At 35.8% G+C, this 288,358-nt stretch overlaps 4 protein-coding genes, 1 long non-coding RNA gene and 1 other non-coding gene across 13 annotated transcripts; all 6 read right to left on the bottom strand.

The window, feature by feature from the left end:
• Window positions 1-60,848: 60,848 nt before the first annotated feature.
• On the bottom strand, window positions 60,849-66,795 carry LOC143353510 (uncharacterized). Of its 3 annotated transcripts, none has more exons than XM_076786910.1 (11): window positions 66,562-66,795; window positions 65,798-65,914; window positions 65,552-65,669; window positions 64,565-64,823; window positions 63,508-63,624; window positions 63,304-63,394; window positions 62,491-62,636; window positions 62,229-62,361; window positions 61,132-61,268; window positions 61,053-61,092; window positions 60,901-60,957 (listed from the first exon to the last, which is right to left on the bottom strand). In XM_076786910.1, the coding sequence occupies exons 1-9, from the start codon at window positions 66,772-66,774 to the stop codon at window positions 61,206-61,208; spliced, it is 1,257 nt and encodes a 418-aa protein (XP_076643025.1). In that variant the 5' UTR covers window positions 66,775-66,795; the 3' UTR covers window positions 60,901-60,957; window positions 61,053-61,092; window positions 61,132-61,205. The 3 variants fall into 3 exon arrangements, with proteins under 3 accessions (XP_076643015.1, XP_076643025.1, XP_076643034.1); XM_076786919.1 differs by having other exon boundaries at window positions 60,901-60,921; XM_076786900.1 differs by having other exon boundaries at window positions 60,849-61,092.
• A 1,196-nt stretch (window positions 66,796-67,991) lies between these two features.
• Window positions 67,992-72,278, bottom strand: LOC143353590 (uncharacterized). Its single transcript, XM_076787042.1, has 7 exons — window positions 72,211-72,278; window positions 71,539-71,785; window positions 70,853-70,951; window positions 70,658-70,748; window positions 68,996-69,141; window positions 68,189-68,321; window positions 67,992-68,113 (listed from the first exon to the last, which is right to left on the bottom strand). Exons 1-7 carry the CDS (start codon window positions 72,245-72,247, stop codon window positions 68,066-68,068), a joined length of 801 nt encoding a protein of 266 aa, XP_076643157.1. The 5' UTR covers window positions 72,248-72,278; the 3' UTR covers window positions 67,992-68,065.
• Window positions 72,279-74,515: 2,237 nt separating this feature from the next.
• On the bottom strand, window positions 74,516-86,709 carry LOC143361528 (uncharacterized). Its single transcript, XM_076801003.1, has 16 exons — window positions 86,534-86,709; window positions 86,067-86,186; window positions 85,426-85,543; window positions 84,740-84,986; window positions 82,892-83,213; window positions 81,972-82,117; window positions 81,586-81,718; window positions 81,459-81,500; window positions 77,078-77,197; window positions 76,860-76,977; window positions 76,469-76,715; window positions 76,071-76,169; window positions 75,357-75,447; window positions 75,132-75,277; window positions 74,780-74,912; window positions 74,516-74,707 (listed from the first exon to the last, which is right to left on the bottom strand). Exons 1-16 carry the CDS (start codon window positions 86,705-86,707, stop codon window positions 74,660-74,662), a joined length of 2,304 nt encoding a protein of 767 aa, XP_076657118.1. The 5' UTR covers window positions 86,708-86,709; the 3' UTR covers window positions 74,516-74,659.
• A 10,043-nt stretch (window positions 86,710-96,752) lies between these two features.
• Window positions 96,753-277,462, bottom strand: LOC143353625 (uncharacterized). Its single transcript, XR_013082187.1, has 2 exons — window positions 277,284-277,462; window positions 96,753-98,148 (listed from the first exon to the last, which is right to left on the bottom strand). It is a non-coding gene; the product is annotated as an uncharacterized LOC143353625 (long non-coding RNA).
• On the bottom strand, window positions 101,524-273,005 carry LOC143353336 (uncharacterized). Of its 6 annotated transcripts, none has more exons than XM_076786580.1 (12): window positions 272,745-273,003; window positions 265,046-265,507; window positions 196,886-197,019; window positions 159,494-159,569; window positions 141,658-144,754; window positions 138,596-138,800; window positions 136,791-136,904; window positions 122,886-123,053; window positions 117,503-117,745; window positions 109,793-110,059; window positions 106,553-106,867; window positions 101,524-105,072 (listed from the first exon to the last, which is right to left on the bottom strand). In XM_076786580.1, exons 3-12 carry the CDS (start codon window positions 196,895-196,897, stop codon window positions 105,019-105,021), a joined length of 4,551 nt encoding a protein of 1,516 aa, XP_076642695.1. In that variant the 5' UTR covers window positions 196,898-197,019; window positions 265,046-265,507; window positions 272,745-273,003; the 3' UTR covers window positions 101,524-105,018. The 6 variants fall into 6 exon arrangements, with proteins under 6 accessions (XP_076642695.1, XP_076642720.1, XP_076642702.1 ...); XM_076786605.1 differs by having other exon boundaries at window positions 103,096-105,072; window positions 136,791-136,880; XM_076786587.1 differs by lacking the exon at window positions 272,745-273,003 and adding an exon at window positions 272,341-272,730 and having other exon boundaries at window positions 103,096-105,072.
• Window positions 274,952-275,036, bottom strand: LOC143361827 (U6atac minor spliceosomal RNA). Its single transcript, XR_013083534.1, has one exon. It is a non-coding gene; the product is annotated as a U6atac minor spliceosomal RNA (small nuclear RNA).
• Window positions 277,463-288,358: the final 10,896 nt, after the last annotated feature.

Below are 288,358 nucleotides of genomic sequence, written 5' to 3'. Positions count from 1 at the left end.
TACGAGATAACGAGAAACTTTTTCCACGTAGCTATATTAACGTTACGATATTAATTAAAAACAGTAATTAAATTTCATTTTCAAATAAAACATCAAAAACTACATGAATTGATATTGCATTATTTTCTGTATAAAGCTAATAGCTTGTCAGATATCAATAGAATAATGGGTAGCTGTATTGTATTGACAATATGTTCTTTATTACCCAACAACAACGTGTAAACAAATTTGATTTTCTTCTACTTTATTCGACAATATCTCTGAAATAATTATTAGCTTTAGATGTTACATACTTTTAATATTTTTTCAAAATTCAAGAAAAAGTATTATTAGGCATCTGATTTAGAAATTATTCAATTAATATGATTTGATATCATGCAACGATTGTTTGAAATTTTTTTTCATACAGTGAATAATATACGAGTTATGGTAGGTATCTCACTCTGTATTTTCAAAACTGGAAGTAAAGGAACTAGTTGTTACTAAAATTCTTGAAATTTGAGTCAATGCCAGGTCAGTGTGACTTGTTTTCTTTGAAATCTATCTTCGGCTAGAAAATAGCTGTGGTTGACCTCTTGTTCTAAAGCAGTCGTACGCGCTAACTATTTCCAATTTACTGAATGAAACTGCATGCGTGTACGAGGGATTCGCGTATTCACTCTCGGGTGGAAAGAAAATGACCGTATCGTTCCAGTAAGAACCAATTTTAGCGGGTTGTCTTCGTGTGAGATCATCTCCTAAGAATTGTTTTCCTCAGTGGTTGGCTACTTCTCGCAAGCCTGCGCGTCGAAGATTAATGTAACTCGGTGTTAATTGTTACCTATCACAATTTTTAAATAGGCGTTAATGGAATATTCAGTGAGCTGTCACTCTACGATGTTATTACCCTAGATGATGTTTGACATCACCAATCAATATTAAAATTATACCTCAATCAATGTGAATTTTATGAACATGCGACAAAAAATTTATAACAGCAGAAAGATTTAAACAATTCAAAAATATTGAAATGGTACCTTGAACTTATTAAAAATACTACTAATTTATAATTGTAAGTTATCATATCAACCTGACGTATATTACACCTCATGTTAACCCTAATGTATAGCTTTATAACTCCCTATGGGGAGCAGTGTCGCCAGATGAGGAGATGGAGCACGAATTGAGGGGAAAAAGTTACCCTCTCTCTGTCAGTACCGGAGTATGCACGACAGAGACGCGTGAGAGTAGTGCGATAGAAGGGAAAATTAGAGTGGGGGAACAAGTCTTGATTTGGTGACTCTGATGGGCTGTTCCGCTTAAGTTTTTAATAAAAAAAAAATTACTAAGTAAAGAAAGAAATTTCTTACGTGACTCCTATAATTTGCATTTTTGTATAAGTATATGAGGGATGAGAGTAACAAATTTTACAATTTGAAGAATTAGCGAAACGCGCAACATAAAGGAAATAATATATTTTCAATATTATTATACTCTTTCACCCATACAAAACATTTTTTCTCATCAAGTGTGTTCACCAATAGTTATGAAAAAACTTACAAAGGGAAGAAGTGGGTTGAAACAGGTTACACACGTGATCATTTAAAATTCTATATTATACAACGTAGCGAATTTTTTAAACATACTTTTTACCGATGAATTATGTGTAAATGTTTAAAATGGAACACATTTTAAATTTCCAGGGCAAGCGTCTCGAAAAGTATGAATGATATGAAAAAGTGTTTTAGCTAGAAGTTGTAAGGTTTCGCCAAGGACACATTACGCTGTTATTTATTAGACCTTGCGATGACCGTGGAGAGGCCTATAAAGGTCAATTTTGAATTAATAGAGTGGAACTCACATTTTTTATTCGATATTATTATTACTGGCATCGAAGCGTTTTCAAAACACTAGATGAACGCAATTTTGGCATAAACTTTTCCCGGGATACTAACTCTCAAAGTTGATGGGTCAAACGAGACTGAAAAGAATGAGTAATAATTGATCTAATTTCAAGATTTTGATTTACTTCAAGAAAGTGAAGTCAAGATCCTATTTACAACAATTCGAAACTCGTTCAACGTTCTGCCGCATATGAAGCAGTTTTTCATGACGTTACGTTGCATAAAATCTGCATAATGTTGATCATAATCTCAGCTCAACATCAAAGCCAATCCAACTGCGGAATATCATTCATAATTGAAATACTAAAAGAACGCATTCGACGGACTGTGCATACGGCTAAATAATGAATCACAAATTCTTGCACTGGTTAAGTGTGATGGAAGAAGGGATCGTGCTTTAAGCTTCAGGAGTTCAATTGTTGAGACGTACGTCATCAATTAAAAAGCAATTGCTGGTTTCATTGGTCGTCGTGGTTATATTACTGTGCAATGAGAGATGACACAAGTTACATTCGATTGTTTTACCGGATAAAACTGATATTCAATAGCTCATTACAGCCACAACGACACAAGTATACATCGACGGCCAGACTACGGGTGTTTACAAACTCATAATGCCCGTCCACCAGCTAAACGAAACAGAATGTCTGTTATAAATTTGTTTTTTGATGTACCCCACCACAATGTAAATATTAACCGTAACCTTCTCTTCTATATTCGTGTGTAAACCATGTGGTCGTTAATGACCTAGCTGTTAATGTGACCATTTTAAAATAAATGTTATATATCATTATATGTATTTTATAATAATAAAAAACAGAATGTGGATTTTAATGAAAATTGGGTGCAATAATTGTTACTAATTTTATGCTTTTTACAAAAATTTACGGTAATTATTTACAAAAGGGTCCTTCTGGTCAATTTTTCAACCTTGGTTTTTTGTAGATATTTGCAAAAAACTGTTAGTTCCATTACAACGAATTCCGCCATTTTAAACAAATATTGGTTAGGTCTGTTCTACGTTTGGGTTGGGGTCGGTGCAGGAGGAGGGGTTCCGTCCTTCCCCCGCCCTAAAACACATGTTCTGTCAACTAAAAAGGGCAGAATTTGCTATAGTGAGTGTTGATAGTTTTTTGTAAATATCTCGAAAACGAAGGCCGAGCGGCAGAATTTTTATTTCGACGACAATATGAATTAATGCAAGAATAGCCGGATTTTTTGACATAATGGCTAAAATTTTTCATTTTCTATCAATAATACTTGAGAATAATATTTAAAAAGACGCGCAGTTATATTTTTTATACTAAACCTAACCCAGACCTAACTCAAACTTAATGGGAAAGCAATAAACTTAAAAAATATTTTTGCGAATATTTAAAAAACCAAGGTCGCGCGGCGCGGCGGTAAAATGTATAGGGAAAAGTTGTTCAGAATGATTACCTTGATAACAGATTTCAAAGTCATCAAAAACGGCAAGGAGGACCCTTTTCAAAAATAATTACCACAGTAGATTTTAAATAACATTTCTCATATTTTTCTGCCTTGAAAAGACAATCACCAACCAGCGGACAAATTTTCTGAAAATATTTTCCATTAATTATGTATGATACCGCTAGAAAAAAATAAAAAAATGAAAACTACATAGAATAGTAATTCTTTATAAAATTAGTACTGATTTAAGAAATTCTCCAACTTCTGGTATACTTATCAGGTGCTATGCACCAACAAAAAATGTCAGATATTATTCACTATTGTGCACAATATTGACATCACGATTTTGTAACATTGATCTAAGATTCGCATTGAGCTGACTCGAATAGATTGCGAGAGTTCGTAACCATGAAATTAGTGTTTGTGTACATACTCAACTTGATTCTTTTCATTATCTCATATTTTCGTGTCACTGTAAGTAAGATCTTCAAACCAATACATATTCTGTGCTCCATCGCAGCATAGGGTAAGGGACACAAGTACTGTAGGGGTACCAATTACTGTGCCTATATTAATTATGCTTATTTTTAAAGCACAATGAATATCAATAAAGAGATATATAACATATACAGGGTGAGTCACCTAACGTTTGCACCTCAAATATCTTTGTTGTTTCTAAAGATACGTAAAATATGGTGAGGACAAAGTTGAATGGTACAATGGGGCTGACATGATGCCAAAAAAAAAGAGTGTAAGTGATTAAAAGCAATACCCTCGTTTAATAAATTATATTTTATAAAACCTACAGTTTGCATAAACATTCGCATTTTTATTCACACCCGTTCACGAAAGGTTGGTTCGCTTAGTTTTCATTTTCCTTCTATACACATGATAATCTAAACAAATCCTATCTCGGTAATCAAGATTGTTTGATTTTCCAATTATGTGTAATTTACCCTCGGAATGTTGTGTGATGTAATTAATAATGCCTAGGAAGGAAGTTGTTAGACAGTATCGTGTCCTTTATTTATTGCGCTAGTAACCAATACATATGTGATTCGTGCAGATTTTGATGCTATCAACAAGAAACTGAAACTGTTCTCCTTCATTGTTAGCAATTTTTTTAGAAATATTCTATTAAAAAAAGTAGTAAAATTTTTAATATTCAGTGCTGCTTCAGCTGTGACTGTTGTAGTCCAAGTGAAAATAGGTAGGGTCTGAGCCATCACTTCGTTATCTTCGAAATTTTTTAAAGACACAGACCTTCAAAGTTTGCAATGTTGGCCGTCTTCTACGAAAACTACTCTCACAAAACTATTTTATATGCAAATATTATGTTTTAATGCAGAAATATTGAAAATATTATTGTTTAGAAAATTTTACTTCCGGTTCAAATGTGAAAAAATTTGTTCAAACACATTGTTTTGATAAATGGTTCAATTACTTTGGATTATTGAACACAATGACTGAACGGGATTAATACAGTATGTAAGTACGATCTTTAGAAATGTATTAGATATAGCGAATGAACAGTATGGAATTTATCACATTCATTTAGTTTATATAATATATGCCAATGTTAATATGCTCATATGTATAATAATATTATTACATAATGCTTTTGTAATATAAAATTATGAAACATGTGCATGGCTGTTATTATCGGCATTATTAATACAAAACTTAAATTATGATATAACGAAAACTATTTAGACATTTGTTAATTTTTTCAGAATTAAATATATCGATACTTATATTTTCTGTAAGTATATTTCTATAATTCTATCAATGTCATATACATGATTATTTTATATGAGTACACACTCGTTTATGCAGAAAAATTTGAATTCGGTTATCATCAAGAACTTGAACCACTTATTCGAGGGTTAATAATTTACCCAATGCTGAAAAGAACGTTAAATTGTGTGTTAATTAACTTTATAATATCTTATTATAATCTTTTAATAGTAATAGCAGCTATAAAAATTGTAACATTTAAACCTATTTAATTCATCATTTTGAAAATTTTGAAAGAGAAGGAACTCAATTACTGTGCCTATATTAATTATACTTATTTTTAATGAAAATTTTGTTGATTAGATTTTTATCTAATATCTCTTTTTTAATATTTGTTATGCTTTGAAAATAAGTATAATTAATATAGGCACAGTAATTGGAACCCTCAAAGTAATTGGATCCATTACCCTATATGTTTACTGTTACAATCTTACAAAATTCAATGTTCATAATGAAGTAACAGCAGAATAGAAAATAGTAGTCTACTATTTATTATCGTCTTTATTGAGATGTAAACATGCTAATGATATCAAATCTGGTTATTCCAGAGAGATCAAAAGAAATGTGCGTAAAATTAGAAGATTTCCAGAAGAAGCTCTGTGCAGCTTCAGGGATGACCTCGTGTGCCGTAATGTGGTTTTTTTATAATTTACGCTTTTACACACTCACAATTGAGTTTTAAGAATTCCGTCGTCCAGATCGTATTTCTGAAAATTCCAGTAAAGTATTCTACAGTATCTTATGTAAGTATACATACATCATATGATATTATCGCGTCACGCTTTTGTACGGAGCTCATTGTGCGCGAATCCACTGAGTGAGATTAAATAGTCTCTATTTCGTTTTCAGAATATAACAGCAATTGGTAGGTTAAATAATGTCCTCGACAAATCGTGTTGAATAAACGAAAACTAGGTGTCATAACAAATTATTATAGTGCAATGGAAATCTCAATTCCAACAGCATTAGGCACAACGATATTTTTTCGGTTGTTCATATTGAAAATATTATCTAACTGATCGTTGGAGGCTTTTAGCAAACTGTGTTTTATATAAGACGTAAGATTATTTCAAATTTAATTGAAGACAAGTAATGATACATATCATTTATATAATAACATACTTGAAAACTGAAGGACGATAGTAATTGTTATAGGAAGATTTTGTGCATTAATTAACAGAATATTCGATTCAACTTATGAAATCAATTTTCCTTTTTTAATGATAAAATTATGTTGATGGAGGAGTTCGTGTAATTAGGGGAGCTGGTCAGCTACGAATATCAAATAACTTATGTTGCATCTTCAGTTCTATTATTTAAATGCTATTACTTATATATTTTTCCATATTTATGTACTTTTCAATAAACTTTCATTACAGTTACTTTTCGAATCTCTGTTTTATGTGACTATTGTTTATTAAATGGTATACACACAATTATCTGGAAATTACCTTCTGCAACAATATAATCTACTACATTTTAATCTATTTTTGAATCTACTGCATTTTGCTAATTGAGCTTTTAAATAATGTATAATAATAAATTAAGAATGTATTGACCTTTATTAGCCCTACACCTAAATATTAACGATTAATTTCACTTTAATTCTTGAAAATTTTCTTTGCGTAATTTAATCATGTTGAATAGTAAATATGAGACGAAGCTAAGCTTTTGGTATTGGTAATCGTACCCAAGAATTTTCGAAATTTGATCATAAAATTTTGTCTACCTAAAGCCTATTAATGAAATCTTCAATAATTGTGTTACATCGAAAATCAGCCTCAAATTTCATTTATACAGTAATACTAAAACAAAATATCAGATAACATTCCAGGAGGAGCTTTGTTGGTTTACGATTGAAATTGTTAGTGTTATCAAAAAATTTATAAAGAAATCTCTAGCTCCGAATGACTTAAAAATATGAAATAATCGTCGGTAGGTAACGGGATGAATTAAATTTGCTAGATTTATTTTCAATCGTCATAGTTAACAAATTCAATAAGGGAGTACATATTTCACCGAACGCTAGAATGTTTGGACAATAAAATGTTTGCACACTGCATTCACACAACAAAGACTTCTCACATGAAAGTTAAATTACGTTAAAATCTACTGCGTGTAATGTCAAAGTATCTAAGGAAATTCGAAGGTGGAAATCGAATGTGGGTGTTGATTAGAAACAGTGATGTTAACGTGATCGACTGGATCGCGTAGTACCGATTAATCCGAACAAGATAAGACAGCCTGTGACGCGTGGTTCAATCGGAGCTGCATTTCGAGTTACGCTGAATGCATAGCATGACCGTGTAAATCCGGTGATGCCAAAAATAAGCGATTAGTCTGACTCATAATATCCGAAAAATGCGAAACGCGCGAAAAGTAGGTTCCGCCGAAAGCCGGAAATGCGGAAGTTTGATGCGATGCCAACGAATAAAATTATTCATGGAAGGAACCGTGGCGTTTACCAAGCAATCGTTAAAATACCTTCAAACTTCAAATAGCAAATTCATAGAAATCGGTGTTTGTCAACTATCCGACTCCCGGCTGATTCATAATTTTACCCGAGGTTACTGTGCCAACAATTTTCCGCGTTTGTGCTATTGCTCTACGATAACCGATGTGGCGCCAAAAATTTGTCATTGGCTCGATGAATTGTGGAGTTATTAATTCCGATTGGAGATGTTACTAACTCACTTCTCAGATTCGAATTATTAATAACTCTGACTTGACATTGAACGTTATTGGTTATAAAGTATATACTTTATATTATGCATAATAAATGAATTCGTGGCCATTTTTCCTATATTTCTTATGTGCAGTTCATTCGAGTAGTACTCGACAACTAAATTTCCGTTTTGCGAAAAATCATCAATATTTAAACTGTAATAACTGCGTTACAAAAAAATAGTACAAGAATAAACTTGGTCTCATTTTAAAGCTTGAAATTTCTTTTTTCGTAGACTATCACTGATTTTGACCTAAGAAAGTGTTTCTTTAAAAACATTCAAAAAATTGTTCACGAAGCAATCGACAGTAAGTTTCAAGATTTTTGGGACCGTTTTATCAACCCCTTGTCCTATAACAGTGCCCGGCACATTTGCCTCAATTGGTGCAAAACCGTCCCCACCGTAGCGCCTACTTTCCCCTTCCAGTAAGCGCTGTTGCCATGGAAAAAGGAGGCGCCTCGCCTGTCACGAGTAGCTACGAAGGTACGTATCTTAGACCATATGAACCTAAAGCCGAGAATCCACTGAAGAAAAGATAACGGGAACATGTGACGTCACAAGATAATTTGATAGTGGCTGACACGGCAGGTCTTCATTGTAATACCTTAATCAAACATATAGAATAGACATTTGTATCTCAAACATACTTTATACATATATTGATTATTTAATGATAAAATGCCAAATTGTTTGAAATTATTCTGTCCATTCCTTCCGTGTATTGTGTACACGACGCGCCCGTGACCCAAGCCCAGCGTTGGCACTGTTCTCATGGTCCGTGGATTGATGAGCATAGCTTATACATCTTATACTGCTTGTATATCTTTCTTATACATCATGCCCAGCTCTGCCCTACAACAGGAGTGATGAACTTCTTCCCCGCAGGGAGCCAGAGAACCCCCAATACCAATGCGACGGTTCTCCCACTATGGAAGAGAGCAGCTCTCTGAAGAAAAATGGGGATGGGAGCCATAACCAGTGACGCCAGATGAGTGGAGGAGACGAAACGCACCACGTGACCGGGCCGCGGTAGAAAGGGAAATTAGAGTGGGGGAACAAGTCTTGATCTGGCGAAACTGGCCACAACTGACTCAGGAATCGTCAGATCGTCACCCCTGGTCAGCCTATGACAATATTTTTCCCGCTGACGTCACATTGCCCTCAACTATGCCCGCGGTGTTCGGTGAGAACTATTGCCCGCCGCAAGACTTACTGAACGGGACTGGCATAGAGTGAATTCTAGAATCCGCGTGTTCAATGTGATTCCCAAGTGTCTAAAATGACTAAAAATTGGGATAGACACATTCTTGTTATTTTTATAAAGTAATGAAAAATAATCGCTCGATAGCATAACGTCACGAATATATTTCCCGAAAAAAAGGAATCTAACAGCCTGGAAAACATTGAGAAATAATTCTAAAAAATGGTGATGACTATATAAAATATTAAGAATAATAAAACTTTAACCCTTAAGTAGTATACTGAGGTCTCTCAGGACCCCAACAAAATCTTTGCATACTAAGTTTCGCTATTCTATTGTACGATAATTGCAAATGTCAAATTTCTTTAACTCCTTTAGAAATTTGGAACATTTAATCGTAAATTATATTCTCAAAGGTATCTGCAGACATTTATAAAGAATTTTTTAAATGTTCTAATACAGTGTTGGGCACGGTTGGGGCTCTTCGAAGTTTGCTTCTCCCACACTCCTTTCTTTCGTGCAGGGTGTCCTTTCTCCATGGAAACCGTTTATATTATATAACCGCTTATATTTTATTGTCAAATCAAACGCGAATTGAGTAATTTATTTCTTAAACAAGACTTACAATTGTAAGAGAGTAAAATTATCACAGTGATTTAAGAATCAATGCAACATAAGTGTTGCAAATTATTATTATTGAAACAGAATAAACTTTAATTCCGACTAGGTGCTGATCTATTCTGCATGTTTACATAATTGAGATAATGGGAGCTCAAAGACTATGACAACTTATAATGTTTAGCAGTTTTATATTAACCCTTTGCACTCGAAGCTATTTTAATTCCAAAACGAAACATTTCTTCCGACCTAGAATATTTCCGTTCTATATATTTTTTTCATGTTATACATACGAAAATGGTGCCATTTACTCGTGCAAGACTGAAATGTTTAGTAATTTATTAAATGCAAACGAATTGCAAAAATATTTTGAAATAATAATAATAATAATAATAATAATAATAATAATAATATTTTGAATAATAATACACTAATTTTTAGTGGTGCCTCACACTCACCATTCGAGTGTTAAGGGTTAAACGTACTGTATAACTCTGTGTAAATAGCTCTGCAAACATTAGTTTAACTACTGCAATACTGTAGTGACATATCCTTGTAGTGTCAAAAAGATTGATTAAATTCGTTGTTTCAATAAAATCGACAAGTAAATTTTCAAGAGATCTTAATACAATCCTGTAAAAAAAATTTCAAATAAATTAAGTGTCTATCGTTAGAATTATACATACGGCGTGATGTACAAATTTTTTAATCAGCGATAGAGGCAACTGTATTGATAAAACTCGTCAATATGAAGAAAATGGTAATACAAAAGTGTATGTTTGTTTTTTATAAAATACGTATAGAGTGAGAATCTCTATTATCAACTCCATAATTCAAGGTATCCAACAGTGTTCTAACACTTTGTGAATTCTACTTGAACTCTTTTCATAGTTCTCACACAACAGTACATAACTTATTGTTTTATGTTTGGTAAACCGACAAAAGCATTTGCTATTTTATTCATATCTTTTGTAAATATTATCATCAACTATTCTATCGTATTTATTTAACGTATATTGTATGTATACAACACGTTACTGGATCAATTATAATGATTTCTTTCATTCTTCATCAAACATGAAGTAAAATGCTACTTTTTCTCTTTCCTTTTCACAACTCAGGAAATTCGATATCTTACCAATCAGCGACGATACAGATCGCGAGATTCGCTTGAGCACACTTTTTCGTTTCGTTTTTCGCTTTTAGGGTAAAGGTTTCAAGTGTAGATACGACAAACACGCCAATAAATGAAAATGATGAATATATTTATATATTATAAATATATATTAATTTAAACCCACGTAGATTTATTTTTATCTATTTATATATAATTTTAAGTTTCATGTATTCTCAATAATTTAGTGTTCCCAACTACAGCAAGGTTTACTTAGATTTTGCCCGATATTTACTCTTAGGTCTATTCACTCTATATTCACTCTACACGAGAGCAGAGTCTGCCCTCGATTTGACCTCGAGTTGGCAAAGAATTCCGCCTGCAAACTTTGCACTCGAAATAAAGTCTAATGCCGAAACAGATGGGTCACAATTTGTAGACAAGTTTTGGTGGCAAATTCATAGCAAATCAAGAGCAGATTTTTTACTGGGTTATTCCGCAAAAAATGGAATTAGTATTCCATCTCTAATATTTCTTCATAAAATCTAGAATTCATTGTCCAAGAAATGTAGTAAAGCTTAAATTTTCTATACAAAGAGGAACCTTGAAAATTTCGACTCATTCTACATCCATTTTTTTTTCAAGTAAATCGTGTCAATGTGAACGTACTATCTGAATCATCTGAATTGTTCTGTATATGATTATTAATAACTTTAGCAATAGATGGTTTTTCAAATGAATTCTATTCTTTTGTAACCAATATTTAAGCATTGAAGCAAATGTAGATATAAAATAAATATAAATTTTCTTCCCCCTTCCGTGAAATTATTACAAAGAAAGAAGTACTAATTATTGTAACCATGATAATAATTATACAGCAAGCGGTTAATTGCCGTAATAAGCTGTAATAGACAGCAACGGAGATCCTACAAAGTAATAAAACTAAACTTTAAATATCAAAATTGTAATCACAAAAATGTAGAATTGAACTTAAAATTCCAATTTGTAAACATTGTGGTAGTTATTACTATTTATACTTTCTTTTGTCCGCCACTGTATATTTTGTAGCGCTTAAATGAATTTCGTAGCCTCAGCATGTCTGGCCAAAGTTTTCCTATATTACTAACTTTCATATATGAACTCGGAGAATAGTGAGATAGAAGTGACAAAAGTATTTATTTGTTCTTTATCTTTGTACATATAGAGACGACAAATTGAGAAAAAATGCCGTGAGCTTCTAAACATTTTTCTAACTGTAAAAATTCATTTTAAGAAATAAAATTCCTCCATAATCTGACATTTAAACACGATTATATTTATAAATAATTTAAATGAAATAAGTCTAGATAAAAGGGATGTTCGCGTAGTTGGCGTTATTGTAAAATATTGCATCAAAGCGGCAACTCCATTTCGCGACTATTCTGCAGAACCACGGAAGCGTGCTTCAGCAGCACATTTTCCGGAAATTGTGCGAATTTATTATTTTCTGTCTGACAATATGGTATTCATTTATCCAATTTTTTTTACTAAATCTGAGCGATGAAAGTTTCTTTCTCGTTGACAATTTATTAGTTTTTCGTAGGAATAAATCGATGTATTTACACAATTATTCATCTGCTGCCTTTTCCAATTGATTTAAGCCATCTCTGTAGTACCCTTCTAATGATAAGACTTTCTTCACAAATGTATTGCAAATTTTTCTTACTGCATTTGATGCTACAGTTTTATTGCGATATAATACGATGGCTGAGTGCCGGCTTTCGTCGTATTTCGGATGAGGATACCTTTTCGGCTTAACTTTGTTCTTGAGTAGGCCGAGAGTTTATGGGTCCCATAAAGTTTTCCGGCAGACCATAAAATTGAGCAGCGATATTTTCCGTTGGAAAAGGATGGAATGTAAAATACCTACCCCATCAATCTGGGTGATTTAAATTTTTTTAAAAGACTGTTAAAATGTTAATGCGAGTCACTCTATGATAAAGTGTGTTGGCTACACACATTATTGAGGTGAGTTATTTAAATATTATTCACTGTTTGAACAAAGGATGTGTTTTAATGTTCTGTATATGTACATATATGGAATCCTTGAAACTAAGAATGTTCGTGTTTTCATTAATTGTTAGTGTAGGTTGTTGGTGTTGATAAAGTGTACAAGTGGTGGGGAGAGAGAGAGATAACTGTTTTTCTGAAAATGGCCATTTTGTAATTTTGAAATATAGTTGAAGATAGTACAGATACTATTACTTAAGTTGCGTTTAGCATTTTGTTTCATCGATTCGATATAACACGGTGCAATAACTGCGGCAATTCTCCTATACATCAATACAATTTTCTTTCGATATAAGACGACGATGTTTCTTTTGCAACAAGAAAATCTCCAGTATCTCTTCTTCTTTCGAAGTGGTCCGCTCGACACCGCTTACTGCCAGAACGAGAGACTATGTCATATGTATCCTTCTCCAACGAAAGATATCGTTGCTCGGTCGACCACTTTATGGTTTCCCGGAAAACTTTGTGGGACCCATAAACTCTCGGCCCAGTCAAGAACAAAGTTAAGCCGAATAGGTACCCACGTTCGAAATACGACGAAACCTGGCACCCAGCCATCGTCTTATATCGGAATAAAACTGTAGCATCAAATGCAGTAAGAAAGAGTCACCCTATGTGCAAATTACAGTACAAGTTATTTTTATTCTTTGCATGAATGCTAATTATATTGTTATCAGTTTGTTTTCGCATACAATATAAGTATTGGCCTTTGGCTGAAAAATGGACTGAATTTTTCCATTTCTTGAATCTATTCGAGACGATAACTATTCTTGAAATTAATGATCTTTCACTCTACGTATTTGCTACTTCATCTACGATTTCTTTCAGCGAAAAAGATATTTTTGGATCTAACAATAGCCATTTTCTCATTTTTCAAAATAATTCAAAAGTATCGCTGGATGAAAAATGAAAATCCCTGAAGAGGGTTAAAAATGAAGGTGGTGCTATAGTCTTGCACCAATTCCAAAATGTTTCTCGCTATCATCTTGATATACACAAGCACGGATAACTTTTACATTTATTATACATGAAGTTCGTTATTTATCATGCTTCCTCATGTTGTGCACATGGTTTTCCTAAATTATTCTTCCAAAGTTCAAGAATCTTAAAGATATGGGTAGCACTATAGTTATGCACCGCAGTGTATATGGTATTATGTAATGTATTATAGAATCGTTGCGAAGTGTGGACGTCAAAGAGATTGCTTTGTCGCACGCTGCACAATTTTACGTGACGTGGATAAATGTTTAAGCCTCTTCAGCTTTATGCTTGGTTACGCGGTTACAGTTCCTATATACACATGGCCACGCGTTATATGCGTTTTATGCGTTTTCGAGGGGATTCTAAATAAAGCAACAGGAATTCGTGTAGCACGGATTAGCCTGTCCCTTCATGAAAGATCGACCCGCAGCGTTCCTCATATACACGAGAGCGCGTCTTGATTCGAACGAGAAATTATTTCATCGCCGTTGTAAGTTGGTTGCATTCAGGGAAATTGTTATATTGTACTGGGTAACACTTCTCGAGAGTTGCGTGAATATTAGGGTTGTTCGGATACCCGAAATTACAGGTACCTGAGCCTCGGGTCGGACCGGGTCGGGTCGAAATCTCGGAAATTTGTATTCACATAAGTATGACGCTGTTTCATGATTTTTCACTCGAACTTTGTATTTTAACTGGCGGGTTTAGAATGATTTTCGTATTTTTAGTGTAATCTGTTATTGAACTCCACAAGGAAAAATTTGTCAAATATATTGTGTGAAATTGTAGTGTTTTATTTTGAATTTTCGTGCAGGAAATATAATTGATCTACTTTTTCCGATGCAAGTCTTGTTCTCGTAGCTGTAAAAATACAGTGTTATCTCGATATTTGACATTTATTGGACATATATCGTCCAGGAGATACTATTCTTTCATCCAAGCTGAACATTGTACCCGACCCGTATTATGGTTATACTTCTCGGCGTCCGAGGCCTCTCGAGCTTCGAGGCCACCCGTGGGGTATGACCCCGCGATAGCGGGGATAGTTAAGCGACTTTTATCAGCCAGGTATTTGCGACATATATCAAGTAAAGACTGTATTTCCAGCGTCAGAAAATAATCTTTCGCTCGGGACCCCGACTCGACCCGACCAGACTTGACTACCACTTCGGGTATCCGACCTTCAGAAACTTTCGGAATACCGACTTTATCGCGAGCAAATTTTGTCGATCCGACCTGAACTCGAAATTTGAGGTACCCGCACACCCCTAGTGTATAACGAAATCATGTTTGGCTTAATCTTCGTATGGACCATTGATTACCAGACCCTTTAATACTGTATGCTCCCGTTACTCTTCAAACTAATCGGACAGTAGTAATCATACTTTTTAACATTTGCACTTTCTTTTCTAACTGTCAGTTCGACATTTCTCACTTTACTTTTATTAATTCTGTTCTATGATTGTCTTCTGACGTCTGGGGCCTTTATTTTTCCTGAATTTGTAAAATCATATTTCTTCGATTTTCATATAACAATGTTTTTTCGAATACAATTATACGTCTTATTGCATCTTACATATTATGAATGAGAGTTTAGTATTTGACATTTCAAGTATAAATATTTCGTCGAATTATTAACTTATGTAACCGTTTTATGGAAAAGATTACATTTTTGAAAAATTTTCTTTATTCGAAAGTAGAAAAAAACATGACATTATTTATTAAAGTAACATAAGGAGTAGTGGGCAAAATTATATAAATAGAAAAATTTAAGAAGAAAAGTAATTAAATAATTTCTTAATGTGATTAAATTATTGTTTAAGACATTACAGAGTCATTACGTACACAATCACAGATTCCAATATGTATAGGAATACGCATATTTTGCTACTTAACATTAAGTAATAAAAATTCTTTTGAAAATTCTAAAAAAGTGATCTTGAAAAAAAAATATTTTTGCGATGTGTTTCGTCTCTTGATGTTAAAGTAATTTGTGTGTAAATTGTTCTAATTTTTGTCGTACGAAAGAATCTTTTCTTCCTTGAAGATTGTTGAATCACGTTTCCATCTTCATTGTGTAATCTGACTGTAAATGGGAAGAGCTAATATAATTAGCAGTAGACCGGTTTTCCATTTTTACTATTTAGTATGTACTCATGCTTTGTTTCTGGAGCCTATTATTATTTATGTACACACACGTGGACAGGAATGTCAGTTTTCCAGGTGCTGTGATTAAGGAAGCAGTTTTAGTATGGAATCATCACGGTATTACAAGGATATATTGTCCGTTAATAAAATATCACGCCTATGACAAAACTAGGTTATAACAGAATAAGATAAGACATAATAGATAGATAAGACAGAATTGTTGTAACCATGAAATTTCATTGGCACAATAATGTAAGAAGCATATCGTATCGAAGTAGTTCGGTAATTATTACTGAAGTTCATAATTATTCTAAATATTGCAACCATTGATTTTGTCTCCCCATTGTATGATAATTCGACTGCGGATGTTTATGCAATTTTCAATTTTCGTAGACAAATTTTAAGAAAGTGGTACCAAATAAAATCCTATTTTTATTGGTAACAGTATTTGTAGATCTAAAATAAGTCAAAATCGTACTAAATTGTGTCGAATTTTATACTCCAGCATCTATTTTTTAATTTCCATGAGCTATAAATGCGTAAAGATCCGCAGTCTAGTGATAATACTTATTTTCAATTATTATTTATGCACAAAGCGGAAATTTAAGCTATCATTGGATATAATGATCATTAAAATGTAAATCATTACTACACGGCCATGGTATATGTTACGAATGGCGACCTTGACAACATATTTCAAGGTCATTGAAATTGGAGAGGAGGACCCTTTTCTACAAGTTCACCCAGTATTGTAAATAACATTGTATCGATATTCTTTTGAAAATATCATTTCAACTTCTGTATTTTTCTGGTATAAGTAAAGAAAATAGAAATGACCGTTTCAAAATGTTGGTAGGTATCTTGGAGAAAGTAAATCTTAAAAGATTCACACTGGCTAAAAATTGAGTTCTATTTACGGCAAGTACTTGTGGGACGATAATTCACGAGATAAAAGGTCAAGTAGTCTGAAAATTAAGAACGCAATTGCCCTGGTGAGTTTAGTGACCAGTCAGTTTAACTAACAGTTCATTAAACGCGCGAGTTAATCAAATTGATCCGTCACAAACTTATTTTGGAACTAGTACGAACCTATTCAATCTAGCACCAATTCGCGCCTCGCCTAACTTCGTAAAAAATGATTGTTTCATAATAGTCATTACCCAGGCCACATGATTTTTTTTCAGTTCAACAAGACAATTTCAATAGAACTAATACTTCCTTCCTTCAGTTTGATAGAAATTGTAGAGAAGGGTCTTGATACTTTTTAAAATTAATTAAATTACCTAAATAATGTAATAAATAATTGGTAAGCCAAATAAGTTAGAAAATACTATTAAATGTTTGAAAGATATTAAATTCTTCAATTGTATGTTTTCAAAATCGTTATTGGATACTGAATTTAAATATTATAATTTGTTAAAATACCTTATAATTACTAATGACTTCAATGTTGATGCAATTATAAATAAACGTAATCGAAAAAAAATTTTGATGCAAAATACTGTTTCTACTACACTGACTATTGCTATTGATCAAACACATATTCTAATTGCTAAATATTTAAATTAAATTCTAATTGCTGAAATAAATTCATTGATGATAGTTTGACAGCAAGAAAACATATAATTAACATGTAACTGCAGCACGAAAATAAGTTCACTGAAATAAGTTATAGATTTGGCGAATTATATTTGTTTCTGATTTTTGTAACACTGGTAGAAATTAATATTTATACACAAACTCAAAGAAAACTTATACTTTAATTTGGATATTTTTACAGAAAAAAAATATGGATCGATCTTAAAACAGTGAAGTCTCAGAGATTAATTTACGCTATACAGGGTGTCTTACGTAAAGCCTTGTACAAACCTGAACATTTCGACGAACATTGCGCCGAATATTGCGCCGAACAAGCGACCGAAACGCAAGATCGCGCCGTTCGGTTCGCCGAATTGAATGTCGATTTTGCGTTCCGTTCGCTGTTCGGCGCGCCGTTCGGCACAATGTTCGTCGAAATGTTCAGGTCTGTACGAGCCTTAAGTGCAACCCGCAGAATATGTTATTTAGTTTGGTCAAAGTAATAGATCTTTTATGTGTGATTTGAATGGCATCAGGTGATCAGCATCCCGCAGAGGTTGTTTTTTCCAATGTTATTTTTTCTCGCCGAAATTTTTTTTTAAATGACTATATATACTTACGTGTTGCATCGCGTTGCTCATAAAAAAATACATTAAAATATGTACTGTGACATGATCTTCAAATGACTTTGAAGTTATGAACTTAAAAAAACTTAAAAAGGACATTAAAAAATAACCTCTGCGGGATACAGACCACTTGATATCACTCAAATTACACATAAAACATTTGTTACTTCTTCAAAATTAAGAAGATATTCTGAGGGTCGCACTTACGTGAGACACCCTGTATACACAACATATTTGGTCCTATAAATACTGATCGGTCTGTTATACGTAACGGATGCCTCGTGCAGATACAATGATTTTGACTGTGCGGGAAAAATGAAAAAAACGTTCCTTGCACGTAAGTAGCTGCTGCATGGTTGCCTTCGAATACACAGAACGCTCCAAGTATACGTTGTAATATATCATACGATGCATAGTCTACGGTTTTAACAATTTAGCTATATTAGATTCTAGTTATATTAGATTATATTAGATTATATTGGATTATTTTATTAGATTACGTCATAGTTTGGAAGAAATTATTGTATACATGAAGATAATATTTAATTTAAAAAAGAAAACAATTGTTGGGGACATATTTTTAGGATAATTGAGTAGTTCAGTTTTGACCTAGGATATTATAATTAATCATTAATAATAATTAGCAATAATAGTTATATTTAAATTTTAGAGAAATTTCAAATTTATGAAAAAAAGGTAGAAATATGTAGTTTCGTTCCTAAAGATGATAATGACTTTAAGATCTCGAAAAATAATATGATTGTCAGAAAAATTTTTGACACATCACAATATACATTCTGTCAATCTCAATCATATCTTGCTGTGCGATAAAAAATAATAGAGACATTTAAGATGTTCAAATAGGACACAAACTGACCACTAGCAATAATGAATGACTAGGTGAACAGCACGTGAAATAAGTATATCTACCGATATGTTGTTAGATCTTTCTTATCGAACACATTCCATTTTTATCTTCAACTGCTTCATAACATTGTCATAACATGGTAGGTAAAGTATAGCAGTACAACATATTTCTCGTTTTCGTTAACAATGTACGGCTGTTTGTAAATTTTTGTATAAGGCTGCAGTCGATAGTACAAAATAAATATAGTAAGCCATTGTATATTAATCTATTTTTTACCTTGTCTTTTTTAATTATCTTATTTATTAGCTTAAAATATGCAATTTTTAGATGACAAAATTGAATGGACATAACCGTTTGACCTTTAGGGGACGAGTCAAGGTCACGTCATAGCGAACATGGCTTTTTCAAATGGAATACCTCATTTTTTATTATACGGTGTTAAGGCTCATAGCAAGGCGTTTCCAAAATACTACTTGTTTCTCGTTTTTTCATGTCAAGGTTAACATGATCTCTCAAAGCTCATAACTCGGATGATTTTCATCGAAAAAGAGTAGCGTTCAAAGATATAACTAGCGTTGTGGAAACGCCTCACTGTCAGCTTCAACACTGCATACTAAAATGTAAGCCAAATGTAATAATACTGTACTTGCTATATAAACCATTTGGGTTAAAGCAATAAATAAATAAATAATTAAAGTATTCCATTTCAAAGAACCATGTTGACTTTAACGTGACCTTGAACAGTCCACTCAAGGTCAAACAGTTGTACCCGTTCAATAGAATCTGCAATACGTTGAAATATTTGTCGAATACAGTTTTTATTTCCAAAATACATTGTTTCTGAGACAATCGACCGATCCAGAATTTTTGGGGGACTCTGTTGTATCTTCATATGCGTGTTCAGATCGTAGTACTCCAGAGCAAATATTTCCATACAAATCGTGGAAATTAAAATCAATTTGTGTAAGCCAGTGTGTAAACAGTGTGTAAAAGGACAGTGTGTTTGAGTGCGTCTTTAAAATCGCCTTATCTGAATCAGGCCAATTAGCGATGGTCTTTAAACACAGGAGGTTGTAACACAGTTTTCGCTGTGAAAAATTAATTATACATGCATAATTGTATCAAACCCTAGACAAATAATGTTATGCTAATTTGTGTACATGTTGTGAGACTATAAATAAATATTATTATTTAATATATAGTAATACATATAAAATACTGTTATGCTAACCTATATACACATCAAGAATCAAATAAAATAAAACATATGAATTTCGACGGTAATTTCGAATTTTTTTTATCTCGAACTATTGTATGTTACGACACTATAAGTAAATATTATTAGCGTGATAAGTTTAATGCAAGGTACAATATCACAGTACTTACGAAATGCTTTTTACAGCTGTCAAATGTGTAGATAGACGATGTGATAGTGAAACTTAGCCAGGCTTTCGACATTTGACCCGAATTTGACCGTTTATAGTTTCACAGACAGTTGTCGAAAAACCTACAGTTTCAAGGATACTGATAAAATGATATTACGGTGACGTTTTATAGTCTGTAAGACAGATTATAACGTTGCCAAGTCTGGCCGAGAAAAAAGAGTTACTTATATCCACGATAACCGCTTTCTTATCTGGCACTCGCATCTGTTAACCAAAATTACAGTTTTCACGAACTCTTCAACCAATTATAATGCATTGTGAACAATTGTATTCTTTCTTCGAATTGTATATTTGCAGCTACAAATGATATCTTTAATTTAACAACGTAACGAGAGAGCCTTTTTAATTAATATTATGACGTCCTTAATTTACTGTGAAAACAATAGCAATAATTCGCTGTACTGAACACTAAAGCTGCGATATAAAAATTAAAAGTGTTCATAAACTATAGTAACTGGACTTCGGATGTTTTTTCAGAGTAAAAAGTGCATGGTTTGTAGGAAATAGGAGGTAAATAAACAAGTTTTTTTTTCGTTTAATGATTTTAATACATTGATAATGATATATCGATATTTTTAAATTCTTTCAATATCTTGACTGTTCTAAATTTGGCTCACTAAGTTTTGTTATAAATGCATAAAACCCGCAATAGTAACACAGTAAAGACTTAAAATAGTAGAAACATTAAAAAGAAATTGATGTTCACCTTATTAAAATGATGAAAGAAAAAAATTTTTATTCGCTCCTGTTTCTAGACAGAGATTTTGAACAAGGATCTGTAATAGCTTGTAATGCAAGAAAAGAACACGAGGCTGGCATAATTTGTTGAAGTGGTCAAGGTGTAGTAATTGGTCAACAGGCTGACCTGCGCGAAATATATTTACAAATTCAGGATCAGCGCGTGTTTACATCATTCGTTGAATATCAAGCGTCTTAAAATATCACAGTAAAGACGTTTGCAAATGTCACAGTGCCATCTGAAAGAAAAATTTGAAGAACTTCGTACAGACAGCGACCACTTCGTAACCAATTATTCCGCGAATACGCGCAGATCAATTTGCGAGTATGTTTCCTTCTGAGATAGAGTAAACCAACCCGGACGTCTCGAGATCCAACAGCCCCAATCCAGTTCGAGCCGGTCAGATCCAGCAAACGATCTTGTAGACCACCTGGATAAGAGACGGCTCTGCGACGGTAAAACGTCGATGGACTCGACTCTGATGGGCGATGGAAATACAGAAAATGAAAGAAATAATACCGGTGGAAAAATAAAGTGACGGAACAACACACCGGTAACAATAGACCCTCGACTAGAATGTTTAATGGAATAGGGCTAACTGCTACTGTTACAGAAACATTAACGCACGAAAAAGTTAAACTTAAAAACTTGTGAATTTTAGCAGAATAGCGTCAGATATCAATGCATACATTTGTTTTTTTTTTCTCTTAACATTAGGTTTACGGGACCCATCATAATGAGGAGTTCTAATATTTTTAATTTACGATTACTGAAATCGTAAAGATGCATCCATGAAGAATTATTCGACAATACATATATTACTTTAAAAAATGGCTAAACATTTGGATAGACGGGTTTCAGCTGTATTTATAAAGCAATGTAAAATAGTCGGTTTTTGTGCTTCGTTAAACTATATTAATATTCAAATGTAAATAATACAGTTTAATATAATTTAATAAAACATTCTACAAAACTATACTTTACAATTGGCTACTGGAATACAGTGTGTCCCACGAACTCTGTCCACCTGAAACATCTCCATTATTTCAAACAATACGCGAAAATGTTTCATATAAAAGTTACAGGATTTGAACCAATTAATGATATGATAATAGCAGTTTTTGACAAGTTGACACGTAAAAGAGATATGAAGGTCATTTTCGTTTTTTAAAATGAAATAATATATTTTTTATGTTCATTTTCGATAGAATGGTAAATTCTGAATAAAAAAGTACTAAGGTACATTTATCCTAACACTCATCGTTTCTGAGATAATTTGACTTTATTCATCCTATTACTATCTTCATGAATCTTTATGCAAAATAAAATTTTTAAACATCAACTACAAGAAAGGAGATGTGCGTGAAAAATTTAATCGTTATGTTAATAATTTTAATAGATTGTAAATAATCTGACAATAACCCTAAATTCCCACAATGTTCCTTCGATTTTGTGTTTCACCTAATTTTTGCTTACTATTCATAATATTTGTAACTAATAGAAGCTAAACTCAGAAGCGGAACGTTTTAGGACAAATACACCTTAGTATATTTTTATTCAAAATTTACCATTCTATCGCAATCGAATATACAAAATAAATAATTCCATTTATAAAAAAAGTGACCATACTCGTCAAGTTGTCAAAAAACTGCTATTATCATATCATTAACTGGTTCAAATCCTGTAATCTTTATTTGAAACTTTTTCACGTATTGTTTAAAATAACGAAGGTATTTCAGGTGGACAGAGTTCGTGAGATACACTGTATAAACACGAGCTGAAAATGATACTAAAATAAAATAAAATTCTCTAAATATTGTCACTATTTTATATTCTACTCGTTTTTGTCATAAATGTCTAAACTCTGCAATCTAGTAATGAAATACTAAAGAAATTCTTACGCGATGAAGTACATTGTCTAAGGAGACTGTGTACATTTTATAATTATGAATATAAAAATAGAATTGACTTTTATGACGGAACCGAGTAATAAATCAATACGTTTTTATCTTCTCAGAAAAATTAAAAGATTACGTTTGTTGAGAGTTTGCGCGTGTCTTTCAATGTAATATGCGAAAGAATAAATTCATTCGCTTAATTATTCCCCACAAACGTAATTTTATAACTTAGTTAATTGTTAAATAACTCTGAAATAAATCATTTTAATTTCTCCGACATTATGACATTGAAAATCTTGTTAAAAGTAAATTGTGAATTCAGGTGTGAAATGTTATCCTGACGATAGTATTTCCAATTTATACAAACAATTCACTATACTTTTACATTTTTCTTGAATACATAGATGACGAGACAAACAATTTTAGTTATTTTTGTATACTTTTAAGATGTACAGGGTGTCTCGCCTAACTCGACCATCTAAAATATCTCGCTTGTTTTTTATGATACACGAAAATTTCAGAGGAAAACATTTGTTGGTTCAGAGCATCAAATAATAGTAACTTCCGCGCGATTCACTCTTGGAAATTCTGAAAGTTGATATTTAAACTTAAATTGTGGCGAAAGGGTCTCGTAGGGTCTCATGATTTTTTGCACAAAGTTAGATCAATATTACATCTTGCCAAAACGATTAGTTCCAGACCAAAATCTATTAAAGGATTTGTTGTATGCTTCCATAAATAAAAAATTTGCAGAAAACAGAGATTTTCGATTAGCCCATATTACTTAATGTTGACAACCTTTTACAAAAATTTTTTTTGCCAAATAAGCGTTGTACCTGTGGCAATCTCTCCACAAATTTTCAAACAAATTCGTTGGATAGCATTCGTTGGATAGTGATTAGCATCGCATCACGATGCTACCTGAGCCACCTTCTTTAGCTACTAATAAAACAATAAACAACATATAACTAAGTGGTATTGTTCAAAATACTATATACGTTTATACTATTAGGTCGTCCCATAAGTTCGTCCCGTTTACTCTTGTTCCATTTAAATTCTAAAAATAAAATATGTAATCACCTTTTCATTCCACAACCTCTTCTGACCTTTTTGGCAAAGACATCATACCGTCACTATAAAATTTCTGCGGTTTTTCATTAAAATACTTTTCAATGGTGAATAATATAAACACATCCCCGGCACGAACTTATGGGTCGACCTAATACATGCTTATATTTCTACAAAACAAGTCAGAAATTCTTCCTCCGCACGCCAAGTGCAAGACTATCTTTCATTATGCATAATTATTGTTAAATGGTAAAAAGAACAAAAATCCTAAAACACTTATCCCCTATTTTGGACCAAAAATCACACACTCGAGTTTACATTAAAATGAACTAATAATAAATAAGAGAGACTGCAAAAAAATCAAATTTTTAATATATTCTTTAAACAAAAAACTTTTGTCAAAATTTTCTTGCACGACTACATTTCCCATTAGAAAGCACGCAATTGAAAAAAAATTCAATTTTTCGACCTCTTGTTTCCGAGATATCTCAAAAATTGTGGTTTTGGCCTCCAATTTGGAGGGCTGCTTTCACCCTTTCAAAGTGGATGGTTGCCAATAAAAAAAACGTGTCAAATATTTTTTGAAGAACTATATCTCACGTAAGTTTCATCAAAATCGGCTTGTATCAACTGAATATGTTTCCTTGTTAGTTTCGACAGTAACAAAAATATTATTTTAGTATTTAGACATTCGTGTGTAGTCGTAAAGAAAAGTTGCAAATGTAACTAATTTTAATAACATATGGATTTTATTTTAACTTCTTACGCCACAACTTATAACAAAAATATTGGAAAAGCAGCAGCTCGTAAAAGTGAATGACATGAAAGGTTTACAGTTACGATAACGTAAAGCTACAATGCCTAACCCCGTTCTGGAATACAAAGTAACGAAATTCAAATTTGAGATTGAATAACGAAGGCATCTATGCCGATTTCGATACCAAAAAGATGAGAATAAAAAAGCTAAATAATTATACAGGATGAGTCAACTAACGTTTGCACCTCAAATATTTTTGTTGGTTTTAAAAAAACGTCAAATGTATTAAGGACAACGTTGAATGGTTCAATGGGGCTCACACGATGTCATAAAAATATTTGTTTTTATTTTATTTTATTTTTTAGAAATCTCGAGGTCATTTTCATTTTTTTTTAACGGGGCTACCCCTTTTTAAACGTCTACAATGATAGTCCCTTTCATTAGGAATCCAGTGGCTATAATTACTTACGATCAGTCAAGATACACAGACAGAGGAAACGTATTGACAGTGGTCACAATTTAGTCTTGACAAATTTAATGGGTCTGACTTATTTTTATAAATTGAATGTTTATTTTTTACATTATAACAAAAATATATTACGAAATAAATATTTGAGAATTTATCTTTCGTAGTTATTTATTGAACAAAATAACGGTAAAAAGGCAGTGAGCTTACAATTTTGTCCGACGGTGTAGGTATGTAGTTTTCTCCGTTTAAAGTTTATTTTATATATTAAATGCGTGCGTCATTTATGAATCAGAAAATTCAGGCGTGTGAGGAAAGAAAGGATCCAGTCTCAGGAGAAATTTCCTGATGATGCCGAAGATATCCTCCTCAAGGGCATCCGACTATTGACCCAGTATGGTGTCGTCAGCAAATAAATACGTCTCCAGGATAAATGCGAAGAAGAATGGCTGATAGTAGCTACATCTTCACGTATAAGCACATATCAAGCAGATCGATTGGGGACCTTTTATATCGGGTGCTTCTAAAATATGGTATTGCACACGTTCGTGTCTTATATTATCTGTATGTAATCTGTATGTTAGTTAACGGTTGACGGTTATTTGCAGTCTAACCGTCACGTAGCTGTTTATTAACGATGGAAATACTATTGAACGTATATTGCTACTAAATATTAACAAAATAGTGTGATTCAAAATATTACAAAATACAATGAGATTTTCTAAGCAATATTTCAATTAAAATAATTTTTAAACTAATCATTTTTCGACGTACATAGGTTCATACCTTTTTATAGAAAATGAAAAGCTTCATCGATTGGTGCATACAAAATGTACGGTTCCATTAAAAAAATCAAAGTTCACCTTCATAAGGGCCAAGGCTCCGTAGATTCGCGATAAGGTAGAGTGACTACGTTACCGACGAAAGTAGGAGAAAAATGGTTTCACTTGCTTCAACTTTTCGTCCTTATATGAGAATATTTTTCGCTGGGGAAGGGCTGATTCGAAAGAGGAAGGTTCAATGCAGCGCGCTGGTCATGAGTTGACGAGATTATGCAGATATTTTGTAATATAAGTGTTAGAAATAGGTAAAAAATTGATGATGTGCATGCCACGGAATCCAAGCATTTTCGTCTATAGAGCTATATTTTGTCTTGATCCTCTGCGAAATAAGGCCAAAAACTTGGAGCACGTTTCTGGCGTCAGAATTCATGGTATCGATAATACAGAGCAAAAAATGTTGACAGGTTTAGTTACAGACTTAAGACTCGTCGGATCAAGACCAAGACGGATCTTAAATCTGTGTCTGAAGGTTGTGAACGGAAATTATACAGCAGTTACCGACCTGCCGACTCTTCAAAAGTCACGTGACTACCCTTGGCCCATAAGTCCTTGACACATCCACCTACAAAAAAGCTAATAATACCAGTATGTTCATCCGTTGAAACAGTTTAATCTCCACCTAACATTTCTCGTTGTGAATAATAATGATGACATAAAACAAGGTGGTAATAATTGGTGCCCAACCCAGTATATGTATAAATATATTTATGGTCATATAATAGGCATGAAAATTGTATATAATGCGTCTAATGCGTATGTATATGTACAAATAACATCTGTATACTATATAGAGAATTGTCTTACAAAGAATTAATATTGTATTTATAAAAACATTTGTGTATGTAATAAATATCTACGTTAGAGATCATTTAAAACATTGCAATACATACCAGTCAATTATTTTGGAATTGAATATGTTGCAATATACAGGGTTTCCCAAAAATGTTACGCTTCCTTGAAAGGTACCTTCAAAGTATTTTCCTTGAAAGTACCTTCTTGCTTTGTGAAACTGTTCTCTGCAGGTCCCTTAATGAGTTATTTACGAAAAACATGGATCAATTAGGGCGCGACAAAAGCAGACGGACTCCGGCACGGCGCACAGTGCGGACAAATCGCCTGTTTTCGGCACTTCTCGTAGTTCGGTTATTAATGCATATATAGAGGAAATTTTTTACAGACAATTATATTTACCAATATAGTTTATAATTTTAACAAAAAAAAAAAAATTTTTAGAAAAAAAAAATTTATTACTAAAAATTAACAAATTTATTTTTAAAAACTAACAAGTTGAACTACTTGAAAGTGTTTTTGTGTTCGCTTTAATAAACAAGTATATCAAGTCAAGGGTAGTCTAGAAGCGCTTCATCACAAGTAACAATCAGTTCTCTGTTTTGTTGAAGTAGATTTAGAGATGAGTAAACAGAACACTTTATTTTCGTCTAATAAAATCGTATAGCTTTGTGGCCATTTATTCACTTTCTTTGTTTTTATGATATAATGATAAATTACCTTTTGATTAAAAAAAAGGAAATTATGGAGAAACAACAAAAAATTTGTAACAAAATTGAAGGTATACAATTTCATAAAAAACATTCTTGATTGGTTTAGGCTTTAGGAAACGTGAATAATTGCCAATAAATTTAGTAGTTGCAAGGAAATTTTCTAAATTCATGTGGAACTATGTATGTACCTAGAATTTGACTGTTATACAGGGTGACCTAATTTATCTGAAAATCGAGAATATCTCTGAAACTGTTGATGATACTAAAAAATGTTTCAGACAAAAGTTAAACGTTATCAGGGGGTACACTTTTCGATGTAGATATCTTTTTTCTATGTAGACGCGTAGAAGTTGTATGAAGGTCAACTTTGTTTGTTTAAATAGAATCGTAGATTTTCTACATAAAAGTACTAAATTACTTATGGAGAAAAATCATTAGTATAGAACATATTTTGATTTTAATTTTAAGTGTTGGAGTTAGTACTGTATAGATCTTGGCACTCACCTTTCTAAGGTTGATGTTCGAAAGTACGTCCACTAGGCGAAATATTCCCCAACCGTTGGATTGGGCGAGGTGGCCGTATTGAATATCCGTGAAATTCACCAGATCTGACATCCTCAGACTTTTCCTTATGGAGGTACTGAAATTACTGGGTACTTAATTTACGAGAAAACCCATGACGAACACGGGCGTCGGTAATTTCCGACTAAACATGGAGGATTACCAATTTTATGATACATCACAGCTATTGAAGCACAAGAAGAACTTCAAGTCTTTCTTTCCGACGCAAAATAAAGTAATAAAGAACTAAATGTGTTAAGGACAAGCTTTCTCTAAAAAATAATAAAGTAGTCACGTCCGTATTGTAAATTAAATTATATTTAAGACCCTAATTGACTATTACTTAAAAGTAGTTGAGAAAGAATTTATATGTATATGTTAGCGTCAATATGTTTTAAGCCGAGTCAAGGGCCGATACCGATGGGACCCTTAGGATTGGAAGGACTTATGGTAGGGGCTGAGCGTACGTGACGCCTCGAATGAGTATGTTTACGTGGAATGTTCCGAGTGAGAGTTGCCGCAAAGGTAACCGGGCGTAGCGTTGCCCAGAGAATCTGGTGCAATGTGTCTTTATGTGCGGTGACGCCTTAGAGTACCGGATACTATGTTTACGGGGTGGGTTACAATGTTGCGTACCGGCCTCTGCCTGTGTGACCAATGACCTGAAGTCATTTTTTGGAAGGTTTGGAAGTATGGAGGGAGCGAGGTGGAGACATGCCTGTGGAGGGTGTGTAATAGGGTATGGAGGGGGGAGGGTTGGGTGGGGGACTGGTCGGAGGGGATAGTGATTCCAATTGCAAAGAAGAGGGATAGCAGGAAGGTGAAAGATTACAGGGGGGTGACACTGCTTCAGACAGCGTACAAGGTGTACGCAGCAATTCTGGCAGAGAGGCTTAGGGAGGAGATGGAGGGGAAAGGCATGTTGCCTGCGAGCCACACGGGGTTCAGGAAACCCCCCGGGTTAATTTCCCGGTTTGGGGGGTGTCGGTCCGTCCCTCCCTTAGGGGAGGGGGATTCGTGGGGGGATTTGGGTGAGGAAGGGTCGGGGCGTGCCGGATCGCGCCTCCGACGGCCCTTCCTTCCGGTGGCGGCGTCTTCTTGTCTCGGCCGGGGCTGGTTCCTTCGGGACACCGGCCCCGAGCGGGGCACGAAGACTCCGGGAGCTGTGGGTGGACCGAGCTGGGGCTCGGGAAGCCCAATCCGAAGGCTCCAGGGATGGGGACACCGGGCGGGTCCCCCCGCCCGGGGTCTTATAGCGTAGGCAGTGGGGGAGGTTAACCCCTCCCCCGGGGTATGATGATAGCTGGGAGGTGCCCTGTTGAGTACTCGCGTGATCCAGGCACCTCCCCTTTAGCTTAGGTGGGCGTGGGTTTTTAGTGGGTACCCCTTGGGGAGTTCCCCCAAGGGCAGTCCCACATAACCCCGACTCCCCCCAGGGAATGCGTAAAGCATTTTCCCACGAAAAAAAAAAAAAAAAAAAGACGGGGTTCAGGAAGGGAGTAGGGTGCGTGGATAATATCTACGTGCTAAACTACCTACTGAACAGGCAAGTGAGGAGAAAGGGCAGGAAGATGGTGGTGTTCTTTGTAGATCTGAATTCTGCTTTCGACTCAGTAGACAGGGAAGTATTGGTAAGGGCAATGAGGGAAAGAGGGGTAAGGGAAGGGTTGGTTGAGAGGTGTGAGGAATTGTTGGAGGAGACGAAGAGTAAGGTTAGAGTGGGAGAGGTGGAGGGGGAAAGTTTTTGGACGGCAAGGGGGGTGAGACAGGGGTGCCCGTTAAGCCCGCTGTTGTTCACGTTGCTGTTAGCGGATTTGGATGAGGTGTTGGAGAAGGGAGGTGGGGGGGGGGGCGAAGTTGGGGGAAAGGAAAATTTACACGTTGGCATACGCGGACGACGTGGCTATGGTGGCGGAGGATGAGGAGGGGAAGAGGGGAATGATGAGGGGGCTCGAAAAGTACTTGGAAGAGCGCAAATTACAACTGAACTCGGAAAAGTCAAAGGTGATGAGGTGTGGAAAGGGGGGGGGGGTAGGAGGAAAAAGATAACCTGGAGGTGGAAGGGCAAGGTACTGGAGGAGGTGACAGAGTTCAAATATCTGGGGTACGTTACCGTGAGGGACAGATTAGGAAGGGGGCAGCGGTAATGGGGCAGGTATGGGGGATAGGGAAAAGGAGGTTCGGGAATGACTGGGGAAGGAGAATATGGTTATTTGACAAGCTGGTGTGGTCGGTAGTTAGCTACGGGCTGGAGATTTGGGGTTAGAAAGAATGGGAAGGGGTGGAAAGGTTGCAGGAGAGGTTTCTGAGGTGGGTGCTAGGAGTAGAGAGGTGCACACCGGGGTATATGGTGAGGGAAGAGCTGCAGAGGGAATTGTTGAAAGGGATGGCGGGGTTAAGGGCATGGGGGTACGAGAAGAAGTTGTGGGAGGAAAAAGGGGGGAGCTAGTTAGGTTGTGCTGGGAGTAGGTAAGAGGAAGGTGAAGAAGGGGAGGGGAGGTAGTAGGTTGGGAGAAGGAGAGACGGCGTTTTTGGGAAGAGAGGGGGTGGACAGCGGTGGAGGCGGAGGAGATGATGGAGGAGAGGATAGAGACGGTGAGTGAGGAGATAGTGAAAAGGGAAAAGAAGAAGCAACAGGGGGAGAGATGGGAAAAGATATGAAGAGCAAGGTACAACATGTGGTACGGGAGGGTGAAGGGAGAGGGGACACCAGGGTACCTGAAGAAAGGGTGGGGAGAGAGCAGGTGGCAAAGGGTGGCCAGATACAGGTTGGATAGTGAGATGAGGAGAAGAAAAGGTGGAGGGTATGTGGGTGGGAGTTGGAAACGTGGGAACACGTGTGGGAAATGTGCATGGGAGGGGTTGAGGGAAGAGGTTGGCAGGGGATGGCGGTGGAAGTACTAGGGGATGAAGGGGAGGGAGAGGATTGGCTGAGGAAGGTGGACGAATGGAGAAAGGGTATGAGTGGAGAAGGCACCGGGGGGGGGGAGGTTGGACAGGGTACGGATGCTTAAGAATGGAGTAAACGAGAGCAACCGGAAGAGGAGGTCTAGGTGTAATTGGAAAGGATGGATGAGGTTTATGGCAGGGTGGAGCGGAGAGGGGGTGAGGTGTGAGAGGAAAAACGAGAGCACGGAACGACTAGGTGTAAGATTTCTCTCTCTCTCTCTCTCTCTCTCTCTCTCTCTCTCTCTCTCTCTCTCTGGCGAATGTAAGTTAAGTTAAGTTAGGGTAGGTTAGGTTAAGTTAATGATTAAGCTTAAGTTTAAGGTTAAGGTAAGAGCGGAAGGAGTGCGTACAGAATTGTAACCCCGAGGGGAATCAATAAAGGAAATATAGATTATGCATTATGGCATTTTTCTGTCTACGTTTCTGAATTACCGACTCTGTAGAACATGCTCTGGTCACCGACGAGATATATATAAAGACCAGAGAGGAAATGAGAGTGCTCACGCCCGGGGTTTTAGTGTCCCCACTTTTTCTGCATCATCTTTAGCCTGGAACAGAACCTGCATCATCTTTAGCCTGAAACAGAACCTGCATCATCTTTAGCATGAAACAGAACCTGCATCATCTTTAGCATGAAACAGAACCTGCATCATCTTTAGCACCGATCAGAATCCGTTTAATTTTTGTTTAGTCTGTGGCGTGAATCAGAACTATATTGCAACCAAACCTTTATGCGACATTACCATGCATTAGAAACTGCTTCGTGCGACATTTCCATAAACAAAAATCCGTTGAATTCTATGAAAAATGTGAAACAAGTAGTTTTTATTTTTTGATCTTGCCAAAGTAGTATGCATAAAAGAATTATACAAATGATTATGATTACAATTACTTGAAATCCAATATACAGGGTGTCTCATTTATCTAAAAGAATTCGTTTATCTCGTGAAAGACTACACCTGTCAAAAAAAGTTTAGAAATAACTTGTTTGATACGAAGGGGGACATAATACGGTGTACGTTATTTTTTTGCAGGGTAGGTTGTGCGGGAAATTTTTAAGTCGATTTTAGTTTTTCAAATGCTACCCTATGTTTTCCTGTATTACGTACACCAGGGCTGCTTAACTGGTGGCTCTTTCCGCGATCTTCCTTTTTCGACAAGAAACCCCCATTGCATACGATGTCGTCGCACAAGCAGGCTGTCACAGGGGAAAGGAGAGTCGTAGCAGTCTCATTCTGCCGCGCTCCGTTTCGCTAATGCTCCTCTCTACGCGATGGACGTTGGTGGAGGGGATTGGTTGCAACGAAGAAAGAAAGCGAGGCGAAGCGCGGCAGAATGAGACAACAAGACCTCTCGGCATTTGTTTATAATTTTGTTTTCAATCGATTTTCCTTCATTCCGAGAAGAGTGTAGAGGGGGAATGCATGGAGTGGGTATTGGCGAATGGTGAGAGCGTTGTGTGGCTCGCGGCGAAAAACAAGTTAAGCAGCCCTGATGTAGACATTTAACATAACAAATCCAATGACCTACACTCTACACTTCTTGCGACCTGCACGTCCTAACTTTTTGTATTCTTCTCATTCTACTCAATTTAACGTTCGTAATGTTCAGAAACCTTGAAAACAAAAGGATGACTGGCGTGCGGAGGAAGGAATTCTGGCTTATCTTGTAGTAGTATAAGCATTTAGTATAAACGTGTATAGTATTTCGAACAATACCAACTGTCTTCTCTTAATGTTATTGAAGAAAAAAAAGATTTGAAACCAGCAGAACCCAAAATAAAATCAGCTCTTTTCAGAGGTACCATATAAAATGGGGAAATTCCCATCAGGCTACCTGAACAAGCCTTATAGAGCGAATTCTCATTTTATGGCAGTCTCGCCGTTTTTTTACTGACACTCATACGAAATCGGAGGTTCTCGCCGAGCGTCCCATTTGAAATACCGCGGGCACGCTGGAAACGTAAGCATCATACGAAATGAAACCAAAAATGATATAATTCCGATGATATTTATTTGTGTAACAAGCGATAAGTTTCGAACACAGAGAAGGCCAGCGTATGGGAAAGAAAGAGCCGCAGAGAATCGCGGCCGCCGGCACAGATCACAGCTCGCGTGAGCGCGGACCTTTAAATGAAAAATTTAACTTCTTTATTATTAATTATTTTTTTATGAAACTTTCACCAATATATTTGTGGCATTATTCTGATTAAAATGATACCAAACGCGATATAATTCGGATAACATTTACACTAATTTTTCGTTAATGTAATTGTTATGGGAAGCAACTTTCTCCGTTCATTACACAGATAAATATCATCGGATTTATATCATATTTGGTGTCATTTTAATCAGAAAAATGAAACGAATATGTTGGTAAAAGTTTCATAAAAAAATAATGAAAAATAAAGAAGTTTTGTAATTGGATTAGTAGTGGTCTTCTGGTCTCACACCGATATAGCCGACAATGTTGTGACCGCGACGGCTCTCGAGCTTCGGCTACTCACAGCGGTGGTGTGAGGTTTTCCATTTTCGTGTGCATGGGAGATTGACTATACAGTGAAGATTTGACTTATGATACTCTCTCGGTTCTTTAGAGTGTCAAATCCGGGGAACGTCGGAGGTTCTCGCCGGCGTCCGAGGTGCTGACAGCGAAACTCGGAACCGTCGCGGCCACAACATTGTCGGCTATATCGGTGTGAGACTAGAAGACCACTACTAATCCAATTACAAAACTTCTTTATTTCTCATTATTCTCTCATAAAACTTTTACCAACATATTCGTTTAATTTTTCTGATTAAAATGACACCAAATATGATATAATTCCGATGATATTTACTTGTGTAACAAGCGATAAAAGTTTCGAACGCAGAGGAGGACAGCGTATGGGAAAGAAAGAGACGCAGAGAGTCGAAGTGCGTCTCTTTCTTTCCCATACGCTGTCCTCCTCTGCGTTCGAAACTTTTATCGCTTGTTACACAAGTAAATAACATCGGAATTATATCATATATGGTATCATTTTAATCAGAAAAATGCCACGAATATGTTGGTAAAAGTTTCATAAAAATATAACGAAAAATAAAGAAGTTTTGTAATTGGATTAGTAGTGGTCTTCGGGTCTCACACCGATATACCCGACAATGTGGTGACCGCGACACGACGGTTCTCGAGTGGTGTGAGGTGTTCCACTGTCATAAGTAGGGAACGTCGGTACTGACTTCAGTAGAATCTTTACTGTATACCCTATTTTGGATCAAAGATCACATACCCAAGTTTACATTAAAATGAATCAACAATAAATAAGAGAAACTAAACAAAAAACCAAATTTTTAATGTATTCTTTAAACAAACAACTTTTGTTAAAAATTTCTTGAGCGACATTTCCCATTTTAAAAAAATTTAATTTTTTCGACCGCTGGTTACCAAGATAACTCAAAAAATGTGATTTTGACCCCCAACTTTGAGGGCTATTTTCACCCCTTCAAAGCGCGTGGTTGGCTATAAAAAACACATGTCAAATATTTTTCGAAGAACTATATCTCACATAAGTTTCATCAAAATCGGATTGTATCAAGTGAGTATGTACTTATTTAGAGTGTGATCATGACACGCTATGATACGTAGGTAAATAGTGTCAGACACTGCATATACTATCTTATACCTGACCTAGTCTGTACCTTCTTAACAATAAGGGCCTGGGCGACTCATTTACAGCATATTACAGCGAGTCCCATCGTCAACCGATTTTGTACCGGCGATGGTAGTTTTCTAAACGCAGGGTTTCCTGCGCTCGTAAAACCTAACCGTCCTCTTCACTCTTTTTTCTCTCTTCCTCTTTGCCTGTCCTCTCATACAACCGTTTTCCTACAAGACTTTAAGGGGAGGGAACCGAACCTGACCAGGGCAAGCTCCGAATGCCCCGACACAATAATGATCGTCACGCTATGAAAGAACGAACGGCCGCTAGAGGAAGCTAAATAGTAACATTTCTGTCCAGTAGGGGAGCTAGGAACGTTTTCCAAAGTTCAGTATCGAGCAACACACTGTATTGATGGGTTGTAGAGATTTTGGCGAAAGATGATGTCGGACCTCTGAACGGAGCAAATTGAGATTTTATCGGAATTTATCGAGATTTTGCTATTACTGCAGGAAGATATAGGTCATTATTTAACACAGTGGATACCAAAGTTTCTATCGGAACCGCGGTATCAAATCAAAGTGTTCGAGGATATAGAAAACCCCGAGGCCTGGGCCCCTGGGGCCTCAGGTAAAAGCAAAGCCACGATGACAAACAAGAAAAAAATGGAGACACCGACAACCACCAAAAGACAGAGATCGGAAACAGAGGTAAGAGACCCAAAATACAAAGAGGAAGACACCATTTCCAACAAAAGAAAACGCGAATATATCATAAATCAATATCCAGCCTCCCATAGGGGCCCTGCGTATGTGTCGGCCATTTTTAACAACAGTGCCAGAAAACCAAGAAACTCCCAAAACGCTCTCATGTTAGCCAAAATACTTAATAAGAGCCATGAAGGAGTCGAAGAAATTAAAAACGAAGGTTTTGGGAAATTTAATATTAAATTTAAAACAGGAAACCATGCTAATCAATTTGTAAAAACGGAAAACAAGGATCTACAGGAAATTAAAGTATTCATCCCCAAATTCCGTATTACAAGAAAAGGCCTCATCAAGGGCTTTTCCACAGATTGCGAAATAGGAGACATTAAGAAATATACAGATTCCCCAGTACCCATTCTAGAAGCCAGAAGATTGAATCGCAAAACAAGAAATCTACAAACAGGATTATGGGAATGGATACCCAGTGAATCCATAGTTATTACTTTTGAGGGCACAAATCTTCCAGACTACATCAAACTTTACAATTTGATCCACACTCCAGTAGAACTATACATTGAACCCCTTAAAATTTGTTATAACTGCTTCAAGACAGGACATACGACAAAATTCTGCCGTAGCGAACAGATATGCAAAAACTGCGGAAACCCAGGACACAATCTCTCTGACTGTCCAACAACAGATGCACCAACATGTGCACATTGTCGAGAGTCACACCAGACTTTACACCCAAGCTGCTCAACGTTTCAAACAACCAAAGAAATAAACAAGCAAATGTCGCTACTAAATATAAGCTTTTACGAAGCAAAACAAATAGTAACTAGAACCAACCCAGAAATAAAGTCAAAAAGTGTACAAAACAACAAGGAAAACTATCCCCCCCTACGTTCTCAATCTCAAAATCACATCTTGCAACTCAAGGCAATCGGAGGACAACAGGCACCCGCCTCGTCATCAACTCCAACAAAAGCATGGACACAATCAACCACAGAAAACAACTATTTACGCAAAGTAACCACCACTGCACCAGTACAACAACAAAGACCAATATACAACCCACACGGTAACAACCCAGAAATTAGACAGAACTCATCTCCATCTATCATACGCACAACAACGATAACCAAAAAAATATCCAATCCCCCTAATACAGTAGTCCTCACACATTCTCCTCCTAACACAAAACCATCCCCAGTAATCAAGCAATATAAACCAGCCCTTTCCACATCCTCAAAACCATAAACAAATAAATTCAAATCCTATACACAAGGACACTATAAAATGGAAAACAATCTGCACATTCTATTCTGGAACTGCAGAAGTATTCAACAAAAGAAAATGGAAATAACCCACCTAGCAAAGGAGACAGATATTATCATCTGCGTGGAAACCTGGCTTAGACCAGATACCGAATTCCAACTAACAGGATTCCACTCCATAAGAAAAGACCGACAACATAGAACAGGCGGAGGTATAGCAATATTCATTGCCAAACACTTAAAATACACTCCCCTCCCAAACCTAGTAATAGCAGACGGCCATACAGAAACATGTTGCTTTCAAATAACAAACCTCTCAGAAAAAATCACAATAGCAGCATGCTACAGACCACCAGATAACAGAATATCAGAATCGCACTGGAACACCCTAATCCAATCTCTAAAAGACACAGGACCGTTTCTCATCATGGGAGATTTCAATGCCCATCATACAGAATGGAACTGCGACCAAACAAACGCCCAGGGAAGAACACTTATACAAATTTTAGAAAAAGAAAATATAGACATAATCAACCATCACACATCATCTCACATCGACGCAAGGAATGGCACGTACAACAACCTCGATCTCGTACTATCACATGGCAGTATAGGAGAAGAAACAACAGTAACACAGGAAGAAGAACCCTTTGGCTCAGACCATTTCCCACTACACGTAACGATAAACGTAACAAAGAATATCTACAGACCAAAGAACAATAGATTATCTTCACAGAGAACCAACTGGGAACAATACACAAACCTAATAGATCACTACTTAGACACCTCCACTCTGCCTTTGAACACTCCCACAATAGATAAATACAATCACTTCGTCCAGGGCATGACACAAGCAGTCCTCATGAGTACTCCGAAGAGAAAGCCAGTAAACACATACGTCCACAGAAATCCTGTATCGTGGTGGGATCCTGAGTGTGACAGGGCAGTCAGACTTAGGAAGGCTCTCTTTAAGACATGGCAATATCAGTCAACCACCAGCAATTGGTATCTCTACAAAAGACAAGTAGCAGTAACAAAAAAACTATTAAAAAAGAAAAAAAGAGAAAGCTTTCGAAGCTTTGCCGCAAACCTTTCTCATAGGACATCACCGACATACATCTGGAACCATATTAGAATCCTGAAAAACAAATGGACATCAACTAAGAAAAAAGAGTATATAAACGCCAATATTATCAAGGAAAAAATCAACCTAGCTGCAGACAAACTCTCCCCTCCCTGGGTTCCGATCAACCCTACCATGAACGTGGTAGTAAATCCAAACACATTTCTGGATTCACCTTTCGACCTCATCGAACTCAACTCAGCCATCGACCGATCCAATCCTGACTCCTCTCCTGGGCTTGATGGAATCGACTATAAAATGATAAAAAACCTATCAATCAAATCAAGACTCGTATTACTTGACATATACAATGAAGTATACACAACTCACCGTATACCAGAAGACTGGACCCAAACCCAGGTCCTTTTCATAAAAAAGTCGGATAACCTAAACTACAGACCTATCTCACTCACGTCTTGCATGAGCAAAATTATGGAAAGACTAATTAACAACAGATTACTCTGGTGGTGCGAGACCGAAGGTCTCATCCCTCCGTCCCAGGCAGGATTCAGGAAAGGCCGTTCATCGACAGACAATATCCTCAATCTGGCTACTTATATACGTTCTGGTTTTACACAAAATCAATATACTATCGCAGCATTCCTTGATGTTAGCGCAGCTTTCGATAATGTACAATGCCATATTCTACTGAAAAAACTAGCCAAGATGGGTATTTCATACAACATTTTACACTTCATAGCAAACTGGTCATATTGCCGATTTGCCTGGTCCCCCAGCTTTCACGGAATGAGGGTCATATATAAGGGTCTACCGCAAGGAGGAGTCCTCAGCCCTCTCCTATATAACCTATATGTCGCCAACATCCTTCAAGATCTTGCCAACAATGTTCAAATATCCCAATTTGCAGATGACATAGCAATATATACAAGAAGCACTCTCCTTAACATAGCCAAAACTAATATAGAAAAGTCTTTTACAAAGATAAAATCCAACCTCTGTGCAATAGGTCTTGACCTTTCTTCAGAAAAGACCAATATAGTAATTTTTAACAACCAAAGACTAACAGCTGGACGTACTCAATTTCAATTAGACTCGACTGAGAAGACGGACGTAGACTCTGCAAAATTCCTAGGAATTATATTCGACAACAGACTAAACTTTAAAGCTCACATTCTATCCCTACACAACCGCTGCTCTCGCACCATAAATATTATTAAATTCCTTAGAGGCGTCTGGTGGGGAGCTCATCCAGACACTCTAATTCTAATCTACAAGAGTCTTATCAGATCCAGACTAGACTACGCTTCCCATATATACTTCCCTAGACAACAAACTTTGATAACTAAACTCGAGTCTATCCAAGTACGTGCCCTGAAACTGGCCCTCGGACTCAGAACATCCTCCCCAACTAATGTAGTTCTGGCTGAAGCAGGAATCCCCTACCTCCAAAACAGAGCATCTTTTCTAGGCAAAATCCACCTCACCAAAATCATCTCCAATATAAACCATATAACAAACAATAACCTAAAAGAATTACAACAAATAATCTCCAAAAACCCAAGTATTATTCTCAATAATACCTCCAATGTACTCCTACACTGCATCGCCAACGTACAAAAGATATCTGACATCTGTCACAAAGATTTGCATTTTCCCTGCGTTGCTGCGCCATACAGTGTACTCAAAAATCCAATTTCCTGCGACATTACAATAGGACTTCACCTACAAGGCTCCCCTCACCCCAATGCAGAATTCATAGACCATATTAGGACCCACTATCCCAACTACCTTTGCATATTCACTGATGGCTCCAAGACCAAAGGCGGACTCTCAACTGGTGCAGGAATAGTCTGCCCTGAAAGAAAAATTCAAATTTCCATCGCCATAAACCCCACAGCATCAGTGTTTACAGCAGAATGTGCCGCCATATCTATAGCTCTTGACCATTTTAACAATACCGACAAACCATTACTAATCTGCTCCGATTCTCTTAGTGCTCTCACAGCACTTAACAGCTCCTCCATAAACACCCGAACCAATTACCACATAATCGACATAAAAAAGAAAACATTTCATTTAACAAACAAGTCTCACAATCCAAACCAAGTAAAATTTATATGGATCCCCGCCCATTGTGGCATACAAGGGAATGAAGTTGCAGACAAATTAGCCAAACAAGCAACGAAAAATGCACCATCTTCCCAACTCACAATTCCCTACACAGATTTTAAAGAAACATTTAAAAAAGATTTATGGAACGAGTTTCAAACTACTCTCAGTGTAACATCTCACAACAAGGGAACACATTATTTCCAAACATTCTATAAACCGCAGAAGAAATCGTGGTTCAATGATTTCGATCTCCCTAGAGAACTTATAGTTAGGTTTGGCAGAATGCGAACGAATCATATTAACACCTTCGAATCATTATCCAGATTAAAAATAATAGACTACTCCACTTGTGAATGCAACTACCCCATTCAGAACATAGACCATCTATTATGGAATTGTCCCCTTCGGGCAAAAAATAGACAACAAATGATCTCCAAACTGGCCAAAAATAACTGGAAACCTCCTTTAAAAATTGAAACCTTTTTGAAAAACATAAATATCAAAGCTCTAAATATCATAAATGACTTCTGCATCGCAAACAACATAATCGTATAAACTACAATATTGACAAGAATCTCATACTCATCTCAACAACACTATACAAAAAACAGGGTGCGAGATGTGCGACTGAAAAGACATTGAATGGAGAATGGATAGTGTGATAAAGTATGCTATTCGCTTAGTGTCGAAGTTGTGGGGCATTATATATGGACATAAAGTAGACATAAGTTTAGTAAAATGTAAGCTTTAAGTGCAATGTATCGTAAGATAAGTTCTATACTATATAATGCATCGACTCAAACCAGCAGATAGGCCTTTAAAGGCTCAAACTTTAAACAAATACAAAACAGGGTAAACTATTTAGATACATCAAGTAAGAACAAACTATTAATAGAATATTAAGACAGTAAATAAGAAATATAAGACTGAATAGACATTTAATAGAGCGTAGACATTAAGAAATACATACAATACAATTGTACCAAAGTATTAGTAATAACTTCTAGGAAATAAGTTGTAAGTGCAATGCACCATTGTGATATCCTCGGTAAAATAATGTATTTACTCAAACCAGCTTATGGGCCAATAAATGCTCAAAGTTTTATATTAATAAAAAAAAAAAAAAACACACTGTATTGGTAAAACAGAGGAAGAGAGAATGTACGGACGTACAACAACGTGGATGGCGCTGTCGTAGCTTCGTTCGAATAGCCGTGCCGCGGCACACTCACACACCGCCTGATCAGCGTGTACGTGTGCCGACGGCGATCGCAAGGGTCAGGGATGCCTGGAAATATTTCCCAATAATGCAGTCACGGGACTTGTCAATGGTGAAAAGAGCTAGATGAAAGTTCTATCTAGGGTGGAAAGGTCCTCAGAAGTCGTACTTTTGCATCATTGAGAAACGGTTAGCAATATTCGGCAGCACGTCGTTTCTCAGGGAGGCTATGGGAACTGACATGGCGGCACACTCACACACCGCCTGGTCGGCGTGTACGTGTGCCGACGGCGATCGCAAGGGTCCGGGATGCCTGGAAATATATCCCAATAATGCAGCGACGGGACTTTTCCATAGTGAAAAGAGCTAGATAAAGGTTCAATCTAGGGTGAAAAGGTCCTCAGAAGTCCTACTTTTGCGTCATCGAGAAATGATTAGCTATATTCGGCAGCATGTTGTCCGCCAGAGAGGCCCGTAGGAGCATGAGCGGCGCGACAACGTGGATGGCGCTGTCGTAGCTTCGTTCGAATAGCCGTGCCGTGGCACACTCACACACCGCCTGATCAGCGTGTACGTGTGACGACGGCGATCGCAAGGGTCAGGGATGCCTGGAAATATTTCCCAATAATGCAGTCACGGGACTTGTCAATGGTGAAAAGAGCTAGATGAAAGTTCTATCTAGGGTGGAAAGGTCCTCAGAAGTCGTACTTTTGCATCATTGAGAAACGGTTAGCAATATTCGGCAGCACGTCGTTTCTCAGGGAGGCTATGGGAACTGACATGGCGGCACACTCACACACCGCCTGATCAGCGTGTACGTGTGACGACGGCGATCGCAAGGGTCAGGGATGCCTGGAAATATTTCCCAATAATGCAGTCACGGGACTTGTCAATGGTGAAAAGAGCTAGATGAAAGTTCTATCTAGGGTGGAAAGGTCCTCAGAAGTCGTACTTTTGCATCATTGAGAAACGGTTAGCAATATTCGGCAGCACGTCGTTTCTCAGGGAGGCTATGGGAACTGACATGGCGGCACACTCACACACCGCCTGGTCGGCGTGTACGTGTGCCGACGGCGATCGCAAGGGTCCGGGATGCCTGGAAATATATCCCAATAATGCAGCGACGGGACTTTTCCATAGTGAAAAGAGCTAGATAAAGGTTCAATCTAGGGTGAAAAGGTCCTCAGAAGTCCTACTTTTGCGTCATCGAGAAATGATTAGCTATATTCGGCAGCATGTTGTCCGCCAGAGAGGCCCGTAGGAGCATGAGCGGCGCGACAACGTGGATGGCGCTGTCGTAGCTTCGTTCGAATAGCCGTGCCGTGGCACACTCACACACCGCCTGATCAGCGTGTACGTGTGACGACGGCGATCGCAAGGGTCAGGGATGCCTGGAAATATTTCCCAATAATGCAGTCACGGGACTTGTCAATGGTGAAAAGAGCTAGATGAAAGTTCTATCTAGGGTGGAAAGGTCCTCAGAAGTCGTACTTTTGCATCATTGAGAAACGGTTAGCAATATTCGGCAGCACGTCGTTTCTCAGGGAGGCTATGGGAACTGACATGGCGGCACACTCACACACCGCCTGGTCGGCGTGTACGTGTGCCGACGGCGATCGCAAGGGTCCGGGATGCCTGGAAATATATCCCAATAATGCAGCGACGGGACTTTTCCATAGTGAAAAGAGCTAGATAAAGGTTCAATCTAGGGTGAAAAGGTCCTCAGAAGTCCTACTTTTGCGTCATCGAGAAATGATTAGCTATATTCGGCAGCATGTTGTCCGCCAGAGAGGCCCGTAGGAGCATGAGCGGCGCGACAACGTGGATGGCGCTGTCGTAGCTTCGTTCGAATAGCCGTGCCGTGGCACACTCACACACCGCCTGATCAGCGTGTACGTGTGACGACGGCGATCGCAAGGGTCAGGGATGCCTGGAAATATTTCCCAATAATGCAGTCACGGGACTTGTCAATGGTGAAAAGAGCTAGATGAAAGTTCTATCTAGGGTGGAAAGGTCCTCAGAAGTCGTACTTTTGCATCATCGAGAAATGGTTAGCAATATTCGGCAGCACGTCGTTTCTCAGGGAGGCTATGGGAACTGACATGGCGGCACACTCACACACCGCCTGGTCGGCGTGTACGTGTGCCGACGGCGATCGCAAGGGTCCGGGATGCCTGGAAATATATCCCAATAATGCAGCGACGGGACTTTTCCATAGTGAAAAGAGCTAGATAAAGGTTCAATCTAGGGTGAAAAGGTCCTCAGAAGTCCTACTTTTGCGTCATCGAGAAATGATTAGCTATATTCGGCAGCATGTTGTCCGCCAGAGAGGCCCGTAGGAGCATGAGCGGCGCGACAACGTGGATGGCGCTGTCGTAGCTTCGTTCGAATAGCCGTGCCGTGGCACACTCACACACCGCCTGATCAGCGTGTACGTGTGACGACGGCGATCGCAAGGGTCAGGGATGCCTGGAAATATTTCCCAATAATGCAGTCACGGGACTTGTCAATGGTGAAAAGAGCTAGATGAAAGTTCTATCTAGGGTGGAAAGGTCCTCAGAAGTCGTACTTTTGCATCATCGAGAAATGGTTAGCAATATTCGGCAGCACGTCGTTTCTCAGGGAGGCTATGGGAACTGACATGGCGGCACACTCACACACCGCCTGGTCGGCGTGTACGTGTGCCGACGGCGATCGCAAGGGTCCGGGATGCCTGGAAATATATCCCAATAATGCAGCGACGGGACTTTTCCATAGTGAAAAGAGCTAGATAAAGGTTCAATCTAGGGTGAAAAGGTCCTCAGAAGTCCTACTTTTGCGTCATCGAGAAATGATTAGCTATATTCGGCAGCATGTTGTCCGCCAGAGAGGCCCGTAGGAGCATGAGCGGCGCGACAACGTGGATGGCGCTGTCGTAGCTTCGTTCGAATAGCCGTGCCGTGGCACACTCACACACCGCCTGATCAGCGTGTACGTGTGACGACGGCGATCGCAAGGGTCAGGGATGGCTGGAAATATTTCCCAATAATGCAGTCACGGGACTTGTCAATGGTGAAAAGAGCTAGATGAAAGTTCTATCTAGGGTGGAAAGGTCCTCAGAAGTCGTACTTTTGCATCATCGAGAAATGGTTAGCAATATTCGGCAGCACGTCGTTTCTCAGGGAGGCTATGGGAACTGACATGGCGGCGCACTCACACACCGCCTGGTCGGCGTGTACGTGTGCCTACGAGGGCTGGAAGGGTCTGGAATTCCGCAACCCATTTCTCTATAATACAGGGATGTGAATTTTCAGTAATGATTCGCACTAGATAAAAGGATCAACCTAACATGCTGAATCCCTCGAAAATCCGTAAAAATTATTGTTTGCGAAATGTAACAAATGGTTTGACAAACTATATTTAAATAAATGATTCTTTTCTAGTTTTTATCTCTAGATACAAGTGAACGCATTCTAAATATTTTCAGTAAAAATTTGCTTTCTATAACTCCGTGCCGTGACATTGACACTGGAGGGTGTCATAAATTAGCCCTCCCACGACACTGTCCCGCCGAAGACGAAAGAACTTTCCTGTAACCTCGGTGCAAAACACAGTCATTCTCTAAAGTCTGAAACATCACCGCTTCGCACGAATGTACGATTGCCTAGTAAATATGATCCAAATTATATCATGTTTGGTGTCAATTTTATCAGGAAAATGACGCGAATGTGTTGAGAGAAGTTTCATGAATATATTATGAAAAACAAAAGAATTGGGACATTGCATTAGTATTGTCTCACCGATATACCTGACCCCGCATAATGTTACACTCTTCGGCGGTCTAGCTTCTGGCCCCTTTGAAAGGTAGACACTTGGGGGCGTCATAAATTACCCGTTCTCCGATAGTGTCCTGCCGAAGACGAAAGAGCTGGTATGCAGCCTCGGTGCGAAACACAGTCATTCTCTGAAATCTGAAACATCGTCGCTTCGAACAAATGTACGAATGCGTAGTAAATATGATACAAATTATACCATGTTTGGTGTCATTTTTATCAGAAACATTCCACAAATGTGTTGAGAGAGGTTTCATGAAAAAATAATGGAAAACAAAAAAGATTATGACATTCCATCGGGATTGTCTTACCGATATACCTGACCTTGCACAATGTTACACCCTTCGGCGGTCTAGCTTCTGGGTCTTTCGACAGGTACACGCTTGAGGGTGTCAGAAACTAGCCCTCCCAATATAACCCCAGATAAAAGAGCTAAGGGGCACAGAATGCCTGTGGGATTAGGACAAGTTTCACCGATACGTAATGTTACGATAAAAATTACAATCTCATTAAAGACAGTCCAAATGATGCTTCATGTTTTTAATCTATTTATTAATACATGCTTTTATTTTTTTATGCTTTTATGTTTTTAATCAGAACAATATTGTTAATACGAATGACTTCTAGAGCTTATCTAGAGCATTTGGACCGTCTTTAATGAGATTGTAATTTTAACTTTCAAATTTTAATACAAATTTTTTTATCTTTCATTCGTTATTCGAAATTTTTATTTCGATAACTATTTTGCCCAACTCTGCGTATTGATAATATCATTAAAATATACTTACGAAGTTACATACGCCTAGAAGGTATGACAAGAAGGTAAAGTATGACAATTTTTTGAGGAGTGCGGTAACTTCGTGAGGATATTTTAATGATATTATCGATACGTATGCAACTTCATTCGAAACAAATTCGTCGGAATTCCAGAAATATTTAATTTAATTTAATTTAATTTAATTTAATTTAATTTAATTTAATTTAATTTAATACAAAATTTAATGCAAATAAAGATTATGCACATGTTTGCTAAATATACCTACTGTAATTATAAAAAAAACCAAGTATATTAAAAGTTACGTTATAAGTTATGAATGAAGTACCGTTATTACCATTATGTATTTCATAAAAACGCAGAAACTCTCGGACCCCGCGTACCGTCAGGCCGGCCAGACAATGCATACAGAAATCCATATAAAATGCGGAACATTGCAAGCGTAGTCGGCCTGGCCGTTCGGTGTGCCGGTCGTTGGGTGTAACATGGGTCAGGTACATCGGTGAGACAATACTAATGCAATGTCATCATTTTTTTTGTTTTTCCTTATTTTTTCCTGAAACCTCTCTCAACACATTCGTGGAATGTTTCTGATAAAAATGACACCAAACATGGTATAATTTGTATCATATTTACTACGCATTCGTACATTTGTTCGAAGCGACGATGTTTCAGATTTCAGAGAATGACTGTGTTTCGCACCGAGGCTGCATACCAGCTCTTTCGTCTTCGGCAGGACACTATCGGAGAACGGGTAATTTATGACGCCCCCAAGTGTCTACCTTTCAAAGGGGCCAGAAGCTAGACCGCCGAAGAGTGTAACATTATGCGGGGTCAGGTATATCGGTGAGACAATACTAATGCAATGTCCCAATTCTTTTGTTTTTCATAATATATTCATGAAACTTCTCTCAACACATTCGCGTCATTTTCCTGATAAAATTGACACCAAACATGATATAATTTGGATCATATTTACTAGGCAATCGTACATTCGTGCGAAGCGGTGATGTTTCAGACTTTAGAGAATGACTGTGTTTTGCACCGAGGTTACAGGAAAGTTCTTTCGTCTTCGGCGAGACAGTGTCGTGGGAGGGCTAATTTATGACACCCTCCAGTGTCAATGTTATGGAGCGGGCCATCGACGCAAGATACTAATTCGCAACAGGTTGCTTTCAAACCATTAGAGATATTGAAATCAAATTTTTACAGAAAATATTTAGAATATATTCATTTTTATCTGGAGATAAAAACTAGAAAAAATCAATTGATAAATATAGTTTGCCCAACTATTTGTTACATTTCGCGAACAATAATTTTTAGGGATTTTTGAGGGATTCAGCATGTCAGGTTGATCTTTTTATCTAGTGCCATTACTGAAAATTCACATCCTTGTATTATCCAACCTTCCAAGATGCTAATTGGCTAAAGCGCTTTTCACTATGAAAAAGTCCCGTCTCTGCATTATTGGGAAATGGTTAGTGGCATCCTAGACCCTTGCGATCGCCGTCGGCACACGTACACGCCGACCAGGCGGTGTGTGAGTGTGCCGCCATGTCAGTTCCCATAGCTTCCCTGAGAAACGACGTGCTGCCGAATATTGCTAACCGTTTCTCAATGATGCAAAAGTACGACTTCTGAGGACCTTTCCACCCTAGATAGAACTTTCATCTAGCTCTTTTCACCATTGACAAGTCCCGTGACTGCATTATTGGGAAATATTTCCAGGCATCCCTGACCCTTGCGATCGCCGACGGCACACGTACACGCTGATCAGGCGGTGTGAGTGTGCCACGGCACGGCTATTCGAACGAAGCTACGACAGCGCCATCCACGTTGACGCGCCGCTCATGCTCCTACAGGCCTCTCTGGCGGACAACATGCTGCCGAATATAGCTAATCATTTCTCGATGACGCAAAAGTAGGACTTCTGAGGACCTTTTCACCCTAGATTGAACCTTTATCTAGCTCTTTTCACTATGGAAAAGTCCCGTCGCTGCATTATTGGGAAATATTTCCAGGCATCCCGGACCCTTGCGATCGCCGTCGGCACACGTACACGCCGACCAGGCGGTGTGTGAATGTGCCGCCATGTCAGTTCCCATAGCTTCCCTGAGAAACGACGTGCTGCCGAATATTGCTAACCGTTTCTCAATGATGCAAAAGTACGACTTCTGAGGACCTTTCCACCCTAGATAGAACTTTCATCTAGCTCTTTTCACCATTGACAAGTCCCGTGACTGCATTATTGGGAAATATTTCCAGGCATCCCTGACCCTTGCGATCGCCGACGGCACACGTACACGCTGATCAGGCGGTGTGAGTGTGCCACGGCACGGCTATTCGAACGAAGCTACGACAGCGCCATCCACGTTGACGCGCCGCTCATGCTCCTACAGGCCTCTCTGGCGGACAACATGCTGCCGAATATAGCTAATCATTTCTCGATGACGCAAAAGTAGGACTTCTGAGGACCTTTTCACCCTAGATTGAACCTTTATCTAGCTCTTTTCACTATGGAAAAGTCCCGTCGCTGCATTATTGGGAAATATTTCCAGGCATCCCGGACCCTTGCGATCGCCGTCGGCACACGTACACGCCGACCAGGCGGTGTGTGAATGTGCCGCCATGTCAGTTCCCATAGCTTCCCTGAGAAACGACGTGCTGCCGAATATTGCTAACCGTTTCTCAATGATGCAAAAGTACGACTTCTGAGGACCTTTCCACCCTAGATAGAACTTTCATCTAGCTCTTTTCACCATTGACAAGTCCCGTGACTGCATTATTGGGAAATATTTCCAGGCATCCCTGACCCTTGCGATCGCCGACGGCACACGTACACGCTGATCAGGCGGTGTGTGAGTGTGCCACGGCACGGCTATTCGAACAAAGCTACGACAGCGCCATCCATGTTGACGCGCCGCTCATGCTCCTACAGGCCTCTCTGGCGGACAACATGCTGCCGAATATAGCTAATCATTTCTCGATGACGCAAAAGTAGGACTTCTGAGGACCTTTCCACCCTAGATTGAACCTTTATCTAGCTCTTTTCACTATGGAAAAGTCCCGTCTCTGCATTATTGGGAAATATTTCCAGGCATCCCGGACCCTTGCGATCGCCGTCGCACACGTACACGCCATCCACGCTTTCGCGCCGCGCATGCTCCTATAGGCCTCTGTTTTACCGATACAGTGACTACTGACGATGAGACAGATCGGGAACATAGTACAGCGCTCGTAGCGAAAAATGTCGGAACTATATTTTGATGAAATACTCAATGATCTAATTTTTCTGGGTGCCCGCTTTCATTTGTTTGATACGTAAGCATACAACATGATCGGCGTGGCATTGAGTTCCTATATGTTCCCGCTAGGGTGGAAAGGTCCAACGAACTCCATACGAGCTCTGAATCTCTCGATATTTACGATAATGTCACTCGATTAAGCAGTATGCTGCTGAATATTGCAAATTACGGCTAAAAAACGCAAAAGTACGACTTCTGAGGACCTTTTCACCCTAGATTGAACTTTTATCTAGCGATTTTGACTACAGAACAGTACTATTTTTGCATTGTTAACAAATGAGAGCGGGCCTCCCGTACCCTTGCAAAACTCGGGTACGTGTGCGGAACTAGGGAGGGGATGCACTCACACAATCTTGAGCCGTGCCCACCGCCTTAAGCCCATCCTTGACATAGACGAAAACCAGACATCCTCGCCAGCGACCATCCCTTGTTTCATTACCAACTTTCACTTTTCCTCTTGTACAATTGTCCTATCCTAAAGTGAGTCCACTAGTTTAAAATAAAGGCTTTTAATTGAACCACTAAACTACTTCTCCTTCCGGGATGACGACAATATGATTGAAACTCTACCGAGTTTGGTCTGCTTTTAACCAGAAAAATCTCACAAATCTGTTGATGGAAGTTACGTACAAATAGAACTAAAAATTTAACTTAAACCGAAAATTTAATCGCTTATTACACGAGAAATTATAATCGCAATTATATCGTGGCAGATGTTGTTTTAAACAGAAAAAAGAAACAAATACGATGGAAAAAGATTCATGAAAGAAATAAAAAATCATTAATTCGATCCACCGTGATCGTATCAGAGTGGAACAATATTTTCAAGATAGCGCGACGTCGGATTTCTTACTATTTCCTACTTTTATTCTCTCATAAATATTCGTGTGTCGTTCGATAGCTGATTGATCAAATAAGTTCATTTGCTTCTATCCGACGTAAGTTCTAATTAATCTCAAGCGGTTCCATTCAAGACTGCACACAGTCTAAAAATATTTTCATAAATCCTTTTGAAGGCTTTGGCATCATTAAAGATATTGTAGGAAAATGTATATGATCAAAATTGTTGGTTAGCGAAGAGATAGTTTTATTTAATGCTATTTAACATAATCTTCTATTACAAAGATCGGTTTTTCTTCTCTTACAAAGTAACATGATCTCAAGGTCTGCCTCACATTGAATATTAAACTATTATAATTTATATTATTACCTGAATTGTTGCAAAAGTTACTTAAAATATAAATTAATTTGAGAGCAAAACGTGCTTTATAATCTTCGGAATTTTTTCTCTATTGGATATTGGCAGCGGATGCCAAATAATGCCAGGCGTGGATGCTATTTCTATGTTAAAAAATGATGTAGGCTCTGATCCAGCCTAAGATGATGCAAGTTATGGTGCAGGCTAAAAAGATGATGCAGGTTTTGTTTCAGGCTAAAGATGATGCAGGTTCTGTTTCAGGCTAAAGATGATGCAGGTTCTGTTTCAGGCTAAAGATGATGCAGGTTCTGTTTCAGGCTAAAGATGATGCAGGTTTGGTTTCAGGCTAAAGATGATGCAGGTTCGGTTTCAGGCTAAAGATGATGCAGGTTCTGGTCGAGACTAAAAATTAGACTAGAGGGCAGTACTATACCGGGGACACTAAAACCCCGGGCGTGAGCACTCTCATTTCCTCTCTGTAAAGACTGCCAGCCTTACGGGAGAATGTGTCGCTCGAAAAATACGGTGTTGTCTACCGCCCTCTAGGATAGATTTTGGCTGGAGTAAGAAACAGAAGGCCAACGACGGTATCTCGTCGGTGCAGAAGACCACTAAGGAAATTATCGTCGGTGAGAAGGTGAATTATCACGGACCCATATCGATCATCAAATGTTACATTCTCCGACAAACGTATTCAAATTAAAAAGATATTTTTTTTAGTGTTGCTTTTTAAGATTTAAAATATTAAAAGTAAAACTAATATCAAGGACGAAAAATTCGTCAAAATATTTTACGTAAGAAATTATTAAAGCATAATTTTAGGAAAATCAATTTCTATTTCCATATGAGATACCTTAATTTGTAATTTAAAAATATTTCATGAACAAGCATTATTTCCTTACACTTTTTTTTATAGATAATTGTTCCAAGAATCGATCTGTGGGAACAGAAATATGTTGAAAACCAGAGTAGCGTTTATTTAACGTACTATCCCGAATAGTATAGAGTTTGAGAGAGAATCACGTGGATGAATTAATATAATATAAAATAATATAATTGTAGGAGCAAAGATGGGCAAATTTTTATTGAAATAGACATTTCAAACAGCGAATAAAAGATAAAAAAATGATTTGTTACGCGTCAAATAAAAATAATTATGTTATCTCTATTCCACACGTAATGAATTTATTCGACGAATAAAGATTTTTTTTTTTAAAGACCGACCAACAGCCTACAATGTAAGCAGATAGAGAATCGAGCATTATTGGCAATTTATGCTTTTATGTTTTTAATCAGAACAATATTGTTAATACGAATGAGTTGTAGAGCTTATCCCGATCAATATGAGTCCAAACATGACATCATTTGGACTGTCTTTAAATGAGATTGTAATTTTTATCGTAGCATTACGTATCAGTGAAACTTGTTCGATTATACTCGAATTTGACGTCATTTTCATCCGAAAAATCCCCTGCATTCGCTCGTCACAATTTTATGAGGGTATATTGAAAAATCTAAAAGTTTAAACTTTCATTCGTGCGCGATTCTCCACCCGCTTACATTGTATGTCGTCTGTCGTCACTGGGTCTTTGAATCTCGGCGCTCGGTAAAAGTAATTCGAAGATTTATTAGAAGCCTTCGAATATAAAATACAGATAAAAGATGAAAAAATTATTCCAAGTTTGAATAAATCCGCTTCGAATAAAAAAATTGTCTTTTTTCGTCGGATAAATTCTCGTCGAATAAAATTTTTTATTCGATACTCGTCGAATAAAGATACTTTTTTTATTCGAACCTTCGAATAAGGAAATAAAAATTTTTCTTTTATTCGTTATTCGCAATTTTTATTTAGATAAATATTTTGCCCAACTCTGGTCGGAGAATGTAACATTTCATAATCGATATGGTTCCGTGATGATTCACCTTCTCACCGACGAGAATTTTCTTAGTGGTCTTCTGCACCGACGAGATACCGTTGTTGGCCTTCTGTTTCTTACTCCAGCCAAAATCTATCCTAGATGGCGGTAGAAAACACCGTATCTTTCGAGCGACACATTCTCCCGTAAGGCTGGCAGTCTTTCTCAATATCTCGTCGGTGGCTCGGTTCGAGTCGAGTCGGGACTCGCTTTTCGAGCCGAGACGAGTACTCGCACGAAGCGAGCGGCTCGAAATAAAATCAGTCGTAAAATGACATGATGCGAGTTACAGCGGGAAGATCAGCACATCGATATTATCAAGCATTTTAGTATATTGAGAATGCTAAATGTTTGCAATGTTTTATTATATATTTTGATAGTGAAATGTATATAATGAGTAATGAGTAATGTTGATTCAGAATTTGTATAAGCCTTATTGAAAATAATTATGCAATAATTATGCAAGTGTAACTTTCTTCCTAACAGTAAAAACGTCGAAAAAATTCGGTTTTTATTGTTTTTGACAACGAGCACAATTCTCGTGTCACAATGAAGACTGATGCCCGAATAAGACATACAATATGGTAACAGTAGTTCTTACTAACTTACTTTTCTGATATGAATATACAACATTAGATATTTGTTGAAGAACGAGTAAGAGCAATGAGTAAATATCAACGTTCTAGACGTCTCCTGTAGACTGTATTTGTGCGTGCCCAAAGCAGCCACCTAAAATTCGATTATACTAATATTTTAATATTTTAATATTTAACAGTTTCCAATGCAGAGAAAAATTACTTTACCTGATTTAATAGTTTCACGTGTAAAGAAAAATGAGTTTACTCAATTTAATAACTCCAGAAGTAAAGGTACGAAGATTTTAAATAATACAGGGTGTTCAACTAGAGGTGGTAGAAAATTTAAGGGGCGGTTATAAGACGAGAATGAAGAATAAAAATTATTGTAATTGTCAATTGAAAAATCCGCCTGAAATGCGGCAACCCGAGCAACAGAGGAGTGCGTTGCTTACGTCACAATGGCGTGCGACAGTCACGTATCAAAGGGGGTCCTCGCCCGTGCTCACCTACTTGAATATTTTCAAGTGCGAAAGACAATGAATTCCCCCTAATTTGATAGTTTCGTACGCAAAGAACAACGAGTTTACCTGTACAAGAATGCCCATGAGAAAGAAATAAAGCAGAGGGAGCCTCAAAAGTATTTCCGGCGTCCTGGGCTTCGTGTTCCACAGTCGCAGGAATTTTAGAATCCCATAATTGAGCCTATAGTAACGATAGCTCGAGAACGTCATGCTCGTTCGAGGATTCGGAGATCGACTGTTGCGCCTCGACTTTCTCGAAAAATGTTTTTCCCAACTTGCCCCGCCCAACAACTTGCCCAATTCTGAATAAATTGCGGCGGATAAACGGTGACGTATTGAACGGTCGAATTGATACCGCTTTTCTTCTCTCTTTTTTTTTGTTCGAACCGGAAATAGTGGATTCTTCAGATATTTCGAAACTTCGCGGCTTTTGCTTTTTGCCCTGCGAACCCCCCTCCATGAATTTTTAACGCTCGCGGACGCAACATGGATTTTGCGGACCGGAAAATACTGTCAGTCTTGTTTCGGCGGTTGCGCCACTAACATCACGTTTTCTTGACTGTTACGGAAATTTGATAGTGACCCTTGGCCGTGTAGATAATGCTAAATAGTTTTTATATTATCTATACTATTATATAGAAATATTGTACTATATATAATATTTTAGGATATGAGGAGTAGATAGTGATGGGTACGACACGTGGTGGTATAAAACGATTTATTATACTAAGGCGTGGATGAGAAAATGCTACAAAGTCACGCGGAATCAACAGGTCGGAAAACGTAACGCGATGTGTCAATGCCGAAGGTGCGTAGCTTTCTGCCTTCTGCTTCCTGAGAGCGCGTTAATAAGGTCCCCGAAAACCGTTAGAATAAGGGGAGGTTCTCCACCCCCACAAGGGCATGGAGAAAGTTTTCTCCCCCGAAACAACTGCATCCGGGGACTTCACATGACCGGGCCTCAACCCGACCTCCCATGGTACGCACTTGAGAAGGATGGAATTTCCGCGTCCGAAAATTCCCACGTTCCCACGCACCATGGTCGCTACAATATCTATACTATATTTTACATTATCTATAATATAGTATAGATCATAGTTTGTATTATATATCATAATATACATCATAGTTTATACTACATATCATAATATAGATAATATTTTATATATTAAACATGTTTTTGTATTTTTATATGGGAATAGTTTCGAGCTCACGTATTGTGTTTAAACTGCGAGTTTCAAAAATCAGTGAATCGATTGCAAAACAGTAGAAGCGTCCAAGGAATTTACATACACTGTTGTTTTATTAGCCATTTGAAATTATTAAGAAAATAACTAAATATCTGTGAAGTCATCTCACACTCAATACACACACACACAATTTTTATTTTACATGAAACTACGCATTTTAATTATGTTATACTAATACACACATGTACAGTGTGTCTAGTGTTCCAGATTTCTCAACATTTTTCATTTCTCGAGAAATGAGAAATAAGACTATATTTCTCGAAAATTCTCGAGAATTTTTAATAAAATAAAAAAATATTGGGAAACTTATAATATTTGGAATATCGTTAATAATATTTATTGAAAGGGCAAAAAACTTTAACTCAGTGTTTATTCCTGTTCAATATGTACATAACTTTAAAAACCAGGAAAAATAGACGCTAAATATAACCGATAAATTTATTTATTTAAAACCAGACTTTTATAAAGTGAAACATTACGCTTTTGTTTTGAAATGACTTCTTAAGAGGCATAAGTCTAATGTAGAATCAGACAATCTACTTCTTTTTTTTTGTAACAAAATCTGTAGCCGTAGAAAAATTTCTTTCATTTTGTGTGGATGTTGGCTTTACTAATTATTATAATAAATTACTAATTATTATTATAAATGAGATTCATAAGAATTTTCCTAGATTTCAATTTCTCGAGAAATACTGGAATTTCTCGAGAAATGAGAAATAATCAATTATAAAATTTCTCGATAAATTCTCGGGAAAGAATTCTCGAGAAGGAACGCTAAGTGTGTCCAAAATTTATTTCAACACTAAATGTTGCATTCTCGAGAAATTGTTGATAGATAATTAATATAATTGTTTTGCAGCACGAATTGAACTTTCCGGGTGCTGGTTAGCTTTGCACAGATTTACTTTGGCCTGCCCCCCACCCCCAACCCCTCCCCTGGGGCCGCATTAATTTTAGATGTTTTATGTAATGGATACCGGTACGTATTACGACGCTCATTAGGTTCGCCTCGAGAGCAGTTGCCATATTATAAAAACCATTCCACTTACGAATATTAAATTGCCCCTGGCACTTCGCTCATCGCTGCGTCTGCAGGCAAACACGAGCATATTATATTCTTTCAGAGGGAAAACAGCTTTTAGTTTCAAAACAATCTTCTCGTATTTTTCATTCCTTATCGGTATTTACAACAACAATTTCCTCGAGTATAACAAATTGTATTAACATCCTTCCGAGATTTTTTCTAGTCGTTTTATTGAGGTTCCAATACACGTGCAAACCGAGCGTACAAGTTGCCAACGAGACGAAGGCGAAAGGGAGAAAAATGTGAGGAAACAAAGTGAAAAAAGAAAAACATTTTAGAACGACAACAAAGTGCCAACAAAATATTGTTACCAAATTCTTTTGCAGCGCAACACCTGCACCTCTAGGTTCCTTCCGTCCTCGAGAGCCCTGTTCGATTCTCTTGCGCAGGTTCGCATAGCTGCTATAAATATACATTGTTTATTGTATCGAGCAGGCTGCAATAACCACTTCAGCGTGGGATCTTACCGTAACGCAAATGGGGCACCTCGGGAAGATGCTGAGAACGTTAAGTACAGTAAAGTCACGATCTAAGCCCAATCCTCGGATCCGTGCTGTGACATAGATCGTGTAGGGTTATTATTTTCTAGTGAACAACAATGTCACGTTCAAACTGGATACTTTCTGTCACCGACTAACAGGGCGGAGGAATTTCCTCCTAATTACCTCGCACTTTTGAAACCCCGCACAACCAACCGTCCAATAGAAAAGCTTCCTGCGCTTCCTGAATTCAAAAGAAAAAAAAAATCTTGAACGCAAAAGCCGCGTTCTGCACTTATTTCGATTGAATTTTGTAAAAAGATTCACTTCTCCGACGTTCCCGGCACTGTCCGAGTCGAGGCAATTTCGAATTAGATTAAACAGAACATTTTGATCGGGTCCCTCGTTGTCGCTCACAGATTCTTCATCTTCAGTTGACCAGCATCACAAGATGGCGTTCCGAACAGTACCGAAGTGATCGGCAAGGTCACCGTCAGCAGGAGCAACGTCGACGACCATCATCGTGACACGATGTGAAGGACACGACTGCAACGCGATCGATTTGCCGGTGTTTTTATAGGGGCGCTCACCCCCCGTTTTCGAGTCGACGGGGCGACGGAGGGGATGACGCGCGACGGTCGCCACGGAATGATTGGCATAAGCTGCAATTACGAAAATTCAACGGCCACCGGGATTTCTCCGACGGAAAAGGAAGAAAACAGGTGCATTAATGATGACCATGAAGAAATGTCCTTACACTCTTGGTCTTGAACTCCCCCATGCTTCGAAACTACCCCAGTAGTGAACATAGTTAATTAGTTTATTTGCCGATTTTTATGGACAATTTAAAACTAAATACTCCGATTCTCGAAAATTGTTTGTACAGTGCCCTCCCGATAAATGTCGAAAAGATCTTGACTTTAATTGTCCCAGAACTATCCCCACTACCGCGAGGTATACCCTGTCTATCGCCGAGCAGTGTAAACATAATACGAGTCGGGTGTGTCGGTGTGAGATCACTACTAATCCAATAACCAAATTTGTTTATTTTTCATTATTTTTTATGGGACTTTCACCAACATGCTCGTGGCATTTTTCTGGTTAAAATGATACCAAATATGATATAATTCCGATGATATTTTTTTTCTGCTTCTTCGAGATAAATGTCCCTGACCGGGCCCGTGTTTTGGAAAATTATCGAGAGGGCGCTGTATTCAATAATATTCAAATATTCGATAATTTCTATCTAGTCTTCTAATAGTCTAATAGTCTTCTATTTGTTTTTACGAAATGATCACAATTTCAATGTCGACAATTTTTCGAGAATCAGACATTTTTCGAAATAATACCCCGGAAGGTGAATAACAATACTCCATTAAAGAATGGGGAAACGTGTTACTGGAGGAACGTGCCAAAAGAAAATCAATACGTCCTCCTGACACAGTGAACAGGTGGACGTCGAAGATCTTCACCCTCAACCACTTACGCATACAGAAGATCACTATATTTTGTATTGTTGTATTGTTTTCATTTGAATTTGAAATTCTTCTTCTGTCATTTAGAAAATCTTGATTTTACATAGGATCCAATAATTTTAACACAAAATTTCTGATTGTCGAGAAATCGACAATATTTAACCTGCTGTAATTTCCTAAAAAATAATCGTATAGCAATAGACTCATTTTAAAGCTTAAACATTCTACTTTCGCACACCATTATTGATTTCCCTCGAAGATATGTCTCATGACGTGACAGATGAGAAACCGAATACTCATTTTTCCTAAAAAAGTATTGTAACTTCAAACATCTGTAAAAACATTAAAAAATTTTCTTCGTGAACGAATCTTCCACAGGTTTGAAAATCGAAGTCTCCTCTTTGCAACGAGATCTTAAAAATTGATGTACGATTGTTTTTTCATTGTTCTACGGAACAAAAATGAGGGCCAAGTTTGGTAAGCCCTCATGTAAAGTTGCCCGTACACCTTTCTCCCGTACACGTTTTTTTGCGTCGTTGTAAAGGAGAGACTTCAATCCTCAAATTCGTAGAAGATTTAGCCACGAAACAATTTTTTTAATGTTTTTAGAGACGCTTAAATTGGTAGCATTTTCGAGAGAAAACGTGTGGTCAGTCTTTTACCTATAATTTCGTGCAAGATTGTCCCAGGAAAAAATAAATAACGACTAATTAAAGTAGAAGTTTCAAGCCTTAAAATGAGCCTAGATTTATTTTTGAACCATTATTTTCAACGAAATTATGACAGTTTAAATATCAAACAATTTCTGCGGAATTCGAGATTTATTGTTCGAATATTTTTCGGTTTAAACAAGTCAGGCTTGCAATAAGTTTATAAAAGTAAGTTTGTTAAAAAGGGAAATGTACCTTCATGTAGCTTCTGTGTGCTGCAACCACTGCAATTTCTTTATTGTCCATAAAAATCTGCAGTCTGCTAACAAAGTTGTTTGGAAAATGTGCACGCAAGAGTAACACTGTTCGCAAATCGACGACGCCTTTTAAAAATGCGTTTTTCAAAAATTACTTTCCACTATAGTTGGGTTAAATCTGTTGTACATCATAAAGAAATTGTCCTTTGTGCCGTGTTTACACTGTTCGTTTGTGAAATGGGATGTTACGTTGGTAAATAGCATTTATTGGATGTAGAGCTGAATTAGTTCAGTAAAGGATGAAGAATTCGAGATAATTCAAACGGTAATGTTATTCCATAATGCAAAATATTCTGCAGATACAAAGTTTGATAGCTTATTGCAGATGGCTGCGTGGCTTTACCGTGCACCGTGGACTGTAATTTTCCATTGAAATCGCTGCAAACGAATTGTGCGGGTAATTTTAGTAACATCTGTGGTTAAAATTGTTATAGAACATCCAAAATCTGCATGAGACAAAACGTATTACAAAGGAAAATTTAATTTCGACAGGGTGACGAATAAAATAAATCATTAATCTTTTTCTAAAATGAAAATTGCCCCAATTGCAAGAAACAGAAATAAAAAAAAATAATGGTTTAATAGTAAACTGATTAATGTCAAGTCTAATCTCTTGAAATAAGAGGACATTGTTTGGTACATACACATTCTGTTTATTCTCATTAATTAGCGCACACACAGTGCCATCAGAAAACTAACAAAGCCATTCTAACATTTGCAGGTCCTTCTTCGAGAAGCAATTCGTTTCTACATTATCCAGTTCGATATATTTCAAGATCAAGGATCAAACCGGAGCGAGTACATCACAGTGAAGTACGAGGAAGCTGTGTTGAGCATCTGAAATTAATAGTTTTAAACAGAGTGTACGTTCAAACTCTCAGGGTGATTGATAAATACGCTATGACAAAGAAAAAGAAAGAGAAATAAAACGAATGGTAATAAATTCGAGATATTACTTTTCTGGAACTACATATTTTCAGTAATGTATTTGTCTATTTATCGATACCTCCATCAGCGTGTTTTAAATTATTATTCAGGTTAAACGGATTCAAATGTATTACCCAAGCGAAACCCTTTCTCGACGGGAGAAAAAGGCCACACAAAACAGGAACACAGCCCTTCGATGTTCTTTGTAATGCAAGATGCAACAACTTTTGCACCTTAAGTGGCAATCTATACCATGAAGTTTGACACCTGGAGGTTGACGACAAATATTTCAGAAGATTTCCAGACTACCGGACCAGAGGATCTGAGAAAGTGTTCGTGGAATAAGTTCAAAGAATTGTCAATGTACATATGACTCATACTGTTTTCTCGATAGGCATAGGCAAATTGGACTAGACTCGTCGACACACTTACAAGAGACATATTCAGATGTTCTATGGTGTGCAGAAGCTCGACAGCCTGTCATACAAAGAGAGTTTGTTGTGAAGTTCTTCGAGTTTTGTAACTTGTAACCAGAACTCCCGAATATTAACGATATTTTATGGTTGTTGGTATTTTTTCGTACGACACCCTATATATTATATTTGATATTCTTGTAGAGAATAGAAAGACGAATCCAACGACTACCATCATCATACCATTACGATCATCCAATCTCGAGATATTCGTGTCTGAAAAGCAGTTTCAGTAGCAGTTTCAGTTGCAGATCATAGTGATTCGCGTTCCCACTCGCTGCTTGTTCTCCATTCGATTTTCAATTGTCACGTGCGCTGCTTCGATAGTTTGTTCGGCGTGACGCCACCTGGGCGACTGTGAAACACGTAAGCGGCGTGTACGTATGTATGTATGTACTTCGTCGAATATTATGCTTGTACATTGTGCTACTAAAAATTAATGTCAATGCTTCCGTTACATAATGGAAACTTTGTTCAAGGTCATCGCATTTTGTTTTTCTTTTTGTTGCACATTAACGTGTACTTTTTACAACGCGGTAGTCGACGCCAAAACGAGTTCAACGACCTAGACGCCATGACCTTGGTGTGACCTTGAGGACGAAAAGGTCAATTTCCTTTGAAATTACTCTGACTCTTTTGGTTCCTTGAGAACCGAGGTTGTTGAGTTCAACGACCTAGACGCCATGACCTTGAAGTGACCTTAAAGACGAAAAAATCGATTTCCTTTGAAATTACTCTGGCTCTTTTGGTTCGTTGACATCATAATAAAATCGAACTTACTGGAAATGTTCATGAAATTAATTTCTACAGCTTGAAACGGAATTGCGTCACTCGGTTCGCATAAATGCTTCTGTGTATTTTCCGATCGGAATTTTGTACTGCCGTCGCATGAATACTACAAATGTGCAAAAATGCTTGCACAAATGTGAAAACTTATCAGTCTGAATGCCGAAAGAGTGTGTAACAAACATTGTGAAAGGAAGCCCTTTCCTTGAACGAGATAATTTACCTTTTACATAAAGATGGCTTGCTCTCATGAAAATAAACATCTTCCTATCTTCCTACTCTCATCTACAAGTATGCAGAACTACGCATACCCCGTATACCAATTTTCTACGCTATGTAGCACTTAAGTTGTACTATGTTACTGCTGGGATCATGGTTACGACGGGTTCCCTCTGAGCGAACAGATCGTAGTGAAATAAGAGAAGGATGAACTCATCATCTGAAATCAAACCATAATGCAGCATATATGTACTGCGAAGTCTATCATAATCTACTTATAGTGCATCCAAAAAGTATCTGAACACTACATTTCCGGTTCTCGAAAAATACAGTCGATACAGTGACTTCTCGATATATGTCACCAAGGCCTGGATGATAAATGTCGCGGAATTATCCCCGCTATCGCGGTGTACACCCTGTGAGGGGCCACGAAGCTCCAGAGGTTTCGGACGCCCAGGAGTGTAAACACGGCTCGGGTATGTCTCCTGTACGATACAGGACGCTGGCAAGACCCGTGTTGTTGACATACATCGAGAACTCAATGTATTTAAATTGTGATCATTCCGTAAAAGTACAGCCATAAGCCTGATCTTATTTTAAAGCTTGCAACATCCATTTTTGCAAAGTATTTATTTTCCTCTAATTTCTTTTTAGCTTTAAAATTTGTGTAATTACTTTTGTTAATTAGTAGTTTATGGATTCAAGGATTTCTTGGATCCACTGTACGTAGCATAATCATTTAATTACTTCTGAACCAGTCGTTTGAAAGCATGAGATTTAATAACAAAAGTTATATTTATGTGGACACGCAGTATCCACTAAATCAGAGCTGCTCAAGATAAGCCTATTAGCGGGAAAGGGCGCCCGCCGATGCCCGTGGGGGCTGTGGGCACAGGTGCGGGCAAAGCTACGGGCAAGTGATTTAGCGAAGTGGGGGTTAGGCCGTAGTACAGCCGTAGCTCGCCACGTAGCTGTGACAACGTGTGTGGCAAATACATGCGCCCTTGCCCGCAGGGGCGTGGCTTCGCGGCCGGTGGGGGGGGGGGTGGCGTTGTGCACGCCGTTCTGTGTACACCCAGGGCAAGAAAGTCGCCGACGCCGGACAGCTCTGTACTAAATAGTGGATTGAAAAAATTATCCGGCATAAAATTAAGCTTTTAAAAATAAAAGACGTGTATACCGTTGCGAAACCTTTGTTGCTTGGAATGAACAAACCGGAAAAGTCCAACATGGTGCCTACAGAGGATCTCTGCATTATCAACAATATCATTTTCTGCATCTTCACCGGACTGGAGTACCACAGCGAGTTGTATCTGCGTTTGTTTAAAAGCATTGTTATTGCCAGTTTGTCACTGTTCATTTTATCAATTTTTCTCTTAATATTAATAACCCCCTTGATTTCTTCTACTAACATAAAATGTTCAAGGTGAAAGTGGACTCACGTATCATAAGAGATAGCGACGCTATTGTCGATAACTTCCTGTCCGATATAGTTACCCATGAACACTGCCATAATATGAAATATCCCAAAAAAGAATGAGATGCACAATTCCTTCAGGTCCTCCATTTCAAGGATCGCTAAAATAGACTGTCACACATGCAAAATTGTATTTCTACTTTTCAGGTGATACGTTCGTTGACAAATAACTAGACTGCGAATTTTTCTGCAAATAAGTCTTCGCTAAATGCAAGATGCAAGTTCCTTAACGATTCTAATTAGTTGAAAATAGTGCAAAAGTATGTTTAAACTCTTGATATGACCTCAGTCTCTTATACAGGGTGTTCCGAAAATGTTGTACTTCCTTGTAAGAGGTGATACCCAGGGTCATTTGAAGTAAGTTTTCCTTTGCGAAAATCTTCTCCGCTGCTTCGTTGAGGAGTTATTAACGAAAAACACGGACCAATCAGGGCGCGACCACAGCGCACTGACTCCGCCTCTTCGCCTCGTTGGCATTGGCCGAGCCGGAATCTGTCCTCCGTAGCCGCGCTCTGATTGGTCCGTGTTTTTCGTAAATAACTCCGTAACGAAGCCGCGGAGAATATTTTCGCAACGGAAAAACTTACTTCAAATCACCTCAGGTATCACCCCTCCGAAGGATGTGTAACATTTTTGGGACAGCCTGCATTCTACCTGCTCATTTTTGTTAAAAATTGCATAAAATTGCTAAAATTGCAAAAATCTCTGAACATTTCGATTAGATCTTGTGCGACGCTTTATTAGCGTAATTAGAGTCAATGCGATCGACAATACTTACACGGAACAGGTTCAAGGACATAGACACGACCACAACGACGATTGCTATCAGGTATGGTATTCTCGCGTCGTAACCGAACATCCTTACGAAACTACGTTCGTGCGATCATAATGAGTCCATTAGGACGAGAATACGCAGCGGGGAACAGAGCACGTTTAGCAATTGAAATGAAACTTTCCGTCAAATTTAAACCAAAGTACCAACTCGATGGCTTTCGTGTGAATTTCTACAGCTTCGCGCACGCTTGCTTTCATCAAGTACCTTTGCCTTGACTCGTCCGTCTCGCGAACCGATGCGTCGATCAAACTTTGAAATCGATAACTGTGAGATCGAGAGTTTTGTTAATTAACCATATGACAAAAACGATCGGCTGTAGTCCGGTACGACCCATACAAATTTATGAGCTGGGATTTCGAGGAACCCTGAATATAAAATTTCAATGGCGGGTCTTCGTTAGTTTTTGAGATATTAATGAAAAACTGTCGAAAAAGAGGTTTCCGAGTTCACCCGTCACATATTATTTCTCGTTACTGTAATCCACGCCTGGGCAATTGGTGCTCCGGCAGCCGATGACGTAGAATCGGCTACCCCTACTACTCGCATCAGCGCGAGAGGGGAATACGGGCTCACCGGAAGGCGGGGGTGTCCAACTTCTTCTCCGCTGGGAGCCAGAGAACCCCCACTACTACTCCGATTCTTCCACTATGGAAGAGAGCAGCTCCCCCCACTTCCGGCCTAAGCAGTGTGCCGGAGTGATGGGCATGATACCCCACTCTTCCACCTTCGTTCAGCAGCCAAGTAGAGGGGGCCACTCTCCTTTTCCTAAGCCGGAGAGAAGAGTGGGGATGGGAGCCACAACTGGCTCGCGAGCCGCCAGTTGGTCACCCCTGCCGTAAAGCAAGTAAGGCCGGAACGCTAATAATGGGGGTAGCCGATTCTACGTCATCGACTCTCGGAGCACGAATTGCCCAGGCGTGGAAAAATCTACATATAAATAATGATTAACTCTGACGATTCACGCATTCGACAATTCAAAGAATTAGAAAACCTAATCGGACCAATACACCAACTTGTGATGTAGTAAGATTGGTATGGTTCTGGTTAGTTTTTTTAACCCTCCTTCCCATTCCTTAAAATCTCGGCTTATAATTATGCGTGGGTCATATTTTGACTATTCTAAGAAAATATTATCTGCGGATTATAATAATCAGTCTGGCGACTCTGGTTGTATGTATAGTACGTTGTTTATCGGTGATCATACTTAGCAATCTCGAACAATCCGCAACAGTACTGGCTGACGACGAAAAGCGTCGACTCCGAGCAGATTATCGTTATTACTCCCGTAATGATCGTTGCTAAGAGGGACAACGACACCAAATAGACGGATAGTCTTCCTTGAGCGAAAAATCCGAAGGAGTATAACACATGGGGCCTGGTCTCGTTCATGGGCATCAACAGATCGAGTATTATGGGACCGCAAATTATAACGTGTCCATACAGGGTCGCCATGATAGCTATACCTGGAATTCACGACAGTCGGTGTGCATGAAGTAACAACGTGGAACTACGTTCAACCCTCGATTGCCGAACTACGAGAATTTTATTTAAAAAAAAAGAAAATAGTACAAAAGGGCTCATTTTGAAGGTCGAAGCCTCTACTTTCGCTTGCATTCGTTTTTTTTTTTTTTGGTAAATATTACAAATTAAATCGCCTGCAAAAGCACAAAAAGATCGTATTTTCTGTAGGCATGGCAGTTCTCGAGGCAAAGGGTCCGGAACGTGTTTAGAAATGAGTGCATAGTACAATAAGATAAGCAGTGTTGAGTATCGATACGATCGCAAAGAATTCAAATCAATTTCTGCTCCTCCTCTTGTTCGCGACTTAACGACAGCACGGTGCTGTCGCTACGCACCGCGGTACGATTGATTCGCGTTTCTGGTTGATAACTCGAAAAGGGAACGTCCCAGCGCGAAATGGGAAAAGAAAAAGGTGCTTAGAATCGCCTCAGGAATCACCCCCTTCAGGGTTCTCGATACTTTTCCAGGACAGTCTCCACAATTTTCGAGAAAATCGGTTTTGGGAAAAGGAACGCGAACTTTCGAGTTCGACGAGGTCGTGCGTTTTAACGGTGATAGTAAAATACAGTTCTAACTTGCGTAGCAGTATTCCGTGGACACTCCCGAACACGTCGATACAGTTTAACATTAGATTGTTAGTACGGGAACACGGTTGAACAATGATTCTTACACACAAACGCGTGGACAACGCGTCTCGAGCTATATGCGCGTTGCAACAATATCTCCACTTCGACCGGATTTTGCAGCAAATTGTAGTCGGATTGTAAATTTTCGAAAATAAATCTGATCTAAAGGCACACAGAAAGAAACCATACGATCGTTACACGGTCACGGCCACACTTCCACCACCACGTAATATACCATAAGATCTTGCGAGCGTAATTCACGCGGCTTCGGACTCCTTGTTTTCACTTACAGTTGGAAACGTATAGATAATGCCAACGTATCGGCAGAAGAACAATAACATAGGTAAACCGAACGTCAGTACCATAAGTATATTCTTGAAGGTGAGTCCCGGGGGAATCAGGAAAATCTGAAAAGAAGTTGTTCGTTATCGATTGACCGGAGTAGCCTCTTAAAACATACTCTTTATGAAAGCATATAACTCATGTAATTTTTATTGTTCCTGCTTTCAAAAAAAAAAAAAAGAAATAGAGGAGTGTGTTCTTTCGAAAAAAATTTCTAAAAATTGGTTCTCTTCCAAAGTGGTGTTCGAAGCCAGGACACTCCCTTAAACTATACTCTATAAAAAAAGTATGCGACTCACGGAATTTTGATTATATTCACTCGAGAAAAATAATTTGTGCACTTCAAACATCCGTGAATGTGTGTGCAAACACCCAATGCAGAAAGTTTAACAGTTCTCTTGGAAAAAATTCGTAAACGTTGCTGAAAAAAAAACAAGTGTCTCACGAAGTCAGAGTAACCACTTGAAACATACTCTACAAAAAAATATATAACTCATGTAATTTTGATTGTTGCCACTTAAACAAAAATCACACATGTACTTCGAACGCTCAGAAATACGTGCGTAAAATCCTAATACGGAAGGTTCGACGGTTCTCCCCCAAAAACATTCGAAATATCGGCAAGCGAATGGCATCCTAGACCAGAGTGACCCCCGGAAATATTGCGTACAGACGAAATACGATTCAATCATGCGACATACGTTTTAATTACCTGAATCATGATGCTGGTCAACGGGACCAGAGGTAGCAATATCCTCCGAATTTTCGTGGACGTGGAGTTCTCGAATGGCCAGAGGCTCATCATGCGAAGCAGGAAGCAATAGGTTTTGTACTCTTTCTCGATCACGCCCATTTTCTCGATCACTGTTCGACAACAACTGGCTCGCCGACCATGCGAAATCGATCGACGATACCTCGGCAACATATTTTATTCAATCGATCTCGCTATTACCATGATTGTTTTTTGTCTCTTCTACAGAATTTATTGGAAACATCCGTTCGGGACATCCGATCAATTTAATGAGAATGACAAAGAAGAAAAACGGAAATATGCCCACAAGAACTGAGGGTTACAGAATTGTTTTATTCCGTTTCATTCGGCTAAGGGAATGCGGCAGAATATGTAATTTTGCAGTTATAGAACTCGCGTGATCGAGCTAGGCGTTGTATTCTGCTCCGGAACAGGAGTATGGTGTTTCACGAAATTATAGAAATCCTACTCCGTGGAATTCACTGCTCCGTTTTAGGAATTATTCTTTGATCAATTAAATGTTAAATATTTTTCTAAGCTGTTTGTTCTTATTCTTCCGGTATGCAAAAATAGTCCAGAGCATAAATCGAAGTGCACTTTTCAGGCAATAGAGAAGAATTTATTATTAGTAGACTGCGGAATTTGTGCATTAATGAAGGAAATTGAGTAGGCAGAAAGCACAGTAGTTTAAATATTTAATAAACAGCATACTATTATTTCCTCTAAAACTAACCGCAATGCAAAGCTTCAGAGGCCGTATGGTGTAGTTGTATTATCTAACACAATAACATTATTTGCTGCAATTCGAAATAACATTCTTCGTCTCTCGGCCGATGGCGCACATGCTGTGCTTTCGGCGACTAAATGGCAAATGACGCAACGGTTGCGTCATCAGCTTCGAACGTGCTAATTAACCGCCAAATTCAACGAATCCAGCGGTGGCAGACTATTCCTGTTTTCCAATTCGAAATTTTGACCAAAGGAACGCCACTTTGACCCCGTCGAAGAATAAACAATTGATACTTTAATAACTAATTTCAAAGATCAAACAGTTTGAGAATAACAGCGAGATCATTTTCAACTTGTTGAAATTATTAAAGAAATTTCAATATGGCTCCGGTTTGTTGCACACGACGAGGAAAGTTTTCATGTTGAGACTTGCGGTCTAAATAAAAATACTATTGATAATTACTGGATTACGGATTTTATGCATTTATGGCAACAATGATCAAACGAAAAACAGCGAAAACATATAACTATTTTCAATTTGTTAAAATTATTATGAATGAAATATTTTGCAATCGGTACAGTTTTATGCTGCACAAAAATCCCCAGTCTAATAATTACACATTGATTTACCTTCGAAAACGACGCAAGTGCAGTATTTTATTCGCTACACTTGACGTCTCCGAATGCTAATCCTCGCTGACAACTACTAACGAGGCCATCGGTTCTAAATGTTCCGCTAGACCGAATAGAGAACAGTGAAGTATGAAAATGACGAGCTCATCATCTGAAACAGACAATTGTTCAGCTTGGACGTTGTCGAATGAAGATTGTTAAAAGGAACTGAGCTCGATTAAATTACCATTGTGAATCCTTGATAACACGGTACGAACAGACCAGCTAAAGTAAGTTGCACTTCATTCGCACTTCTCATCAACACTAACAATAACAGTTTCTGTGACTTCGGTGGTATGGCGTACCACATCGAATTGTATCTGTGTTGCTCAATAGTTTTGTTATTGGCTTATCGTTAGAGTTGTTCAAGTCAATTGTAAGAAATAGAATAATTTTAACTTTGATCGAACAATTTTTGTAATAAAAGCATCGAATCCGCAGTCTAGAGTCTCTACTCGATAAGTGTCACAAATATCTACCTTATAAATGTCCTAGAACTATCCCCACTACCGCGGGGTATACCCTGTGAGGGGCCGCGAAGCTCTAGAGGCCTCGGTCGCCGAGGAGTGTAAACATAACACAGGTCGGGTGTATCGGTGTGAGACCACTACTAATTCACTAACAAAACTTCTTTGTTTTTCATCATTTTTTTATGGGACTTTCACTAACATATTCGTGGCATTTTTCTAATGAAACTGATACCAAATATGACATAATTCCGATGATATTTACTTGTGCAAGTTTTCTTATTGAATTAGTAGTGGTACCGATACACCCGTATTATGTTTACACTCCTCGGCGACCGGGGCCTCTCGAGCTTCGCTGTCCTTTTCTACGTTCGGCAATGGACCAAAGAATAGTAGCTTCTATCCGATAATTGTCTCTGGCCAGAACCGTGATTTGGACAGTTATCGAGTAGGCGTATCATACTTGATCCATCTTAGTTCGTTACGCGAGGAATGATAATTTCTACGTAATAGAAAACTAGACTTACGTTTCATCGTAGACATAGTTACAAGTGTTGCAAAGCTGCTGACCGCTGTAATTATTTAGGAACATGATTACAATATGCGTCACGACCACTACGATAGCCATCAAGGTTTCCTCCAGTTGCGTGTTCTCCAATAGCAACAGAGAAGCCTGTTGTAAAACGAGAACAGTATTGCACAGAATTCCCCCATCGGTCTACAATAAATTATCGTTCTATGTCAATACCGCCGTTTTTTTACTGACACTCATACGAAATCGGTGGTTCTCGCCGAGCGTCCCATTTGAAATAGACAGGGCACGCTGGAAACCTAAGAGTCATACCGCATGAAAGTCATGACGTACAAACATGACTGACGTCCAACGGAAAGAATATCCGTCTCCGATATAATGTTGCACGGGGAAGTGGACAGCGAAACTCGAGAACCGTTGTCGCCGAGGAGTGGGCCACACATTGTCGGCTATGTCGGTGTCAGACCAGAAGACCACTACTAATCCAATTACAAAACTTCTTTATTTTTCGTTATTTCTTTATGAAACTTCTACCAACATATTCGTGGCATTTTTCTGATTAAAATGAAACCAAATATGATATAATTCCGAAAGAGCCGCGAAGAGTCGCGGCCGCCGGCACAGATCAAAGCGCGTGAGCGCAGGGCTTTAAATGAAAAATTTAACTTCTTTATTATTATTTTTTTATGAGACTTTCACCAATATATTTGTGGCATTATTATCATTAAAATGATATCAAACGCGATATAATTCGGATCACATTTACACTCATTTTCCGTCAATATCATATTTGGTTTCATTTTAATCAGAAAAATGCCACGAATATGTTGATAAAAGTTTCATTAAAAAATAACGAAAAATAACGAAGTTTTTTAATTGGATTAGTAGTGGTCTTCTGGTCTCACACCGATATAGCCGACAATGTTGTGGCCGCGACGGCTCTCGAGATTCGGCCTCTCACCGCGGTGGTGTGAGGTGTTCCACTGATTTGGAAACGTGAGGTTGGCACTGACGTACCACGATAATTTACTGTACTTCAGTCCCATTCAGCAAGTTTTGCGGCGGCAAAGGGCGTCCGCCGATGCCCGCGATAGAGTCGCCAGATGAGGTGTGGGAGCGCGAATTGAGGGGAAAAAGTTACCCTCTCTCGCTGCCAGTACCGGTTGTATGGCACGACAGAGACGGAACGCGTCACAAGACCGGGCCGCGGCGCAAGCGTGTGCAATAGCGCGGTAGAAGGGGAAGTTAGAGTGGCAGCACAAGTCTTGATCTGGCACCGTGACGTCGGTGGAAAAAATATTGTCATAGGCTGAACCATCGAAAGGAAGCGTGGTTGGTTGCCAGTCAATTCTTTGCCCGCAGGGGCGACAGCTGAACGGGACTGATCTACATCAGTGATGGGCACGTATGTCTGCCGCAGGCAACACTCTTCTCCCACCATCGTCTATTTCTTGCAGCGCGCATCTTCGCTGCGCAGCGGTGCCTTATCCGATATAGCTGATCCGTACGCGGCTTATGCTGTCTATCCACATCCACGAGGCACCGCTGCGCCACGAAGATGCGCGCTGCACGAAAGAGACGTTAGTGGAGGAAGCAGGCAGCTCAGGGTCTGGTACCGTGCCGAGCACTGTTCAACATGAACGCTGGTGATACTCACACGATACAAATTCACGGCGAACGAGACAATAACCACCACGATCGCTAATAAATACGAGATCAGCAAACTGTCCCCTACAGATTGACTGAGTCTTTCATCAGGAGTTCATGTTCCCATATGTTCACACACGAAATAAAACAGTAATTTGATACGTGATAAACAATGCTGCAGTAATATCTATATAAAGGTACCAACTTAAAAGCTCTTTGGTGCATCACTATGGCGGGGCCGATGTCTATTTGGTTCGATGTCATCAACTGTGCCGCGTTGTCGACTGTCTTTCGAATTCGATAACTGGACCAACAAAAACTACGCCTGATCAGAGGTTAACGGCCAGCGACAACATTTAGGTGCTCCGAATTCGTTGTACTTCTATCGGTTGCACTGCTCAAGTTTTTTCGACAGACTGTTATGGTTCGAACGGCATTGCGTCGACGCAGTGACGGGCACGCTTGCATCGGCGAAACCATCCCCACCACAGCGGCCAGTGTCCCCTTCTAGTAAACCCCGTTACCATGGAGAAAGGACGCGCTTCGCTTCTATTCTTCACTGGTGTATTGCTCCGAAGCTACGCACGGTGGGACACCGAGACACCAGCGAACGTAACGCTGCGCGCAGGTGCGTGCTGCGTGAAGGGTAGGTTGGTGGGGGAAGCAAGCGTTAGAGGGGCCCCAACCGTGCCCAGCACTGCTTCAACGCTTTAACAGCCGTTGTCACAGTAGTGTCCAATGCTTTTGGAATTATGCCATTCGCGCGATTCGTAAAGCGATCGCTTCGGTGTTAAAGTAATAGAAGCACGTACTGGAAGTACGACACGAATGCGCATCGTGTTGCAATCATTGTCTACACGCATGCTTCCGTAAACAGTATTTTGAACGTACCTAACAATTTCGAACAGTCCACACAAGTACAGTGCAAAAACCGCTAGCGACCCTTCCGTGCATGCAATTGTTAACAAACCAATTGCGGTTGTCAGTGACAGATGCACACACGCCCAGTCAGCCTGTCTGCTTTGCTCAGTGTAAAAGAATCCAAAGAATCGAAGGGAGTATAGTTGATATTTCGAGCGTAGTATTGTAGGGGTAACTAATCTAAGACTTACAAAGGCGATCGCCAAAATTGACAGACCTGGAATTCGAAATTATCCCTCAATTAAAATACAAAAACACGTCTCTGACAAATTCATTTCTCGCGAACACTGGTTGAATTCAGATGTATGCAGACGATTTTCAACTAGCAAGAAATTGTACTAATTTAGTACAGTGCTTGCTCTATATATGTCCCAAGTGCCTAGCCGGTAAAAGTCCCAGGGCAATCCCCGCTGACCCACGGTATACCCCGTGAGGGGCAAAGAAACTCGAGAGACCTCAGTCGCGTGGATCAAAGAATAGTATCTCCTGGCCGATATATGTCCCTGGCCAGACCCGTGTTTTGGACATATATCGAGTAAACACTATGTTTCAATTATCACCGTTCCCTTACGATAGAATTAGAAATTTATGAATTTATGTAATTGCGGTGACGCAGCAGGATGATTTGTTAACTGTTCTTACCAAGAAACATCAGAAATATGCGTCTCGTTCTTTTCATATGTTTTTTTAATATCTTCGCCTCGACTGGGTTTTGAATCTCGACACAATCATTCTGTAGGTCTTGCAGGAAAGACTTCACCTACGGTCACATTGCGATAGTTAGACTTGTAATTTACAAGCTACGTCAATTACACAACTAATTCTGAACTGACTGCAAGCGAAACGACAAGCACCGAGATTTCGTACTTACTAATGCAAAATTGGCGGCAAAACCAAGGTACCGCAAGATGTACAACAACATCGGACAGGTGTACGATACCATCGTAAGTATATTGCTCAACGTAATTTCTACATGCTGTAGTGTACTCACCTGGAGAGAAGAATGTTCCATTTCTCGGTAACTTTTCGTTTAAACTAATGATTTAACAATAGTCTCGTATTGTAGCTCTTCGTTTCTCTATAAAAAATCTCACTGTTCCGCGAACGACACAGTACGCGATAGACAAAAATTAGAAATAACAATGTCCAATCGAAACGTGACGCAAACCTCCAATATGTTCTATGAAAATAATGTCTCGCGTCTGAATTGTGCTCGATACTTATGCCACGAGTGAGACGTAAACGAAACCACGTGACCGCAGAAATGAAAGAACGTTTAATTATACGTCAGAGAAATAATTCGCTACGAGGTAGATATATTGATCACCTGAATCAGTATACAGCACAGTGTAAACACCGAGAATAAGGTTCTCTGAATCTTTGGAAGGATGGAGTCGTCGAAGGGGAAGAGTCCCGTGAAGCGTAATACGAGGTAATAAGTATTATAGTACCTCCGAAACTCGTCCATTTCATGTGAGGGCGAAGAATGTCTGCATAGAAAATCTCAAGTGTCGTCCGTTCACAACTAGGCGCCATATTTTATTCAATGCTACTCTGTTTCCGCTGCGAATTTCCGTCGGGTAGATTGTCCATAGAAGAGGACTGTAGTCCGTTCTAATAGTTGCCTTCCGTTCCGGATCGATTCATTAAAATAATAATAGAATAATAAAATAGAATATCAATTTTCACATTCTCGGGAACAAGAGCGACCCAAGATATACCGTTCATTCCCTTCTGTTACTTCTCTTTTGTGTAAAGAAAGAGTGGAATTGCATCCTTCGGCGGCAATTCGCAATGTCCACGTGGACATCGTGGGGGATTAGATCGCCCTGCGAATTTTCATCGGGAAATTATCCGCGTCACTGCCAGCGTCAAGTGTAACACCGTAGAACCGTTCGAGTACCAAATTAACACCATGTGCAAGGAACACGATTCGTTAATCATAACGATGCGACAATCTACTGTGAACAGTGGCGGGTTTAACGGTAAGCGGACTAAGCGGCCGCGTGGCCCCCTTTCTTTTTTGTTAATAAGTTTATGAGAGTTTCCTTGCAACTTCTATTTCCAACTTGAGCTTCAGGGCCCCAAAATTTTTACCGCTCGGGGCCTCCACTCGACTTGAGCCACCACTGACTGTGAAGTCGTACTCGGACGAAGATCCGAAAGAACTGAAGGATCGATGCGATTCAAATGATAATAATTTTAATACGCGTCTGCATTTGTCCGCTTTCGATCGTGAAAAAGTCTGCTCGTTCGCTGGTGCAACAATGGTCGAAGATCGGATGCAAAAATGTTTTCGGAAGATTATTTGCAATGATCAATAAGCGAATTGAAGTTGTTCATAGTCCATGTTCACTTTCGGCCCGTTCGAGAGCAAAGTCAAACCGCGTGGATACCCTGATCCGAAATACGGCGGTAGCCGGTCCCGAGCATTCGCCTTACATCGGAACAAAACCGTTTACCCAAACATAAGGAGTCGTAGAAGCACCAAGCATTCTAAACGATACAGTGCTCGCCAAGGCCTGAACTATAAACGTCGCGGAATTACCCTGACTACCGCGACGTATATCCCCCGTGACAGGCCACGAAACTCGAGAGGCCTCGGACGCCGAGGAGTGACAACAAGACACGTATTGTTGACATATATCGAGAATTCGCTGTATATTATCTATTCGTTAAGAATAATGAAAAAGTGTGATATAATGGAATGTCAATTTTTATTTCCCTTTACACGTTTGTATGTCCTACAATCTTTTCAGTAACGTCATGGATTGTTGCTTGCTCGATTTGGAAAATATTCCTCGCACCCTTGAAACTGAATTGTGTCCTGAACAATTTCTCATTGTTTCAGGTTACCAGTAACGATGCTTTCGATTCGAATCCATCCCTCTGTATGGTGCATTTGCTACTTGATGACTGTTAACCGTTGTTTATCTACAAGGAACGTAGGTATGTGAATTTCGCTAAATAATTTTAAACAACGACAGACCTCAATTGGCGTTGAATGACCTCAATTGACTTCGCGTGGACTTGCAACGTTTGAATCATCTGAATCCTCTATGGCAACTACTATCGGAACCTAATTGCTTTACTAGACAGAGTAGAGAACAGTAAAGTAAGAGAAGGATGAACTCATCATCTGAAACAGAAGTTCCCTCGCTGGATTGTTATATGTCGGGATTGTTGATAAGATATGAAAGTAACAATTTACCGTCGCAAAGCCCTCGTAACATGGAATGAACAAACCGGCAAGGTTGAACTGTACTTCGGTCGAGCTTTTCATCAATATAAATAGCAACGTTTTTTGGGACTCGAGTGGTACACAGTACCACAACGAGTTATGTCTGTTTTATTCAACAACTTCACTGTATTATTCTTTTACGATATACGTTTCCATATTACAAACGGAGTGTACCATAATTTTCCATAATTCTACGTTCAACTCTAAATTGACCTCTCAATGCAATATCTATTTCACTGATTCAAAATGGTAACATAATTCTACAACTACGACCAATTTGATACATTTCGCGTGTGCTTAATCAGAAGAGACGCGGACTTACGTTTCCTTGAAAACCTCGTTACTATTATTTATTAGAGTCTGGCCCGAATAATTATCTACAAAGATGATTAGCACATGCGCTAACACCATTACGATAGCGAGAATCACCTCGTCGATCGGATTCGTCTCTGTGATCAACAGGAATGCCTGTTGTACATCAAAAGATCTTTTCGTCATAGTTCGTTCTATAGACGGACAGAGTAGTTTATATTCTACTAATACTTACACGATATAAATTCATGGAGAACGATAAAACAGCCGCCAGAATTGTCGACAAAGCGGAAATCATCATATCGGTGCCCACAGAATCGGCACGCCTTTCATTCGAAATTCATGATACGTTATCACGATCGAAAAATTCAAGACGCAAAACACAGTGATTTCTCTATATTTGTCGTCAGGCCCTGGACGATAAACGTCGCGGAATTATCCCCACCACCGCGGGGTATACCCCGTGAGGTCGAGGAGTGTAAACATAACACACGGTGTGTTGTTGACATATGTCGAGAATTCACTGTATATACAGGGTGTACCAGAAATGTTGTGCTTCATTGAACGGGGACGCTACTGGGGTTATTTCAAGTAACTTTTCTCCTTTGCGAAAATGTTCTCCGCAGCTTTGTTTACGAGTTATTCAGGAAAAACATTGACCAATCAGAGCGCGGCTACAGCGGAGGGATTCCGGCTCGCCGACCGATCCCATTGATTGCGACATTGGCATTGGCCGAGCCGGAACCCCTCCGCTGTAGCCGCGCTGTGATTGGTCCTTGTTTTTCGTTGATATCTCTTTAACAAAGCCGTGGAGAGCATTTTCGTGAAGGGAAAAGTTACCTGGAATGACCCCAGGAACCTCCCTCTTCAAGGGGAAGTACAACATTTTCGGGACACACTGTATAATAAAACTCGAATATCGCAATAATTTCGATGCAAAAGTACCAACTTAAAAGCTCTCTGATGCATAGTCACAGCGGAACGGATGTCTATCGAGCCTGGCGAAATCAACATAGCTGAGTCGTCGACTGCTCTTCGTATTCTATAACTGAACGTTGAACAATATGTTAATATACTGTCATACTTGATGACGACTACACCGAGAATCAGTTTAGCGTCGACTATGAATTCTAACTGCATGCGCAACGCGAGTTTCTTTAACCTTGACTTGACCTCCAGAGGCGGGGAACTGGCGTGAGTTAGAGTGGGGAGACAAGTCAATCGGCAACTCTGGTCCCACGGGCCGCCAGTTCCCCGGCTCGCATTCACTTCACTACTGATAATGTCCTCCGTTATCTGCGACGATTCAGAATATTTTCTGGAAAAGTGTCGCTTAGATTTTTTTACCTGACGATCTGAAATAACCCAGATAAGTAGAAGCCGTAGAAACCCAACGTCGCTTCTGTAGACGCTATTGCTAATATCCCTATTGAGCCTGTCAGTACAATCTGCAGGCAAACCAGATCATTTGCTCTGCTTCGCTCCTTGTAAAAATATCCGAGAAAATGAAGGTGACGCAGCTGCTGCTTCGATGGTATTAACGTGGGAACCAGTAGGAACACAAAATAGGAGAGGAACACTATTACCACTTGGCCTGAAATTCGGAATTACGTTTTGTATAAATCATTTGAAAAATTGAAGTTCGAAATTTTCTTCTGATCGTTTGATTCGAGTGGTTCGTTTCGCATTGAAAATATGAAATTGTTCGAAATTTCAGCTGTCTATCGAAAATTCTTACCGCAAATTACAAAGCTTAGGCGGTTCGAATTTTGGATCTGCTTCGAAAGTATTTCCATTTCCGTTTCGTTTCTCAGCTTCTTGTAATCTCTGTCTACGTCCTCTAGAAATGATTTCAGCTAAACACGCATAAAAAGAAAATTGTGAGATCATGATAATTATATTCGCAAGCAACAATGATCCACGGGAAAACAGCATGTCATGAATTTTCGTACTTACTAGATCGAAATTGGCGATGAAACCGGAATATCGCAAAAAGTACACCACCATCAGAAAGGTGTACGACAACATCGAGACTATATTTTTCAACGTATGTTCTACATTTTTTAACGTCAGTATCTGAAAAATATTGAACTTTCATTTGGAAGCTTTACGTTAGTAAATGTCGTGTTCACTTAAACAGCAGTTGTCTAAAAAAAAAGAGAATAAATTGAATCTCCATTTAATAGGAAAATAATTAAAAGAACCCGCCAATTTTAACAACCATTTTGGAAAAATCTTTGGCACCCCAATTGGTCAGAGACCTTAATTGATTTAAAAGCGAAATTGCGTCCGTAACTACTGATATGTCGAATAAAACGGCACATAAAGAGGTATCAGAGGAACCAATAAATAATTGAAACTCGAAACAAATTTTCCCTGGGAACCATGTACAGGGAGTACAGGTGGGAGAAAATATAAAGGGTGGTTCTCCAAGACAATATGAGACGAAAATGAAGAATAGAAAAATGAGGATTTCGGCTTCATTTTTTAGTTATTATCAATTAAAAATCCGCCCGAAATGCGGCAACCCAGCCCTTACCTCTATGATGTGCGCAACGTACACCTCTGTTGATCGGGTTGCTGCATTTTAGGGGCATTTTGAATTGTTAATAAATAGAAAATGAAGCCGAAATCACAATTTTTTTATTCTTCGTTTCGTCTTATATTACCCCTTAAATTTTCTCCCACCCTGTATACCATAAATGCCTTCCGATTATTCTATTAAAATGGTACTACAAGTATTAAGAAGTGCTAAGACCACTGGAACAGTTTAAACAGAATCATCTCCATCAATAAATCTCCGGAAATCAAATTCGCATCACCTGGAACACTATGCAGCTGATTAGGAGCACATTGGAAAGAACTCTCTGGACTCTTGCTCGGATAGAGTGGTCGTACGGCCAGAGCCCGGTGTAATACAACATACTATAATAAATGTGACAGTTTTTCCGTATCGTGTCCATCTCGCCGAATACTGAACAGCTCCGTGAAAAATTATACGTGTCGACCCTCAACATTTCAATTATGCATCACACCAGGAACAATGTGATATTTATGCTGTTCTACTTCCTCCCACATTTTCATTCTCACGATTGCCCGCAAAAAGGATATCTATAGCTTATTCTAATGACTGACATCCGTTGAAAATCGATACGATTATCTCGTTTGGAAATGTTGTACCCGAGGTAGACGTTATTCGAATCACAACGTTCTACCAACGCTAATCTCCGTGAATCTTTGTGGAATTGTCGTAACAGTCTTTCAAGAAGGTGCAGAATTCGCGCGTTTTTTTAATGGCGGCAATGGAACGGTCGAATGAGAATTTGACGAAGCCGCTGCAAGAGTTGTGTTGTGTAGAGTTTAGTGATTGTGGCCCAATTATTCCGACGTATTCGCGTGAGTCAATAATAGTGTTCTATGGATACGACGGCGGAACAGATGATCCTGAAAAATTTGTAAATGTACTTTACATTAGTATTTTATAATGTAGGATTAGTATTCGTATGTAGAACATTGGATGTAGGGTTTTCTGTCTAAGAGCTGTCTGAAGAAGTGCTAGTGAGTTCGCGTTATTTCACAAAATGATGTTATCCTACTGAGCCGAAATATTAATTTACGAAAAATATCGTTCCGTTGAGTTACATTCGGTAACTACGATATATCTCACAGTGTATACTGATTTAAACAGTATAGTGATTCCTCTTTGGTGGGAAAATAAAACAGGCAGAATAGGTGCTCCTCAGTTGTGTATTCTACAATAATCATACACAGTAATGTTTGCAATGATCTTCGATTAAACATTGTTTTACAAATATCGTCCAAGTGCTTGCCAATAAGTTTCATCTTTCTGAATCCATGCCCGGTCTATTATGTTTAATCGTGTCTGTTAAATATTGTTGGAGTTATTTGTTGTACATTCTTGACTCGGTCGCATGATTACAGTTTATGTTTCAAGATTCCAGTCTTCTGGTATCCCTAAACGAAAAAGCTGCAAGTTGTAAACTGAATATGGTGGCTGGGCCACGAATGTTTATGCAAATTCCTATTTTTGTTATTTTGTGAAATTTTTAGCCTATCCTATTTTCCATAAAATAACAAAAATATATATATTTATTTTTATAGATATTTATTAATATTAAAATAAATTAATAATTTATATTTATTTAATTAATTTATAATAAATTTTATTATATATATAATTATTTAATAATATATATTTAATGCTTAACATATAGCAATCTCTTATCTAAACATCTAATCATTTGTCCAATATACATATATTAAATATATATTTTTATATATATTATTTTCTTATCTTTAATTTTCTTTGTATATACATATATTAACTATCATTGACGATATGTTTATTTTATTTTGTTCTCAAGCAACCTTGTACTGAGAGTAAACTGTATATTAATATATGTTTGGGAATGGGTGGCTGGGACAGCCTTATCGGAAGGCTTGGAAATTCGAGGCGGATGGTCGGAAACGGTTCGGGCGAAAACTCCGTGCGCGACGGAACGATGCGATCGGAGAGGTAGGAGAGAGCACGTGGTCGGTTAGGTTGTAAGAGAATTTATGTGCCACTTGGTTGAATCACACTTGTACTTGGTAACAGTAATGTACACAATTGGAATAAATAACGCGTGCGATCCACTCGACGGAGTTTGCAATTTCAGCGCGGTACTGTACAGATAAACTGTTAACGAGAAAAGCGGTTGTGAATACACGTGTTTGTACGCCGACGGTCCGCAGAACAAGAAGGCCGATTCCGGGAATCGCTCGCGGATTTCGTCACTCGCGAGTGCGGCAATTGGCTGGTGTGCCGTGGGCTGATTCGCGGAGAGGGACGTGCTCGGGAACTAATTAGCGCGCGCGGATTGAAATGCGTTGCCGATTCCCAAACAATATATATACAATTAATATTCTCATTAATAATATTTCTATTTTATTTTGTTCTCAAGGAATTTTCTCCTGAGCATTTCCTTGTATTTTATAAACTTGTACAAGCTACAAATGCACAAAGATCTGCAGTCTAACGATGACTAAGGAAACGTGTGAACGGTGACATGATTCCATTGGTATCATATTATAGAAATAAATGTTCAAGTTCGATGAGTAAGAAAGAGTAGCCTGAAAGTCTTCAGAACAGTAAAAGTTCTGAACGTCTACAATAATGCGAGATATAAAATTAAACAGTGTTCGCACATCCATCAAGATCTACCTTTGAAAGCGAGCAAATTATTATACGCGATTAATCAGACATCGGATTTTGAGCCGTGCTGTATGTTACTTCTAATATTCGATGTCTTTGAACGCTGAACCTCTAGGACGTCTACCAACACAACTGTGATTCTGAAATGCTCTACTGGAACGAATACAGAACAGTAAAATAGGAAAAAGACGAGCTCATCATCTGAAACAAAAATTTCTTGGTGTCCGACTTAGAAGATCATTGTTGCGAAGTCGATAGAAATGTGTGAAATTACCATTGACAAACTTCAAGAATGGAATTTAATCTGAGAAAAAGAGGCAGTATCAGATTTATGTTGATGAAATTCACATCGAAGCAGTGAATTGCTAATATTAAAACTAGGATTTTTGGCATTTTCTCATTAAAATCTACAGGATCATATTTAAAAAAGTTAAAAATTTCTGGTTTGCCAAGCAGAAGTTCAGCCAGAAAATTTGAGAAATTTCGGTCCTATGCAAGTCGTTGCTCGAATAACGCGGCACTGTTAGTGGTAGATACAATTACGAGGCGAGATGATCAACAAGATCTATATATTTGCAAACTTCAACAACAAACTTAGAGTTAAAGGAAAGTAAACAAAATTGTAAAAAGTGACCATTCTACCGAAGCACATGTTAGGAATGTAATTTTGAGTCGTGTATAGAATAATTATTTATTACTGAAGAATAATGAATATCAGCAGGATAGATACACAGCGATGTAAACGGTATAGTGAATCAGACTATATAGTTGTATATTCTATAAGCATAACAAGTAATGTTTGTTTTTTTCGTTCTTCGACGAAACAACGCTCTGTTGTCGAATTTATCACGTTTCCAAATTTTTTCAAAAATTGTTCCATTCACATGTTGAATATTATTATTGTTACGCTCGTATGTTCGAAGATCCCAGCATTTAGGCGTCCCTAAACAAATTTCAAGCCCGATTTCATTGGAACATAGTAATGTCTGAAACTGCGACATGTCTACTCACAATTCGATTTGTAATCGTGTAGCATGTTACTTGTAATATTCGATGCTGCTGAATGCTGATCGTCGGCGACGTTTACTATCATAACCGTTCGCACAAAATACGCTACTAGACCGAGTACAGGACGGTAAAATACGAGAAAGACGAGCTCATCATCTGCAACAAAAATTTCTCCTGTCTAACTGAGAATAGAAATGTATTAAAAACAAAAAAAAAACGATTAAAAAATATGTTAAATTACCATTGAGAAACCTTCGTAACACGGAACGAATAAACCAGCGAGATTAATCTTCACTCCATTCAGACTGTTCACTAACACGAGTAGCAACATTTTCTGCGAGTTCGGTGGTATAAGGTACCACACCGAATTGTATCTGTTTCAATTGAAGACCTTCCTGTTGTCATTTTCTTATCATATACATATGCTTCCGGTGTAGAAGTGGGTTGTCGTATAATTATTCATAATTGTACACAGAACATTTAATCAATCGCTTCAATTTTAGTTTAGCATCAGTTGGCAGTAAATTGGGGAACAATTTTCCAAACGGCATCAAACTGATCCAGTACTGTATATATTTTCTTCGAACAAGTTTAGATATATTCTATATGACAGAGTGTCAGACTTACGTTTCAAAGAAAACATCGGAGCTAGTGTTTATCACAGACTGGCCGCTATAATTGTTTAGGAACATGATTAGCAGATGAATCAATGTCACTAGAACGGGAACAGCGATCTCATCCAGGGTATAATCCTCCATGATCGATAGAAACACCTGTTGTATATTAAAATCCATCTCGTCACACCGAAATGTTTTTCTATTAGGTTGTTGCATATTATGAAGTGTCCGATTTTGTACAGTGACGTTCAACGAACGCAGCTTTTATCGAAATCAGGGATGGGTGTATTGGTCCCAGTTCAGACAAGACCATCCCCACCATAGCGCCCACAGTCCCCTTCCCCTAAGCGCAGTTACCATGGAGATAGAACGCGCTTCGCCTGAGGTGTATTGCTACGGAGACGCGAGACACCAGCGACGAAGGTGCGCGCAGCATGAAAGAGAGGTTGGTGGGAGAAGTAGGCGTTTGTATCTAATCTAAATAGATCTATTGATAAAAGTAAGGAATATTATAATCGACGTGTACTGTCAATGAATTTTAAGTTTTGTGATTGTAATACGGCAGAAATTGAATTTTGTGATCATTCGCCTACTTTAGTTTCTAGATTGCCGTCTCCACTTTTTATTTTCTTTTTTTTTTTGTTTTTTACCATCTGCGAAGAGTGCGTAAACTAATCGCCACATTTTGTTTTCCATGCATATGAAAAGAATGCATGACAACCGATTGACGTTGAAACATTTGGGATATAAATTAAAATTGATCTTAAGCTTTACACACTAAAAGTATAATAAACCCGTAAACTGTAATATTATTCCCGGATCGAAACTCATTGTAACATTTGCAATTCTAAAATCGGGCAATTCGTATGCAACAACCTAACATTTCTACGAGTACAAAGTATTAAGTTTTTCAATATAGATAATACTTACGCGGTATAAATTCACGGCGAATGAACCAACAACCGCTAAGATTGCCAACAAGTAGGAGATTATCACATTTTTTCCTAGGGCAGTGGTGAGCCTTTTGTTAAGAATCCATAACGTTCCGGTAACGTTGCGCAATGGAAAGTCATAAGATACATAATACACGTAATGAAGCAAAAGTACAATATACGAATAAATGTTACAGCCGCGTGTGCGTAAAGGTACCAACTCATAAGCTCTCTGGTGCATGTCCACGGCGGGGCCGATGTCTATAGGATCCGATGAAACCAACCTTGCTGCGTTTTCGACTGTGCATCGTATTCGATAACTGGATGAATAGAAATTTAGTAATATAGGGTAACCCTCGCTTATACCAGAGCTGTTCAGCGTTTGCCCGTAAGGGCAGCGATTTTCTTGCCCTGGGCATACACAGAACGGCGAGCACGAAGCCACGCCCCTGTGGGGACGAAGCCACGCCCCTGCGATCAAGGCTGCACGTATTTGTTACACGTATTGTCATAGCTACGTGACGGCTGTGCTATAGCCTATCCCCACTACGCTAAGTCGCTTGCCCGTAGCTTTGCCCGTAGCTGTGCCCACGGGCATCGCCGGGCGCCCCTGCCTGCTAATAGGCATGTTCAGTGTCGCCATATCAAGACTTGTGTCCCCACTCTAACTTCCCTTTCTACCGCGCTGTTCCCCACGCTTCCGCTTTGGCTCGATCACGTGACGCGTTCTGTCTCTGTCGTGCACACTCCGTTAATGGCAGAGGGAGGGTAACTTTCTCGCTCTAATTAGTGCTCCCTCCACTCATCTGGCGACACTGGGCATGTTGAGCAGCTCTGGGTTATACGAAGGGACTTAAACAAGATGTATTAGGAACAAACCAACTTTAATTTCAAAATAATTTCAGACAGTACAGTCTTCTCGCAAGCAAAGAATTCAACGCATAATTGATCCGAGCTGTGCGGACACATACGACAAGGACGCTCAATCAGTGATAGCGTTCTGATGATTAGTATGGATGTTTAGAAAGGACTAATTACTAATGAAACGATTGCGTGAATGTACACCAGTGTTGGGCACGGTTGGGGCCCCTCTAACGCTTGCTTCCCCCACCAACTTCTCTTTCATGCAGCACGCACCTGAGCGCCGCGTTTCGTTCGCTGGTGTCTCGGTTGTCCAGTGTCGCCAGATCGAGAAAATTGAGGGGAATACAATGTACCTCCTCTCTGATGACCAGAGTAATATGTGACACGTTGCGCGTGCGCAACGGGGATCGAGTGGGACACCAAGCGTCGCCTAAGTCGCGCGCGGCACGTCACGTGACCAGTCTACGGTTTTAGTGGGGGACGTTGGAGTGTGCTCATGGTGGTGGAATGGGATAGTGGAAGGGGAAAAGGAGGAGAGGAAACCAAATGATAGCCAAATGGGCATCTTCTGGCGACACTGCGGTTGTTCCACCGTGCTTAGCTTCGGAGCAATACACCATAGGCGAAGCGCGTCCTGTCTCCATGGTGACGGCGCTCACTGGAAGAGGAAAGTGGGCGCTATGGTGGGGGGACGGTTTTGCAATTGAGGCACGTGTGCTCAGCACTGATGTACACCGTTGGAACGGCGGTTTGCGTTCGGTTAATCCTTCCGATGATCAAAAAATCGTAAGAACAATTGTGTCAACGCTCACGAACGAACGTTTGCATTATATGTACAAATCAATTCGTAGATTAAGATATTGTGAATGCGTCGAAAGTGATCCGCATTATTTTGGAAAATAGAATGTATCAGACTTGTGCGATAGTAAACAACACACTCGCGAAGAAAGGGCTACGAATGAACTTGAACACCTGAACATACCCAACAATTTCGAACAGTCCGGATAGATAGCACGAAAAGACAGCCAGCGACGCTTCCGTACACGCAACTGTTAATAAACCAAGCACCGTCGTCATAAAGAGGTGTAAGGAAACCAAGTCAGTCTTGTTGTTTTGCTCATTGTAAAAGAATCCGAGTAACTGCAGCATGCGTAGTTGATATTTGAAATGTAGTATCGTAGGAAGCAGTATCAGAAATACCATGACGCATATTCCAAGAAACGACATACCTAAAATTTCGTACTAATTTAATTCATTGAATACTGTCGCATAGCCATCCCCCCCGCAGGAAACGAACTGATTGAATCATTTCTACGGAAGCAGTTGTGCTATAAACGTGGATTATCCTAGTGCAATTTAATTCACACCGTAATGACTAGACACCGGATATTTATGCAAAATAAAAATATACAAATTAAAATATTTTTTACAAATTAAATTGTCATTCTGTTGTTAATAATTCCAGCAAACCGAAAGAAATGTATCGATATTCTTTTAATCATTTTGCTAATTTAAATTTTACCATCTTGTTTTTGTCATAGATGCACGACACCCGCAGTCTAACGATCAGCATGAAATTTTGATCATTTTCGATTTTAAAGAATTAGCATGTGCAAAGCTGTTTTCTGATTACGGTGCCTTGAGAAGATGATGGTCGAATATTCTTACCAAGAAATATAAAAACCAAGAACTTGGACTTTTCTATATATTTTAACAATATTTTCACCTCATGCGGATTTTCCAACATTTTGCAATCATACTCCATGTTTTGTAAGAAAGACCTCACCTGTAGCCACACGAAGACATTGCTAAGATTGTATTATTTTTTGCAAACTATAAAATACAGTCTGTATTCGATAAATGTCTCAAACATCTAGCCTATAATTGAACCAGAACTATCCACAACTACCGCGTGGTATACGCGGATACGTGGCAACCACGGACACGTGATTTGGACAGTTATCGAGTAGACACTGTATTCGGTGGAAAGAGGCAACTCACGTAACGCACTGACAAAATGGCGATTGTAGGAACCATTGTTCAAAAAAATTGCACACAGTATTTTGGAAAAATTTTGTTGACTTGTAACTGCACATTGTAGACAATAAAACGGATTGTATTCCGTCAAATATTTAAAAATATTTTTTTATATTAATTATATCGAATTTTGGATCTGCAGTTTGCAAAATGCAATCGTTCCTATTACCAATTTCTCAATAAAGACTGAATCTGGCAAGCTGTTAGGCGAGTTATCCCTCTGAATTAATAATTTAATGTAATGGTTCTCATACTCGAGTTCTCGTACTTACTACTGGGAAATTGACGACAAAACCAACATATCGTAAAAAGAACAACAGCATTGGTCCGGTGTACGATAACATCGTGAGCAAATTGTGCAACGTGATTTCTACACGTGTTAGAGAGAATATCTGAAAAATATTTCGATAATGTCGTTCGGCAAGGTTGATCAAAAATACTATAAAAAGCGCAAGTCACCAATATAAAAGTGTAGTTATAGTATATTTTCAAAAAATTGTAAAAATTTTTATGTACGCTGTCGCTTTTTACTTATGTTAGGAAAACGCATCCTACGTGAATTGTCCATCAGAATGATGAAACTTTACACGGCAACTATAATAAAAGTGATTAGAAACATACAATTGGTAACGAGAACTTGAAGTAAATTCACATTTTCCCTGGGGACAGTTGTGCACACTAAATAGTTGTTCAGTTTCATATTCGAAGAATACTTTGTTGTAAATGGAATGTTCATCACCTGGACCGCTATGCAGCACAATGTCAGCATGGAAACAACGATTCTTTGAATCTTTGACAGTGTAGACTCTTCGTAGGGCCAAAGCCCTGTGAAGCACAGCACAGAATAGTAGACACCGTAGTTCCTTCGAAACGCGTCCATCTCTTCCGAGTGTATAGATACGAATGATAACATGTAGTATTTCCAGGCTTTTCCAACCACAAATCGTCGCCATATTTAATTCACATAGCTTCCGGCACGAGTATCCGTCAAGTGGTCCGTTCACACAAACCGATTGTTTTTCTTCAATCTTAATTGACACGTTCCTTTCGTGCTCAGTTGACTTCCCTGTCGCTTTTTTCTCTTCCTTCGTTCCCACATCTTTCTCTCAGTTGCAACCCTACACCCGTGCGAGTCGGATCTCCATAGTGATCAATTGGGTCGTGACATTTGCTTTCCGTTTACGGCAAAGTAGAGAATTACGACCGATCACTTAAAAAATCTATTTACTACGAATATGTTTCATTTATACAAGAACAGTTATTTGCATGTACTGTTACGTATGGAGACGTTCTCCACGTTTATTTCGATTAGAATTTCTAATCTCTTTTCTGAGAACGAAAAGCGTCCCAACAGGCCCCTTTTATTAACGAAAGATACTGTATGCCTTCTTCATACCAAAATCTCTAAACACTCCCTTCTGGCATCCGTTAATCAATATTCTGATAGGAAATAGCCCGGATAACCTTCATTAACCCCTTTCAACGAAAATCTAACTGAGCCCTGCTTTTCATTAGAAGTGACAAAAAATGTGACTGTGACCCTACGCGATATCAAATCTTAAACAGAGTACCCCTTTCATTTTCAAGGTATATAAACCCATTCGTTTTCATCCTCTTCGGTTAGTCGAGAAGCGGTTCAGTCAAGATTCAGACGCGGTTCAGTACTCGTGCAGTCACGTCGCGTCAAGTCTAGTGAGATCGGGTTAAAGTCCCTTTCGAATCAATTCATAACCTTATAGATTCCGTTAGTTCGGTATATACTCTATTTGGCATTCAAAAATCGCCATCTAACCCCGCATTGCCAGTGCGTCAACACCGTGCAACATAGGTAAACAATTCCTCTAATTGTACATTTATTATATTCATTCGCGACACAAACAACAACACTTGTAGTAATTTCAATTCAGAATAAATTGTCTTGTTTGTTAACTCGCGTACCCTTAATTATTGCCTAAAATCCTAATATAATAATTGAACGTTCCCACACGATACAATCTAACCGCTCGGATTGTATCAATTAAATTATATAGAAGTTACGAGGCTTACTAATACTTAAATTCGATTCAACGAAGATTTCTCCAACCTAGTGGCTCCTCGATTTCGCATTGAGTGCGTCCGCGCTCTTATACAACCTCCTTTCGTATCGGGTTCGCCGCGTGTTCCCTAGTGACTCCTCGATTTCGCATCGGGTGCGTGCACGAAGTTTCATCCTCCTAGTAGCTCCTCGATTTCGCATCGGGTGCGTCTGCGTTTGACACCAACCTCCCAGAGGTTCCCTGATTTCGCATCAGGTGCGTCCTCGACGTCAACTATCCTAGCGGCTCCTCGATTTCGCATCGGGTGCGTCCGCGTACCTAACTAACAATTGAAACCATATTCCTGGGGTAAAAATCCCCTCGCCGGCCTCTCGCGCCGCTCATAGCCCTGGCTCGTAACAGTACAATGAGGTTCAACCGACTTGAAAACATGTCATAAAATTTCAGATGTGATGGAAAGTGGGGGACTAACGTCGTAGACGGGGAAGAATGGAGTGGGGGACAAGTCTTAATCTGGCGACACCGTGCGGAACACCGATAACATTCTTAGAATATCTGTACAAAAGGTACTAACTGAATGCTTCGCTGGTGTAATTTCACTGCCGAACCAATGTTCAACGAGGTCGGTGTAGTCGAGTGTGACATCTCTTCGACAGCGGTTTGTATTCGGCAACTGAAGTAGTCAAAACGTATGAATGTTACTGAACTCATTCTAATTCACTTAATCTTTCGCTAAACATTCGAGAGATTGAAATATAGTTCCGCGTGTAACTGTCAGTGGTTCTCAACGTCAGCGATTGTTTCTTATTTACGACAGCGAAATTATATTATACTATCATCTATATGTACTAACCCGAAATTTTATGTGCTAATATTTACAAGATATTTGTTCTAACGATTACTAAAAATTTTGACGGCGCAATAAATCGCAACGATATCTGCGGAACTGAAGACACGTCCTTCAGACTTGTCTCAGGCTCTGAATGTTGAAAATACATTGAAAAACATCCGAGTAAGTTGCAGGTGTAGAAGCGTCTCGCTCTTCTCTAATCACAGCATGAACATATTTAAAACCTCGCGTTGTTATTAAAAGAATATACCGCCGTATTTGGAAGAGTCTATAGAATCGTTCTAGGTGAGGAACACTGGTACAGCATTGTAACAGACCTGGCTGCGCCAGGCCTGTTCCTAACCGTACGCGCCCCGAACTCGAACCGCCCCGAACACGACCGACGGATACCGAGATCCGCCGGTACCCGCGAGCGTCCCCCCGCGATCCCCGCACCACCGAACCGATCTTGGCGGGAACCGGAACCCGCCATGATGCGATACCGTCGCGCCGGATGCGTGACGACGCCGGAAAAGCCGGCCGCGAACCGTACCGCACCGCACCCCCTCGCCTAGCAAGACGAGAGAGACGAGCCGGAAAACGGCCTCTTTGGCCTTCCGCCACGCTCGCGAACGGACGTTTTCTCTGAGCTAAGATCGCCGGCCGCCGATACCGAACCGACCGATCACGACCAGAACCGTCTTTCCGCGACGCCGAAAAGCCGAGGATTAATCCGCGCCGTTAGCGCAGAGTTTGCCCGTGGGATTATCGCCGCGAGTGTGCCGACGTGTGCCCGCGAACCGCAAACCCCGGACACGCCGCAGCATGCCGAAGTACCTGGAGCGCCGACCCGAACGCCGAGCGATCGAGACCGGAACCAGGGTGAGTAGCCTTCCGTCCTGTTAAACCCGACACCTCCGCCTCTGTCCTACACCCTCGGAGAGCGAACCACCCGCGACCGGCGACACGCCGGCCGTCCTGGGGCACGGGCTCTCCGTCCGCCGAGGTTGCCCTGGTCCGGATGCGCCGCTGCGTACGGCCATGACCCCGCCGTGATACGAGTCCCGAATCGCGACCGCCGACCACCGAAACGTGAAGCCGGGACAGTGACGAACATTTCGAATAATCGTGTCGTTAATCACCCGTGCTCGACCGTCCGCGTCCCGCCGTAACCCTCGCGTTATCCCGTCGCGAACCCTGGCACGGCGAGCCAAATCCGGCCGCGAGGAACCCGTTGTATCGAGATCCGCCGGGAAACGGACTCGTTACAGCATTTGTGGTTGGAGCAGTTAAATTTCTCGAAGCTGAAAATTCGACTATTCGTATCGTATGGTCGAAGCGGGACGGGTCAGTGTGTCAAATGTGAAAATTTTGAAAAATTATTTCGGACATACCTGGCGATTTCAAGCAATCCAGATAAGTAGAAGGAAAGAACAGCGACTGTATTTCTAAACCGATTGAAATTGTTCAGCTTCACTTCGAAAGTGTACCTGACTGAGATTGTATTCTATTGTTCCCGTCGCTTAAGGAATTTTAAAACAATTTCACGATAATCCAAATCCTGAACGCGGCATCTTATGATTTCCAGCTATCATATCGAAAAAGGGATTTCCGAGAGACCGGCCCATATCTCGGAGAAGCTTATGGACGCTTACAGAATGAAGTGCTTGGCAACCGCAGTCACTTACCACAAAGACGCAAAAGCGTTAGTATTCGTCATATCGTATTATACACACAGAAAAATCTTAATTAAAACGTCATCTTCAACGGAATCTTTCAATTTTGGCATTGACATTTTTTTGTTCTTAAAGCTTCCTGATGTACATGAAAAAATTCTCATTCTCGTATGCCGTTCTTCTGGTGATCAATCAATTTCTTTCGTGTACGTCGATCTGTCCTTTCATTGATTAGGATATAAACATTATTGTCATGGAATTCTAAAAGAATACGCCTTTTTCAGCTATCCACCGCTATATGCAAGACACACGACATAGAAGAGATGGTACTGTCCTTTTGGTTTCCACGTCCAAGTTAGTGTATATGTTCTATCTAAACTATGTGATGCAACAAATCCTGGACTATGCGGATAATTTTTCCACACTCACGCAAGCTACATTATTGTAAGACGATGAAAGTCACGGTAGATTACTACAATTCTGGGTTAAACTTCACCGTACCAAACCAGAACTCTTTAACTTTTTTTATATAATCCTGCAGATTTTTACGGGAAAATGCTAATAATCCAAGTTTTAATGTTAGGAATTCACTGGTTCAAAAGGTGCGTTTGAATATCAATGAGAACCACGGTAGATTTTTATAGTTCTACAATCTTATAGTTTTGTCGCTGAATATGTGTACAAGCAGCGTACAACGAATGAAAATGAACAGCGCTGGGACCGATTCGTTGAACACGACGATCAATTTTACTCATGTTACAGTTACTCTACTCCGTGGTACAATAGGTCGGTCTCCATTCAGAAGAGTCTACTGATTATCATGATAAGGTGCAGCGAGCCGCTTATATTCGACTTTTACGGTTTTTATAATGCGTCGGTGGAAGGTTTCTCAGGGGTTTGTAATTATTAATAATCAATGCGTCGAGCGCATATAGTCTGTTCCACAAGAGCACAGTGGCAATATTGCTACAAAAATTAATGTATTTGGAAAGAACGTAATATGGATCGAAAGTACGCTCGGAATACGAATACGCCCTGACACTGGATTAATAGAACTCGGAACAAAGAATTTTATAAACGAACAAGTACTTGAAACAATTGAGTCGCGCGTGCACGACATGTACGCATAGTCGCCAGATCAAGACTTGCTCCCCCACTGTAATTTCCCTTTCTACCGCGCTATTCGCCACGCTTCCGCCGCGGGCCGGTCACGTGACGCGTTTCGACATATGTCACCTTACATCTATCGTGGACACTCCGATACTGGCAGTGAGAGGATAACTTTTTCCCCTCAAATCATGCTCTCTCCCCTCATCTGGCGACGCTGAGTGCACGACAGAAAGCGTGTCATTGTGATCGACTGGCTATCCTAGTCACCCGACGCAAATCCCATAAAAAAGTTTGGTCTATTCTGAAGCACTAGCATGAAGAAACATGTATGATAAAATTCAGAATATTAATTGACCAAAAACATAGAGGTCACTAGTAATTTCGAACGGAAAATTAGTAGAAAGCACGCCAAAATGTTGTCAAACTATAATCGATAATGAAGGAAATTCGAGCAACTATTGAGTAAAAGTGTATCGGTGTTTTGCATGTAAATTTTATTCATATTAAATAATCGTATATACGATTATATCCGTATCTAATATATTTCGTATATTCGTAAAATATTTTTACGAATTTTTCGTCTTTGATATTAGTTTTACTTTTAATATTTTAAATCTTAAAAAGCAACACTAAAAAAAATATCTGTTTAATTTGAATACATTTGTCGGAGAATGTAACATTTGATAACACTGTCCAACAAAATTAAACTTTTTTCGAGTTTTGCAATACCTGTTGGGTGATTCTTATACACTTTGTCATCCTAAAACCGAATCTGAAAGTAGAATTGCTCCATCACGCAACGTTTTCGAAAAATTTTGGTTTTTGTAAAAATGCCCGATTTTGATACGAAACGACGTGTTACGCAAAAACTAAATACGCGAGAAAGTTCAAATTTGAGTCAAGAGATAGAGGGGACTCTCCTCTACATATTCATATAGTCAATTATATTTTTATGTACTTCCTAATAGTTGTAAATGGTTGTTAAAGTTTGAAAATGTGCCGACGCGGGTACTTTGTACGCTCTATTTTTGTATTTATGTAAAAAATCCTTTATCTATCAGGAATTTACTATACAGGAATGCATTCTACAGACATTTCTGGTAAAGAAACCATTCACGAAAAGTATTTGGTTCCCTTAATGTACGAGAAGGATCAGAAAATATTAATTGACAGCGTGTGCGCGACGCGTTCGCGCCAGACGGCCATTGCAGCCTTTTCGCGACTCGCCAGGGCCGTCGCTATGCGTAGTCGACGTTGGTACCACTCAAGTATGTCTTTGCTTACTATGCTTAATTAAATACATTTTTTTTTGTCTTTTTGGGTGCCAATCATTACAAAAGATTATAAAAATACGAGTTATATTCACATTTCATTGTGGAAATGCTTAATAAAGAAAATTGACCGCAGCAATGCGGTGACTGGAAAATTTTATTTTCAGTAATTGTTGTCTTATCTTCATAATTGTAATACCAATGGACATTCAAGATTCTTCCGATTAAAATAAGTCCAAACACCATGTAAATGGGACTATTTTTATCGATTTTATTGATCGAAGTACATAATTAAGACATAGATCGCTCTATATTAAATCGATAAAATCTCGCGGAAGTGTATAAATCAGCCGGACTGTTTTTGTTATATTCATGACGAAATTATTTTAAAATCAAAACAAGGAATACAATTCCAGCATTAATCTTTCATCAAGATATTTCAACAATGGAAAAACGTTACAAAGGAAAAGACTTATGACACAGATATGCGTCAGCGTATCATCACAGCATGTACGAATATCACGTCGGATACACTTATCAGAGTTCAACATTCCTTCAGAGCTCGTTTAGAACAATGTATCGACGCAGACGGCCATCATTCGAACATTTATAAAATACAGGTATTCTGCTTCCATATTTTAGTTTTATACGTTTTTTCTGTCCTTGACCTTGAATGACCTTGGACTAATTATAGTCACTGAATTCCTAATGAAAGGGACTATCATTGTAGGTGTTTAAAAAAGGGTGGTTCCATTTAAAAAAGTCAAGGTGAATTTGATATCTCCAAAAAATGACATAAAAACAAAATTTTTTTTGCGTCGTGTCAGCCCCATTGTACCATTCAACTTTGTCCTTACCATATTTTACGTATCTTTAGAAACAACAAAGATATTTGAGGTGCTAACGTTTGGTGACTCACCCTGTATATAACAGAATCATACAAGTGTCTACAATTACTTGAAATCCAAAATACAGAGCGTTTCTTCCTCTGCGACTGTAAAAAAGGACTTTAAAAAGAATGTTTAGATAACAGGTGGGCTGTCCTTCCAAAAGGCACCTGTGGCCGATCGAGATGACACTTGGTGAGTATGTAAAACTCAACATTCTGAATAACTTTTTCCTATACATGTAACCGCGGCTCAGCCATAATTTCGGAGATATTCGCGGTAAACTGGAGCTACTACTACATTGAATTTTGCCTATACATGCACGTCCGAGGCGTGCGTATTGTGTTTCCCCGGTGCTTTTCGGAAGTACAGCCGGAGGTATAATTCAAGTTTGTTGGGGTTAGGACGTTGAGGGGACGGAGTCGATTCAATGATCTGTTTATGTTTTTTCCGCTAGAAATGCGATACGCAAGCCTCAGACGTGCACGTATAGGAATATATCCGAAACTATTTAGTTGTTCAGAATGTTGAGTTTTACATATCCACCAAGTTTCATCTCGATCGGTCATCGGTGCCTTTCGGAATAATATCCAAAAATTATTTAATACAAAGCGGGATATAATCCGGTGTAAGTTAAGAAGAAATATCATTGATCTTCTAAGAAGTAATATCATTGAATAATAAATGCACTGTTAATATAATTGTAATGGGAAGTAACTTTCATCGTTTATTATACAAGTAACTACCATTGAATTTATATTATATTCGGTATCATTTTCATTAGAAAAATGCCACGAATATGTTGGTGAAAGTCCTATAAAAAATAATGAAATATAAAAATATTTAGTTACTGGATAATAGTTTTTGTAATGCCTGGTCTCACACCGGTATACTCGACCCGTATTATATTAGACTCCTCGGCGACCGAAGCCACTTGAGCCTCGCTGTCCTTTTCTACGTTCGTCAGTGTATCAAAGAATAGCATTTTCCAACCGATATATGTCTCTGGAGGAAACGATATATGTCCGCTTTCTCGCGACGTTTCTTTCCGCTAGGAGTGACTCCTTGCCTAGCAAGTTCTGTATTATACAATATCTGTAAATTGCATATAATAACATAGTTTAAATAAACTTCGCGTCTATAACTAGAGTGTGGATAGGTTTGATCTGCGTGCCATTTCCGCCTACCTATACCACTTCACACTCATAGAAATATTGTTTAAGTAAATTGACTTAATTGAAGTTGTTCACCAGCCAAAACGTCCGAGTAAGATTATCGAAATAACCCTTCGGGTAAAATAAAGGCATGAAACGATTCTAAACAAAGTTGTGCATATCGAACAATTACATTTATTTTCTTGGTCCAACTATGATTAGGCGCAGTCGACAGAGTTGCCATGATAACTATGTAATTCAACACGGTTATCATATTTTGTTCGCTAGTTTTCAATCTCTATAGTATAATCATACGCGTAATTTTACGTCGAATGTTAATAGACATACACATTAACTAATGTACATCTCTTTCTCCGTAGTTTCGCGATAAAGGGACACCTTTATTCATCGATTACAAAGGGTTTCTTAATAACCAATTGTTATACAAAGACGTTATTCTCTATCTTCCGCTGAATACAGATATCTATCTTATAATACCAATACTAAACACGTACATCACTAAATATTAGTTTCTTTTTTGGTATCTCAACCTTAGATTGTCCTACAAATATCGGACGCCGACAATGAACACATTTTATTGCAATAATTTGATCGGATTCTGGAGTTTCGATAGTAGATTCAAATTCCAAACTTTCGTACTTAAGTGTAATAAAATAATTATTAAGTCATCTACATTTAGAATTACGAAAACATGCGTCACTTTGGAGGAGGTGCATATAATTCCCCTGCTCATAAACAAATGCATCAGTAATAAGTTCTCTTTTCACTTACATTTGTTTATTTAACAAATAGCAAATCAACCATTTATACAGTGGATTCAAAAAGTATTTGAACACTAAATTTCCGATTCCGGAAAAATTGTCGATCTTTAATCTATGATAAATTTATAAAAAACAATAGCACAGAAATAAATTTGGACTCATTTTAAAGCTTGAAGTTTCTCCCTTCGAAAAACATTGATCATTTCCTTATAAGATATTTTCACGTAATATAGCGGGTGGGAAACTGATGATCCATTTTTCCTAAAAAATGCTATAATTTGTAATCTCTGTAAAAACATTCGAAATTTTTTTTTTCGTGGCTAAATCTACAACAGATTTAAAGATTGAAGCCTCCCCTTTGCAACGACCTCTTAAAAATTTTTGTAAGATTTTTGCACTGTTTTATTGAATAAAACTGATCGACCATCAGTTGGAAATCAGTCGGAATTATATAATGTTTGGTATCATTTTCATTAGAAAAATGCCACGAATATGTTGATCAAGGTCCCATAAAAAAAATAATGAAAAATAAAGAAGTTTTGTTATTAGATTAGTAGTGGTCTTACACCGTTATACCCGACCCGTATCATGTTACACTCCTCGGCCACAGGGACCTCTCGAGTACTCGGAGAATTAAAGGCAAGATCTTTTGGACATTTATCGACAAAACACTGTATACATTTCATTCAAAGCTTAATGATACGGCCCCAAAAATCGTGCATAAAGTTTTTTTAAGTCGTTGCAAAGAGGAGACTTCAACCTCCAATCATTGTTTCATTCATGAAACAAATTTAATAATGTTTTTAGAGACGCTTCTACTCTCGTAGCACGTTTGGGGCAAATTATCTCTGCAGTGTCTACCCGTTACATCGTGAAAAACTGTCTTGTTAATTGTTGTACTATTTTTTGTAACACAATTATCACAGTTTAAATATCGACGATTCTTCACAAATCGGAAATTTAGAATATTTTTTAATTCACCGTATATTAAGGTTAACAAATATCAATTTAAAAAATACTGTTTTCACAGTCAGCATATTTCCGAGGTAACTGTTAAGTTGTGTGAATACGGAAATAGGCATACATTGAAGGACAATCCTGTCGTTTTTCCCGAAAATCCTCGCCGTAATGGTTAATACACTTAAACAACATGCATTTGGCGCACCAAATATGATTCGAATATTCCAAGGCCCAAAAATCTTAGGGTACACACTTTCATTAATTTGCACATTCGATATATTTGATGATGTCACACACAAATTTTAATTTTATATGTATAATCACGATTAACTATGTGCTACTCACTTAGCAATTACAATGTTAAGTAAGACAAAAATACTAATTGTATGACATGTATAAGGTTACACCATTTTTCATAGTACTTTCATATAGACATAAATACTTACTATTCGACAAATGGTAAAAAATTTTCTACCGTTACATACGTGTTTAACGCTTTACATGCCGTACGTTTCACGTTGATAATAAAACATCTCTTTTCCCATGGAAAACAACATTCTTAGTCAATAATGGCGTCGGGGACAAGTTGGGTAAGGGACCCAATATTAATTATACTTATTATTAAATTTTTTCATTAAAATCGGTTAATACAGGTCTAGCCAAGGACATGTCAGGGATCCACGACAGTGGGGATAGTTCTGAGACATTTATCGGCTAGGCATTTGGAACATATATAGAGTAAACACTGTATATATGTTATATGTCTCTTTTCTAATATTCATTATGCTTTAAAAATAGGTATAATTAATTTAGGAACAGTATAATTGGTACCCCCACAGTAATTCGATCCCTTATCCTATACTATGCTTATTTTGAAGAGGTTTCAATTTATCTTAACACCGAGTTTTAGTACATGAGATCATTATACTTATACTTCTACTCGTCGTAGTTAGAATCTAAAACCTAGTATCCTAGAAAGGTATAAATTCAGTTGTTTGGCAATAGTCGTGCTGAGGTTATTATTATATTAACGAGAGAACTTCCGTGTATTTCGAAATACGAATAGTAATTGTACATCGTTCTTGTAATAATTCTGAACGTTCGATAGTTGGATTTGAATGAAAATTGTATTCAATTTTCATTTTCTATTATCGTGAAAACTAGTATGTATTTGTCTTTCTAGGCATTGTGTAGTATGCACTGGTTATAATATTTTTGTCGGTTACTTAAAATTGTCCTTATAAATAGAAAGCTTATCGATTTCTGTAAACGTTTACAAACAACTGTTTGACAGTAGCTACAAATCAACCCTGTATCCCTTACCTTGCTGCACACAAATACTAATAATTAGGAGAGAAATTGAAGTAGTCCTAGCAATTGCAAGTAGTTGGCTCATGTAGATAAGCATACGATTTTGATTTCTTAAAAGAAAATGATTCAAAAATTTCTTAATAACGTGTCGGTAGTGTCATCAAATTATACCATAGATTTTGTCAGTCGATCTGTTGTAGGCTTCATCGATGGATCGTTATTTGATAACCTTTTAAATATCTTATTGGTACTCGTAACCAAAATTATAAACGAATATGCAAATTGATTGCAAATAACACTGTCCAACAAAATAAAACTTATTTCGTGTTTTGCAATACCTATTGGGTGATTCTTATAAAGCAGAATTGTTCTATCACGCAACGTTATCGAAAAATATTGGTTTTTGTAAAAATGCATGATTTTAATAAAAAATGACGTGTTGCGCAAAAACTAAACATGCGAGAAAGTTCAGGTTTGACTCAAAAGATAGAGGGGACTCTCTCCTAGATATCCATATATATCCAATTATATTTTTATGTACTTCCTAATAGTTGTAAATGGTTATTAAAGTTTGAAAAAGAGCCGACGCGGGTACTTTATACGCTCTATTTTGATATTTATGTGAAAAATAGAGCGTATAAAGTACCCGCGTCGGCTCTTTTTCAAACTTTAACAACCACTTACAACTATTAGGAAGTGATAAACAAGAATAATTCACTTCAATAATATATATATATATATATAGACCGGCGATTACTTCAAAAACATTCTTGATGCCTTTAAACGGACCTTTAAGACGATGTGACGAGAATTGTAGCACAAAAACTTCAATAATTCACAAACTAATCTTTTCCGGGCCTATGTTGATAGAATTTTGATTTCTTCTCTAAGCATTAGGAATCTATTCCTAAAGTTGTGCCCACCATTTACGAAACACCCTGTATACTTTAGTGGTTTATAAATAATCATATAAAATTATTTACAAAACATGGAGAATCAAAGAAATTCCTTTTTTGATTCTATAATAGGGACCTGCAATGAACAGGACGCTACAAAGATTGTAGGTATGTCGTGGCCTTTTACAGGTGACTGTACAGTCTGTGATTAAAAAAGTAGCCATAGAATTAACCCGAGCTTTGGAATTGAATAACAAATCATTTTCATTGCAATGGATTTCACTTTGGTAGAACAAACTCAAGACGTGAAAGAGAGCGCTGATAAATTTTCACAGTGTTGTTTAAGTTAAACAATTTTATTGCGATACCAAGACGCTTTTGCACTCTTTAGCTTTGAAACAAGTAGAACACATTGCAGTAAACAATTTTTAATATATATCCACCGACCATAGAATCACGAGATCAAATTTATATACACCCTGTACAAGCCGGATGTTTCACACGTTTTCTAACGAAAAAATACAGCAGTCGTGGACAGTAAGTGTGACGTTGATACGATTATACATCGAACAAACAAGTGTCCACGTACATCGCAAAAGACAATTGTTTTCGATCGATAATTATGGTAATATTTAGCAGAAAAATCGTGACCCGTTTAACAAAACAAATTTATTTAAAAAATATGTTAATGTCAAAGACAACATTTCTGGATAATTTAGAGCATTTCTCAAACGTCGTCAAGCCGTTGACAAAATGGCGTTCGACGGTGAACATACTTGATATATATTTATTTAAAATTACGACACCGCACAGTAATCAATTCTATCTAGGTCTACGTGAACGAGATTAATTTATTAATCTATTTAAACATTATCTGAAGATAAGCAAACACTTGGGAGACAATACTCCAGTTTAATACGATGCTTCCTGTGTATTCTACAGTGGTGGACAAAAGAAAGTTTAAAGTTGGAATTTCTGTATATGAATATTAATAACATTAGCACTAGGGTAAGGGACCCAATTACTGTGCCTATATTAATTATAATTATTGTGAAAGCATAATGAATATTAAAAAATAGATATGTAACATATATATTAACTAATTTTAATGAAAAAATTAAATATTTCTTTTTTGATATTTATTATTCTATAATAATATTTATTATTATAATATATAATATTTAGTATGATTTTTTCAAATGTTGATAATACATGTTGAAAGTATTACATTGGAAACATTTCAAACAAAATCTACACGAATGTTATGCCTGTCTTTTTTATAACGAAATAGAATTCTATTCTTGTGTAACCAATATTTAAGCATTAAAGCAAATGTAGACATACATAAATATAAATTTTCTTTACTCTTCTTTGAAATTATTATAGACAAAGAACGTACGTTGAGGAGTTGATTGCAAGTATACCAGGCAATAAGCTGTAATACACAGCAATGGAGGTCCTACAAAGTAATAAAACTAACAAAATGTTTGAATATCAAAATTGTAATCACAAAAATGTAGAATTAAACTTACTTTTGTCTACCCAGTTGTTTCACTCGTTTTATTGTTTTAAATAAACTATCAAATCTCCGTCCTCTTTTCTACTTTTGTCGCTTCTATAAAAGTAATTCTTATGAAAACAAGATGTAGATATTTATAAAAAATTCATTGCTGCTTCAAAATAAAATTTCAGTTCGTAAAAATTGTGGTTGTTCTTGTATCCGCCAATGTATTAGATTCAAAGTTTTACAAATGTTGTTGACATCCAGGTCGAAATAGTCCTTTCAAGTTACATCTAGACTGTAGAACTTTATGCATTTCAAATGCAAGAAAAAATTAACAAGAACATTAACAACATTTTTACTTTATCTTTTTCAAAAGTAGTCATATAAACTGATATAAGTAAGGCATCTGGAAGAATTATTCACACAATCCATACACTTCTTTACAGGAGACAGTTCAAAGTAATATACTTTCTTCCCATTGTTTTTCCATCATATTGTTTTATTTTATGCAAGGTGGGCTGGAAATCGTAGTACAACCAGGCAGATGGTGAGTCTAAAAAAAAAAATAAGAAAAAATTTCGATACAACATTTTTTCATCCGAAGCTTTATTTTCGAGAAGATCCAGTTTGAAAATGCAGCGAATACGCGTGCTATTAGGTAGGAATCGTCTGACGCGTCTGACCATGACCAACCAATTCTACTTGTTGTAGCTTAACCACTTCGCGACCACGGACGAGTTATCTCACGACCAAATACCGTTCGTACGATGACCACAGACGAGTTATCTCGCGACGCAATGTCGCTTGCGGTATGCCACAGACGAGTTATCTCGCGATGCAAAGTCGCTTGTGCTATGCCAGAGACGAGTTATCTCGCGACTAAGTTTCATTTGCAAGTAGTTCTGCACGACAGTAGATGGAGATGCCACGTCGATGTAGCTTCGTAATTTAGCACTATTTGTGTATCCATGTTTCCAAATATTTCATGTAAAAGACAAATAAACATCATTCTTGCTAAAAATATTTTCAAATTAAAACTCTCGTCCCAATAATCATCCCATCGGTGGCGATATACGAACGAAACTTGGTCGCGAGATAACTCGTCTGTGGTCATCGTACGAACGGTATTTCGTCGTGAAATAACTCGTCCGTTGTCGCGAAGTGGTTAAACTCGATTTTCTCAAAAAGGAGGCATCAAACGAAAAAATGTTATTTTTTTCGATTTATTTCTACATGTAGAATTACCCCCTATACGCTTGTACTATAATTTCCGGCCCATCCTGTATATGTCTTTAATAAAGCATGCGAACGAATTTATTTCCATTACGTATTTTTTAAAAAATACGTTCTTTATTTAAAAACATATTTGATTTTCGATTACGCAGTTTATGTTTACATGTCTACGTCCTAGATGTACAAAATCAACCTCTGTATTCGAGTCGAAAAACCGAATATTTACGAACAGGCAGTACAATTTTTTTTCTTTGTTCCACCAAATCTAACTGATACAACTAAACTTATCTCTGACTGGTTTCTATGCGCATTTGTAGAGAGCGAGATGTTACGAATCGAATAATCTGTACATACAGTCATAACAGCAACAATAACAATAACAACAATTCTATAATACTTATGTCGATTGGGAAAAAGAAAAAGACGGATTCGATTCTGCAATCTCTCTGGATCTTTACCAGACTTCTACTATGAAATAGACTTCTACTTTCATCTATGAAATTATGATGTGAAAATATAATTATCGTATACACTTTTTTACAGTGACTCATAAATATCTGTAAATAAGACTGTTATACTAATTTATACAAATACTTATTTTTCGTATTAGAACGAAACGAAACTACGAGATAGATACTTCGAGAATGTTATAGAAACTTAAAAATAAAAATCGGAACATACTAAGTAATATAGATAATGCTTCATGGAAATACTTGTAACTATTTTCATAATTGTAATTGTCATTCTGAATATGTAATAATAAAACTTCGAGTCACTGTACAGATGTTTTATTTGTATAATCCATGCAGACGTTCATAGTAATAATGTGCACAATTTTTTAAGATGTATGCGATATAATCATACTATATATATACATATTCATTTGTGAATGCATAATAAAATAACGTAATATTGGAAATTCTGCTTAGAAATAATTCATATTATTTTAACTATAAGATTTATAGAATATACAAAAGTTTCTTCAACTAATGAAAAATTTTTGAAAAATTCTTCGAATCCACTGTTGTTTCTATAAATAGATTTTTATTTGCATTAGCACTTAGATAATATACCGAATTAAGTGTTCAGAAATAAGAAATTTAAGAGTTGAAATCTCTTATTTTTATTGCACATTGTATAAAAAACATAATAGTGTGAAAAATTTGAATAGAATTCTATGCACTTAGCAATTTAGCATAAATAATAAAACTCATGCTTATAGTCTAATGAATATATTAAAAATTTGGTTTCAATCGACTAGTGAGTGGATCTATACTTATTCTTAGCGTCGGGTAGCCATACTGATTCATTAGTACCATTACCAATTTATAAATAACTTTTAATTCTGTAACAATTACAATGTGTTATATAATTTTTTATTGCATAAAAAAAATATATGCATTTCGGAAAAAGTAAAAATTTAATTAAAATAGTCTGTTCTTCTTTTCATGAGTTTATCGTAGGTGTTAAAAAATTGTGCAGGATATTACGGTGAACATATCTATACACGTATACAACTCAAAAAAGACATTCTGCTACCATCGAAAATTTCGAAGAGAGATACCAGCAGCAAAAGATTTATAAAAGTAAATCATTTTTTACGACAGCCTTTCTGAAGTAACCCTATCAGCTACCAATGTTAAATATTGAAATGATTCTTAATTAATTTTATTTATAAATATATAACATATAATACATATACATATTTATATTAAAGTATTGACAAAGGAGACGAAATCTACAATATAAAGAGATTTACGAAATTATAGAGGCTTTAGAAATTCGTAGCTGAATAACGTCGACAGACACCTCGGATATCACAAATGAATTTCGGCCTCTCATTGTCAGTTCGTATTTTTTTCGGTTAAAAATTTAAAAAATACATACATTATTTCTTGGTATCTGAACATATACATTTTCCATAATTTGATTAAAAATAATCGGATACAGAATATTGTAATCAAATTTTTTATATAACCACAAAATTTTAATTTTTAACTGAACCTGTGGCCTTCAATTCTGTTTAAATTTAAACGTATAGTAAAAAAGAATGTTTTGTGATGATCTATCATAATAATTTATGAAGCTTTTAAAGTAACATGTGATGTAATGGGGCATCAAAGGGCATTTTTAATAAAATATTTACATACGTTCAAAAAGTGTACCGTCAGATTTTGGTTTTTCTATCGAAGAAATGTTAAGCATTGTGGCTTCCAAAATTTGTTTCGGAAGCTTAGCAAATATTATTCTTTCACAACGATTGACAAATTCTCCAGTTGTATAAACTACGCTTAAAACCCTAACAAGAAACATGTGCGAAGTATTTTTCGTCAATATAAATGAAACTTTACAGTTTTATAGAATAACCATATAAATAATGTACTATAATAAAACAGAGTGACATTATATTTACAACGGTTTAGTATATATAAATTTTAGACTGAAAAATGTTCGAACACTCAAATAGATACACATATATTAAAAATTTTGCTTCTTAGAAAAACTTTCAATTTCATAAAAATTGATACGTCACACTTCGTCAATAAAGACCAAGTAATTAATAAGTCCGTGATGTTATGACAGAATTCAAATATCGACCAAAAGAAAAAAACAAGTATACATATGTCCAGTCAGTCAAACCCGCTTCGAACAAAATTTGATCAATGTTTCTAATCGTACTTTGCAAACAGAAAGTAGTCATTTTGGTGCCAAGACCAGGATTGGAGCAGAATTTGGTCCCTACTTGCTATGAATTTGCCGATCAATACTTGTCAACAAATGGGGAGTCTATGCCGAAACAGACGGGTCGCAATTTGAGTGTAAAGCTTGCAGGCGGAATTCGAGACCAAATCGATGGCAAAACGAGAGCAGACTCTGCAGTTGTATAGAGGGCAGGTCGGTCGTAGTAAGAGCGGACCTAACCTTGCTCTAAGAGTAAATATCGGGAAAAATCGGAGTAAATCTTGCTGTAGGAGGGAAAACGGAAATTTTATTTAAACTTCTAAATTATATAATTTTAAGTTTCATGTATTTTCAATAATTTAGTTTCGTATTCCCTTCTACAGCAAGGTGTACTTAGATTTTACCCGATATTTATTCTTAGATGAAAGATTACGCCACTCTTAGTGCAACCGACCTGACCTCGTTTTGTTTTCGATTTGCCCTCGAATTTCGTTTGCAAACTTTGCACTCAAATCCGAGTTACATTCCGAACGGGAATAGGATAGCAATTTGTAGACAAGTTTTGGTGGCAAATTCCTAGCAAATCAAGAGCAGATTGTTTTCTTTCAATTTGAAAACAGATGTCCCACTTTTACGTGTTTGAATTTGTCGCGTTCCTAGTAGATCAAGTAAAAATCTAAAACGATGCATGATCGCCAGAGTGGTCCACTTATCACAAGTCGCCTTTTTTCGTTCAATTATTATATAATATTTCCCTATTTTAGATAATTCTAAGATCTTCAGTGTTTCATAATCTCGTGCTTCGTGTCGTCTTCTGTGATGTTTCTATTACCCTTTATCAATTCAGAAATCTCTTTTCGTCGCAGAATATTTCCAAAATTTGTTCTGTCGATTCACGTTGAATCCAACACACCGCCGGCTAGTTTGGTCGCGTACAAATTTAGTGCCTGTAAAAGATGAAACTCTGTCAATTGTTTCCAGACATTTAACGATAAATTGCGCTGCAAGATTTAGCATTATGGCATTAAACTTCTATGCACTTCTCAGCGCAGTCTGTTTACAGGCTAATTCAGCTAAGTGTGCAATCTAAATTACACCTAAACTATTTGGTATATGAAGTAATTGGCACTCCCACAGTAATTGAGTCCTTTACCCTACAATATAATAATTAGTTTTTCTCCATATCGTTTTTTCATCGAGATATAAAAGTTACCTTGGGTTTCTTTACTGGGATGGGTAAACTGTAATCGCGTGGTTGAAGAGAGGATTAAACTTTGAATAAAAAATCATAAGGATATATGTGATGAAAAATTAATAGTTACTGACAGAGATATGCTTCATAAATGATTTTAAATACAAGCAATGCTGATGATTAAGTGCAATGAATGATTAATGTTTTGCCTTAAAATTACGTCTCACAAGCAGAGGTCACACCTGTGGGGTCTTCGATTTTAATGAAACTTTCTGTGGTGTTTTACCAATGCTCGTTTTTTATGAAGATATTCAAAATACCTGACACCGTTCAGGACTTCGAGATACAGTGGTTACTCGATATATATCCAAAACACGCGTAGAAAAGGACAGCGAAGTTCTAGAGGCCTCGGTTGCCCAGGAATACTGCTGGGACCGTAAATGCCCTACACGATGCATGTCTGCCCGCAACAAGTACATAGTAGTCTGGCAGATTGTACATTGTCTTTGATACGCTGAACATACAGAAGGACAGCGAAGCTCGAGAGATGTCGGTCACCGAGCAGTGTAATCATTACTAATGTAATAACAAAACTTCTTTATTTTTTTATTATTTTTTTATGGGACTCTCACCAACATATTCGTGGCATATTTCTAATGAAAATGATACCAAATATGACATAATTCCGATGATATTTACTTGTATAATGTCTCTCGAGTTTCTTGGCCCCTCACAGGGTATACTCCGCGGCAGTGGGGATAGTTGTGGGACTTTTGTCTGTTAAACTTTTGGGACATATATAGAGTAACCACTATACTGAACAGAGGATCGATTCCCACGTTTGTGACCTCGCGGAGGTAAGAGGTAATCGATGTCGCTTGTTAATCATAAAACACAATTATGTGCACCATTAAACAATAACAAGTGGCGTTTTAGAAAGTTTAAGACCCATCTAGTAAAAATCATTTTATTAGACGGCTGAACAAGAAAACTAAAATTTCCAGTTTGTTAAAATGATGGAAGAACGAATTAGTTGTCTGTTTAGCTCTTGGGTCTAGCAAATGACGCCGAAAATTATGATTTTACACGAAGGTATTCAGAGTCTAATTATGACAAATTCTAACTTGTCAGTTTTTATTTCATAGTTGTTAAACTACTTTAATTTCGCGGGGTTCTTCCAAGCATTAATGATCAAGGTAGTGAACATGTCGAGACTGACGAAGAAAGACAATCACCTTATAAATGAATGCATATTGTTCTTTCGTCTGGACTGCCCCAGCACGATCCCGTCTGATAGTGTAAACGACCCTTGGCACGTCCACAGTCCTCGTAATCTCATATTGTCTAATTCCTAAGTCAAGAGCTATTAATGTCCCAGTACGACCTGTGCCGGGACTACAGTGGACCACAATGGGTCCAGGGCCACCCCTTTGGAGTGCCCTCGCTTCGAGGAGCACAGCTATCAAGCCTGCCCCATCCGATTGTGCGCCATTGACAGGCCACAAATACCAAATATGATACACCTCCCGGAACGTGTTATTCTCCAGATTCTGAAAAACCAAATTTATTAATTAGTCTATATTCCGTAACCTTTTGCACTCCTGTGTCGAATGCGACTCGACATCAATTTCATTCAGAGGTACTCTTATGTCGAGTGCGACTCGACCTCTTTAAATTATCAGTTTAAGGGGTTATGCAACCCTGCAAACCTACTAAAATGGAGTAAATCTAATATTTTGTTCGCATATAAAGATACTGTAAAAAAAAAAGATTTTTTAGGGAACAATAAGCAATATTTTAGCTTGACGCTAAAATAAAGGTGAGTGATAAGACTTGTGTATACCTTCTAAACTAATGATTGTTTGCCATAAGTGATGTAGTACTTTTATATAGGGAGATAAAAATATACGATTCCATTTAAACGTCCGTATAGAAAAAAGATATCTACATGAGAAAGTGTGCCACCTGATACCCTTTAACTTTTGTCTGAAACATATTTTAGTATCATCAACAGCTTCGGAAACATTCGACTGGGTCGATTTAAATGGGATACACTGTATGATAAAACATTGATGTAACGGGTGTTCGCATAATAGAGGTCCTACTGTATATGAATATGTGAGCAAGGTTAATTTCGTTTCATCATTATACAAGTATATGTATGTGTATGTCAGTAGACTAAAGAAATTACTATCAAGTCAGCTTTAAATCGAGATAGGCTATAGTTAGGGTGTGGAGTACCCTATTCTGCACAAGTGTGCAGATTGCTTTTATTGCCGGAAACTTTTAACGACAATCGTTCTTGGAAGTTGTATCCACGGAATACATAGTAACTTTTAATTAGGAACCTACCGTTTACGTCATCGAAAGACACTTTAGTTGCGTCAAAATTAAATAATTGGAAAAGAAAAAGAAAGTATATACTTTAAAGGAATAAAAATTCATAAAACTGAACTGGGGGTATAAAATGATGTGTGACTTAGAAAAAGAGTTTTTTAATGATACAGTATTTCGTTAACAATAACGGAAACAATGAGGATGACTGTTAACTCGAAATTTGTTTGTAGATTAATGCTCAAAATTACCGATAAAAAAAGCTCAATTTTCCTACCAATAATTTTGATACAGCAAAAATAAAATTAATTTTATTGTACTGTATTAAAATATCATATTACTGCGTTTGCCTAATTAGCATGTATAATAAATAAATATTTTTCGAATAGTATCTAATAGAACCGTAATTATCAATATTGTAAAAACGTTGTTATCAATTTTAATGTCATTAAAGTATTAAATATTAAACAAAATTAATCTATTTATTAGTACTATTCACTAATACTAATGTTGACTAATATTGAACATGCAATATTCGAAATACGAAATTGAACTAAATGAAACAAGCAACTAGAAGCGACTACTAGATGAGTATTAGACAAAACAACATATTTAAAATTTATGCAAATAAAATAGTTGGTCACAAAAGTATTTCGGTTGCGTTAGGTATTAATCGAATTTGATAAAGAATTGTAGATTTGCAAATAGAAAAAAAATTAACATCTATTATTGATAAATAGTTATTAGTTTATTCTACTATAGTTATTATAAAATTATTATTATCATATTTTATTATTATTATTAATATTATTGATGTTGTTGTTATTATTGTTGTCATTGTTATTGTTATTATTGTTGTTATTGTTATTATTATATTATTATTTAGTTTATAGTAATAACACTGTTATTACTATTATATACACTGAAAAAAATCACCTCTACTAACAGTAGATCACTTCTATTAACTCGAGAATATGCCGCTTGTCATGAGGTATTCGGCGTACCTCGGTTCGTCTTCAGATGCGGATGCGAATTAAAAGAGCACGTTTGAGTCGAACGCCAACGTGACGCACTACCACTATTAGTCTCGTGTTATGCGAACCGGTAACTTTAAACACATTTACCATAGGTGAAAAATTGTTGCAGCGGGTTCATCAAGTGCTCAATCGAATCGGCAGAAGCTCAGATTCAATTTGAACTTAGTAGGTGGGTATTTTTTTCGCTTTCTAAAGCCAGTTAAAGTTAAAAAGACCATTTTTGCTTCAATGCTGCATAACTTGAACAAAAAAAGTCGCACTATGTTTGACAACCAAGTTTTATACACAGGGAAGCAGGCGCTTTCAAATTATGGTTACGCGATTTATCAAAAAAATGTATCTCTCCCCATATGATGTCTGGAAGTTGAACAAAATTTTTTGTAACTGTCAAAGTCTTCTTTATAATGCTATAACTGTATTAAAAAGCAACGTAGTTTAAAATTTTAAGAAGCATCTGAAAGTAGAAACTTCAAGCTTTCAAATGATTTTTTAACGATATCGATACAACAATTTTTGCCGGAATTATGATCACTTAGTGTTTCTTGAGTTTGTAGAGGTGATCCCTTAATTTTTTTGAGGAGTGTATTATAAAATAAACTAATTTCTTTGGAACTAGATTTTAATTTACTTGTCAATTTTCGAACCCGTAATTCTATACGACAATGTCCGAATATATTTGTAATGAACTGTATATGAAAGTATGGCTGAACATATCGTAGGAATGCATATCAATAAATTAATTTTTATGAAGAAGGGTAACTCATATCGTTATTATAATAATTTAATAAATGTAGATGTCGTACAACAATGGCGTTAAGAAATATTCCACTATATAAGAGACCCAATTACTGTGGAGGTACCAATTACTTGGGGGTTGCCTATATTAATTATACTTATTTTTAAAGCAGAATGAATATTAAAAAAAGATATTAAATTATTTTCATTAAAATCAGTTAATATATATGTTATATATCTTTTTTTTTAATATTCGTATTGCTTTGAAAATAAGTATAATTCGTATAGGCGCCGTAATTGATACACCCCACAGTGAATGGGTCCTTTACCCTAGTGATCCGATGAATTTACCGGAAATTTGTTGGTTACCTTTAAATGAAGCGTGGAAATGGCATATTTTTCTTTGGTTTCTCTCTTCTTGAGAGTTACTTGGAAATCACCGTACAATCGGTGGCAGTCGGTTATTTCCGAGGGAGGAATATACTCGGTGCACTTTTCCACTCCGTTTTCAACGAGATCGGTTAACATGATGATCACTTTGCACTGCTGCTCCCAGATCATTCTCCAGAAGTCGGTAACTGTCGACTCCATTGGTGCTTGACAAGCGATATAATACCTCATCGCGTTCTTTGGTCCCTGGAACATAAACACTACTATGAAATGGGGGAAAAAGAGGGAAAAATAGGGAAAACATTTTAACCATTTAAAACCTTCAACCTTTAACCTTTTAAACTTCTTTTTTTTTTATTGGTCCAGAATTTATTACATTTAGTATCTTTATCTTTCAGAAAACAGCAAATTATGGCGCCTTCGTAGAATTAATCATTAGTAATTAATCATTAGTAATTTTAATTCATTCATTTACCGTATTATTTATTTAACAAATTTTGTGTATCGTTTAACGAATTTCGTGCGTTATCATCAAAACTGTTACAATTCACCGAAAAATTGGATTATTGAGGAAGTTCCTCTCAGGTAAAATGAATCGATAGTATAGTATTGTATAGTAAAAGAAGAATAGTATAGTATGGTAAAAGTATAGTATAGTATAGTATAGTAAAAGCATAGTATAGTATAGTGAAAGTGTAGTATAGTATAGTAAAAACATAGTATAGTAAAGTAATAGTATCGTATGGTAAAGGTATAGTATAGTAAAATACATGGATAAAATTTTTGAACGAATTGTTTGAACGTATATTAAATACGAAAAATAGTATTACATACATATTATAAATATGATATAAGGATTAATAATATCATTTAATAATGATAGATATTTGGATTGTTTGATTGAATAATTTTTTCCAGGAGTATGTAGTATTTGCTAGTATTTCGATGTATTGACTTGGCGTCAATTGTTTGCTCGATAAACCAAATTTGTCATTTTTGTCGCCTTTGTTAATAAACGATCACTGACATCTCCTTTGTTGTCATGTCAAGCGTCAGCTCCAGACGTGACCTGGCGATCACTTCCAGGCAGCCAACCTTTTTACGTGGTTCTGATTTTCCTTTACATTCTTGAGATTTCTTTCTGTCCACAATTTAATTTAGAATCTTTTCAGATACCATCATAAATTACGTAATTCTGAAAGTGGAGGGGGGAGGGGGCTAACTTCTAGGATATTCACAATTATCATAACGATCTAATGGGTCTTTTTTTATTTGAAGTTCTAGGTCGCATTAACAGCTAAGGTCATAAGTGATTCAAAACATTACATTTCGATTAAAAAAAAAAAAAGAACCATTAAACTATTAATATTTACGCGTGAGTTCATCATTTCGTCTATGGTATTTTTAACCTTGCATTTTCTCCTGTTTTCATTTAAATAGTTGCTGTCAAATAGAATATGTTTCGTAATGAGATTTTTTAAATTTCTAACTTTGTAATTATTGAGATTGTCAAAATACTTCTCGTAAAAGATTACTAACTAAATATATTAGGTACATCGGACGTATATGTGATGTTATTGTTTTTTTCCTACTATACTAGAACTAACAGACGGGTCAAAATAACTCATTTTTAAATTTTTATTTTACAATTATGTAAATTATAAAATGGGTTTAGAAGTTCTTTAATCGTACGAAATCTAAATAAATCCAATCTTATAGTTTTAGTGTACTTCTTGAAAACTGAGAGTAATGTTTCATCACTGATGGACAAAAATTTCTTTAAAATTCATAAAAAGCAAACGTAAAATACATCGTTAGTGTAACATAAAAATAAGTTAGTTGGACAATATCATTGATCTCTGCAGTAGTATACTGTATATGTTTACATTGTATATTTGAATGAACAGCTAATTTCTGTAAAATGTAAGTCAGTGTTGTGACATAAAATGATATATTTAATAAAAAATTTACATTAGTTAATACAATATGATAACTAGGGATTGCAATGCCGGTATACCGGTATACCGAATACCGGTATTTCGTGCTATTTTGCAATTTCGTGAAACCGGTATTTGCTAAGCTAAAATACCGGTATTTTCGGTATTAGCTATAAATAATAAATATTTTTTTGGGGCATTTGCTCTTATTTGAAATACGTTCGCCGCTCATGATGTGTGTATCTGTGCTTGCCGATCAAAGCACATTGCCGCGGTGACTGCTGAAGCCACTGCGCTCTTTTCGGTGTGGTACCGATGCCGCTGCGCTCTTTTCGGCGTGGTATCGATGCCGCTGTATTCTTTGCAACATTGTGGCGATGAACGACAACGTTTGAGGCATTTTTCTGCCTGTAAAGGCGCGTATCTCGATGAACACAGTTCAGTTGTCGCTCGACTGCGAACGAATTGTCTCTTCCGTTTGTCCTAGTGAAATTGTGCGCAGTGTTTTAAATATTTATATTATACATTTAGATATTTTTTAAATTGGTGAGTTTCTTTTTCATAGGTAAGGACACATTATATATTATGCTTCATTGTTCAAAATATTTACACGTGTAACGTATGTATATGTTTTTAGTTTCATTTATCCGTAATGAATAATACGAATGACTTCAAAGAACATAGAAAATCTGCCGATAATACTTCGGCTTGGTTTTATTATTTATATGATGAAAAAAGTATGCTGGCGAGATGCAAAACATGTTCGAGGATAATTAAAGTTTTTGGAGGAAGTACAAGCGGACTACATACACATTTAAAAACACTACATAATATTAATTTATTGAAAAGAAAAGAATCCGAGACAAATTCTAACTCACCTAAAAATGATATTACGAAACCAAAGACATCGCAAATTACAGATTTTTTCAATAGAAAAACCGACTGTTTCGATGAAGTTCTGTCTAGAATGACAGCATTAGATGGTTTGCCGTTCAGAGTGTTTTGTACTTCAATTGAATTGAGAAAGTCACTGATTGCAAGAGGTTTCAAAAATATTCCAAGATCTATTAATACTATAAGAAGAACTGTTATAAACTATAGTAACAGTGTTCGCAATTCTCTGAAAAAAGAATTAACAGAATTAAAATTAAATGGTACAAAATTTAGTCTCACATTTGATGAATGGACAAGTGTACGAAATAGACGTTATTTAAATATAAATATTCATTCAGAAAAGAAAATTTGGAATATAGGACTCACACATGTCTCAGGAAGTATGCCAGCTACAAAATGTGTAGAAGTAGTCAACTGCAAATTGGAGGAACATGGATTATCTCTAAAAGAAGATATTGTCTGCATAACTACTGATGGAGCAACGGTGATGAAAAAAGTTGGGAAGTTGATTGATGCAAATCAGCAATTGTGCTATGCTCATGGAATTCAACTTGGAGTAATCAGTGTGCTATATCAACAAAATCAAGAGCAGAAGAAGCAAAATACTCTGGATTTAGAAACTTCTGATTCTGATTTCGAAGAGAGTGACAATGAAGAAAATAGTACTACAATTGTTGAAAGTACCTCATTTGAATATGACGAAGATAATAGTAACGAGGACGAAATATTAACCTACCAAGAATTGCTTCCCATAATTAAGAAAATTCGAAAAGTTGTTAAAATATTTAAACGTTCCCCTACTAAAAGTGCTGTTTTACAAAAATATGTACTTACTGAAATAAAAAAAGAACTTATGCTAATATTAGATTCTAAAACACGCTGGAACAGTTTGTTATTGATGATGGAACGATTTTTGAAATTAAAAAATCCAATTCAGAAAGCATTAATTGACTTAAATTTACAAATTAATTTTCCCGATAATGAATTCGATTTAATATCAAAAACTGTATCAGCTCTGCATCCAATAAAACTGACTGTGGAAGCATTATGTCGGAAGGATTCCAACTTATTAACAGCGAATGCAGCAATAAATTTTATGTTGCAATCACTTAAAGATCAGGACACGCCACTGTCTGAGGAATTATACAGTGCATTGAAAATTCGTATACAGGAAAGGCATAGTGACCTAGAAAATATTTTAAGGTATTTACATAATTATAACGACTTTAAAAAAGAAAACGGAAAGGAAGAAAAGAAACTAACAAGGTCAAATTTAATTAAGTTCGTCGTCAATTTCCACAAAAACATTTATGAAAACCAAACACAAACCTATCCAGAAGAATTCGTTGAAGATGATGTTGATGTTGATATCGAAAAAGAATTATCTCTCGAGAAGAAATTACAATTAGCTATAGATAAAAAAATTGCTACGAACAATAATACAAAAATAATACAAAAAATAGATTTATCCAAAACCATCAGACGAGAGACCGAGTTGTTAGAGGATGAAGGACATCGAGGCAAATATTTAGAGCAAGTATATCGCTCATTATTAACAGTACCACCAACCAGCGTGGATGCGGAAAGAGCATTTTCAACTGCAGGTAATTTGTGCAGAAAAATACGTTCAAGGCTTAATGACAGTTCAATAGATGCATTATGTTTTTTACAATCACATTTCAAAAATATCGAATCAATAAATTAGTTATTTTTTTTTTCCTATTAAACAACTGAGTTTTTGTACCTTCATGAAAATTCCTAGTACCGGTATTAATACCGGTATACCGGTACAACGTTTAAAAAAATACCGAATACCGGTATTGCATTTTTGGTCCGGTATTGCAATCCCTAATGATAACCCATTTACTTGACATTAGTATCTTGACAGGAATCTGATGTCTCAAACAGAATCAATTTCAATCGAAATCAAGTAATATCAGTGATAAGTATCTAAGGGGTGGATTAAGATATTGATTCATAGTATTAATTACTTGGACCATGCCCATGTTAATTGCCAACTAGAAGGTATTGCGCCATGTGAATTCTCTGTATATGTATTACGTAATGCATGTACGCGGAGTAATTGAAACACGTTTAGTTTATATGCATGTACATAGAGTGTGTTCAAAAGAATATCGAATACTGCATACTCATCTACAGGGTGTTCTAAAAGTGTTGTACTTTCTTGAAAAGAGCGATTGCAAAGATCATTTGAAGTAAATTTTTCCTTTGCGAAAGTGTTCTCTGCGGCTTTGTTAAGGAATTATTAACGAAAAACACCGATCAATTAAAGTGCGGTTACAATGGATGGACTCCGGCTTACCCAATGCCAACGCTACGCTCAGAAGAACCTGTAGTTGAGATAACATCCGTCTGCTGTAGCCGCGCTCTGATTGGTTCGTCTTTTTCGTTAATAACTCCTTAAAAAAGCTGCGAAGAACATTTTCGCAAAGGAAGAAGTTTCTTCGAATGATCTCAGGAATCACTCCTTTCAAGGAAGTACAATATTTTTGGGACACCCTGTATAATTGATCAATACAATCTAAGTACTAAAAACTCTAGGTGTAGGTTGTACGCTTTCAACTCGCATTGTCACAAAACATAAACATATTCTTTTAGTCACTGTTACATTATGATTATGAAATACGTAACCTCATATTTGGATGTCCATTTCTGACCTTGCATGACCTTGACGGTCACTATGAAGTATATGGATGAATTCGTCTAGACACACGCTTTCATGTGATATCAAAAAATATACAGCATTCCATTTAAAAAATTGAAGGTCACCTTCATATCTAACAAAATAGTATAAACAAAACAAAATTACATACGCCATTGTGTTGCGTACAAAAAACAATACTATTTTTTCCTCTTTCATTTTTTCCTAATATTTACTATTTATTTACAAGAAAAACGCTGGCTAGTAATAGCGTGGACACCCTGTATATCCTTAATTCTTTTTGATAATATTGATTAAGCATTTTTTGTTTAGAATAACAACACATGTGTCTACCAACATAATTGCTTTGAAATTTGATTTTTGAGTATTTCGAAAGGTAATAAACTTCGTACAGTTTTTTGATGCACATTACTGCCATAATGTGTGTGGCTGTTTTCACAATTTATCAAACCCGACAGATTATTATTGCCCTTCAAGCGGTGATGTTTCTTATTCTGATTTACATAATCACGATTGAATTAATTGTCTTGAGGATGATCAATTATCATTTCTGTTACTACAAGGCATAATTTAAACTTCCTAATCATTCAGTGGAAACAGGTGTTAACGTCCGTCCCGCTTCCGCGTATGACTGTACTCGCAGCTTATGCAACAAGCATTCGTATTCTTCGTAATACATTATGCAACATCCTTTTCTCATGTAGACAAAACGCTGTGTTAACTATTGCTATTGCTTGGATCACACGAAACATGCTGAGACGCTCTGTTATGTAGGTACTTGTGAATGGATGAAAAAGATTACACTGAAAATGATTATGTTTGTTTATGTCGCAAGGAAAATTTAGCGAAGATTCCTCATTTTTCTATAATGATTCTATTAACTCCTTTGTTGCTTTTTTATGCTCTTATTAGTTTCTTTCGCTTATACATTTCATAATTTTATTATTGTCTTTCACTTATTTATTTCATAACTTTATTATTGTCTTTTGTTCATTTATCTCATAATTTTATTATTATCTTTCGCTTATTTAATTGTTGTTATTGATGTAGTGATATGGTATAATTATATCAACTTGTTAATAATGTATGTACTGGTTTACTGTGTGTACGATTTTCAATCTTTTTGTATAACATAAATCTTATTTCACAACAAATTCAGACACTTGTCTGTTTTCCAACGACTTTTCGTTAAAAGAACTTTACAATGTTTGTGAAAATAAATGTTTTGTTAGCTCGAGTTTGAATGTATTTTGTCCTGGCAAAACTAAAAGTACATTGGTTGAGACTGCGGATCTTTATGCAAAATAAAAATTGTCCAAGTCAAACAATATGATAATTAGACTGCAAATTTTTTATTCATTTTATTTCTAAATAACTTTAAACGGTTGAAAACAATATAAAAGTATTTTTAAATTGTTTAAATGTTTTTATTGTTTTTACCATTTGATCTACTCATTCTTGTCAGAAATGCAAAAAATCCGCAGTCTACTGATAATAAATGAGCCGTTTTCAACCGGATCACCAGAGTTGTCTTTGTTTCACAGAGCAGAAAAGAAACCTCTCCTTTATCGTGAAAAATATTTGGAAAGCTGAAACGAGTAAAGTGCTAATAAACAGGCTTGGGATTATCAAAATGGTGAATCATTTGTAAAATAATCGTTAAGATAATATATTATCCTATTTGGCTACCTGACATTTGAAATAGTTAGATGTTAGTTCATTTGAACAGCCAAATAATTTCTTCAAAATTATTTCATTATTTGAATTTCATTTCATCAAACAATTCGTACTCTCAAAAATTTTATTTAATTCGTGTACTGAAGAACAATTTTAAAGGCGAATGCAGTTAAACTTTAACCATTAAACAACAAAAATCAACATACCTAAATTTAATAAATAATTTAGTTACTTCAATAATCACATAGAAGTGAGAGTATTTATTATTTATTCGAACAATGTATTTGAAATGAAAAAGATTATTCAAATATAATAATAATAATAATGATACAAATATAATAATTTGAAAATAATTTATTTGATTTACATGTCAAATCGAAAATAAGCTTTTTATGTTATTTGTAAAATCCAAATAAAAAAATATTTAAAATAATTATTTGTTATCTTATTTCGAATGAAATGCGCCCAACCATGCTAATAAATAGTGGTACTACTCACCCTGACATAACTGGCATTAATATATTCCGTAAGAGTGTCGTTGTGAATTTTTTGGAGCAGCACCCTCGTTTCCGGAAGTGGTATCACGTTCGCGTATCTGTTCTTCACTTCAGCCCCGGTCGGTAGCTCGTCTATCTTCGCCGAAACTTGCGGGATGCTGGAGAATTCCTCGTTGATTGCATTAACGTCGTTACAGAAAGATGAAAGCCCGGCAAAATTCAAAGGGTGGGACGGTATAGCGCTCTGGAACGAGAACACACCGTTCGTAGAAATACAATTTTCGAGGCTTTTATCGCAACATTAACACAGTTAACTGCCGTTTCGCTGGTTGCACAGCCTTCATTTCCTCGGGACTCGATTTTCACGATTGCTTTCAAAGTTGTCGCAGTTTAATCAATCTAAACGAAGGCTAGTTTAATATGGTTACATTAGCAGGTCTTAAGCATACTGTTCGATCAGCTTGTGCAGGACTGCTTTTTCTAAACGACGTTCATTACGTGCAAAATTAATTTCCGTACCCACAATTTATTTTATTATTGTATACCATATTCTATTATCGTGGTATTCAATTTATTATCGAACTTATTACAGAACTGCGTATGTTTATTAGGTTCCATAGAGTTTGACTAAAAAGTAACTGCACGATCTGTCTCCTGAATGATCGAAAAGGCATGGAACCCATTGAAAATACTACACTTCGTTGCTATAAGACATGATATACAAGGTGTCCCAAGAATGTTGTACTTCCTTGAAAGGGTTTATTCCTGAGGTCATTTGAAGTAACTTTTTCCTTTGCGAAAATGTTCTTCGCGGCTTCGTCCAGGAGATGTTAACGAAAAACACGGACCAATCAGAGCGTGGCAACAGCGGACGAATTCCAGCTCAGCCAATTCCAACGCCACGCCCAGCGGGACCTGTCGCCGAGCCGGCATCTGTCTGTTGTAACCGCGCTCTGATTGGTCTGTCTTTTCTGTTAATAACTCCTTAACAAAGCAGCGGAGAACATTTTCGCAAAGGAAAAAATGACTTCCAATGATCCCAGGAATCAACACTTTCAAGGATATACAACATTGGAACACCCTGTATGAAACTATACAAATCTAAGCTCTTTACGCTAGAGCAGGACTGGGCATATTTGCCTCAATTGAGGCAATACCGTCCCCACCGTGACACCCATTGTCCCCTTCCAGTAAGCGCGGTTACCATGGAGAAAGGACGCACTTCGCCTGTCGCGTATTGCTACGACGCGACGGTAATAGACGTCCATCAGGAGATGGCAGTGAAAAATTTGTATGTTCAGGTATTGGCCGAATCGCTTGACGAAGACGGCAAAGCACGTATTGAGTCTGACTGGAACAGAGTGATATGGTAACACTGAGCATTTATGTTGACCGTTCCCGCCAGAGCCTAAGCGTAAAAGTGGTGTCCGCCGCCTGGTGTCAAGAGTGGGGTCTCGTAGATCCCCCTGCGCCCCACTGTCGGAATCCTTGCAAATGTCCTGATGGACGCATAGTACATATAGTGGGGCAACAAAAACACGAGACACCAGCGAACGCGACGAAGATGCGCGGCTGCGTGGAAGAAAGGTTGGTGGGGAAAGCAAGCTTTTGAAGGGCCTCAACCATGCCCAGCTGCTCTAGAGTTTAGAGCAGGCCCGAGCAACTAGTACTCTGTGAGTCGATGACGTAGAGTCAGCTACCCCCAGTATCGCACTCCGGTCGACCAACCGACCTGTCGGGACAGGCCGAATCGCACGAGCGCGAGAGGCGAATACGAGCTTGCCTTACTTGTCTTATGCATGAAAGCGGGATAGTGGGGGTAGCCGATTGTACGTCATCGACTCTCGGAGCACTAGTTGGTCAGGCCTTGAATCGGCCTTGATGTAGAAAAATTAAAGACGTGTGTTGTAGAAAAGTGGAAGTGTTGAAAATTTAAAAAAAAACAGCATAAATCTATATCAAAAAGATTTACTTTTTACAAAAAATATGTCTTATAGTTTTGTCGCGGCTAAAAATAGGTGCTTTAATTTTATGAGTTTTACTGTCGTCATTTTCATAGTTATAAATTGTACTTTATCGAAAAAGATTTCTCATGAAGTAAAAAGTAACACTATATATATGGGAGGGCCATATTTTTTCTCGTAACACAGACTTGTATGGTTTTGTATAGTCTCTCATCGTATTGTCGCGGAGTGTATTTTAGACTTTCTAGCAAAACCTATGGAAAATAATGCAACCCATATGAACACCAACTTGAACTTTCCTTTCTTTTATTACATCTGTCATTAGTAAGTTTAATATTTGCAAGACACACCGCCTATAACTTCATATACACACAGTTTCTTTTACGTGCAACGTTCTATGGTGGTTTTTGAGGGGGCCTCGCGGTCAAAATGCTCAAGAAATAGGTAATTTTTGGGACTTTTCAATAGAACAGGTTATAACATTTCGTAAAAAATCGCATTGGCTTTTATTAATACACTCTTTAAGATGATCAAAAAATCTTTTCTTATGCTTCCACTTTTGACACATTTTGTAGGTGGTGCTTAGTGCAGTGTTGCCATAAAGAGATGCCTAAACGGAGAACATGAAATCGACTCATAGGATCGCCTGAAATCAAATATTGAAACAACTTTTTAAAACTTTCATTCACCTTATTTACAATTGCAACAGGAAACCAACACTACTATGATTTGTGCATATTTGGAAAAAGTAGTGCAAAAAAACGGACAGTTTTACAAACAAAAATGCAAGAAAAAACAACGTTCGAAAAATTATGTTCGTGGATGGCTCTGCAGCGAGTCTTACTATGAAGGTTCCTTCTAATTGATTCATTAAAGTTTCTAGAATCGTGTCCACTCTTTTAAAAATTGCGTTTTCAGAAAAACTTGCTTAAAGCTTAAAATCGCTTAATCGGCAATTATTATCACTTCTCAATGCAAAATGAAAGTTTACGATCCTATTTACATTCATAAGTCTCGTTTCTGGAATAGTTTAAAAGTTTGAACTTCTATAAAGGTTTCTATTAATGTTTCAAATCAGTAATTATATCCAAAACATTTTACAATTCACTAAATGACAAATTATTAACGATTACCGGATAATAGTTATAACTTTCAATATTAACTGTATTTTTATACGAAACAATTTTGATATATTTCTTTGATATGTAGGAATGCGCATCTAAGACAGTTTAAAAGTCACATGTTGCATAGTATTTCTAGGTATCACTAAATTTAACCTACTTTTTGAGCCGTAATAACTGTAACTCTTTTGAAAACTGCATTCGAAAGTACTATTTCTTAAATATTTTTACAATATGTATATCAATTTTTTAGTTATGTGTGTGGTCGGATAAAACCTTTGTAACTTTTATAATCTTTAAGATACTTCATGAAATCTGCTATAAATCATTTTTCAGATGATTCGTACAATTGATAAAAAATTGATTTTGTTATCTGAGGGGGGGGGGGGAGACTCCGTAGATTCGCGATAAGGTAGAGTGACCACGTTACCGACAAAAATAGGCGACAAATGGTATCATGGGAGGAAAGTTTTCGTCTTTATATGAGAATTTTTTTTCACTGGGGAAGAGCTCATTCGAAAGAGGAAGGTTCAATGCAGTGCGCGTTGGTCATGCGTTGACGAGATTATGCAGATATTTGGTAATATAAGCGTTCGAAGTAGGAATCCAAGCATTTTTATGCCATTGTATGGGTTTTCTGGATGATGTCGAGACCAGCGCGCACTAGAAAATATCTCCAGCTACAAATTGAGCTATAATTTGTCTTGATTCTGTTGCGAAATAAAGGCGAAAACTTGAAGCACGTTTCTGGCGTCAAAATTAAGTGGAGTAATTTACCTGTGCAATAAATTTATATTTACAAGAACGTGTTAAATGCATGCTGTAAACAGAAGAACATGTTTGCCTTATATAAACGGAAAATATATTCAATAGAAAAATATTGTTGTTCATGTAAAGTAAAGTAAATATAGATACTATATAGTATCACAAAAAAATAAAAAAAACATAAAACATAATAAACATAATATCACTCGTGTTTTACCCTACAAACAGGTCTCCCATTTCAATATTATCATTTAGAAAGTACTTATGGGGTTCTGTATTATTTACTAAATTTGTAATTTCTAATGATCTACAAAATCTACATTATGTTTTTCTTGAGGAGTAAAATTAACAGAATATATGCAATTTTCTTTCAAAGCAGCTCTTCATTCTACTATAAACAATTTAGAACGATACAATAACTTGTTTTTAATAAGTAGCATGTATTGGAGCTTATTGTTTTAATCCTCTGAACGTAAGTTGCGAAAAAATGCAGAAAATGTACGTATATAAAGGAGCAATACATAATGAAGAGAGGCATCAATTATAAATCAAATATTAGATAATGTAAATTACGTAAAAATGGATAAATGTAACCAATACTTCTCGATGCGTATCTGAATTTAACGTTTTTGCGCGATTCCATGATCAACAAAATCGCTCATTAAATGTAGCACTTTACCGGATTTGCAAATGCAAATTAATTGTTTCGATGCCAACATCTTATATGAAAATATTATTTGTTTTTTGTATACCGTTGGCTTTTAGAGTAGAAATTATCTTTTCCAGATTTACTTCCTATACTAGGCCTGACCAACTGGTGGCTCGCGAGCCACATACGAGTCCTCTTTCCACTCCTGAGACCCCCCATTATTGCCCAGGCCTGTCCTATACTGATATACATATACACATAAAAAACTAGAGCAATAGTAAGATATTAACCCTAACCCTGGAAAGACTTTCCAATGCTATCTATTTTAAAATTAACATCTTTACTAAATGACCACTAGAATGATGGGACCATACAAAATGATTGGTTTCAAAGTTCATATTTTATATTAACACACTATCGGCGGGTCGGGTATTAATACCTTTTATGCAGAACGTACGCTAAGTGTTAGTGAAGCACTTACCAATGCTTGTTTTTTTTTTCATGTAATGAATATTTTGTTTTGCACAACTCTTTGTAAGCAACCTTCGGGTTGTTAAGCAACGACGTAACGTGTGAGTCAAGCTCATGGTGTTACCCGCCGATAGTGTGTTAATTAAAATTATAAAATTACTTAGTAGGTAAGTTCGATTATTTAACACCAATCTTAAAGACTTATTTTACAATATATGTATAGTTTTTTTTAAATATTGGTATCTAAAGATGAGTTTGTTATGCTTTGAAACGGCTTGCTAGTCTTTCTAAGATCATTCATGATATTAAAATGTCAGTGCGAATTATTGCACGTTAATTTCTAAGTATAGCGCCATTTTTCAAAATCGACTAAGGGAAATTAATTAACAGATGCAATAGATAATTAACACTTACCGAATCCTCAAATGTTGGATTCCCATAACTCCTTTTCGAAGATCTAGCTACTCCTTTGCGTCTCACGCTGTTGTACGCGGAGACACTATCGACGCTATAGGCATCTAAAGACACCGGTCGACACCGCTCGCCATAGTTGAACCTGGTTTGCCTTTTCCTCATTATAAACTGAAAAAGAGTTCCCAAGATAAACAGGTATTATTCAATTTTCGAAAAATATAACATTAAAAATTTAGCCACTCTGCAAATGAATCGTTCGTAAGGCATTCGAGGCAGGATATCAATGCCAACGTGAAACACATGATCGTTTATTTAATAAAACCTGAAATGTTGATATACGTAAGGATAATATTTCGGGCTTTGGTACTAACAATAAGAAAGTTAGTCATTGATCTAGGAATATGAGAAATTCTAATGGATGACTACAAAAATAAATAAATTCAGCAAACCGTAAAGCAAAGTCAGTTTGTGAGAGTGTTTGTTAATGTGAAAAGCGGGTTGTTGAGAAATAGTACAGTTTGATTTCTGTATTTATAAATAGAAAGAAACTTGTTATTATGTTTTAGTAAAATTGTCTACACATATAATAATAGAGTTAGAGAGAGAAATTGATTGCAAGTGCATAGCATATAAACGCAGACTACAAAACTCCATTCTTGAACAAATATTTGTCAGAAATTATATATTTTTTTATTTATATCGTATTTCAAGTTTAAAGTCAATCACGTCGTCTTTAAGCTGTTAATGTACAATGTGTACCAAAAGTATGTGTAAAGACTATCACAGCTGGATTACGTGCAAAATTGTCCTTGATCGACATTTTCAAGGTTAAATTTTTTATTATTGCATCGTAATCTACTCATCGAGGGGATAAAAAGTCTCAAGGAACTATAGACCTCAACTCAACCTTTCTATTAAAAAACGACTTTAAAGTTTCGTGAACTACTTTATTTATAAAAATGGGAAATGAGAAAATAAATTGAAAATATAGAATAAATTTTTTTCATTTGATACCTCGTTTTTGAGAAATTAGAATTTGAAAATTCAACGAACACGCGTATTATTGAATAGGAATCGTCTCACGAGTCTATTCATGATCTGCTAATTCTACTTCTTAAAAACCCTGGGCATGCGAAGTTGACAGATTTTTAGTCATTTTTCCCAAAAACGAGGCGTCAAATGAAAAAAATTTATTCTATATTTTCGGCTTATTTTTTCATGTAGAATCATCCCCCTCCCCCGCGTTTATACCATTTTTGGACACCTCGTAGACATATGGGATAAAATAGTTTATAAAACTTTAAAGTTGTTTTCCAAGAGAACGGTTCATTTGCGATCTATTGTTTTCTCTTGATCTTGAAAAAACTGGTCAAGGACAATTTTGCACGTAATTTTTCAAACAGATCTCCACCGAGCTAAAGATACAGAATCCAGCTGTGTTAGTATTTACACATAATCTTGGTACACCCTGTACAGAGGAATGCGAAAAAATTTACATCCGAAAAGCGTAGTGTGCTACTATAATAGGCAATACTATACTGCTGTAAAATCATAAGAAAATCATCAATGTCCTATAACCGGTGTTATAAACCGGAAGGTGGAAGTTACAGCATCACAACTATGTTTGAAAGTTCTTCGTTCGCAATGTTATTATGTAATACGAGTGAAGAAAACTGTTGATAAAACGGGTCGTTAATTTCCACGCAATCACAATGCGCAGTAAATATTGAAATTTTCAAGCTATATAGATTCCGTAACTGAACAGTTTTTACGTTACTACCTGGAATTTTCCACATTAATTACTACCTGGAACACCCCACCCTAAAATGTAGTTAATAAGGGCCTGTGAAAATGTGATATTAACTCCAAGTGTACAAAGGGATCATTAAAATGTTATTTAGTTTTGTTCACGCAAACTTATTTCTCCAAAATGTATCGACTCTCCCTACAAGGTTGCTGGGTTTCGAAAAATATTATATGAAACTTAAAGTTTGCAAGTTCCAAGGAAGGGTTTGTCTCTCACCAGGTACCGCCTGCGATCCTATCGCATTTGACTTAAATAGAAGTCGCTACGAGCAGATTTTTAATTGTGTACCTTCATCCATACGCCAGGCCTGGGCAACTGGTCGCTCGCGAACTACATGCGAGTTCTCTATCCACTCCTGAGACCCTTCTCCCGCATGCTCCTATGGAGTAGGTAGAAGGGGGCGGGGGGGGGGGGGGTGGAACCTATATAGGAGGTTTTCTTTAGGAGCAGTATTGCCAGATCAAGACTTGTATCCCCACTCTGTCTTCCCCTTCTACCACGCTATTCCGCACGCTTTCGCTGCGATCCGGTCACGTGACGCGTTTCGTGTCTGTCATGCATACTTCGGTACTGGCAGAAAGAGGGTAATTTTCCCTTCAATTCGTGCTCCCTCCCCTCATCTAGCGACACCCTCCAGGAGAAATAAGAGCACGGTAGGGTTAATGGAAGTGGCTAGTGGTAAGGGAACCTGTACATTGGTAGTGGGGGTCGTGAAGCGACGGCGGGGAAGAAGTTGCCCAGGCCTGGCATAGTCAACGCATAAGCGTTATGGTTTCTCATACGTTAAATTTTGAAAATTATATTTCTTCGCCGGCGTCAATTTTTTAAAAATCTTTGAAACAAGTCTCAAAATTTCAACTGTAAGACATTTCGTTTGCGCTTCAGATGTAAAAGTTATATTAACGTTTCTTTTAGAAAATGTTTTTATATACTTTCTCGAATATAATCGTATGTATTTTAATTATATTTTAAATATTTAAACATGTTCAAACAACATTTAATACGAACGAGCTATCCGCTATGCATCAAGTTTCTGAGATGGTTTTCAATTTATTTTGAAAATTAAAATCTAAGAAGAACGATTACGTACGAGTACGACGATTGTCCTAAGGAAAAGTAAAATGTTATTGCTGGAAGAAGAAAAACAAGAAGAAACATCTAATTAAGTATCAAATGAGGTTGTCATAGTTATAACGTACTAAGACTCTAATATCTTTAACAATATTGAATTCTTAATATTTGCGTTGCACATATTAATACGATTTTCCCAATTTGAATTATAACCTCAAAAACCGTTGAAAGTAATGAAATCAATAACTGTTTCCGTAGTAGTTTCACATTATCATCCGATAATGAATTAGATTCAGCAACGGCAGGTCGTTTAATTAAACAAAAAGCAATTGAACTAAATGCAAAGTTAGTATAGTAACAGACATGTGGAAAGCTCCTATTAATTGTCGGAAATGATTTAAACAAAGATATAAACTTATCGAATTAAATATTAAGAAGAAAAAATTTGTTATATTTCTAACACGAAAAGAAACGTTGCTTACGTTATGAACTCTGCGGACGCATAACATTCAACTTTTACAATCAATATATTTTCTGAAGTTTCATGATTTATTTACAATTTTGGTTCGCTTATGTAGACCGATTATCTGAAATCCGCTTATCGGAATGCATTTATCTCCGTATCAGCACGGATAATCGACGTTTCACTGTATACAGGGTGGGCCAGAAATCGTAGTATGTACAACTGGGCAGGGTGTGATTCTACATACAGAAATAAATCGAAAATATAAATAACATTTTTTTGTTTGGCGCTTCGTTTTCGAGAAACTCGAGTTTAAACATCCGTCAGGCTCGCGTGCTTTAGTAGATGCAGGAAGTATTAGAATTGGTTGGTAATAGTCAGACACGTTAGACGATTCCTATCTACATACATAATAGCACGCGTATTCGCTGCATTTTCAAACTCGATTGTCTCGAAAACAAAGCTTCGAATGAAAAAAATATATACCGAAAGTTCTTATTTTTTTATGTAGAATTACCCCTGCCCGGTTGTACCACAATGTCTAGCTTACCCTGTATGAGTATTGACAACTTTAGCACTAGATAGTTTTTCAAATGTTGATAACATCCACCTAAGGTGGGGCATCCTCGCAACTCTATACGACATTAAACTTCTTTTGTTTATTCGTCTGTTTTCACAAAACGCGTTAACAATCCATTTTGTTCGACACGTGCAACGGACAAAAGTAAGTCAAAAGACATTTTCATTGTGATAATATTAACGCAACTATACAGGGTGTTTGGGAAGTCGTGGTACAACCGGCACGGGGATAATTCCTCACATAAAATTTAGTCGAAAATAAGGAATATAGTTTTTCATACGGAGCTTCATTTTCGAGAAAATCGAGTTTCAAAAATTCGTTAGGTACGCGTTTACTTAGATAGAGTCTGCTTTGTTTGCTCGGTCTAGCCCGCAATTTCCATTGTTGCTTGCATCTGTAAACAGTATCGTTTAGGATATGGCATGACTTTAATTAATAATAAGGAGTCTCTACATTGTTCATAAACACAAACGGCAATGGGAATTGCGGGCTAGATCGGGCGAATAAAGTAGACTGTCTAAGTGCAAGCGTAACTAACGCATTATCAAAATCAATTTTCTCGAAAGTGAAGCCCCGTATGAAAAAATTATATTTCTTATTTTCGACTAGATTTTATGTGAGGAATCATCCGCTTGCCGATTGTACCACGATTTTCCAAACACCCTGTATAGTACACGTTTATCTTTCGGCAAGACATCGACATCAAGTACACTTCAAAGGTGGCATCCAATTTTTTTGAGGGAGAAACAATTTAAAAACTCGAGTGCCCACCACTATTCCCAGACCTCGCTCCCATTAAAAATCTCTGGATAATTTTACATGAGTATATTCCTTCAAGTGCTCGTACTAACGAAGAAAGTATTACATTGGAAACACTTCAAACAACATCTACATGAATGTTATGCCTTTTTTTTAAACGAAATAGAATTCTATTCTTTTGTAACTAATATTTAAGAATTAAAGCAAATGTAGACATACATAAATATGAATTTTCTTCCCTCTTCTTTGAAGTTATTCTAGATAAATAAGATCTAATTATTGTAACCGTGAAGATATTCATACGGCGAGGAGTTGATTGCAAGATTACCAGGCTATAAGCTGTAATACACAGCAACGGAGATCCTACAAAGTAATAAGACATTTTGTGTTTGAATATCAGAATTGTAATCACAAAAATGTAGAATTAAACTTACTTTTGTCCACTCAGTTCTTTTACTTATGTTATAGTGTTAAATAAACTATCAATTTTCTCTATACCCTTTCGTAGTTTTCTCGTTTCCATTATTCTATAAGATGTAGATATTAATAAAAAATTCATTGCTGCTTTAATATAAAATTTCAATTTGTAAAAATTGTGGTAGTTATCGCATACAATACCATTATTGTTCGAGCGAAAATTCGAAACGTTTTTAAATTAAAATTGAAAGATAAAAATAAGATATTTATTCATAGATTTATTCAATAACACAGTTTAAATTCTGTTCTATACTTTTTGCCATTTTTGAGATAACTTATCATGTTATTGAATAAACCTATGAATATTTAAACATTCTTTTGTTAGCCACTGTATATGTCCTTCACAAACGATTAATCATGTCTAAAATAAACTAACTATGATAAAATTACTCTATTAACTAACTAACTATAATGAACCGTAATAAAATGAAAGAATTAAATGCGAAGATTAATACGTGTACGTAACGATAGACTGTCGTTAATGGGACTTTGATGAACATCTCAGCAGTTGTTCGAACAATTGTATAGGCCAGTATTCTGCATATTGCAATATCATCCAACTAAACAACAACGTTGCCTTCCATTAATTCACATTGCTCGCTGAGGATGAGCAGCGTCGAACATCGACGATCATGTAACAAGCTATGTTGCTCCTCGGAAAACATGTTTTAACAACGAAGCTCGGCTACATGGAATGCCTAAGGTAGAAATCAATGAAGCGGCCATCGTCAGCTGAAGGCCAAACGTTATATCCTTTCTTTGCAGCAAGTATCCTAGTGCATCGCATTTCTTCGCGATGCGACGCGACACGACACGGCGAAACCGCAACTGATCTCGATACTATCCGAAGGTATCCATGCTCGATAGGAGAATTCATTATTTAATCATCCGAAGAAACGGACTTGCATACTCTTCGTTTTCCTTTCGCTTTCTCATAGGGAGGACGTAACAATAATGACGACAACGATATTTATATGGCTCTGTGACGGCCAACGACACGCATTTGTCGATACAGTAAAGGTTTAATCTAAGCAAAACCCTCAGGTCCCTATCGTTGTTTAGACCGTACAGTTCTGCTACACTATTGTAACCGCGTGGACCGTGCCGAACATAGAAAAGGACCTCATATATAAACACCGGTCGTGCGGCCGAAGGCGCAACAAAAAATAGCGTATCGGAGAGGCAATGCTGATGCAATAATGAAAATTTTTTTAGTTCTACTTATTTTTAATGAAATTCACCAACATATTTGCGACATTTTTCTGATTACAATGACACTAAACAAGGTATAATTTGGCCCATATTTACTGATCACGTGGAGTATAATGTATCACTTCAGAAATCCGTTGAGAATGGTTTCATAGCAAGAAATGCAAAAATAAAAATGTTTGCATTAATTGTCCTGCCAAAGCATTCTTAGGCAGGTCATATCGTTCCAGCAAAATTTCGGGAAAAAATACTTAAAATACTATTTGAAATAGTATAATTTAATGTGGGTCAAATAAAATACTACTTTGAATAGAACGAAAAATTTCGGCAAATAAAATATTTTTATTTTGATAACCAGATACATAAAATAAAATATTCTAATGTTGTATTTCAAATATGTATTTCAAATATTTCCTTATAATGAAAATAAGTTGAGCAAATAGTTAATATTATAAATTATAATTTTTAACATAAGAAACTATAATAGTTAGCAAAGTATTATTTATAGCTTAATTACGAATATTTACATGTAACATGTTAATAAACAGACGACAATGTCGTAATAACTCAGTCTCACTATTTTCAATATTTTCCAAATAAAATATTATTTTTAAATAATATTTCAAAAACTTTTCTTATAAATAAAATAATTTATTTGCATAATTATAGTTATGCTGTAAAAATAAAATGAACTATTTACTATTTTCTATTTCAAATTCTATTTTGCCAAGTACTGCTCGAACGCTCATGCTCACAGTCTTCTCGGATCCTACACTAGACCCGATTTTAGGGGGGGGGGGATTCTCGTGTAAAAAAATTTTAAAAATGAAAAATATGTTTTGTTTACATGAACAGGTTAACATCTCGAAAATATGTTTCTCTTTCTTCTTCACTCGCTATCCTTCTCGTTCGAAATTTACTACATACCGTCAATTAAACCACTAAATGCAGTTCAAATTATATCGTGTTTAGCGTCATTTTAATCAGAAAAATGTCACAAATAAGTTGGCGAAAGTCCTATAAAAAAATAATGAAAAATAAAAAAGTTTCGCAATTATATTAGTAGTGGTTCACATCGATATACCCGTCCTGGTTACGCTGCTCGACGACCGAGGCAGCTCAAGCTTCATGGCCCCGCGTTTTGCTTAGATCGCACAGTTCAAATTTGCTTAGGTCGACCCTTTACGGTATTTCGAAAAAATGGGACAAAAATCAGTATGACTTGAAAATTTCATGTATTCGCGTATAATAGAATTGAATGCACCTGCTAATCTTCGTAAATGTATCATTCTTTTCAAGTAATGATGTAACGTGAACATTGATGATAACGGGTTTTTCCAATAAAAATTGGCAGTACATGCAAAGCATGGGAAACAGATCTTCCATGTTCACGCTCCTCGAAAATTAAATTCTACTGTCACAAAAGTGTGTCTTTCAAATCCTTTTATATTTATTCGGTATCAGGCGCTTGAGCCTTTTTATGACTTACAGGCCATAAATCTCGAGATACCGCGAAAGCCCGCAGCTACTTCCGGATTCTGCAAATCCACTAATGAGTATCAATAAGAAAGAAGAGATAGCAGGTTCCAAGGAAGTTCGAACAATTTTTTTTAAATTAGTGATAATCATAGCTATAATTAACTATACAACCTGTTTCGAAAAAATAAATTGAAAATATAGAATAACAGTCTTTTGTTTGGAGCTCTGTTTTCGGGAAAATTCGCAAATTCCACATGTATGGGCATACTTCTCACGTTATTTACCTAACCAACCGCACTGTAATGTTAGTATTTTTACAATATTACAGAAGATATTCGTATTACATTTTAACGGATTTAAAATGTTTTATGGGGCGTTGCGTTAAAGAACTTGTGTATGCTGAAGAGCTTAAGCACCGAGAAGAGTTAGAAGAAAGAATTTCATTTGCGTTCATTGGTTCATGCTTCCATAATTCAACGAGCAGCGATTTGCATACGGTAAAATGGGAGATAGTTTCAATAGTTTCTTTAGTAATGTAAATAAGTAGTGTAATATATATCTGTTACGGTAAAGATTTGACATTTCATTATTCCAATTTTGGTATTTTAATGTGATGTCGTTATAACAATCCTGAATATTTAAACTCGTTTTTCCTAAAATCGTGGGTTTTAAGTAATATTACGTAGCAGCAAATGTGCGAAATCTTTCCCACGCGTTAAACAAAGTAAGATAGGGTTGTCAAATAAAACAATTTACGGTTTACAAAAATACCCAGTCAGTCAAATTCCGCCAACATGGCGCAAGATTAGCGCAACACGACCGCGGTTGATCTACCCATCCGTTTCCGCAACTTAGCGCAACATTTGTAGGAGAACCTGCTAGCAACAGATTTTTATGAGATACCACCATCTACCGACGATTTTAGTGACTCGCTAGTCAATTTGCAATTTCTAAACTTTCTACTCCTACGATAAAGGGCGTGCATATTGAATTATACATTTAAATGAGCTCCAGGTTTAAAGAGGACTAAAAGCGACTAATTTAATTATAATACACACATTCTAGTAAAAATGGCTAAAAATCTGGATAAATACATTTTTGTTTTTTCCATAAAATAATGAAAAATAGTCGCTTTTAGTACTCTTTATACAGGGTGGAGCATTTAAATAGGAACACCTAAATATCTCGGTTATTATTAGTCGTACAAAAAATCTCCACAGAATAAAGTTGTACTGTTTCAAGGGGCGAATTTGATGATGGTAAAAATTTTTTCTCAAGGTCATTTTTTTACAAGATTTCAAGGTCATCGATATTTTTTTAAATGGAATCATATATTTTTATTATCACTATGTGATAGCTGAGGTCAAAACGAATCCAACGACCTGTAATATTATGACCTTCAAGTGACCTTGAGTTTGTTATCACCAACGATTTCACACCATACATTTACACTCCATGGGCTGTGGTGTACAACTTGGCGAAGCCATTTCGGGTTTTCAGTGCACCAATAATGCATATTATGTGTATTCAGTTGTCCATGGTTAGAAAAAGCAGCTTCGTCAGTAAAGAGAACGTCATAAAATATTCACGTCTTTGTATTTGCTACAATGTCCATGTACAAAACGCAACACGATTCTCAAAGTCGTTGCCATGAAGCTCCTGATGTAAGGAAATATGGTGTGGATGAAATTTATGACGTTGCAATAAAGAACAAGGAATAAAGAACGTCCAATTTTTCGACAACTTGTAGTAGGATCAAAATTGACTAGCCAATACAAAAGTTTCGGCATCTTCTCCAGGAGCAGGCTTTGATCGTTTTCTGTTCAGTGATTTAATACTCTCTATTTTACAAAACAATTGAACTATGCGGTCATAACTTTGCCGAGAAGTATGATTGAATTTGAAATGCTTGTACTCAGTTACTTTCAGCCTCACCATAAACTAAAATAATTTCTACCTTTTCTGCATCACTGTACACCATCGTTTCAGAAAAGTAACGTTATCTTTCACAACCGAATAAATCCCGATGAATTTCTTAACCAGTTAGCTGTTGCGACCTCTTTGAAAAATGTGTACCTAAGTTGCGTCGCAAAAATTAACCGCTGTTTGAATTATAGCTGTTTTGGCGAGTATACTCGTTATGACACAAAATATTGCCATTTCTTCATGACGAGTATACTCGTCAGACACAGTTAACTGGTTAAACGTACTGCTTAGAGTCACCGCAAGGAGAAGGATTTGTATCAGTGTTTATAATTTATTGTAAGCGTGTTTACAGTCATTAGTCAAGGTTCAAGAACATCTCTTGAAAGCCTAGGGGGATCATGTCATCATTCTTTCACTGTTTACATCAAGTGTTCTACTTTTATGAATTTTTCGTACTCCAGGTCACGTGAAGGTCATAATATTACAGATCGTTGCATTCGTCTTGACCTCGGCCATCACATAGCGATAATAAAAATATATGATTCCATTTTAAAAAATGTCGATGATCTTGAAATCTTGTAAAAAAATGACCTTGAGAAAATTTTTACCATCATCAAATTCGCCCCTTGAAACAGTACAACTTTATTCTGTGAAGATTTTTTGTACGACTAATAATAACCGAGATATTTAGGTGTTTCCATTTAAATGCTCCACCCTGTATATTCATATGTGTAATTGTATATGCGCGTCCTCTGTCGTTGTAGCTGGAATAGCAGGAGTTGTAGTTACTAAAATCGTCGTAGATGGTGTAACAGATATTTAATGGTGTAGGGGGCGCTGTACCAACAGACCGCTGCAAATCTGCTGCCTGCGTCTCTTAGCAGACTCTGCTGATTTTCTGCCATTGCCAGGTTTGACTGTCTGGGTAATTTTATTAAAGCTTTCCAATCGGTTGGAACAACACCGACATTTCTCCACATTGATAGACGAGTCAGAGGTTCAGAAGACGTTGCTTCCGACAAACAAAAGCTAGACAACACAAACACACATATTTACATACGATTCGTTGTTACGTACACTGTATGCATCACAAGTGTAGGCGGATGAGTACGTAACACCATGTGAAATGAGTTTAATGCAAGTACGACGAGGCCTTTCAGAGAACATAGACTTTTGCAGACCTGCGCAGCTAAATCTTCGTTCATTAGATCAGACCATTAAAAATTTCGTTTCGTGAGATGTGTGCAAATCGAGCAGCGTGCGTTAAATGTTAACATATGTTTATTATACAAAACTAATATTTATTATACAAGGTAACAATCATCCTAATAAAATATCTGAGCTGTTTTATTCATACGATATATGTAGATGTACAACCATATTACACAGAAAAGCTACTCTCATTTAATAAATATTAACATTTTTATACGTATAATTCTATTCAATTTTCTTTAAAGTAAATTTCAATTTCGCTATTAGTATAAATATCAAAATTATTATACTTTAATAATTTACTATGTGCAGGTATTAGTACAAAATTATTACCAAACTTTTTATGTGTTATTTGTACTGTAGCCTCTCACAAGTAAATAAATATTTCGATATTCTTGAGTGATATTGTTGATCTCTATCTGTTTAAATACTGTCAAATCATAACGATATCAATTTTGTCGATCAAATCTTTTCGAAACTTTATTGCTTCTTTTTTCTGTGATAGTAACAATAAGAAACTAATTTTTAATCCGTTCTAAAATAACTTAAGTGTATTGAAAAATATTAATTTAAATTAAGAAGTTTTAATTGGAATTTTCAAATGTTTCGCTGTACGATGAAAATGAGAACGAATACAAAATTAAGAAAAATGCGTGTATTTGTATAAACGTACTTTTGGTAAAAAATGTTTTCTTTCATTAAGGAGTTTGTAATGTCAATCATAAAATAAATAGGTGATCCATTATATCGTGAAAGAGTCGTAGTACTTTTTCAAAATTCATTTAATCCTTTTGGTTCTATCGCTGACTATAAGGTATGTAACAAAAGTATTGAGACAATTCGGAAAATAAATAAGATATTGAAATAATGATTTCAAAATTTTTTAATTTCATTTATAAGTTATCGAAAACGGCCCTTTGTCCTCAATTTTTCGAGAGATTTTTTTTTACTGTCCATCATGGTCTGAATCACAGAAATATGAAATTCTTTTAATTTTCTTTTGATTCTGCGCACCAACTGCTGCTCGGTTTTGCTTCTCATTCATTGTCGTATACCATACGAGTGAGAAGAGCCCAAAATTTTTCGACTGGACGCGCCTGGGACACGTTTAGAGGGTTATCCTTCTTGGGCACGCATGGTCTGCTATTCGCATTGTAACAATCCACTGTCTTTTTTGCATAATAACTACTTGTTAGGTCCGACTAAAATATGTAGTTATCACTTGCGTGATACTTTTCGACAAAATTTCGTAATTTCGGCAAGCAATTGTTGTTGTTAATTATTTCCTTATTACTTAGTTTTCCGAAAAGACTAAAAACCTGCTTGCGCAAATCAACTTTGTACGCCATTCTAAATGAAAATTTTTGTACATTTTGTATCTGAGAACAATGTAGAGGTACCGTTACATTTACCACGTGCGCAGTGTAGCGACATCTACATCACGAAGCGCATGGCGCGTAAGTTAAACTTGTTTCAATACTTTTGTTACATACCTTAATCGACATCCACGAGAAGGCTCGTAGATCCGGGCGATAATTACAGTCAGTATCCACGTAACGAACCGTGGATTACAAACTTTTTACTAGCAAAGGATTGCAAAAGTTTTTGTTAAGATAAAAACGTTAATATGTTTAATTCAAATTTCTACTTCATTGTGTTGTACTTTAGCAACATACATTATTGCTAAAAAAATGCTTAATTACTTATTCAATGAAGAATACGACTAGATACTTGAACGTTTACATACATAGTTAATGTTAAGACATGTAACTGGATAAAGATGGAAACCTAATGATCGTACAAAAACATTCTTCCGTGTTTACTATTCCCTTTATTTTCTAATTATATTATTAGATATGATGTAATTATATCAGTGATGATAAAATTCTCGTACTTCTAAATACAGAAGCAACCATAATTGAATAATAAGACCATAGTACTGATACTTTTAGTTACTAATATTGAATAAATACTATAATACATTTCACGTTTCATTTTACTTGTTTTCATGTTTGTTAAAATGTTTTTAATTAATTGTGGTCTGCCGGAACCTGGTCTTAAGTGTCACTCAATCAGAGAATCATACTAATATATTACTGCAATTTCCTTCAGTTACTGAGTAAAGAATTTAAACTCCATGATTACTGAGAAAATGGTGTATAATGTTAATATTTATTAATATTAAAATTGTACAAGAATCGATACAGTTTTCTTTCGATATAAGAGGATGGCCCGAGACGGCTTTTGCCGTATTATGAATGAGGGTGCCTATTCGGCTTTACATTGTTTTTGAGTGGGCCGAGAGTTTCTGGGTACCACAAAGCTGTGCGGCCGACCATGGAATGGTCGGATATCTTTTGTTGGAAAAGGATAGAATATGACACGCTCCGAGTATGATAAAACTTTGCATAAATATTTATTAGATCTATCTAAGAAGGTGGCTGTAATTCGTTCGTGCCACCTTGTTCACTTTGAGGGAGATATCAACCCTTTTATCCGAACCGCCCTTTTTATATACGTGTCTATAAGTCGTAAACAAAAAAAGACATCACAGAATGGTTGCAATAAAAGTTATACCGTTTCTTGAGATCTATGAACCTGAGTGTAAATTAAAAAAAAAATTGAGAATTCAATTTTTCAAAAAAATGTATACGCAGCTTTATAAATGTCAAGAAAAGGTGTAACTTTTACTTCAACCATTTTTCGATATCATTTGTTGTTTACGACTTATAAGCACGTATATACAGGGTATTTCGTAAATGGTAGGCAAAACTTTAGGAATAGATCGAAAAAAAACTGTATAACAGAGTTTTCAGTATTAACAGTTTGAGGAATATTCGAGGAAAGAAGCGCAAGCAAACTAGAATCAGTCGGTTTTTTATTGAAAGTGAAAAATGAAATTAAGATAAAAAGTCCTCTTACCAGGAGACCGGCCAGAAGAACCAGACAAATGAAAGCAACCACGGAGACCACAACGACTGCTATCGCATTTCCGGAATCCGGGATCGTTTCCTGTACCAGAAGAAAGCTGTGTATCTGAAAAGAGTGGGTCAAGCGGCGGCATACGTTAACTATGTTGTATAAATCAATAACTCATCTAAAATTGACATCTACTCACAAACAAATATTTCATAATTTCGCTATTCAAATAAAAATTGTGAAATACAAACAAAAAATGGTAGACATAACGCTCGAAAAACCGTTAACTGACAAAATAACGGTTACCTGAATCAAAAATCCGTAGGAAAATAGTCATATTGAACGAGCAATGATTTGAATATTGATATCGAGTTTTGATTTGATATTTAGTTTGAAAATCATAATGTTCAACAATGTGTTCTTACTATTGGAAAGGCAGTAAAATTTGTTATTGTCAAGAACAATACTAATATTTAATTAATAGTAAGACTGTTTTTATGTAGAAAGGAATATTTACGATTACACTCTTCGGAAATCAATTGTATTCATTGAATAGCACAGTATCTATAACAATTTCTAGTAGACAAGGGATAGTATAATTAATTTACAAAATATTTTGATTATTCACTTATTCAAGTAGTTTAATATGTCGTTTCGCTCATTTAAATGATTATGGAAAAGTTATGGCACTATTCAAAACACTATCTTGAAATCTCATCCAAGACTTCGAAAAAAATTGATTTACAATTAATTAGAAGTGATCTTTAAAGTAATGTAATTTTATCCTGGACAGCTTTTACCATTTGTCCTTCACTGTACATATTACTCTGCAATAAGTATTCGTAACATATTCGAATTGAATATTATACAATATGCAGTTAACAATATGTCTAATTGACCATGAATATTTAATCAGAATGGATTATTCATGCATCGGACAGGGTAAAAAGTTGTTAAGTTCTAAAATTGTACTTCGTAAAAAATGAACTGTCAGATGTTAAATTCACGACATGGTGTAAAGTGTAAATAAAAACAAAAAGAAGCTGTAAAGAAACAGTCTATAAAGAGCAACCGCAGAAATCGTATTAAGACACAGATGTGCGTAATCTTACCAAGTTGAATGACCTAGAAATATGTTAAGAAGATTAATATCCTATTGCTCGTATAAAAAATCATCACTTTATATTTAATCCAAACCTCTAAACAATGTTTATTTGTGAATTTATATATGGAAAACTATTTATCTCTATAATTAATTTGAAGGTCATTAGAATTGGTGAGGTTATCCATAATCTACAGGGTATTCGAGAAGAAGGAGGACTTCCTTAAAAGGAGTGATTCCTAAGGTCATTTGAAGTAACTTGTTCCTGCACAAAAATGTTCTCCGCGGCTTTCTTCAGGAGTTATTAACGAAAAACACAGACTAATCAGAGCATGGCTACAGCAGCCGAATTCCGGGACGGCCAATACCGACGTCAATATTCACTGTAGCTGCACTCTGATTGGCCCGCGTTTTGCGTTGATAACTTAAGAAAACTTACTTCAGGAATCATGCGTTTTAAGTAAGTACACTTTTGGGACACCCTGTATATAAATACCGATCAGAAACAGCATAGTCATACGTATTATACAGACTACGAATGTTATTAATTTACTGTATTTTAGTTAGACATGCAACAGGCAGTAACAGTCCCATTTTAATTATTGTGAGCTCTACTAATAATTTTCAAAAATGAATTATGTTTTGAAAAAGTAAGTTTGCATAAACATCCGTGGTCTTCGAATACGTTTTAGTTGTGTCAACTCACTTTAAATGGAAACTTCACAGTTTCTTTGGACTCCTGGTACAAGCTGGGTAAATTAGTTGTCATAGCGCTGTCGAATCTCCCGTTTTCGTCAACCACATAAACGAATATTGACGTCAGAGGCATATCTGATGGCGTCGGTGTAAGGCTCGGAACTTCCGGACAGGGAGGCTGTCGATGGAACATAATTTGCTCATTAGAAACCGACCTGCAACATGAAAGACGACGATGGTACACTGGTTATGCACCATCCTGCTACGGCATCAAAGATTACATCCGCGCGTGTTGATTAATGTTACGTTGCGATCAAAATTTTAGTTTATCCTCCTTCCATTTTTTCTTCCTATCGCACAGTGTTCGGACTCTTATGGGAGTCGGCAGAAAGTTAACAACTTTTAAACTAATTCGTTTGCGACCTAAAATTCCTAATACTGTTTTAAAGACGATGAGAATTGATCGGTGAAAAAAATACGATTTTGTTAAAAGACATTATTTTTTATTAAATACAAATTTTCTTGCTAATTTTTTTATTCCAATTTATTATCGTACTGACCCACTTTTTAAAAATTTATTCATCAAGTTATAGAAAATGCGTGAAAAATTGAAATAAAAATATTAAAAAATGGATTTCCCGGTTCGCGCAAAAATGGACAAATAAAATCAATTGCCATTTAAAGTTTAATGCCTTCAGAAGTAGTATGCAAAAAATCAGGGAGGTACTTTTTAGTACTTGTTTTAAAACATTTAACTTTAAAGATTGATACAAACTGTTAACACTAAACCTACCAAGCTTTAAAAGTAATTGATACATGTTGTCTTATAAAAATGACGAGATTGAATTTATTTAGATTTTGTGCAGTCTGTATTGTAATATATGCTATACTAAATATATTTATTTCATCATTTCCCACGAAAATATCTTTATAATTTCAGTAACTGTAAAATAAAAAATCTTTAAAAAAAATTTTTAGGTTTTGAAAGGACTTATAGCATTACACATAACTTGTAAAACTCAAATTAATCGAATAAACATTCAGCAAATAGCACGTGTTTCAGGAAACGTGTCGAGCTTTATATTTGATTTTACGCTTCGGTTTTAGCAATGATTTCATCCATCAATGTTTTACAACAAAAACTTTTGGATTTCATACTTCGGAAATTGTACTTTTTAACATTGTCTCGATCACTGTGCATCGGCCGGAAAACAACTCAATATTGGAATAAATGCATACACCATTTTTCTAACTTGGTAACGCGAAACAGTGCCGGATTAATGGCGACTGAAATAGTTGGTATAGAAAGAAATGTAATTAGGAAATAAAGAAATTCAACTGACATGTATTTTGATAGAAACTATTTTAAAATGAAATATTAATACAATTATTGAATTACTTTTTGGGGATCTTTGCAATAATTTTGTACATTTCCTCGCGGAATCGACACAAATTTTAATTTCAATATGTAGAATTGTTAAAATTCAAGATAATCACCAGATAAGGATCTCCCAAAGTCGTTTGGTTATCAAAGATTATTTACAACTGTTAAATACACGAGACACTTCCAGATTAAAAGAACCTGTAAGTGTTGAATTTGTTCTTTTTTATTGCGAATCTGAAATTTGTTGACAAGAAGAATCACACGCACGAAGTTAACCTGTCTATCTTTATCATTAATTACTAATATTTTAACGAAGGATAACAGAACTATCTATCTCTTGTTGCATAACTTACAGGCATAGTTCAGTCAATTCTTAACAATCTTTCGGTATTAGGAAAAGAAGATGCAATGTTGTTATTTTTTATGCATTGCTATATATCGTTCGGTTTTCACCAATTTTATTTACTCGCTCATCGTCTAGTTCTTCAACATTAAATTCATTGAAGTAAACTTTTTTATTTCACCTTGTATAGTACAATACATTCATTAAATCTTTAAATTCTGTAAAAACTAGTTGAAATATTTTGTTACGTTTTTGATATTTTTTGTTTTTCGTATCAATTTCGCTCCAATTTTTGTCACAAACAACATAGAATATATTTATTTTAAAATTTGCTTGAGTAGTTAAATTTTTATCTATTTAGTTTTCTTCAAGAAATCGTTTTTTCTTTACTGAAGCCGGGCCCTTCCGAATTGCGGACCCTCGTCTATAGGCTGTAAAATAGTAATGTGCCAATACTATTTTGAATACAAAATTTTTAATTTCTGGTACACTCATTTTTAACGGTAAATTATCAAGATTTCTAATCCAACACATTATGGTTGTTTATGGTAATATACTGAAAGACCCAAATTATATCCATACATTACTTTTTCTACTTACACTTACATACAAAAAGGAATGAGCATACCAATAATTTCAAATTCACTAAGGTCTTTATACCCTATACTTTATTATAGCTTTAACCCTCGGTTTCGGGCCATTTTGGCTATGATGATTATTAATTGTAACAAAGAATAATAAATTATGTATGTTTATTATACAAGGTGACCCACTTAAAGGCAGTCACCTAACTATGCCCTTCAGTTACGATAGTATAAAAAACGTTTTGCATGCAATTTGAATGATATCGATGTACCAATACGCTGCAATGAATATGGTTATGCCAAGATCATTTTGCGACATTTTCAGTCGCAGTTATCTTTTCCACTATACACTGAATGAATAAATGATTAGAAACACCTGCATAAATTGTCAAATTTACATTGAGAGATACAATCAATTTAACAATGAAAGTCCATCTACATTGAATTCTTATTATATTTAGGAAGTATTGATGTTTGCACATTGCAAATGTACGGTTAGCAATACTGTAAGTAACATAATCCGTCACATAGACAATAAATATATCTTTTGCACAGTGCCTCTTATAACTCATTTATCCACTGAAAGTGTCCAGTTTCTTTGAGATCTAAAACTAGAATCAAATATAAAATTCATTTCTAATAAATTGCAAACATACAATATATTTTTCATAGCAACGGAACCGAAGGAGATAATGATGTAGCTACTCTTATTCTTTTATTTTGTGGTTATACACATTTGTTTTTTTATACACCTCACTCACCTCTTGGTGCCAGTCGCCAAAATCTTGGCAAGTGCCGACTTCAGTTCATCCATTTTCGGGCAAATTTCATTCCACGTGCCTTCCATGACGATACACACCAACGAAGTGATCTCCTCCGGGGCGGGTGACATCTTCGTGTCATCTGTCGTCTCGGTCGGTATGCCGGAAGCAGCTGGAGTACTGGCGGTGCTCGAAAGTGGGATCCCCGGGCGCGGACTGGTTGGCACAAAGGGGCTGGGACTGTCCACTCGAGTGGCACCTGTCGTGCTAACACTCGCCGCAACCGTGGCCTCGGCTGGCGTTTCGGTAACATTGAACGCGTAGCCAGAATCTTTGGAATCCGGCGGGAGCGACTCATCCGTGCTAGCAGTAACGGCGGTGTCGTCGTCAGTCACGGTAGTCCAGAAACTGGTTGCACCGTTGGTTTCCTGGCTATCGTCCTCTCTCGTCGTGCTTTGAACAGTCTCCTCTTCTATGAGGTTCGCTTGGGTCGTTGGATCATCCCTGGACTGCGTGGTCGTCGGGTTCATCGTCGACACGGAAACCGTTGTTTGATCGGTCACTGGGACACTCGACGATCTTTCGTCGCCGAGACCTGTGGTCCCCTTATCATTGATCGGAGAATTGTCCGTGACCGTTGGGCTTTTTACCGTGGTGGTGGTCTCATTGGAGGAACTATTACCGAACAGGTCCTGAATCGTTGGCACAGTGGTGACGTCGTTCGTCGATTCGTGTGCGCTGGGAGTGTTCTCGGTGACATTTTGGCTGAGGATAGTAGTCGTTTCGGTCAGCCCAACGAATTCATACTCGATCGTTGTCGTGGAGGGCATCAACGTTTCGTCGGAATTGGGAGGGCCAGTGACACCGGAAGGAATTTCGTTCGTTCCGTTCGAATCTAAGGTGCCGGACGGCTCGGTGACGTTTTTCGTAGAAATTGTCTCGATGGAAGTAGGCGACGTTGTAACGCTTTCGGGTGTTTTCACGGTGGTCAACTCCGAAACAGTTGTAACGGTCGAATTGTTCGCTTCGGAAGAATTCCCTTTGACGAGCGGATACTCCGTAACGAGCTCCGTGGCGTTCAGAGTCGAGCGGATCAGCAGAGAACTTTCCACGTTCGTTTGAATGTCAGGGTTCGAAGGTATGCCGGTGTCAGCTTGCGGTTTAATCGTTGCGAGAGGAGCGGCCGTTGTTCGGTCGACACTTTCGTGGAAAGGCGGCTCCTCGTAATCCCGTTTATTATCACTCTCCGGTTTTACGCTGACTTCCGTTATCCCGTTCCCGGTCATATCGAAATTTCCCTTGTCCGTAATCGCCTCGCGACCTTCACCCCACCGGGGTACATCATTTCCCGTGGCCGCGGATTTCCCCTCGGTTTTCGTGATTGTCCTCGGATCGATAGATCCATCTGCGGCCGACTGGTTCGCCGGCTGTGCTTCGGCCAATGCCACCGGTGACACGGTGGTCACTGGAATCGACGGGCGCAGCGGTGTGGTTGACGCTGTCGAGGACTCGTTACCAGATTTCTCGTAATAGGTCGGCTTAAACTGCTGAATGCTGTTCTCCAAAACATCCGACGCCTCGGTAACAATGAACTTCACGTCGGCTTGACCCCTGCCGATCGTGTTCTCCAGCGCGGAAGCTTCTTCCGTCGTAGCATCCACCTGATTATTACTGCCGTTACGAGTTTCCTCTTTGCCGGACGATTTCACATAGGGGTATGGCTTCAGCTCCGCCATCTTCTCGGCAGTGATATTCTTCTTCGAAAACGGGACATTGATCCTCGCGGTTGTCGTCGGCTTTGTCTCCTGATTGGGGAACTCATTTATCCCCGAGAAGGCGATCGTCCTGCCTCTAGGGACGAGACTAGAAGCATCCTGCGGCTCCACGGTTTCCTCGTGGCGCGATTTTTCAGTTGTCAATTCCACTAACTTTTGCTGGTTCTTTTCGTCGATCAGTTCATGGATCTCGCTGGCCTTTGTAGAGTTGTCGATCGATTGTTGGTTGTCACCGGAAGCGCGACTCGATTGGTCGACGAGTTCCGTCTTGGTGGTTGTCGTGTCCTGAGGTCGTCGATCTTCGATTCTTTGCGCTGCGTTTTTGGTTACGTTCCCGACAACTTCCACGTCCTCCTTCGGATCTCGGGGCTTCTGAGTTATGGCACTATCTTCGGAGATAAAGTTAGTGGCACTCTCGACGATGGCTCTCGACTGGTCTCCCGAGCTCGTTCCCAAGCTTTTCTCCGTCGAGGTTTTATTATGGTGGCTGTAGTTGACGTACGTGTCGTTGATTAACGAGATAGGCTCGTCGCTCCCTCTCTTTTCATCCGTCTCCTTCAGGTCGGACACTTCGATGTTTTTTGTTTGGCTCAAATCTTCCGTCTTCGCGATCCTCCCGTGAAGCTTCTCCGTTGTAAGAGTTTCATGCTCAGCCGACGGTGCTTCGAGTTTATTCGTCTCCAATTTTGACGCGGGAACGTCCGACGCCTCAGACGAACTCCCAAATTTCGCTTGCGTGTCAGTCTCACGTTCCTGTTTGAACAGGGCTGGTTCGTTGGTTGTGTTCGTTTCATGGTGACTCGTATCAGGAACCGTTTGGTTTGTCTTCTGGTCGAACTTGGACTCCTCCAACGCGGGCTTCGTAGTGACAATGATCAAATCGTTTGTCCTGGACAATCTGTTGAACTCGTCGGAAATTGTTTTCGTGCTCGAACTCTTCCCCGAAGTTTCGCGAGGGGTCTCTTCGAATCTCGAGCTTTCATTCGTCGAATCCGACGTCGACAACCCATCGACTTCGTTCCGTGGCCTTATTCCTTGCTTTTCGGAGTCTTTGTCGATCACTTTCTCATCCTCCCCTGCTTTAGCCTCTTTTATAAGCTCGCTTAGCGCCGGCTCCGCGTCTCTTTTATCGCGTTTATCGAACGGAACGAATTCCTCAGTTTCGACTCCCAACGGTATTTTGTTCAATATCGCATTGTTCTTCTCAACTGTCGGCACTCCCAACGCGTTCGACGCGAAGTCTTTGTAGCGCAGTATTATGGGTGGACGTTCTAACCGGTCTATTTCAGCTGCGACGGTGCTGAAGAGCAACAGGAACGTACCTGAAATGTGATCGATATTGAAGTTATTCAAATGTTTAGCCACTACTGTGCTTGAAAAATCAAATAATTATGCCCGAAATTTTTACGGACAAAATTAATAACTATACAATTTTTTGGTTCGAGGAATTAATTAAGATTTATTGAAACTCGCTTTTCGAAAGGAAACTCTCATGCATGCGCAACTTATCTTGTACGTCGAACGACTGTTACGGCTTTGTCATTCGAACGTAACCGTTTATCGTTCGCTCCCTCACACACACATGCGCCCATGCCTCGTGTTTTTGCTTACACACACTCATAATCACAATAGGTTAATTTAACCGCCGATATGTATTTCCCTATTGTCTATCGTCCCCACACTAATTCATTTTTTATCGAAGATCCCGAATGCTCTTTTAAAGCGCAGGTGATGATCTATCATTTGATTAAAAAAATATATAATTCTATTTAAAATGTTTAAATGATCATAATTTTTAATCAAACACAAAGTTTCTTCTGAATTTTTTGTTGTTGCAGTTTTTTGTCATATAATAACTGTTTAACTTTATTTTTAATCATTTTTTGTCAGCTTATCGGAAATATGTGAAAAGTCGAGACGATCACATAGGAGAATAGCAAAAAAATAATGACTTTTCTCCAAAGTAAATTTTTTGCAAGAAAATGTTTACTACTTTTTTACATTATATAAATTATTATATAGATTATATATATAAATTATAAAAATGTTTACTACTTTTTTAGATTATATATAAACCTTATAACGTAAACGTACTTTCGAATACCAACTTTAAACTAATGCTTTTCGTCAGAAGTGATTCAGTATTTTTATGTAAGAAATAATGAGTAGCATCGAGTAGTGCATTAAAAAATATACGATTCCATTTAAAAAAACAAAGTTGACATATCTACATTGGAAAGTGTGCCCCCTGATACCGTTTAACTTTTGTCTGACACGTATTTTAATATCATCAACAGTTTCGGAGATATCCGACTGGGATGATTTAAATGGGACACCCTGTATAATGTAAAGTACAGTAAAGTACTTTCATTCTGAAAGGAAAATTTCCCGGATATTAGACAGAAATCGTTGTGTTCTGTTTATTTATTTAAAAGTTAGCACGTATTTCACTGAAAAAAAAACGCGGATGATCCTCTAAAAACAATAATTTCATACGGATGTTTTCATATGAACACAAGGTAAAATTGAACGGTGCGTAGATGAAGCTTTTAATGGATTTAAAAACCGGTTGGTCGAGAATTATTCAGCCAGGTTGATGGCGATTCATGGGACTCTATGATATATTTCGCCACACATACTACGTTGCAACGGACGCAAAAATGCATATGCATCAGTGTGGTATGCTCTCGTGCTTCTGAATGTTAAACAGGCCTCGGGATTATGCAGAAGATTTAAGTATGCGCACCTGATCTCCGCCTATGTGATCAGGTTACATGAAAACACGTGCGATTGTATAAACTTCTGTCCTAAGTGCAATGCGATCGATGTAGCGAGGCGATCAAAACGCGTTTGCGGTTATCATTGAATAATCCCTGAGGATGTTGTCTACGAAATGTCATGTTGTAAACGTACTACACAGTATTTTAATGCTGAAATCTATTCTTTAACGTTCAATGTCCAATTTTTACATTTAGCTAGATAGATAGTTAGATCGATTCTTTTATTTATAAGGGGCCGGTATCCGTAGATTCGCGATAAGGTAGAGTGACTACATTACCGTCAAAAAATGGTTTCACGTGCTTCAAGTTTTCGTCCTTAAATAAGAATATTTTGTCGCTCGTAAAGGGCTCATTCGAAAGAGGAAGGTTCAATCTAGTGCGCGCTGGTCTGGAGCTGCCGAGATTATGCAGATATTTGGTAATATAAGCGTTCGAAGTACGCCAAAAAGTGACGATTAGCATGCCGTGGAGTCCAAGCATTTTTATGCCATTAGATGAGTTTTCTGGGTGATGTCGAGACCAGCGCGCGCTAGAAAATATCTCCAGCTACAAATTGAGCTAGAATTTGTCTTGATTCTGTTGTGAAATAAAGGCGAAAACTTGAAGCACGCTTCTGGCGTCAGAATTCATAATATCGATAATACTATAATCAAGAACGATAATCAAGACCAAGACGGATCTTAAATCTGTGTCTGAAGGCTGTGAATGGAAATTATTAACTAAAAAATCACGTGACTACCCCGGGCCCTTAACTGGATCATCCTAATTTTAGGTGGAGGTTATGTCAGTATGAATCAACAAAATGTTTAGCTTTTGCTGTTCGGCAACTGCACGAAACGTTAATACAGTTTTCTTCTTCTTTTGAAGTTGTACGCTCGACACCCCCTTAATCATACAATTGTGTATACAATCACTGCTTGGCTGACCACTTGATAGTTTGCCGCTAAATAGTAGAATAAAGTAACGCCGTATAGGAATCCTCATTCGAGATACGACGAAAGCAGAGAAAACTGTATTGTCAGTTCGGATTTATCGCGATTGGTTCCATGAAAGATCTATGGGGTGGTTAACGAGATTATTATTGTTAGGTGGATGTTACGTTGCAAGATTTTAGGCTGTCGGAGTGAGGGTCTGTATCCAAGAGATTTTTTTTGTAGCTTATTTTTTGGCGTGGCTGGAGAAGATAACTTAATTTATGACTTTAAGAGAACGTTTCCTGGAACGATGAGTGTCCAGAATTATCCTAACCGACCATGACTAAATCTCACGTTCGGTGTGCTTCAGCTCGAACAAAGAAAGAAACGTGTTTGATTAATCGGATGAAAACAAAAGATTTTAATCAAGATTTATGTTAGTTTGATTCTTGAAAAATTATTTCTCTGGAGGTATCTAACATGATTGGTATTTACAACCGAATACAATTTTATATGTTATGAAATTTGTTGGAATTTATTTCATAAATAGAACAAAATTAATCTGTTATTTCTTTAGAAGGAAGGATCGTTTGAATCGGCTTTTGATATACATTGTATCTGCAGTTAATATACATTGTATGTGTCCCCATGCATGGGACCCTCGATCCTCTGTTGTTCATATTGGACTGTTGCTCCTCTGTTTTCGATTTCTTGATTCATTCGCGACGTTTCGAGCTTTTAGAGAATCTATTGAAATATAAATTCTATTTCGTATACAGATAAAGAGTGTGCTTTTATTGTATATACCCATATCCCGATAAAATTCATATTCACTATGATTTTACGTGGCTTTTGATATCCAAACAAAATTTATTCATGACATTATTATTATTTTGACTACAGACAGTCTTTTTATTTACCCTTATTTTATTAGTTAGCATTATTGTAAGCTAGCGTTATTAATGTTTATTTAATAACAAATGCAAATTTTTCTAAGACGAGTATATTCGTCATTAGACCAATAAGTGCCATCTTTTCATGACTAGTATACTCGATATAAACGGTTAACAGTTTGAAGCGCAAGGACATATTATTTTTGTAAAGGGTGTAGCCGGATAAGGAGGTCAAAAGTGCCCCCAAACCAAATTGAATTTGTAATACACCATTCGATAGCTTGTTCAAACAAAATACGTTATGCCAATTTTCATCCCTATATGTCGAAATGGGGGTTAATAATGGGGTGACAAAAAGTCAGGTTTTTCCATAATTTCTCTTATCCTCTTCAATTGAAAATTTTGAAAAAAATCTGGCATATTTTAGCTATTAGAATACACATCCATGAATTTTTAGCTTCAAAACCAAATTTTAAAAAATAAGACAACTTCTGAAATGCCGATTTCTTGTAGAAGTTATGAAATACTAAGCTAATATTTTTACAGTTTTAGCATCTCGTTATGGTTGTTAATGTATAATTTTTTCACATCTTTCAAAGTGGGGTACCGCTATTTTTTACCTTTTCCGTGCCCATAAAAGTAATATATTCATATGATTCATATAATTAATTTCCTAGATGGATATTATATCAAATTCTAACAATAAGTAATATGCCTGTATTTCCATGGAAGAGTTCTTACCCCTCTGCTGCTTCATTAGTCTTCGTCGCTGTCATCATTGATTACGTTTTTTGATTTTTTTTTACATTATTTGCCTCACTTTGAAAAATGTGAAAAAATGATATATTAACAACCATAACGAGATGCTAAAACTAAAAATATAAACTTAGTATCTCATAGCTTCTACAAGAAATCGGCATTTCAAAAGTTGTTTTATTTTTTAAAATTTGGTTTCGAAGCTAAAAATTCTGAAAAACTTCATAGATGTGTGTTCTAATAGCTAAAATATGCCAGATTTTTTTCAGAATTTTCAATTGAAGAGATATAAGAATGAAAAGTGGCACAAAGTATTTTCTTTGGACAAACTATCGAATAGCCTATTACAAATTCAATTTGGTTTGGGCGCACTTTTGACCTACTTATCCGGCTACACCCCTTAAAAACTAATTATTGATATTACCAAATGCTGCAATATCTCTTCAACATCACGTATACTCTTCATATTATTGAAAGCGAAAATATTGAAAGGAAAATTGATTTCCTTTTCTTATTATGCATTTCTTTCTGTGCATAAAATACAAACTCGCTATTGACATAGATATGCGACGTTGATAGCGAATCTATTACAATGCTATTGTTGACATTTTATGATACCTATGAGTTATTTATGTTTATCATCGTCAAGGAAATCTCAGAATCATATTGCATCAATTTCCTGTTCCACGAAACATTTACAATGCAGAAGCGTTAAAAGTACGTAATTCAAATTTTTATTCTGACCATTTGAAGAGCCTCCATATTTCAAAGAAAGATTAATGATTATCTTAAGTGGTTTAATTATGCATAAAATTACACAATTTAAATTCGCCTTAGGTGTACGCCGTAAGCGACCGACGCTCAGTGTGCCGTTTTTATAAAATAGGTGGAAATAATTAAAAAATATTCACGTTGTGAACTAGGTCAAAGTTAGCTTTTTCGTAAGCTAGTACTTCATTGAGATAGCCTGAAAAGGACACAGACTTATATTCTATCTGAACTCATTTGTTAAATAAATAATAGTCAAGTTCAAAGTTTTTAAGAGAATATTTTCTTTCTAATTAAAAATGGATTTTTACAGACCAGGCATTTATATGTTTTACAAAAAAAACTTTTATATTTTTACCTCTTACTAAACTTGCAATCCACTATTACACTATCACATAAAATAATATTCGATATTCTTTATATTGGACTAAGATAAAAATGTTGTAACTTTTTTGGTACGGTTAGGTGTATCAAAACTTTTCTATTAATACATTTAGAAAACACTATTATTGAGATGAATTCAAAATTTAGCTGCATCAACTTGCAGTTGCAACAGAGAGACAATTTCTTGTTTTAAAAAGTAATTTAATAATAGGTAGAGAAGAGTTCATTAACGAGTTAAGAGAAGAGGGTGTGATGGAGCTAATAACAATAATTTAATAACAATTTCAAAACTAAGTTTTGTTCAAATTTTAAGTCTGTATTTATTTAAAATTCGTTTAGGCGTGTCAAACTCACAATCAGTAAAAATCGCAACTTTCGTTAACATTAACTTGTTTAATTATTTACTTCTGAGGATATGTCCATTAATTAGTTAAAAGCACATTCGAAATCAACTAGCAAAGTTTCAATTTCTTAAATTCAAACACCCCCTCTAAGGGTAGTTTTGTAAAGACAGTTTCTCATGTTAGCAAATACCTAAGTAATACTAAAATTATATTCTACGATCCCAAGAACCCCTGAACCCCTGTTGATAATTAATAATATATAATTAACAGTGACATGAATTTTGTCCAACTTTTTTGCGATTCTGGCTCACTGTACGACGCCTGACTTGTAATTTTCTTACACGTGTGTGTGCAAATGATGTATGGAGCCCTGGGAAAACACAATGATCGATCAACTTGTAAATGAAACCAATAAATTACCGATGATTTCTGCATGACAGATAAGTTACAGTAAGGATAGAAAACAGCTGAGAATATATCGAATTAAGCGTTCCTTAGATCAGCGTCAACGACTGTTCAACCGATTAGCAATTGGAGCGTGATTTCCTACTCCATTATCAGAACGAGAGAATTCTTTATTAATTATATTATAAAATTAGTATTAATTATAAAATCGCGACGACGAGTAGATGTACTCATTACACTTTACCGGTAACCCTCGAACAGCGGACCATTTTCACACCTATAAAATTTATGTCGCTTAAGATCATTCACAGCTTTATTTATTAATCTTTTAAAACATATTTTTGAAGATATTTCTTACAGACGCATTATTCTTTCTGTTGTTCCTAATGTAGTAATTTATTTATTCAATTTAATGATGAAAAATTGATTAGCTAACTGAAGCTGTTAACACTGTGGGTCAAAATAGACCCGGACTTCGCTCTCAAAGGGTAGAATTAGACAGATACCTTCCGTTTAAAAAAAATTCTGTTCAAGCTTATACGTTCCGGTCATTCGTGGGGAATTTTTACGAAAACAATTTCTACCTCTTGGAAACTTTTCCAAAACATATTCTCGTGCGACGGATATATTAGAATCTGTAATTAGGAGATCCATGGAAACAATTCTTTTTTAAACTGTGTTAAATTATGGATACACGCACGACTTACGATGTTACCACAACGCGATCACGAACGCAAGAGGAAGCTCAGATCGAGCGGTCCTCACGAGAATCGTTTTGGACAAAAGCCGATCGCTCGCCAGGCTCGTACAGCATGCCGACGGAACCCGTCGCTATCGCTTGCCAGGCTCGTAGAGTACGACGACGGAACCCCGTCTTAACAAATTGTTTATTTAGAAAGTCCCTATAAAATAAATCACCGAATTATTATATGTTAGATTTATTTAACAACATTACTTAATATTATTTACAAATGAAAGAAACGGTATGAAAATCAAAACATAAGTACTATAGTTTTGTTAGAGATATTGAGTAAAAAAAATCAATTTAATTTCATAAGCAAAACATTTTCTAGGATTGTAATTATTTCTAAAAAAAATTCTATTTTGTCACTCTCGGAGGGAGGACTGATTTGGCACTTGTTACAATTTTTATTTTTATTGTTTATTTTTAAATTTTATTAATTTTATTCAAACCAAAAATTTTGATGTCAAGAATTTTTTTACTTATGATACGACAACTATTTTTAAATAGTGCCACATGTAATAAATTCTAAGGTAGCTGATGAAAAAGTGCTGGAACTTTTTCGAATCCTGCAAATAGTCATTTGTGCATTATGTAATCAGTCGAGCATTTGTCGTGTTCGAATCGTATCCTCGTAGGAACGATATCTGTTAGAATTGTAATTACACCTAATTATCTTTTCGTATAATAATTAAGCTAATGAAAACAATGCGCGAGAGAGACGTGCAAAATACCGAAACAGAATACGGATACTGGTTACTTTGGAAAAACCAAACTAGTTTTGGAAAAACCAAAATTTTTCGAAAACGTTGCGTGATGGAGCATTTCTGCTTTCAGATTTGGTTTTAGGATGACAAAGTGTATAAGAATCACCCAACAGGTATTGCAAAACTCGAAAAAAGTTTGATTTTGTTCGGCAGTGTTATCGAACAGGAATCGTCTGACGTGTCTGTTCATGACCTACCGCTTCTACTTCTTACAAATGCTAGGCACGCGATTTAACAGATTTTCAAAGAAGATTTTTTCGAAAACAATAAACGAATGAAAAAATTTGAGTCCGTATTTTCAGCATATTTTCTTACGTAGAATCACCCCGTCCACGATTGCACCTTCAATACTGGGGCACCCTGTATAATTAGATTATTCATATTTTTCTAATACTTTTGTTCTAAATAATTATTTAATGTCTAAAATCACTCAAAATGTACGATTTAAAATTATTCCACAATTACTATGTACAGTAAATGTTTAGTCTATGTTCTGGAATTACTAAAAAGGTTATTTCGGATTTGCGTATTAACAATTATACAAAACACAAGTTAATTACGTAAATCTTCCCATTCCTGTGCATATTAGGTATAATAAAATTCCATCAAATCTCAACAAACCCATACTCATAAAACTTTATAAATGTATTAACGATGTTCGTAATTAGTGACGTTTTATTAAAAATTTAAGTAATTAGTAACGTTCCTGCTACTAGATTTGCACATATTAGGTACAATAAAATGACAGAAAATTTCAACATACACATACTCATAAAACATTGTAAATGTATTAACGAAGTTCGTAATTAGTGACGTTTAATTAAAAATTTGAGTAATTTTTGCACATAATTGAATAGGACATGAGTGTATGATTGCTTAGATTTAAAACATGTTGCATGAATTCTTATAATTCGTTATTATTATGTGTTTACATAATTGCGTTAGTAAGTTCCGGAGTGAATTTTTTGGGAGAATTAAATGCAAAATTGAATGCTGCGGAGGGATAATTATAGTAATTATAATAATTATACTAATGAGATAATTATTAAATTGTGCGCTACGTGCAAATTAGAAATTTGCCTGTACTATTGCGTAAAGTGTGAAACAGTTTCAGAACCGCTTTAAAGCGAGCATTGAACTACATACGCTAAAATATCCAGGAAAGAATTCCGCTTTCTAATTCTAGTTTTGAGTTCTTTACGAAGCTACCAGTTCGGAACGAATCATCCGATAATAATACGGATTCGGTCGGCAAGGCAAGATCGAAAGAAACTTTCAATTTCGATTCTGGCGGGCTGAACGAATACCGGAAACTTTCATTCTCGATATCACGATTTTGAACGCTGAGTTTTGCCGAAGCGAAAGAATTTTAAATGCGCATCGGTCCGAAAAACACCATTAATCTTTCCTGACAACAACAATGCACGCATACTTAATGGACTATGTTGAATACGTTTTTGTATACACTCGGCGTAAAAAGTATTTGTACACCCCTTAAAAACGAATATTTTTTAAAATTGGACCAAACGGCTTGGAATTTTTTTTTGAGACGTTAGAAGAATTAGTTTACTTATTAGGTGATATGAACATTTTTTTTTAAATTTCTATTGCTAAATATGTGCCGAATTGTATCGTGTTTGGTATCATTTTAATTTAAAAAAAAATCAACAAATATATTGGTGGAAGACTCGTAAAAAAAAATAATTCATAACTAAAAAGTTTAGGTTTTGATTGAAAGGCCTGAGCTCACGCCAGTCTTTCATCTTTCCCGAACGCTTCGACTCTCCGCGTCTCTTTCTTTCCCATGCGCTGTCCTTCTTTGCGTCCGAAATTTTAAACGTTCATTACACAAGTAATTATCATCGGAATAATATCAGAGTTGGTTTCATTTTAATCAGAAAAATGCCACGAATATGTTGGTGTCCGTCAATTAAAAAGGGCAGAATTCGCTGTAGTGAGTGTCCAATAAGGAAGGAAATGATAGTAATATGATAAACAAATTTTTTGGAGTCGCCAAAACTCCTTTTAAAAAACATATTTTTAATGCAAAACGAACCTATTTACCAAACTTCAGCACAATCGGATTTGACCCATTTTTGAAACTTTAGTCCTTGATCGATTTCGATGAAACTGTGTGCACGTGTATAACTTACTCAGATCTACGACAGACATCTTCGTAATTTTCATTATGGGCACAGATAAAAAACTGAGAAATCGTGACCTTTACGCTTTAGTCAGGAAATCAGTAGATAGTCAAGAATTTTAGTCAATTGATATAGTTTCCCAATGTTGAGTACTTTAGGAAGTATTGTTCAGTTAATATGTGGAGGATCTGCATTTTAATGAAAATAAATGAATCGTAAATATGCAACTTTACCAACAAAATTGAATATATTTTAGAATTTTATTGAATTTAAAACAAGAAAATATACTTTTTGTCAAGACTTTGTTTAAAAGTATCATTTTATTCAGGAAAAAAAAATTGAAAGAGCTGAAAATTTGAATTCTATTTTGGAGTTTTTCTTAAACATTGTTACTGATAGGTGCATAAAATTATGAAATTCGTATTAGTGAACGGTTTTGCTTCTGGAATATTCCAGTAAATAAAAGAAGTTTACATTTTTTTACTGTGTAATCATAATTATTTTTCCTAAATATATGAAATAGGCACAACAGAAATACTAAAAAGCCATATATAATTCATTTTCGGTACAATGTAAGTCCTTGCACTACTATTTATTTTGTGGTTATATTGATTAGAAATTCTTTATCTTGACAAAGTTTTTTGCAATTATTTCGTAAACTAAAGCAGACTGTCAAAAACTTTGAAAGGAAATGTTGTTCAGAATGATGACCTTGACAACATATTTCAAGGTTCTTGAAATTGTAGAGGAGGTAGCACTTCGACAAGTTTACCATAGGATGGTAAGGAGGTTATGATACAATGTCGAATCGTCAAGTAAAACACGGGAAAAAGTTATTACGCTTTTTCACAGGCGTAATAGAAATCTCGTGACTACGGAGTAGTATAGCGTTTAGGACAGCTATAAATTTGTATTGTCAAGACAAATGTTACGGTTAGGCTACAGTAGAGAACGGTGCAACAATCCTAACAGTACTTTGTGCCTGCACAGTTCGTGCGGTCTCCTGGATTGGTAATCTTCGTAACACGGTACATATCGCGATGGAACAGGATGCAACGGAGACTCGATGCTCTCTTACAGACGGAAACTTACATACATATGTATATCGTGCAGTTGCATCCACGTGAAAGCTATGGCAATCATACTGAGGAAATCGGAATTGCAAATATTAGGGGTATCCATAAGTAATCAATTATTTGCAAAGAATTTGTTTTGCCTTTAGTTCTGTACCGATCGTTGAAGAGGAAACAGGTATTCTTTTACAGTTTTCGGTAAAGCAGCCTGTGTTCAAAATATTTTAAAAAGTATAATTTTCTTTTACAACCTTGTAATAAAATGGCGGCGTCCGTACCTTCCGAGGATCATATTCGTCATTGCATACTTTTTCATTTTCATGCGGGACTTAATGCAACGGTAACAACAAAGAAAATTTGCGATGTTTATGGAGGTGTATTGAAGGTCAACAAGTGTCAACGTTGGTTCAGAAGGTTTGCTGCTGGTGATTATGATCTCTCTGACAGGCCTCAAAGCGGGCGACCAACTGAATTTAATAATGACACCCTAAAATCTCTTGTGGAAGCTGATCCAAAATTAAGTATACAAGAATTATGGAGAAGCTTTGGGTCCACATGGTCAATTATACAACGAAATGGAAAAGGCATATAGGCAAGGAATATGTGTACCGCATCAATTATCTGAAACGAACAAGAATATTCGTCGATCAGTTTGCACTTCATTGCTATCCAGATTTCGTAGAGATCCATTTCTTAGCAGAATCGTTACCGGAGATGAAAAGTGGATTCTTATGATAACATAAAGCGTCCCAAGCAATGTCGTTCTGCAAATCAAACCGCAATATCAACCCCTTCACCTAGTTTATCACTTAGAAAGGAGTTACTGTGCATTTGGTGGGACTATCGTGGCATAATTCACTTTCAGTTGTTGAAACCTGGAGAAACAGTTACTGCTGAGTTGTATTGTCAGCAATTACAACGGCTGTATTCAGAACTATTGAAAAAGACAGCATCTTTAGTTCACAGAAAAGGTATAATACTGCAAATTGACAATGCCCGGCCCCATACAGCGAAACTCACTCAGAAAAAAATCAAAGAATTGCAATGGGAAGTTTTACCGCACCCCCCGTACTCACCATCTTTTCAGATCTCCGGATCTCTCTGTTATTTAAGAAATAAAACATTCACTTCTATAGAAGATGTAAGGAAGCACCTTGAGTCGTATTTTGCTTCATGAACCCTGGATTTCTATAAGAGGATACAAAGTTTGCAGGAAAGATGGCAAACTGTCCTTGATAATGATGGAGATTATATAATAAATTAAGAAATGAAAACTTGAATTTACTACCAAATTTGTTTTAGATTTCAAAATAATTGTTTACTTATGGGTCCCCCTAATATATCACAAAACAAGTACAATAGAACCTCGATAACTCGAAAACCTCTATAAAACGAACATTTTCTTCATTTCCGCCCGCTCAACTGTAAACACCTCTAGAACTCGAAATAATATTTCCTTAACTCGAATCATTTATTGCGTGCGACCTCTACAAGTCGAAGTTTACCTCTACGTATCAGTCAATTCATTCAAGAGGATCAAATCGAAATATTTCATCACATATAAAAAATATCACATTACGCAGGCATTCACCGTGAATATTTATATTTCTCATCCTTTTTTACGTTTATGACATTAAATGATCTTGAAAGACCTTAAATGAAATCGTTGAAATTGTCTCGAGAAGGGCGACAATCGCAGGAGTTGAAAAGTATGTGGTTTCGTTTAAAAAAATTAAGTTGACCTTCAAATTTTTTAATCATCCCCACCTGAAAAATAGTTATGTACACCACATAATGGGCCCCTCGATACCAAACAACTTTCGTCTAAAACATTTCATTCTATCTCAAAAAAATGTAGAAGTTAAAATGTTGCAGATGGTTTCTCTTAGGTGCCTCACTTTGTATACATTTCAGATATACAGTGACTTCTCGATATATGTCAACAACACCGGTCTTGCCACCGTCGTGTATCGTCCAAGAGACACTATTCTTTGATCCGCGCCGAACGTAAAAAAGGTCACGATGCTCGCCGACGAGGCCTCAGTCACCAAGGAGTGTAAACATACCTGTCCTAGACGCTACATGTCAAAAACACGGGTCTGGCAACGACAAATGCCATCTAGAAGATTGTACTATTCTTCGACGCAGTGCCGAACGTAGAAAAGGACAGCGAAGCTCCAGTGGCCTCGGTCGCCGAGGAGATCACTACTAATCCAATAAGAAAACTTCTTTATTTTTCATTATTTTGGGTACTTTCACCAACATATTTGTGGCATTTTTCTAATGAAAATAATACCAAATATGATATAATTCCGATGATATTTACTTGTGTAATGAACGATGAAAGTTTCGGATGCAAAAAAGGACAGCGTGTGGGAAAGAAAGACTGATGTGAACTCAGGCCTTTAAATAAAAAATTAAACTTCGCGGCCCCTCACGGGGTATACCCCGCAGTAGTGGGAATAGTTCCGCGACGTTTATCAGCCTAGCCTTTACGTCTTATGTGGAGATATCACTGTGTACATGTAATAAATGATTTTTGATGCAGGCATTGCTCAACATTTTCTTCGTTACAATTAACACTCTTGCGGATTGCAATTGATAAGCGCAAGCGATACATTTTGCAGTGACGAAACCACTCGATATGAATGAACAATTCTATACATTTTTTAATTACGGAATGATCACAACATTTTTCATTCACAAATTGTTTACTTCAATATCATTTCCTTTCATCGTAGCACTTATCCCTCAATCAATACTGAATTTAATTTATTAGTATTTACTACTTTAGAACTGCCTTTGAAACAAATGTTGCTTTTATTGCAAAATTCTAAGCTTTGATTCATTATCCTTAATTATAGTAATCATAGACTTTCCATCTGTTGCCGAATGAGATGCATCTCCATCCTTTTCTAATATTTGATGATAGGCATTCAAATTTCAAATTTGATAAAAGTATTTTGGTCTATGCACACGGTATAAAGGGAATGAATAAACGTTGAAATCGTAGTAGGCACTAATCTCGCGTATTTGAAGCATGAAGCATGCGTGTTTCATCATGTAAATATTATTGCACAGTGTACTATTTCGGTTGAAGACAGAAAATTACTTTTATCATTTTGCTCATCTCTGCGAAACGTTTAACATTCTTACACAGCGTTACAAAGGTGTTTAAATACTTCCATTTATGTTCACCATCTTGTGTGTAAAGTCTAAAGATATTTAAGAGGCCTACTGCATTTAATTGCAAGAAGCAGATCTACCATAGAAAATGAGATTAAAATTTACTCCTTATAGTAAAAAAACTCAAGGTGACTTTCATATATCGATAAAAAAGCAGAATAGAAAAAACTAATTATTACACTGCCTGCTATTCTTGAAATCACACAACTTTCGTTTCAACCATTTTTTCATATACCAAATAGTTTACAAGTAATTTAGGTGGCACGGTTAACTGAATCATCCTGTATAGTTAAAAGGGTACTATTCAAGGTTACGTTAATTAGATTTGATTTAACCCTTATGCGCATTATGATCGTTCTATATTTTAGATCAGGGCTGGACACGTTTGCCTCAATTGAGGAAAAACCGTCCCCGCCATAGCGCCCACTGTCCACTTCAAGTAAGCGTCGTTACCAGTGTCGCCAGATGAGGAGAGGGAGCACGAATTAAGGGGAAAAATTTACCCTCTCTCGGCCAGTACTAGAGTATGCACAACAGAGACGGAACGCGTCACGTGACTCGACCGCGGCAGAAACGTGGGGAACAGCGTGGTAGAAAGGGAAATTAGAGTGGGGGAACAAGTCTTGATCTGGCGACACTGGCCGTTACCATAGAGAAAGGACGCGCATCGCCTGTCGCGTATTGCTACAAAGGTATATATGTTGGGGCAACGAAGACGCGAGACACCAGCGAACGCGACGGAGGTGCGCGCTGCATGAAAGAGAGGTTGGTGGGGGAAACAAGCTTTTGAGGGACCCCAACCGTAACTTCAACCATCGAGGTATTCACGGATATACATTATGCATTTGCGATTCAATGAATTATGCAAATCAATCGGTAAATATTCTATTGTAATGTATTCTTACCTATGCATGCTCCTAACGCGAGAGATGATCTTCTTCCTCGAGTCATCTCAATGTCCGTTGCACCTCCTCGCGAAATCTGCAACAAAAATCATACACTGTTTCACAATTCCTTTAAATTTATCATGATTGTATGTCGATAATACAACAGTTGATCTTTTTCATGATTGCTGTAAGAGAGAATAGTAAAACTTTGTTCTCGACGAATGTATTTTTAATAGTATAAAATGCGTGAAGTAGATACATTATTGTATGTAGAAAGAAGAAATAGTAAATCGTGAAAAGGATGATTTCGAATTATAGTTGAAGAACAGATTTTCTGTGCCACATTTCAGGTATAATGTACGATAAAGTGGTAATTTATTCATAGTATTACTACGAATGGTAAAATTTGGCTTTCCTTCTCCACGGCAGACCTGGACAAATTTTATTGAAATGAAAACAAGAAATAACTATTTGAAATCATTTATTTCGCACCATTATCTTCAATACTGTTATTTGAAAATAAAAATGATATTGATTTAATTAAAATAATAGCAATTTCAAATAGTATATTATTTCAATATTTTTTTATTTCTTTTTCACAGTTTATATACTGCGACGGTGCATCTGTTGTTTTTCAGTTTGCATAATACGCTGGGATTCACAATGAATCATAATTATCTCGTTAACATAAAATTGTTCCGCATCCTAATCTGGGAGTCATCGGTATGAAACGCCCACTCCGTGCTGGCTTGGTAAAGTTTCGAAATGTAGTTTCAAAACTCTCAGTTTCGAACACTACTCTTTACTGCCCCAAATGCTTCCCGCTGTTCATCACCAAAATTCAACAGGGCACAGTTTTTAAGTAGGCCAGGTAGCGAATTCGCAATTGTTGAATATTGTAATATACAAGGCGATCAAGCTAACAATAAGTGTACCACCTAAATTATTTATAAACTATTTGGTATAGGAACAAATGGTTGAAGCGAATTTTCTAAATTTTCTGTTTTGCTTTTCTATTGAGATATATGGGTCACCTTTAATTTCTTTATTCGAAAGGGTTTAATCTTGTGGTGGAAGAGAAAATTGAACCCTGAATAGCTATAAGGATATATGGGGTGAGGAACTAATAGATACTGACATGTTTTTTATAAATGATTTTCAATGCAAATAATGCTCAAAATGTTCTCAATTGCAATTAATACATTTGCGTATTCAAATGTTCAATCTACATATTTCTCTTATTTCTGACCTTGTACGACCTTAGATGTTATTGTGTTACATATAAGTAAATTTGACTTGACCCATGCTTTCACATGACATTGAAAACATATAGCATTCAATTTAAGAAAAACTGAAGGTCACCTTCGTTTTTCGAAAAATAATGTAAATACAAAAAATTGACATAGATTATCGTGTTGCCAGTAAGATATACTGTAAGTTCTTCCTCTTCCATTTTATTTTTTTGGAAAAAAAATGTTTTCGAGAAAAATGCTGGTCCAATTTACTGCGAACACCCTGTATATGTATTTCATGTGACAGTAATGATAGGTACAGTAAATGCATAAAGAACTGTTTAAAAAGACTGTATACTTACTATCATGAAAGGTACATGCACGTAGTCTTTTTTAAACAATTTTTTAACCATGTTATACAGGAGTCTACTACAACTAAAAAACTAATAATGTATTACGTGGAGTCATAAATAACTTCCGTTTCAGTAAATCAGCTTTACTTATCAATAGTCTTCGGATTTTTATGCAAAATAAAAATTAGATACATCAATTACCTACATGAGCTGAGGTTGAATAAAATTATATTTCTCCTCTTAAAAATTTGAGTAAGATGAAAATAATAACAGCATTCTTTAATACTTCCGATGTTGTCTCTGTTCCGTCTACCGATTTCGTCTTCACTTACCGATTTTAACGATAAATGTATGTAACTCGCATTATTTGCAACAACGTCATTAGAATCATTGAATTTTGTTCCTAGGAATGGAATTTGTTTACCATTCCTGACCAATACCTAATAAATATAAAAGTTTTCTATGCACCCTTGATTATTGTTTCGCAAAATATACAATTCCACAAAAAAAGAAAAGTAAAAAATTAGAAAGTTCCAATTTTTTGCTTCGCTTGCACTAATGTGAGTCTTATCGATACTCGCTGATTCGGTCGTCCACCGTATTTATCGCTTGACCGCTTCGAAGAGGGATCCCCCAGTGGGGGGGGGGGATAAAACTTTAACAATTTCTCGCAAAGGAGTCGTAAGATGTAAATAAAGCTTTCGTACATATAGGAACTGCATTCAAAGTAAAAATATTAGGTCTTTCTATAACCAATGAGAATACCCTTTTGTAGTTTAAAACGTGAAATTAGCAAACATGTAACATAAGTTATAGAAAGCGAGGGAAAAAATATAAAATACCTGAGGCTCAAATTACATTTTTATATTTTGCCTCGAAAAGATATTGAAGGAAATTACTTACGGGATGATCTAATCCATACATAAGAATGGAATATGTTGACTAAAGTGCAAGTCAGGTATAATGAAACAAAGAATAAAGTGAATTAAATAACTTCAAATAATTTTCGAAATCTCTTCTTATTAAAATGCACAATATATAATATTTGGAGATTACAAAACATCATAAGACTGGATTTCGTACATTTTACTGGATCTGTTACTTCGTCCAGTGCATTAATGATCCTCCCGGTTGCGAATATTTACCGTCGCCCTGCCAAGTTCGTCCGTGAATGGGATTTGCACGAATATTGTGCGCGGATTTGCGATTGTGGATGCCAAAGCGCAATACTTGAAAACGATTTTGCGATTTCCCTTTCCCCATTTTAATATTTATATTATGCATTCACGGGAAAACATTATGATAACAGTTGTAGAATGCAGCCACCTGCATGAAAAAATGTTTCTGACATTTTTCAACTCGTTACACTGCGAATAAATTTTCTCGACTTTATGATGCAGACTTACAAAAGTAGACTGCGGCCATCGATCGTTTACGAGGTAAGTTACAAGTACTTAACTACTTGTTAAGTTACTAAGTACAAACTAAAAATCAATTGCGTAAAGACGTCATGCGTCATGAATTTGTGTCTTTTCATGGAACTAAGGAAGGTCGAAAATCGCCCGAAAAGAACAAACACGATTTTATATGAAGGTTTTTCTTACTTTTTGTTATTTTATACGGAGTGTCCCATTTTAATTTCCCAGGACAGATATCTCGAAAAATATGAATGATATAAAAAATGTTTTGTATAGAAGTTCCACGGTTTCGCGGGGAACACATTAAACTGTTATTTATTCGCTCTTGAGATGACCTTGAAAAAACCTATAGAGGTCAAGTTTGAATTTTTAAATTGGATCCTGTACGTTTCATTGCTGGCAGCGAGAACTTTTCGAAGTATGACCTGAACGTAATTTTAGCATGAGCCGTTCCGGAAATTTGAACTCTCAAAGTTGACGGCTATATGGTGTCCTAGCTAAATAGGATTACCTATACAGGCTGTTCCAAAAATGTTGTATTTTCTTGGAAGGGGAGATTTCTGACGCAATTTAAAGTAACTTTTTTCTTTGCGAAAATGTTCTCCACAGCTTTGTTAAGGAGTTATTAACGAAAAACACAGACCAATCAGAGCGCGGATACAGCAGGCGGATTCTGATTCAGCCAATGCCAACGCCATACTCAGCGGGAGCTGACGCCGAGCTGGGATCCCTCTGCTATAGCGGCGCTCTGATTGGTCCGTATTTTTCGTTAATGACTCCTGAAAAAAAGTGGCTTCAAATAATCTCAGGAATTATCCCTTTCAAGAAAGTGCAAGATTTTTGGGACAACCTGTATATTCTTTACTACTGTATGGAAATGCTTCCCAGAACAAAACTGAATTATTTCAAAAAACATATGTAACAATGGAACTTTCTATATATTTTCTATTTCCCCTGGCCTTGATCGATGAGATTTTTATTTGAAAGTTAAACTAAATATGTGGTGTATCACATACGCATAATAATATCGGAAAAGACAACAAGAAGAATTATGTGTGTACATCAATAACGCCGGCGAAAGTGGGATATTCCAGTTATAAAAAAATAAAAATTAAATTTTTACTTATGCTTATCGTGCATAATTAAAATCATTTTGAGTATTGCGTTACATGTATTAAGAGAATATTCTCGAAGTTCACTCTATTTCCCTCAAATGTTCTACTCAAATGAAAAATTTATTACAGATGTATACAGTATAATGTCATTAAAAGCAGAATAAAATTCCCCTTGAAACGTAGCAAAATCACTTTCAAGGGAAAGACGTTTAAAAATGGAGCAAGTCGTTTAGGAAAATCTTTCCTCGAGCGCTGATCTAAAGCGTGACGTTAACTTCCAAGGCAAAACACAGTAAAAACAGTGACCAACAAGAAACGAGTCTTACAGAGAACTGAACTTCACCTAAGATAGTTTCTCGAGTTAACAGGGCATGCAATCAGAGAACTTTTTTATTGTTCTATATTTGATGCTCCGTAACTTACGTAAATTAATTATTTCATTTATATTCAAGGAGAAGTGAAATGATAAAGTGCAGACTTCAAGATGGTATGTTACCACTTATGACAAATTTGTTCGAATTAACCCATCCCATAATTCACAACAACGTTACGGAATTTTATGCAAAATCCTGAAGGAGCAAAAGTTTTTACTTTTGTGTGGTAAATTATGGTGAAAGTGTTCATATTTTATAACAAAAATTGATTTTCACTATACCTGTAAATCTGTAATTTTATGAGACTTTATAAGAACTTTAAAACTTCATAAGATATAAGAACATTTCTTATTAGCAACAATGAGTTCTTTGCAGATATTTTCTTTAGAAAAACTAGAAATAGCTTCATCAAATTTTCAACTTCTATTTCACTTTGATGTATGCACATGTTCAACTTCTAATAATACTGTAGAAAGATACTATACAGTTTGTTGTTTAACGAAATATTTAAAAATTAAAGGTACATCTATCACCCTTACTTAACAAAATCTGTTAGTATAATATTGTTTAAACGATTGTTCCATGCATTTGTATGCAAACTTTTACACGTGTGACCATATGTTCCAATGCAATAGTCTCCCACACTATAACTGTAATTGTGCGGGCTTACTCATTGAATGGATGGTATTCGTTGACCTTGGTTAACGTTGACAAATGTATGTCTTTGCCGTTCACCATTTTCGAAGACACAGCGACACGTAATCAAATATACACAACTCCAATTTCGGCTATACAAGTACAGAAACTGAAAGTGAATGCTAATCGCGATGCAAGATAGATAGATAGATTGTCATCAGTAGATTGCACATGTTCATGCATTTGTATTCAAATGTGACTAGGAAAGATACAATTACATAAAATTTAAAGATATGAAGTACAATAAGGCTTCAACTTTAAGTTTAAAACAATAAATAAATAATAATTGATATTAAGGTATTAAGTTTATTCACAGAGAAAACGTTTAGTTTTACATTTAAAACAATTATAACATTTTAGATAAAATCCCTAATTTAAGAATCATTTGCTTCACGTTTTCGAAGGTCTAGTTTAGATGAATTCTAAAGAATTTGAAATTAATCCAATTTTTAACATTGACTTCTTTGCCTAATATATGAGAGTAGAACAATACTTTTTGTATACAATACGGTTTGTTTACAATTTATTTCGATGACGTGAATTGAAAAACTAAATTTATTACTGTTTAGCTTGTATCGTTGAAGAACTGGTATTTTATTGCTGCAAACATGAAAACAGGAACAAATATTGCATAATAAAATTATATTTATTTTTTACTATTGTCTTATAAAAATGCAATAAAATAATTGGGATATAAAAATGAATAATTTTGATATATTCCCAATTATTATACAGTGTCCCGGGGTTTCCGACAAAACTACGGGAGCACATTCTAAAAGTGGAAATAAGAAAAAAATTTTATTTGAAGTTCGGTTAGAAACGTTACAAAGTTATAAACAAATGAAATTGAATTTGGTAAAGGCGAATTATTTATTAGATTAATATCAGCGTATTCGTCATTTGAAAACTCTTGGCATTTTCACCACGATTTCTTTGTTTAACAGGTGTTGTGGTAAAAGTTACACCGATGTTGAATCATTCCAAGATAGTAAGCACGATAACTATCGACGAATAAGATAAACACATTCGACTTTTCATACTCTGCGAAGTAAAATCCCCCGTTACTAAATTCAATTTCATTCGTTTATAACTTCGTAATAAAGCGTTTCTAACCGGACTTCAAATAACATTTTTTTCTCATTTCTACTTGTACAATATGTTCCCGTAATTTTGCCGGAAAACCCCGGAACACCTTGTATATCTTCTAAGAAAAATGTCTAAAAATTCATTTTGCTTCACAAGATCAGTAAATAGTTGAAATTTCTCTACCACAGAACCATCTTGATTTATTGATTTTATTCCTGCTGATTAAAAAATACTTTAAAATTTATGTTATTATCTAATTTTGTATTTAATACATTGGCGTTCGAGGAATTAATGGTCTTACGTTTATTTCAAACAGTTTCGATTCATCCCTTATAATTATAGTAAAGTTTCTATATATCACTGCATTAATTTTACCTTCACATATTTGTGAACACTGAACAATATTTATCTTAATCTTCTTGTCTCCAAGACTCCTCTCAGTCTCGATGCCATCAATAATAATATACAATCAAAAATATGGGCTCTAATTTAAAAATTTAAAGTTGTTCCTGTATAGTTTTTCAAAATCATCTCAAGGTCGAATAAATAACAGCTTAATGTGTCCTCCGTAAAACTACAAAACTTCAGTCGAAAAGATTATCTCATATCATTCATATTTTTCTAGATATATTCACCCCATGAATTAAAAATGTGTCACAATAATAATAATAATAAGTGGACACAATAATATTACTATCTTAGATAGTTTTCTACGCTATTTATAAAAGCGAATACGTTACAAAAATATACAGTCAAACCTGTTTTTGTGCGACTTTTTTATGCGGTATATGAATGCCAACGGTGTTGGCATTATAACACCCTTGTAATGTTCTCATCACAAGAAGATGTGCGTTTTGGACTACGACGAGTAGTATTGAATTATGTGCATTTTGAAAATTTCTCTATGTTTAAAATGAGAAATTAATTTTTTTTTTAAATGTTTCCATGTGTAATTTAATTATTTATGTTGTTTGGAAAGCACTTTCTCGCTATTTCGTAAATCTTTGACATATTTTCTAAGTGAGACTTTTTTTATGCGGTCCCTCTCCACCGCATAAAAAATACTTTCTTTAATATCTTGTATAAATTATTTGTTATAGCTATTTATAAAGTTTCTGAATATTGTTTATTGTGCGGTTTCTTTTATGCGGTCCCTATCTATCGCACAAAAACAGGAAACCAAATTTTGACCTCAGTTTCTCGGTCAGCTGTCCACTAACGCACAGCATCGTCAATAGCCGTGGTGTAATCCTTATTCTTTTGGAAGGTTTCTTCTTCGAATAAATTTTCCATTATCACATACTACAGAGCTGTTATAGGCATGCTCATTGTTTGCGATGACAAAAGGCTGCACTTTGCCTGTGAGTAAACTTTGTTTTAATTAACGATTCAGGCTTCGTGAAAGCGCACTCTGTCGTCGAATTTCCTGTTTTACGTTTCAGAAGGTTCGCTTGTATCTGTTTAACTTTGTTGGTTGTGTAGAATTTTAACGAGCGTAATGGCGTTAAAGCAATTGTATTTATAAGACTAATGAACATAATTCTTAATTCTCCGATATGATATTCGTGAAAGTTCGATAATTAAATTGTAACTTGTCATACGATATTCTAAGCATCTACATATATGCAAAAGTTCACCTCTTCAAGGATACTGACATACGTGTCTATATTACCTGCGTTTAAGATTTTTTAACTTGAAATTACTCTAATTCATTACAGAATCTCAAAACAATAAAAACTAAAAACATATCATAGGAAAATATTAAATAATTTTGTTTTCACTTTGAAAAGTTAATTCCTGAAAAGGTTAAAGACAATACATCTAGTGCTAGACTTCTAATATACATACATATATGTATACAGTCAGTCTTATAATTGATGGCACACACATGAAATTAGAATAACTTTTTTATAATTGGACGAAACGACATCAGTTTTTCTGCGAAGCTAGAATGATTAGTTTACTATATGGTATGTAATGAAAATTTTGGAAAAATTGCATTTGTTTGAATTACGAAAAAAAGTAAAAATTCCTATTTACAGTTTCTTTATTTGGTCTTGTAACGAAAATTTAAAAAATATGTCTTGTAGATCCATGTAAGTTTAGAAAAATTGTCACAAAACTAATTAATTAATTTCGATGATATTTTCAGGATGTATATAACTCATGTGAACCTACAAAACACAATTTCTAAAGTTTCGTTACAATTGCAAATAAAAATGTTATAAAAAGCATCCTTTACTGTTTTTTCTTTTTTTTTTTCGTGATTTAGAGTAAACGAAATTTTTTCCAGAATTTTCGTTACATAACATCTAGTGAACGAATCGATCTAACCTGTCAGAAAACCTGAAATCTTTTGGTCTATTCGTAAAAAAGTTATTCTGATTTAAAGTGTGTGCCGTCCATTGTAATAATTTGTGAATGTATAATGTTTCGAGCCGTATTGTTATTACTAGTAATATTCTCGTTTTCTTGGATGTTTAGACTCGTTCGAATATTTACATAAGCAACAGGTAAAAAGAATAGTCAGCGATCTTCATTCACCTCCCACACACTTTTCATCTCGCGAGCAACGGTTACGCAACAGCAATCACTGTATTGGATAACAGTTCAATCGTCGCGCGACTGTGAGAACTCTTGGCTTGAAACAGTGCATTAAAAACTGCATTTTACGCCGCCACCCTTTCACTTTCGAGCTCTTTGTTTCCACTGATTGGACCGGTCTTCTCACGGCGATAGAAAAAGCCATTGCGTTTTGTACACGCTTTTTTTCTCAATGAATTGGGGCAGCGTTTCATTTATTTTCCTGAAAATCCACGAAAAGTGCTACCTCGCCGGTCTCGTTTGCTTTTTTCATCCATATACAGGGTGTCTCACCCGATTTTGACATCTTGACTTTCCAGTTATTATTATACTCGTAGCGGCAAATGTTTCAGAGAAAATATCAATGGCATCAAGTCAGGCATATTTTGGTGTTATTAGTTTTTTCATGAGTGTACGCGAAAAAGTCATATGAAGGTCAACTTCATTTCTTTAAATAGAATAATGTACTTTTTAATACCTCAATGGATGCAGCTCGACATTGGTTATAAAAAGGTATTAACCTACTCATGTCGATAAGTTAATAGTTTAGGAGATATTAAAAAATACATCAATCTATTTAAAAAGGAAACGAATTTGAGCTTCATATGACTTTTACGCGTCCGCTCATGAAAAAACTAATAACACCAAAATATGCCCCACTCGATACCCTTTAAATGTCCTCTGAAACAGTTTTGGCTACGTGTAATAATAGCGAGAAAATCAAGATGTCAACATCGGGTGAGACACCCTGTACATTGTAGCTCCAACAATTAAAATTTCAGATGTAGTTTATTTGTTCTCGCGAATAACATTTCGCTGATCAAATTGAGAACCTACAAAATCATTTATTAATAAGGAAATAACTAAAACATTAATTAGTGGAAATATATTTGTTCTTATATTAAAGGAGGACGTTAAAAAGGGGCTAAATTTTGGGTAGTTTAGACACCTAAAGTATAAGAAGCTGTAAAAAAAGCTAGTTGAAGTAAAATACACAAAAAAGAGAATAATTGAAAATCATTAACTTCAATTAGTTATTTCTCAAAAGAAAAATTTGCTTAAAAGAAAATAACCACTAATTTGAGAAAAGATCCTCATTCGTCTCTAAATGGTGAATAAGATTGGTAATTTGTATTCTTGTCCCATTTTTAAAGTGTTCAAAGTATTAAAATTTTCATGTGTCTGACAACAGATGTTAAGTATTTTATGTTTGAGAAAAGGTCATCCATTATTGACTTAACACTATCATTAAATATCATCGACTGTTAAATTCCACTGTTTGTATGTACACACTGTCAGTTTTGATAAATGTTTCAGCAATTGCTCGTCTTTCATATACGTAGGAATGTTTGTATCACTGTTAGCGCTACATACCTACACAAAATATACATAGAGATTCGCAACATCATATATCAGTTACTGTTTGCTGATAATGTATACGATATGTGTGCTCACAAATATTTATAAAAAGATCTGAAATTTATCAAATCAAGCGTAATCTTTGTAAGGTTGTGTGCTTTATGAACATTTCAGAAACGATGGTGTGATGTTATAATCGTTCAGGGAAACGTAAAAATTATTTCTACCACATACACAAAAGATTACTGCTTTTTGTTCCTGTAAAACATCATCTGTTTTATGCACAATACAAAACGCAAAATATTTATTGATCATGTAAATTATTCGCTATCTACTTGTAGCTGGGGAACACTATACGGCTGAACAATATGTAATATATATGATACAATACACATTATGTGAGACACATAAAATGTTACAAGCTGTTTTTGATTATGTTTTGTGTCGCATTATTTTTTCTACAGATTTTTTCTATAACTATTATTATGACATTTGCTTGGTAAAGTACATTGGAAACAATAAATCTCGAATACTGGCGTTTTAAATTTAATAAAACATAGAAACTCGTTTATTGAGCACAAGAAATAAATTTGGAGAAGTGTATAGAAATATGCATAACTTTCTTATTATAGTTATGCGTATGTTACACAGGCTGAGGATGGATTTACAGTAAAGGTTCGATCTAACAATAACAAAAACCCTCGGGTCACAGTTCTGCTATTCTTTTGTGACCGCGTCAACCACGCCGAACATAGAAAAGGACAGCGCATGTGAACACGGGCCGCGCGGCCGAAAGCGCAAAAAAAATAGCGCAACGATGAAACAATGCTAATGCAACAATGAAACTTCTTTATTTTTATTTATTTTTAATCTGTTGGGAATGGTTTCATAGTAAGAAATGAAAAATAAAATCGTTTGCACCAATATTGTCCTATCAATACATTCCTAGGCAGGCCTTATCGTTCCAGCATGCCTCGAACGCTCGCGCTGGCAGTCTTCTCAGATTGTACACTAGACACGATTTTAACACTAGATTTACGGGACCCGTCAAAATGACGGGTTCTAATATTTTTAATTAAATATTATTAAGATTCTAAGGATGCATACATAAGAAATTATTTAGTAAATTTATTTCTTTGGGTATTTATTATTTTTAAAATATTACTAAAAATGTGGGTAGCACGTTCTTGTTATTTTTATGAAGTAATGCAAAATAGTCGCTTTTAGTGCTCCGTAAACCTAGTGTTAAAAAGGGCTTCCCGTGTAACAAGTTTAAAAAATGAAAAATATTTTTTGTTTACACAAAAAGCTTAACATCTCGAAAATATGTTTCTCTTTCTATTCAACTTGCTATCCTTTTCTACGTCCAAAGCTTACTACATACCGTCAATTAAACCTTTTCTACGTCCAAAGCTTACTACATACCGTCAATTAAACCTTTTCTACGTCCAAAGCTTACTACATACCGCCAATTAAACCGGCTAAACTTGGAAAAATGCCCCCCTTCCTTTCGACACATGACCTACGCCATTCTATTTGGATCGACATGCTGAACACAAAATGTACTTGTCATTTTTGGCGCAATTGAATGGTTTCCGAGATATTCGCGAAAAACTACCGCTACTACTACATGAATCCAGCGTATACATACGCGTCCGTGATGGCGCGCCGCGACATGTATGCAACATAGGACCCCTTCTTTTCTACTCCTCAGCGCGGCGGCCAGCAAGCTACGTATATAACGGGTGAACATGTTAAAAAAGTATTTTCTGTATAGAATATAGAAAGGTCGGGATTTCTGAGATCTTTAATATTGACGAATGTGAGAATCATCAAAGTTGATCGCTGGAAAAAAACTAATTGAGACCAACACCAATTCAAAAGTTACCAAAAATCCATTAGTTAATAGTGTTGGTTTGGGTTACTTTCTTTTCGAGTGAGGGAAGCGATCGAGCAAACTTTACGATTCTCACATTAAAAAATATAACATTCTGTTATAGAATTTGCTAATAAGTGGAACGGGTGTTGGTCTGGGTTAGTTTTTTTTTCTAGCGACCAAGGCACGCGAGCAATATTTAAAATTCTCACATTCGACAATATTAAAGATCTCAGAAAACCCCCACCTTTCTATATTCTATACAGAAAATACTTTTTTAACAAGTTCGCACGTTATATAGGTTGCTTGCTGGCCGTCGCGCTGAGGAGTAGAAAAGAGGGGGGCCTATGTGCATACACGTCGTGGCGCGCCGTTACGGTCGCATAGGTATACGCAGGATTCATGTAGTAGTAGCAGTAGTTTTTCGCGAATATCACGAAAACTATTCATATGCGCCAAAAATGACAAGTACGTTCTGTGTTCAGCATGTCAAAACGAATAAAATGGTGTAGGTCATGTGTCGAAAGGAAGAGTGGCATTTTCCCAAGTCTTACCATTAAACCATTAAATAGAGTTCAAATTATATTGTGTTTAGTGTCATTTTAATCAGAAAAATGCCACAAATGACTTGGCGAAAGTCCTATAAAAAAACAATGAAAAATAAAGATGTTTTGTAATTGGATTAGCAGTGGTTCACACCGATGTACCCGACCCCATATCGGATTACGAGCATGTTTACACTTTACATTGCTCGGCGACCGAGGCAGCTCAAGCTTCTTGACCTTTCATGGGGTATGTCCCGTAGTGGAGGGGATAGGCGTGTTGCTTAGATCGTACAGTCCGAATTTGCTTAGATAGAACTTTTACTGTATTTCGTTCAGCGAACGACATTGACACGAAAGCTTCAACATATACCGATGGCGATCAATACTGACTTAGAAACGTTGTTATAGAACTGAAACTAAATTACAGGTTTGCATGTTTCCTGTATGAGTAATAGATTAATAACCGTGGTGCCGTTTTTACACACACTTTTCCACAGAAAGTTGCTCGTTCTAATAAACCAGTTTACTTCAGTGCACCTGCTATGGAACCAGACATTCTCTCTCGTCAAGTGAACTGTGTACCGATACAATGAAACAGTAATCTCGAGTCTATTCGACATTGGCGAAGTTTCAGCTGGAGATAACTAAAACATAAATCTTTGGAGATGATAGAAACTCCTCTAAAGACGATAATAATCAAAGATTATGCCTTACAGTTAAATATAGATATAGATGAACGGTAAGATAATATACGGGAAAGAAATTAGCACTTTCATAAAACCATACGATAAATTACGATGAGGAAGTGATTACGCCGTCGATATGAACACGTAACGATCGACGTATAGAAAGTTAAATAGTATTAGTAATAGTATAGAAAATTATAGAGAACAGCAAGCAAACCTTGAAATCTTTCAAAATAATGGATGGTAATATGCCTAAAGATTTGTTAATTTAGACTCAAAGGTAACTGTATAATGCAGTATGCAGTTTAAAGAAATAACTTTCAAAAAATTAATGAATAGATTGTGGATTTTTATGCAATATAAAAATTTCTTACGACAATTTTAAGGCGCCTGAACCCCATAAAAACTGCTTCCTTTCTTCAAAAATTTTAATCAATTGAAAATAAGATATAGATGTTCTCCAATTTTTGTTACAAATGCATAAAATCCTAAAATGATAGTTGAATTTTTCGTCTGCCTTTTGATCGAAACACAAAGAATTAGTTTATTAAAGTAACCAGGAAACAGAATAGATATCTATGGTTCACAGTAAGTTAAAGCAAGTTCAGGCTAAACAAAGGTAAACGCAAATTTAATTATTGGATGTTCTTGTAAATAACTTCCAAGTTAAAAGAAATACTTCTAATTTTTACTTGGAAAACTTTATTTTGGCGTCGCATAGTATTTGTGAAATATATATAATGTCACGCAAATACCAACTACATATCATCTGATAAACGAGATTGTAATTGCACTGCAATTTTCACAGCTTCTGAAGTGTTAAATATTACGTTTGGGGGAGGCAGCTCAGATGACCTTGACCTTAATATATGTTTCAAGGTTGCTCTTCTGAGTAATCCTCAAGAAGTCTTGCCGTCGGTTGATTTTTATTAAAAAGTTATGATCTTGTCAGAGTGACCTTGACAACAGATGCCAAGGTCAAGGTTATCCGAGCTGCCTCCCCTAAACGTAGTATTTAGCGATGAATTTAAATATATGTACTATTATATTATTTTAAACCTATTAAACATATTATGCAAGAAATTAAATATTTATTTCACGGCAGCGTGTTGCAATTCAGGTAGAAAGTTTTTATTTCGCCTAAAGATCCGTAGTCTCGTGATAAATTACTATTTAAGTATTCAGGTGATATGAATATTGTGTTCGAAGTGCTCAATCGTTTTACTCACTCAAACCTTGTCCATTAACTAAACTTGAGAATAACGTCTAAAACGGTTAAATTGGATAATCTTTGTGGTCAATAATGTCACGGTATGGTGAAATTGAATGGCTCAGGATGATCATCGTAAGGAAATTGATGGTGTCATGAGAAGTATGGGGGTGGTAGAAGTAACATGCTTTCGAGGACACCCGGATCTTGGACTTTCTGCCATCGATCCAGTTTCCACAAATCGCTTGACCAACAGTCGAATGGGTTCTTTCGCAAAGCAATTGATTGTAACTGAACCTTTCGCGCAATTTTCTATAGGTCGCCGTGGCTGATGACTAATCAAAAGTTTTTGCGATATTTGTCACAATTCGTCGTGTAATCGCATAGCATTCCAAATATTAATTAATAAATATTAATAAACATTAATAACTTGATTAGTTTTAATAAATTGATGATAATTAGACTCTTATGCAGATTTTTATTTCTTATTCAGATTTTTATGCAAAATAAAAAGTTTGTGCATCAATTGCAAAATACGGGGGCTAAATATAAGTCTATATTTTCCACTATTAACTTTCTATCTAAGGATTTTATTGAACATTTAACAATTGTCTTATTTCTAAATATTGGATAGATTTTATTAAATAAATTACTTGTACTGAACTATTATACTTTTTATAAAATTTATTGTCATACTACATTTATAGGCTGTACATAATACTTTATAATAACATTGTTGAATTGAATTTTTGAAAACATGTTAACAAATAGATACTGTTGAAAGTTCTTTTGCATATAATCCTGTATTAAAAATGTCTGTAACTCAGCTATTTTCACAGGTGAAGTGAACAAGAAATTTTTAACCGGTTTTAAAACATTTTTGGAAAATGTTTAACGATTCAATACAGACCCAAACAAAAAGTTATAGAAAGCAAACTCTAATATTTTCCCCGCGTTTTCAACCGATTCTAATTTTCTCAAAATTTCTTTTAGACGATATCTGGTTAACTAATTCTTTTAGCTTCTCAAAAAAAATTTATTCGTTTCCTCCAACATTAGAAACGTTATTGTCTTTTAAAGAATGTCCGAATATTAATGGGTGTCGCTGTACATGTTTGAGTTAGAGTAAATAGAGGTAATGGAGATTCGAGTTAATAATCTGTACTAGCATACCAGAAAAAATAAAAAGAAAGTTTTTCAATCATCTTTACAGATAATTAAAACTGTGAAAACATTTAAAATTTACTAAATAAGAGCACTTGCATCACTAAAGAGCAATTGCATCGTCAAGTATGATGCAATTAAATAACATCAACATTGACATATGTATATTACAATTAGTTAGTTACATAGTTGAGTTGAAACTACAGTAGAACCTCCGTTACATGAACATCCGTTACGTGAACGTTTTATTACTTGAACATCTGTTACTTGAACGTTCTATTATACGAACAGTGTATTTCCTATTACAATACTCTATGTACATATGTGTAAGTGTTGACATATTTGTTTTTGTAGGATGAAATCTATTCACAAAATTGGCACAGTACTTGAACCGTTATATCGTGATGTCTGCAAAACGGAAGCGCGTAGTATTAGCAATTTAATTTATATAAAATCTGATATAATTAAGAACTTGTGTGTTGGGAATTTATAAAAAAAGTTTAGCACAAAGAAGAATCTTCATTTAGAAAAAAATATGTACAATACGTATATATATTATATATACTTTATTATATACTTATTATTATATTACTTATATTTGTACACTTTTATATAAGTATATTAAAATACTTCAACAAATCGATTGACTTTCATAGCGCAAAACAATTTTAACGATACTGTAATTTGAATGATTTGAACAATGCAGAAATGAAAGAATGTTGAAAAATGAACCAATCATACGTGAAAAATCCCGGATATTTAATAAAAAATCAGAAGGAATTCCAAAATTTACGGAAACCAGAGGCTGGCAGTGGTAAAACTTCAATCGTGTTAGGGTATTCATACAATAGTCATTAACTTTAGAAAGATAACATAGTTTTCAAAGAATTTCGAGCTGGAACTTAACAACTTCGGGTCCACACTTTCGATTTCTTTAATTTTGTTAGAATGAGAAAATACTGCACAATATTGTTCTTTTGAATTTGTATTTTATGAAGGTGGCTACAAGTAATTGTAATCAGTATACTTCATTTTCTCTTAAGTATTATAAACTTTGCTTTTTTATCTAGGTATGAAGGTCACCTTCATTTTTTAAATGGAATTTTTAATATTTTTTATTGCCTTTGAATAAAGCATGAAATTTTGCATAAAAAAGGTATTCGAAGAAATAGGGTCTTATACTTGCAAAGATATTATCCTGTAAATATTTTTAATCTTGAAAATAATTTTAGTTAACTTTAGTTAATGTTACGGAAAAAAGTATCAGAAGATACGGGATTTAAATTCAACATTTATAGAGATATTTAGAGATATTCATAGAGATACATTTAATTTTGAGAAAATACGTTTCAGTTAATTATGTAGGAATTAAAAAAAGAGATGGGCAACTTTATGTAAATATTAGCATAGATATAAAAATGTCTAGCCTAAAAAAGAACCAACAATGGTCATGCATGTATACACACTAAATAAAGATTTTTCATTTTATAGTTACTGAAATTATAAAGATGCTTTCGTGGGAAATGATTAAATAAATATATTTAGTACAGCATGTATTATAATACGAACAGCACAAGATCCAAATAAATTAAATCCTGTCATTTTTATAAGACGACATGTATCAGTTACTTTTAAGGCCTGGTAGGTTTAGTGTTAATCTCAAAAATAACGAAAAAGTAAATTGTAAAACTTATGTAAACTTGAATATCTCCAACAACCGTTGTGAGACCATCTTTCTTACTGTGAGCTATTATGTTATGAGTACAGTCATGACCGATACAAGAGAAATTTCCGAGAACGGTAAACTTCGAATTATCGCCAGCAATTTAATAGCAGTTTAATGTCTCTTTTAAATGCTGCAATAAAACTGATTTAACTGATTTCACATTTTATCATATCAGACAATAACAACTTACTGTTTTACATTAAATTCATTTTGATAATACTACATGCTATTAATAACATCTTCCTTGAAAACGTTGTATATTTATTCGTTTTTGTTTTTTGCCAATGTTTATTCCTTTTGACGTCTTCTTAGGAGTTTTCTTTCTTGGCGCACATGCTTAGAAGTAAACGAAATGCAAAAAGAATTATACAGGTAAATGAAGCTACTTTTTTTCGTTTTTAAGCGATGCAATCAACCTTTCAATATTGCATCCTCTTTTGCGAACTATTATGATATTATTTACAGCTTATAACATTTTCATTATAAACTATAAATGTAGTTATTAGTATGTTAGTATTAATTATATTTAGACTTCCGATCCTTATGCAAAATAAAAATTTTCTACCTGAATTGCAACAGACTGGAGTGAAATAGAAACTTACTTTCGTTCTTAATATGTTTAATAAAATAAAATCCGCAGTCTAATTATATCTGTAAATAAGTTAGTATTGATATTACTACTGTTGATTCTGTCATACCAGCCAATTTTTTTTTATAAAACAGAAAAGAAAAAAATTGTAGATCAATTTCTGAGGAGCCGCTGTAAAGGGAAAGCTTCAATCTTCGGATCTCCAATAACTGTAAAAACATTTGTCGATGTTTCAGAAAAATATAAATGATGGTATACAAGAGTAGAGGCTTAATCATCATAGTTTAAATATTGACAATTTCTTGAGAATCGGAAATGTATTGTTCAAACACATTTTAGACCCACTGTGCGGAACGATGTTAATCGAATTTTGTCTCAATCTATCGGTTGCTTTAATTTTATTGTTGAAACGAACAACACTAATTCAACTCGCAGCCGGCGATCGCTGCTAATAATTTTCATTCATAAAAATATAAACGAATGCAGCAATCAGCGAATCCAATATTTAATACGCATCGACATACATCACTTTAAAACACGTAGCTGTTATTCAATTATACGCATTGTTACAGAGAGACGTATACATCGCATCAATCTAAATCACAGTTAAATCGTATCCGTTTGAACAACCGTCGCAGTATTAATTCGCCAACGAGTCAACTGGCGAGTTACGAGGAAAGAATTATTCAAGTATATATCCCGATCTCGCGATTTGTGTCGCAACACACATTATACTTTCAATATTTCCGCGCTTCGACTTGTTGGTTCTTCCATTCTCCCGCGCTTTCACTATCTTTCCATTTTCACTGCGAATCTAATCATTTCTCCTCTGATTCGCTGCTCCCTTTTCTGCCTCGACTTCCTGATCTTCTTCATTATTCCACCTCGTTTCCCTTTCTTCTCCACTGACTTTTTTTCCTTCCACGCACATAACCCTTCTCCGTTTTTCGTTCCATCGTTCTCTCTGCTCTTCTTCTTCCGCACTATAAGGGAAGTTCCCCTAACGTTGGACGGCACCCAATGCTGTTTATATAGCGGTTTCAAGTTTTTACATTATTTTTTCGAATATGAAATTGTTTAATATTACATAATGTCTACGAAAAGGTAAAGAAGCATCAAAAAAATCGATTTTGAATTTTTTTAACGACGATACAATTTATACAAAATTCTGAACAAGGGTTTCAACAATGTCTCGTTACTGAATTTTCATAAAACTGGTATCTCCGAAACTTTGATATAAAATATGCATTTTTCTCGAATTTTTGGAGATTTCCAATTTTTTTAAAGTGCTCGCATAATTCAAAAAATCTGAAAAATACACATTACTAATCACGAGACACAACTAATATAAAAAAAAATCGATTTTGCAACCAAAAATTTTGAAATAATGCACTGTCATGTATGCTATTGAGTAGAATGTTCATGCATTTTTTCGTAATTTTTCGTTGAGCAGAATAGAAGAAGTAGAGCACAATTCATTAAACCGTGCTCACCCTATACCCACCCTTGTGTTACTGACTCCAAACGTGTCGCAAAGTGTTTTCATTGGGAGCCCTATCGAATGGGGTATCCAAAAATCAATTTGGTCTTGGGGGCACTTTTGACCATCTTATCCGGCTATACCCTTTAAAAAATAGTGAAGAAGATTGGAATCAATGCCAAAAATGGGCTCAAGAAGGCTCGTGACAGTATTCCAGAATATTTTGACCATTACATTCGCGATCGCTGCTAATTATTATTAACTTTTACTGTGTCCAGTACCAGGGGACACTTCATAATTCCTTCAAATCGTGCAACCAAAGTAAAACCGTTAGTTGAAGTTAATTATTATGGGAATGTTGATTATTTTTCACTTTCGTTGGGTTTCTAATATTATCAATTCATAAATAACCCAGAATACAAAAAAATAAAGTTTAATATTTTTTCATTTATTTAAGAAAAGCCTTAAGTAATTCTGCAAAAGAGAATGACAATAGATCTAACTACAACAACAAACGAACCAAAAAAAGCGCGCGAGCTTATAATTTTGTTCAGCACTGTATGTATAGGTACTACCTCCCCACATCCCCTTTCCGCGTGTCATGGGCTACTACTGTCGGCTGTCGGATCGCGTTGCTCGACTTCCTTAATTTGCATGGTAATAGAGGCGCAGATGAATCCCGGATAATTAAAGGCCCATTGTTGCACATGGAAGAGCGAGCTCGCGCAACCCGAGCGTGTAAATTTTCCTGCATTCCGGCAGCACACTTTCGCCCGGTTTCGCGTCGATACGATGGACCGAGGGCTCGGGTCACTGGCAAATATTTCACGATTTGTCCAATGAGCGACGCCGACTTGTGCTCCCCACTACCGTCCATTAGCTATTTAGGTTTCAAATATATACAGGCACACTGTCTTCCTTATCCCAATACTCTAATATTCGAGTGATTCGTTATTCGAACAGAGTGCCTGTGTTCAAAGTAATTAAGCTCGCAGAGTACTAAACAGTAACATTTGATATCAGGAGAAATAACATCGTCACGTGGGCGACCCCGTACCATCGGCATTACTATAAGAAAAGAGCTTTGATACAAAAAGCGTATTCCCTTTATTAACGGAGGAAGAACACTTATCTATCACGTCTGTTCTCCGCGACGTCCGTCGACAGACTCTCCTTTGTTCTTGTTCAATCGTCGTCACCCAAACGATGCACAGTGAATCAGATCGAATTTTCGGACCTGAATTTTCTGCCGTGATCTTCTCCAATATTTTTAAAATCTTTGTTTCTCGCCTTCATTGCCTCTTTCGAAAATATTCCAATTAATAAACCAGCAAACTTTATTATTTCTGCACCATGAAATAGAGTTTTATGCATACCATGTGTAACATGCTCTGTGGAAGTGCGTGTATCGTGACGTCTTAAACAATAATAACTTATGGGGTGCGACGAGGGGGGATATGAATTTCACGCGATTTTATAGGGTAAGTGACGCCGAAAGTGTGCCACTTCGGTAGAACACATAAATCTTTACAACTTTAAAGATTCGCCGTGTCGAAGGTGGAAAACTTTATCGATTCATTTAGTTCACAGAGTATTATTTTTTTAAATAAATTACGAACAATAATTTTTAATTCTAGGTGCGTTCACAATATATACTATTCATAAACAAAACGAATGGGCACATCATGTTTAATAGGTTTTCCTGGGCAATAATATGGAGAAAAGTAATTTTTCAGTAAAAAATGGTGTTTATAAAAGTTTGATCTTAAAACGTGTGTTTTAACCACAACTTTTAAAAAATTTCATTAATCTCATCGTTTTCAAATGTGATAGACATTTGAAAAGCAATATATGTATACGTTAAACATCGGTATAAAACAGCATGCGAAGAACTTCGTTACGACAGTATCGTAAGAGTAACCAATGCAAACTTACTAGGTAGAACGGAATTGTGTCTACAACAACATCGATCACATTTCGAACATTTGATGTGACTTTTTCACGGAATCGTTTGCATTCACTTAGTCAAGGTTTCTAAATTGAATTAACACAAATTATTATCACCCATTCAAGCAGACTGTCATTTTTTGTTGAAATTTTCATTTCTTTCCCTTCAAGGTCATCCGAAAGTCATGGTATACTAGATCATTGAATTCGTCTTGATACAGGCTACAACACTGTTAAATAAAAAATACAAAGTGCTATTTAAAAAAATGAAGGTGTCCTTGACAATACTAACAAAAAATCATTTTCCGAACTTTTTTTATTGCAATGTATAGCCAATCGAAAACTGATCAACTTTTGTTGAAAATATTTGCTTGTCAGATTATCGCAAGTGTTACGCGGGACACCCTGTATATATAAAAAATTATCGACAAATTATTAATTTGACAGATATTTTAACTTTAATTTTGTTATATTCTGTAGATCTTATTTCACGTTGATTAACAAACACGAAAATATAGTATTGGCGGCTGTAGCATATAAAGGAAAAAGTTGTTTAGAATGATGACCTTGACAACATATTTTAAAGTCGTTTGAATCGGTGAGGAATCGCTAAAGTAAATAATTATATCTTATCTACGATGTATTTATGGTGTATTATTATAAGATACAGTAGTACGTCTTGTATTCAAATTTCGATTGTCCGAATGACTGATTATCCGAATACAGGATAAGAGTTACCTGCGTGTATGTGCTGCGCATTTAAACTACGTATCTAACAAATATTTACATCTTGAGACACGTATCCTTCCCGTTTTAAATGACTCATTTCAGTGTCTCGTTTGCGAGTTTAATGCGCATTTGCGGTTTTCGTTTATACCATGAGTGTTAAAAGAAGATGAGTAGTATCAAAATAGGAAGATAAATCGGGCATTATTCAATGTGTCAGTACGCGTATGGTCGTATATACATTATCAATAGAATACTATCTCATGTTGTCCGGCAAGGTTAAGATATCTTGCATTGATCGATCCTGATAGAAACTGATTCATGTAGGCAAGCATGATAGCACTAGAATTTTATGAATAGTGCACCTAGAACGTTTCCAATTTGTTTTACACGGACAAAAAAATCAGAATGACTTCTAACTTAACAAACGTTATACCGTAACATTTACAAGCACCTACTTTCTTATAAACCTGAACACTGTACTGTTTAATATTGGGTTCTCCGGAAAGGTCGTGCCGTTTTTCTGTAGGTGGCATTAGGATAGGTCTGAATATGTCAGAATGATTGAAAACAAATGGTATATGTACATATAAGAAAACAGAGTGAATTATAGGCATTTGATGAGTTTTTCTTCCAAAAGCTGTTGGAGCTTGGTTGGGATGTTCTACCCCATTCACCCTATTAACCAAACATTACACCCTCAGATTTTCATCTCTTTAGGTCAATACAAAATTCCCATAATGACAAAAACTTTAACCCTTTGGTACACATAAAACATCATATTTAAAAGTTTTTCGCCGAAAAACGCACGTTGCGTGAAAGATGGAGAAAGATTATGGAACAAAATGGCATTTATAGTAATTCAATAAATGTATATCGAAATTTAAATGTACTGCGTGTGAGTTTCCCTTAAAAATCGGCACGAACTTTCCGGACCTAATCCAGATCTATCCAAAATTCGTTCAAAATGACAGTACAAACTTTAGTTAGGTCAAGTATTTTAATTTTTGTTGGAGTTGCTAAAATCCACGGAGAGTTAGATTTCTATAGCTATTTGAAAAGAATCTTGGTTAGGTCTGGGTTAGGTTTGGCTTTGGCCTTTCGGGTATCTAAAAATTCGAATAGCTTCATAGCCAATCGTTCACCTTAAATGTGAAAAAGACAAAATAACTCTGCTAACTGCTAACTAGTATAAATATGTGGTTATCATGTATAGAGCGTTGTGCGTATGCCTGCGTCGAATGCGCCTTCCCACGACAATATTGAAAAACAATTTAGGATGGGTACAGTCAATGTCGCCAGATCAAGACTTGTCCCCCCACTCTAATTTCCCCTTCTACCGCGCTATTCCCCACGCTTCCGCCGGGGCCCGGTCAAATGACGCGTTTCGTCTCTACCGGGCATACTCCGGTACTGGCAGAGAGAGGGTAACTTTTCCCCTCAATTCATGCTCCCTCCCCTCATCTGGCGACACTGCGTATAGTATGAACCAGAGTGGAGATATTGTGCGGGTTTTTCGTGCATGCGCGTCAAAATCCAGTAATGTATTATTTTGTATTGTGGCGATAGGCGAAAGTAGTAGGATACTATTATTGGCAGGAAAATCCCGAAAGAGTTCAAGGCGAGACGACGAGACAAGCGTGCTACGAATTTGTCGTAAGTCATTATTAATATTTGATTTACATACACACGTTATAAATTCATTTTTCAAAATCAAATAATAACAAATTTTGCAAAATTGTGCGGGGTGATCCAGGTACGTGGTTTTAGGCAAACTTTTACTTTACTGACGCTGAAATCTTGACGCGTGAAGAAAGAACCCGACACAGTATCTCCACTCTGGTATGAGCTACGGTGCGTGAAGTATTAGATCGTTCTATTTAAATGTGGGTAATTATTTAAACCAATATACTGTATTTCTTATCTTATATTATCGCGTAGGAACAACAATTGGTACTAAACCGAGACTCGTGATGACAGGAAAGAAAATAATATAAAGTATGCAAGAAGTATGCATGTCGTGTTGTAGGTTAGAAAACAGACTCTGTGCAGTAACAACAGTTTTTTGCATATATCTCGGGAACGAAGGTCGTCCGGCGGTAACATGTACAGGAAAAAGTTGTTCCGAATTATGCTCCCAACCACATATTTCAAGGTTATTGAAATCGGTGAGGAATCCCCTATTGTCAATAATTACCAAAAAATGGTTGTATAATTCGATTATCTTAAGAAATTTAATTTAATTATTTTCGATTATTTTAAAAATGTTTAGAGGCTCTGTTTTCTGAAACTCCATTGAATAACTCTGATAGAAAAGTTTTAATCAGAATTGTTAACGTGGTTGCTAAATCAATCAGTTGCACAACTGTAGGATAAATCGGGATGAAATGGATCACAGGACAAACCAGATCAAAATTAGACCATATTTCTTGTATCGCCAGAGAACCGTTCATTTTAATTGTTCATATTACACCATCCCGCTCCCCTACATCTACTCTTCGTTAACTGTTTGGGTCATTAGTTAGTGGCAGTACAAATGTAGTAATTTTTGTGAGAATTTAAAATACCTAATCTGCAATTTAATTAAAATAAACAACATTTAAAATAAAACGGCAAACTTTTCGTATACTGTCCAAAAATATTTGTTATGTATGCTTTTTTAATACTATTGTACGTATAATGTTAGCAAATCTATAAAGACAAATACAGTCAGTCTCATAATTGATGGCACACATTTTAAGTCACAATAACGTTTTTGTAAATGGACCACACGACTTTAGTTTTTCTGCCAAGCTAGCTGGATTAGTTTACAAGATGATATGTAATGATGGTTTTCAAAAAATTGTGTATTTTCTGAATTGTGAAACAAACAGTAGAGTTGCTTTTCACAACATTTTTATTTGGGCTTGTTACGAAAAATGTAAAAAAAAATATGTTGTAAATTTATAATATATGTTTCGACACTTATATATTCGACACTTATATTTCTTTATATAAAATCTTCATTGTAAGCGATTTCGACATTTTTGTGCTGTTATTTCAAAAGTGATCACAGGCATGGAACTAATTGTAAAATAAAATAACATGATATTGTATTTGAAATAATACGTTAAATCCTAATGTTATTCCAGAAATGCCCAGGTCTGCTGTACACAATAGCTAGGAAACTATTGTAGTTTGAATTATGGAATTAACTTGAAATATAGAGAATGGATTCTATTTATACATTTTTAAATTACACGCAACATATTAATGTTTATCAGACTAAAAGAGGAATATTGTACAGCAAATGGTTAAGCGATTGACTCGAATCACGAGCAAATGCTTTTGATGATTTCTACGATTTGTCTTGCGAAATGTTGAATTCGTAAATTCAATTCTAGACATATTTGTGGGAAATTATTATATTAAATTCTATCTCTCGTGAGATAGAAGTAGAGAACATTATTCTTTCTTTCAACGTTAACCCACTTAGCCAAAGTGGCGAGCTAGACTCCGGCACTAAACAAATGGCTGAATAGGTTAAGAAAGCAATGCCATTCCTGTATCGAAACACTCAGCGATTTGCCTCGTGTTTTCGTTTGCTGGGATAAATATTCGCGGGGAACGTTATGCAATAATTCAAAGTATTCGCGGTAAACTGTCTCGGCGTTGAACTGGAAGCGGAAACGGCGATTCCGCTAGGATTGATCGGACATAGTACAGTTTGACCTAATGAAGGGATTTCATGCATCTAACGGAACATCGCAACCAATACTTGTGTTAATTGCTCCTTACTGTACTGTATAGCCTCTAAAACAATGTACCGGTTTCTACGAATGTACACTTCCTGACAAAACAGTAGTGCATGTCTGAATTTTAAGTATCAATAGTCCAATGTGTCCATTAGTCTACGGATGTTTATGCAAATTTTTATTTTCATATTCTATTTCAAACAGACCAGGGACAAACCTGTTCTCTCTTTTAGTTACCTTTTTATGGTTTCTTAATGAAATTACATGTATTGAAGTAGTTGCGTCTTATTTTATCGTATAATATTATCGCGCTGTTTATGTAGATGATATCTGCGGCAACATTAGCGTGTCTAATGAATAATGAAAATTTCAATAAACATGTGAAAAATACATACGTTCATTTCGTTTTCGTGTATTTCATAGTTATAGCAATTAATCAAATTTCTAAATAATAACGTAAACATTCGCTAATTTTTTAATTTGCAAATTTATATGAAAATCGAGTATAACGAAATAATAAGTTTAGAAAGGAATAAGAATTGTATGTACAAGCAAATTTTTTAGCTTCGCTGTACAACAACAGTTTAACTTTTCCTATTTTATATTTGCTTTGCGCCTAGCACTTACGAATATATCACCGGCTTGTAAATTTATGGACACCCTATATACATATTGTACTCCTGAGACCATTTAAACTTTATGGATGTCCTTCCATTTTGTCACAGAGTGTACACTACATTCATTTACGTACAGTGTGTCCCGTTTAAAGCAGATCGCCTCGAAAATCAAATGCCTCGAATAATATACGTATTCTAAATGATTTCAACAAATGTTTCAGATAAAAATTGTGCAATGGAAAAAAGAAATTGTATATGTCGTACTCTTTGTTCTTTTACGTATGGAGAAGTTTTCTTCCACGCTAGAATTTTCTAATCTCTTTCCTGAGAACTTTTATTAATGGAAAGATACCGTATGACTTCTTTTCGTAGAAATTCTTTAAAACACTCCCTTCTGGCATCCATTAATTAAGTTTCTGATAGAAATAGCCTAGATAACCTTCCATTAACCCCCTTTTAACGAAAATCTAACTAAGGCCTGATTTTCATTAGAAGTGACAAAAAATGTGAGTGTGACCCTACGTGACCTCTGTTAAACAGAGTGCCCGTTTCATTTTCAAGGTATATAAACCCGTTTATTTTCATTCTCGTTGGTCAGTAATCGTGCAGTCACGTGTAGAGTCACGTCGCGTTACACGCATATGCGTCAATTCTAGTGAGATCGGGTTAAAGTCCCTTTCGAATCAAATTTTAACCTTATAGATTCCGTTAGTTCGGTATAGATTCTATTTGGCATTTCATAATTGCTCTCTGACCTCGCATTGCCAGTGCGTCAAAACCGTGCATCATAGGTAACAAATTCTTTAATTGTATACTTGCTATAAATTCATTCGCCACACCAACACTTGTAACACAAATTTCAATTCAGAATATATTTGTCTTGTTTGGTAAATCGCGTAGTCTACAAACGCTCAATTATTCTCCAATATTCTAATCTAGTAATTGAACGTTCCCACACGATACAATCTTACCGCTAGGATTGTATCAATTAAACTACATGTAAGTTACGAGTCCTACTAACTATCCTAGCGGGTCCCTGATTTCGCATCAGGTTCGTCTGTGAGTCATCCAACTCCTAGCGGATCTCCGATTTCGCATTGGGTTCATCCGCGTTGTTACACAACCTCCTAGCAGCTCCCCGGTTTCGCACCGGGTTCGCCTGCGTGTCTCTCCCAGTGACTCCCCAATTTCGCATTGGGTGCGTTCACGAAGTTTCATCCTCTTAGCAGCTCCCTGATTTTGCATCAGGTGCATCCTCGACGTCTATTATCCTAGCGGCTCCCCAATTTCGCATTGAGAGCGTCCGCGTACCTAACTAACAAATTGAAACCATGTTCCTGGGGTAATAAACCCTTCGCCGGTCTCTCGCGTTGCTCGCAGCCCTGGCTCGTAACAGTTCATTCAATAACATCTTGTGAAGGTCATATTAACACGTTCACAGTCCTATGTTCCACATATTGCTCACGAAGAACTTGAATAGAACTTAAGGGGGCCTGCAGGCACTTGGCCTTAACTGTCACGCTATGTTACGCTGTGCCTTTTTGTTGTACATGTCTTTGCTACGTCTGTCCAGAGCCTTTTTTTCGATACGAACACTAAATCTCTCGAAGTTAAGAGAATCTCTCTGCAATATACGTATATGAACTTGCAAGGGTCAAAATCTTGACAAATTGACGCTTCAATATTGCAATGAGCAGTTTAAAAGTGGTCACTTGTGTTTCCTAAAAGTCCAATCTACGTCTGTACAGAGCCCAAATTGCGAATTTCTACCTCATCGTGGAGTAATTTGTAATATTCGGCAGAAAACTCGCTTTCTGAAGCAAGTATGACGTCACAAGATGGCTGCCGCAGAGAGATTCTCTTAATTTCGAGAGATTTAGTGTTCGTGTCGAAAAAAAGGCTCTGTAGAGACATAGCAAAGACATGTACAAACACGGTGGTATGCATTTTTAATTGATTACTTACTTATTTAAGACGTAAAATGTCCAGAAAAAAAGGCATAGCGTAACATAGCGTGACAGTCAAGGCCAAATGCCTGCCGGCCCCCTTAAGATATTGCATGTGTCCGAAGACAAGAAGCTGTAAACAAGCTGTAAAGTTTTTGGAATTACATAATGTAATTTCCTTAAAAGAAGACTTGCTATTATTGCTGTTAAAAAAGCCATTGTCTGTCTCTCCATTCAAACTTGTATGCTCGGACTGTGAACGTGTTAAAATTTTCCAATAAAAATCTGCATTTTCTACTACATATTCTTGTAGCTAGCATCGAGATGTTTTCAAAATACTACATATTTGTGTGTCCTGCATAATCAGTCTAAAAATAATCTTCCAAATTCGACATGCCTTTGACATTAGTATTGCCTGATGTACTACTCGTCCACCAAAAGATGGTACATAGAATCTTGCAGGGATCTACGCTCGAGAAGTGTCGCCAGATGAGGGGTGGGAGGACGAATTGAGGGGAAAAAGTTACCTACTCTCTGCCAGTACCGGACTATGAACGACAGAGACGAAATGCGTCACGTGACCTGGCCGCGGCGGAAGCGTGGGAAATAGCGCGGTAGGAAGAGAAATTAGAGTGGGGAGACAAGTCTTGATCTGGCGACATTGCGCTCGTGTGCTCGACTATCAGATATCCCCACTTCGCGCTACACGTCTTCCGCAATTGGTCGAATCGCGTGACGAAGACAGCAAATGCACGTATGAGTGTGACTCGAACAGAACGATGTGGTGATGTTGAGCCAGATCAGGAAAATTGATTCGAATTGAGGGGAAAAAATTATCCTCTTTCTGTCAGTACCAGATTAGTCACGTGACATTGTGACACATACACGACAGAGACGAAACGCGTTACGTGACCGGGCCGTCACGGAAGCGTGGGGCAATAGCGTCATAGAAGGGTTGAAGATAGAGTGGGGGGCTCTGCGCTAAGCACCTATGGCGATCGTTCCCACCAGAACCTAAGCGTAAGAGTAGGGTTAGCTGCCTGGCGTCAAAAGTGAGATGTCAGAAATCCCCCTGCACCCCACTGTTGAAATCTCTGCTATCTTTTCGCAGACAGTCAGTACATACACCACACCGTCCAACAAAGAAACGAATGATGACAATGAACAATTCTAAAAATTCAACAATTTGTTGAAATGTTTTTCATCGAAATTACATACCATTTTAAGAAATCGTAATCCATCCGAGGAAAATAAAATAATGATTTTATTGTGCTACAGCATAAAAAGTTGTAAGTATTAAAAGTACTTAATTTCGTAGTTCATGGAACAATAGCAAAGGTAAGTAAACAACAATTATTTTCTAAATTAAATTAGGCCCAAAATTTTAAAACATTTCTTATTGCCGGTGACCATTGACTACGTCCAGATTTCATCAACGTAGGCATTACTGGACAGTGGTAAATACTTGCGTTTAACAGCGAACATAACCATATTACATAACGACCGGCGAAAAAATGCACCTAGGTAAATAAAATATCAATAAAAATAACAAGAAACAATGTTATTTCATATTATACATTGATTTGATTCGATTCATTCTACACGAAATGAGTAAGATTTTTTGGTCGCATTCGTAGCAAGTACCGTATGGTAATATGGCTCAAGTGTTCGGTAACTGGGGCATTGGTAACTGATTACCACAAATTTCTTGTGTCCGTAAAATAATACCAAACATCGGATCAAAATTTAGTTAACATTTCCTTTACTTTTTAACAAAATCGTCCAGAAAAATATGACGGTACTGAGAAAAGGTTGATAATCACAAATAATGAAAAATAAATTATGGAATACATAGCTGCAAATTAACAAAAAATTTCCAAGTCGTCACTAAACGTCCGGTAACAGGGTGCCTTTATCCTAAGTTCAGATCAGAAAGTTAAATATCTTTACATTATTCATCACAATTTTTAAATAATGTTTTTATACATTATATAGTAAACTAACCATAATATCTCAAAAAACCCAAGATGTTTAATTTTTTAAAATTATTCCTTTTTAAAAAAATTTGAACGTTTCGCTTTAAACCGGACACATTGTATATCTACCAGCTTGCCAAAGGCTGCAATCGTCCTTTGGGACGGAACAAAAGAAAAATAGAAAAGTATGAATATTAGAAAATTCGTCATATGGACGGAACGTGAGTTCGCGATCAAAAGATTGCTCGTGATAAGCTTGTGTCTACGGCGGATAGTGAGTGGTAGGATGAGAGTGGATGGAAGAGCAAACCTTATGAGAGTTATGAGCAACGATGAGTCATTCATCGTCACGAACAACGAGCATTGAGCGCAGGTGGTTTGGAAAGTCATCTCCCTCGAGTCAGTTCCTCCATGACTAGGTGTTGTTTTAAATAAGATTCTCTCTATTATTAAAAATTTCTACACACAATAAGACACGTAATTGCAATACCGACGCCAAATCTGCTAAGGAATTCCAAGCCAATCCTTACTTTCATTTATATTCATAACCTATAACTCTGCAATAGTGTGGGAAAAGTGAAGGCACGAGGTAAACACAAAATACAGTGGCGGGCGAAAGAAAGTTTAAAATTGGAATACCTGTCTATGAGTATCAATAACTTTAGCACCAGATGGGTTTTCAAATGTTGATAACATTCATCCAATCTGAGACTGTGGATTTTATGCATTTATTAAAAAAAAAAATGCATTGGTGCTTAAATAAAAAATTGTATAGACATTAGAAGAATGACTTATTAGAATTATTAAAAGAGGAAATGCAGTTTTATTTAACTTCTGTTTCGTTCAAATGACGTGGACAATTTTTATTTTGCATAAAGATCCGCAGTCGAGTTATGATATTAACAACTACATAAGTAGTGCACACGTGTCGATATTTCATATTCACAAAAATATAGAATTAAACTTACTTTTATCCAACCTACTTGTTTCATTGTTTTAAATAAAGTATCAGTATCTTCCTTTGTAGTTTTCTCGCTTTCATTATTTTTTAACATATAAGATAATATTTTATAAAAAAAAAAAAACAGTGCTGATTTAAAATAAAATGTCAGTTCATAGAAATTGTGGTAGTGTCGCATACATATGTAACCATTTAAACTTTAAAACAATGCATCATTTTATTAATACTTTTTAAAAATATCTTCACATCTTATACTATATTTATCTAATATAATATAGAGGGTGATTCTGGGAACTGGGATAGGTTACTGCTCCTTTTTAAATAAAAATAGAAAAAAAAGATAGAGGGAAAATTCGTATTGCATAATACGTCCTAACTTCTTATGACCTTATTTTTTATGTGGATGCACCGGTGCACCCACCATGTGTAATTGCACTTTATTATTTTATGCACTCGTTTCTTTTTATTATCCTGCGCATGAAAGTACTAACCCAAGGTCATCCAAATGTCAATACTTCACTAGATATTTTACATTTTATGTTCGAAACGTACTTTATTGCAATAAGTATCCAAACTCTCTACGTGAATTGTAGGAACCGTGTAGAATGCCGTGTTTGCAATAATGGTCACATTGTTTGTAAATTCAGAATTGAAATCCATTTTATTCCAGGAAACTTCATTGCGGCTACATGGATTTTGGATACGAATTACAGATTCAATTAAAAAGTATGCAATTAGGAACGCTCTAATAGTCAATTTCATCTCTTCTCGCCCCACTGTGTTCTCATTTCAATTTTCATTCGTTTATTATTTTTTTACTTTCTTACATCCAATTTCTATATTTCCTTATTCCAGAGCGACCCGTTTGCTTCCTTTTACTTTTTCACTTCTTTCGTCTTTCTTTTCTTTGGTAGTTCAATTTCCCAACAGCTTCTCTCAGCAGCTTCCCATTGAACTTCCTGTTTCATTTTCTTCATATTCCTCTCGTTATTAAATTTGCAATCTGCGTCCTTCGTTTTACGTCTTCAACTTCTTATTTACGTTTTCTGTGTGCATACACCTTCGAGCCTTAAATGATTTATTATTATGTTGTATTGGTAGATACATTTGAAATGTCATTTTCGTTCATTGTTTCTTCGAAGCATTAGATATTACAATATATCAAAATAATTTCTACATGTCTTTTTACACATTTTTAACGATTAACTAGTGAATCAAAATAATAATAAAGTTAACGCGACCTTTATAAATAAACAACATTGTAAAAAAGATAATAATTATAAGACTGTAAACCTTCGCATACTTGCGACATTTGCGTAAAATAAGACACGCTCGCATTGCCGAAAATTAGTGATATTTGTATTTTATTTGTACCATAAGGTACATTTTAGTTGGCAATAAAAATTTTTCTTTTATCTTGATTTTTATAAAACGATCAGGTAATTATTTACAATAGGGGATTCCTCGCTGATTTGAACTGTTGGATGACCATGGAAAACTCTACCGTTTTCTAAAGACTAAATTTCCCCTTTAGGGCAGGGAGAGTCTTCGCCCATCCCTCTGACCCCCCCCCCCCGCCCCTACTGCTACACTCTTCTTTTTTCCACGCCCGAGTGCGTGTAATAAAAATGTACTGTTTATTTTATATCTAGATTGACTCTTATTAATATTCGAGCACTCTTAAAAAGACGATTACTTTTTTGATATTGGACCATACGACTTAGTTTTTTTAAAAGCTAGGACAATTAGTTCCTTACATGACGTGAAAAAAATTTTTGAGAAAATTGTAATTGGTCGAAATCACAGAGAAAATACTGAAACTTGTTTTTTACAACTTCTTTAGGTGGACCTACATTGAAAATTTAAAAGATTTGAGTACATACCAATACGACGGCACCCTTATCTGTTAACGATGAAAATCGCACATCTTTACACACACATAACTGTTGAACTACTGATCTCCTAGGATTAAAACTTGGATTTTTCGAATTTTCTTGTCAAAATCTACAGGATCATATAAAAAAAGTAAAAAATTTCTGATTTCCTGAAGTAAAGTTTAGCTAAAATATGTATAATTGATACAGATCTACAAACGAACTTTTTAAATTTTCAGTATAGGCCCACATGAAAATATTGTAGTAAACTAATTGTTCTAGCTTCTCAAAAAAATGAAAGTCGTATGGTCATATATTAAAAAGTGCGCCTGAATAAGAATTACTGTATATCTAGCATGGCATAGATTCTCTGGTCTAATCAAATATTTTTCTATCTATCTGTAACCTAAAATGCATCAAAAGTTGTCAACGAATTTGAAAAATACGAAACAATTACATTCATTCATTTTCAACAATATTATGTTGTTTACCCCGAGAAAGAGCGCGACAACATTAAAAAAAAGGGTATCACGAAATTTTTCTAAGTTATTTTTACGACTTTGTCAACTTCAATAGAAACGTAATTATAAATCAGCTCAATTGCTGGAATCACCTGGTACAATGATATTACACAATACGTATTTATTCTCTTCCCAAAGTAGCCACACTTTGTACGATATGACCTGAACGAAGAGTGTCGGAACACGCAATATCACGCGAGAGTAATAGAATAATTGTATATGATTGAAGCATATATGCGTGTTTCCCTGGACAATGAAAATAATAAGGAGACAGCAATAAAGGGGAAAGTTAGAATACGACCAGATGGACAGTTTGGTTTAATTGGAATTTCTAGCATATCTGTGTAAGATTAATGTGGTATTGTATAAATCTTGTTTGATTTGACTAATATTAGGTCACCCGTTAAGTCAATGTCGGATGCGTTTGTATTAGTTACCCAAACAAATTATCACCATTTCCTATATGACAATATGAAAAACATACTTATATTATATTTTTATATATTTTATCACTAAAATTGCAAGAATTGTGCAAGGAAGAATAAGAAAATTGTTTGGATTCTCAATACATTTTACGGCATATTTTTCTAATAGAGAACTACTGGCGATTAAGGTATCGAGATTTAATTTAGACTATAAGGAACATCTTCATTCGAAGAAACACGATATTGAATTTATGCTTGTATATTGGAGAGATTTATACCGGGGTAGATTCGGCCATAGATTTGGACATTTTAAATTTGCCGCCCTAAGTATGTTTCGTATAACTGTAATAATAGTGATATAGTCCTCGAGACAGTAATAAATTAATACCGATTGAGCATTTATGCAAAATAAACATTTTCTGCGTTAATTACGTAAGATAGGAGCGAAATAAAAAGTTCTTTTTCTCTTTAACGATTACAAAAAGTTGCAAATAACACATCGATGCTTCTAAATCCTCCTTTGCGCCTATACATTTTTGTCATAAATGCATCAAATCCGCAGTCTAGTGCAGAGCTGCTCAACTTCTTCCTCATCGCTGCTTTACGATCCTATTTCTAATCTAGCGGCTCCCCCACTAACGGATACATTATACACAGAGAGAGGAAGAGCTACGTCACCATCCCTTCTTCGGGTAACGTCTTTCCTGCCGCCCCACTACTACCCACTCGTATCGCCACATCAAGACTTGTGTCGCTACTCTAACTTCCTCTTCTACCGCGCTATTCCCCGTGTTTCCGCCGCAGCCCGGTCACGAATTGAGGTAGAAATGGCAGTGGGGGTATAGGAAAATCTGGAAGATATTTCTCCGAATTTTCCGTACTTTCCCATAAGGGGAGAATTGTTTATATGGGCGTGTGAGCCGAGCCTCTTATAGGAACACGTAGTTCCAAGAAGGGAGCAAGGTAACACGATATAGACTAAGCAGTTGATAATGCATATTCTTATGAATCCAGGTTTAAGAATACAATCATTTCAGAAGCTTCTACCGTTTCTAACTTCTCGACGTTTGCACATTATATTTTATGATAGGTATATGTAAAAAACGGGAAAGAATTCATCTAAAAAAGATCGTTTAAAACACTGTACAAAAATCTCAGAAAAATTAATTTAGTTAAAAAATATATCTAGGCACAATATAATAAATTTTAAATAAATTAAAAAAAAATGTGCTACGGGCCCTAGTCTTCCCTAACTAAAAATGTTAAGCGAGAAGCCAATTTATTATCAAGATTTTGAATTACATGTGTTTTGAGAAGGAAATACAGCAGCATTGCTGAAAATAATATTTGTACCGCTTCGAAGATGTTCTATCGCTCCGTCCTTGCGGAAAGTGGTTTGATCGTTTTCAGGCAGGATATTGTCATCTTGAAGATCAGCCGTGGTCCGGACGTTCATCTCTCGTAGCCGGAGACAAAATTGGAGAACTAGTGGATGAACCAAACAATCTTCCGTTCCAGAGGTTGTGCGAAGCGATATTTGGAAAGACTTTCGTAAATCCGGTTGGAAATTTCGATCACATCCACTATATTCTTTAGGCACCAGAGCTGGGCGAATTTTATTTGAAATGAAAATAGGAAATAACTATTTGAAATAATTTATTTCTCACTGTTATTTTCAATACAGTTGTTTGAAGATAAAAATAATATTGATTTATATGACATAATATTTCTTTATTTGAAATTTCTCAAAAGAAATAATTTTCAAAACAATATTTGCAACAAAGGGTGCCAATATAAACTGGACTCAAACCTGATAATCCGGTTAGCTGATAGAGTTTGAAGAAAAATTTCACAATCATTTGAAATAATTGTTTCACATAATTATAATATAAAATAATATGTTATTTGAAGTAATATTTCAAGTAATGTTATTTCAAAAGTGATCACAGCCATGGAAGTAATTACAAAATAAAAAAACATGATATTTGAAAGTAATTTTAATAATTAAAATTTATTCGTTATGGTTACAGACACGTACGTTGAAAAGAAGGCTCTAATTTTCTTCTGGTTTATTGCTAGTAAAATATACTACAACTATCTTCTCTTCGGTTTTTTCTAATATTAACCATTTACGAAAAAAACGCTGGTACAAATTATCGCGAACACCCTGTATAAGAGGAATATACATAATGTATATATATGTTTTATACAGGGAATATATACAATGTGTTCACAAGAATTCTAGCCAACGTTTTTCTTGCAAATAGCAAATATTTAAAAAAAAGTGAGGAAATAAAGTTAGTTAGTTAGTAATTCTTTTTATCTGCATTATTTTTTTAGAAATGAAGGTGACCTTTAATTTTTTAAATGGTATGCTATGTATTCTTTTATGTGATACGAAAGCGTGCGTCAAAACAAATTCGTTCGTATACGATATAATGATCTTCAAGGACATACAAGGACAGAAATGAAAGAAACATTTTGAATATGTTTACTATTTGTAAGAAAAACGTTGACTAGTATTTCCGCGAACACCCTGTATATTTACAGTAATCGACGAAATAATTCGTATGGAATTACGATAAAGAATGTATGCAGTAAGAAAACATGTAATGTTATCGCAACATATCAAAATCTTTAACGTTAGTTTTTAAAAGTCTCGAACGTCAATGAAAATTGCAAATTCCAAGAGGTTGAAAAGAAACTTCCTGAAAGCAGGTGCACCGTTTACTTTCCATCTTTATTACCTTCCAAAAACTAATACCAGCAAAGGTAATCCATTAATGTGAATTGATACTGCTTCCGCATGCACTTGAGAAGAAGTTTTATGATAAGCCGAGTTTTTAAGAGCTGCAAAACTATTCAAACAAATACATTTTCGATATAATCTTCTGTGTACGTTTGGGCGAATCATTTTCAAATATTAATGACGTCTACGTTGATCGTTATTTTGATAAAAAGATTTTATATACATTTTGCAATAAAGGAATGGGATAACTGTACATACTCTACTTTCGACGCCTTAAAAAATTTATAACGAAACAGCATACGAAAGATAATCAATTTATAATTTTCTTACAAAACTTTTTTTATAGTGTGTTTAATAAAGTGTTAAATAATAATTTCTGCAATCGTATTTACACACCGATTGCATGTTATAGTGATTGCGTGTCACGATTTACTATCCTTACCTTAATACTCATACGTATAAAATGATGAGGAAGGGCGCAATTGCATCCTGCAAGCGCATCGTTGTATTTCCGGGAATTACATGGGAGTTCAGTCCTTCTCAAAACCAACTTTCTCTTTTATCATTTTCTTCGATCTGAAACCGAAACAAGAAAAAGGATATAGAATAACTGCAGAGAAACTTTAAATGAAGTTGCACTCGTAACTTCAACATTTATCTTTAAATTATAAATATAAAATAATTAAATAAAGTGCAAATATTTTCTATAATATATATTTTTTTTTCTATAATGACAAAAAAATCTTAGAGGTGTTACATACGGAGACTCTGTTTACGTGAGTCTCTTACTCCCTCCTTGAAACCACGTGTTTTTTCCCCGCAAGAGGTCCCGACCATTTGCCATGATAAACAACTACGTCATCAGAGGAAAGTGCATGCATATGGGAAAATTTGGAGGGATGCCTACCAGATTTTTCCATACCCCCACTGCCTTCTTGTGTAAACAAATCTTAATATAAATAAAGGGTCCAAGTTTGCTCATGAACGGGTTAGTTTGAAACTGAAAACCGAGCGATACGCGTCGTGAGATCGGGTTCATAGTTCCTTTCGAATCAATTCTTTAACCGCTACCTCCGTTATTCAAGGCAAGTCAGCTAACATAACCCCGCATTTCTCAGTGCGTCAAAACCGAGAGCAACGGAACTTAGTATTCACGACAATCCTTCGCAATACACAATTGTAGACCCCTATTACTTTTATATTCTATTATTGTCAAACATATGAGAGACTCCAAACTCATTTCCACATTCTTTTGAATTCCAGTAACTAGTATTTCCCACATACAGTAACGAGCAAAACTAAGTCTATTTGAAGCAACATAACTTTTTAAAAATTAGATTAAATGACTTGAATTTTATTGAGAAGTTAGAAGGATTAGTTTATTAGACGAGGTGTAAAAAATTTTTGAAAAAAATTTGAATTGGTCGGAATTGCAAAAGAAATAGTAAAAGTTGGTTATTTCAGCTTTTTTATCTGAGCCTGTATTGAAAATTTAAAAAATGTGTTTGATTCGCTTGAATAAATTATATCCATGGTGAAAATTTCACCGATATTGGTTAATTCGTTTACGAGTTATAAACGATTAAAAGTGCGATTTTAAGTCGAAAATCGTGAAAAATGACAATTTTTCCACTTTCAAGCTTACCCATCCTATAGTAGTGAGCAAATCGGTGATGAAACAGGCATCGGCTAGTCCACGACCTATTCCTGCGTAAGCAAACAAACCTCGGTCTACGCATTGACTGCCCTAGCCCTCGGCTCGTAACACAGGGAAATGATTTTTTTAACAAAATTATCACTGTTTAAGTATGAAAGTTTCTTCGAGAATGGTAAATATAGAGTTCAAATATTTTTTGGACCCATTGTCCATGTCGCCAGATCAAGACTCGTGCTCTCATTCTAATTTCCCCTTGACCAGAGACGTCTCGTCTCTGTCGCGCATACTCCGGTAGTGATAGAGAGCGGGTAACCTCCTCTCAATTAGTGCTCCCTCCCTTCATTTGGCGACACTGCCCACTGTATGTATTTACCTACAGCGATTCATTTCTTCTCTCTTTTTAAGGTAGATGGTAAAACAAGGTTGGAAGTCGACAAAAATAATGATACGTACAATTGCATTCGGGATGAGGAAACTATTTATTGAATATATTGAAAAATTGCGGGATAACACAAACGCGTGCGCGATCTCGCTGAACACAAAACAGTAGTGGGGACGGAAACATAATAACAATTATTAATGTTCAAGAAGCATGACAGAGGCGCTATGCGCCACTGTTAAGAACATCGCTCCCCCGAAAAGGGCGCCGATTGCAAATTCCATGAATTCCATCAGTCGAAAGTACGATTCAATTTTCAATGTTACTGTTTAAACAATGTTACTGTTTCTATTTGCGAGAATGGTACCATTATTAAATTACCATTTTCATAACCCATACAAATGTACTCTTTGAGTGATTCAGTGGTACGTTAAAGCAAATTTGAGTCACTTGCACTATCTTGTCTCTGTCACTGAAAGCAGCGGTACAAAGATCAACGGCTCGTGACCACATGTCCCATTGTTGTCCGTGGCACGACAAAAGCAGCAATTGTTCGTAACGTGGCATTTCGCCGGATACGGAATGTGGCTACATGCTTCACCAACTTTCCCAACGCGACGTCTTTTATCATGAAGACGCCCGTAGACTTGTGTCAGATTAATGTTGATTAGTGCGGGATTAAACGATAAAAATACCCGCGGAACCATTTCTCTGCATAAACCAGTTTGGGCACGAATCATTTGATCGAAACAAATAAATATGTATTGATAAAATGATCCATGAATTGTAACAAAGAATTAAAAGCTTAATGATGAACCATGTTAAATGATTGAAAAGTTTCCGTTTAGTACTACGGTCAAACCTGTTTTTGTGCGGTCCTTTTCTATGCGATTTCTTTTGTGCGATTCTTTTTATGCGGTTATGAATGCCAACGGTGTTGGCATTATAACACCTGTTTTGGACTACGACGAGTAGTATTGAATTATGTGCATTTTGAAAATTTCTCCATGTTTAAAATGAGAAATTAAATTTTTTTTTAATGTTTCCATGTGTAACTTAATTATTTATTTTGTTTGGAAAGCACTTTCTCGCTATTTCGTAAATCTTTGACATATTTTCTAAGTGAGACTTTAAATTTTCTTTAATATGTTGTAAAAAATTATTTGTTATAGCAATTTATGAAGTCCCTATCTACCGCACAAAAACAGGTTTGACTGTATTATTTTTTTGTTATTTTCAAACAATTGATAAGTATGTTAACACGTGATTACGATGCTTTCCTTTTACTTATTATCGTTACGCTTTTCTTTTTTCATTAGACGAGTTAAAATGCAGTTAACTAATTATTATTTTGTTTGTAATGTACATACAGAAATTACAGATACATGATAATGGATTTGGTTTCGCTATTTTTTCCAATTTTATTTTATTTATGCACGGCATACGAGGTATGTTACTAGTCGATAATAAAGACGATTATTCAGACCAACTGTAGGAAACAAACAATTGCACAAAATGACGGAACATTGTAACCATTATAATTATAAGTCATGGTTGGACTGGGGATTTTGTGCATTTTGTGCATATTAGTCTGAATTTATTAAAATTATGAGGAGAAGAAAGAAACTGTCACTCGACTCCAATTCCACCATATTTTGCATAAAAATTAGCATCCTAGACATTATGCATGAATTATTGGAAAAGACTAAAACTTGTGCATACACCTAATAATGTAGAATATTATATTGGGTCATTGCAAAAGTCTTGATACATATCTAACATATGGTGTTATTCCTGTAGCAGCGGGATTGCACTGAACGAATAGAACATATGCATGATATCATTGAAAAGAGTACACCTTCAGTTGTTTTTAAAAAAGTAATTGTCATGTAATGCATGAGTTTCGAGAAGGTTCGACTGTTCCTGCTACCGTCGAAAACATGTAACAAGTATACGGAGATCTTACACCATCCGTGTACCTAGATTGAGACTTGTGTACCGACTTTAACTTCCCCTTCTACCGCGCTGTTCCGCACGCTTCCGCTGTGTCCCGGTCACGTGACGCGTTTCTGTCGTGCATGTGTCACAATGCTACGTAACTAACCCATACTGGCAGAGAGGGGGTAACTTTTCCCTTCAATTCGTGTTCCCTCCCCTCATCTGGCAATACTGTACACTGACTTCGAGAGTCGATGACGTAGATTCGACTACCCCCATTATCGCGCTCCGGCCTTACTTGACTTACAACAGAAAGTTCTGACGTGTGGCTTGTGAGCCACACGCGGCTCCTTCCCCAGGTTAGGTTACTTTTTCCACTGTTAGATTTCATCGTTATGTAGTAGTGAGTAGTGGGAAGCTCCCACTACGAGGGGTAACCGTAGAACTTCGTCCATGTTCCCGTGTCGCTACTACCGCCCCACTAACTCTACGGCTACACGTCAGGCCTGGGCAACTTTTTCCCCACCTTCGCTTCACAAACCCCACTACCAGTGTGCAGCTTCCCCTACCACTGACCACTTAATATTACCCTACCGTGCTTTTACGCAGCATGGTGGGAGGTCTTAGGAGTGGGAAGAAGATTCGCGTGTGACTCGCGAGCCACCAATTGCCCAGGCCTGCTGTACGTAGTAGTGGGAAGCGGTTTGACAAATGGTGGGGACCTTGCGGTTCTCGGAGGGAAACAAGTTACAACTACCTGCCTTACGATAGTGGGGGGGGGGGGGGGGGGGTAACCGATTCTACGTCACCGACTCTCGGAGCACCAATTGCCTAGGAGCGTTGTAGAGTATGGGGTTAACCAGTTAACTGTGGAGTTTAATTTGAAAAATCCCTCACGGCGCGGAATTAAAATCAAGTAATGAGGAATATATACGTCGAACGCAGGCCAAATGCCGCTATTATATATTTTACGAAAACAGTAAAACAAAATGAGAAAGAATTACGGTTTTATTCGAGAAGAAATTAACAAGTCATTAACGTTAACCGCACCGCAATAGAGTTTCGGATTGACGTGCATACACGTCGAACGCGCTTAACTGGTTAAAGATAAACTGAAAATCGTATCACAACTTTTGCAACGACCCAATACTATATTGTGCTTATAAATATGTTAATTTAAGTAAATAGTAACAGTTTATTTTAAACCTAGGCAACTGATTTGTCATGACTATCAATGCCTCGAAACGCTAGCCTGTTAGTCTGCTTTCATTACTACCATATTGCTCGAACTGTGTAGAGGAATATGTACGTCGCCTCATACTAATACTACTTAAAACTTGAAATTATGGTTCAGTCAGTAGTATAAAACTGCATATTTCACTCCTAGAAGGGGACGGTGTGCGTGAGCAATCAGTTGTCCAGGCTTGATTTATTTATAGCTCAGCATAGTGAAATATAACATAAAACTATATTTAAGTAACACGCGATTAACTACTTAACTAAACACGTTACCTTTTACAACTTTTCTATCTGGGCCTGCATTGAAAGTTTAAAATGTACATTTGGAAAATATGTGTCAGTTATACATATTCTAAAAATTTCATTGAAATCGGTTGGGCGGGAAAAAACGACAGACATCAGAAGGTCTAGGAATATTTAGATTTATTACAGTTACAGGCAAAAACACGGGAAAAATCTTTTACCATCTTTAACTGTGTACAGCTCATTGCAATGTTGACTCATTTTGATGTAATTTTCAGAATGTGTATAGCTAATACAGGTCTACAAACGAACTTATAAATTTTCAATATAGACCCACATAAAAACGTTTTAAAAAACAATTTTTAGTATTTTCTCCGCAATTCAGACCACCAGTAATTTTGTTCAGCCGCGAGATTCCCTTGAAAATCCGCGGCATCGCGATTTCAAGGTGGGACCAGGGACCGATCTCTGGGACAATATCTTTACCGTTTTACTCGCGGCTGACAAATCTGCACAACCCAACATTTGGCGTGCAGATGGTAAACACGTTTTATGACACGGGCCTCTAGGGCTGTTTTTGAGAAAGTCGCCTTAACCGAACCTTTCTTAATTGCCCATTAGAAGTTTCCTCGCGCCCTCAACAGCTAACCGTACTGTCATAAAACGTGGACTTATAAAGGTGGTATCGCGGAACCATCCGACGGTCCCCGGCCGGTGAACATCGGGCCTACAGCTGTGATTTCGCCCGCCGAAATCCAGCGACGTTGCCACCCCGACAACCGAATACCCCCACTCCACACCAACTCACCCCGAGTGCAATGGAGTGGAGTTGGGGTAAAATTTAGTCTAACTACAACTCCCGCACAAGGAACAACTAGTCTAGGCTCCGGAACTGGTCAACCACGCGGACCAACCGCTATAGTTCCGTTTTCTCCGTTGCAACAGTAACTTTCACTCGTAGAAATATTACCATCCTTATCGTCCGAAAGGATCGTAAGGTCGCACCGAGTAGCGTCGTCGAGCACCGTCGGTTGAGGAATTTACGCCTCCTCATAGACTCTACGACAAAGAGTCTGCGCCGCGAAACGTGCCCGACCGTCGGAAATACAAATTTTATCAAAATTTCTTTTTCTTTTCATGTCGTAAACCAATTATTCTAACTTTTCGAAAAAATCCAAAACGTATGGTTCAGCCTTAAAAAAATTATTGTCTTTTTAAAAGTGTCCCAATATTACTGTAAGTATGTATAATAAATAAATAATTCAAATTGTAGGCAATTCTTAATATTACCTAACGCATAAAGAATAGTTACAACGTGATAAAAACATGAACGATACACATGATGATATAAATAGTAAATAATACTATGATGCAGACACATATGCTTATCTTGTATAAACGGAAAATAACATTCAGTATCTTAATGTTTCAGTTACCAAATGAAAAATTCGGCGAAGATTGTTGAAACGATAATATCGACGTATAATTGCACAGTTAGCTAACGACAGGTTTAATGATTACCTCCGAAATCATGTGTAATCAATCGTCCTTGTTGGCGAGAATGGCGTTAGGCTTCATAATGCGTAGAAATATAATCGAACCTATAGTTAAGCAGGAGCGAGCGATTGCTGCCGTCGCACGGATTCGTTGTGATGTAATAATGCACGGTCATGATAGAGAAAGCGATTATACGTGACTGCAAAATCCACTGTCTCCCTTAAGATGTATTATATAAACTTACAGACCGTAGGAAAAAGAAAATTTCATGTTGACAATGATTCGAACTTTGTAATGAAAAAACTACTTGTAACAAGGATATTGAAAATGCCAAAAAAAGAAACACGTTAAGGACAGATCCGAGAAGTCACTAAACGGTTGATTAACACTGATATAAGTAAAATATTATTTCCGACTGTTTCGCTTTTTAGATATCAGTTGGTTATTCGAACATTGTAAACGAGGATGTTCGAGTGAGTGATTGCCAGATGTCAAGAAATCTCGACGATTAACGAAACATTTTTATGGTTAGAGGAACCTTGAAAATTCCAGGTAGAAAATCAGCAATAGCCAGTATAGAGGTTATTGAGCTGCCATTAGGATGGTTCTGGGCACATTTGCCTCAATTGAGGCAAAACCATCCCCACCGTAGCGCCCACTGTCCCCTTCCAGTAAATGCCGTTACCATTGAAAAAGGACGCGCTTCGCCTGTCGCTAGTAGCTACGAAGGTACATATGGTGAGGCAACGAAGACAGGAGAGATCAGCGAATGCGACGAAAGAAAGGTTGGTGGGGAAAGCAAGCGTTTGAGGGGCCCCAACCATGCCCAACACTACAGTAGAAAAACCCATGGCTGCATACCGTACACAGATCTCCCCACATAGCGTATTCTCGAGATGATACCTCTACACTAACTGTAAAGGGCTGGCAACTCGCGATGTAGCCGTCATAAAAAACCGGTTTTAGTTTCAAGGCACTCGCAACCAAGATCTACCCATACACATACACAGTCCCGCGCAACAAAAGAAAACACAATGCACTTTGTAAAATTTAAATGAAGAATGAACAAAAATAGGTCATCTCAAGGTTGAGTAAATAATATCATTCATATTTTCTGAGATACTTGCCTTAGGAGCTTACAATGGGGCACCCTGTATGTTCAATTCCAAAGATGATCATTTAAGAAGATCCTTGAAGAATTTAAGAAGAATTTAAGATTTAAGAAAATTTAATATTTAAGAACAAACTTGATTTAAAAGCGAAATCATATATCAAAATAGAAGCTGAAGATAGGCCCTTAAAAATCAGTTTTGTATCTTAAAATGCTTAATAATAAGCCTGTAAACTGTAACAGTGCGTCTTCATCAAAACGTCTCATAACATTTGCATTCTAAAATCGGATATTTCATCTGTAACAACTTATTAACTTATACAAAGTAAACGTGGCGGTTAAAGAACTTGGACACCGGGTGTACAAAGTGTGGCGTGTCACGTAAGTCTGAAATAAATTTTCCTGTGTCGTATTTCAATGTAATTTATGAACATTGGTAGCGACGTTGATGCCAAATTAAAATTTCTTTACTTGAACGTTAAACTTCACGTGGTATTGTGACACATGCACGACAGAGACAAAAGGCGTCACGTGACCAAGCTGTGGCGGAAGCGTGGGGGAATAGCATCTTAGAAGGGAAGGTAGAGTAGGGAGACAAGTCTTAAGGGCCCGGGGTAGTCACGTGACTTTTTAATTAATAATTTCTATTCACAGCCTTCAGACACAGACTTAAGATCCGTCTTGGTCTTGATCCGACGGGTCTTAAGTCTGTGACTAAACTTGTCACATTTTTTGCTCTGTATTATCGGTATTATGAATTTTGAAGCCAGAAGCGTGCTTCAAGTTTTCGCTTTTATTTCGCAACAGACTCAAGACAAATTATAGCTCAATTTGTAGCTGGAAATATTTTCTAGTGCGCGCTGGTCTCGACATCACCCAGAAAACTCATCCAATGGCATAAAAATGCTTGGATTTCACGGCATGCACATTGTCAATTTTTGGCCTACTTCGAACCCTTGTATTACCAAATATCTGCATAATCTCGGCAGCTCCTGACCAGCGCGCACTAGATTGAACCTTCCTCTTTTGAATGAGCCCTTTACCAGCGACAAAATACTGGACATTCACATGCTTGCCAAATGTTGAGGCATTATAACAGAGTCCTTCGGGGCTTTAGGCTAACAAGTGTCATAAAAATCAGTTCAGTACACCATTGACTGTGACAGTGTTTATCACAGCAGGTATTATATATTACGATCTACGATCTACGATCTTAAAACAAGAACAATTTACATATACATATGTATTAATGTATTATAACATTTCCCTGTAAAGTTTGTGGTGGTCGGCTTCAGTGTACAAGATATTCGTAAAAAAACTGTTAGTTCCATTACAGCAAATTCCACCATTTTAAACGAATTTTGGTTAGGTCTGGCTAGCAAATTTTCCTCTCCTTACGGTGAAACACCTGCATGAGGTTCTTATTCTAGTAAAAAATAAAGCCATACTTTGCTTCTGTGGATCAGAAAATTCGTAAATCACAGTATCAGAGAATAATGTTTAATTAACGTGAAACGAATTTTGTAGAAAAAATTAATTTTGGGATAAATTAATCACTGTGCGTCGCGTCAAGAGAATTTGAGAACCCTCCTGTTGGCGTATTTCTACGTTCTGTCCGCTAATTAGTTTTCATGCTGCCTGAGAAGGGATACGTAGCAATTATTTACTTCCTTGACTGCGGTTTAGGAAGCCTTCGTTTCAGGGTAAAGCGCAGTGGAACTTAATTAGAATTGACGGCTAAGGTTTTCCTCCCTCTGAGTCAGACAGTCTGAATACGGAATTAGACTAGTCTCAATAAGATCAATTCAGATCATATATGTTTATAGTGAGTTCAGTTTTACATATATTTATCAAACGAATATCGCTAGTATAGGAGATACTTGTAGTAATTGTTTTACACTTTACAATAATAAATGAAACGAGTAATAACTAGATTTTATGCATTTATAACAAAACTGAGTGGATCTAATGCATAACGGTTGTTACGTATGGAGACGTTCTCCACGTTCATTTCGATTAGAATTTCTAATCTCTTTTCTGAGAACGAAAAGCGTCCCAACAGGCCCCTTTTATTAACGAAAGATACTGTATGCCTTCTTTATATCAAAATCTCTAGACTCTCCCTTCTGGCATCCGTTAATCAATATTCTGATAGGAAATAGCCTGGATAACCTTCACTAACCCCTTTCAACGAAAATCTAACTGAGGCCTGCTTTTCATTAGAAGTGACAAAAAATGTGACTGTGACCCTACGCGACATTAAATCTTAAACAGAGTACCCCTTTCATTTTCAAGGTATATAAACCCGTTCATTTTCATCCTCTTTGTTTCAGTTGAGAAGCGGTTCAGTCGAGGTTCAGACGCGGTTCAGTACTCGTGCAGTCACGTCGCGTCAATTCTAGTGAGATCGGGTTAAAGTCCCTTTCGAATCAATTCGTAACCTTACAGATTCCGTTAGTTCGGTATATATTCTATTTGGCATCCAACAATCGCTCTCTAACCCCGCATTGCCAGTGCGTCAACACCGTGCATCATAGGTAACAATTTCTCCAATTGTACACTTATTACATTCACTCGCGACACAAACAACTACATTTGTAATTATCTTAAATCAGAATATATTTGTCTTGTTTGTTAACTCGCGTAATCTACAACCCTTAATTATTGCCTAATATCCTAATCTAATAATTGAACGTTCCCACATGATACAATCTTACCGCTCGGATTGTATCAATTAAAGTATATATAAGTTACGAGGCTTACTAATCTTAAATTCAAATCAATGAAGATTTCTCCAACCTAGTGGCTCCCCGATTTCGCATTGGGTGCGTCCACGAAAACTATACCATCCTAGCGGATCCCTGATTTCGCATTGGGTTCTTCCGTATCCTAGCAGCTCCCTGGTTTTGCATCAGGTGCGTCTGTGAGTTATCCACCTTCCTTTCATATCGGGTTCGCCGCGCGTCTCTCCTGGTGACTCCCCGATTTCGCATTGGGTGCGTTCACGAAGTTTCATCCTCCTAGTAACTCCTCGGTTTCGCATCGGGTGCGTCTGCGTTTGACTCCAACCTCCCAGAGGTTCCCTGATTTCGCATCAGGTGCGTCCTCGACGTCAACTATCCTAGCGGCTCCCCGATTTCGCATTGGATGCGTCCGCGTACCTAACTAACAAATTGAAACCATATTCCTGGGGTAACAACCCCTCGCCGGCCTCTCGCGTTGCTCGCAGCCCTGGCTCGTAACACGGTAAGTACGTGTAAAGGATTTAAAAATACTGTTGAATTATTCCCAACTCACTAAAATTATTATGGAAAGCAATAAATGTGTATGTAACTCCTGTACCTCGAAATTAATGCAAACGATTTTTATTTTGCATAACAATCCGCAGTTTAGTAACTACTTTGGGCACCTCGTATAATATATATTTGAGAAAGCAAATATAGCAATAATTGTTACAAATAATATGGTCCTAGGCCTATTGAAAATGATTTGAACGTTTAAATTTTGCTAACATTGTTTACTCGTGGGCCATACTCAAAACTGTTTTTCTTACCAAAAATAACGCTGACACTAAAAATTGTAATAATTGGAAATAAAAATTTGAGCGCACCTAAATCTTCTCAGGGCACACCATTCCTAAATTATGCCTGAACAAAATCAACAATGAATGTTTTTTTCTGACGGATAAAGGCAAAATTCGAAGTTTGGTCAACAAATCTTTATCATTAATTTTCAGCACTTTGTCAGAGAAGATTGTCGATTCAGGAAACGTTGAAGCTAAATATCCTTCGAATTAGCCAATTTCAACTCGAGCCAATTCAAGCTTCAAGTCGTTTTATTTTTTTCACACCGATTCGTCTTGAATCGACCGACGCGAGCACCAAACGGATCGAACAGTTTGAAGTAAGCATTAATCATTTCAAGCCAATCGAAGGCTCCAGCCGACTCGAACGATTTGATTACCCACCATCCAGATCCAGACAGCAGTTTGCGTACTTTCTATGAACCGTTATTTCCAAAAGCGCTTCAATACTCAAACGTGTTTAGTAGACGTTGTAAAGACTGACATTTAAAGAAATAGAAATGTGTTTAAAGAAGACAATGTCTTATTGTGCAGACCTGGGCACTTCTGAAATAACATTATTTGAAATGTTATTTCAAATATCATGTTATTTTATTTTATAATTACTCCCATGCCTGTGATCACTTCTGAAATAAGATTACTTGAAATATCATTTCAAATAACATGTTATATTATTTTATTATTATTTAATTATTTCAGATAATTATGAAATTGTTCTTCAAAATTATATCAGCTAACCAGATGAGCAAGTTTAAGTCCAGTTTATACTGACACGCTTTGTTGCATACTATTTTGAGAATTATTTCTTTTGATAAACTGGAGATAAAAAAATATCGAAGTAATATACTATTTGAAATTGCTATTATTTGAAATAAATCAATATTATTTTTATTTTCAAATAACAAGATTGTAAATAACGGTGCGAAAGAAATTATTTTAAACAGTTATTAAAATTCGTCCAGGTCTGTCATTAAAATAAATTAGATATCAGATAGGAATGACTAATTTGTTAGAAATATTTAAAAAAAAAAAACTGCATAATAGTGTAAAGTTGAAACGATTGCGATCATTCAATGAAATTGTGGTACAAGTTCCATTCACGAATTTTCTTCTTTCATGAGATTGGCGACGGGAAAAAAAACTCTCGACAAAGCCAAGCAGGATCGCGACTGCTGTAAAGCAAGGAGAGAAGTTCGAACAGTGCCTGAGAATACGACTCAATCGTTCAACTGGAGGAGATCAATCGATTTTCCAATATCTTCGTTCTTTTCGCTAGGAAACGATCTCCCGAACAACGGTGAACTACATATTATTTTCGAAACCATTTCGTCGCCTCCTGAATATTGTTCCAATACTGGATAGCACGAGATTTTTCACATAAATACAAAAACAGAGCGTATAAAGTACCCGCGTTGACTCTTTTTCAAACTTTAACAACCATTTACAACTGTTAGGAAGTACACAAAACTATAATTGGATATATTTGGATATGTAGAGGAGAGTCCCCTCTATCTCTTGACTCAAACTTGAACTTTCTCGCGTGTTTAGTTTTTGCGTAACACGTCATTTTTTATCAAAATCATGCATTTTTACAAAAACCAATATTTTTCGAAAATGTTGCGTGATAGAGCAATTCTGCTTTCGGATTTGGTTTTAGAATGATAAAGTGTATAAGAATCACCCAACAGGTATTGCAAAACAATTTTGGTGTTGGACAGTGTAATCTTTCCAAACCTAAATTGATGATCCCTTCAATTCTTCTCACATTTTAGCTGATATCAAAATATTCTCTGCAACACGAATGGTAACTTATAATTAGACTGCAAATTTTAATGCAAAATAAAAATTATCTACATTAATTGCAAGTTACAGAAGGTACATAGATATTTATTTCTTCTTTTAATCATTTTCATGAGTAAGAAATAATGCAACAGTATTCTTAAATTTTATGAACCTTCTTGTGATGCAAAATTTAATGTAATTAATCCTCATTTTTAAGTCGTATCGGCTCCGACAAAACTTTTTCGTTAGTAACAAAACCAGGTTATTACTAAATTCGAATTTCTTGGAATTAATGCTTACAAATTTGTAGTTTTATAAAACTCTGCATTTCAATTATAATATTAATAATTATGATTGTAATATCATTTCCCGTATTTAGAAAGAAGGAACCTCTGTTCTTAAAAGATCATATGTAGAGTGTCTGAAAAAATGGAATAAATAAATCTCAGACGCAAAGATCCGTTTTAAGTGTCATTTGCCATCGATTTGCCTATCCTAAATTTGAGGCAACATTATCTAATCTGGTACTATTCTATTTAAAGTCATCAACAGGGATAAGAAAAACTCGGAAAGTTAATCGGCGAAACTTTGGAACGATTCACTTTCACGGAAACCCAATAAAGCGGAAGTTTTTCTCTGCTGTGTGCGGAATAATTTGAAAGTCGCCCGAGAATCTAGCTAGAAAAAGAGCTACCGTCAAGTTAATGCGATTTTCGTTAAATAACACTACGTGCAATTAAGATTATGATTTAGAGCGCAGTTTACGCCCTCCCGCTCGCGGAAATGAAAGTTACGGATCTCGAGATTCTTTTTAAGACAAGAATACTAACTACTTTAGTGCGGCAACATTGTACAGGGTAGTCTACCTGAAGATAGCCATCTAAACGATCTCTTCAAATGTGATGATTGGACTGCGGATCTTTATGCAAATTCTAAATTTCATGGTTCATTTTATAAAAACTAGGATGAGGAGTAAGATCAATTTGTCATCTAAAACAATCCCTGAGCTACAGCTGAGAGCAATGTGACGTCAGCGGAAAAAATGTTGTCATAGGCTGAACCATCGAAACGAGCCATGGTTCGTAACCCGCCAGAAACAAGGTTTGTTAGTTAGGATAAACTTCATCTCCTGGGACCAAAAATTTTGCAGATTTTTTATACAATCCTGTAGATTTTTATGAGAAAACTTAAAAAATGCAAGTTTCAAAGTACGGAATTCACTTGTTCCAAAGTTATACGCGTGTAAAGTTGAGCGATTTCAAGCGTTTTTATCAGGTAAGGATGCCGCCATATTGGTATTTCAGCGTCGCATGTCGTCTAATGAGTAGAGCCGCTAGGTGGCACCACAAGCACGCATGTGATGTTGATAATATAGATTTGCAAGTGTAGTCGGGCCGACCCCTCTCCACTCCCTCACGAACCTAACTCAGACCAACCTTTCGGTGGCTCCGCTCATTGGACGATGCCCGAGTACATACCAATATGGCAACACCTTACCTTTCAAAAACACTTGAAATCACTCAACTTTACACGCGTATAACTTTTTAACGAGTGAACTCCCCGCTTTAAAACTTGCATTTTTAGAGATTTCTCCTCAAAGTTAACAGGATTGTATTTAAAAAAGTGCAAACTTTTTGGTCCCAGAAGGTAAAGTTCAACCTAAAATAAATTTTTCATGTTTGTTTTTCATAGAATTTGTTTCTCCTCAAGGCCATCTTTTCTGAAGTTTTAAAGGTTACCGATGCTTTTTTGCATATAAATATACATTTTTCCACATGCATCTTATAGCTGACATCAACACGTTGACTGTCAACTACGAGATAACTCGTGTTATTGCTTAGGACGCCAACTACGAGTTATTTAATTTTTGAAGTGAAAGGTCACTTCAAGATCACGTCATTATCATCTCCGATGGCGTTTTAATGTCAGTTACAATTTATGACATTGATAGATTGCGGATCTTTAGGCATTCAGAAAATTTTCACAAAAATGCTAGAATATAAAATTCGACAGAATTTAGTACCACTATTGAAAACAAACTTTTATTTGATTCCACTTTCTTAAACTTTGTCTACAAAAATTGCAAATTGCACATACCCGCAGTCTATACATTAATATGCTGCACGTGTATGTTCATAAAAACACAATCACATGCATCTACAAAATATAATTATGTATATTTATAAAATTATATTATCACCATAAAATATTAAGGCAACCAATTTATTATTGCAAAGGTACCATGGATTATTTTCTGAATAGTAATTTAATGGTTGCTTTTATCAATATCCGATTATATTTGGCATGAACCTCATCTAGTTAGCGAAGTTTTCCCTGATAACTCCGAGCCACAATCAGTTTATAAACAGAGCAGAGAGGCAAACAAACCGGAATCATTTTCAAATTGCCCCACTATTTAATGACGTGTTGTTGCTGGGAGTGGAGCTTCGGGCTTGAAATCGTTTCAAGCTATTATTCCATGAGGAGCATTGCATGAGAGAAGCATGGCTATGAATACGAATATCAGTACGAGTGCAAATACCGCTGTCCAATTACTCAATGATCAGCCACGGCCTTGTCTCGCCTTTTTCAACAATGATGCTCCGTTATACATATACTCTCCCAGTTTATTTGTCATTGAACAATGACGCCTTACTTCGGCTGTTTATTCGCAGTAAACTATGAAGAGCACACGGAAAACTTTATTGCAATTAAATTTTATTTAATCAAATCATTACGCGTTCAGTATGCGTTCCTGCAAATTACAGACGCTTGATTTTATGTTGCTCATTCGAACACGAATTCGTCTGCAATTTTCTCCTTACTAAGTGCTTACACTCTCTTAAAACGCGTCTTACATTCTTCGTATTAGTGTCTATATCAATACTGTGTGCAATTTGTCTCGCAACCTTCAAAGATGTCACACTTATTGTTACTCGTTTTCGAACGTCCAGACCACATTTTTCCATAATTTTTTTAATCTTTCAATAAATCTATTATAACTTTACACTGAAAGTTGTTCATTTTTTAGTTTCGTTATGGTATATAGTTCACTTTTTTATATATATTTCATTTTTATTAATCTATTGTATTTTTGTAAACAAATATAAATCACAATATGTTATTACACATTTTATTAACTATGTTTCATGTTTGATACTTGTTATTCTGTAAGTCGTCTACGAATGAGAAACATAGGTTTTATGCTTGTGCACCTACATAGTCGCCAGGTGAGAGGAGGAAGCACGAATTGAGGGGAAAGAGTTACCCTATCTCTGTCAGTACCGGGTTAGTCAGGAGATATTGTGACACATGTACGAAAGAGATGGAACGCGTCACGTGACCGGGCTGTGACGAAAACGTGGGGGAACTGCGCTGTAGAAAGGGAAGTTAGAATGGGGACACAAGTCTTAATCTGGCGACTGTGCTTGTGAGTTGTTGTAATAGGGTGGTTCTTATTTACACTTGAAGAAAACTTTTTTCAAAATTTTTTGACGGCACCTCCAGGATTGTTCGAATTAAAATTTTAAAAATCTGTGCAAAGTTTGAGCACCCTCGGATAACGGGAAAACGTACCACTTGAGAAAATCATTTCTCTCGAATATCTTCTAAATTGTTAACTGTATCGAAAAATATGTTAGATAAAACCTGTAGATCGGTACAGGCTGCGTCTTTTAAGTCCTATTACTTTTTTTTCGTAAAACAAACGGTTTCCGAAAAAATTGAGATGTCGGAACAAAATCAAAAATTTTTTTACAAATTTGAAAACTAAAGTGTCTTTTCATTATCTTTTATCATTAAACATTAACGAAAAATGTGAATTTTTTAACTTGCGGATCTTACTTTTTATTAATTGCATATTATTTTTCAGGAAATTGCATATATTTCATTTAGTAGAAGTAAAAAATTGTCTTGTTCCACTTTATCAAGGGTAAACGTCTTATAAAGAGGACTACGTTTTGAAAAGCCCTCTGAAATGAACCGCTAAATAAATATCCGTAGAACGTTGTCCGGGCGAGGCAAGCGATGCGTTATTGCATTGATAAAAGACAATGAAAACACACTTCAGTTTTCAAATTTTGGAAAAATTTTTTGATTTTACTTCAACATATTTCTCATTTTTTCGAAAACCGTTTGTTTTACGAAAAAAGTAATATGACATGAAAGACGTAACCTGTCCACATGTACAAGTTTTGTTGAACATATTCTTCGATACAGTAAATAAGTTAAAAGATATTTGAAAAAAACGATTTTATGAGCATTTCATTAATTATTTTAATCTTTAAGGACCAAGGGACACGCTTTCGCGTTATCCGAGGTGCTCAAACTTTGCAAATATTCTTTTTTATTAATTGGGACAATCCTGGTGAGGGGGGGGGGGGGTGCCGTAACAAAAATTCAAAATTCGAAAATAAGAGCCACATAGTGTTATAAGTTAGTAGGTTAAGGTTAGGACATGGTTCATGGCATGTGTTTATGGTTTAGGGCATGGTTTATGACTATAGTCATACCAACGAAAACATACATCACACACGCCACAGTCACACCAATGCGCACATAAATGAAAAAGATTATAGGAAATACAAAAAATAATTATATCAATCTTGAACATTGTACTATTATTTTGTCCCGTTTGCGTACTACAAACTTTACATTTGCATTTGTAGAATTTTGTCAAAGTGAGTATTATACACAATATTGAGTATGTTATATTAGATTCTTTATATTCAAGTGACCAAACCTCTCATGCCACAGCTTTATTTTGGCAGCATTTTGGCTTGTTAGAATTTGCATTCCTTACATCCGCTTTTAATTTGATGTTTCCATTTGAACCAATTACAATAGCTTGAATTTTCTGTAATTTTAGCAATTGATATTCAATTAGCTCTCAAATCTAGTACATATAGTGTATCTATATATTTAATTTGTTTAATACTATTATTAAGGTTCGTTTTAATTTGCACATTTCCCTTTGCCTTCACATTTGTTGAGGCATTCCTAATTAAGTTTAATTTTTCATAATTAGATGGGTTTAATTGAATAAACTTGACTTATCCTGACACAAGTGGGTTATGCACACACTATCCAGACACCAGTATTTTTGTTCACGATCCTCATATATTTCATAAACAACATTGGTTTCTGCACACATATATCATCATCCACAATTTCCGCTGTTTGTTTTCTATTATTACCTCTTGAATAACATTCTAGTGCTTTACGTCCCAAACTCCCACAATTATGTCTTTAATTTTTGAGAATATCCTTGATCTTCTGAAGCGCGAATTTGTTCCTTACTTTTATATTTTTTTATTTTCGTTTAATTGCTTCATGATCATCATTTTGTGTTTGATGTCGAGTTTCAAATTCTTCCAAAGTCTTAACATTTAAAACATCCAAAGCTGGCATTTCATCTTTAGATTCTATTGCACATCAAAAACTCTTAAAACTTTTGAAAAAACTATTTAATAACATTGCACTTTGTAATTCCTTTTGTATATCAAATGATCATATCAGCTAATTTATCTACCATTTTACTAAATGCAATATGTTCACGTATACGTCACCATTACGCATATTACGAGTTGTCAATTTCCTTAACAATAACTAGACTCCGGGTCTTTATGCAAAATAAAAAGCTTGTGCATCAATTGTAAGACACACAAGCTAAATGGAAATTTACATCTTTCACGAATAATTTTAATATCATGAAAGTAATGCACCTACTAACTTTTCTCCGGAGTCTAATAATAACGCTTTCTTTGAAGGTCCTTAAGACGCATACATAGATCTCAAGGCTTAACTTCACCTTGGCAACCCAGATATTTTTAACTTCTTTTCTATAATCCTGTAGATTTTAACGAGAAAATGTCGAAAATCCAAGTTTTAATTCCAGTTAGAACCAGTGAGTTTGTAATATTAAAATTTGAATTTTTAGCATTTTCTCGTCAAAAAGTACAGGATTACAAATATCCTTTTAACATTTTAATGTACATAATATTTAATTAATGTAACAGAATACATTGTCCGTAATATTCTTAATGAACATTGCAAGGAATGCCCAAATCTAGTAATGACGTAACAAATGTATTAATTTTTTCCAGTTTTGTAGTAAAAAAGTAAATAAAAAAAATTAAGATGCGCTCTCTTTTTGTTCCGGAGTGTATTTTAAAACACGTCGCAGGACTAATCAGTCGATTCGTAACTATTGTCGGATATGTTGCCGAAATATTTTCCAAGGGATCGAAGACCCCGTTACGTGGCCGGCTCCTAGACAACAATAACGAGACAATGAAACCTTCTCACTGTATGAATAATTGTCGACGTGCGGCGGCGCCGAGTCTCGCGCGGTTTCGTAATTGTCCGCGCGCGCGCGCGACAAAATCAGCACAGTGTGCTATGGTGAGCCGTTCCCCTCGAACAATGGCGTTGTCGTACTTCGAACGAATCGCCGTTATTGCTGAGCGCAGGAAAACGAGCGAAAGTGATGAAATTATAAATGCATGAGAATTTCTTGACAAAAGAGCCGTGAATAATTACTCACACGATACATTTAAATTGGGTCGCGTACGATTGACCTTGAATTTAGAAGAAACGAGAAGTTCGAAACGGGTCTTACAACACTCTCAGATGAAGAAGTGTGAATTCTATAACATTAATTATTTCGACACGTTCACACTAACAAGGGAAATATCTCAAGAACAACAAATAATGAATGTATTATTGTGTCTACCAAACTGTGTAAAAAAATGTTTTGAATGCATATTTTTTGAGAAACGCTTCCACTCCCTCCCGCACCCTTAAAAAATTGTTAAACTTTACGTGCTGAAGTATCTCCGGGCACCTTTTTTCCATACCTGTTAACGATTTTTTAAATCAAATTTTCTTTTAATCTATGTAACTGTAATCATTAAATTTAGTCTACTTCCAACAGCAGTACTTAAGAAATTTACATTTATTCTTAGTTTAATTAGTTTTTTTTAGTTTAATTACTTAGTTTATTCTTAGTCTTAATTCTTATTATTTATAACATTGCAAAAATATTTATTAACAAAACTGATTTTCACACATTCAAATCTTTCTTTGTATACAGGGTGCCCTCGCTATGGAGACAAGCTATATCTTTAAAGTGTTTACAGATAGAAGAAAATGTCGTGAGGCGAAATTAAATAGTATAGAATGGAGCATGTCCTGATATTAGTTCTATGCATTCTTAGGCACTAATGGTGCTAAAAAATTAAACTGCACCTATTTTTTATATCGTACCTCATAGTTTTAAATGCACTAATCGATGAATTTTTTTCTTCTCTGTAAGAAATTATTGAGCTTGAAGGTTAAAACTACTAGTTTAGAAGTTATAACAAATTAAAGGTACTTCAGGCCATATACAGTGAATCCGGGATATACAGTCGGGGACAAAAATAAGTGGACAGTTAGTAGAAATATGTAAAAATGAAGTTTAGTCGTATTAACATGACTGTTACAAACTTAAGTTATATTTATTATATATCCTTATAATGTATAGATTATTTAGCGAATAATTGAAGTTCATATTTACATGTTTGTGTAAACACGCCGTACTATAACGAAAATGTCAGCTATTTATCAGGAGAGAAAAATAAGTGGTCACTTGGTTATAATGTTATTGTGAGGTAAGAAATGTATACAAACATTAGGCACAGGTTGCGCTTACATGCAGTGATCACCATCAATCTCATTAGTACCAATTCAAGCTTCGTACAAGTAAGAACATTTATACAATAATTGCAGAATGCCAGAAACGAAAGAAACATATCAAATTCGCCACTTAATTGTATCAGACTGCTGTACGAAATTAAGTCACCGCGTAATAACTCGGATGTTCAACGTATTTAAAAGTGCAATACAAAAAGTTTATAATAAAAATAAAAAATTTAAGAGGTCGTGGACGCAAACGCTGTATGTACCACCATACAAAAAGACCGTCGAATTTTTCGTACAAGTCGAAAAGATCAAACGATTGCAGCAAGAAGTATTGTAGAAATAGTGGAAGTAAATGTTTCAACAAAATAATAAAACGAAGACTGCACGAAGCTGGTTTAAGATGCTGCAAGACTAGACGTAAGCCACGTATGTATTATTAAAAGAAATATGAGAAAACGTTTAGCGTTTGCAAAAACATATGTGAATATACCACTAGCATTCTGGAAAAATATAATTTGGAGCGACGAAAGTAAATTTGAGTTGAGGCATTTAAAAAAGAAGCGCAAAGTCTAGAGAAAAAAACATGAAGCATATAAGAGAGCATTTATTACATCCACAGTTAAATTTGACGGTGGATCATTAATGGTGTGGGAGTGCTTCTCGCGAAACGGAATTGGTACGTTAGTACAAATTGACGGAATTATGAATGCAGATAAGTATATTAATATACTAAATGAAAATTTAAAGAAGCAGTGGTAAAAATGGGTTGCAACGACGAATTTGTCTTTCAATAAGATAATGACCCCAAGCACTCTACTAAGAAAACTAAACAATTTTTTAAGGATTCCAATATTAAATTGCTTGAATGGCCGGCCCAGAGCCCTGATTTGAATCCCATCGAGAACTTATGGAGTTCAATTAACGCAGAAGTTCCATTGGACCAGTGAAATAATAAGGTCCATTTTTTCAAAAGATTACAGTCTGAATATAAAAAAATTAGTAACGATTATATTGAAAAGTTAATGCAAAGTATTTCTCGACGTCTGGAAGCCGTAATATAAACAAAAAGCGGCAATACCAAGTATTAATTTTGTTATGTGTTCCATTTATTACGCATTTCATTGAGTGTTCACTTATTTTTGTCTCCTGATAAATAGCTGTCATTTTCGTTATGGTATGGCATGTTTCCACAAAGATGTAAATATTAACTTCAATTATTCACTAAATAATCTATACACTATAAGGCTATATAATAAATAAAACTTAAATTTATAACAGTCATGTTAGTTCGATAAACTTTATTTTTACCTGTTTCCACTAACTGTTCACTTATTTTAGTCCCCGACTGTACGTCGCCGAGAATTCTGAGTTAGCCGTCGCAGACTTATCCCTACCATCGCGGGATGTACCCCATGAGGGGTCAAGAAGCTCGAGAGCAGCCGCCGCCGAGGAGTGTGAACATAACATGAGTCGGGTGTGAGACCAGGAGACCACTACTAATCGAATAAGAAAACATCTTTATTTTTCATTATTTTTTTATGGGACTTTTACCAACATATTCGTGGCATTTTTCTAATGAAAATGACACCAAACATGATATAATTCCGATGATATTTACTTGTGTAATGAACGATGAAAGTTACTTCCCATTACAATTATATTAACGAAAAAATAGTATATATATGATCCGAATTGTACCGTGTTTGGTTTCATTTTAATCAGAAAAATGCTACGAATATGTTGATGAAATTCCCATAAAAAAATAATGAAAAATAAAGATGTTCTTAAGCTTCACTGTCCTTTTCTACGAATATTGCTCTGACGATGACAGAAACCGGACTGCTGACATATAACCCGAATTCACTATATTTTCCTAAAGTAATTTTGATATCATTAAAAATAATGTAAATACTTATAACAAATGTTCAAATGAACCTCCATCACACATCAAATTATTTTTCCATCTTTTTTTTGGCATTATTTAAAATACGAATCAAGACTTCTCCAGGAATTCTAGATGTTTGTTCCAATTTTTTTGTTCCAATAACTATTAAACTAGTAGTTTTAAGGTTCCGTAATAATTTTTTCTAGAAAAAAAATGCATCGATTAGTACATTGAAAATTAGGACTTGCTCCGGGTCCCGCAATCTCTAAGGACGACAGAGTTGACCAATTAGATTGTCTCTAAATCGAGTCGGCCACTCCCCGCGCCCTTGGCGCACTTTTCCAAAACCGTGGTGCAATTTGTCGCGGTCGACTTTCTCCACGTTCGACAATACAGCAGGATTTCCTTGAGGCCCAAACCGTGTGACACGATCGATTGGAAGCCATCTCGAGCCGTGAGAACTTTGGACACAAAATGACGATCACGAACGCTGTTAAGATTCTCGACGAAACTCTCCAAGGACGCATTTATTATCTGACTCTAATTGACCAATATTCACAGAAAACAGCTTCCTCAAAAATAGCCCCGACGCGTTAAATTTGTTGCTAATAATTTGTATACACATATAATATTTTTCTAATAATTTTATACTTTTTGCCCATTGTTACGTGCAAAGTAGGTAAATTAATTACTAAATTTAGTTATGCTAATTTTTGTAGTTTAACGATTCTAGTTCAACTGCAATTGTTTTTAAAATTGTTATTAAAATCTAACGTAGTTCATGATATTGATACGAAATAAATAGAATTTTGGAGAGTACGAATTACTTGATTAAATGATAGATGAAATCACAATTTGATTTGAATTTTATTTTCATTTGACATTCAAATAATGAGATAATTTTTTAAAAATTATTTGACTGTTCAAATAAACCTACATATGATTATTTTAAAAGACATGTAGCCGAATAAGATATTATTTTATCTTCATGATTATTTCTCAAATAATTTATTTCGATAATGCCCAAGTCTGGAAACCAATACTATACCATCAACTCCTTAATGTTCATGTTAAAATATTGAACTAGCATCACTGTTTGTAATGCGAACGAATGAAAATCTCTACTTTTAACGAAATGTAGCTCAGTAATATTTTTCAACATTTATCAAATTAACTTCAAGCAGAGGCTACAGAGCTTGCCTTACTATCATGTATTTTGTTAAACAAAGTGCCCTTTTAACATCTCGACTTCCACTTCCGTGCTACAGACAAGTTTCTCTGGTGGGTTCTGATAACCTATTTAGCTAAGAAATGCCCGAGAGAAAACACCTCGTGGCTGGAAGAGTTAAGCCGAACTTTGGTACCTTAGCCGCATGAGCCAGATTCGGCGACGTTGCAATTTATCTTGCTTGTTCTCCAGCCCCTATTACAAGGCTGGGCACATTTGCCTCAATTGAGGAAAAACTGTCCTCACCGTAGCGCTCACTGTCCCTTTCCAGTGAGCGCCGTTACCATGGAGAAAAGACGAGTTTCGCCTGTCGCGAGTACAGTGAATCCGCGTTATATGTCAGCAGTCCGGGTCTTGTCGTCATCAGGGCACTATTCTTTGATGAAGTGCTAAACGCAGAAAACAACAGCGATAGTTTACCGTCATTTACAGTTCGCTGCGGTCTGTAAACACGTCGTAATTCGTGTGTCCTATGAGTTATCTATCAAAGTCACAGCGAGGAAATGCTGCCGACGAGGCCCTACTATTCTTTGATGCAGTGCCGAACGTAGAAAAGGACAGTAAAGCTCGAGAACATCTTTAGTTTTCATTATTTTTTATGGTACTTTCACCAACGTATTCGTAGCATTTTCTTGATTAGAATGAAACCAAACACGGTACAATTCGGATGATATGTACACTATTTTCCCGTTAATATAATTGTAATGGGAAGTAACTTTCATCGTTCATTACACAAGTAAATATCATCGGAATTATATCATGTTTGGTATCATTGTGTGTGTGTGTGTGTGTGTGTGTGTGTGTGTGTGTGTGTGTGTGTGTGTGTGTGCTTGTGTGTGTATGTATGCGTTAAGAAGAATCTGGAAGGATCTAGAAGAAACAATTGAGAATAGTATGAGAGAGAAATGGAATGAGTGAGGAGTGGGGAGAACAGAAAAAGAAGCGAAACTAGGAAGCGTCGTTCGCGGGTTTTGTATGAGATTGAATGTGACCACGAAAGAGAGTGCACGTGTTTGTTGTATATTTGTTATTAATATAAACGAAAGGTAAAACCAAAGAGTGAGTGTTAATTTAGTAGACAAAAATCCCCAACATCATTTTCATTAGAAAAATTCCAGGAATATGTTAGTGAAAGTCCCATAAAAAAATAATGAAAAATAAAGAAGTTCTCTTATTGGATTAGTGGTGGTCTCCTGGTCTCACACCGATATACCCGACCCGTGTTATGTTCACACTTCTCGGCGGCGGCTGCTCTCGAGCTTTTTGACCCCTCACGGAGCATACCCCGCGGTGGTAGGGATAAGTCCGCGACGTATATCCCGGATTCACTGTACCTACAAAGGTACGTACCGATGGAACAAAGAAGACACGAGCCACCAACGAACGCAACGAAGGTGCGTGCTGCGTGAACGAGAGATGGTGGAGGAAGCAAGCGTTTGAGGGACCCCAACCATGCCCAGAACTGCTTTAGTAGGTGTTTTACATCTCTTATGTCATATTAGCAGTCTCGCCAGATGCGGGAGAGAGCACGAATTCAGAGGAAAAAGTTACCCTCTCTCTACCAATATCGATGTATGCACGACAGAGATGAAACGCCTCACGTGACCGGGTTGCGGCGGAAGCGTAGGGAATATCGCGGTAGAAGGGGAAATTAGAGTGGGGGAACAAGTCTTGATCTAGCGATTATGAATATTAGAAGTATAGGCAGAAGCTTGAAATATTTCATAAACTGTTAATATATAGGGTGGTCCAGGTGATTGTGTCAGCTTTAAACTCCATTACTAGTGCAGATACAGAAAATTATGATGGGAGAAAAATAAATGATTCAAAAAGTATTACACTTGTGTAGGTCTATGTTTTTTTTTGTGATGCAATTCTACATCTGCACTGAACAATTGCATTACTCTTTTTTAATGAAAATATGTTTACATAGTTCGATTACACTCATCATTCTTCATTATTGAAGAAGATGCTCAAACGCTTCTCCATCACTGCAATGCACTATACACATTTCCGACAACGCTTTCCAATTATTTTCAAAATTGTGTTAAAGAATTGTAAGGATCTAAAAGATCTACTTGTAAGGTATGGATAATATCTCTTCTTGTTATGACAACAAGCATTAATGTCGACAATTAGGAAATTGCCATACAGCGTTTGAGCCCCTTCTGCAATAAAGATATTTTCTTACAATATCTCAATATTTGTTTACGGAGAATGATGGAAAAAATCCAACTATTTAGAAAAATAAAAAACTATGTCAAAATACTATTTTAAGAACTTATTGCGTCAAATAAAATATTTTATTTTCAAAGTTGTATGCACACTTTAAAATAAATAGAATTATTTACTATAATATTTACTATATGAAATACTACTTTGCTCAGCTCTCAAGTTTAACTTTTTAAAGTCAGTTCAAGTAGTATAAATAGGACTAAAATATAATCAAGCTGTTGATAATATAAAATCGATTACGATTTATAATTAAGAAATAGAAATTTTCGAAACGAGCATAGACATAGATATACTAAGTTAGTTTTTCCAGTAAATTAAAATATACATACGATTTAGTGCCATTAACATTACATAAGGTCACTATTTTCCACTACAATTTGATTTTTTTAGCGCTGCTCAAAAGAATAGTATAATTGAAATTTTCAATGAATCTATTTAAATGAGATATGCCAATAAACATTTTTTGTTATATATTGTTTACTTCCTCAAAAAAGCTACATGCTAATTTTAAATGTACTATTGTAATAAATAATTTAATATTTGTATTATAAGATTAAATTTGTGATACGAATTATTAATAGGCACGTTTGTAATCGATATTACTACTTGTCAACATATTGTATTTCTATTTCCAGTGGATATCGAGACGGGAACAAAGTGGACAGAAAAGTAGGTAATTTTACACCTAATGGAAATTGCTTCTGCGAAAAATGGATGTAACACAGATAGTATCGTAACTCGTAAAATGTACACTGTAAGAAAAGTAGTTCTTCGGAAACAATTTCGCGGTAACAGCGAACATAGCATATATTATTGTAATAATTTTTGCTTTAAAATAGTGTTGACCACAATATTTTCGGTTGTAGTCGATAAATAACATTTTTATGATATACCGATGTGGAAACCACTTTACATTAATGCCTCGATTGACCAGGGTCTGATTATATTATCGACAGTCTTGATGGACCGGTCTCTTGATTATCCGGGTCTTGGTAATTCGGCGTAAAAGTCACACGCGATATAATTTATTTGTCTCCTCCTGCACCAGTCAGCACACTGTTGTTAGACGTATACACCAGTCTGTCTTTATGGATAAGTTATCCTCACTGTTCATTTTGTTCCTACGGCAAGTACGAGCAAGCTGTGAGACACAACTTTCAGTCGTAATGTAATGATATTACGTAGACGACAAAATCGTTCGGTGCGAATTAAGTTAGCAAAATGAGTTATGAATGGAAAAGAGTGGTTGTTACATTAGAAAAGAAAATTGAAGCACTCCGAAGAATAAACGGTGAATCGTTGAGATCAATTGCTCCTTGATTTGAAAACGTTGCTGTGACAATGCACTTATTAATACAAAATTAACAAAATTAAAAGAGATATAAATATAAAAATGTATACATTGTATAAAAAAATTATGTTTATTATGAAATAAAATGTTTATTGACTACATAAATTACATTTTCAGTTTTTTCCCCCCAGGTCTCGATTAATCGGTGGGTCTCGATTTATCCCGGCTCCTTCGGTCCCGACGAAGCCGGTTATTCGAGGTCCCACTGTATTTGTAGAGATGTAAAGAGGTATGTTGTTGATTGCTCGTGATTATCAGAATGATGTTCGAGCCTTAGCTGTATATTTACACGTGAAGTGTCGACGAAATTGAGGGGGGGGGGGGAGGGGGTTTTCCTCTTGTATAAAAGGAAACTAAATATACCAAACTAAAAAAGTGGACTGTATTTACAAATAAGTGTTGAGCCGTAACCGAATACAATTGAGCAGAGTACAAGAGAGCAGCTAGAGACCGATCTTTTCCCTAGCGTGCTTGGAATCGAATTGCTTGGGAGGATCGAGCCAAAAACCCACGTAAGGGTAGATCCTCCCTCTACTTCGGGATTTTCCTCCCTTCCCTGGATGACAAGAAACATCCCGGATTGGCCAGGACGAGGACCAATTGGGGGTGGACGGTTGGAAAGTGGGAGATGGGACCGAGGAACATCCTGATGGCCCCAAGGCCATCCTGATGAACCAAGGGCCATCAACCACTTACTACGAGTGAAGAGTTGCCAGAGCCTGGGAAAACTCAGGGCGTCTGGTAATCGTCAAGTGCGAAACTAAAGAAGGGCAGGATGGGACCTCTGGCAGATTTATGACATGGGCCTAGAAAACTGTATACAAGTGCTACGCCCTGGGGACGGACACGATTGGGAAATTAGCTAAAACGGTGACAAGGCCGCTCCGTATCTAATTTCTAAAAATCCCCAAAGTCACGTTCCAAGAGCGTAAAGCAATACCCATGCCATTACCAGATGTCCCAAGCTGGCCGCTACATATGTAGCAAATGTTTTCGAGAAATCGGGTAACGATTGCTTTCACAAACTATACTAAAAGATCCACATGAGCAGGTAGCAAACAGAGACGAATTGATTTTTTTTTCAAATATATGTCTATACACAAAATACTGATTTCACAAACTAAGTAGGCCATTATGATCCACTAGTAGTACTCTATCTTACACTAGAATTCGAACAGCTATAATGTTTGAAACATTTTTTTATAAAAATCATATTAACAACAGGTGATAATTTTCTAGCTCGAATTACTAAAGAGATTGATTGGATAAAAATTAGTACTTTATAAAATATAAATGACGGTCAATTACGCCATATATTTAGAGTATAAAAGAGATTACAACGGACCGAATTAGTTACGTAGGTATTGGCATATTAAATTGTTTTAAAGCACTATCCTGTACAATACCATTTACCACTTCTTACAGGATTCATTCCGAATAAATACAAAGCAATGATATTCATGCATATCGCGGCTCAACGTTTACGTATTCATTATTAGCCACGTGTTATGCGTCATGATAATACCCATACCTATATCTTTATCAGCCACGTTTATCAGATCAGCTGTGAACTGGTTCCATTTACTGAATCAATAAAGTTGAGACTATAGTATTAGGGAAAGATTTTTTGCTTTAGAATTTAAAAAAAATTGGTCTTTCGCATTTTGTAAATGTAAAAGTACAGTCGAGTCCAGGTAAATAAATATTCAGTATCTTTAATCTTCAATAATGATAATATATATTTTACTAACATATTCGTTTGTTTACTTACATCTTCTAAATAAAAACAATAAAATAATTTGTTTTCGTTCATCATATTCATTTGCCTATATATCACCAATCGTTATAGGAAAAAGTTGTTCAGAATTATCCCCCCAACAACGTATTTCAAGATCATTGAAACCGGTGAGGAGTCCCATATTGTAAATAGTTACCCCATTTTTTAAATTTTGGTTCGTTTCTCATCATAATGCCAATTGTAACCTGTATTATGCACCATACAATGTATAATCGGTTTTCTAGAAAGGCGTACAGTTACCTCAAAATATCGCTCTGGATTACATAGCTGCAGAAACAGTAGGTACTTAACTGTGTTTCGATCAATTCGAAGATTATCTTGGTTGATTATACGGCGAGATAAGATTAATTACAATTATTCAATGGTATTATCGCTAACACGAGCGGGCTCAAGAGCCGTGATATCGGCCATACATGTCTACTGAATTGAGGCTAAGGAACGAGTTAAAGGCCCGCTTTCAGGCAATAAATCACCACAGAGTCTTTACGACCTGCGCGTCTCTAATGCAGAGAATTGCCGGACGTGGTTGACGTGCGATTGAAAATAGACGCTTCCGGCTTCACCTCAACACGTGCATTCGTAAGGGACATGTGAATTGTGCCACTGGGCTTGACCAAAACGCAAACCAATAATCCTATTCGAGAGCTTTTTATGTTCGGCATTAATTATATATCATCACCTTGTCCCTGAATAATATCATCTTTCTTATGATCATATCACGACAGCGTGGGCAGCAGATTTTTAATTCGAAGATCACCTAGGTCAACACGAAATACTCCTTGCAGCAACAGATTCGTATCAGTGTAACACACATGGCGGATCAATGAACCCGAAAAATTTCCGCTAAGCCTACGAATTGTTAGTAAAGTTTAAGCTACCTATTTCAATATATCGATATGACAATTATGGAGCATTTTCCAGAAATTTTTTAAAATTAACAAATGTTACATATGCATTGCAGAACTTTATACAAATACACGTTTGCGTAGGTGTACTTAAGGGGCCGGTCTCCGTAGATTCGCGATAAGGTAGAGTGACTACATTACCGTCAAAAAATGGTTTTACACGTTTCAAGTTTTCGTCCTTAAATAAGAATATTTTGTCGCTGGTAAAGGTTTCATTCGAAAGAGGAAGGTTCAATCTAGTGCGCGCAGGTCAGGAGCTGCCGAGATTATGCAGATATTTGATAATATAAGCTAATAATATAATAATTTATGCCATTGAAAATATCTCCAGCTATAAATTGAGCTATAATTTGTCTCGATTCTGTTGCGAAATAAAGGCGAAAACTTGAAGCACGCTTCTGGCGTCAGAATTCATAATATCGTTAATACAGAGCAAAAAATGTGACAAGTTTAGCCACAAACTTAAGATCCGTCGGATCAAGACCAAGACGTATCTTAAGTCTGTGTTTGAAGGCTGTGAATGGAAATTATTAATTAAAAAGTCACGTGACTACCCCGGGCCTTTAAAGAAAAGAAAATCAAAGAAAATTCTGTTTTTCATGAGTAGTTCTAATAAAATAAGAAATATGTAAAGGAGTACAATATTTATTTATTTTATGTACAAAATTGTTTGTTTTATCATTCTTTTAAGATTTTGTCTTTTATAAATACACGAGAGTTTCATTATCTACTTGCGTGAAATTATCTCATCAGATTAATATTGGAAGGACGTAAATGAATCCATAATATGGATCAAAATTGAAAAGAATGTAGCCCTTGTATTAATACAATAGAGTAGAACAGTATTTTATAGATTGTTTAGTTATTCCTGTTATTTTATAACTGGGGAAACTAGGCACCCTATTGCAATAGGTCAGATATGCGACTTTTATACTTATATTTATTATTATATTCTATTGAAACTCTCAGATTTCTTTTTCCATTACGTGTAAAGTATTGTCTCAAATGGTATTAACAACAACATCACCTGAAATTTTAATCTGATTTATCTGTTAGTCAACTGCGTCATTTGCACATATGTTTGTTGCTATGAAGAGAATTACCACTAAAGATTAAAATTAATTTCAGTTAGTTTCTCGATATTTATACCGTGCATTTTGGTACCTATAAAGTTTTATTCCGAAAGAAAGTACAGTTTACGATTACAAAAGACCTGTCAAAAATGCTTAAAATCGCTCAACTTTAAACACGCATAACTTTTAAACCCGTGAATTCCTAACATTAAAATTTGGATTTTTGACAATTTCTTGTAAAAATCTACAGGACTATATAAAAAAGTTAAAAATTTCTGGGTTACCAAGATGAAGTTTAACCCAGATTTGTAATCCTATGTAAGAATGGAAAAATTATTGGATGAAGAATTTTCTAGACAAAAACTCAGTAGATCAGTAGATCTCAGTAGATCAGAATATAATCATGAATATATGTATACAACATTTGCTTAAATGACACGTGGAAGAAGATTTTATTCAATATATTATCAGTGGAAGAAAATTCATCCGATAACATTGTATGAAATACGTTGGATATATAGATAATATTGGATAGATAGCTGTCACAACCACGGAAGCAGTAATTAGATAAATTATGAAATTTCTGATATCGACTTCTAGTTGCATACAGCAGATTATTTCTGTGCATTGTACGCTGCATGGCGCATTTACAGGATGCCATTTTCAAGCCGCCAATGCAACATTGTTATTAAGCATTAAAATTTATAAAAAATATTTTTTTACATTACAACATTAATAAATGATACCTCAAATTTTAAATCAATCTACGAATTGGAATTTTCGAACGAAATTCTTGAAAAACGGTCCATTTACACAAAGTTCCAACCTTAAGTAACAATATTTTTTTCATTTTACGTTCTATATTTAAAGCAGACCATAACATGCTCTTCTACACGGAAATCTCCAGTTTTTTTAAAAATGTCACTTAACATGTTCATACTCTAAGCTCCTCCATTGGCATACATATACAATCATGATGCGTGAACATTGCCGTCTCCTACACAGTACTCATTACGAATTTTGTATTCGGCTAAATGTGTTTGTAAACTTCGATTCGTAATTTATTCAATACAAACGTATTACACATGGATAGCTAAGTATCAGCTAGTTAACAACCGTGCAAGTTTGAAGCTCTAATATTCACAATTTCTTATATCGTTTTTATTTTGGAAACGTTAATTGACGTAACAATGACCAAAATTGGAGATCTGGTATCATATCATGGTATTTCTTTAAAATTATGACCCACTTAATTCACATGTCCGTCGCGCTGTATACTTTGTGCGCTGTACATATAACTGGTGGTAAAAATTATATGACAAATAATAATACATAATTTGCTATAATAATAATACATTTCGTCACGTTATCGCTACACTATCTTACGAGTGTTATACTATCCATACATTATTGCTACAGTATCGTACTATGGTTACACTATCGATGCATTATTGCTACACTATGGCTACACTATCGCTGCACTATCGGCATACATCGATGTACTGTCCACTAGTAATTGATCAACTTTTAGAGGTAACGAAGGAGGATGTTAAACTTTAGCCAAATTTTGTGGAGCTCAGACACCTAAACTATTAATAAGGTGTTATCCTGTAGGATTTAAGAAAGTGTAATACCGGCATTACTTGTCGGCAAAATGATTGGTTTAAAACTCGAGACTGAACCATGCTTAGTCCAATTATCAGCCGTCAAATTAATTTTGATGGAGTGATTGTAATCAAGCAGTTCATATTGAAAGCTGTTATACACTGTATCATAATAAACTGATTCAATTAAATTGACTTCCTGTTAGGATAAATTCTTAAAGTGCTAAAGACGGTTTAACAATTGTAGCAACATGACGGTCGTAAATAGAAGATTCTATCTATAGTTCTGTTTACTACACGATTTAGACCAGATAACTATTACAAGCGATAATTCAGCCCCTGAAATAACTCACTGAAAAACAATTTCATCACATTTAATTGATTCTGGTGCTAACAAAGTTGACGAATGCATTTAAACAGAAGTTTAAATCAACTTTGAACGAAAACTTCTTAGAATCTGTCGAAGCATATACTAATGCACTATCCGCTTTAATTTATTTAGGTCGCTTTGAAATGAGGAAAACTTTGTTATTCCGCAACATATTCCGCAAACTATTATTTGAAATTCCGTGTTAGATAAACGTAGTAAACAAGTTTTCCTTTTATTCCATAAAAAATCAATATTTACACACACACAAACGTTCTCTAGTTATCACTAAATTGATTTACAATATTTATAGTGAGTGCATCAACATTTGTCTTATCACTTGCTAGTAAAGTGCAATCACAGGAAACATTTTAAATTGCAACTATAGGAAAATAGTGCCGCAAACGTTTTCCAGTGCGTGACCCTATAAAACATCTAACACGACCAAACATCATCAATTTGCATCTCAATTTTCACGGTAAATTGGCACCGATGAAAAATTGAATTACCGATTCCTCGCAGCTTAAACGTCTTTACAACGTGATTAGCCTTATCTTATCATCCTGGCCGCTGGAACAGTCCCACCTTGGCTGCTGGTGCTGAATCTCATAAACTTCGACAACATTGATGAACCGAGTTGCCAACCCTTGTAAAAAAAATCGCTCTCGTTTTCTAGCTCGACTACTTCAAGCACAGAACAACTGTGGCATTGATTACGTTTCACTTGAATGTGCACGAACGTCAAACGATATGAAAAAATAAATGTGTAGCTATACACGGTGTCAAATTTGTTCTAGTAAAAACTATGGGTTTCCCATTTAGAAGTTCAATATTGACCTTTATAGGCCTTTTCAAAGTCATTTCAAGGTCGAATAAACCATACAACTTCTATCTAAAATATTTTTCTTATATCATTCATATATTTCGAGATATTTGCCATGTGAATTTAATATAGGACACCTTCTATAATAGTATATAATTATTGTCATTCTCAAACGTCTTAAACATTAATCAATGTTTTTCTAGCTATACAGACTGTCCCAAAAATCTTGTACTTTCTCGGTGATTCCTGAAGTTGTTTGAAGTATCCTTTGCCTTTGCGAAAATATTTTGCAAGGTTTTGTTAAGGATCTATTAACGAAAAACACAGACCAATCAGAGCACGGCTACTGCGGACAGAGTCGGGCGCGGCCAATATCAACGCTACGCTCAGTGGAACCTGTCATCGATTCGGAATCGTTCCGCTGTTGCCGCACCCTGATTGGTCGGTGTTTTTCGTTAATAATTATTTACAAAGCCGCGGCGAACATTTTCGCAGACGAAAAAGTTACTTCTAATGACTTCAAGAATCACCCCTTTCAAAGAAGAACAGCAGTTTTGTCATTTCTGTCTCATTTAACGTATATTATAAATTGATTAAATGAAAGGTCTTTTTTCGCGGAAAGTTTATAATCCCTATTATTTCTAATGAAAATTTAATATTTCTCGTTACCAAATGTATAGTCAAGTAAATTAAATGGTTTCATCTCAGTCCTCTATTAAAAGTATCTTCATGATAACACTCAGTTTTATTAGTAACAATTGTTAGTTGCTTGATAATGAGATTCCTACTTTACGCTCAAATTTGGTCAATTTCAACGTTAATAAATTGTGTCTCAGTGGCATTAATTTTATGCCAATCATTTTTAAGTAATTCATAACACACTGCTGATAAGCAGTCGAATATTGGAGATTTTAACTTGGTTTTATAAACATTCAGTAGGCGTACAGAAGAACACAAAATTGTCCTTGATCTTGAATTTCAAGGTCAAGTTTTTGTTTATTGTCATGACGCGTAGAATGTAATGCGATAAAAAGAAATTTGACCTTGAAATTCAAGGTCAAGGACGATTTTGCGAAAACTTTTTTTGACAGATCTTCATCGATCCGAAGATGTAGAATACGCCTATAGCAGCCAAGACTAAACATTTCTTTACATCCTGTACATATAAAATCATGTCACGGTTCCATTCCAGAATATTTTCAACGGTCGCTATCACAGAAAAAATGGTCAAAAGCCATTACTTTAGGAGTATTCAATAAAACGTAATTTAATTCGTACTGCAATAAAAACTTTTATTAAAGTGCTAGTATATGTGCAAATACATGTGAATTCTCCTCGTGACACTCATTCCAGTTCGCTGGTTTCACAAGTAAATAATCCGTACATCTAAATACTTCAGAGATAACAACAAGAAACATTGGTTGTTTGTGAAATAGGGAGCACGGTTCGAACAGAGCCGTGAATTAACGAAGACAATGCAGTATTTATTAATCCTCAGTAAGGGGACGCTTTTGACAGTTGAGCCGTTTAATACGAAAGTAGTTAATTTTCTGCTTGTTTGATTTGACATCGCATCTTGAAAGCTTCAAAGGGTGTAACTGGATGAGAAAGTCCAAAGTGCCCCCAAACCGAATTGAATTTGCAATAGGCCATTCGATAGTTTATCCAAAGAAAATACTTTGTACCAATTTTCAAACCTATATGTCGACGGGGGGGGGGGGGGTAGTAATAGGGTGACAAAGAAAACCAGGTTTTTCCGTAATTTCTGTTATCCTCTTGAATTGAAAATCCTGAACAAAATCAGGCGTTTTAGCTATTCGAATGCATAACTATGAATTTTTTTAGAATTTTTAGCTTCGGAACCGATTTTAAAAAATAAAAAAAATTTTGAAATGTCGATTTGTTCTAGAAGTTACGTAATACTAAGTTTATATTTTTACATTTTAATATTCGGTTTTGAAGCTAAAATAAGTGATTGTTTCTAATACTTATTTCATAGAAACAACAGTCAATATTATTGAAGTATCATATGTCCTCGGCAGATAACATAATATACATACATAGCAGTCTAGAACAGAAATTAGTGGATTTGAGTAAATCAATTTTTCTTTCAAGAGAAGTTACGTTATTTGCGATATACCATTATTCTCCGAAGACCTAAATACTGTAACAAACTATTGTATCGATTCTTACCTACAAAAGATGATTTTTATATGAAAAAGTGTCCAATCTTCCGAATGCTTAAAAAAAGGGTGTGTTCTCATTTTTCAAAAAATATGTACATTTCATAACAGAAAGATACGATCGTTACCAGCACGATGGAAGAAGAGGTGTTGATATAAACATAATAATAATCTATTCGGCATAGAAACCTAACTTTTGTTAAAAATAACTCTATAACTAATACGTTTCGAGGGTATACTTATCTGACATTATTTACGTAGAATCACATTCTGAATCTTCTTAAGGTAAAGCCACCCCTATGAGGGTAGTTTTTCTTCCTAATGAAAAAACAATACCAGAAACAGATTTTACGACCCAGAAAATCATTACAACTGTTCTGTTTGTAATTAATGGTGTACATTTAAAAGCTATATGATGAATTTAGGCCGCGTTTTGTCCACTTCGTCCCACTGTGCGATGCTTTCTGTCCGAGGAATTATAGCTTTTTTTACTTTCAATGTCTAGTAGAAAATTTTCTTGATTTACACTTTTGCATTGAACGGCACAAACGAATAGGTGCGCGGTGAAGACATAATGCTTACGTGATTTAACAAATTCGTGGATCCTGTAGAACAGCCTGAATAAGTAGAGGATTACATGGGTACTATTACATTGGAAATGTTGAAACTGTGTGTATCCCCCCGTAAATGTTTGTTGTGTGCCGTTATAGAGTAATACATTGTTAAACGCAAACTGAGCGTAGTCCCTTTGAATTGCTTGGCTTTGAAACGTTGGTAGTATGTATACAAAATTTCGTGCCGAGTATCTATTGGATATAGTTGAAGCACACTTAACGAAGCACAGTATTCCAGGTTAAAACGATTTAGAGAATTGGAAGTTTCCATTTTCACCTGAACAATTTACTGCAAGGAATTTTATATCGCGGAACATGTACACGGTCTTGTCGTTTCCAAATGTCTGAGCAAGCTGTTCTGCTTAACTTTGCTTTGAAATTTCCTTTAATATATTTATTTCCATTTTTAATAATGGTAACAAGAACGTTTTGTTTAAAAAGGGTGCACTATATTTGAACCGCTTCAAATGTTTCCTTTTTCACACCTTTACTGTTTTACAGTGAACCGAACGCTGGTGCTCCTTAAACAGTTTTCAAGTTTTGCAATAATTTTTATAATTTTAGATAAATTTACGCCTGTTAGAGTGCAAATAGGAGAAATGAATATTTAAATTCAGTTTTTCATGAATTTTGAGGAATACTGTTCACTTTTTATTTTTCTACTTGCTCCCAACGGAACCAAGCGAAAAACGCACATCTAATTAAGGATTAAATGCAAAATATGAAATATGAAGTTCATAAAGCTACCTGAAAATAAGTAGGCCTTTCTGAAAGTTAATAGTGTGAAGACTTACTTTTGAAACGGTTATTATTACTTTAATATTCTAGTAGACTAATCAACGAGATTGAGAGATGTACAAGTAATGATTAAAGCTAAATAAACCCAGTAAAGGGGTGTAAACATAGGTATAAGAAGTAAAAATTTAGATCACTCTTGGTTATCATCCAATTAGATTTCTTATAAATAAAATTACCATTGGTCGAAATTTTCAAGACAAAAGTAATGGTTATGATTTTTAACTTTTTTTTTGCTGCGTCCATAAAGAAAATTTACAATATGCCTTTCGTAGATGTAAGTAAGTTATGTGTATGAACAAGGATTTATCACAATCGATTAATCTTGCTATGAGTCATAAATGATTGAAAATGCGATTTAGATAAATCGTAAGCCCAAAATTCGCAGATTCGAACGTCTTTTACGCCTACACCTGTTTTATGCGTCATAACTTTTATGGCTATACAGGGTGTCCCAAAAATGTTGTATTTCCTTGAAAGGGGTGATACTTGAGGTCATTTGAAGTAACTTTTTCCGTTTCGAAAATGTTCTCTGCAGCTTTGTTAAGGAGTTATTAACAAAAAACACGGACCAATCAAAGCGTGGATATAGCGGAGGGATTCCGGCTCGGCCAATCCCAACGCCACATTCAGCGGTATCTGTCGCCGTGCTGGAATTCGTCCACTCTATTCGTGCTCTGATTGGTCCGTGTTTTTCGTTAATAATTCCTTAACAAAGCCTCTGAGAATATTTTGGCAAAGAAGAAAGTTATGTGAAATGACCCCAGAAATCACTCCGTTCAAGAAAGTACAATATTTCTGGGTCACCTTGTACGCTGTTATAGATAACTTACTTACAATTAGATTTACAAAAGGCATATTTTAAATTTTCATTATAGGCGTAGTAAAAAAGTTAAAAATCATGACCATTACGCTATCAATATTCATACGCTATATTCGCTATCAAGTATCCGTATGTCAAGAACACCCATGGATTTACAAGTAAAGTTTTTTGCAAATATCTCGTAAACTAAAGCCGACCGCCAAAAACTTTAACGGGAAATGTTGTTCAGAATGATGACCTCGCCAACATATCTAAAGCTCATTGAAATCGAAGAGGAGGTAGCGTACATGGGCAAGTCTTCTGCAAGTAAAGTGTTTTGCGAACATCTCTTAAACTAATGTAATGTGTAATCCGAAACTATTACTGAAAGAGTTAGAAATTTGATGCGCATTAACCACGTGATGGAGCAATTTACGCGGGGAATGGTGATGCAAGAACAGAGAATGGCAAAGATCTGGGTGTGACAAAGCGTTTGCAGGGAAATAAAGCGCACGTATATGTACACCTATACGGATTGTAACCGTAATCCGGCCGACAGAGCCAGTCTCTTGACCTGACATTTAATGCTGTTACACAAGACAGAATACTCGTTGCCCTTTGTCTGCAAAGAACGTGCTACTTATTGAAACGACAGGCCAAAGGTAGGAACGAGTCTACGGTTCCGTCGCATCATTTAAAGTGAACTCGACTCGTCGCTTTTTGCAACGTTTTGTGCCATTGAGCGACTTTCGCAACTGCCGCTAGAATGTCTTCCTTTACGACTGTTCTTCTCAATAAACTGTTATAAACAGAACTTTAACGCATTCTTCTATCGTCATGAATATTTATTCTTCACAGCAGAACGTTCAGAGGTTGACGATATACATACATGTAATATTGCATAGTGACACAACTGCATGGCTATTGGCTCTGAAGTGCACCTTCGAAATGTACTTTAAAAATACAATGATTAAATTAAATTATATTTAATATTCCACTCTATCGAAGTCGTAAATAGAAACGTAGTGAGATAATAAAATTTCATTTAAATCCACAAATACATATACAGGGTGTTCACGCTGTTACTAGCCAGCGTTTTTCTTGTAAATAGTAAATATTAGAAAAAAATGAAAGAGGAAAAAGTAGTACTGTAGCAAGTAAGAAATTAATTATGTGAGTCATATGAACATGGTACTTCTACGAGCATGGAAAAAAGCAGCGATTTTTTATTTTTTTGACTACGTGCTCCTACTTTGAAAAATCTGAAAAAATCATATTTTAACAACCATAACGAGATAATAAAACTGTAAAAATATAAACTTAGTATGTTATAACTTCTACAAGAAATAAGAATTCTGAAAAAATTCATAGTTATGCATTCTAATAGCTAAAATATGCCTGATTTCGTTCAGAATTTTCAATTCAAAAGGATAACAGAAATTACGGAAAAACCTGGTTTTCTTTGTCACCCTATTACTACCCCCCCTCACCCCACCCCCCCCGTCCACATATAGGGTTGAAAATTGGCATAAAGTATTTTCTTCGGATAAACTATCGAATGCAAATTCAATTTGTATTGGCGACATTTTTTACCTGCTCATCCGGCTACACCCTTTTTAGAAATCTACAATTTTTCTTTCTGAATATTTTTACTTTCCTTAAACTAACAGATACTTAGGTAATTTTATGAAATATATTATTACAAAAATAATATTGACTATAATAACAACATGAATCGAACAATTAATAAGTTAAAACTTTATTTTTGACAGCAAATTTTAACAATCAAATATTTCAACAACAATTTAATCAATAATTTCATGATATGGTAATTGTACCAATTACTGTGACAACAAGCCAATATGTTCATTCTTGAATTAATTAATGAAGTATTTGATTTTAATTTCATATGTTCAAACTTTGAACAATTGATTGTCAAACTCTCCCTTTTTTATTAAAATATTTTTTTCAAGTCGAAAATGTTAATATTTCATAATAATGTAGTTAAAATGAAAAAAATGGTTTTTGTCCTAATTAGTATGCTCATCTATATATGTATTTTAATATCTCATACTGTGTGTAGTCTTTAAAAGTAAGAAAATAAGACTTTTAAAGGCTAAAAAAATAAGAAAATCGACAATTTGGAAATTGTTAAATGAACGTTATAAAGCACAATCAGATACTAATCACTGAATCTTTGGATATTGAATTTAGAAAGTAGCATATGTCCTAGGCTGAATAATTGAAACTTGAAATTGTAGAAGTTTCTAATGTACTGTACATAAATGCACACAATATTCACGTTGCAAGCGGAGAGAACAAAGCTTCTTCAGATTCGTCAAAGTTTCAAAACTTCAACGTGATTAAGCCGATTCGACATTGCGACATTGATCCGAGATTGCATCCGCGCGAAATTATGCGTACATCAACGTATTGTTATATGGTTACACGTCACCGGGATGAAAAATGAAGTTTTCCTCGATTACGTTTTTCCATCAGATTGGATCCATCAAAATCATGAACCTTTCGGAATATAGAAGTTTCCATGTGTATTCCGACAGAAACACAAACTATTCTTCTAGAAACTTGACGTCCATTAATCAAATTGCACAATTGTTGACAAATTGAGTAGTTCTGAATGCACAGTAATCTAGAAAGCGTCATACCGAGCCAAAATTCCAATCATCTTTATACCGATTTTTTAAATACACATTTTTAGCCCGTAATATGACTAGATACAGTAAAGTAACTTGTTTTTATAAAGCTATAATTTCTACATCCATCTTTTACAAATACTAATCGATTGTTTGTGACAGAATTCGCTTGCATTAGATTATTGTGAAACATAAAACAGTGACTAGAAACAATAATTGTAAAATTCAGGAACTAGATTAGGTATTATAATTTATTTGCATCTAGTTTTAAATTATTTAAATGTTTCAATGTGAGTAATTTCTCTTCATCATCCTCATCGGTTATGCACTTCCACAGGAATCGTTGGGGGTGTAGGTGGCACCTATGTAGTCGATGGAGAGCGTAATAACGATAAAACTGTGAATGGAAATTCTTTTTATTGAGCTCGTAGGTACCATGTATGTATCCGACTAGGTTGTTGCATATGAAATGTCCGATTTTAGAAAGCTAAACTCATAAAACGCTTTGATCAAGAAATGCTATTACAGTATACCAGTGCTGGGCATATTTACCTCAATTGAGGCAAAACCGTCCCCACCGTGGCGCCCACTGTTCTCCTCCAGAAAGCGCCGTTACCATGGAGAAAGGACGCACTTCGCCTGTCGCGTATTGCTACGGCGCACAATGGGCAATTTGGACAAAATCGGATTCAAAGTCAAAGAACTTTCGATAGGAATAAGGTAGAGCGATGAAATTTTTTTTAAATGAAACCTGAACCTTTGTAAAATATGGGAAAAATAGAGAGATTATTACCATCCAATCATTTCAACGAAAAAATGACTTCATTAGTTTTTGTCACAAAAATCTATTTTTTGCAAAATCCTGAGGTCGTAGACAAATTTTGAGACCAGATTTGAAATCAGCGTGAAAAAATCTATGGGAAATGATGTATAGCATGTTAAAAAAAAATTTTTCCGCGCGTGGTATTGGAAAAACTAAAATTTTCTTGAATTTGTGCGCGTTTAACAAATTTTCTCGAGGTTATAAAACGTTCGTACCACAATCTCCCTATTTTTCCCATATTCTACAAAGTTTCAGCTTTAATTTTAAAAAAGTTTCATCGCTCTACCTCATTTCTATCGAAAGTTCTTTGATTTTGAATCCGATTTAGTCCAAATTGCCCACTGTGCGGCGGTACGTACGGTGAGGTGAGGAGGACACGAGACACCAGTGAACGCGACGAAGGTGCGCGTTGCACGAAAAAAAGCTAGGTGGGGGAAGCAAGCGTTTGAGAGGCCCTAACCGTGCCCAGCACTGCATTACATGTTCCTCTGAAATTATTCAAACACACTACGTGGTGTACAATTCTCGCGTATAAATATTTATAATGTATGTATTGTGCGTATAAATCGTACGAATACGTGCAAACATTGCAAATATACGAAGTGTTAAAATAAGGAGCAGATAACTGTTTTGTCAAAAGTTTAAAAATATTACTTCAAATATTTAATAGTAGGTAAATGGGCTCTGTTTTTAATTAATGAATACATAGTATTTTTATAGTAATTTTATAATTAACAATAAATACAGAAACAATATAATCTTTTATGTTCTCTCTAATTCCCTCGTACATCGACTGCCAACTCTAAATTACAGTAGAATCTCCATCATCCAAATTAACCTTCGCCCACCAAACGCCGTGTCATTTGAACCTGCGTTGTGCAACAGTCAACCGTCACATTACGAAAGCGAATCACATTATGTTATCATAAATAATTACAGTTGCTCCAAGAGACAAAAAAGCACAAAAAGTCAACAAACTTGTAACGCTTGAACTCCGAGTATTTCTGCGTTTCTATTATTTATGATCAATTTTGAAATGAACTCTTAACTGTTCAATAGATATGTTGGAACATCATGTACATTGTACATACCTACTAGACCGTGATTAATTTCAAATAGAAAAATAACTCTACATTCATAATCTATTTATGTGGATCGATATTGATGATATAAACATATAAACAATTCCATGGACCATAAATATACTATTGACATCAATATTCAATATTATATACAGTGTCTCGCTTGTAATAAACATTCAAATTATTCAAAATACCAAGGTACATATCACCAAAAGACTAGTTTATATACAGGGTGTTTCACTTAACTCGAACATCTAAAATATCTCGCTTGTTTTTTATAATAGAAAAAAATGGCAGTGAAATACATTAGTTGGTTCAGGAGGACAAATATTATGATAGGCAAAAAAATGTGATCAAGGTCATATTTTTTGAGATTTCAAGGTCATCGAAGTTTTTTTAAATGGAATGATATATTTTTATTATCGCTATATAATAGCCGAGGTCAAGACGAATCCAACGACCAGTAATATTATGATCTTCACGTGACCTTGAGTACGACAAATTCATAAAAATTAGGACACTTTATGTAAATAGTGAAATAACGATGACATGATCCCCCTAGGGTTTCAAGAAATGTTCTTGAACCTTGATTAATGACTATAAACACGTTCACAATAAATCGTAATCGCTGATACAAATTCTTCTCGTTTCGGTGACTCTAATCAGTACAGGAGTTAGGTGAAACACCCCGTATATATCAAAAATGTATCTAGTGATTCAAATTATTTTTCACATTTTTTTTAAACATATGTATAAATGTTTACTTTTTTAAAAATGTGACGTTGTAAATATCATTGACGCCATTTTAAATAGCAACGTATTCCTTGAAAAGTTTAAATTTAAGTTTTTTATTGTCTATATCGATATCAGAATGTAAGAGTATTGATATACATTTCTTACAGCTTAATAAAATCACTAAAAACAGAAATAAATTCCTACTTGGTTCCTATATTTTGCAATTAATGCATACAATTTTTAATTTGCATAAAGATCCGCAGTCTACTAATAACTTTAGAACTAGCTGGTTATTCAAATGTTGATAACATTCATCTAATCTGGTGCAGCATCCTCGTTACACTATACGACATCAAACTTCCTTTGTTTAACCATCTGTTTGCACATAATGCGTTAACAATACGTATTGATCGGCACGTGCAGTTGATGAACGTACGTTTAAAGTCTTCTGCATTGCAATAGTACTAACAACTACATAGTACACATTATCGATATTTCTCTTCAATTCTGTGAATATATTAGCTATAACTAACATCTGCATCCTTAATTACACGAATGAATAGGAATAATAGAATTGATTCGGGTTGTTTATCTCTCAGCAAATTTCGACCACGACCACACTTCAAAGGTGGCATCCAACAAAAGAGATCAAAGAATAGTAACTTGACTAAGAATAGGTGATACCAACCTAACCCATTCTTTTCTCATAGCCAAATCAAGCCCAACGATTTGTGATGCATGTAACATAGAAATCTCAATCGAACATATCTTGATCCAATGTCGCAAATACAGTATTATCTTCATAACTATCGCAAAGGTCTGTACCCTACTTGTCATAATTTTATCCCCTCCACTGAGGGGAGATCCCCCTTGGATTCAATCAAGCGGTAAACAGGATCGACGACCGAGCCTGCGAGAGGTCCAGTATCGATGAGACTGACACTAATGCAAGCGAAGCAAAAGATTGCAACTTTTCTAATTTTTTTTTTTTATGAAACTTTTACAAGAAAGTCAAAGCGTCAAATCTCAGTTCTTCTTTCTGTTTCAATCGCTATCCTTGTCTACTATCAGGACACTAGAAAGGGTGTAGCACCTCTACTAGAACTGTCGCTCGGCAGACCCAACGACATCACAGTTATAGCGATACTATAGTATCAAGTTAAAAGAACACAATATACCATGTGTCCCAATGATGTTGTACTTCCATGAAAGGGGTGTTTCCTCAGGTCATTCGAAGTAACTTTTTCCCTTGCGAAAATGTTCTTCGCAGCTTCGTTAAGTAGTTATTGACGAAAAACATGCACCAATCAGAGCGCGGCATCAGCGGACCGATTCCCACTAAGTGACAGGACCCGCTTAGCCTGGCGTTAGGATTGGCCGGCCGAAATCCGTCCGCTGTAGCCACGTTCTGATTGGTCCGTATTTTTGGAAGTCCAACGTTTTTGAGACTCCCTGTAGAAGAGGCTACAAGATGCAAATTCTTGTGCTGAAATATTTGCATTTTTTAAGGATATCGAATAGATGGAAACTATCGGTATTACATGAACATTATGAAGAACGCAGAATAAACTATTAAAGATTGGTTTCAGCAAGAAGCATCAACCACCTAAAGTTCCAAATCTTTAACACTGTGGTCACTAATAATCTCAGAGAAAAAAAGAAAGAAACGGTGGAATCCATTTGGTTTTTTTTTAATTCAGGGAATTAAATTAATTTTAGCAGTAGATCCGAACAATATGACGGAACATCCATGCAGCTTTGATTCACTGTTAAGTTACGTTTTATAAAAAGATTCTCGAACATAAAATAAACTGCTAAATATTAATATTTAATGTATATCGTGCAACGCTTTGTCAAATTATAACGACGAATGTGTTGAGTGTTTGGAGTAGATATTAGTAATACACAATCAATACACAAATAGAAATGACGGATGAAAAAGACGATTATTGAAATCCATCAATTCATGCTCCTCTCATACTTTTACTATTAAGTAAAAGTTGTGTATTGTGCAACCTGTACCTGTTGAGAAATACCTTTGATTATCAATGTTTATTCAATCGTATGTTTCTAATAAAATTAAAAGTGTAAGCGCTGCTATGATTTATTATATTACTATATATACTGAACAATGGATTATTTTTCAATTTTGCTTGCCACTTTTTAAAAATACCAGAATAGGGAGGTGTACTAATATCAAACTGTGTGCTATTAAAAACAGTGACTCTTTAGATGTTACACCTGACATCCCACAGAAACAATTAGTAACAATGAGTCGAATATATAAAGAACATATCTGATTTTGACTGCATTTCTTTTAATCTTAAGCGATTGTAGTACACAAAATAACGAATTTTTTCAGCATTACTTCACATCGCAATATTCTTTGACTAAAGTTGTTAAGAAATATAACATTACATACAATATAACTACACATTCTTCAACCTTTTGTTCAATTTGCAATTAATTTTTTAATAGTGTCTTCTGTTACTATTTATCCTCTGTTAAAACCGCCATTATTTGTAAAGTAAATCTAGTTAGTACCTTCAATTTTCAACCTTACACAGTATTTTTCGCCTAAGTAATTATGAGTAAAAATTCCTGCAAAATAATATGCAATTAAGACAAAATCAATTCTGCAACTTCAAAAACAAAATACACATTTTTCGTTAATGTTTCTTGTTAAGAGATAATGAAAACACACTTGAGTTTTCAAATATCAGAAAAAATTTTTTGATTTTGTTTCGATATTTTCCTCAATTTTTTCGAAAACCGTTCGTTTTATTATACGAAAAAAATAATCCAGCATAAAAGACGCAGCCTGTTCAGATCTACAGGTTTTGTGTAACATATTTTTCGATACAGTCAATAATTTAGAAGATATTCGAGAAAAACGATTTTATGAGCATTTAATTAATTGTTTTAATGATTAAGGGCCAAGGGGCACGTTTTTCCGTTATCCGATCGAGCTCAAACTTTGCAGAAATGTTTTTTATAAATTAGAACAGTGCTGGAGGGTGCAGTAAAAAAATTCAAATATCAAAAATAAGAATCACCACCTAATATACACCTACAGAGAACACGGTAAGTTAATTGTATTTATTCGTGACAAACCGTCAAACTTTGAATCAGGTTGCGTGCAAACGGTCAGACACGGATTTGCGAGCGTGTAAATGACGTTAGAAAGTTGCGAAAGAAGTGGCTGACTCATCTGCACTGTGTTTTTTTCAACGTTGCGGAACAATTCCGGAGTGTACGTATTGCTCCAGTGATTCTTACCTCTCGCATTTAGACACCGTACACTTCGAGCGATAAGAATTATTTGGTTACTTGATACGACAGGGACGTAGTATCATTGTACATAATAGTTAACGAAATATTTGTTTCCTTAAAAATTACATGCGGTTTGTAAACTCTGAAATAAGAAAAATGAAAATATGATTTAAGAAAACGTATCCAATCAGTGAAAAGTAAAAGTTATCGAGCTGTGGAAGTGTCGTTTCACAAAAAATTAAATTTTGAAATGTTCAAAGCTTATATTGCTATCCGCTGTTATTAAAAATAACTTTTATCGCGCCGTACAACATACGACATACGACATTGTGTTGCGTACAAGAAACAGTACTACTTTTTCCTCTTTCATTTTTTTCTAATATTTACTATTTACAAGGAAAACTCTGGCTAGTAATAGCGTGAACACACTGTATTTTAAATTTTCAGTACAACTCTAGGTAGAAAAGTTGCAAAAGACAGCTGTTTATGGAGTCGCAACATACTAATCAAAATAACGTTAAGAAATGTTTAATCTACATATTTCTCTTATTGCTGACCTTGTATGACCTTGGAAGTCATGGTGTAATACATGAATTTTTGTACTGTAGGTCCGGCGAAGGTCCTTATATATATTATAGGTAGTTGGTAGTTACACCTTAACCTCGGCTATCGTATCGGGATACATAGTTGCATTTAAAAAGAAACTCCGAACACCTTGAGATCTCGAAAAATATGAGCTTGAGAACAATTTTAATCCCACAACAGTATTTGCCCCTTCGAACAAAATAACACTGATGACTTTTTACCCCATTTTAAAAAATAAGCGAGATATTCAAGATGCTCAAGTTAGGTTGGACACGCTGTACATAAAAAATTGACATAGGTTATCGTATTGCCAGTAAGTTCTTTCTCTTCGATTTGGGAAAAAATCACAGTGCGACTTCCCATTCTTCTCGTGTGTCGGAGGCTGGTCATATTCGTCGACCGGACCCAACCGTTACGGTATTCGAATTCGTGAGCGTAGCTTCGCCGTAGAAAGGAAGTTAAACATATGCAGATATACAGAGAGAGGTACCGTTGTAATCTCTGCTGATAAATATCTCCGGCCGTGTCCAGCGAATTCGAGGATTCGACGCGACGTGACGAACAGCGTACAATTCCTTTCTTTTTTCCACGACCATCGTCCTTGGAACTGCGTGCAATGTTCCGAGGAAAATTGTCTTGCGAGTGTGAAGCAATATTTATTTGCTCCAGAAGCATGAAAAATAAACAGCTTGATATGAAATTAAATTTCTTACAGGAAATACTGGAGGGTGTTCGAAGCTTCCTGCCCGACAAACTGCGCAAACATGATCTACTAGTGAAAATAACAGAAACATCTCTGTTATCAAGTTCCCTCTGGTAACCTCTTCTTTAAAAAGATACTAATAATAATTGTTGTAGGGTAAGGGATCTATTTACTGTGGTGGTAACAATTACTGTGCCTATATTAATTATACTTATTCTTAAAGCATAATGAATATTAAGAAAGAGACATTAAATTTGTTTAACCCCCACAGTAATTGGGTGCCTTATTCTAGGCTGTATGAGACAAGTAACAACGGATATTTTACTAGGAAATATTTTAAAATGAGATACTATCGGTATAGTGAAATTCCGATAGTCTGATATCGAATATTTCGGCACACCCGATATTCTGACGGACTGTGTTTCAACTGTTGAGACATCGTTTTAAAATACGGAATATACATAATTTACTTACTTACTTACTTACTTACTTTACTTACTTTTTACTTACTACTTACTTACTAGTGATAACGATGCATTAAAATACTAGATTATAAAAATATTTACCTATGTATTTCTAACATTTTTGTGTATTCATAATTTCTACATAACGTTAAACAAAATGGTAGATTCTCTTATGTTTGCCCCAAACAAAAATAATGTATCGTCCATTGCTGTATGAAAATTATAAGAAAATTTAAATACTACAAAAAAGTATTAGAATATTTTTTAACACTTTGAGTGATAAAGATGACGATAGAGATTGTGAAATGATTGAACTCATTCTCAAATTGTTGTTAAATTTTCTGCTTCTGTACCCTTATAAAGAAACAAAAATATTTATTTATGTATTACCATTTTCCTTATACAGGGTATTCGCGGGAATAGTAGCTAGCGTTTGTCTTGCAAATAGTAAACATTAGCAAAACCTGAAAGAGGAAAAAGTTATACTTGTTTTTACCAGCAATGTAATGGTGTCTGTATTTTTTTAATCTGTATTATTTTTTCAGAAATGAAAGTGATCTCCAATTTTTTAAATCGAATGCTACAATATCTTTTTATATTATATGAAAGCGTATGCTGAAACGATTTCATTCGTATACGACACAATGATCTTCAAGGTCATACAAGGTCAGAAATGGAAGAACTTCTAATTTCCTAAATTATGAGTATAGTTTCTTTAAGAAAATCGTTTAATGGTAAGATAATTATGATGATTATAGTTTGTTTTTTGATAGAAAAGACCTGCAGCACTTACATGTCATTACTTTGTTCTGATTATGGTTGATTAGACACTTGTTGTGACTGTGTATTCTAGAGTCTAAAATTTAGACTATAATTTCTTTCAAGAAACATGCGTTGACCGACGTTTCAATTAAGTTAAATTTTAAACATTTTAAGTGACAAATTTGACATTGTATATGCAATATTTAAATATTTTTAAGTTAATTAATAGTGAAAGTAATCTGTAGTGAATTTGCGAGAATTTCAAAGTAAAACACAAAAAAATTGGAAAATCTACGTCATTAGCGACGGTATCATAATTCCTGTAATTGTAAGAGGTAAGTGAAACAAGTTTTCATGGTCATACTGAGCTTATGTATTATAATCGTAAGGTGTCACAGAAGAGTGACAGCCGTGCAAGTGTTAACCCATTTTGAACCGTAGATTGTGCTATGAATGCATAAAGTCCATTCTCTAGAAATAGAATGAATCTTATTCGAATCAAAACACTACGGTTTAATTTTTAAATCAATCACTATGGTTTAATGCTTCTATAATTGACAGTAACAATTACCGTATTTCTGCGTAAAACTCCCCTATATTAATACAGGCGTAAAAAGAAATATAGATGACAACGTATATTTTAACAGTCGCAAATCGAAGTTGAGGCTAATGCCGCTTCATTAATTCATTAAACAGCTGGTTATAAAGGTCTGTAAAAATCAAAGACCCTAATTTTCTATGAACATTTTCGATAACTAATAAAACCAAATAGATTTATATTTAGCAATTAATTAAATAAAATTGTACGACTTCCAGGTAAGCTTCAATAATTATAATATAAAATTGCGGAATAAGTGATGTGTGTCGGAAATGTATGTATAATTATTCCATCCTATAATTTGTATAGGTATAATGACCTACAATGAGTAGCATAAATATTCGCACACCCTTTAACAGAGAATAACTTGTTTAAAACCAGACCGAGCTGCATGTTTTGAGAATTTGAAAGCATTAGTTAACTAGAGTAAGGGACCCAGTTACTGTGGGAGTACCAATGACTGTGCCTATATTAATCATACTTATTTTTAATGCATACTGAATATTAAAAAAGAGATATTACATTTTTTCATTAAAATCACTTAATATGTATGTTATATATCTCTTTTTAAATATTCATTATGCTTTAAAAATACGTGTGATTAATATAGGCACAGTAATTGGTACCACTATAATAATTGGGTTCCTTACCCTAATGTGTTTAGAAATATGCTATAATATTTGACACTATTATAATACAATAATCATAAAGACAAGAGAACTTTGTCTTTGTGCAATATTGCCATCTGTTCGTCATAATTTGATCGCCCACTGGAGTATGCATACAGTTTGTATGCAATACTACCACTTTAAAATTTTGTATTAGTTTGATTATTTTTGTGTTCTAATACATTCGCAGTTTCTTACACGTTCAAATTTGCTACCGAATGCGATGAAAAAGTGTACGTGATAGCTATTACGAAGTAGGACGAATAACTGTCTCATAAGAAATCTTACAACACACTTTCGATCACATAAAGCAAGAACGAATTTGAATGACTAGTCACTAAAGCAGGGTTTGCTCGCAAGGTATAAAATTCAATTCGGTTAACCAGAGAGTTCTGTTAATAATGGAGGTATTATTTCAAGTACGGTGTTTCTTGGATCGCTTATTGTTAGAGTAATAGTGAATTATAAATGCACAAAGGCTGCACGGAGGATGCACCAGAAGTGTATGCGTTTGAGGAAATTGCATAAGTATAAAAGATGCATACCAGGTTCGGACTGGGTATGCAAGGGGAATGCATTTCGGAATGCATCCTTTGTCATCTATTGCGAACCTTTTTATCCTCTTGGCATTCATTCTCACCATTGTAAAGGTCCCTATAATTATTCATAGACGTAGTTATAACATATAATTTCATTATGGGCATTTTAGTTTTTAATTTATTACTATCCTGGTTAGATAACATAATTTTCACTGCTCCTGAACAATTAGTATGCACTGCTCATCGACTGATTATTTGGGAACAATTTGAATAATCTTACTACGGCTGCTCCTTTTCAAAGAAAAAATATATAAATTCAATTGTTTAACTTTTTATGGTACTGACTTTTTATTATTATATAAGTTTGGCACATAATTATTATTATATAAGTTTGGCATATAAGTTTGGAAAATAAGGAGCGGATAACGGTTAAGCAGCAGAACTATAGGTTTCAATCATGTACACAGAATCAAAAAAGTTGAAACATTAAAAAGTTACACATTAAAACGTCTGTAAAAACATTAAAAAACTTTTCTCGTGGCTGAAACCGTAGTTTTACATCTCGGAGCTTTCCGTGTACAAGGAATGCTTAAAACTAGATCTGTGATTTTTTTCTAGTCGATTTGTTGAGCTTTGAATAAAAGGTGTACCGCCATCTTTGCAATAATACAAGGTGTAAAGGTCTTACACGACCAAAATCCGTTGCTCATTTTTGTTCTATAAAACAGCCAAAAAAACGTGCAGATTAAGTTTTAAGCAGTCGTTGTAAAGGGAAAAATCCAAACTTCAAATCTGCAATAGATTCATTCAGAAAAAATTTGTTAATGCTTTTACAAACGATTCGATTTGTAGTATTGTCGACCAAACCGTGTCCTCAGTTTCATCCCTGCTACGTCATGCACAAATATCCTAGAAAAAAATGAATAATGCAAAATTAGAGGCTTCAAGCTTCAAAATGAGTCCAAAATGATTTAACTCTTCTTGTTAACGAAATTTTTATAGCTCAAATATCGAAAATATCTGGAGAATAGGAAATTTAGTGTTTAAACACTTTTTGGATTCACTGTAGATACGTATACAATCTCCGTGATTTGAAAGACACTGAGGAACGTTCCTAAGTAGTAAAGTTGTCTAAAAGGCGTGTGTGTCAATAGACTTTTTAACCACTGTAAGTGGCATTGTGTTATGTTAATGTATTCTTGTCATTATCATATCTTCGTTAGTCATTAACCTCAGAAAGACTAAGACACGAGTTTGAGCAACTTATTTTCAGGCATAACCATCTATTTCCGATAATTCTTTCCGAAATAATGTCTTTATTAAACTAACAATGATTTTTTGATGACGCAGAAAAGACATACTCTTCGTATTTTATAACTCGTGAGCTTGAAACTTAAAACAGATCTCCTTCCTAATGTTTTTCGAGTTAATGTTGAAAAGAGATTTTCATTATTGACGTTTTGATTGGGGATAGCGAGTTAATTTGTCATTCATGTTTGTTGCTATGGGGACCCTTAGTGTTCGTTATACTTCAACGAATAGCTCTTTCATTTGAATGTGTCCTAGTATTGGTATATATGTATAGTGTTTACTAAATATATGTCCACAACACGGGTCTACCCAGGCACATATATCGGCTAGAAGATACTATTCTTTGATACACTACCCAACGTAGAGAAGACAGCGAAGCTTCTTGGCCCCTTACAGGGTATACCCCACGGCAGTGGGGACTTTTATCGGCTAGATATTTGGAACATGTATCGAGTAGAGACTGTATTGTCTTTACATAAATCATGACAAAAGTATGTTTACCAGTTTGTGTACTTGTCTTACGTTATACGTTCGTTGTGGAATCACCAACTTAAAAGGTCAAAGCTACGTACAGGCAAATGTTGCGGTGAAGTATGTCTGTTTATACTTCAGAATGTATTAAACGTATGCCGTATACAAGCGGTATTGAACATAGTCATCACTTTACACTAATCTCACTATTTTAGCAAGTGCATTCTCAAATTTTTGTTTTGCTAAACAATCATCTGTTACTTGGGTAAGCAGTATGCACTACTAAAATAGTAATTTCTTTAAACATGTCACATTATATTGACTCTAATGGTCATACATATTTGTACATAGATATTCCTTTAACGTTTCAAATTATTGAATTTTTTTTTTACTACAAAGGAATACCATGACAATACTTGCCACGTGTAAACACTAAATGTTTTCAAACCAAAACTCATTTGTTACCATACAATAGATAAATCAGTGGAGTGATAAGTGTTGTACGTACAACAGATAAGTTTTCAGTAATCACCAGACTGCAGGTTTTATGCATTTACATATGACAAGAATGAGTAGGTGGAAAGCATGATAGCAAAAATATCAAGCGATTTTAAGAATACGATTATACTATTTATAACTGATTAAAATTATTAATAGAATAAATAAATGTCTATGCAGTTCTTATCTCTTGCAATCGATGCACAGTATTTCTATTTTGCATAAAGATCCGCAGTCTAATTATTATTCTCTGTTTCATACTTTCTAGTAATAAAAATTCTTTGTAACCGCCTTGTTTTTGAAATGTTATTGATAAGTTCCCGTTCATCTCATCTCTACGAAATTATAAATGTCATTGGTCACCTGTTGAACGTTTTTCTATTGTATTCACTACAGTATTATTTCCATAGCTGTCACAAAGGTTTCTACCCTAACTGCCAAAATTTTATCCCAACCACTCCGGGGGGGGGGGGGGGGATCCCCTTTGGAACCAGTGAAACGGTAAACACACTCGACGACAGTGAGTCAGCGAGGGGTCGAGTATTGACGAAACTCTCACTAATGCAAACGAAACAAAAGATTGCAACTTCTCTAATTTTTTTTTTTCATGAAACTTTTACTATCGTATTCGCCTCGATTTTCTAATTAAAATTACACCAAACACGACATACTTACGAGCGATTAAATTTCAGGCGTGAAAGAGGACGGTGAATGGAAAAGAGAAAGAAGCAGAGAATCAAGGCGTCGAACCTCAGTCCTTCTTTCTTTTTCAATCGCTATCCTTCTCTACGTTCGACACACTACAAAGAATGTAGCACCTCTACTAGAACTGTCGCTCGGCGGACCCGACGACACGACAGTTACGGGGATACTACTGTAATATCGTTTACTAACGAAAGAATTTCAATAGAGATTTTTCTAGCAGCCAGTAAGTTGTTTAATTATATATAATTGAAATGAAACGCGGTTTCTCGTTGGAGCGTACAGGATAAAACGAGCAGACATGTTAGAAAAATGATTATATCATAGTTCGTATGCTGTTTTCTCCTTTACGATGCTTCCCATCCTCGAGCGGCTCCTTCCCTTTCATTCTTTCTCCACGATGTGATGGTGGTTGAGGCCGAAGCCAGTACGTGTTTCCGTCGCATTTTCTCCGACATACCTCCGCGTACATACGCTCCCACGTCATGCGTCACACTCTCAATGACCTACGCAATACGCGAATGGCGCCATTATAATTTTTAATTTCTGACCCCATAAGTCATTCAGTCCTTCCCGGTCTTGATTGCAACGAATGATCAACATCCACGATTACACGCAAACGAATTAAAGCTAGGCAGCTCTATGAATATTACAAAACAATCGATTATTGATCAATTAAAATACAATGGCGGACAAAAGAAAGCTGAAATAGTAATGTGTACGACAACTATTGAGATAGTTGTATTGAAATAGAAGATATTTTAAAAAATGGTTGAAATAAAAGTTATACCGTTTCTTGAGATCTATAAAGCTACGTAAAAATTTTTTCGAAAAAATCATTCTTTTTGGATAATTGAATTCCCAATTTTTTTGTTTTTCGAAAAAAATTTACACGCAGCTTTATAAATCTCAAGAAACGGTATACCTTCTATTTCAACCATTTTTTAATATATTCTGTTGTTTACGACTTATAAACACGTATATAGAAAGAGTTGACGAAACACACGGTGTTCGTTTAAACGAGTTGATATTTCCCTCAAAAGTGAAAAACGGGCACGAACGAATTATACCTATCTTCTTAGATAGGTCTAATAAATTATTTATGCAAAGTTTCATCAAAATCGGAGTGTAACAGTCCCGATGTTCCCTTGTAAGATAACTACCGTGTGGGTTTATAGAAGTTAACTAACAAAGATTCTTGTTCAACAAAAATACTACATGCACACCTCAGAAGTGCATTAAAAATGAAAGTGGCGCTACAGGTGCACCACAGTGTAGTTCCAACAATTGTTTTTTGTAATACACGTGCTTGAAGTCATTAGACAATGTGAGCATATTCAGAAAGGGCAATCATCTTTTTGTTGATGTTTTACTTTTCCTTGAACTTTCACTTACTTAACCGTACCATTTATTTGCTTTAAAAACTATTTTGAATTCGCACGGCGTTCATTAATTCAATACGAAACACATTTTTGGGACAACCTAATGTCTGTACTATAATTACCAATTCGATGTCGAATGCCCCTGACTTAGTTACGTTAATTCACGCTCAGATTAACTTCATCTAACGGGATTTGTGACTCTAAGTTTTCCGCAGTGTTCTAAGGATTCCCGGAACTTGCATTTTGTGAAAATCTAAAGGTCGCTAGTAAAGGCCATTTTAAGTATGTATGATATTTTAATGACGATTTGAAAGAATAATAATTACGCGAAATTATAAGAAAAAGAAGAATCGATTGCAAACAACTATAAATTGAAGAAGTATTATTATTTTTTTATTAACAGCCCAATATCTTTTATCATGAAATTTAGAAACAGTTCGAAAGCTTGAAATAGCCCCGAGTTGTTAACGTTAAAATGAAGCATTTTATCGTAACGTCCACCTTTAACTTCGAGCGACACGTTCCACGGTAGAAAATTACTACTTCAATGAATTCTCGTTCTTTACATTTGCCTAACCATTCAAAGCAGGAACTACGTCAAATCCAATTACGTTAATTTGGCCACTTTCTTTACACAGTACTTTTCATAGTCCTCCAACACTAAAAATTGGATATTCCTTCGCGTTCAAAGCCACGATTCAAGCTTAATTGGACTCAACGAACCAGTAACGAACACGTAGATCATATTATCGAGATAATAACGCGTGCAAGCTTCCACGGGAAATACTGTGGTACAGGTTTTGCACTCCAAATTAATCCTTTTGTAGATCAAATTCGCCACTCTGCACTCAAAATTAGCTCTTTTGCAGGTCTTTTTCGCAAATCAAATTCACCCTTTCATAGATCAAATTCACCTCTTTGTAAATCAAATTCAGCCTTTTGCAGCTCAAGTTTTTCAACCAACTTGTTTCCTTAAACTACTCGAAAGGAAAATTTCAAAAGACAATGTATTATTTCGCTTTTGAGTCATCTACAAGATGAATTTGATCTGTGAAAGAATGAACTTGATTTACAAAAGGGTAAATTTGATTTGCATGAATCAATGTATCACCCTGGTGAATATAATCTACAAAAGGATTCATTTGCAGATGCACATTATTTATCATTACATAAAAATTCCATTAATTCAAACTCCAATTAAGGAATCTTTTATAACTTGTTCCAGATTTACGTTTATATATTCATAGTTGAATAAACAATATAATTAATGGATAGTTACTTTATGACATTAAACTAATAATTACATTAGATGCATCACTCATATAATACTGTAGTTATCAATATGTCGTATTGTTTGCCATTTTGAGACACTAATTATTATCTACGATAAGTTTTCGATCATGTTAGCATACATATACGTAATTACAAGTTGTAAATGCTTAATAGAAAGTTTAAAAACAGGTTGCTATTAAATAAAAGAACATCTACATTCCTAAAAATAGTATTTTATTAGACACATAATTACGATATCTCCTTAATGTAGAGTATAGACTGCGTCGACGATAAAGAAACATTTAAATAATGTGTATTAGTATTGAAAGCGAGAACAAACGGTTAACATAACATAAATACAGTGTTTACTGTAACTTGAAAATAATTTTATTTAGAAATCAATAAAATATTGAGATTAATGATATAGTGAAAGATATAAATGTCTCATAAGAAATTTGAAATGTTACAAATAGAAGAATGGTTGGGACGAATGGTTCGATGTAGTGCGTGCGGTTGGACAAGAGTAGGAGGTGCTTGATTAGTGATTATTGAATTAGCGGTCCCTCTTAACAATAAGGAGACTCTGACATTATTACACCAAGCGTCTAACGTTGTAATTCCTAATGTCTACCTTCATTTCGTTGCAAATTTCCCTATACAAGGTACAGAAAAAAAAAAGATAAAAACATCAGTTCGAACCACGGCTATAACAACTTACAGGTGTAATTTATCATATTTGTGGGTGGTAAAAATGTTATCACCATTATTTATAGCATTGAACGAACCAAGTGACAAGTTTGAACTTTGTGTAACCGGTGTTATGTTTGCAGTGAGAAATACTTTCGAATACCAACTTTAGACAAGTGAGTACTAAAACCTGTACAGTTCTAACTCCAATACTCATGATTAAAATCAAAATATCTTCTAAATTAATGATTTTTTGCTATGAGTTATCTGGTACTTTTATGTAGGGAATAACGAGTAGCATCGAATAGTGCATTAAAAAATATACGATTCCATTTAAATAACAAAATTAACCTTCATGTGAGTTCTACGTGTACACATAGTGTATAGTGTAGTGCTGTAGAAAGTGTACCCCCTGATGCCGTTTAACTTTTGTCTGAAACCTTTTTAGTATCATCGACAGTTTCCGAGATATTCTTCATGTCCAGATAAATGGGACAGCCTGTACATACCCAAAGAAATAACGTTGAATAATTCCTCATGAATGTATCTTTATAATATCGATAATCGTACATTAAAAATATTAGAACCCGTCAGAATGACCTCTAAACCCGTAAACCTACTGTTAATAACGTCTTTGAAGGAAATATTGTTTTGTTACTTCCAAATGCACACCTTTCTTTGGCTTCATATTTCACCTATCTTTGATTTCCTTTCTTTTAGTTCAAGTGAGTCTAATTAGTATGGTCAGGGGTTTCTTTTTTGTGTACTATTTTCCTACTATTGACGAAACGTTTACCTAACAAAATTCTTGAACACAAGCATGCATATTGTGTAACAGGTTAATCTTTTAACTGCAGCTAGCAGTTACTCATACGTGAATGATGCTTATACGAAATTACTAAGTTGATATTTTATTGTAAAAAGTTGTTCATTCACTCAATTTCAAATTAATATGTGTGACTCACAAAGTTCTCAAACATATTTAATGACCTTGGTACCGTTAAAATTATTCCAAAATTTTATGAGATTTTTAGGATCGTAATGGGACCAAAAGAATAACTATGTTTTGTGAAGTCACAGAAGACCAACCTCGGTATTCAATAGGCCTGGTATACTTGTGTACAGTTGATTTGATTGGAAATTATGGAAGATACAAAACAGTTTTTCTATGGACATGAAATGATATAAAAGGCCAAATGTTTTAGTGGCAGCAGATTCTTTTTGTACTATTAATTTGGTAGTTACGATAACCACATTTCGATTGTTAAGATGCACTATATTCTTCCTTTAAGATCACTTAATGTTGCTTTTGATGACAAATTCAACAATGTATAATGCAGAGTTAGGTTTAAGATTAACAGGAATTAAGGGAACAAGGAAATGACAGATATGGCACATGCCATGATTGCAAGTATGTGGTTATCGCCACGTATCATACCGATTTCTAAGACTTGTGTCCCCACCCTAACTTCTCCTCTACAACGCTATTCCCCCACGCTTCCACCACGGTCCAGTGACGTGACGCGTTCTGTCTCTGTCATCATGTGTCACAATGTCACGTGACTAATCCGGTACTGGCAGAGAGAGGGTAACTGTTTCCCCTCAATTCGTGCTCCCACCCCTCATCTGGCGACTCTGACTCCTCGTTCAAGAATTTCTGACCCGAAACTTGTTTCCTGTAGTTCTGCAACCACCACGTTCCCCTGATTTGTCTCCGGCTGTCTTTTTACTTTTTCTCCATATTGAATGTGCAATAAAAAAATATTTCAACGAATCGGCAGAAGAACAATGTCCATGAACTATTTGATTAGACCTTGTACATTTCATCTGACCTCGTTTCTTAATTAGAAGCAGTCCTGTATTGCAGCAATTTTTAGACAAATTGAAGTAGAGTTGCGTTTTCATACAATTCCGATTATGGAGCAACTACGGAGAATGGAATTCTTGAAATGAATGCATACTCATTTATTCTTTTTCACCGAATTCTGACGCATTTCAAAATTTCGGGTGCCTTAATTCGCTGGAAATTGTTACACCTCACAATTAGTTATGTATGTTGCAAGTAGGATACTCCTAAATTTTTTTATTAACCGTGTGCTTCCAACTAAGGATGGAATTAAACTTGAGCTTCAGGTACTAATGAATTCAACTGGATTTCTAATTTCACTTCATAAGATTCAATTGTTACGCGAAATATTGCTGTGTTTACGAAGAACGCATATTCTACTTCAATTTTCTCCTTGAATTTTGATGCTCATAACAAGCCCGAAATTATCACACTTAGGTTTGAATCCATTTGATTAGGAATGTCGAATTATTTTTCTTTTCTATTAAATAAAGTGCTTCGTTGCACTCTGATCAAATTCGAACTTGTTGTTAGTCTTAAAGTTTATCCTACCTGTAATTTCAATTTACTTACACATACAATATTGCGTATGTGCATTAAGTGCACCCTCTCTGTTATCATAAACGTGATGAAATTATTTTTAACTTTCACTCAAGGAATACAAGATTTACCTGGAGAAATATTTTTACATTAGTCAAACAAAGTACCTTCAATTAACCTTGAACCTCAATACAAAACATTGAAAATGAGTAATGGCAGTTACATACTCTCCACACCTTTTCATTTCGTTTTGAGGGTCAAGGACAGATAAAGGTTACTTTGTTACAAACGTGCCATCTAAATCCTATTTTCTTGGCAGCCAGCTCAAATCATTAGCTATTTGTATCAGGTTCAATAAGAAGATCAGCATTGATCTCAAACAAATGAATTCAAATATACAGGATGAGTCACTTAACTGCATCACCTGAATTTAGTCACAACCTACCAATCACATGAAAAAATATTTCAAATAAAAGCTGTTAGACTTTAATTGGTACATACAATGTAATAATTGTTTCTTTTTTATATTTCACTTTGTTATCGAGATACAAAGGCAACCTGAGTTTTCGTTTTATAATGTGTAATATTTGAATTTGTGATTTGAAAGAGTATCGAATGCTGAGTAAAAGGGTAAAGTCATATGGTGTGAAAAAGTAATATTTACCAAGATATCCTTTAGTTAATCTTTGGTGGAAGTAGGATGACAAAACTTTTTTAATTTTTAATTATTCGTTTACGAATCATTTGCTGTTTTGTGTTATGAGCCAGTGCTACGAGTAGAGCGAGAGGCCGGCGAAGGGTTATTACCTCAGGAATGTGGTTTCAATTTGTTAGTTAGGTACGCGGACCAACCTGATGCGAAATCAGGGAGTCACTAGGATAGTTAGTAGGACTCGTAACCAGTATAGTTTAATTGATACAACCCAAGAGGTAAGATTGTACTATGTAGAAACGTTCAATTATTAGATTAGGATATTGGACAATAATTAAGGGTTTATAGATTGTATGATTTACCAAACAACACGAATATATTCTGATTTGAATGTGTGTTACAAGTGTTGGTGTCGCGATTGAATGTATAATAAAGGTAATTTACCTATGATGCTTGGTGTTGACGCACTGGCAATGCTTGATCTAAAAGCAGTTACTGAATACCGAAATAGAATTATTGGCTATCAGGATCTATTGATACGAAAGAGAACTTTAGCCTGATCTCACTGGAACTGACTCTTACGAACGTGACTCAACGTGACTCTGAACGTTGCTACGCAATTACTGACCGAAGAGGATGAAAATGAACGGGTGTATATACCCTACAAATGAGACGGGGTGTCTGTTTTAAACTAAGGTCGCATACTCGTATTTGTCGTTTCCAATGAGTTGAAGGTTTACAGCTGGATCTCTGTTTATAGAGTTAAACGAAGATTCCAGATTGACAGATTCCAGAAAAGAATGTTCTCAAGATTTCCATATTAGAAAATCATACGGTACTGTTACTGAATCAGCCGGAGCATAATCATCCCTTCTATAAATAAAGGGGTCAGTTAGGACATTTGTCGTTCTCAGGAAAGAGATTAGAAAAATTCTAATCGAAATAAACAATCATCTGTTACTTGGGTAAGCAGTATATACTAATCAAATAATAATTTCTTTAAACACGTCACATTATATTGACTCTAATGGTCATCTCTTGTAATCGATGCACAATATTTCTATTTTGCATAAAGATCCGCAGTCTAATTAGTATTCTCTGTTTCATACTTTCTAGTAATAAAAATTCTTTGTAACCGCCTTGTTTTTGAAATGTTATTGATAAGTTCCCGTTCATCTCATCTCTACGAAATTATAAATGTCATTGTCAAATTATAAATGTCACTACAGTATTATTACCATAGCTGTCGTAAAGGTTTCTACCCTAACTGTCAAAATTTCTCGTGTCAGCTGCGTCCAGCCGGAGCATAATCACCCCTTCTATAAATAAAGGGGTCAGTTGGGACGTTTTTCGTTCTCAGGAAAGAGATTAGAAAAATTCTAATCAAAATAAAAGTGGAGAAACTTCTCCATACGTAAAATTTGCGATGTTTTTCTGATTAAAACGAGTCCAAACATCCAGTAGAGCACTCGCCTTATCCGATCACTCACGTCCCACTGACCATTTCGGATAATCGATGTTCTACGATGGTATCATTTTATTCGGAAAAGGGCCACTTTTTCATGTCGATGGAAGTTTCACAAAAAAATAATTAACAACAAACAAAGTATCATTGAATTTGACTGAATATTCACTGAAGAATATCTCGGTAACTATTACTTTTTCACACTATATGCCTTAATATTTTTTTACTCAGCATTCAATACTCTTTCGAATTGCATATTTAAATATCACACATTATGATACAAAAACTCAAAGTCACTTTTACATCTCGATAAAATATCAAGACATCAAAAAACTAACGCCCACATTGCAGGTCTTATATGATAGAAAGGAACTCTTATTTGAAACTTTTTGTTATGCAACGAGTAGGATACGAGTAAAAGGTGGTACAGTTAAGTGACTTACTCTGTACGTAAGAAATTTATGCATCTAGCTAGGGATTTGTCAACAACAATCCGCCTTGCCAGGATTAAATGTACCCATCGTTTTTCGTTATGTTCATATATCTCAGCAGACCAATCACGAACCCCTTTTCCAAACATTACAAGACCTCCATGTGCCTAATTTCACGAGGCAAAAACTTGTGTCCCGAAAGGACGCGTCATCGTGCGGTTCGCATGTTTTAATCATCTTTATCGATCGCGAAGAAGACATAAGTAGGTGCCCGACTGAACGAGCCATACCGTAACGATTTGTAGTACTTGTTACGACCTCTACTGTACTTTCTATTGACCGGTTAAACCCTGCTGGAGAACAGTCCTTGAATAAATCGAGACCACTTATGATCCCGTCAGTTTTCTTCCTCTGAAGGATACCTACGGTTAATCTTCCCCGCAGTTTCCATGTCTTATATATACATATGTAACCGTTTTACGCCACTACAGGCAATTTTACTCGTTTCACGCCAGCGTAACTTCGGCAAAAACCGAAAATGGGTGAGGTCGTCAAACATCTGCCCACTAACGAATCAAGTACACAGCACTAAATGTATCATAGAATGATTCACAGGTTTTTCCTAGATGTATTATTGGTTCGCGAAAAAATTAACACTATTTGTACACCCGTAACTAAATTATTTGTGCGTAACGTTATTACTTAGCATTCGAGAAAATTACGATCCTAATTAAAAATACGAATAGAATTGGATTTTTCTTATTTCAGAAGAAAAATATTTTGCAGTGTAAGGAAACGGGATAAATGAAATTAACAAGTCATATTTAGTAGTGACTTTTATAATATAAATATATTTTTGTTACTTAAAATCAGAAATATTGTATTTTACTTCATACGGAACCAGGATAAATGAAATTAAAAGGCCATATTTTGTGAATTTATTAATTGAAACATTTGGAACAAACATAATCTGCGGAATAATCGAATCATCGAACATTACGAAATTCAAATCCTCCAATCGTTATTTTTGAAAAAGAGTTAATTATTCAGAATTAAAAAAAATTTTTGTTTAATTAATTAACCTGATCTAAAAAAGTGACCACTACCTTATAAATTTATAGTTGCTAGTGACCCTTGTGAGGCTGATGCAACTTAAAAAAAAACATTGTTAACAATAATAATTTGAAATCGTCATTGTTTCAAAGCTCTTACATCGAACAAAATTAAATTGACGCATTTGTAGCTCAAATTGATAACGATCTACGTTTAAATTAATAATCGTACTAATTTGTATTTAATTGAAACACGCACCAGTAGGATTAATAATTTCCTGTCGACGGCATAGACAACTAATACATGAATTATTGGAATGTTGAAGTTACTACAACTAATGACGGAATATCTTAATTTCTTGGAACAATCATGAATGACGGCATAAATAATCGTTTCCTTTACTGTATCTAATATTACTGTAAAAATGGTAAAAGCATATGCACTGTAATAGTTTATACAAAAGCTGGGGCCATATTTGTTAGTGAATCCGAGTATTTTCTACAGTTTATTACAATGATAAACATTATAACAATTTGGAGTATTTATAATTTCTGTTCCGGAAGAAGAATCCCCAATTACATCTACGATCAACATACTCATTAACTGCCCTTTTACTACCTCATACATAAATTACTATTAGATATATAAGAAAAAAATAAAAAATTTAGGTTTTAACAAGAGAAAGAGAGAATGAATAATAAGAATATGTGAGATAAGATAGACATGTGCAAGGTAGGGGCATTGTAAACCAAGTCCAAATTTTATGGCTGCAAGGCTGAAATAAAGATTATAATAACAATAAAATACACCATACTTTCAAATTTTAATGATTAGACTTTCGGAAATAAGATAAGAGGATGAAAATAATTATAAATCTTGATACATTTCTATTTCCATGAAATTTAAGATACCGATTCTATTTTTAAGCTGTAATGTAATATTTCTTCACTTAGTCGTCTACCATACATGTAAGTCTCACATATCTCATCATCATAATCTTCTGTTAAACTACAAAAATATTGAAACGTAAATGCGTTGATATACATGCAGTGATATACATAATTAATTGCACATACTTGAAGTCAGAATAATTTCTTTATAGATTTAACAAACGACTTCAATTTTTCTGTGAAGCTAGAGGGATTAGTTTAGTACATGGTGTGCAATGAAAATTTTGTGAAAATTGCATTTGGTCGGAATCGCAAAAAATAGTAAAGATTTTTTACGACTTTTTATGCCTTATTATCTGTAATTAAAATTTAAAAAATGTGTTTTGCTGACCCATACAAGTTCTATACATATTTAAAATTTCGTCAAAACTGGTTAATTGGTTTATGAGTAGCATATACACTTTTACGCAACAAACAAAAAACTCCAAAAAATTGACATCCTATGAAAAGTATACTTAAGTAAACAATTTTCTCTGTTCTATACCTTACTACCGCAACGTTAGCCAATATTTCTGATGCACCTTTCGTAACCATGAACAAAGGGAAGTTTCATATTCAAAATTATGCATAATTGTATAATTATCCGGAAATAAGATACAAACGCTAACGATGATAGAATTGATTAGAGAAAACTTCATCTAAAATTGTACATGTTTTAAGGAAGATAATTGCATATTTGACAAGAACTCTGTATAGGTACATAAGCAATCATTGCAAAACTGTATAAGTGTAAGAACAATCATTCTTGCTTCATAATATCGTTTACCCGGACATTGTTCTGCTTAATCATTTCGTGTAATTAAGGTTTCACTTTCACAGCTAGCTTCTTCCTGCATTAGCAATTCATATTTACCTTCCCAACGATTGTTACTCGATATCTCGTGTAATCAAAGCGATTGTCTTAATACCTACGCTAGTGTAGTATGTATAAATCAATTCTGTTATGTAAATGTTAATATTCATGTATCTACAACTGTATTATTTGATGTAAAGCAATGTGATCACCAATAACCGTGTTGCTAAAGTGTCATAGACTTTTAGAATGTTTTCTGTAAAGATTCATGGACTTCTTTTCTAAACGAGTATCGTGTTTAAAAGTGCATCGTAGGCTTAACCTTCTAACTACGCGATTTTTCAATCATAAACTGTTTCCAAGATTTTATGAAAGACGAGTAAAATGATAAAAATTCCATAATCAACACGAATATAACATAGTGTATACTAATACAAGGTGTCCCAAAAATGGTGTACTTCAAACACACAAAATCAAAGTGGTAGAAGGAGAAATTAGAGTGGGGGAACAAATCTTGATCTGGCGACTTTGCGCTGACGCCACACTTTGCTGTAGCCGCGCCTTGATTTGTTCGCGTTTTTCGTTAATAACTCCTTAACAAAGCCACGGAGACCATTTTCGCAAACGAAAAGGTTTCTTCAAATGACCTCGGGAATTATCTCTTTCAAGGAAATACAGCATTTTTGGGACACCCTGTATACAGGTACTATAAGCCATTGAAATGGACGAGATATTCGTTGAATTAAGAAGGAAATGAACAATTTTAGGATAGTAATAGCAAACATAAATGACGGATTAACTCGTCGACCCCAGTCAAAAGGTTCAGTAGTCATAACATTTCATGCGACGCAAAACCACTGCAAAAAAGATATTACGTACAAGTTGTACAGCATAAATATACAGGGCGTCCCAATGTTGACGCTGCAACCATGGACAGGGTGATTTCACATAAGAAAATAAGTGAAAAAAACCCAGTAAAATTTTTCAATTCGAAGCTTTGTTTTCGTCAAAATTTACTTTGAAAATCAGTCAAAGTTCACGTGCCTAGAATTTGTACAAAGTAGAACCGGTAGGTCGTAAACAGTAGGTACGAATGACACGTCAGACGACACGTCCTATTCGATGACACGCGTGTTCACAGAACCTCCAAACTCGATTTTCTCAAAAACGGGGCGTCAAATAAAAAAGATTCCATATTTTCGACATATTTTTGACACGCCACATATATTCCGGTATCAATTTTTCAGGAAAAAAAACGATCCCGTAATCGGACCTCTAAAATTAAGCAATGACAAGAAAAAATAAAAGTTTGTATTACACTCGGTTCTCATATTAATTCGCGAGCGAATACACGAAGCTTGTACAGTAGAACCTCGATAACTCGAAAACCTCTATAAGGATGAATGCGGACGAAACAGCTTTATTCTATAAATGCCTTTTGGATAAAAGTACGATGTTACGGAAACATGTCACAGAGGTAAATGCAGCAAAGAAAGAATTACAATTTTGCTAGCAGTGAATATGTCAGGGACAGAAAAACTTTAACCATTATTTATTGGCAAATAAAAAAACCGCGATGTTTTGCGAGTTGTAAATCGTTTCTACTGGATTATGCTGCGAATTAAAAGGCATGGATGACCTCCGAATTATTTTCAATTGAATTTTTACCACTTAACACCACTTCAAAATAGCACCTTTTGGATCAAGGAATCATTAAAACCTTCAAAATTCCTGACAGCAGTGATGGGTACGGTAGAGGGCCCTCAAACGGCTGGCGATGGGCGGAGCTAACCCCCCACTGCCGCCATGGGCGAAGGAGAAGGGGTGCCGTGTAGTGCTCGCCGCCACCCGTTAGCTCAGGGAGGTCACCGTGGTGGAATTAGTGGGTATACCTTCGGGGAATTGGTAATGAACGATTACCACCCCGATACAAAAAAGGAGCCCCTCAAATGTCTGCTTCTCGCTTCGCTGATGCCTCGCGTCTTCGTCGCTCCACGATAACGGTACTTAAAGGGTCGAAGGGGGCAGAGTGCGCTATAGTAGGAATGGGCTTGCCTCAATTGAGACAAAAATTATATCGAATATGGAAGAAGGGGAAACCACCACTTTACTACAGACCATGAGAATGACAGACAAGTCATGGAGGACGATAACAAAACAAACAATTAACAATTGCTTCAAAACATGTGGGTTTAACTTACAAGCAGACGAAAATGTCGAAGAAGAAATAGAACTTGTTACAAGCCACGATATGGTAGCCGATGTTATTACATTTTGGAATCAAGTTTCATCACAGTATAGTATCGGTAACGTAAGTTTCGAAGATTTTGTGGAATGCGATAATAGACTTATAACTACGGGATCATTAAATGATTTAGAAATTGTTGAATCCATCACTCAAGATAAATTAGACGAAGACATAATTGAAGATCAAGATGATGGAGAATCCTTTTGTAACCGACCAAGCTGAAGCCAGAGCAGCAGTCGATGCAATTACGAAATTTCGTTGAATGATTTCAGAATATTGAGGAAAATGTTTTCTCTGCATTATTCACAATTGAAAATACTATTAATTTACAATACACTAAAAGGCTAGCACAAAGCAAAATCACTGACTTTTTAATAATAAAGAGCGAGGAAATGTGTCTTGTAATTATTTTCATATATGCACACTTTTAAAATTCAAAATCTTTCTTTACACCTTCGCAAGTTGAAACATTCATCGTAGTATAAAAGCCTCTATAAGTCGAATTTTCGTTTTTTAAATCTCTCTTAATCGAAGATTTTTTCCCTTTCCTTCAAGTTCGGGTTATCGAGGTTCCACTGTAGATGAAAAACATTGCGAGGAATAAACGTATACTAAGTAAATCCAAGTTTTCTGTACTTACTAGGAGTAGACCCGAACGTCCTGTTGATCAAGGCGGAAGTACCGAGACCGCATTATTCTTCTTATCTGCCTCGCTCTTCAACTTCGTTCTCGCTTACGGCCACGTTAGAAGTAGCCTTTCGAAGTCTTACCGGCTACGCTTGCCCACAGTTGTTCTCTTTCTTCCTTTCTGGCCAGGTTCCCTTCGCCCCTTCCTCTTTCTTGTCCTGGCTGAAAGAGCGCCCGTGTACTCGTGTTCCCCTCTCCTTCGCGTCCTCTCTCGCTCTCTCTCTCTCTCTCTCTCTCTCTCTCGCACTCCCTCTTTCTCTCGTTCAGTCAGCTATCCCTATTCTCCTTTCACTCTGCCTTCCTCTTGATTACGCGAGTTCGGAACACTACACCCGCGGGCCACAATACTGGGTACCCATAACGACCAACGACGCGTTCTCTCGATACTCGCGCGGATACCGGCTCCCTTCCAGATCTACGAAAATATTATTCCCTTAATGCGGTTGCAGTCATGGATCCATTGATTCACGACCGAACCTCCTTTTGTCATGCTCGTTTGCATCCATTAACTCGCAACCGGCTACGATCAATTTCACGATCGAGATGCGAACATGAGAACTTCGAAGTAATAAAATATTTTACGTTCATACACCCTCGACCAACTGGACACTTGAATTTTTGCTAAAAATTGCTAACATTTATGCTGTTACGACTTCGTGAAAGAAAATGTTACAACATCTCACCTAAGCTCATTGTAAAAAGTGAAACACCTACTTCCAGAATCTCTCCTTAGTTTCTCTGTTAAAGTGTTTGTGCATTGTGTACCATGGGGTAGAAAGAGCATAGGTCTGGGTCTTCGTCGAACATTTTGCAGATTCAAACGTCTCTACTAGGAAGTAGGATTGAATCATTTTTATTATGTCTGAGTTGTCCATAGATTTGAAGATTGGAGTGAAAGTCGTTAATATTTTTTAGCCGTTCTATTAAATTTTGAAAAATATAGGATATATCTGAGATTTGCCATGTTGGAGATGCGCGGTCAAACACGTCCATAGCTCACTGGACACTTTATAAAATTGTTAAATTTTTAATGGTTATAATCTATAGTATAAATAGCACAATATGAAGACAATATCGTCAATACATTTGTAAATTATTGAAATATTAGTGAACGAAGTAAAACCATCACAAGATGATTGTGAGGGTAAAGCAGACGCACCAAAATATAAATTCAAAATATCATTCACAAAGTTAATATTTTAAGTTTCTATACAGGTGTGCTCAGTGTCGCCTAATGAGGGGAGGGAGCATGAATTGAGGGGAAAAAGTTACCCTCTCTCTGCCAGTACCAGAGTATGCACAACAGAGACGAAACGCGTCACCTGATCGGGTTGTGGTGGAAGCGTGGGAAATAGCGCGGTAGAAGGGGAAGTTAAAGTGGGGGCACTAGTCTTGATCGGGCGTCACTGCGTGTGCTATCATTTCGACTCGCTAGATTTTCGCGGAAATGATTTTTTTGTCAAATAAAACTAAACAGATTGGTAAAATCAAATTGGATTTTACTTATATGACATTAAACGTGTCCAGAAATGGTGTATAGAAACAAATCTCAGTTGTGTGACGAACAAGCTGATTTCGGCTTCTTCGATATTTATAAATTTATTTAAAACATTTAAAAACCACGTTGAAAGCGCACTAATCCTTTATCAGACATCATGATATACACTGAGATCGTATACTTGATATATACAGTACTAAGCTTAAGTATTTGTTCTTCGTTTGCGAAGCTATACATTATAAATTATTTAATGATTTAATGGAAGCAGTCGTATGGCGGTAAGTGGCCAGATAAAGGTAATTATTGAAATGGTCAATCAAAACGATGTTAAGAAAATTACAGTTATTAAGGGGCATTAAAATGTTATCGGAACTTTTGTTGATGATATTCTAATCTATTAATATATTGTTTTCCTCAATAGTTTACTACCCTTAAAATGTTTCAAACATACCTTGCGTGTAATTACTTCCTCTAGGAAACAAAATAAGTTACATTTGAAACGCTACTCAAATAATAAATAAACAATTCAGTGAGTTAGTTGTGTTCATAATTTAAAATTTGTTTTGCACACATTTTTCTATATTCTTACGAAAAGGGAAAGAAGTTTGAAAAGAAATAGAAGAAAAACCACTGTAGAAACATAATATTTCGTTCAATGAATCTCGGAAGAATAAATATTTCCTCAAGGTACCGTGGCACTTCAATTCACATTGCCATCGCTAGCAATCAATATCGTTTGTCTATAGTCGTTCGAACCCGTCATCTAATTATTCATGTGTGTGTGTGTGTGTGTTCCTAGAAAAAAATGTCGATGACTCCGAGGCTTCCTGAAGTATGCTCTTGTGAGAATTTTTTTATCGTTCTCTTTGTAGAGAATAGTATAATCGTTCTAGTTTCTGATTAATGGAAACTTCATCTTTTTCAACTAAGTTTAATCTCATATGTATATTAGGCTCAACATTAATAAATTTATATTTTATAAATTCTTTGTTTATTTATATTTCTAAAATTCCCATAGGACTTTATAACAACATCGTTCAGACAAAAAAATTACGTATTATGTATGTCTAAATTTATAAATTAGAAGAAAAATGCACGAAGAACAACAAATTTATACGCATACAAGTCACGAAAATACAAAAATTATGTACATATAAACGAACATGAAACACAGTCATCATATTAATTTATGTGCGAATATTAAATTATGAAACTTCAACTATATGATATAATATCTGTGGTCGCTAATGACCTAGTTGTTGATGCGACCTGTATAAATAAATAAATTAAAAAAAAAAAAAAAAAAAAAAAAAACTAAAATTGGGACATCCAGTAATTCTACATTTATTACGAAAAAGTGTATACGTATTATTATTATTTAAATCATATTACATAGCAAGTTTCCTACTGATTCGAAGAATGTTCTTCTGACATAAACTTTTGTCAATAATTGTAATTATTTACGCTTGCTGAATTGAAAATATTTGACCAGAAAGGATTCTAATAATTTTGCCAGTAGTATATGATTTAAATGGTGTTATTGTAATATTACTACTAAATTAATTGTTTGTTCGTATCATTATTCAAGAATGAAAATAGTGTGAATATATATATATATATATATATATATATATATATAAATATTGACAATTTACTTACAAAAATGAGTCGTCAAAGATGTTTTTAAAAATTCTTTATATTTTGAAGGTAATCGATTTCCGTTTCTAAAATGCATGTAAAATACAATGATACGTAAAATTCAATGATGAAACGAAGAGTAACGCGTCTGGTACATAATCTGGTGGTACATGTTTCTGGGTTGATACATTTCGGTGGGTGTGACGATTAGTGATGAGTAATCGATAGTTAATTAGTTCTGCTGAGAAAATATGTAGATAGCAGTATCCTCCCCCATTTTTCGATTCGTGTAATGTAAAAGGTAGAGATTCTATTAAAGCAAGGACAAAATGAAAGTATTTTTATTTATAATTTTGTCAATTTGCTACAAACAATGGTTAATAATAAATTAATAAGTCAGAAGGTACAGTACAGAGTGCAAGTAACATAAATGTTTGATACAAAAAATTGCGTACCATTAGAAAATTGATTAGATTTTTAAGTTGGAAGAACCATAATTTTAACAACAGTACTTTAATACGTCGACGCTGTGAGAAGTTTCTGACAAAATGAAAAATGTTAATGCACTAAAGCAATTGACATCTTCAATCGAAGGAAATGTTGCTAAACATAAACAATCAAGATAAGATAGTTTACTTAAGAAACATTCCATTCTAAAGAAACGTTTAATTGATTAATCTGCTACTTACAGAAAACTAATTATGACGTATCAAGAAATATTCGTCATAATAATTTATCAGCTTATCAGATTACTTGATACGTCCGACATATCAGGCGGATTACATCGCGTTCAAGTGAATTTCCCGGTCTTAACGCATTCACAATCACAACTGCAGCGACTAATTACGCTCATTAGTTATCTCACTTTCTCAGGGCATTGTCTTAGAGCATATACCTTCTGCCTTATTGAATAGTTAGCGATAATTAAATGGCTCGAACAGTATTTTACTCCACAAATAATTATGTCTACATTGTGCATGCGAGAGGCACAAATCTCTAATCTAATCTACAGCGCAAAATTTAATATTACATGCGCGTGCACTAAATTGCTAATCGGCTGACTTTTGGGACACAATTGCTAAACTGTACATGCTCATGCATATAATTTGTGCGAACTGATTTATGGCGAGTGGAATTAAGCAGAATTCTATTCCACTAAACGATTTAGTCGACTACCAAAGCTTTTGCTAAAGCTAACATAATTAAGATCAAATAGTTTACTCCATAAATAATAACAGAATTATGCGTTTTATTCATTTATTACATTCGCCGTTTAATAATTGCAAGTACAGTGAGAAAGAGATAGGCAATCAATCAGCCAAAGGATTTACTGCAAAATAATTTATTTTGGACCTGAATTTTACATTTAATCGAACTGCGTTTGTGTCGATACAGGCTGCACAATACCTATTTAAATAACAATTTTTATATTATTATTTTCATTTCCTTCTTTGACGGATTAAACTTCGAATTTAACGAATGCGTAATTTTTCAATTTATTTTACATGCAAAATGCAATCTTAAAAAATGTTACAAATCTCCAACTGACAATACTTTCAATCATTTTAAACAATTTCCGTATCTGACATTCATGCATCTTTCATTTGTCACAATTAAAAAACTGATAATAACTGATAATTTTTATAAAAAAGGAATACAAATTAAAAGTAATCAAATATACATGTTTAAGAATAAAACGGTCATTTGTTACTTAATATTCTGTTTAATTAAAATTAATAAATTGAGGACTATATACATATACAGAATAATTTATCAACCTACAATCGATTAATCAAGTTCCAACGTTTCTGCACAATAATATACCATGAAGAATCTTAATTATCGTTACTAAATATTCGGGAATAGTTACAGTCATTTTTGTATAGTACATTTTTTAAATAACATTTAAAATATTATTTCAAATGAAATGTTATTTTATTTTACAATTACTTCCATGCCCCGTGATCACTTTTAAAATCACATTACTTGAAATATTATATCAAACAACATGTCATTGTATCTTATAATTATTTGAAATAATTATTGTAGGTAATTGTGGTAACCGGATTATCAGGTTTGAGTCCAGCTTTCGAATTATTATTTGACAAACTTGAGATTAAAAAATACTAAATCAAGTAAGAGTATTGAAAATAACGGTGCGAAAGAAATTATTTCAAATATTTATTTCTAGACAGTGGGTTTTATGCATTTATAAGAAAAGTGAGTAGGTGCGATTGAAAACAGTGAAAATATTAAAAGAATTTAAAAATACTGTTATATTTTTTCAACTTATTAAACATATTAAGAAAGAAAATAAATAATTATTTCACTCCACTTTGTTGCAATCCAGGTGGAAAATTTTATTTTGCATGAAGCTCCGCTGTCTAATTATTTCTTATTTTCATTTCAAATAGAATTTGCTCAGATAGGTTTCAGTGTCATACGCTTTTCAATCAACAATTGCAGGAGTGGTACTGACATAGTGTAAGGGACCAGATTACTGTGGGGGTACCAATTACTGAGCCTATATTAATTACACATATTTTTAAAGCATAATGGATATGTGAAAAAGATATATTACATTTTTTTCATTATCGTTTTCATTATCTCTATAAAAATAAGTATAATTAATATAGACACAGTACATACTTGGTACCCCCACAGAAATTGTTACCCTAGTCTTTATTTCCTTACACAATATTTTGTCCGATTTACAGAATGTAACATCTTGAATATTACCATTGACAACAACAATGAATACAAAAAATGGGCAATCTGTGTTCGTAATAGTAAAAATAATATCTATGATCATCAGCTGTTCTCCCACTGATAAAAAATATTACTTTCGTTCGTACATATGTACGCGATCATCATAATTTCCAGCAAACATTGTTACAAGTACATCGCGGATTGCGAGGGCGGGAATATTGAAAGTAGTTCGGCAAACATGAGCTTAATTATTGGAGAAATTCGTCGCAGCAGTCGGCTGAATTGAACGGAATTGCACGGCTGATTGTCAATCGTACTCGTCTGAGTAACCAAGCGTTGAATTTCAAACTAACAACTCCCTATAGAAGGAAGTAGCATCGTTCAGATTCTCGCTAGCAGTATAAACTACCATTTTAATACGATCAACACTTTTTCTCTGCTCCCTTTACTTTTCTCGTAATATAGAGTAAGGACCCAATTACTGTGGGGGGAGGGGGTGCCAACTACTGTGCCTATACGTATTAATTATACTTATCTTTAAAGCATAATAAATAGGTATTAAAAAAACAGATATTCAATTTTTTACATTAAAATGAATTAATATATATGTTGTATATCTCTTTTGTAATGTTCATTATGCTTCAAAAATAAGTATAATTAATATAGACACAGTAATCGGCACCCCCACAGTAATTGAGTCCCTTATCCTAGTTTTAAACAAGTTCGACGACGCCATTCTATTACCGGTGAAAATACAAAACCAAACTTAGCAATTAATCATTTCACAACACAATCTTGTTCGACAATATTAACAATAACACAATATTACGTTAGCGTATAATGAAGCATTAACGTGAAAACAATAAGCAAAGTGGAGCATCGTTATCCACAAAGATGGAATAAATTAAAAAAGGAGAAGAAAGAATGGGGAAATGGTAGAAAACATGAATAAACACAAAACGTTGAACAGCAAATTTTTTAAATAAAAGTGTAATAGAATACAACGCTGAAATAACGTTAGTAATTATTAGACTGCGGATTTTATGTCATCACAAAAAAGAGGGTGCAATTTCAAACAGTAAACATATTTGAAGAGTTTAAAGATACCGTTAGGGTAAGGGACTCAATTACTGTGCGTATATTAATTATACTTATTTTTAAAGCTCTTTTTAAATATAAATTACGCTTCGAAAATAAGCGTAATTAATATAGGCACAGAAATTGGTACCCATGCAGTAATTGGATCCCTTATTCCATATTATTTTAAACCTACTGAACATATTAAGAAAGAAATTCAATTTTTATTCGATCCCAGTTTGTTGCAATTCAGGACGAAAGTGTTTATTTTGCATAAAGATCCGCAGTCCGATAATTCTAAAGATTATTAATGTCCATAAACTTACGTTTCTCGTGCGACTAATGACATATGGCTTAAGCACCGTTTAACAGCGATTGAACTAACACTTCGATACATATACTTTTTGTTTTCGACAATAATGCGTAACAATCGAACATTTCATTTCGAACCAGTTCGGTGGCTTTCATCGTGAAGAAATAATTTTTCAGTAATTTCTTCTGTTCCGTGTCAAACAACACGACAAATCACCATACCGAACGTGCCGAACAATAACAAATTCCATCGGTGACTAGTTTCGTACCGATAATAAAGAAAACAGAGTTCGCATCGCGACAGTGAAAATGACCGGAAGAGGAAAAAAAACAACGTCCGCAATCGTATTCGAATTGCACAATGATTTTTCACAACTTGGGAAACGTTCGCTCCTGCGAAAACTGGAAGGATGCTAACCTTCGAATAATCGTGAGCGATGAATGCAAACGAATAAATTGCCGATGCACTTTCGATGGGTTTTCGCCGGATGTGTCACTTATTTCCCGACTGTCATGCACACCCGCTGAATGGATTTCGAGTTCGCGGAAATATTCGGATTCGTTGCTCCGAAAACACGGATAAATACCACCACTAATAACGATAACACGCACTGAACGACGCTCGGCGCGAGACTGACGACGCGAACGGTGCACGTAAGCGTGCTGTTTCGGAGCGTCTCGACGTTTACCAATCAGTACCGCGGATTCTTGCGTAGCTACGCGTCCGCGCACGCGCGTTTACACTCGAGTCAGGCCCGTCCGCCGATTGCAGAGTCGGTGACAACTTATTCGGACAATAAATCACATCGGAGAATAGTCTCTAGGTGTTTCGCGGTAACATTGTTTCCATGGAACAATATTACGGATCATTTCCTATATGTTTTACACTCGGATAACGAACCTTTTGAACAACTACATACAGGGCCGCCCTTAGCGCTGGGCAAACGTGGCATTTGCCTCGAGCCCCGCATCTAAGAGATCCTGCACTTATTCTTAGTTACTACCAGATTTGATAAAAAAGAAATAAATTGTAATGGACGAGGCATCAGCAACGAGGCATTATTTTACTGTTTTAACGTACTCACGTGGTTTCATTATTTTTGTAGTAAATGTAAGTTAGATATTGCATGAACAGTGTTGGGACGCGCTGTAAAATGCAATTTAAATAATATAGGATTTTAAAAACATTCCACTTGAAACAGAAAACATTAAAGTTTAAAATAGTCAGAGCAAGTAAACGAGAACGCTTTTATACATATGAAGCGGAAGATACAAGTTCACATAATCCCGAAACTATTTTTTTTTCAGAGAATACTTTCTGGCTTTTGTTGATCTAGGAATACTTTTCCATTGAAGAAGCATTCAGAGAAATTGAGCATCATTCTGCAACATTCGGATTTTTATACTTTAACTGAATATTTGTTAAGACTATGTTAAATTTTCTATTGTTCGAGTCCAAAAGGAAATAATAATAAAATAATAATTTTTGCTATTTTTAAAAAATTAATATTTTTATAACAAGATTGTATATAACAAGAACAATTAATTCAATAAATATCTGTTAATTTAAAAGGAATTTCTCTCTTATTTAGTTTCATATTACATGAAATACCAGTTGTCAAATAACGAGGATTCGTTACTCTGCGCATGAGGCAAAAAGTCCATTTTGATTTGACAAATATTTTGTGCTATAACTTAACAATAAATAACAGATAACTTATCGTAGTTATATACAATATGTGTAAAAATCATGTATTTTCAATTATTTAAATAAATTGCGTCACAACAAATAAAGGATAAAATAATATATAATCGATTGAATAAATAATAAAAGTTAAAACAATTTATTACTGTAATACTACTAAATGACTAGATTATGACGACTATAGGAGGATGTTACTCTGAATAGTCAAGTAGTTAGGATTGAATTTTTAACAAAAATTGGTAAAATAAGTAGAGTTAGTTATTCTTTCATAGGTTTAAGTTTTGTATTTACAAATTAAGATTTTGTTTCGTTTCAGTTTTTATTATAATTACGAACATTCAATCGCAACATGTATCTTTAAAACTTTAAAAAATGTTCGCATATGACTCAATAGGGAACACAGGCCAAAAACTAATTTTGTCCATTTTACCTCATAACTACCCTCCCGGTTAATATATAGGGTTCAAATTTTACACAACGTGGTTGTTCTTCATGCCCTATCGATTGACTCATAGACAGTTTAATTTGTTCCAAGTGCATTTTTTACTATCTTATCCGGCTATATTCTTTCTAGAAAAATTTGATTTGACTGAAACTGGTTTGTAAAAGGGTGAATTTGATTTGCAAAAATGTGAATATGATCTGTAAAATCTGTGAATTTGGAGCGTAAAACCTGCATATTGGTGAAGAATAAACATCTTCAATATTATGTTAACTCATTTGGTATATATAGTTTAGCACTTATTAATAAAAGTGTACTTTCAATTCAAGGCAGTATTGTGCTAATTTAATTATTGTGCCCACATGTATTTTCTGTGTGGTCATGTGCATGTGATTTACCGATCAGCTGATTAGAGTTTGAACAAACGCGCACCGACAGCGGTACTATCAATTCCAACTGTTAATATATCTCCATAACGAAACCTTACTTGCAAACTGGTACAGTGTATGTGTGTTCCATCCTTGTCAAGGGGAGTGCTAAACATCTCTCCTTTCATATTACACTGCAAACTGGTACAGAACTTTTCAATTTATGTGTGCGAACGGAATGTACATAATTCTCTGGGCTCCATGTTTAATTATAAAGTTATACGATATATACGAAACAATACAAGTTTCAAAGTGCATAGGAGAGGAATAATTTGATGATACAGTGTTTACTCGATATATGTAAAAAACACGGGTCTAGCCAGGGATATACATCGGCTAGGACATACCATTGTTTGATCTACGTCGGCAGTAGAAAAGGACATATAAGGTAAGTAACTCTTGTAGGTGTGAATTTTGTATTCACAAGAACGTACAACCTTTCAAAACTGAACTAACTCGAATATTTATAACTTATTCCTATATTGCGTAATACATATGTATGTCAAAAATGAAGAAAATTAACTTTCTCGTTGGAGCGCATTTTGCCCACAGCACGGTATATTTGAACACAGTCAGTATAATTAAAACAAACGCCAAGGGTGTAATGAGCACGCCTCAATCATGTTGAGATAACAATCACGTTGACAATAACTAATTTATATTTCCAATAGATAATATTGTTTGAATTAAATACTCTTCTTTTTTATCTTCACCTTATCCGCTTTTCATTTTCTTAAGAATACGTTAAGTAATTTGGAGTACCTACTGCTTTTTGTAAATTGCAACGAATTGAAACGATTTCTAATATAATAATTTCGGATAAAATGGCCCTACAGATGAAATAAAATATATATGATTATTTTTTTCTTTCATCTTGATATTATAATTTCACGTGGATTTCCTTTTACGAATATCTATATTGTAAGAGCCCATTAAATTTTGTAATGTTCTGATGTTTTTAAAAAATGTGTAGACGTGTTCTGCAAAGGATCACGGGAAAGCTGTTCCTTATCTCTTAATAATCGTGTCAAAGTATACATTTAGACGGGATGGATCTATAAGACTTCCAAAAGTTCGCAAATGTTAGAAACTTCTATAAGTATAAGAGAGGACTAGAAAAACTTCAGTTTTATAACATAAAAATATATAATAATACATACTTAAATATAATGATACTTTGAAATGTCGAAATCATATTATTTATTTTGAAATACGCATAAATTGCTGTATTTTTTTTTTAAATAAGTACACATAAACGAATAATAAAAACTTGGAATTGAATGTTTTTCTTCCAATTTGCTGCGTGCCACTGTACCGTAAGACAAACTATACCCGTATTGTTATTTTAGAGTTCTGCTACAACTCTTTGTGAAAGTATTCATAAGTCTGCGGTTACATAAGATTCATGTTTTACAGCTAGTTTGAATTGTCAAATATTCTGGCACCATTTGTCAAGAATGCGTTACAATATTGCTGTAAGACCTTTTGATAAGACTAGTACGATTTAGTTAAGGTATGCTATACTATACCTACATCGAGTCAAAGATTATTAATATAATTAATTACAAACATAATTTAATTCTAGTCATCATTAGATAATCTTTTATTATGATTATCTAGATTAGTAATAATCTAGAAAGGGCGCATCCTAACCTATTCAAATGATCTTGATATATATTGTCAAGGTCATCATTCTGATGAACTTCTTCCTATACATACAGTTATAGTATAGGGGAAAGTTGTTCAGAATCACACACCAAATAACATATTCGAAGCTCATCAGAATCGAATTTTGGTTAGGTCTGGGTTAGGTCTTGGTTAGGTGTGGGTTAAGTTTTTGGAGTGGGGGTGCAGAGGGAGGAGCGAAGACCGTGAGGGTTAAATTTGGTCATTGGATAGAGGTGGAGTTCGCTATAGTAATTCCAATAGTCTTTTGCGAATATCTAAAAAACTTAAATTGCACCGATTCATTTCTACCATAAAATCATAAAATTCGCAGTCTAGTGATTATCGAACAACATGTATAGTATTGGTGGTTGTGTACACACGTATAGGAGGCATATTTTTCTCTGAAGCGTCTGTGTCTCTATAATAAAACGTAAAAATCCATTGCATTGCTACCGTTTGGCACGGTCCACGGGTTTCCTCGTTACGAGGCGTGAACGCGAAAATTGTGCTTCCCCAACAGTGAACGAATTACAGTAATAACGAGCATTGATTAACTTAAAACCCTTTCGCTGCGAATTCAAGAACACAGAGGCATTTCTGTGTAAAAACGTTCCGGTTTGGTTTTGTGATGACTAGAACTCCTTTCGCGAAAGTTACTATAATTGTAACCTTACAAAAATAACACTGTGCAACACCAAATTTATTTTGCAATACCCGCTGGGCGATTCTTATAGACTTTGCAATTCTAAAACCAAATCCGAAAGCATAATTGCTCTATCACGCAACGTTTCCGAAAAACATTGGTTTTTGTAAAAATGCATGATTTTGATAAAAAATGACGTGTTACGCAAAAACTAAACATGCGAGAAAGTTCAGGTTTGAGTCAAAAGATAGAGGGGACTCCTCATATATTGAACTATATTTTTATGTACTTCCTAATAGTTGTAAATGGTTGTTTTGAAGAAGAGCCGACGCGGGTATTTTATACGCTATATTCTCGTATTTATGTGAAAAATACTTTATCTAGGAATAATTTACTTATTTCTGGTGTAAACAAATTTAAAAATGTTTCCGCCTTGCTTAACGTTTGTACATGGTATCCCGATTTTCAATAATAAGTGTCCAACTGTAATCTTTAGTCTCTACACATTTGAGTGGAACCAACGTCGACTACGCATAGCGACGGCCCTGGCGAGTCGAGAAAAGGCCATCATGTCATTTTTTATCAAAATCATGCATTTTTACAAAAACCAATATTTTTCGAAAACGTTGCGTGATAGTGCAATTCTGCTTTCGGATTTGGTTTTAGAATTGCAAAGTCTATAAGAATCACCCAACAGGTATTGCAAAACACGAAATAAGTTTTATTTTGTTGGACAGTGTAATTTATTTAACATTCAATTGTAATTTGTGATTTTTTGGTCAAAATACAATAGAACCATTCATTGAGTTTCATACAATTTACATTTTATTTTTAACCTACCAATGTATCGGAAATGATAATTTAGTTTCATTATAAACAAATGAGAATATATAAATTTAAATTTATTATACATATACAGTCCTTTGGACAGTCCTTTTACGTTACTTTGAAAACTAATAACTTCTTAAAAATTGAACGAAACGACTTTTTTTGAGATGTTAAAAGGATAGGCAGAAATCCTCTTATCACATGTAATATCAATAACTAATTAATAGATGTAGATTAAAATAGATTTAAATGTCTGCGTCCGGGTAGAATAAATATTCTTTGTCTGATTGTATACTTGAAAATTCATTCAAAATAATTATTATTTCTGGCTTACTTTCGATAAGTTCATGTTCTCTTTCTCCACTTTAAAATGCATTTTCCCAAGAAACTGACACTATCCTTACGTTATAGTTAGCGTGGTAGTGAAAGAAATGACAAAAAATAGTAGCTGAAATACCTTTACTTAAAAAGACATTGATAAAATAAGATTTTCCTCCCGCGCCATTTTAGTTAATTTACTTGCCGCGAGGTTTTTGATGAAACGTTTCACAAAAGCCTGGTGTAGAAAGCAAAAAATAAAATTCATTTATATCCTTTCTTTTTTAACTTCGAATAACGAATGATTTTAAGTGATTCATCATAAATAAATATTAACTAAATTAATTTATTCGTCATGAATAAATAATAACTAAATTTATTTATTTATTTTCCGCTAAGAATGAATGTGCATGATATATTCCATCATACAACATAACTGTTGAGCAATACTGAAAGAAGCGTACTAAAGCAGCCGACGAACCGTCAAAACGCGGACGCGAATATGTTCGTGAGCATATAGCGTACAGTAAAGAAATCGAAAGGAATACGTGCACGATTTATATCCTTTATCAAAATATAAAGAGACTGAAGAGGTCGGATAATTTCTGCACTAAACACATAATACTTCAATAATCTCCTTATACAACAAACCTGGACAAACTTTATTTGAAATGAAAATAAGAAATAATTATCTGAAATAATAGTATTTCAAGTAATGTTATTTCAAATGGAGATCACAGACATGGAAGCTCTTATAAAATAAAATAACGTGATATTTAAGCTAATACTTTAAATAATGTTCTTTCCGAAGTGGCCATGTTATACAGTGACATGTAACAGTAGCATGTAACAATTCATGTTAAATCAGAGTACCTTTTTTACAAATCGACCACACTACTGCAGTTTTTCTGTAAAACTAGAAGGATTAGTTTAGTCGAAGATACAAGGCAGTTAGAAATTATAAGACAAATATGTTTATTATATGACATGAAAGATCGTTTTAAGACAACTAGATTAGGGGATACTGAGAAATAATTTGGAGAGAAATTCAAACGGAACCACTGAAAACAGTTGTCGTCTCAATGACAACAAATCGTAGTATAAATCAGGCCTTTTTTCTTTTGGCGAGGTGGTAATCCTGTTTACAGATTACCCGACTCCCCTGGGGAATGACGGGGATGTGTAGGACTCCCCTGGACCCTCGGAGGCCCCGTAAGAAGGCAGCTGCGGGGGGATATACCCACTAATTCCACCCCAATGACCTGCTCTTTAATCTAATGAGGGGGGGGGGGGGGATTGTCTGAAACCCGATCCGGACGCGACGGGCATCTCCTCCCCTCCCTCATATGCCATCCTACAACTACCTTCCTTACAACTACTACTTTATAACTGATACTTTATTTAACTGCAATCGACCTATCTGATTGTTATTGATTAGATTGTTTAAAAATCAGTTGATGATATTCGAAAATGTCTCAATGAACACATTAGATCAAAGCCAAATTTTGATCGCGATGGTATACCATACAGGTAGCGTAAAATCACTAGTAACAATAAATACTTTTTAATATTGTAATTTTACCCTAATGTCGGAAAGAATTCAATTCTATGGGTACTAATATTTTTAGCAATTCTTGTATTATTGCGAACATATTAAATCTTTTTTCAGAGAAAATAAATTTTCGTGTAGTTTCGACCTTCGGAAATTTATTTTTAAAAAGTGAAAATTGGATGAACACCGGCAGTCTATAATACTCCGACGTCTTGATGCAATCCGTGTAAGGTTTCTTTCTTTTATGAGTTATACCAGCATCTAAATTGGTTTCCACAGTTCTGATGTGCATTCCGCTATTTAAAGTCGATACAATCAACTGCAAGGTCTGTGAAATTTTAATTCGGAAAATAAGCATACCGTGATATTGTGGAACATTAAATCGTCAACCCGGTATCAAATGAACCTTCCATGCAAAATAATGACAACAGTAATGCTGTTTCATACGGTGTAGATTCAAAACGAATATACTTTGCATTGCGGAGAATGCTTTAAAGTTTTTAAATTACAAGCCCACCAAACATGTACGCAAGCACAAAAGGGTACAGGTTGTAGGATCTTACAAAGCGAAATATGTTGGACTTTATATGAACTCATAGTGTACGCTCTACCCGAGAACAATGCACATTGTACGCGTCATATCAGGGAAACGAAAGATGGAATGGCTTTATGCCATGCGTATTGTTGTATAGTATACCTACTCCACTGTGTAAAAAAAAAGGCTAACAAGGAACTTTGTGTACGTACAACGGCCTACAAAATAAAGAAAAATGTTAATAAGCATAAACTACGATTTATGAACAATTGCTTTTATAAAAAATGTTTGACACTCTTTTGTGTCACTACAAAAGCCTTCATACGACATTTTAATTAAAAACCTCGCAGGAGACAAAGGAAGAGTTTTCGAAATTGATGGAGTCCCCATAGCTAGGTAAATTATTACAGAACTCTCCACATATTTCTCGAAAGGTACGAACTGTATTTTTACGTTTTATTATCTCGCAATGCTTCATGATATTACGCCGAAGTTAAACGAGCGTACTACACGTAGTTATGCCAAAACTTTTATAATAACACGATGTTGTGTGATGCATTGTCCCGTGCATATTGTAGTATTGTCATTTTGTTGCAAGCCCGAACACGTTCATTACACAGTATACTCTACAGTATGTTCGACTACAGGTGGGAAAGCATTTAAGGGGTGGTTTTTCATGACAATATAAGACGAAAATGAAGAGTAAAAAAAATGGTGATTTCAACTTCATTTTTTAGTTATTAACAATTAAAAATCCGCCTAAAACTGCGACAACCCGACCAACAGAGGTGTATGTTGCGTACGTCATAGAGGCGCGCGACAGTCACGTATCAAGTGACTGATACTCCACGTGCCTCGCAAGAAGTCACCTGGCAAGAATTCGTCCGATTGGGTCATTCCACGCGCATTTTCGGTTCTAGCCGAATTATTAGCTAAAGTGTGTGACGTAAAAGCCTAACCACTAGGTGCGAGTGAGGACCCCCTTTGATATGTGACTGTCGTACGCCTTTATGATTACTTTATGCTTCATTTTCGTCTTATATTGCTTGGAGAACTACCTCTTAAATTTTCTCCTACATATAGTCAAATACCCTGTATATGTCGCCAAGGCCTGGATGATAAATGTCGCGGAATTATCCCCACTACCGCGAGGTATACCCCTAATTAAAATAATTAATTCATGAAATCGTTTTATGAGCATTTAATTAATTATTTTAATGTTTAAGGACTCCGGGGCACGTTTTCCTTTTATCCGATCGAGCTCAAACTTTGCACACATTTTTTTTTTTATTAATTGGGACAATCCTAAGGGGGGGGGGGGGAATATTCAAATGTCGAAAATAAGAGCCACCCTAATATGACATAAATCAAAAAATACGTAAATCAGGATACGTTTGATATACATGCACGTACTATGAGTCCATCAGGAGCTGGCAGTGAAAAACTTGTAGGTACCACGTGATATCCCTACTTTGCGCTACACGTTTCCGCTATTGGCCGAATCGCTTCACGAAGACAGCATTCAGTGTGATTGGAACAGAGCGATGTGGTGACGCTGAGCACCTATGTCGACCGTTCCCGCCAGAGCCTAAGCGTAACAGTAGAGTCCGCCAGCTGGGGTCCAGAATGGGTTCTCGCAGATACCCCTGCACCCCACTGTCGAAATCACTGCTATCTTCTGATAGGCACATAGCACATACATACAGAGTGTCCCATTTATCTGGATATCCAGAATATCTCAGAAACGACGAAAGATAGCGAAAAAATGTTTGGCTGAACTTGAGACCCCTCCCCCCTTCCTTTCGACACGTGACCTACGCCATCCTATTCATTTTGACATGCTGAACACGAAATGTATTTGTCATTTTTGGCACAAATGAATAGTTTTCGAGATATTCGCGAAAAACTACCGCTACTACTACATGAATCCTGTGTACATCTACGCGTCCGTGACGGCGCTACGCGACGGTATGCACCATAGACCACCTTCTTTTCTACTCCTCAACACGGCGATCAGCAAGCAATATATATGACGGGCGAACCTGTTAAAACGGTCTTTTCTGTATAGAATATAGAGAGGTCGGGATTTCTGAGATCTTTAATATTGACGAATGTGAGAATCGTTAAAGTTGATCGCTGAAAAAAAACTAACTGAGACCAATACCAAGTGAAAACTTACCGAAAATCCATTTAGTAGTGTTGGTTTGTGTGGGTTAATTTCTTTTCGCGCGAGCGACCAAACTTTATGATTCTTACAATAAACAATATAATATTCTATTATAGAATTTGGTAATAAATGGAACTGGTGTTTTGTTTGTATTGTTTAAAGTTCTCACATTCGACAATATTAAAAATCCCAGAAATCCCGACCTCTTTACATTCTATACAGAAAATACCTTTTTAACAAGTTCACCCGTTATATACGTTGCTTGCTGGCGCGTAGGTATACGCAGGATTCATGTAGTAGTAGCGGTAGTTTTTCGCGAATATCTCGAAAACTATTTATTTGCGCCAAAAATGACAGGTACATTTTGTGTTCAGCATGTCAAAACAAAGAGAATGGCGTAGGTCATGTGCCGAAAGGAAGGGGGGGAGGGGGTTCCCAAGTCTTACCAAATGTTTTAACAAATGTTACTTGGTATGAAAGGGATCATAACGTGATATAAACAGTTTTCTTGTCGGTGAAAAAGTGACGGAGATTTCAAGGTCAAGTTAGTTTTTTTTTAATAGTATATTATATTTTTGTATACACGGTTCAATTTAATACGAATCGAATGAGGTGCATCCGAAGGCATTTCTATCTACAACACGTTGTGTGATTAGTGATTGCCTGCATGATTATAAACGTGTGACAATTTTTCACGTTTCTGTCGGCAGAAAAGATTTTCATAGCACCTCAGTGGATTCGCATTAAATTGTACTATAATACCATGTATACAAAAATACAGCATTCTATTTAAAAAAAACTTTATATATATTGTTTATTTATAAGAATTATATCAACATCTAGGTAATTAGTTACCATATTATACAATCACAGAAACTTTGTAGCATTTTTAAATTAAAATTCAAAGATAAAATTAATATATTCATTCATATAGTTATTTAATAACATATTTCCAATTCTGTTCTATTACTTTTTACCATGTTTGAGGTAACTTATCATGTTATTGAATAAACCTATGCATAAATATCTTAATTATATCTTTGAATTTTAATTTAAAAACGCTAGGGACTTTCGTTGCAATCCAATAGTGACAATAGTTAAAGTCTATATACATATGGGTAACAATTATATTGTGTAATAACAACCTAAAGCTGTGAGAAAGGCAAGAACAAACGTAATATTCTTGTGGCTATTTGGATAATCACTGATTTTGAGATTGGTTAGAATGTTAAATGTTAGTCGTTGCGCTGATTGGTTTGTGTTATTTAATCGCTGATATATTGTGGTATTTTCCATTAACAGAGTACAATTACCCTACATAACAAAAAATGATTTCAACTAACAATAAGTGTTAATAAGTTTGACACGAATTATTTGAATGAAAAATACACTGTCGTATAATAAAATGAAACGTCTTGATCACTCGCAATTATTTAAGAATTAAATGAAGTTGATATTGACGATGGTTTCGAAGAAAAGAATTTAAAATATTTTATTTGGATCAGCCTGTATAATCTTAAAATATGGATGGCCATGGTTATGAGAGTATGTTCTATTCGTACTGTGAGATGGAAGTGCGGTTCACTGTAACTGCAAAGTGAATTACGCCCGTAAATACTAACTCACTGCATGCGACTCTAATGCTGCAACTAAAGAATGAAAATGAGAATGGATGTGGTACGTGACTTATTCTCATTGCCTTCCCGAGCAAAAGTTAATAATACGATAACTTCGTGAATATGGAACAACGTAGAACGCCATAGATGTTCCTTTCTTTACAGTGCAGTATATTATACAGATTATTTATTATATTACCTCAGAATAATAGGTAGACTCACATATCCTAATCTGTATTTTTGGAATGTGAATTCATCGTCGACAGGTACACGTTTATTTCATTGTTTTTCAATTTTAATTAGATGATTTATTATATTGAATAACAGATTCCGTAATTACGAGGGTCACGTGAAAAAAATATATTCTTGAAATATTTAATAATAAACTAATGAATAATATATAATAATTATACAATAATTTATACAATTTATACAATAATAATTAGTTAAGTGAAAAGATGTACACGTAATTCAAGTATAGTACGTTCGAAGTATAGTACGTTCAAAGTATAGTACATTCGAAGTATAGTACGTTCAAAGTATAGTACGTTCGAAGTATAGTACGTTCAAAGTATAGTACGTTCATCTGAAATAGGTTATAATATCTATAGCAAATTCTCTAGCAAACAAAATCTTTAAAATAAATTTTAAAATCTCCTTTTATAAGAGTCCGTCAATGTGTTTTGATTCCCACTTTGAATGCATTTAATAAAATCACTCCAGCTTTCACGTTCACATCTTTACTTCAGGAGTGTCAAATGAACGCCACGAAATAAAGAAAATAAAATCTGTTTGTATAAATCAATAGACTGAACTGTACGTTTTATGATGATATAACACACGGACATCCTAAAATTGCAATTTATATTGTGGCGGCAAAAACTGCAGTTATTTCGAGAAATACTTAATGTGTAGATCAAGATGAAAAACAGTAATATGCTTCTAAAAAATCGACATTTTATTCGTCATTACTAGACAGCAGATCTTTATACAAAATAAAAAATTTCTACCAGAATTACAACAAACTGGAGTGAAATAGAAAATTTTCTTTCTTAATATGTTTAATCAGTTGAAAATAATGCAACAGTATTGTTAAATAGTTCTAATGTTTTTACTATTTTAAATTACACCAATTATGCGTCTCTAGGCCACTGGCATATACAAGGACAAAAGATTTTGTATATTTATAATATTCCTTATAAGTTTGTTTCTGTAAGTTCTATTTTTTATCTAGTATGTATTTGAATTTTGTATTTCTGTTATATGCCTGTTTTATTTTCGCATTATAGTAAAATTACATTATATTAAGTTTATAATTTCGTTTTAATAATATACGATATTTCATTATATGATTGCATCGTATTTCACAATTTTCATACGTTTTTTTTTATTGTAAATCAACACCAAGGCTGCAACAATTAAATATTGTGGTTGAGCTTGAGTGTAGCTTACTTTACATCAGTCATGCTCAGTAAGCCTTGCAGCCGGCTAGGGCGCCCGCCGATGCCCGCGGGCATAGCTAAGGGCGATGTGACATCAGCGAGAAAAATATTGTTATAGGCTGAACCATCGAAAGGAGGCGTGGTTCGTTGTCCGCCGAATCGCTTGTGCCCGGGGAACCAAATTCTCTGTCTGCACGGGCGATAGCTGAACGAGACTGCTTTACATACATGTAAATTTCGTTTATTGTATTTCTTTATCGCAGATACAACAAGAGCTATGTTTTTCTATTCAGGAAACGGATTTTTGCGGCATTGTATGTCTGAGCGAATGTGTTGTTGCAAGAACAGGAAAGTCGGATTCAGTAGGTATTGCCGCACCCTAAGTTGTAAAAATTAAAATGTAAAATATGAGTATATGTAATTAATGGTCCCCTAATAATTTACCAATTTCAATGAAGTGGTGTTTTTCAACTGTTTATTTATAACTGTATAAATGCGTGTGATATTGTATATCATGTTATAACTATAGCACATTCTATTGTACTTTATACGTACTCACTTTATTACATTACGATACAATAGATAGTAGATAGTAGATAGTAAAAAACTGCACAAATACTTGACTGAAAATTGACAGTTAGAAACCCTACTAATAATCAACAGACATTTGAGAATTTTGATCTCTTGAATATTTTCTAATATCCTCAAATTATTTAAATATTTATTACTTTGAAAATTTGATCTATTTTTCCATTGTTCTAATTATTTTTTAATTATTGAAAGCACAATTCCTGGTAACGCATTTACCGTTAGTTCATTCGTTTATGTAACTTCGTCTGATTGCTACATCACACTATGTAATTTGCAGTACATTTCACGCTTTCACGGTGTCATGTTGTTGTTAATAAAAATGAAATACCCGCAGTGATTGTTACCTTGGTACGGAGATTGTAATTGAAGATAACGGTAAGCTTAAAAATCAGATTTCTTTGTTGTCTGTCTTGGCGAAGCACTGAAAGAAATAGAGAATGTTTCATTGTGGCAAGGCAAAATCGAATTTCTAATGAACGCATATATTAATATAATTATGGCTGGTATGAGCGAATTAAAAGAAAATGTTCGAACGTATCTGTAATATTAATTAAATTAACATATTCATGAAACTTTGTAAGATAAGATTCTTAGGGATTTTCAACTAATTCTTTGAAATGAAGATCTGCATCACTTATATGTATGTAAGTGTGTTTTATACAGGATGTCTCAACTAAGTAGGATCACCTACATTTTTGTTTTATTTGCTATTGTATGAAAAAAATTTTTAGGAAAACAATGTTTTATTTTGGCTTCATGTAATGATGCAAAGATATTTTTTTTAAATCATCGATATGCTTTTAAATCAGAATTCATGTTTCTTGTTCGATATTTTTCTCGAGCATAAAAACAAATTCAATACTGGAAATAACACTGTCCAACAAAATCAAACTTTTTTCGAGTTTTGCAATACCTGTTGGGTGATTCTTATACACTTTGTCATACTAAAACCAAATCTGAAAGCAGAATTGCTCCATCACGCAACGTTTTCATATAATTGACTATATGAATATGTATAGGAGCGTCCCCTCTATCTCTTGACTCAAAATAAATGCAAGAAGTAATTGCAGAAGTAGTAGATTTAGAATGCTGTTGTAACACCTTGGCGACCATTAGCAAAAACATGATACTTTTTCAATTCCGACTTTCAAAATTAAATGCTGTCACGCAAGTTCCGCGTTGATTTAAAAACAACTGAAACCAAGTTTCTAATCGGTGAAACTCCTTTGGCAGTATTCTATTATCCATTGGCCTTTGGTGGCACCATAATTAGTGCTCCGATTTAACTACGTAATTCCATGATTTTATCGATCGAAACTCCAATGAAGGCGACGACGGTGTCCTTAACCCGAAATTAAATTGTACATTACAGCAAGGCTACCTGAATTCTAAAATGGGATATAACATCAAAGTGGGAAACCAATTTGCGTCGTCGAAGTTCATCATCGCGTTTGAATATGTTTTCTCACGTCCGCTGACTCCTATCGTGTCAAGGAAATCTACTTGCTTTTTAACCTTCTCTCTAATCTCGCTTCCAGGTAAGCGTGGTTTCTCTATCGACCTTGATCTGATTCGTCCTGATCTTTGCGACTCTTAACTCGTGCATAAGCGCTGTTGCTTTTTGTCACTGTCGAACAATGGTAATTCTATTTCGAAAAAGTTAATTTGCAATCGGTATAGTTTAGGAATATGTATAGTACGCTTTTCTAAAATGATGTCAAAAAGAACGCTTCAGTGTGAAACGTCTATGGTGCTTAGAGTGATTATCTAGAAAAGGAACTTTCTCACCGATTCCAATGATCTTGAAATATGTAATCAAGGTCATCATCCTGAACAGCTTTTCCCTATACATGTTATGGCCACTTGACCTTAGTTTTTTAGACATTCGCAAAAAACTATTGGAATTACTGTAGCGAACCCCACCTTTCCCCAATGATCGAATTCGACCAGTAGGGCAAAGGAAGGCCTCCGCTCCTCCCCCTGCACACCCGCCCCAAAAACCTAACCCAGACCTATGTATACGTCATGTTTATGTATCTTAAATCTTCGGACAGCCGGACGGTTCTGGCTGCAAGACAGCAATAGGACCTCTCAGAC

Source organism: Halictus rubicundus, chromosome 1 (genome assembly GCF_050948215.1).
Source record: "Halictus rubicundus isolate RS-2024b chromosome 1, iyHalRubi1_principal, whole genome shotgun sequence".
Lineage (NCBI taxonomy): Eukaryota > Metazoa > Arthropoda > Insecta > Hymenoptera > Halictidae > Halictus > Halictus rubicundus.
The sequence above is the reverse complement of the archived record's forward strand: the minus strand, read 5'-3'. Positions and strand labels throughout refer to the sequence as shown.

Bases quoted from the DNA above. Each gene is read 5' to 3' on its own strand.
- LOC143361528 (XM_076801003.1), bottom strand. From the start codon at position 86,707: ATGTTATCATTCGTATCTATACACTCGGAAGAGATGGACGCGTTTCGA. The intron at 86,187-86,533 runs GTGATGAACATT...AATATTTTTCAG, and splicing joins TGTGCTGCATAGCGGTCCAG to ATATTCTCTCTAACACGTGT. The intron at 81,719-81,971 runs GTAAGTCTGACA...CAATTGAAACAG, and splicing joins TCCGATGTTTTCTTTGAAAC to ATACAATTCGGTGTGGTACC.
- LOC143353510 (XM_076786900.1), bottom strand. From the start codon at position 66,774: ATGTTGCCGAGGTATCGTCGATCGATTTCGCATGGTCGGCGAGCCAGT. The intron at 65,670-65,797 runs GTAAGTGAAAAC...GTGTGCCTTTAG, and splicing joins TTATCTATACGTTTCCAACT to ATCAGATTTATTTTCGAAAA. The intron at 63,395-63,507 runs GTTGGTACTTTG...GCACGAACGTAG, and splicing joins ATTCACACGAAAGCCATCGA to TTTCGTAAGGATGTTCGGTT.
- LOC143353590 (XM_076787042.1), bottom strand. From the start codon at position 72,247: ATGAAAAGAACGAGACGCATATTTCTGATGTTTCTTG. The intron at 70,749-70,852 runs GTTGGTACCTTT...TCCTGATGAAAG, and splicing joins ATGCACCAAAGAGCTTTTAA to ACTCAGTCAATCTGTAGGGG. The intron at 69,142-70,657 runs GTGAGTATCACC...GTTTTACAACAG, and splicing joins TCGCCGTGAATTTGTATCGT to GCTTCTCTGTTGCTATTGGA.
- LOC143353336 (XM_076786580.1), bottom strand. The intron at 136,905-138,595 runs GTGAGTTGACAC...CACTCTTTTCAG, and splicing joins CTGTGAAGTTTCCATTTAAA to ATACACAGCTTTCTTCTGGT. The intron at 117,746-122,885 runs GTAAGTGTTAAT...TTCTCGTTCCAG, and splicing joins ATCCAACATTTGAGGATTCG to AGCGCTATACCGTCCCACCC.